Source organism: Struthio camelus, chromosome 3 (genome assembly GCF_040807025.1).
Source record: "Struthio camelus isolate bStrCam1 chromosome 3, bStrCam1.hap1, whole genome shotgun sequence".
Lineage (NCBI taxonomy): Eukaryota > Metazoa > Chordata > Aves > Struthioniformes > Struthionidae > Struthio > Struthio camelus.
In genome coordinates, this window is record NC_090944.1 from 23,036,008 (window position 1) to 23,288,632 (window position 252,625).

Here is a 252,625-nt window from a genome sequence, read left to right on the forward strand (position 1 = left end):
GCACTGACTTCACTACCTAGGAGGCCTTGTGCCTCAATTTAGCAAAGTGCTCAGCAACATGCTCAGCTTATGTACCTGTTTCCTTAAAAATCTGTGCGGGAGTGCTTCGTTAAACTGAGATTTAGTATAGAGAATAAATAAGCTATGTCCTTCTTTAACAGTGCAGCAATGAAGTTGAGGTTGGTATAAGAGCAAGTAGAACAAAAGCTCACTAGGTTATAAGCATGCTGAGACCTCTAGTTGAATGTTTAGTTAACTGTTAAGTGATGGTAAGCCTAAATTGGAGATTAAAATTCTTGCAGATTAGTATTTTTGGTGTTTCCCCAGAGCCATGACACATTCTTGTACTTATTTCCTGAAAGTACTATGCTGCTGTGAGCCAGCTTAGGGAAACTCTCCCGAAATCCAACAGCTGCTATCACCAGCACCCACAGTGATTAGTGCAGACTTAAGCCGTATTTTAGGGTATAAACTCCCTATGTTGCCTATACTCCCTAGTTTCCTCACTGGGGACATACCTAGATTGAGACAGTATAAAAAATAAATTACCCCAGGAATGCTTCTTGAGAAGCTGAAGAGTGAAAAAAACATTTGCTTTGGCAAGACATATAGTCAGTTAAGAAATGAGGTTTTGTAAAGAATAGCTAAACCCTAAAGTGTAATTCTGGATTTTATTTAATAACTGGTTTTTAGATGCTTCAGTATTTCTCAGCTAGTATTTATCTGCTGTGTTGTGGATAAAGAAGCTGGGCTTCGGAGTTTACTGAATGACCCTGCTTGCCGGGGTGAATTCCTCAGTCTTAGGTCTAAAGCTAGCCTGGGGAGCTGGTGGCCAAGCCTTCTCCTGTTGCCGTCAGGCCATTTGCTTTAGCCAGCTATTTCTGAGTTTTCTGTCTCCTTGTAAGGGATTTGGCTTATTTCTGCCTTTCAGTCTCTCATTCACCTGCCTTTATCTTAAATCTGGTTTCCTGCTTCTCATCCAGTACCAAGTGAAGTTTGGATGAGTCTCATTTCCACCCACCTTTGGGACACAAACGCAAATGTGGTTTGTGGGATCCTCCATTTTTAAAAGTTGAACTCCTCATGTTTTCTTCTCTCCTAAACTAAACAATTTTCATAATTTTTATCACGTAACACACACGAACTTTCACAACATTCATAGGACTGAGTGTTGCAACGCAAGCAATTGGAATCACTCTACACGTACATACCCTTGCAGTTTTTAGTGCGTTTCTGGCATTTGTCAGCAACTGCATGTGGTGTCTTTAGATTCATTGTTACTCTAGGTGATAGATCAGGGGAAAAAACATACTCTGCTTGGATGGCCTCTGAAGCTGCATGTTTTCTCTTCTCTAAACAGCTGTTGCCTTCTGGGAGTTCTTTATCATGAGGACGTTATGAATGTTAAGTTAGTTTCTTCCCACCTCTTCCCTGCCCCCAGCTAAAAAAATTCAGTTGAGAGAAAAGGCAAATTACCCAGTGCTCAATCTGCTGCAATGCCATAATAAAAATAATGGTGTTTGGTCTGGATGCCCATGGGGACATAAGAAATTCCTTATCTCATGCAGTTACTGGAGTTTTAATTTCATTGTTTTCCCTTTATTTTCTTTTGCATGAAAAGGAAAACCATAAAAGCCAAGCATGTTTTGGGCATTCTTACAGTTTAACAATAAATGCATGTGTTTGTGGTGAAGTTCTATTTAGATTTCTGTAGAAGGAAAAATATTTAGAACTTTTGTACCTCAAAGCCAACAATAAACTGTTGCTTTGTTGACTAAATAAATTTTTTTGCAGAATTTTATTAGCAAAATTGAATTAGCAGAAATTACTGGTTAAGGCAATTGCCTTTCTCCTCCCCCTGTCCAAAACAGTGTTCCCAAGGGATCCAAACACTATGGTCTAGACACAGAAATGCTAATCAGAATAACTGAAATAGATTGACTCATTCAGGTCACAGTGGAGAAAACAGTAGTCTAAGACTTCTAAAATTAGTAAGCTTTTTAATGAACTGTTTGATACTGAGGAAAAAAAAGTTAATTCACTTCATGATCAGTGCAGTTTTCAAACTCAAAATAATCAAATATATTGACTGGAATAATTGTTGAAAAATTACCTTTAAATGATCTGAGTTTTCTTTTCAAGAGTGTATCAGTGGTGGCAAACTTACTGAAATGGCAAAACTAAAGCAAATGAAAATTTCTGCCCTCTCAGTTGAATCGTGGCCTGCCTTAACAATGCATAAAGTTTAAAAATAACACATGATTTGTATCTGTAACAGCTCCCTGCTATGATACCACTGTCGTTTCAGCATAGTCTTACTTCTGTACTTTGAGTTCTTTTGCCTTTGTATAGTACGGCTAATTTCTTCCTTAAAACATGCATGACAAAAATCAGAGATGTAAATCTTCTCTTTCCTGCTAAGGCTGAATTACTCAAATGAAAATGGGAGTTCACTGTGTAAATAAAGAGAATAAAATCCTGTAATGAATTGTTAACATAACTGGGTCATCACCTGTTGAGGTGATCCAGATTTTTTTTTTTAATGGACATTAATCTAGGTCTTGTAGAACTTTCCATGCATTTCCTGCTCTTTCTAGTCTCTATTAAGAACGTGATTATGTCTGGAAAGATTGAGAAAAATGCTGCTTTTCTGGAGAATCACAATAGCATAGACAGGGAGTCAATTATCCTCGGACAGACACCATTCAAATTCCCAGTAGCACTAGAAGTGCCAAGAAAATCCCAGAAAGTTCAGCAGCTTTGTTTGACTTGGAAAAACACTCATAAATTTGGGTTTTCATTTATCCCTGATCCCTACAGCATGCTTCATCCTAGCTGGAGCCTGACTGAAGTCACATCATGCTTCCTTGATCAACTATACCATTGGAGCCATATGCAGGCATGGGACTTCTGAATGTGTTTTTGGTCTGGGCTTCAGGCACAAGGAGCTTTCCTACTGACTTCAGGGTTTTAGACCGGGCCCTGTTTGAACCGTGTCTGTCTGCCAAACTGAAGTACAGTTCTCATAAGATTTCCAGGTTATCCTGTTACTAGATGGGTAAAAAAAATGCAAAAGAATAGCATCTTGGCATTTGATTGGTTTTCTGGACTGGAAATAGAAGCAATCAAATTGAAGGAAAAGCTTGGAGAGCAGACAGTATATACATTTCAAGGCTGTGAGCAGAGCCGGTTTCAGCCGATTATTGGCAATATTCCCTGAGTCCTTCTTTTCTATAGACAGGTTTATCTATTCCCATATGTTAGGCCCTGCTTTAGTTCCAGATTCGTTCACTTTCAATCTTTTGACTGCATCTGTCCTGTTAGTGTTCTGTCTTGGGAATTAAGAGGCATTAAAATTGCAGCCAGTTATTTCATGAATTTCCACTCTTACAACATAACAAAGTCACTACAAAGCTTTTTCTGTACCTCACATGTACGTATAAAATGTGCAGAAGCCAAAGTAAAATAGCAGTGCATGTCCAAAAATGACTTCTTGGCTTCAATGGCCACTTATGACTTTTCAGAATGAAAGATTATTGAATGTTTCCCAAGCAGCAGCTGTATAAATGACTTCTGCACTGGGAGGAGAAAGTATATGCACGAATCCTTGAACTGATGTTCTATGCTCAGACATCCTGGGTGCAAATTGAATCCACACGGGAAAATATCTGTGAGCTTTCAGGATCACTGAAGTGCTAAAATTCTCCTCTGAGCTTACAAAGTTTCTCTATTTTCTTATCAGTTTAGTTTGTGAAGTCCACTTGCTGTCCTGAGGCAAGAATGCTCCTAACATTTTTTTGACCTCCAGCAAGCATAAATAGACCCCTTGACTTCATTAATACCCTACCAAACTGATGGATCATCAAACTCTGGTGGTTAAAATACTTTTGTATGTTTAGGGTCTTTGTCTTTCCCTCACCTTGTAACGTTAAACTATTCCTGAAAATTCACAGCCTTGGGTAAGTGTATAATAAAGCTTGGAGAGAAATGGGGAAGGAGAGAATTTAACCACAGCTTCCTGTGTAAGCATTATGTAAACCATGTTTGGAGCTCTTCTCAAATTGATGCCAATATTTCTTTTCATCCCTGGCTCAGGGGAACTTCTAGGAGCACTGCACCCTCTCAGACCTGCGTGAGCATTACTTGGATGCTCTTTCATCCAGCTCTGTGGAGAAGCGTGAGTAGCTGTGTAATCCCCTTCTATTTATCTTGGAGTAACACAGCACCTGATCACCTGTCCTTTAGGTCTACATTCTGTTAGCAAAAATAGGATCTATAAATAGGTCCTAATCTTGTATCCCTCATTCCTGTGGCAGATCCTGTTGAAGTGCAGAACTGCTATTAGCAGTGCATAGTTGATTTAGAGTTAGGTGATATGATGTATTTGTATTCTTGAATTATGAATGAAACCTAATTTCTTAGAACATAAATATATCATTAGAAAATTACTAACAGCAATTTTTTTCCTTTCGCATTTGCATAATGGAATTAACTTCAATGTTGCATTCTCCCTACATATACAGATCTCATAGCAAGGTCAGAAGGTGACCTAACCTCATGTAAGAAGAGTAGGGTGCACATGCAGAATTACAGGAGGGGAACAGGGCAGCTGCACTTTTCCCTCCAGATTAGCACTTCTTGGTGTTGAAAACTCATTGCAGCTTTCAAATACTTGTGTAAAAACGTAGATGACTCTCAAGCATACATTGTGCTGAAAGAGCTGATATGATTCCTATTTAAAGTCCATGGAAATTATCTGCTAAAATCAGCAAAAATTGAACTGCACTATAAACACAGGATCTTGTACTTGTATTTCCTTTTGTTATCTGAGCAAGGAATCTAAAAAAAAACAATAGAACAACAAATTAATTCAGATTAGCATTGGAAATTATTCTGTTCATCAGCTTTTCATTTCCACCCTGTTTTTGCCTTTCTCGTGACTTCAAGAAAGCATCATTACAGCAGGAACAGAGCTGATTCGAGATCCTAAACTGTTTGTAATTAAGCCTCGCTGTTGCAGCCTAAATCTTCTTTCAATAGATATGTGTCTCTCATCTCCCTCTTTCTCCTGCCCACCAGTTTGTGTGTTTCTCATTGACAGATGTACCTCTGCTACTCCTTTCACTTCCATCCTTGGCCTCTTTGTGTGTTTTTCTTCCCTTTACCCCTACCACAACGCTCTGCAACAGAGTACCTGGGGAGGCTGGGCCATCGCCCTCACTGACCTTCTCTAAGAACACAATAAACATTTCTGAGGGATGGCACAGATGCAGATGATCTCCTCAGTGGACTGCGCAAACTGCCGAGGTCCCACCCAGCCCTCCTTCTTTGAGTTTCTGTGAAGCTTAGAGATGTCAATGAATGCTCAAAGCACCAAGCTGATTTATAGAGCCTCTATTAATGAAAGAGGGACAAACATGCTTGTTAAAAGTTGTCAGATATGCCAGCTATAAAATTTGAAATGTCCTTTCTGACTGGTAAGTTTGTTAATACTGCAGAAAAAGGCTATAGAGTACGAATCAGATCTACATTAGTTCTGCTCCTTCATGTTTAAATTAAGCAACCAGAATTCTGTAAGTCGTATCAGTATTAGTAGAGATGTTTTGTAGTTGCTGACCTGGATAATTTGCTCTATAAATTGTTATGCAGCTGTAATAGTCACCAGTGAATATAATGATTTACAGGATTTACAATTAGATTGTTGTTCAGATGTGAACTGAATGCTTTAAATATAAGTACTGCACCTATGTAATTTTAAAAATTGTTTAATGATAAATATCAAAAAACTGTAGTATCAGTATTTGATATTATCTGATAAAATTGTAAACAAACTTTAAATGAGATGGGGAGTGCAAAATGTTTTTGCCATAAATACAGCCAACTATTTCTCATTCTGTCATTCTGACTGCTCTTTATCTGTCCAGAAACAAGCACATATGAAAGTCCCATTTCTCTTTTCCAGTTATTCTCTGTAGATTCATCAATAAAGTATAAGAGCTTAAATATATTTATCTGTTTCCAGGCAACTTACTATTCTATAACTGTTCCTTAGTAGTAATGTTGACATTCCTTTATTTCTGTGGTGAAAATGGACAGCAGAGTATTTGTCTTGTATGTTATATAATACTTTGTACCTTTGCCATTTAGAGCATTTTTCGTGTTCTAGACAGGCATGATAAGTTTATCTTCAAAAAAATGACTTTGTCCTTGAACGCATCACTGGTCCCTAAAATAAAGCCGACAGCATTATTTTATTGCTAGTTTGTTTCTGAGGTGATCACAAAAGATTTGTCAAACAAAGGATTCTAAAACATTCTAGACTTTAATAATTCCCAAACTTTCTGTCTTCTGAAATATGGAGTAAATTATTAGAGTATAATTATTAGGGGTGAGCGCAAGAAAGACCCAGCGGATAAATGAACCTCGAGAACCTAATGGTAATGAATCTGAATCATGTTATTTTTGCTGTATCTGTATTTCTTTGATCCCACTCTCAACTGAAGGGGAAGACTAACGTGTGCTCACGTTCTCTCGCGCTTGCCCTCAAAATAGCATGTGTTGACACTTGTGACAATGATGCTAGAAGATGGAGATCTTCGGAGGAAGCCCAGCACCCTCTGAATTTCCTACTGTCTTATAGTCTCAACAGGGAAAAAAAAACATGATGTTCTTCCCTTCTCCTTCAGTAAAAACTTGCAGAGAAAATTCCTCCTGCTCTGGCAGAAGAAAATATTATTTGCTGTTATGATAGGTAGTTCTAATAACTGTTTCTTGCCAATCTGAAAAACAATATTAAGCTTACGTTTTTCTTCAAAACATTTATTTCTCTTTTGAGAGGTCTCCTCCATTAGGCAGCTCCTAGCCTCAGATGGAAATATTGTGGGGTTTTCATGTTTTTTTAAGCTTTCTTCTTTATCGAACATGATAAACGACAAGCGCTAGAGTAGTAAAAATAGTCTTTAAAAATTATTCCTTAAGTTTGAAATTTAATTAAAATTCACAACTGCCAATATTATTGTAATAATATATTAATGTATACTTCTGGGTATGGAAGATGCTTTAATGAAAATACAGTATTTGATAATGAATACTGTGATCTCTCAATATCACTGAATCTTGTGTGATTACTGCAGTCATGAATGGCAAATGGTTTCCTCTTTGTTATTTAGTTGATTCTAAATAGTGTCCTGAAGACAATAGGCACTCTTCCGATAAGATGGAATATATGGGCAGAGTTTTCCATTTGTTGTTTCATATCTGATTTAAGTTGTATTGAGGAAGCTGATACATATATTTCAGTAAAGTAAGAAGCTGAACAGGTTTTCAGCACTTTCAAGACAGAGCTAAATCTTGTGTAAAGTTCTTCCTTTCTGCCTCTCTGCTTCCTCCCCAGGGTAAGTACCTGAGGCCTTTTGTGTGAATCCGGTCATAGCCAGTTATTGCCTCTTTCCATCCTGATTCTGGCTCCTGGGAAAGAAAAAACGTAGAAGCAGTAAAGCAACAGCAAAATAACCCAAATACAACAACAACACCAAAAAAAGTAAAAAAAAAAAAACAAAAAAACCCACCAAAACCTTAATCTATCTCCAAACTGTTTTTCACCCAACCATCTGCATTTTACATATCTTTGTAGACTTTTTTTTTTTATAGCAATGAGATAAATGCTAGATTACCACTCATTTAAGGATAAGGATACAGAATACTGGAAGAAGGGAAATCCATGGACTCTAATGAGAGATTGCTCAAAGAGGAGAAATGAAGCAATGCCTGGAAGAGTAGGGAGAAGATGAAAACGTGGTGATGGAGAAGGGAAAGTGGAGCTAAAGAATAGAAGTATATGAAACAAACTGGAGATGGGAGAAGAGTAGTTTGAGGATTGCACAGCCTCCCACTTTCCCCATCCTCCCATTTGCTTCCTTGACCCCTACCTCTTTTTCAGTAGTTTTAAAAAAAAATTTTTGCTTGATTTGAAAGGCTGCCCTGGTTGTTAATCACAAGTCTATTATTTCTGCGGCAGTAAATACCTGTAACTTTACTCTTGCTGAGGAGTACCTTATTTCAGAAATACCCCATTGATATTAGTGGCATTTTCAGGAAGTGAGGTGCTATTTAAGGTAAGTAAATGTATTAGTATCTTCTGCCTTTGCCGCATTACTTCATAGGTTCATTTCACAGGATTGCCTGGGTCTGTCTCTTGAAGGCGTGCTTGCACTACACGGCTCTTTCAGAATCTCCTTGTGCCTCCCTATTTATGAGGAGCTAAGTTCGGAAATATTTGATCGCATTTCAGCAGCTGTATAATGTGAGAAGCTGTTTGTATTTTTGTATCAGCAGATTAAGCAACAGCTATTTTCTGCCATACATAGTACAGTAAGCTTCAGTGTTGCAGTACTCTGTCAGGAAGTAAAGCAGATATATTGGGTGCGTAACCAAAACTGTATCCAATGAAGAAATAGAGTGCTGTTTCAGACTGTTGTATAGTGTCCTGTTTGGTGTTAAATAGGTGTTCCTTTACATACCAGCAGCAACTTGTAAATGATTTTACAAGCTCTCTTCCTCTTGAGAAGTACTAAGTGTAAGAAAGAACATATAAAATATTTATTATATTTATTTATTACAATTAGCAACAGGGACTAGGTAAATGTTATACGATTTAAAGCTCATTCCTCTAAATAAAGGTGATATCTGAACATAATTCTCAATTTAGCCTCCAAATTCTTTATGCTCACAGTGTTATGGGAAGAATATAGATTGCAAGATGTAAGAGAAGGAAAGCTTTCAGGCTTGCAGGTATAGATATTGCTCTCATTAGGTTTCAATGTGGAATCGCTGGGCCTTGTTTAGCGCAATACATCTGACATTTTCCCTCTCATTTGAATGGAGATATGGTCAGACTTCAGTGGTTGCATACACTTCAGTAGAGGTAAAATAATTCAGTCCTCGATCTGTAGATTTCCGGAGGCAGCTAGGCAAGTAGAAACATTTTTCTTTCCTATTCTCAATCGGGCTTTTTATCAGCCATGTGGAACCACTTTTGTTTGCTCAGCCACAGTTAGATTGAGGTATACTTTAATAAGATCCATGTGTTAGAAGGATTTTAAAGCCAAATATTAGAGACTCTTCTCATTCTATGTTGGAACACACTGTAAATTCTGCCCATATATGTGTATATGCATTTGTGTGTATGCATGCTCATGTGTATACATATTTTTTTGGTTGTTTAGAGATTGTTCCTCAGAAACTGCAATACTTCGTGATTTCAGAGGCTTTGCAGGTAAATAACATTGCATTTTCTATTTCTTATGTTGAAAGTACCAAAATTAGGTCCTTAATCTGAACTACGCAGTATGGCTAAAACTTTTTCTGTTTAATGAAGAGAAAATCAAGCATATATCATTATTGTATTTAGAGGTGGATCGGATACAGCAGTATTGTGAAAGCATAGGAGAATGGATATTTCAAGACTGGATGTGGCTTCAAAACGTGAAACATGAATCCACTTTGTTGAATTTATCCTAGGGGAAAAAAAGTCAAGACCTATAACTATTTTTCCATGTCTCTGCATTGCAGAGAACAAGATGAAATACGATAAGAACAGACTCCTAAAAAGAATTAAACTTTTTTTTTTTTTTTTTAAAGAGGAGGAATCCACTATTTTTTTTTCCAGGATTTTCCAGGACTGCTTCTATGTATTGCTGTAGCTTTGCAGTAGTAAAATAGTCTTTCAGCAGGGTCAGACCAGCAAAAGACTGTATAATGAAGTGAAGAACGAGGCCCATTGTTCTCAACAGGAAGACAGTTTTCTGAGTTATATGAACAGAATAATTGATTGATTGCCTTGTTCCTTCACTTTCAAGAGAAGACACAGCTGGAAGTAGAAGCCCATATTCACAGCATGTGGCTACCTTAGTACCAAGGTTAAGAATAGCTTTGCTAACAGGACTAAAATACACAATACATCCAAATACTTTTAATTGCTGTAAAAACACTGCAAGTCAATCCATGATGAACAAGTTCATCAGTGCTCACTATATTACCACCAAATGTGAAAAATAGCAGCTCTGGAAGCTAAGCAATCCAGCCAATCCATAAATTTCTGATCAGTGAATTATTCCATAACTGAAAGAGGAGTAAGTACCAAAGAAAACTGAATGGAAATGAGAACAATTTACTGCTGTACGGATACAGCCAGTGGAATTGCTATCTGTCAAGAAGTGACCTTCTCTTCTTCAGTGGATATGCCTCCATATTGGCCTATCTTAAAATCAAAGTCATTGCTACCCCTTGTGTGCTACCTTGGGTTTAGAAATTTATTCTGTCTCACTTTTCTGTATTTCAGCTACTGTTTGCAGGCTGGCAAGTAAAGAAATTCAATTTCAAACTAATTGACTGGGTTGTTTTACAGAAGGAGGAGACTAAAGATAAGACATTTTCCTTAACTTTCCTCTGCTCTTTTGCTTATTGCAGAGTCTTTCTTGATCACTTCTTTGGAAATGAGATCAGCAGTCAGAGTAGAATTGAATGGCATTTTTCAAGTAAGCTTTGAAAAATGGGAGGGGGAATCTTTTGGGCAGGGGAAGAGAGTGGTTTTTTTTTCCCCCCATGGGATTGGAGGAACTTGGTTTCTAGATAAACTTTTTTTTTTTGAAAATTGTACTCTTTCTTCAGCCCTTGGCAAGAATTGTACATTTATATTGTGTGTTCCCTGGACCGATTCCTACAATACAAAAGAGTTTCAAATGACACCTCATGCAGAGTAATGCAAATCCTACTGAATAGGATCCTTAATATGCTTGAAAGCAGCCAATTTACATCAACAATGGAGTGAGCCTGCTTCATCTGATATTTCAGGGTTGAAAATAAGTCCTTCACAAATATTTTGTTTGCAACAAAATATCTCAGAGCACTGAACTGTCATGGTGACTGAAGAGGATTGCATTCTTATGTCTGTCCAGCAGAACTTTTAGCAATCTGAAAATTCAGGATCTGCAGTTTCAAGGCTGTCCCATGTTATGAATTAGAACACTCTAGGCAGCCCTGGCACAAGTAAATTTGAATCTTCTTAGAAGTTCAGATATTTTCCATTTTTAACTTTCCCAGTCCTCCTGCCATGCGGTTGGAAATGCTACAGGGCCCTGCTGCTGTCAAGGGACTCTAGACTTTCCTCTCAATGCATTGGATGCTTCAGACTGTCTTGAATTTTCTGAAATTAGATGAGCTCATGGCCCCCAATTTCCAGGGGCCACCCAGGTTGTTACTCAGAGTCAGTCTCAAACAGCTCATTCTTTCTGAAGCAATTTTCAGCCCCTGGAATCTCCCTCTACAGAAAGTTCAGAAAATGATTAGTTTTCAATCTGAATTCAAGCTTGCCCCTTTTTCTCCCTCCCCAAATGTCAGCATTTCCTGTGAAGATCAAATTCTGAGTTTCAACCAGGTTTTAACAAGGAATCTAGCTTCCACAAGGCTTGGTCGTAGTAAACGGAGAGCCAAACTGTGGAAACTCTTCATGCCAGAGCTCAAAGAAACCCAAACCACAGTTATCCTGCCTAGAAATTAATCAAAACAGCAAAGGCAATACTAAACACGGTTTTCAGCTAGACTTTTCCCCGCCTTCTAGAAATGAAACACACATTGGAACCAAATGTTGTTTAAATCAAATGAGTGATTATAGCAGGCGGTAAGACATGAGAAATGTTCACTCATTAGTGATCTATTGGAATGTATTTGTGGCTTGGACATTTTCTTGACTCCTGAGAATCTTTCTCCTGTTGCACTTCCCACTATCATTTCTTTTTTCCCTGCTTGGCAGAAGAGCCACAGCCATTTTAGGTAGCTATCTTTAAATGAGTTAAATTAATTCTCTCTGGCCCAAATGGATAAAGTGCTAAAACAATGCAATTACTAAGAATTTTGTCTCTTCCTTGTGACTGAGAAGAGGTGCTTTAAATTACATTAATAGGGCCTGTTTTAGAATGTTCTCTCTACTAATTACTTAAAGGGGAAAAGACTATCAGAAGTAAACTCCTCCCAGATACCCTCAAAGCCTTCATCTTTTGCACATATTTTGTCTCTATACGTAAGGTATCCTGCTTAGGAATTCCTGCTGTTATCTCCCAAGTTGTAGCTATTTTTAGTTTGCGTTTAGTTTGTACAGGGAAAGATGTTTTGTGCAATCAGCTGAGATAAAATCTCATTACTATCTTCTGGAATTCTGGTTAAAAAATGATGGGCAACCTCATCTCTTGCAAACAGAATGCTACTGCAAACTAGATAAAATTGAGTAGAACTTTCATGTGGCAACAGTTAGGCAAAATAAGAAATGAATAGAGCCTAAATTGTCATATTGCAAGAAATTCTCTTCTGTCTTACCCCAACACCATAACAAGTAGCACAGCTTCTTTCCTACACCATCAAGAGAAGCATGCACATTTTTGACTGACTAGGAGATCTGTTAGGTGATTCACTCTTGAATATACTTGTTCATGGTCGACACCGTGCTCTTCAACCACTGTTGGAGATCTTTGATGTCTTCTTGGAGATCCAGATCCAAACAAGTTTAAGGGAAGCTCTCTTCATCACCCACTAAACCCAAAAATGTTCTCCTTAGTTCCAGAGAGATGTAAAAAAATTGCAGCAGACATATGTACTTGAAGAATAATTGCCTCCATTTCTCAGTCATTCTTGTCAGTATTACTACTGTAGTGAATGTTCCCTTAGCATGCAGTTACCTCAGAATGGTCTTGATTCATCTACTTCTCTGTTCCCCCAAGAGCTGGACTTGTCTGATGAAAGCTGTTCTGTGCGGTTTATTTGGGTTTTTTTAAAGTATAGTAATCCAACATCAGCTTGCACAGTGGTTCCTATTTCATGTATTTCAGCACACTTTAGAAGACCAGTGCCCTTATTGACTACTTAAGCTGAGCAATATTTCACAGGGCAGGAACCACACTGGTAAAAGCAAATTCTGCCTATATCAAATAATATACAGCTGCTTTTGATGTGAACACCCACACCCTCTCTTTCCCCCTTTGCATGGGCTGACCTTGGGTATGATTGTTCCTGATATGGTCACACAGGAGGAACTTGCAGCAGGTGGAGTGAAAAAGATGAAAAGGTGTTAAAATAAGTAAATAATATGTAATTTAATGGAGAAATAGTTGCAGCAAATAACTTCTATTCATTCTAAACTGTTGTGAACATTTGTATCTTTTTAAATTCAGTATTTGAAGGAGAAATACAGTGCCATAGTTAATAATAGCAATAGATAGAAATCATTATAGTAATTCTGTAAAACTTCACTGAAGTTATTCTTTCTGGCTCTGTTGTTAGATGTGCTTTTCATATTTGTGGGTACAATTCGATGTATGAAAAACTAGTGCTTCAGTATTGACCAAAACTGTACATGGAAAAGGAGAAACAAGGTAAAAACCTGCATAAGCAATGTTCTGATCCTTCTTTGATGGCACAACATCAGGTTTTTATGTTTTAACACTTTGAGGTGACTTGTTAACTGACCCCAATGATTAGCTAAATTTGGGGTCACGCTATTCTAGTTAGGATGAGAAACTGCTGATAATTGCCATCCCTTTTATTTACAAAAAATATGCAAAATTCTATTTCCCTTATAGCAAGAATCCGATTTCAGACAGTTTATTTGCTCACAGCTTCAAGTCCCTTAAACAGAATCAGAGGAAACCATAGCCATGCCCTGGTTTTTCTTATGCTTATGCTCCAGGTCCTTAGTTTGGTGGTGTATTTGGCATTTCACTCCTCTTCGCCATCTTCTCTCATCCTTATTCTCTTTTCATAAACATGAAAACCTCCATTAAAGACTAAAAAGGTCATTCAGACATAAATTGTATCGGTCCTTTTTTCACTTTGCGTGCCAAGGCCTTTTACTGTTTTGAAATATGTAGACACGTATCAGTTGTGGACAATTTGAAGAACTTTTTTCTTTTTTCTCATTACTCTCTCATCAGGCTTTCTGATGTGATATCAAGTGTAGCAGTTGTGCCATGCGGTCCCTCTTAACTAGCTTTAAACAAATGTATGTGCACATGTATGTTCATGAGTAGTATATTACTTACCACTAGTAATAAGTGGAGTTTAGCTGAGGTAGAAATACTTCATCAAAATTTGTGATCAGGATGATAGCAATTCATTCCACCTGATGCACAAATCTACTTATTTCCCTGCATTCATTGGTGCATCTTTATTTCTAACATGCTAAATTTGAAATCATGCTTGACCAATGTGATAGCCTTCTATGATGGAATGAGTGGCTGGGTAGATGAGGGCAGAGCAGTGGATGTTGTCTCCCTGGACTTCTGCAAGGCTTTGGACACTGTCTCCCATCACATCCTCCTAGGTAAGCTCAGGAAGTGTGGGCTCGATGAGTGGAGAGTGAGGTGGCTTGCGAACTGGTTGGATGGCAGAGCTCAGAGGGTTGTGGTCAGTGGTGCAGAGTCAAGTTGGAGGCCTGGAGCTAGCGGTGTGCCCCAGGGGTCAGTCCTGGGTACAGTCTCGTTCAATGTATTCATCCATGACCTGGAGGAAGGGACAGAGTGCACCCTCAGCAAGTTTGCTGATGAGACTAAACTGGGAGGAGAGGCTAACACACCAGAAGGCTGTGCTGCCATTCCGAGGATCCTGGGCAGCTGGAGAGCTGGACGGAGAGGAACCTCCTGAAGTTCCACAAAGGCAAGTGCAAGGTCCTGCACCTCAGGAGGAATAACCCCACGTACCAGGACAAGCTGGGGGCTGGGCTGCTGGAAAGCAGCTCTGCAGAGAAGGCCCTAGGAGTGCTGGTGGACAACAAGTTAAGCATGAGGCAGCAGTGTGCCCTTGTGGCCAAGAAGGCCACTGGTGTCCTGGGCTGCATTAGGTAGAGTGTTGCCAGCAGGTGGAGGGAGGTGATCCTGCCCCTCTCCTCAGCCCTGGGGAGGCCTCACCTGGAGTGCTGTGCCCAGTTCTGGGCTCCCCACTACAAGAGAGACATGGCCCTACTGGAGAGAGTCCAGCGGAGGGCTCCAAAGATGATTTAGGGGACTGGAGCATCTCTCCTCTGAAGAAAGGCTAAAAGAGCTGGGCCTGTTCAGCCTGGAGAAGAGAAGATTGAGAGATGATCTGATCAACGTGTACAAGTATCTGAAGGGGGAGTGTCAAGAGGATGAGGCCAGTCTCTTCTCTGTGGGTGTGAGTGACAGGACAAGAGGCAACGGGCAGAAACTGAACCACAGGAAGTTCCATCTGAACGTGAGGAAAAAGGTCTTTCCTGTGAGGGTGAGTGAGCACTGGCACAGGTTGCCCAGAGAGGTAGTGGAGTCTCCTTTGCTGGAGATATTCAAAAGCCGTCTGGATGTGATCCTGGGCAATATGTTCTAGAGGACGCTGCTTGAGCAGGGAGGTTGGACTAGATGATCTCCAGAGGTCCCTTCCAACCTCAACCATTCTGAGATTCAGTGATTCTGTAAATTTGCTGTCAATTCAATTGACCTGGTTGACCAGTTGGAAAAAAATTCCCTACTCTTTGGATGCCCCTTCTGGTTTTGATTTGCACACTTACTGTGGGTTGGAAAGAAGACTATGAAGCTGAGGAAGGAAGCTTCTTGGGCAAGAACATGTAACTGGGACAAAATCTGGCTATACTGATTAAGAAACCTAGGGATAAGGAAGGATATGAGCCAGCCTTTTTGGGGGCGGGGGGAGCTATCTGGGCTAGTTCAAGACTTGAAATTGCTTTATTCTCAGATATTGATTTTGTCTGATGTTTTTTAAAAAAACCAGAATAACTCATCATGAGCTGTTCATAGAGTTTTATAACCATCATTGGATAAAGTTCTATGCACATGGAAAAAATATATTAACTTTGTGGGCTTATTGGGTGCAGTTCTGATTTAAATGATACAGAGTTCATGTCAACCTGTGATGTTAATTTCTCATTGTCAAATGCCGTTTATTGTAAAACTGTACATGTCTGAATTTTAAGACAAACACAGTGTATCACTTTGCAATTTTAATGCCTTATTTGGCTGCAATGTATTTTTAGCCTTAAATATGTACAGTGCTTGTATCTATCTATATAGACACAGCAACACATATACACTGAGCACAATTATGTGTGGGGGTATATGTGTGTGTATTTCAATACGCATGTATTCATTTCACAGTCAAAGGTATACAGATAACAGAGAGAATGCTTTGTAACCACTTGTAACACCTAAATAAACTTATAAATGAAAGAAAGTAGAGGTAATTCTCTTTCACTGGCAGTCTGTGTTTGCAAATGCATCCTATTCTCTGTGTAAGGTCACTGTCCTTGCCTTCATAATAATTTTCCATTGTTTTGAGTGCCTTTCACACAGGCACAGAGGAGACAGAAACACTAGAATGACAGAATCTGGAACATGGAAGGGGATTCTGGAGGTCATCTCATCCAGCCTCCTGCTCAAAGCAGGTCTAATTACATCATTAATAACATAGTAAAATTGTAAAATCAAAAAAAAAAAAAAAGAAAACCTCCAAGCCTTGAAACTGATGATACTCTTCAGAATACTATTTGAACTATGTGTTCTCTTGATAGAAACTGCTACTGCAGAAACTGTGGTACAGGAACTTCTAACAGGAATCAAAACTTAATCTCTTTAGTGCTCTAAATCACAAAGTAAAAAGGCCAGTGACCGATGTAAATACTTCAGTCAGATTATTTTAATTTAGAAATACTTATTGCTGTTTTATTACAAGCTACATTTAAAAGTTTATGTTAATAGCAGCTCTAGGGCATTTTTCAAAACTTAATTTATTCGACTACATCAAAAGAAAATAAATAGTATTTTCTGCTTTAAATTTCTTTTGTTTAGCATGTAATAATGGAGGGATGCATGAGATTCTTATAACTGATTAAAGGAGTTAAGGGATGAAACATTCAGAATAAATTGTTCTGCTCTACTTTTCTATTTATCTTTTTAAGAATAATTCAGCTTGTGCTTTTACTTGTGCAGGAAGCAGCTTTGGAAATCACCACCGCTGGAAAATGTTCTAGCTCAACCAGAAGTTTATCTGGTTTACACACACGGGCAATGTTTGGCTGCAGTGTTACCTGAGTCTTCCTGCTGCTGCTATCTTGATCACTTCTCTTTTCTTGAAAGAGCACATTTATTTCAAAGGACCAACTAAAGTAAATATAACATTTCAGACAGTGTTCTTTTTTTTTTTTTTGTCTTATGGCTATGATCTTAGCACTTAATCTGGTTATATTTTTGGCATGCTGATCCTCTTCAGCTTCTCTGGTCTGTTTCTCTTTGCAGACATACAGATCTGTGTAGGAGACAGAAAAAGCCCACAGAACTCTTCTACTCAAAATGAGAACATTGCTATATAGCTCCTGATAATGTACACATCGTGGTTTCAGAGGACAGTGGTGGATTTTTTTGGAAGATATCTTATTTGTGTGCCTCAATTTTTCAGTGTTCCTTTCAAGGCTCTTTAAGGAGATTTAATCTTCAGTAAATATGTCCTTTGAGAACAAGGCCTTTTCTGAACTGGACACACATAACTGCTAGCAACCACCAATTATATTTCTCCACAGATACTTGAAGCACAGACCTCACATAGAAACAGATATTTTTTGACAGTTCTCCCCTCCTGGTTGTTGGATCACAAAAACAGAAATGTCAAAGTATCAGCTAACAGACTTCAGGAGTTGTCCTACAGTTTTGGGGCAGAACGTGACACATTTTCTATTCACTTTAATCACTTTAAAAATTGTCCTTTTCCAGGACAGTTAAAATCCTGAAAGAGGTGCTTATGAAAGAAATATGAGAAAGAACTGCCTAGCTGAACACAATGTTGTGCCCTCAATAATTATTTGAAGCGAGAGCCACTGGCCCTGATTGTCCTGCCTAAATCTGCAAATGAAGAAAATGTTCAATGTAAAACCTCTTTCTGAAAGGAAAAAAGGGGTATTGGAGTGCTGAAGTTATCTATATGATTTGTTAATATAGCATCTTGCACTTCTGTCCCCAGGCTTTTCAGAAACCTGCAGGGGATGACCAGGATTAAATGCAAGCTACAGAGGTCAGACGGAGAAGGCTGAAGAGAGAAATGAACAATGGGAGCTCATAGTGAAGGGAAGTTCACATCTTCCTTATATTCCCCCACGATCATGAAACATGGCAGAAAAAGGGCTCATCCTGATCTGGTTTCCATTTCTGTAGAATATATTAAAAGTTGTGAAGAGGCTGTCGTTATCCTTGCCAAAGCCCTGTGAGACTGACTAGTCTGTAATCATATAAGAAGCCTGTGGCAAAAGATAATTTGAACTTGTATCTTCTGGTTTGTAGTTTAATCATTGGCTTTTCCTTTCCTTTTTTTCTGTGGGGCTCCTTGGAGGCAAGTGAGGGGGATCAATCGATGATATGGAGCTGTAAAGGGACAGACAAAGTCAGTTTAGAGGCAATACACCTCAGCTCAGGCATATGCCTGCATCAGTTTTGCCTTTGATAAAGTCTCAGATGTATCATGACTTCAGATCTTTTTTGTTGGGGCAAGTCTACTTCGCTACAATAGACCGAAGATGAAAATGAGTATTACTGGTTCAACAGAGAAGATATTCCAGGTTAATACATTTCAAGTGCACTTTATAAAACTTGATCTGTTTTGTTCTGCTCCAGTATCAGTGCATAGTCTTCAGCTGTTTTGGTTTAAGTTAACAACTGGAAGAAACGCCCTTCCTCTGAGGTCACCGATGGCTTACAAACTTTGCCATAATGTTCGAACTTTACCCCTTAGAGTGGCATGTACTATGCCAGCAGTTAAGCTGAGTAGGGTACTTTAATTATAACTAACTATATCAAAGTGAATCTTCACAATTCAAACCTAAAAAGCTAACAGCTGTCACTCTTTTAAAAAAAGAATGCCAGTTCTAAATAACTATAATGAGATACATAGGAAATATAGGTAGTTATAAAGGAACACATTGATTTTTTGGTATGGTTTTCATACTAGAATGAAGGTCCTTCCTTTGATATTCCCAAGCATAAGGATCAATAAAGGCTTTGTGCAAAATTTCTTAGTTGTAGTGGCTAGAATCCTTTTTCTTACATCAGTAATGCCATACATCATGCTGACATTTATCAGTCATTTAATTTAGGTAAACTTATTACGTCTGATGTGATTCCACTGAGATAAAACTGTTCTACGCTTTTTGTGCTATTTCTAGCAAGGATGTGGTTTAGAATCTCATTAATTGAAAGTAGGTTTTTTAGGGGGTACTAATTAGCCCACTATTATTTTGCAACCATGAACTGCATTCTCATTGCACAGCTTCCTAGGGAGATTCTTTCACTGTTTACAGAAAAAGTTATAGAAAACTACTTATGACTCATAAAACTCTTATATTGCAGTATAATGTACGGCACATGCTCATATGGCATTCTCAGTTTCAGGAAAAAATATCTTCAAATATTTGCACTTTTCTGCTACTAACTAGCAGAATCCCATGAAATTCCAGAATGAAATGGCAAACACAGGGAGTACTCCCAGATTTCCTTAAATATTATGCAATTATTCAAGTCTGATGTAGCAAATATTCCTCCAGATGATGTATTCTCTGTGGACTTCAGTTTATAAATACACTGATGCCAGACTCAAGAAAAGTTAGTGTTCTTTTAGTTTACCCAGTGCCTAGCTCACATAACTAATCTCACTCAGTCACATAGACTCATAGAACAATTTAGGCTAGAAGAGACCTCTGGAAGTCATGTGATCTAATTCCCTAATTAAAACAGTCCAGCTTTGAAGTTCAAATACTGCTTAGGGTCATATCCAGTCAAGTTTGAAGTGTCACTACAGATAGGGAATCTAAAGGTTCTCTGGGCAACCTGTTCCACCATTTGACCATTCTTGTGGTGAAAAAATTTTGCCAGGTATAAATGGCTGAAGATTCAGAACCTGCATGAAAACTTTCAGCCCCATATCAGTTATTAAAGAGAGGCAGAGAGACTAAAACTCTGATTTTGTGCAGTGATTTATGGCTTAGTTACTTTGTAATTATTCTAAAGTTTTCTATCAGTGGATGTTTAGCAATAAAAAGTGGAAAGTTCAGTTTTCATGGGATATCTATTTAAAATTGGAACAATACTGCCTGAAACAACTGCCCAGAACTGCCTCCCTGCAACATTTTCTAGATGCCTGGGATTCCAAAACACTTTTCTCTGAAATCTAAGCATGGAAAGGTGTCTCTGTGGAGAGAAGAAACAGCAGATTGAGCAGAAGTAAGAGCTAAGGCTTGCCCTTGGTTGAAAGACGTCATCCAGAGCAGCAGCCTAGATGAAGGATTTTGGTAAGGCCCTCTTTCTTCCTGCATCTGGGGGTTTGTTTGTTTGTTTGTTTCCTGTTCTAAGGACTGAATTTCTGCTTCATTCACCTGTGGTTATTTCTTTATGAGGGCTATGAACATCAGAGTAAAACTAACTTATCTTTCGCTTGCTATGGTGCTGCTGCTGCTGCTGCAGTCATTGCCTCCTGTTGCCACAGTAGGAGCTAACTGCAGGTCATCCATGCCTCTGCCCATGCTAAGTTAATCAGTCAGCTGGCTGTGTTGGGCAGCTCCTCGTTCTCCAGTGGGAAAGGCAACAGGAGCCAGCAGTGTTTTATATATTTTATGCTACGTAATCATATATGGCGATACAACCCTCATAGCCAATCTGGCTTTTTCTGAGAGACTATTCACAGAAAGAAAATAGTCAATTTCTAGCCATAGACACAAACCAAACCAATTTTTTGGTGGCTACTTAAGATTTTTTTTTTTCTTCTGTTCTATCAAACTCCTTCTACTAGTCAGAGGAGGGAGTAGACATGCAGGGAAGGCATACATCATTCATACTTCTTCTGCCCTAGAGGAGTTTCACAGGACAGGTGCTAGTCTGTCGTGTTTTTGGAGAACTTCCTTGTCATTCTTGGTTGCTTTCTTCCCACCCCAATAGCACTTCCACTGGGAATGACTAATAAGGGCCCATGTTAACATGCTATCATTTTTTATTATTGTTATTTTACAGCCTTCCCTAAATCTGTATAATCTCACACATCATCAGTTAATGAGTAGTACCCTATTTACCTGCCTCTGCTAATAACTGTTTTAGATTACATAGATTACCATATTAAAGAAAATATTGTAATGCAGCTTCTTAAATGCTCGGTTGTACCCACAGCAAATTGATAAAGTAAAGCATCAGACTGTCTTTCAGGATGAAGGGTATCTTCCATCTAAAAAGGAAGCAGAAACTGTAATCAAAAATAGAAAGAAAAACAAGCTGCTGTTTTGTGATTTGAATTGGTAAACTGTAGGGTTAATATTTTGTCTTTCAGGTACTGAATGTGCTCCTTGAATACTTCCTCTGATGACCTAAACATGGCCTACAATAGCCCTCATAGTTTCCTATCTTAAATAACTAGCAGCTTGATTGTGATTTTATCTTCTTTTTTACTGAGACAGTTATATGAGAGGGCTGACCTTCAGTTAACTGCCTGTTTCCTCTGAGCGGGGTACACAGGACGTGAGAGCTTGGTTCAATTAGACACATTGAGCTGCATGTAAGTAAAGGCCTTGATCTCACAAATGATAGAATTGTTTTAGTTTGTATGTTGTAATATCTTTGTGGTCCCAGCTCTGCTTAAAATCTGCTTGTTAGAACAGGGCAGTCCCTGACTCATTTCTACCTTGCCAGTATACATATGATGACTGAAATAGTATAAATAGTGCCCGAGCTTGCCAGTGTGAATAGAACTAACAACATTTTGAATTTGTTAACAGCTCTTCATCATCTTAGGCTGTAGTTTGCTTTGATTGTTCAGTTACGTAAAACAATTTGTACAAAACTGGAATAGTTATAAATGCCACAGCTATTTATTTCCTTTGAGATAAGAAAGGGTTATAGCCTGCAGAGCTCATTGCCTTCTAGCTGAGGATCTTTCGGGAGGTTTTGCACTGGATGAAATGAGCGCAGCTGTTAAGTGGCACTGGGAGATAATATGCAATGAGATACGGTTCTGTTTAACTGCTAGTACACGTGGGCCTGATCCAGTATAAGGCAAGTACAGTTGTAAAGGAGACAAGAGGTGAGCTGGACTGAGAAATGAAGGCTTTAAATCACCCACCCCTATAACAATCAGATTGGTAGACTTGGAGACCTTCATTTTCAAAACAGGGCTTTAGGTTTTGGTGGGCTGCATTTTGGAGTATTTAATTTTCCCCAAAGATAGTGCAAGGGGCACAGGTCCCTAAGCTGGGATAATGGATCCAGTGTACAATCTGCTGCCTAAAAGCTAGCTAATGCAGTGCCTAGAGTTTAGTGTCTACATCTCTCTTGCATCTGGTCTGCATGACCTACTCTACCTGCGAGGCAGGAAGGGCAATAAGTTCACCTCTGCATTGTGGCCTAGAAAAAGTCCTCAGTGCTTTTGGGGAGAAACACAGCACTCAGTGCACTTACCAGGTGGGGAGGTAGAGAACAAATTTGGCACGTAGTTCTGATTAAATCACTTCTCAATGATGGAGGGTGTAAGATTATAAGGGAAATATATTTTTAACTGTCTTCCAGCTCTCCCCTTAATTCTGCTTCATTGATTTCTTAAGGTTGTTTCCCCAATGTTTTGGGTTGCTGACACAATGTTTTATGATAGGTCTGTGGGGAATGAAGCAAGACAACAAAAGCTATACAAACAGCTATTCATTAATTCTGTCATTATGGCATAAAGCAGTCAGCCTGGCTGAGGGAGATGGAATGGTCATTCCTTGCTGAGCGACATATTTTTGCTTTCATTGGTTCCATGATCATTTTTCATTACAGTATAACCTTCCTCATAGACACTTTTAAACCTGGTATTCCCTAGCTTTCTCACCTCTCTTAAAATGGAGCTTGATATGTTTTGTGGGTGGTTTGTGTGATGAGGCACTCAAGGTAAGAAGGGACTCATCCTATCCAGTTATATTCTTCTGCTTTACAACAGTGCAGACAGCATGGTATCGTACCTCCAGAAGCCACTGCCCACTCTATACTAGAGGACTTACACTAAGAAGAATATGTGCCTAACTGGAGAAATGTTGAATGGATGGAAAATGATAGAAATGATGGAAATTTCCTATCTTTCTATCCAGCTTTAACATAGGTATTGGTTGTAAAAACTGCTTTATTTATAAGGGTGTTTTGAAAAATTACCTAATATATATAACGTACTTTGAATTTATTTAAACCAAAACATGCCAGGGCTACCAGATATTGATATTTTTTAGTTGTGGAAAAATGCAGTCATAGGGTTTTATTGTTATATTGGTACTTGTCTCATTCTTTTTCTACTTCCTCAAGCTAACAGTATGCCTCCAATGTTAAAATCTTTTAATAGCAGATATTCAAAGCAAAATGGTTTCATCTATAGGATTTTTCCTGGAGTGACACAGAAAAACTTGATGATCCATGCCTTACAGAGTTGAGGATTAGATTGTGCCTAATTTTACATACCTATTCAGCCCCATAACCACTGGAGAGGAATAATCACTTCCAGAGGGATGATCCCATTCACAACCTAGAAATGGCCAGTGGAGAAAACTGGGGTGATTAGGTTTCTATTAGGTTTCTATTTTATGCTGCTAACCAAATGCTTATCCTTGGAAGGAATGAATGCGTAAAGCCTTACTAGTAAGTGCTAGGCAAACCTAGGCACAAGAGATTAACTGAAAGAGCCTGGAAGAAGTAGCAGTAAGATAATGTAGTGAATGTATCTGCAAGTTTTGTGCTCTGATTTTAATCTTTGATCATATGGTACTTGCCAATTGCAGGAAATTTTCTTTTTCCTTATCTCACTGTTAATTCTGTTGTGCCCATTGAGATCAGCAAACGGCTGGCATGTATTCCTGTTTCTCTCTAACAAGATTCCCAGACAAAGCTATTGTGCTTTATATGAATGTTGTTGCTTTGAGAATTGGGATTTACTCATAATTTCACATGCTAATGCCAAATACATCAGTGAATATTGATGGAAAACCTGTGTTCACTAACACAAAAGAACCAGCAGTAAGCAAGAAGCCTATTTTAGCCTTTTTCAGGACTGTATCAGTTGAACTGTAACTAAAATGTGCCTTTTTAAGCTTTCCTTGGCTGTAATGTGTCATCTTAATTACTGTACAGTATGTATCACACCCTTTTGTAACAGCATTTTGCCTTACACCTCCTTACAGTGGCAGAAAGTGCTAATATAATAGATCATAATGTGTTAGCAGTAAACTAGAGGATTCAAGTGGTATATTCTAATCTTTCTAGGATTGATTTCTCATTATCTAACTAGTTTATCTTTCACTCGTGAGAACTGTGGTTGAATTATTTAGTGATATGATTCTTCCCCATGTTACACTGTGCACATAACTGTGGTTTCCTTTTAACTCTTCTCAGCTACATCCAAAAGAAAGTGTGAAAGGAAGGAGGAAAGTGGAAGAAGGCATGTGAGAAACGCAGACAAGAGAAAGGCTAGGTGGTCGGATGAATTCAGCTTGCCAGCATAGTTATAGGGCTGCAACGTCATTAGCTTGGACTCAAATTAGCTAGTGTAACATGTTTATTCATTTTTATTTCTATATGCAATAGGTTATATCCACTTACTAGTTCAAGTTGCCTTGGGAGGGTGGCAGGAAATCTCATACAACTAAGAGATCTAATTACACTGGGAAAGTGTATGTGTTAGTTTGGGGGCTGAAATGAACTGCAGTCTTGAAAAAGGAATGGACGGCAGTGCTGTTAGGTCCTGTGGTTGCATCCTTACGCATTATGTAACACACTACCTCCAGCTGTGTTAATGAGGGTTGGGGTGAGAGACAGATGAGGAGATGCCCCTCTGCCCCATGTTGCACTGGAAGCTACTTTTGAGCACACAGTGGAGAATTTGCTACAGGGCACAGTAGTGCTCCCAGATGTCTCCTGCTGAGTAAACAGGAGCAGTGTTAGATCAACTGGAAGCAAGCAATAAGTCAGTTCTGAATAGCCACCTCTATAAATCTCACTGTGGTGTTACCCTGTCAAGAACATGAGGCATGGATTTAGGGAGAGAGGGGGGTTTTTTTGTTTTTTGTTTTTTGTTTTTTTTTTTGCCTAGGTCTACGCTTTGGTTTAATTTCAGTTTGGCAAATTGTCTGCTCACATGTTTCCCAGAAATTTATTCCAGCACTGAAGAATGAATTATCACATACCTAATGTGATTAATGTGTATATGAAAATAAGCTTTCCCATAAGTGAAGAAATATAAAAGTAAGCTTCCCATGGCCATTTGTGAATACAAAGGCTACATCCATCTTATTCTGGAAATCCATATAATTTCACATTCAAATAAAAGTTAGTGTGTGCGTGCATCCCATCTAACAAAGGTAATATGAAAATCACTTTGTCATATCTACAGTGAACCAGTGTTACTATATATTATGGTTGTCAAAATCAATACACATGCTAAATATTGCAATATAGCTTTAAGTACCCACATTTTTCATATTCCATTGAAGAAATCATATTTTCAAAATGCATTTGCCTGTCATCATAAAGATATGCATATATAAAAAGAATATAGTTGGATACTATTGCCTTACTGTGTCAGGTGCTGTACACATTTGGGAGGTAAAATAGAAACATTGTTGTGAAGTACTGGTAGTGTAGGGACGCGCGATGCATTTTCTTTCTTTGATCTTTCTGTTGAGGTGTTACGGATACCATCTATATATTTGGATGGTAACTAAGCAGTGTGGGCTAGATCCTGAAAGCTGCACAGTTTACTGTAATTTCTAACTTTAGGTACCCTCTCACCTACTGGAATCATCCTCAAAGCACCAGTGAAAGATAAATATCAGTGAAATGCATCCTCAGAAACTGGCTCAGCTAACCAGGAGGCAGATGTAGGATATATTTGGCTGACAGGGCCAGATTAAGCAGGCTTCTTCTGCTCAGTGTTGTGAATGATTTGTGAATGTCTTCTTAAGTTAGACACCAAAAACTTCATTGCTGAAGGGAGAGGAGAAACTGACCCCATGTTATTCACTGTTGTAAGGCTTACAGCCCGGCCTATAGGAGGCAGAAGATCAAAACAAAGCCTAATTCAGTTCTGGAACCTAAACTTGCATCCTACCTACACGTTATAATCACATTTTGGAACACAGTTATAGAGGAACATTCACACATATGTGGTGAGTCCACCACATCCTCTGGTAAGATGCTCCAATGCTTCTCTCACTGATAGGAAGCTGTGTAATTTCAAGGCTGACTTTGTCTAACCTCAACTTCCAGCTCTAAAGTTCATGTTACTACTCTGTCTACAAAAAAAATTCCCTGTTTTCAGATCATTCTTCCACCTGTGAATACCCTATATACAATGATCAAACCTTCTCTCAACCTGTTCTTTGATTAGCTGAACTGACTAAGCTCCTTAGGCCTCACATCACGAGTCACTGAAAAATTTTTGTGACTCGCCTTAAAAATTTCCTGAAGGTTCCCAAATTCTTCAGACACTGGTGCTCGGTACAATATTCTGGTAATGGTCTTAACCAGCTCTGTGTACAGACAGAAGGCCATTTCCCTAATTCGCTGGATATCGCTATTTATGCCTCCAAAAATAGCATTAGGCTTCCTAGCTTCAACACGGTACTTGAGAGCTCATGCTGAGGTGATTATCTATGATGATGATCTCTGCTTTAGTTGGAGATCGTGCTGTGATGTGCTGTATTAATATATTTTTCTGCCATTATTTTTAGTTTATGTTTGTTCCTTGTTTTTAAAAAATTGTGCTTACATTTGATTTATATCTATTCTTTACATTTTTTGAATATGGAATCAGATCAAATAAATATCTCACATAGGTTTAATATTTTGTATTATCTTAAATACCTAGTCCAACATTTCCGCTATAAGCCTGTTTTATAAGAAAAATTTCCGGAATTTTTCAGAATACTGGTGCGGTCATTATGTTCAAATAGAGGATTTAAAATTACTTACGCACCGAAGTGTAGATCAATGTAGATCAGACCTGATCCAAAGCATTCCCATTAATTTAGATGGGCTTTAGATGTACACTGAAGTAGCCAGATTTTACAGAACTCCAAGCACAAGAAAGACGACTAAAACAATTTGGAGGGGGAAAGGACAAAGTTGTGCATTAGCTATTGAATCATCTCAGTTCAGTTAGCAGACTTCCCCCAAATTTGTGCTTGGTGTGGTGGGCTACTGTCGTTTCCATAGCTAAAGATGTTGTCATGCCTCGACTGATCACACCTAAACCAGGTGGAAGGCATAATGAATTGAGTCATGTAACCATAACGAGTGTACAGGTTCGGGGGCGTCAGCACAGGTGCTATCACTGGTGACAAAGGGATTTACAATAACATACAATAGCGTGATAACAAGGGAACCAACAATAACAAGCGACAGGATCAAGAATACAATGAATTCATTGACTGACTGGCCCATTATAATGACGAACTATTTACATATGATTTACAAGGAGCTCCAAACTAACACAGAGTCAGGCAGTCTCAGAAGGTCAAAACTGGATTACAACAATTTTTATGAAAGAAGTAAATTGCAGGTAAGTAAACATCAGGAAATATAGACGTGGATAGAGAAGTGGTTTAATGGCAGGGGGAGAAGGCAAGTTAGAAATTCTGGATAGCGGATCAGGAAGTATTGGCAAGCCACGCTGGAAATGTGTGCTCTCCCGTGGGTGCGAGACCCTTGGGTTAACAAGAGTTACAGGAATAGACCCTTGGATAACCCTCGAAGGTCGACCAATGCACTCAGGCGTTCTCCGTAAGCAGGGGCCGCTCGCCGGGCAGGCGGTGGTGGGATCCTAGGGATTCCTCGGCGGCATCTCAATCCGAGGGGAGAAGCTCTTCGCTTGCACAGACCAGCTGCTTCTGCTTCCGTTCCCGTCGATTTCAGCTCTCTCCCCAGTTTCAGCGCTCTCTTGCCTTTTCTAGCCAACAATCGAATTGTGGGCGTGGCCATCACTTGTTGCGTAGTGCTTCTGGTAGCTCCGCAACGATTCCAGCCGATTCTGGAACATCCCGCGGATTGACAGCTACCACCTATTGATGTCATAGGATGTCGACTCCCCAGTCATCTCCTATTCATCTGGCAGGAATCTGCCGGAGAACAAGTCTGCCCAAGTAGGGTCAAATACAGGGCAATCTGATAGCTAACAAGTCTACCCATTCTCGCCTATGGAAGGCGAGGGGCATTGAACCACTGCAGATGTCATTTTCTTATGATTGGTTTTAGCTCTAAGCCTTGCACAAACCACAGTTTCAGATGCATTAGCAAGGAGCTTTGTCAGTTTTTATGGATTTAAACCTACTTTAACTTTGGTAGGTTTAGCAAATGAATGATCTCTCACTCATCCTCCACTGGCTTCCTTAGAAGCCAGCCGTTGTTACAGTAACCCCTCCTGCTTCCTCTCCCTCTTTCTTAACCCTATTCAAAAGAGAATTAAATACCAGGACATACATTATGTCTAGCAAATTCTTGTATTGGAGTTAGCCCTGTTTGAAATGCACATTAGGGAAATCACCAACTATTGTTGTTTAGAGTAGCGATAAAATTGCTTTAATTTGCCTCACGTATTGAGGAGAAAAGGTCTGGTTCTAGACTCAAGAGTGAGAAGTAACAATAGCATTTTAAATCCTCTTTATTTGTTATCCATCCTTTTGCTGAGATTTATGTGGCAGCCTTGCGTCTCCAAAGAACAGTAATGTCTTTAGGTTACTGTATGTGTTTTGAGGTTATTCAAGGGCACATGGATTTTTGTGTGCAAGCTTAGTAAATGATTGAATTAGTTCAATCTAATAACAATTATCTAATTACAGGAACAATTGGCACAAATACAGTATGCCCTATCAGAAATAGAATAATCACGTTCCATACACAGATCTTAATAACATAGAACTGGTTGAAGAAAGGAAGTCGAATCATTTGCAGCAGAAGAGAGCTCTGCAGTTTTAGCTGTTTCAGCTTTTTATGTCAAGGTAAGATTTGGAGCTGAACACGTAATTTGGTAATTTTGGGTCAGATTCAAAATGTTTCACATATTCAGAAAATCCCACTGGTGAAAGAACAGTCCAATCCTATAATGTGATACCTGCAATAAAGATATGTGTTAAGAAAGAGCTGGCAATTTTAAATAGACAATCTAAGCAAAACACCATTTAGGTAATTATCCCCTTCTGTTAAATTTCAGACACCAACCCATGGAACTCTGTTTTGGAAAGAGTTGTTCAACTTAACTTAAATAAGTTTCTGTTCCTAATAGTATTGTGTCAACAGACTAACTGCCCAGCGAGTTCAGACTTGCTTAGGCAGAAAAAAATAGCACCCCTCTGAGTATACAGACTTGAATCACAATGCTGAATCCCAGCTCAGCCTCTGACACTTGTCTCTGTTTTGAGCAGCAGCGCAACAGCAAATTCCGTCCCAGAACTGATACTGCTAAGTGACATGCTGCTGACTGACTAATGCTCTAGCACTGTTTCCAATTACACCACAGAGGTGATACTTTCTGAAGTAATGCAGCGGCATTGCACATCAGGACCCAAGAAGATATGCTCATATAAAATTGGCCTATGGAAGTTCTGTTTGCAGCAGTTAGATCAGGTGTTTTGTTATCTGTTTGTCTTTCAAAGAGTGTCAAAAAACAGTAGTAGTCCCCATTTTACACTCAGAATTCTCAGAGAACTTAAACCATATCTAAAAGAAGTAATTCACTTTTATGAATAGGGAAATTGGGGGACTGAGCTTTGTAACAGGGTTGCAGAAGACGTAAAAACAGAGAATAGACCCCAAGTTGCCTGTCATAAGCTGTTCTCCAGCATTCTGCCATAAAAATGTTCTTCCTGATTTCCAGATAGGAAACCACAGCTCGCGTTCTTATTTTAGTTATATCAGTAGACTCAGACTCAGAATTATATTACTTTTGAATTTCATTTTTCTAAAATTCTAAATGCTAGCAAGCTGTGTTTCATGAATTTAATCACACTATTTTTATGGTACTATCAATTTTGTTTGCTGCCTGTTTATGCTTATGCTTAGTCTCCAGCATACATTTCTCTTCCTCGTTTTCAGTGCAACATGAGCTATACTCAGTCTAATGATTCCCACCAGAAGTATTTATTTCTCTACTTTTAATCATTAGAAGTAGTTTTAGAGTCTTTCTGCTTTTTCTTTATCACTATTTGTTTGCTATCTCCATGCAAATGTAATTTAGTTTGTAGATCCTTAAGGACTTCATATCTATTTTAACCATATTTATATTCAATAACAATAATGACTGACACCCGAAATAGTAGATCTAGACATTCTGTCTGTATAAGCATCCCTCCTTTCATTTTTTAAGGCTTTATTTAAATTTGTTAAAAAGTAGAATTCTCCTTTTGTGATTTCATTGCGTAGCCTTCTTGGAGCTCCTGAAATATTAATTCAAACATTAAAAAAAGGGTAAGTAATCCAGCATCAGAACATGCAGTATGATGTGCAGTTCAGAGTATCCTTCAAAATGTCAGCCAATATTCAAGAGCTTTTCAGAGGGTGCTACCAAAACAAAACAAAAAGCCCTGTTGGACCCATCATCAACTTTGTTCCGTGACTGAAAAATTGGAATTTAATCTTAGTGAGTGGTAAGACCTCCCTATGTCACTATGGGACAGGATCCATCTGTTAAAAGTGAACATCCTACCATTCCTGACTTACCACTTTAAAGTCCTGCCAGTTCTCCTCACACGTTTATCTAAAAGCCTTAGATCACATGTGTAAAAACTTCCTCTGGAAATACAAAAGTTCCACAGTACTATGACTAAAACATAACTGTGAGAGAGATAAAAGTAGTTTTGGCACTTAATAGCTGGAAAATGTAGAATCTACCTATTTTGTTCAAATATTCCACATATAACATAAATACACCCTTCAGGTACTAATAACAAAAAGTCTTACCACACAAAAATCTTATGACTCCAAACAGAAAAGAATTGCATAACCATGAAATGGGCAAATCATTGCTATATCCCTTCCTTTTGTTTGCCCTAGTCTGTCTAGAAGTTGCATATCAAGCACTGTTACCAGATTTGCAACTGGCACAATAAAACCTCATCCTTAGATACTGCCTGCAATACATAGTTAGAATATTTTCCATGTATACCCATCCTTAGTCAGGTTCCATGCATGAACAACCAGCATGATTATCCTAGTTTATTCCTGACACACTGCATGAGTAAAAGTGCGAAAGTCGTGAGATTAACGGTGCAGCAAATCCTAAAGGTTTGTCTGAGTTCTTAGCCAGGCTGATGATATGTAATCGAAATAGAAAGGTAGGATGGATACTGGAAATGGGGATATGAATTATCGTGCTCAAGTGGGAACAGAAGGTGAATGTCTACTGATGTCAAGAGAACCAGTGTCCCTGCCATAACTCAGAAAATAAAAAAATAGATGCATGCAAAATCACAGTCAAGATGGCAAGGTTATGGCTTGGCGCTCCAAAAACAGTTCTCACTGAATTTTGGCACACCCGTGGAAAAGAAGAATGTCGTTCTTAGTTATACAAACTGGGATAAATATTTATAAAAGATTTTCACCCTTAAGTTTTATGACATAAAACGTGCACCGCTAATCCCATGTTAGGACGAACTGACACCTTCCTCTGGAACATCTAGCACAGATTGCTGTTATTGCAGAACAGTGAGCAACAATGATCATTGATCATTGCCACCTTCAATGGATCACGTGGATGCAAAGCAAGAGTGAGGTTCAGAGACTTAAAATTTGTGTTATTATAGCATAAAAAACCCTCAGTTCTGAATACAGCAAATCAAGCCAATTCAATGTTCTGATTTTCCTCTTTACTTTTTAAATATATGTAGTTTTAAATCCAAGTACACATCACCGTGTATATCGTCGCCAACATAGCTGATGAGGAAGTGTTGTATGATTTCTGACAACACTCGAGTAGAATAACAATCATTTCAGAGCTGGCCTCCAAATCTCGTTTTGAAATCAAGTGCAGTAGAGCACTTCCTGCAAGAACTCTTCCCCTTCTCTCCTTGTGTGATAGTATTCCTAAAGACAACATGAATATTCATAAGTGCTGACTACAGCCAGTTCAGTTGGGCTCCAACCGAAAGTCTTTTAATAACCAAGTGATACTTAAGGGTTCTCACCCCTACACTTGAGAAGAAGTTGCCAGTAGCAGATAGGATCTGGCACTCAGAAAAAAATAGTTGTGATCCTGCATCTGCCACTTGTTGAGTAATTTTGTGTAACATTCTTATTTGTCTTTTCAACTATGTATTTTAAGCTCTTCTGAACAGAATTTGTCTTTATGCTGTAGTTCAGTAAGGTCCTTATCTAAGCTGTGGTATTATTGTAAAATAATAAAAGGAGATATTTCTGCATTATGTGACGTGGGTGGGTATGTTTTACTGTTCTGCTTCTGTGAAATATTTTTTGCTTTGTTCTTCACCCTGGATCCTTATAATATACCCTGAACTTGTTGCAATACAAAATCAATGCAATATTCATTGTTTCAATTATTTTGGCACAGAAATAGTAAATAGAATACTGAATAGGAACATCTGGAAAAATCTTTGGACCAAGTTTTCAAATTATTGCAGAAATGTGACCTATGTATTCTAAACCTGCCTATTGCCCTTGTCTTTCAGACATTACTTATTCAGAGCGTGAAGGTGAGATAAACCATCTTAACAGGACTGACCCACTGGGAAATAACAGATCATTTGAATCACTTTAAGTTATCAGGGGATTTTACAATACAAGGTGCACTTTCCTGATTATACATCGTTGTCAGAAATACCAGGAAAGTGACTGAGTTTTATGTGGCTTGCATATCTGCTCTAAGGGTGCTGCGACAGCAAATCTTGGCAGAATTAAATATGAAGCTTTGCATGTGGTTTCTATAAAGCCGACATTTTCCACTTTACAATCCAGAAAAGATGATGGAGCAGATGGTAGTGCAAGCCACTGGATTGATGCAATTTTTTGCTAAAACTGGGAGTTTTCACTCTCAAGAGCAACTTATATATATGAAGGACTAAAAAGGGTGAATACTAATTTTTTGGCAAAGCACCGTGCTTACATAACCTAGGTACACAAATACTAGTTCTAAATAAGCTGACTGTAGGAGGTAGAGAAAGCAAATTTATTTTGATATAAATGAATTTTCTCTCAAGTGAACTCTCTCTCTCTCTCTCTCTCTCTCTCTATATATATATATATAATCTTTTGCACAATCTTTTAATCCATTTACAAAACAAAAGAACTAATACCCGTATGCATTTAAATAATATGAAAATATGTTAAAAACAAACAAACAAACAAAAAAACAAAAATGTAAAGACTAGTATGCACAAAGCAGGAGTAGGGGCATAATAAAGAATATATTTTTATTTTATGAATTCTTCTCGGGATTTGCTGTAATCAATGACTCAGTGCATAACTTTTTAATATTGGTTCATGAGATGCTCTTTCAGCAGGTTTTCAACTTTCCTACTGGGTCCCCATACAAACTAAAAACAAAGCCTTGCATTTTATTATTATTCTGTAATTCTTCCAAGTTTTCCCTGAAGGCCATAATCTATCCTCTCTAGCTTGAAACTACATCTAGAGCAAGGACTTTCTACAATGACTTTAAAGATTATGCTTTCTTGTATGTCGTTGAGTGTTCCTATTTGTCATATGATTTTTCCAGGCTATCTATCATGCTTAACCATGATTTACATTCAAAAATGCTTTATCAACTTAACATGAGACCATGATGAGAAAATCCATCTCTTCTACTGTCAGGAGCTGTAGCACCGAGGTTGAGAGGGTGCTCAGACGCCTCTCTGGTCAGCATGAAGAGACAGGCTCTTCCAGGAAGTAATTCAGCCAATTTAAAACCTGAGTGGCCATCCAGGAGTTCCTTTCTCTTGTTCTTTAACACATAGATTGCCCTGGACAGTTGGATGTCCCCCTAAGACCTATGTTTTTGTCATATCTGTCTCCAATGTTCTTGTATTGAAAATCTTGCTGTGGATAGACGCCCATGCTCTACAAGAGTTAGCAAGCCCTCACGTAAACCCAACTGTCTGTGCAGAAAAGTTTACAGGACCAGGATTCAGGGCTAAGAGATCCTCCAGCAGGGACTTTCTTTATTTGGAACTCATACAGAGCTAAGCACATGTTTTGGCTTTTTACACTGAGTAGTACTTCTTAATAACAGCCCTGACTTTAGGCCAAAAATGCTCTGATTCATCTCAGCTTGCAATTCTGGAGCCTATATTAATGCTTCTTCATCAGTTTTTTTCTGAATGGACCCTACATACTTTCATACCAACTGGGGTGTGATTTTTATTCTTTTTTCAACTGTGGCTTCCAGATTCCCCTAACTTTTTATTGCCTTTTAGATTTCCTGTTGCCTGCTTGATGATGCCACAACCCAAAATATTAAAGTGCCCACTAGCCTTGGATTCTGGTAATATTTCAAGGCATAAATCCTTACAGAGCAGTCTCAGGACTCCAGCATTCTCCTGAAATCTCAAGAGTGTCATGGTTCACTTCTTTCATTCTCATGAACTTCCCCAGAGAATCATTAAGGTTGTTGTATAATATTATAACTTCATAATCATATACAGATAATTTAAATGAAGGGTACAGATCTTTTCTCTTTCTATCAAAAATATGTCTGCTGCCTATTGGCTCTGAAGTTCCCCACCCCAAGCTTTTGTTCGGAGTCCACATTTCTGATCAGTAGCAGATGGAAGAAAATGATTAAACTTACATATGAAGGACCAGATCCTGCAGTCTGAGGTCCTTTCTTATTCTGGCACTTCCCTCATTGACTTCAGTCCCAGAGTAATAAATGTGGAAGGACAGCTGGATCTGTAACAAAGACATTATTGTCAACTTCCTCTACGTTTCTCAGAATATTTTTCACAGACTGATTACAGAGATGTAGAGAAGAGTATTTTCCCTACCCTGTTTCTTGTGTGTATTCACTATGTCTAATGAGATTCCCCAATGCCAAAGTAATGCATTTTGAATTTAGCATTTGAAACAGTAGTTCACAATAACTGTGTTGCAAACGGGGCAACAGAATCCAGAAGACTTGACACCCATCTAATACAGGTGAATTCTGTTTCCTTGAGACTATCTGGGTGATAAATCCTGTAACTTCTTTGTCTATCTGTTTCAAGATAGTAACTCATCCTTGTCAAATATTTTTGGAAACTCTAGGTAAAATGAATTTTGCAGTTAGTAAGTAGTATCAAGACTACAATAAAATTCATATAAAGTGCACTGGCCACCTCATGGAAAGTAGTTTACATTAAAAAACAATCCTAGTGAATCATACCACATGGATTTGCCTACTTTAAAAGGAGCTAATTTGTTTCCAGGCTCTAATAAACAATTCAAGTGAGTCATTATTTTAACATTGTATACCTTTCCTGTTTATAAGAAGTAGCAAGAACAATCTGGAAATTATTTAAGAGGGCTTTTTCAGTTTTGGAATGTATACTTCCAGACTTTGTCTTCTACAACACTGACTCTCCTTAGACTTCAGACAGTTTGGGGATTTGGGTTTTCTTTTACATTTTATTCTAAACTCTCAGGGTCAGAAAGGCTGTTAAATTTCTGCAGGCAAATAAAGCATGACAGCATATCCATTAACAAATATACATTTACTAAGTATAAATCATCACAGTTCCAGTAAACTCAGTGGAAGAGGAAGGATGATCCCATGGTTAGGCTAATTGGGTACAGTTTCCTCTTCTGCCCATATGTTTCCTGTATGATTTAGAATATCTAAGCTTCATACTACTTCCCTTTTATATACCTAATTGAAGCATCTAGTTTTCTATGTTCTCTCTATAATCAATGGAGAGAAATAGGCACCTGCATAGTGCCTACCTAGTATCTGTATCCACATTTGAGATGGGATGCCAGTGATGCTCTAAATTCCTAACTTTTTTGCCTGTTAAAAAGTACAGAAAATTAGGTGGGATTTACTAGATCTCAGGTATTTTATTTTGATAGATGCCTAACTCTTTCTGTGGGTCTCAGCCTTATTTTCTTCAAGTCTCTGCATCATTTTTAAAAAAGGAACAATAATAATATTCTCCTAGTATTACCTTGGTGCTGACATCTAAGATAATAATTAGTAATAAGTCATTGGTGAACTGAATCCTATGAAGTGTGGGAAGACCAGACAACAGCTTCTTAATGCAACTTTTTTGACTGATAAACAAGACAAGGAATTTCAACACAGATACAGTAACTGCAATCAAGAACTTGGCACCAACAGTTTGAGAGCATAGCTAGGATTTAGCAGAATACAATGTACTGTGCCTTGCTGGTTGGGGCATAACCAGTGCAGATTGGATGTAAATGTAATAGCTTAAGTAAGCTTGACTGAGGTCCAAGCATTTCTCTAAGAGGCAAAACAAGAGGATTAGGTCACTGCAAGAGCGTCAGTGTTCTTGTGTAGACTACCCTAGACCTATTTCCAAGTATGTTATTTTATTCTGCACAAAAGCCAAAGTTTCCCTTATAGGCTTTTTAATGAATTCATTAATCTCTTCTCACAATCAGAAGTACTTGGAGTTTTTCTGAGTGCTGATGGCGTTATACATTCTTATGATTCACCATTTGTATATAGTGCCATATGTATTCATGGTTTCCATCATACTGTGTGGAGATGCGCTCTTTGGCCTATAGTTTTTCAATTCAAGTTCATTATTGCAAGACAGATAATGTCATCAAAAGACACTACTCACTTAGTAGAAATAAATTTGGTGACATAGGGGAAAAAAAGTAAAAGGAGAGGGTGGTTAGAACTCCTTGAAACTCAGAGGAGTTTCTGTGATCACAGGGTAGAAATGATGAATAATGTAATGAAAGTAATGAATAGAAAGGAATAATGAAAGCAAAGTTGGATTAGCATTGGCCTAAGTAGGAACAATCAGATAGTATGGTAAATAATAGGACGTGGGCTGATGGGTTGCAATAAAGCAATGGAATGAAACTAAGCAAAAGAAAATGTAGGCTTAAAACCTCTGAACTTTTCTCAGTAGTGAGCTTTATTAAACTAGAAATAGTCTTCTGGGGAAGTCAGTGGAAACAGTATCAGTTGAACCACTTAATTACAAAATGGAAAAGCTCTGAGTACAGGGTGAAAGCTTCCACTAGAAATAGATGAGTGATTTTACCTACTATTTCTTTTCTTCATTATGCAGCTGAGGGAAATATAAGAGAATTAGGAAAAAATATAAATTGGGAAGGGGAGAGCCAAGTTTGATTCCCGGACTTGCTATGGATTTTCTGTGAGAACTTGATTAAATCATTAAAGTTCTCATTTAGACACTGGAAATGAATTTCACTACTATGCAAAATGTCATGGTTCAGGAAAAAAAAAAAATGTCCTTAACCAGTATGAACTTTGGCATAATGCACCAAAATGAAATGTTGTGGGAAAAAGAAAGCCAATGACCTCTCATTCCCTTGGTACTATTCAGCTCTCTTGCTGTTCACTTGGCAACCATCTTGAGTCAGAGCACCGAGGCATCCTTCCAGCAGGTGCAATTTGTGCTTACAATGCTTCCTCTATGGCAATCAGGGCACAACACAGATAAAAGCAGGCACCTATGGGGTTTAGCATTCGACCTGGTCTCTCCCTGCTCTGTAACAGCTTTCATGCCCTCCCTATACGTGGGGCTGACACAGAACAAACCCTTCCTCACTATCATCTGGAGGAGGGCTACTTGGGATTTCACAGCAGAGGCCGGTTAGGGCTGTATTGGCTTGTGAAAGAGGGGAGACAGCAGCAGCTGTGTACCTTTGCAGCTTCGCTCCCATCTGACTTTATGCCACTGGGAACTCTGTATCCACAGCAGCTGCCAGGAGGAGGAGAACTGCAGCATTGTGTCCCTCCCTGAGCTTTCTTGCAGAACAATGCGCGCTTGTCACACAGAAAACCTGTGTCGTGTCCTGCTTCTTTGGTAAATGAAGATCTAACACATTTCCTCATTATTTGCGCTGTCACAGTTGCTGAGTTTTTGCTGCCTTATGGGCAATCTGTGAAATGAATATTCCTCACAGCCCGCAGTCACTTGCACAACAAACAGCCACTAAACAATTTGCTGCCTTAGGCAACTGGGGTTTTACTGATATATATGAAGCGGCCCTGGCTGCTTTTTCCTCCATTTGATATTCCAGTCTATTCAGGTTCCTTGCTCAGTGCTCTGTTTGCTTTCTGAGTTGCATGTTAGTAGAGAGTGCAGAATGAAGCAGGTGTGAGTAAGAGGAACAAATTAGGAAAGTGATAGTTCTGAGAATTTCACTAACCCTCAAACCTCCTTCTAAGTCATGGCATTTTTGAACGCAGTTCTAATTTTCCTTCACAAAGATTTTTCTCTACGACCCTGTCTGCACAGACTGCATTTTCCTCCATCAATCATTGCTCTTACAGAATGAACCGCTTTGACTAGTCTGTGCTGCAGTTATAGGCAACTCATTATGGGAGCATCACTATCGGTGACTGTGCCTCTGTAACATGACTTCTTGTCCTCAGAATTGCACAGACCCTTTCAGCTGTCAATAAGGAGCCCTAGGGCTTATTTGGGTTAGTTTAAGTATATTGTTATAGTGCAAAATTTCTCTAGGTTGATAGGTACAACTGGGAATTAGCAAGAGAGGAAGTGACCCATAGTTGGCTATCTATCTAATGTAATCTCTTGCTTATATCCCATAACATTTAAACAGTAGTTGTGCCCAGAATTGTCATGTCCAAAGAGATTATATTGCACTAGGTGCTGTGTTCACGTGATGTAAAAAACAGTCTGTCCTGAACAGCTCTTGGTCTAAGAAGGCAGGAAGAAGAATGGAAGAAGTGTTTACTGGTGCAAAGGTGAGTGAAAACACAGTAACAGTATATCTGACATAGGAAGCAGTTAAAGCTTAGCTCGGTATTTTTACAGCAAGTCCTTCTTCTCTTCCAGTCTCATTCTAGAGTTTTATTCAGCTATGTTCAAGCAGAATATTTACAGGCATAGTACATACAGCTGCCTGCAGCAAAGGCGGCCTGCGAAAAGAATTCTTAATACCTTACTATAGTGAGCTGTATCTGTAAAATAACCCAGAAATTAAATGTGGAAATAAGTACCTAAAACCCCTATTACCTTCCAATTTGGCTGATGTTTGGCAAAGCAACTTGTATTCATGACTGTTAATTTTTTGGACTGCAGATAATGCTGGTGAAAGATCCAGGTGTTATGCTGGATATAAGCGTTAAAAATTTTGATCTGCAGCACCCACATCTTGCAAAGGGGCCCAGTTTTCCTTGATGATACACATCATCGCTGGTCAGATGTTACAAGGTGTTACAAGCCAGACTTCTTTCAATAGTGGAAGCAGGAGCTGACTACCTGTGTACAACAATGTTTTAAACCTAAGCTGCTGTCAAGATCTGAGTATACCAAACGGCTCCTGCATTATGTATCTGCAGAACCAGATTCCAACAGAAAACATCGAGGAACAGTGGTATGCCCCTAGCGTGCGTCCCCTGGGTCTCCAGTGCTGTTAAATAACAGCCTGAGGCAGGAATTGCAGTTAACTAAAGCAGAATTTGGTGCATTGCCATAGTGTAATAAAGGTCACTTCCATATAGTACGAAGGATTGCTTTTGCTCTGACTCAGTATATCTCACCAGGATACAGGGTAAATGGAGTGTGCAGTGTCAAACAAAATCCTCTTTTCAGACTACTGAATAACAACAGCGTCAATGCGCTATGCCAAACATACTCACTACCTCCAAGATTTCTGTAGGGAACATGCTATCCAATGAAATTTGGTTGGCAGAGCTGTATATTTTGAGTTTACAAACTGATCTTCTCAAGCCCCTGCTCAACATTTCCTAGTGTGCTGGGTGTTTCAGCTAACTTTTTTTCTGGAAGCAAATGAAGCAAAATACAACCTCAATTCTCAATCCTTTTCTGAACTGCAAGCACCGATAATTTGTGAGTCCATTGTTAAATGCACGCATAGACCTTTGCAGAACAGAAGTCAAAGTAAAGAGTTCAGTCCAGATATCACATGCATAACTCCTTAAGCATGAATTAGAACATGATCTGTTCCTTCCCTTTTTCCTTTGGATTTATGCAAATTAGCATGAATAATTTCCAAATCTCAATTCTCACCAATAGGTGGCACCAATATTTTCTATTTTCTTCACGATGCATTTCCAGTAGCTGGATTTAATATCTGCCCCAGTCCTAAATTATCTATTAAATCAAGATGAGTTCTGTTCTGTTTGTTCTGTTCCTTTTTTTTTTTTCCCTGCAGATTGTGACTGATCACTGCGCAGTGGTACATGTTATGTTCTCTAAGCATTTCAGAAACTGTGTGTGCTATGTTTTACTAGATACATTACCAATAATTCAGACTGCTGTTCTCTTTCATATAGTGGGAGTCATTTGAATAATGCTTTATTGGAGTCTGGGTTTGGAGTGGTTTTCTTGCTTGACATGTTTCTTCAGACTTTCCCCCCAAAACTTTACTGTATGTATCAAATTTTTAAGAAATTATCTTTCCTTCACCCCCTCTGCAGGTAATAAAAAACTGAAAAGTAGACTTGTAACAAAAGTCAAGTTGCATTTTTTCCTGTCCCATGATTATATGATTGTAGCCTTTACAGTCAGGTTTCTACTGAAAATAATTTAATAACTATTCCCTGAAAAGTTTCAATTCTGTGAATTGTGTAGTTGTTTTGGGGAGCATGGTACTAATACTCTGCCATAGGAAAAGTCATTGAAAGCAAATACAAACATGGCGGCAGCAAATTCAGTTAATTGCTTCCAAGAATTTTCAGTGCAATTTTTTGCAATCTAGATCTTTAATCACAAATGGCAGATCCCCTACAAGTAAACAATACATTTTATTTCTGCACTAGAGTCCAATGCTTTTAATTTTGTTTTATGATCCTAACTTATTTGGTCTAGATTACGCCCAGAGGCCAAAAGACTAGTTCACCAGTTAAGATTTGTAGACAACACTGTTTTCTTACTTTCTCCTTTTGAAGTTACAATCATTGTTACAAGATTGTGTTTTCAAGATTGTAATAGTCATTATGTGAATCATAATAGCAAGCTTTACAGCTTTCATATTTTTAGGAATGTGAAGTTTGATTCACAGGCTGTTTCCTAGTCCCCTGAATTCACAGCACGGCAGGCCAGGAAACAAGAATGCCATTTCATGTAAAATTTCAAATTTAAAGCTTGCCCACTTAGCTGCCTATATACACAAATAATTTCACACTGTCTATTCAGTGTGCTGTTCTGGGGAAACAGCATCTAGAGAACATTGTGCAAACAAAACATATAGCATGGGTGACGGCCAAGATTAATGAAAGTTTAGGTATCCAAATGCCAATTACACAGAAGTTAGTGTCCTCCTAGCCTAATTTATACACCTGCCTTGTCATCTTTATGTCCTACTTTTTCATTAATCAAACCAAACCTCTTTATTGGTTCTGCACCACCTTTTTGTGGTCTGAATATTTGTTTCCCCAAGCCACATGTTCACAGGCTTGTCAGATGTTGAGAGTTATTTCCACAGTCGAACTCTGTGATTACATACATGACACGGAAGAGCAGAAGCAGAAGCAGCTCCTACGAGATACACATGAACAAGGAGTACTCTGTAGATCCTTCACGACTTCACGGTCAAGTTTTGCTGACACCATACTGGTCGACTGGTTGAAGTAAAACCTTTGGCAACATCTGAAAATGCCCTTTGACTTAAAAGAATGGTAGCTCTTGAATTACTCTAACGTCTTCAGTGGCGGTGGTACACACTAACGTGGGAGACATTATGTTATTCAATCTTTTTAGGAAATTCAATGCATTTAAAGCAGCCATTACCCCCAATGTTTAAAAGACTTAACATTTTACTTACCTTTCTACTGCCTTAATTCTTCCCCCTTTTATACGCTAAACATTCTGGAGTTTTCCATTTCTATGCAACTGAATGATTCCAAAACACACATTTATGGCTGACATTGTTTAGTTTGGGATTGTAGGTATCCACCCTGTGTTGCAAAAGTAGCCGGCGTGATGCAATTTTGTTTTCAGCAGTAGACTTTGTAAAACAAGTATTGCGTAATCTAGATGTATCTTTCTCCTTGTGTGTGCTTAGCAACCTTACAGGTCTGGCTGACAAAAAGAATTTGCCCTTGGACAGCAATTTAGCAATATACCAAATAGTCAGAGGGTAAAATGAAAACTACTGATATTTCACAACCAAAAAAAAGATTAATATAGAACCTCACGATCCTATTGTTTTATATTAGGGCAACGTTTGAAACCTTTCACTTTTAGGTTAACTAGTCCTGGACAGGTGCTCTAGAGAGGCCTGGAAGAAGGAGTAAGAAATTTTCTCTTCTTGCACCCTGTGAAGGAGTTGTCAGAAGAACAGCTGTGCAAGCACAAGATCCTCTTCTCAGACCTTACCTCTAAGACTGAACAGATGTTATTCAGTAATGATGAGACTTAAGAAGCAAAATAAAATAAAATAAATAAAACAAATAAAAGTTAGAGTAAAGAAAAATAAGTAAAGGGAAGTAAAGGAACTTAATGTGCTTCAAGAAGTTTCTCAAATGTGTCCTACAAAACAACGTGATGATTATGGTTCAGAAACCTCGGCGGATTAGGTTGATTGAGACTTTTCCTAGTAGTGACGCTTTCCAAAGAAATCTATAAGAAAAGTGCTTGTTAACATCTTCCAAGTGTCAGAAAGTGTATCACAGTCCGATAGGCTGTACTATGTGGTTGGCATATAGCCTGTATAGGATGTACATTAGAGCAGCATGTACCTCTCATCTGTTTGTAGTTATGCTATGGTCGGTGCGGAGGAGACTGCTTTTAAAGGGTTTGCATGGTCAGGAGCGGAAGAGTGAGAGGGCACTCTCTTCCACAGGCTTGGAATGCCCCTTACCAAGTGATGCAATCTCAATCTTCTTCTGCTTTGGGGACCCAAAAAGTTAGTCAAAGAAGCTGTGATTGCACTTGACTGGTTTTATGAAGTGCCTGAAGTCAATGTTTTTGCTTACCTTGTCCTTGTAGACTGCCTCGCACTTAACGTCTGTTCAGACCGCAGGAAAAATCCCACCCTTTCCCAGAAGGCAATACTGGGAATGACTGTATTGTCTGCTCAGTAATATTATAAGGGCAGATGGGACAAATGAAGGTTTCTGGGTCAGCCACGGAGCATACCTTTTAGCTGAGTATGTCCAGCAGCAGACACTACCATGCAGGGAAACCCAGACTGCCAAGTGAGCATCCCCTGCTCAGTCTCCTGCAAACCCCAGTAGGTGAGGAATATACATGGCTGGCAACTCTGACCTCAAGCTTGTGCTCAAAGTCGCTTCTGCCCTACAGACTAGATGCAGTTTTAGGCACAGGCTTCCCAACTCATCCTGACTCACACTCCTCAGTGCTCATACAGGAAACATTTTTTTTTTTTTAAGAGTTAAGCACCTGAAGATGATTTTTGGCACTTTTTTGGCACTTGGTAGGAGGAAAGGATTGCTGAAATCAGGTCCATACCCAAATTTGGAAGACAAAACCCTCTAAAAATGTGTTGCCTATGGCTTAAATGTTCATACATACATCTCCTCTGACTCTCAGCATCTACAGTCTAGGTGGTTAGAATGGAGCTACTGGAGCTACTCAAGGCTGACTGGAGAGAAAAAGATGCTTTTAAAGAGTGAGCAATCTAATCTGTTTAAGATACCTTCTCTAGGACGAGGCCAATGGAAGTCTAGAGATACCAAGGCTTTTTCCCACTGACTGTGACAGGAGTCTAGATAACCAGACCAGAAATTTCCCATCTAGGTAAATCTGATTCTGTGTATCCTGGAGCACCCACTGCTGGATTGCAATTTACATTATCCAACTCAGGCAGTAGCTGACAAGGTAATGTTAACATTTATAGTATAACTAATTATCTATATAGAGGTGGTACAGTTGTTTGCGAAGGAACAAATAAACCATTAAAGAAGTACATTTACTTCCTCTGAACTCAGCCTGCAAGTTTTTACAACTTTGTCCAAGTATTTTTTTGTTAACAGTCCTTACTAACATTAAGGGTCACAGCAGATAGCTGTCTGCATGAGGGAAAGGAGAAAGCATTTACATCTGAGAAAGGTAATTGGGGGGGGGGGGAAGGTAATATTTACTCTCTTTTTGATCAATAATGAGTTCATTAAGGAGAAATCCAATGTTCCTAGTTTGGGTCCAAATGGTAGGTTGCTGAAGAAATTATCCCTCTCAAAAAAGGCTGAGTTTTCAAAAAATTCAGTGGAATCAGATGGGTCTACTGAAGACATGAATAGCTTGCAAACCTTCTCTGTGGCTCACTGGCTGAAGGAACCCTGCTTAAGTCAGAGGTCAATCGCTAGGCAGCTGGAAAGCCACGAGGAATCCCTGGGGCCTCCAGGCACTCCAAATCAAGTCTCCGTCATCACATCTTCCCTTCGAGAGACTGACAGCTTTAGCGAGCTGTTTACCCAACTTGAATTGCGGTGGGGCTCTTGCACAAGAGACATGTCCCCGTCTCCCTCTGCTTCTGAGCAAGTACAGGTGGCTCAAGTTAAGTACTTAAGAATTTTTCAGGCTAAGTGGCCCGTCACTTTAGGAATATAGGATCCTAAAGCAGCAGATTGTGCCTTTGTTGGGATCTTCAGAGTGTTTTATGTGGCGGAAATCTCACTAGATATCATCACAGTATCCATCAAGATATTTCAGTATAGTTCACAAAAACTCCAGCCATTGTTTCCAAAGGCCTATCATATCAAGGCTGTGTGGTAAATTCACAGCTGTACATATATTTTGCTCTCATTTTGGGCTTCCTTAATTGTTTTTAGCTGATCATTTCTAAATTGAGTTATTACCTTAACATCTCATGTAGGCCTGAAATTTCTGTGCTCTGAGAGGCCTGAAAAGCACAAATGCAACTGCTTTAGTTTTTGTTAATATTAAATTAAGAGATGTGAGGATAGCCTTATAATGTTAGACCAATCACAGTTATCCCCTATTTGAAAACTTTATTTTTATCTTTGTTGTCAGCAGTACAGGGTGAAATGAAGTGTATTCATATCTTAAGTTCTTAAAAATGTAAGTAATCTTTGTATGGAATATCAAGTAGATATATCTTGGGTGGCTGCCCAAAATATTTAGTCCTTGCAAAAGTTTTATTATTGATGCAGCATTGTTGCTAAAGATAGAAAGTCAGCTGCAGTCAGTCACATATACTCAGACTGTCTGACACAATCTTTTATATATCCTAGCTTTCTCTAACAAATGTCTCACTGTGTATCAGGTTGCTGTTATACTACTTTATGAAATGTAGTAGGAAGTAATGAAATTGAAACTTGCAGCATCCACCTGCCAATTTCTTCCACTAGAAAGAATACCTGGAGAAATACTGCTGCCTTGTCAGATTTGCCAGAAATTTTTTATTTATCTATTTATTTATTTATGTATTTACTTATTTTCTTGCATTTCTATATTGCTCTTAACTATTTGCTAATAATCCCTTGGATCATTAGTTTTTACCTTCTAGGCTGTGAATTGCTCAAACTATACTGGATATTTGCTACTCATGTTCTGTGTGTAGTCTAAGAATTAGTTCAAATCATTGGAGTTCCTGTGTTAGACAGCCATCAATCTGTTTCCGGCTGCTCCTGCATGGAGCATGGCACATTGCTTGCTGCTTTTCTAGCAAGGCACTAAGCATGGTCCGAGAATGCCAGGAGGCAAAGGCTCCATCCTTCCCTTGGCAGTCTACTTGAATAGCCATTGTAGTCCTCACAGTTAAAAATGTGTGCTTTATTTCTAATTTATACTGTATGTCTTTAACTTCCAGTTGTTGGTTCTTATTATGGCATCTGGAGCTTGTCTGTAAGCTGGCTTATGTGACTTAATGACTTACTCATATGTGACACTGCCATTTATTTCACTCCTGGATTCTGTCAGCTCTTAACCAAGCATTAACCTCAATTGGATGTGGTGTGGAGGGCAAGGGCACAAGGGACAAGCTTTCAGCTCTTTTTAACACTGTCTACGGGAACTCATGTCGAAGCTGCCTTTGCAATTGATAGGCCATATTTAGATCAGGGATGGACCCACTCTCTGTATCTTCCAGATTCTCCAGGGCATTTAGTTTTATTTGTTTTTTTGTTTGTTGAAGCTACAAGCAGCTTTTAAATTGGAGGTGGAAGTTAAAATGAGTAGCTGTTTGCACACAGCCACTTTCAGTCCAGCTTGTGTCTGCGGCAGCATATCAAGAGATCGCTGTGTGCAGGCACACCTGAATAGTTTGCAGAGCTTTAGGTGCAAAACGTCACCTGTTCTGTTTCCATAACTCCAGCTTCAGTGAGCTATGACTCATGCTCATCAGCCTGCGCTAGACTCAGGGATGTAAAACATAGTGCTATTGATCTACCATTGTGTAACTGATAAGTGTGAAAGGTTTTAAAAAATACATGCAGCAAATGTAAAAATAAATACTGATTGGTCTGGCTGCCTTTGAACCTTACGATAAGCTATCTCGCACAGAATGGCGCGGGGCTGAAGTTTCCATTCCACCCACTCTTCCACAAGTCCGCCACTAAGACAAGGGATTTTGCAATTCTAGGAAATATTTTTAATCACTTATGTTCCCTTCAGTGGAGTTAGAGATGAACAGCGAAAGAAGGACAAAATAGGAAAGGCCTTTTGCAAATTTCAATTTATTTGAATTAGATGGGATAATCCAAGGTTAGTTTAAATTGGGAAAAGATTTGCAAGGATTTAGGGGAGAAAGAGACTAAAAATTGTACACAAGCTATCATAAAGAGTAATAGAGCACTAAGTTTTGCTAAATAAAGGGCTAGCAGTGCAAATCTAAAGAATGGATACCATAGCCAGGATAGTGCATTGAATTTATTTGTGGTTTATATACAGAACTTTTTATTTGAGAAACATACTGCTTTTACAAAGAAGGAAAATGTTATTGCCATTATACTTTGGGGAAAACACAGACTCAGAAACTGAGACTGTACTGGTTATACACTGAAGAACAAAGAGGACTGCTAACAGAACTAGGTCTCTTGACTCCCACTCTTTTTTTTTTTTTTCCATCAGACCTTACTGCATATAAAGAATCTTTTTTTTTTTCTTCATCAGATATTCTACCTTCTATACTTGCATAATGGAAAAGAGGAAGCCTATCTTTGCTGGGTATACTTTTTTTACAAATAAGTTTTAGGAAATTAATTAAAAGTGGTAAGAAGGGGACTTGCTGCAGTATAAATATCTGAGGGTAGCTCATACTCCTAGAATATTTTTAAGCTATAATTCTAATCTTAAATGAAAGCAGTGATATAATAAAGAGGGAATCTAGACAGTGAGCTGAATCTTAAGGAGAGATGCAGAGCATCTCTAATGTGCACATAGACTGTATTGCTGCCTTGAGCTTTGCATGGGATTACATTACATTAAGATGGCACCTGTCCTTTGGCTCGCCTTTCTCGAAGCCTTGCCGGTTATATCTTTGCTCTGCAAACTGTCAGCTTTTGGTTCAGCTCTGTGGCCTCTTCGTTCTGTCTGATTATAGCCTGAGCCTCAGCTGTCCCAGAGCCTGCCTCTCCCAGGGTTTATACTGATGACTGAGAGTTGCCGTTCTCTCCTACCAGCTGCTTGCCCCACCTAACAGTTCCTCTTTGTTTTGTGGTTGCTCCCTTTCTCCATATATATTTACATATACATGTAATGTATGTAATTTTAGAATATACTTGTAATGACTTATCTGAGAAGCAGGGCATCCTAATTTTGAACCTCTTGTATCTGTAGCTTGCCTTCTCCATGGCACCAGCAGAAACTAGTCTTATTTTCTTTCATGTTACGGAGAAAGATCAATTTATTTAAATCCCCTGCGGAGCTGTTTCTTTTCTCTATGGAGGTTTTTATGGTGTACCTATCTCAGCATGGTACAAATTTCAGTGAAGTTCATTTTCCCCCGCCCACTGTTGTGCAAGCATTCAGAGCCAGGGAGAGACATATTTTATAAATTAAAAAGAAATCAGTCAGTACATTGAAGCAATTAGTGTAAATGAGTTCAACAGACAAGCAGGCAGACAGAGTTCGTTGTGCTGTTTGTCTTTTCCTGCCCCCACAGCCTTAAGTGTAGTACAAGAGCTAAATGAACGGAGTGAAAAATGACCGCATATAATGGGCCAGATTCCAGCCTCAGTGACAGAGTTGTAAATCCAGAATAAGAACATAAAAACTGCCATCCTGGGTGAGCGTGAAAGTCCTTTTAGTCCTTTTAGCTCAGTCCTGGCTTCAACAGTGGGCAAAGCAGAGGCCCAAGACAAGAGTAAGACAAATACAGGGATACTTCTCCTGCGATAGCCTCTGAGCTGGAGGTTGATTTAAGGGAGCCAGGGATTGTGGCTGATTTTAGAGTCTAATAGACACAAATAGATCCCTCATGCATGATCTAATCCTTTCTTAAATTTGTGTATGTTTTTAGTCCTCCTAACATCCCAATGCAGTGAAAAAGTTCTTGCTTTTAATCAGCTGCCTGATAATTTCACTGTATGCCCCTTCTTGTATTGTGAGAAACAGGCACTGCATCTTCCTGTTTGCTATCTCTGTGGCATTTGTAATTTTATGGTAATTTAGCTGATGCCACTGGAGGCCCCTTCAGCTGATACTGCTGTAAGGCAAGGTCAGAGCCTTGTTTTTAAGGAATCTGATTAATTCAAAAGTCCAGCTGCTACCTTTGTCAGGAGAGTCTCCCCAGACGTCACTGATTTCAAGAATAAAGCCCTCAGGAGTGAGTGATGTTCAGGGAGAAGGGAAGGAGGTTAGGGGTATATAACCTGGGTGGTGCCTGGAGATATTATGCATTTCAAATACACCACGTTTTGAGACATGCAGATGGCACAAAGTAAGTTGTGTTCCTTGCTGCACCTGTTCCACAGGTATGGCCAGGACCAGACTGGCATGCAGGTGTGTAGCAGCCCTCTAGGGGCTAGCAAGTGTGCTCTTCCCAGACATTGGGAGCGAAGCTGTGCCTGGCTCCTGGAATTCATGGCAGCTGCTCCCCAGCTGTAGTCACACTGTCATTTACAGTCCTCAGAAGTCATGAGCATCCACACTGTCCTAGCCTTCCTGAATAAGAATGGCTTTGTAGGATGCTGTCGGTCACTTCCATTTATGGTCAGGTTAACCCCACATTTGGGATTGCTCCAGCCTGAGGAAGCCTATGTCTTCCAATATACATCCAAAAAGTCCATTTCGTGTGTCCAATATCACCGTATTAGTATGGTAGGCCCCTGTGCCTCTGTCTCTTCACATACACAGTTCTTTAAATATCATCATATAAGCTGCACACACAGCTAAATTTGCCCATAGCTAGGACCCCTCGTACAGCCTGTTTCCAGAAGGAGACCCACACACTTCTGGCCATATCAACAGAGTACATATGGCATTCCAACTCTGATGTGGTACCAATGTGATGACAGCAAGCTACCCAGTTGTTCTAGGTGTTTTGTGAATGGATAAGAGCTAGATTAGGATTAGGTAAAAAAAAGAAAAGAAAGAAAGAAAGAAGAGAAGAGAAAGAAACACCATCATCCTAAGGAAAAATGATGAGACTTCAAGGCCAAGGACAACACCTTTCTTCTTATGAAGACTTTCTACTAGCAACATCCAAGTGGAGCCATCCAACAGCCAAACTTTATTCTTCCCCTTCCAAATTTCTTATCAAGAATGTTCAAACAGAAGTCTCGGGGCTGACTTTCCAGCAGTCAGATCATCTCTTCCTCTGTGGTCTCCTTTGGGCTGTCCAATTCTTGCTGTGGGAATCCCCCAAACTACTACCCAAATGTAAATAGCTGACACCTCTGCATATCTTTGTAGAAGCTGAGAAGAAACCAGACACATGGGATGTGCACAGTAGAAGCTGACCCCAGGATCATCAGTTCCCCATCAACAGCAGCTTATGATGAGAAACAAAACATGAGTGAGTCTACTGCATGTTCCTAAAAACAAAGATAAAAGTTGCCACAGTGGAGCACCTCCTGAGAGTGCAGACATGGAGAACATTGAGGAAGTAAATGTATATACAAGTATGGAGATTCATCTTCAACTTCATGCTACTCTCTTTTCTCTTCACAGACCTTTTGTTTATGAATATGGCACACTTGTGTCACATAACCACCTTCAGTTCACAGGACTTGCAGCATGTGCCTAGGAATTAGAATATACAGGCAGACAAATCAAGCCCAACAGCCACATACAGGTGAGTCACCGTACCTCTTCACTCATGTCAGAGAACACAGATCACTGCAGCTAGAAGCAACAAGCTCATCTCATGCTTTCACAGCAGAATCATTGCAGAATGATCTCATGAGTTTTTTTTTTTTTCTGCTACCAATTGAATGCAGTGCTTGACCTCAGAAACCCTCACAGGCATGGACTGAAGTGGACTTGTCACTGTTAAACAGCATAGATTGATAGAGTCTATTGTGATCATCTTTGAGAGGGTAGTGGCTTCTTACATAACAAAATGAAGCCTTAGAGACAGCTGTGCTACTTCTCCAGCACTAACTCCTGACACAAAGCCATGAATCGATCTTTCAGCATCCTGAAATGAGGGCCCACAAGAGCAAGAGAACAATCTGGTCTTTGGAGAAAATGTCCAGAAGCATAATGACACCCTGGGCACTTTTCAGCAATTAAAACATACTTTCCATGTATGGAGGTTTGATTCTGGCACCAGCCAGGACATTGTAACGCTTGAGATGAGCCACATGCTTTGCAATGCACCATTGCTGCTTGTGTTTCTTTTTCCCCATGCATTTGGGAATGGAGACTCTAGAGACTTTTTTCTTCTTTCCTGAGCCCTGCAAGTATCAGTTACAAGACTCAGGCCTAAAGATGTTAGCAAGGCTATTGAAACACGCCAGAAGGCAAGGCACTTTATATACAGGGGTGTAATGATTTTTCAAGACTGTGCACTGTGGAGTTAAAAAGAAACTTTCACAGTAGTTGTCAGGAGGTTTGTAGGGTAGGTGAGGTGTGCAGGGCACCAGTGCTTTGTTCAGTGTGGATATAAGCACTTTGGGGTCTCAGTGATCAGTGAAGAAGCCTTTGAGATCTGCAATACCAATGTGGAACTGGGAGGCAAATATTTGTTGTGGTCTACAGAAGGGAATATGCAGTTCCTGAGGGTCTTGCTTTATAATGCCCCCTTCATACAGGAAAGAACATCATAGTATTTCCACCTTTTAGTGGAAAGAGAGACAATGAGAGAGATCAGTAGTGGGCCATAGTGCCTTGTACTAGCTAATCATGCTACTAAATCGTTATTGGTAACCGTGGACTGAGTTCTTTCTTTTTTTTCATGCTATTTTCATAGCAGTAGTTTTGTCTAACATTATTTCAGGTCCTCTCTTCCCATTTTCTGAAGTCCTTTTTTTGAACGCGTGTTCAGGCTACAGTCTTGAAACAACATGAGAAGTGCTTTTAGTAAATAATACAAGCACAATTAGAAATCAGCAGCAGACAACTTCTTCCTCCAGCCTGTCTGACTGCACATGAACATTATATTAAATTCATCACTCATCTCTCAGCTAGAAGAAAGCAGAGACAGTATTACAAATATACCTGTGGTCCGTCTGGTCCTTGAGCCTTACTGCTGACTGAGAAGCTACTTTGTATGTTCTTAAATCTGGTTGTCTTTGAAGCTATTTAGGGACTATAACTCTGGTATACAGAATCAAATGAAAAATAGTAAATCAAAAACTACTGCAAAGCATTTCAATGCAGGAAAATTAATTTATAAATTTTAATAAAATATCTTATTTAACAGACTTTTAGCCAATATGATTTGGTCCAAAGGGAATGGATCTATGCCCATGGAAAGGGTTAGGACTTTGCAGATTTCCTCTACCCTCATTGTAAAGCAATTCTTGAGACTAGTGTGAGAATAAGGGAGGGAAATGTAAGTGTGTGTACATGTGTGTCTGAGAGAGAGAAAGAGAAAAACAATCTTACAGTTTTGTCTTTGATTTCTCCTTAACTCCACTAATCCAGTGTCTTTCCCTTTGTCTGTCTTTAAATACTGTCTTTGAAGAGTTTAGTGCCTGAGAACAGTCAGGTCGACAACTCTTGGAATTAGTGCTTAATGCAAACAGATTGAATCAACACACCAGGAAATCTTAATTCCCAGGGAAAAATTTTCCAAAAAAAACTGCATTTTCTTGTGCCCGAGATAACATAGAGTGACACATCTTCATCAGAGACAGTGACTCATAGCTGGGGTTTAAATTGTTGGGGGGAGTTATCTTATCTGTTAGTTATATCGAACTAAGAAAGATGGAGGTGCGACCCTGAATGTCTTATTAAGTGCCAAAATAATTACATCATGGACAAAAAATGGAGATGAAAAGCACTTGCATCAATTTCTGCTCTTAGTCAGTTTCTCTCTTCTGGAAAAAGTCTGTATCTTTTATCAAAGGTCTCAGGCAAGTGTCATACTTTACAATCTGACTGTTTTTACCCTTTCAATGTAAAATATTTACATTGATAAAGTGTATCAATGCTGTCATTCATTTTCTCATTCTCTCATTCATCTATTTGTGTTGTTTAGAACCTGTCATAGGATGTTTTGTCTTACATACATTTTGTTTAATTTTAGAGTTTTATAATGAAAGATAGTGTTGTTAATGCTATATTCCACATGCATTCAACATTATCCGAGGAGTCAATCCTTTGTAGCAGTAGACTGTTCATGTGGCTATGATTAGGTATGTGCATATACGGAATCAGAACCCAGCTGACTGGTAAGGTTAAAAAAAGAAACAAAGCAGCAGTGGAGAGTGCAATTGTAGCTATTCTCAACAGAGAATGTGGACAAAATATTTGAGCTTTCACTAAGCCCAAGGTCAGCAACTTTTCTACAGTGGTTAGCCAGACTGGATTCTTTTCTCAAATTAAAGAAAAATGGTATTGTCAGAACCTCAGTGTGAGCCAGGGCATCTGCCACTGTGGGAGGTGGCAAGAGTTGCAGCTCGCAGGAAACCTCATAATCTGCAGGTGACAGGATGCCAGCGGTCATCTTCTTGCAGCACCTTGCTTGTGTGTAGGGTACAGGATTCAGGCTCGGATGTTGGTGAGAAACAGAGGCTTGAAGCTGCTTTCTCCTGCAGATCCTGTCCCTCAAGGTGCAGCCCCTTGCTCCCCGCTGTATGCCAGCTCTGCTGGGTGCCCATTGAAATCTGCCCACAGGCTACCCTTAACTACTTGTGCCCACAGGCTGCCCACCATGATTAGTGGATCCCACACTATGCAGAGAGGAAACCCTAAGGGCGTGACCCAGGCTAGCCAAAATTTTCATATCCCATCAGGTCCCTTCAAGGCCATTTCCCCCTCTGCTTCCCAAAGAGCTAAATGAGAAGCAGTCTATGAGTCACTAAATCCTTCAGTGACAGCCTCCGAAAAGCCATGGAGCCTGCAACAGGGTATGGATGTATTTGCTGCCCAACCCTTTCCCTCTCATGAGAGTAGTGCTTGGGGCATTACTTAGAGAAACTGGAGGGAAAAAGATTTTAAGAAGGAAGTTGGAAGTGGAAGTGACAAGCATGAGAATTGCTGTGATGTTGGAAGAAGTATGAGACCTCTATGCAGGTGAGGAGATGAAAGAGAGAGACTGTGACTCAGTGGACAGGGAAAAATTCAAAGAAAGCTGTCTTACTGTTTTCCTAAGAAGATACAGTGGGAATTACAGAAAGAGAGAAAAGGCAGATTTGATTTTTTGAGGAAAGGGCTGGGGATTCGCTGGCTGCCACCCTGATTCTGTTGCAAACGTCCGAAATGACTGTATCTGCATAAAGAAGCATGAAATGATTTTTCAATAGGAGCATATCTAATTGCCCTTCCCAACGTTTATTTTAAGCGCCAGCTGCTGTTGCATTAAAATATCAGCCATCCTCCTGGCTCCTATGTAAACAGAAGGAGAAAATGCATTGACGATTTAATCTTTAATTCTCCAGGAGTCCTCTGCTCTTTGACCACCACATTTTTTTAATGTTCTCCTACTTTCCTTTTTTCTTTTGTTCTTTTACCTCTTTCCCAACAAAAATATAGCACACATCCAAGTGTATGAAACTGTCCACACATACTACTTTAAAGTCTCCTGCTGTATGAGGCAATGCTTTTTAAAGCAGTGACAGACAGGTGACAGTGCTTTGTCAGGTGTGGAGCTGCACGGTGGGAGGGCAAGTTGTTAACTGTTCATGACAGACCTAGAAGAAAGGTAGAAGACCAAAACTGCCAGATATTGCAAAGAGCAGGTATCCCTAGGCCATTCGTTATGTTGGAGTAGCGAGTTTCACCTCTGAGTGAATGTATGCTACTTTCCCTGAATGCTTCATAGTTATATCTTCACTCTGCAGTACTTCATCTCTTTGCATTTCACCATCCAAACTTGCTTGCATTCAGTTATGTTGTTTTGTATATATGTATAAATGCGTGTGTACTTGTAGACATCTTTTGTGGAGAACCACCCCTTCAGTCTGGTCTTATGTCTTTCTAAAAAGAAAAGTGTTAGGCATTACTGTAACTACTACAAGAAACAGTCTGACATACTTGCACAGAGTGAACATTTTGGGCACTGAAGGGTTAACATCAGAGCATTTTTTTGCCATTGTAAGTTGATGTCTGCCCTCCTCCTGTCACAGCTGGCCAGTACCAGTAGCTGACAGCCAGGAAGAAAACAAGCACCTCTCTCTCTGCATGTGGGTTCAGTCCCCCCAGGGCTCCAGCAGGAGGACCTGATTCTGATAATCATTTTGCACTACCGAGATTTTAAGAATGGAAATACTGAAAGAGGAAAAGGGGAATTATTTTAATCAAATTTGAGAAGAAGAATCAGAATGGCTGATACAAGCCAAATTAATTTTAGGATGGACTTTCAGAAAAAGCTTTCTAAGTAGTAAGGTCCATTAGGATACAAAATAGCTGTGTTTTGTGGAGTGTTGTATGACTGGGACCATTTGAAAAGTAGCTGGACAAAGAGCTCAAGTATATACTCTAGAAAACAATCATTTGGCACTGGGATGGAGTAAATGACTTAATAACATGTCTTTTTCCTTCTCTAGTTTCTGTGGTTCCATAATTGATTAACAGTCTTCTGCTTGCAAGGCTTACATTCACAGTTAAAAAATCCTGTGGCATGAAATTAATCCAAGTCTGAACTGAATGCAATTAGAAGAGGCTGAGTGAAAGCAATGACAGCGATGCAGCAGAAACTGGCAGTGAAATGTAAAAATGAAGTTTTAAGACAGAAAGGTGAGGCAATGTGTTATAAGGAGCTTACCAATGTAAGTTTTTCCTCTCCACAGTGTATTCAAAGCAGCCAGCATGCCGGACCGTAAATCCTATATCCTAAATCCCTGTTCCTACAAACATGCAGACACAGATGAAACTTGGCTCCCTTGAGGAGATTCATTGACCTGACTGGGACTACTCCTGTGTAATAGTATACCCTTTCTGTCGTAAACCTGGAAGGCCTTGTACAGGCATTAACTACACGGCTACAAATCACATAGATGTACCCAGTGAGTCATTGGCACAGCATGGCATAGAACTCAGGTCTAGTAAATCAAATTTTTCCCTGCAGGAAGAAAATGTGTTAGGTGTTCTTACCTAGTGCTTGAAAGGTTCTTTATATTTCCAACAAAATTAAATGAAAACAAAAACTTAAACAATCACCACACAACCTGACTTTGCAAACACTTAAATCATTTTTACTGGTGCAAGCAATTCATAAAAGTATAGCTATATATGTGCTCACGTATATTCAGGACTGAAGTTTAACTACTCAAACAGAAACAATTTTGTAACAATAATCTACAACATGTACTCTAGTAAAGGCACAAGAGTCCAATGATTAAAAATCTCCACTGCTACTCTTTGAGAGATCTTGACAGAAAATAAGAACTTTTATTCCCTCTTCTCCTTTTCTAGGTTTAAGATTATTTAAGACCATCACAACTGATTTCAGCGCGCAGGGTCAACATTCACTACTACTACCCTGTTGGCTTCAGAAATGATTTTATCTATGCAGCATCGAAAACAAGCCTGAACCTCAAGTCTAGTATTCCTTTCTTGTCTCTTTATTTTCGGCCTGGTAAGAAAGACACCTTCCTTCTGCATGGCCTGCTCTTTGTTTGCCCAGTGGCAGCAGGACCCTGGTCATGGCCACAGACTCACCATTAATGCTTCAGGGTCTAACAGAAGGGAAGAGCCTATGCCCTGATCACCTGGAGCTGGGCGTACGCCTAACATTGCAAAAAGCTTGATTTACTGACTGCCTTCATGCTTTCAGTACCTCTTTCTGCCTGCAACTCACACACATGACCTCTCTTTGCTAGGGGACAGGGTAGCTGGGCTTATGGCTGTGAAGTACTTGATAAACACCTCCCATCAACATCATGATGGCTGTATAATGCACTAAAGACAAAAGGAGATTTTTCCTTATGCTTTGCAAGTATAAGCTTTTCCTTTAGGTAAATTTTGGTAAGCAGAACAATAGGAGAAGTTTGTATAGGGCATCCACTGTCCTGAGCAGCAGCAAATCAGAAAAAAAACAGTGATTGTCCTGCTAGATCGCCTTTGAAAATGGATTGCACGATAACACTAATAGCAGTTATAATGATAATAACAACACAGATATTTCTTTGCACAGTAGTAAAAATTAAAAATCTTAAGATTTTCTGCAACATCAGAACTCTTTCAGTCAGCAAGAAAAGCAAAAACAATTTCTCTACGAAGGTCTCTGGAGGGTAAAAATAAAACCAACCTGTAAGTGCCATAGCTTTCAGTGCTGCTCTTTTTCATTCTCTCTTAATGACAGGTTTTAACCCTAGGAAGGATGGAAACAAGAGAAGGGGAAGAAGCTTTTACTTTCCAGTTTCCCTTAGCCTAAATAATTTTTTCTTTATTTGGATGACTCAAAACGCACTTTTACAAAATAGGAGGACCTTCCCTGGAAAGTTCCACTTTTAACCAGTTTCTCATGGTAAGACTGAAATACTTTTTACTGTGCTCTCCCTTCAACTGCCCTAACTGCCCAATAAAATACTGAGATAATTAGATTCATCATTCTCCCCTATTTATAAAATTTCATAGCAAATGATTAATGTCAGAAACAATGAATGCTTCATATTTACAAATTCGTTGTTGATCCTTTCCCTCCCCACCTTTTTCTCACTGGAGAAGATAGTATTTGCCTTACTTATCCATAAAACTAATATTTCTTTCATAAAATCTTGCCAAGTCTATGCTAGATATATTTTCCAGCATAGCACTATCAACTAAGGTTACTTTTATTTTAGTCATTCTTTTATATATATTGCCGTAAGCCTGATGTAGATACAGTTATACCAGGACAGCAAGTGTTTTTGCCAGTATAACTTATTCCACTTGGGAAAGAGTATTTTCCATACCAGCAATTTTTTTTTTTTTTTTTTTTTTTTGCGGCCAGTAGAAGCTGCACCCACAAGAGAATGGTTTGCCAGGACAGTTATGTTGGTAAATTTTTCCCCATGTTGACCTGGTCTCCAAAACAGCATTGCATAAACACAGACAAGCGGGAACAATCGCAAGTGAATGCCAAAAAACTGTATCTGAGTTCATTCTTTATGTCAGAAGCAATGTGGTGGTGTAGTTCTGTCAAGGGTCAGCTATTTTGGGCTGAGTGGAGAAAACTGCAGAAGGTGCTGACACGCTTCAGCATCGTTTCTTAAATTGTACCTTGAGAAATAACTCTATGGTTAAAGCTGCTTTGAAAGAGAGGAGGGCCAGATTATGGCACAAGTCCGATTCCCAGGTTGTAGAGCCAGGTGGCCAGAAGCTAGACAACATGAAACAAAAGGAGAAGCTCCCATGAGGGCAGCTGAAGAAGAGGGAGATGTGGAAGGTCCTTTTTATTGGAGCCAAGGAAGAAAAGGAGATGCGTGTGCAATGCTGGTAGAGGGAGAAGGGAGCAGGACGTGAGCAGGGACCCCAGCGCGTGCCTCGAGGGCTCGTGCTTTTTTGCCTGCCTCTTCACTGGGCCAATGTGAACACATGGCTCTTTGAACACACATCTCTGTGCTGGCTCCCAGGTTACTTTGGATGAAAATCAAGGTATTGGCTATAATTTAAAAGCCACGGCTGGCTGGGTTCCTGGCGGTCTCCAGCACTGCTTCTTCCTCTGCAGTTGTCTTTCACTGCAAAGCTTCACGAGTGGTCCCAAAGGCTGGACTTTAGAAAGGAGAAAAGTATGTGGTCTTCCCGGGAGTGCCCTTTTTCTCTGGAATTTGCTATCTTCTGAAGTAGAGTAGCATCCAACTGATCCATTTTAGGTTTAAATTTTTATGTCCTGGTATGTACTCAATTTTGCTTGTATTTAATTCATATGCATTGGTCACAGGGGCTTACTTTTAAGGGATGTGGCTGACATAGGCAGAGATGACCTATGCACTGAACCAAATTTTTTTGAACAATGCCAGTTGTTATGAAATGTTTCTCTGAACAGGTGTAGTGTATGCAGATATCGTGATGAATGTCATAGACTAACCAAACTAAATAGCACCTATGTAATACTTAACGTTAGCCTGAGGACCTGTTGCCAGAACATTATCACATATGTAAACTTATTCATTGCCTTCAAAGAATAGGAGATATTGTAAATATTTAGATAATATCATTCTCTGTATGAAAGATTAGAAAGCACAGCGTATACTGAAAAAGCCAGAGTAACCTTATCTAAAATAAAATTGGGACCATCCAGTAATATTTTTCACCTTCTTATTAAACAAAAACACCTGATTTAACCAAGCTTGGTTCAGTGGTCTTTCTCATTTCCGATATTTTATGGATTTATAAGTAATTAAATTTTAATGATGGTCAATGAAAAGGTATTTAGGGAATTCAAAGTGCACCTGTGTACCATGCGTAACTTTATATGAACGCTGTGATATCTTTACTATAGCAATGGAAATTCATCCAGAATGAGCTTGATTCCTTTGCCATTAGTGTCTAGAGCTTGGAAAACAAGTACTTCTTGCAATGTTTTTCCACTGCTTTCTATTGCATTCAGTCTACAGTCTGACAATGGTATTGTGGATTGTTCAGCCCTTTCATTTTTTAGAGAACAGCCAAGACTTGCATTCCTATTTGATCAGTGTTTCTTTTGTCAATACAGAGTTAATGAATAAAATTGTTTTCAAGATCAGGTTGGCAAGTCAGGTTTATAAAAAAACCGTCTCATTCTTCAGTAGTGATAAAACAAGAGTTAAAATTCAAGAATTGAACTTATTTTTCTTCAAATCATCAGAATAAAAAATAATAATAATGACAGAGCACTCTGACATGCATCATAGGTTTGAAAAATAATTCATGCTCTTCTACACTGTTGCATTAGTGACTAACCTCATTCTTCGACAGAATAATATAAGGATACAGAAATTCCTGTACAACAAATGATGAACTTCTATATAATATCAAGATTATTTTAGGTATTTTAACAAAGGCTGGTATAATAGAAAAAAGATTTTATCTCAGTATATCATTTCCTTTTTATTTTATTGCAGTTAGTCTCAAGAGATGGAATTGCTGCATCCTTTAAATTCCTTATAATTTATACTGACTTTAGTTCAAAATCAAAATTGGTCAGTTAGACAATACCTAGTAATGTATCAGTTACTGATACATCTGCTTCTGCAGATATTTTTGCTGTTCAACTAGCAAGACTCTTAAGGGCTTTCTAAAATGGAGTATCAGGATTAAATTGCGTGCTTGTAAAAATCTAGATTTTTTTTCTCAATGATATATTTAAAATAATGTATATCTTGCTACTTCAGATTGCGCTTAATAGTAAATATATTTTTGTTAAGTTTCTCAGAGCTTCAGCAATATATTTTTACACATGCAGGGCCATTCTTCACTGCTGTATTGTTGTGCCAAGCTGCCTCAGCACAGAGGCAAGTAAATACTTTTTTTAAAATTACCATTGTTATCAGGGCAATTTATGGCATAACTTCAGCTAATGCAGGATCCCGGTCATAGCCCAGTTAATAATTTAGGGAACACAAATGGGGAGTCTACTTCTGGTTTTACCTTGCTTTATTTTTGGTCTCAAAGTAAGCATGCATTTTTTTTTTTCTGGCTTCTCATTCCAGGCAGGTCTGAGTTTGTTGTTGGGGTTTTTCCCCAGCTCCTGCCATGCAGCAGTTCTGTTTACACCTCACCAAAGAGAGTGTGCACAGAAGACGGTCACATTTTGGCATACGAATGCATAAGGAAGGACAATTTCACTTTCACCAGTAAATCACCATTTATATTTATTCTGCTGAGCTGCCTTTGCTTTTTTTTCAAGCCACATTCGCCATTCTGTAGGCTGATCCACATACTCATGTGGTGATGTAACAATAGTCTAAAATATGTAAATCTAACCAGAATTAACCCTATAGCTGGGCAATAAGCAGAGCTGTCTTGCAGCAAGAAATCCAAGTGTTAGAGAAAAAAAAACGGAAGCAGAAAAGAAATTGAAAGAGTGAAGAAAAAAATTCCACAGGTGTCAAAGGTCTTCGAATTGGGCTGGAAAATAGTAGGGCCAAATTTGTCTTCAATATAATTAGACATAACTTAGAAGAACTAACTTAGAAACATATTTAGTGCTCTCAGGCCTCTTGAAAGAGTGAACTCTTCTTTATGTTATCATCATTTATCAAAAAATTCCTGACTTCAGAATACTCAAACTCAAGCACCTCCATCACTTTTACTTGTCAAACTGGGTATGGAAAAAAAGCGTCTGCTTTTTTGGAAGCAAGAACCCGAATTATACAGAACTTTAAATAACATTCTGCAAGCCATAATTTTCCCTTGTGAATTAATAGGGAATCATAACATTATGACCATGGGACCCTGTTTGAAGATCAACAGCTGATAGGGAGTGATGGGATCCACCTTACCAAGCGGGGCACGCGTGTCTTTGCCAACAGATTGGCCAGCCTGGTAAGGAGGGCTTTAAACTAGGCAAGATGGGGGAAGGGGAGTGGTATAGTGGCAGGGGAGTCAGTAAAACACCGCTCAAGTCAGGAGGCCTCCAGCGGGTGCATACAGCCAGGGGAGACAGCATGCAACGTGGCTATGGAGGATCCTCTTGCACCTCTTCTGGGAAGCCTGCGTGCTTGACTGGCTCTCTCAAATGCCTGTATACCAATGCACGCAGCATGGGGAATAAGCAGGAAGAGTTAGAGATCTGTGTGCGGTCGCAGGGCCATGATCTCATTGCAGTGACAGAGACATGGTGGGATAGTTCACATGACTGGGATGCGGTCATGGATGGCTATGTGCTTTTTAGGAAAGACAGGCCAGGAAGGCGAGGTGGTGGAGTTGCTCTTTATGTGAGGGAGCAACTAGAATGTATGGAGCTCTGCCTCGGGGTGGATGAAGAGCAAGTTGAGAGCCTATGGGTAAGGATTAAAGGGCAGGCTAACATGGGTGACACTGTTGTGGGGGTCTACTACAGGCCACCTGACCAGGAGGAAGTCATCGATGAGGCCTTCTACAGACAGCTGGAAGAAGCCTCACGATCACAGGCCCTGGTTCTCATGGGAGACTTCAACCACCCTGATATCTGTTGGGAAGACAGCACAGCTAGGCACAAACAGTCAAAGAGGTTCCTGCAGAGGATTGATGATAATTTCTTGACCCAGGTGGTGGAGACACCAACGAGGAGAGGTGCAATGCTAGACCTTGTACTAACGAACAAAGAAGGTCCAGTTGGAGATGTGAAGGTTGGAGGCAGCCTTGGCTGCAGTGACCATGAGATGGTGGAGTTCAGGATCCTATGAGGAGGGAGCAGGGCAATGAGTAGTATTGCAACGCTGGACTTGAGGAGAGCTGACTTTGGCCTCTTGAGGGACCTACTTAGGGGAATCTTGTGGGGTAGGGCCCTAGAAGGAAGAGGGGTCCAAGAGAGCTGGTTAATATTCAAGCGTCACTTCCTCCAGGCTCTGGATCAGTGCATCCCTCTGAGGAAGAAGTCCAGCAAAGCGGGCAGGAGACCTGCATGGATGAGCAAGGAACTCCTGGCAAAACTCCAACAGAAGAAGGAAGTGTACAGAATGTGGAAAAGGGGACAGGCCACTTGGGAGGAATACAGGGACATTGTCAGAGCGTGCAGGGATGCGACAAGAAAGGCTAAGGCCCAGGTGGAATTAAATCTGGCAAGGGATGTCAAGGACGACAAGAAGGCCTTCTTCAAATACATCAATAGCAAAAGGAAGACTAGGGAAAACGTGGGCCCGCTGCTGAATGGGGCGGGTGCCCTGGTGACAAAAGATACAGAGAAGGCAGAGTTATTGAATGCTGCCTTTGTTTCGGTCTTCACTGCTAAGGCCAGTCCTGAGGAATTCCAGACCTTGGAGGCAAGAGAGGAAGTCTGGAGAAAGGAAGACTCTCCCTTGGTTGAGGAGGATCAGGTTAGAGATCTTTTGTCCAAACTTGACATCCACAAATCCATGGGCCCCGATGGGATGCACCCACGAGTGCTGAGGGAGCTGGCGGATGTTATCGCTAGGCCACTCTCCATCATCTTTGAAAGGTCATGGCAATCAGGAGAGGTGCGTGAGGACTGGAAGAAAGCCAGTGTCACGCCAGTCTTCCAAAAGGGCAAGAAGGAGGAGCCAGGAAACTACAGGCCTGTCAGCCTCACCTCCATCCCTGGAAAGGTGATGGAACAGCTCATCCTGAAGGTCCTCACTAAGCATGTGGAGGACAAGAAGGTGATCAGGAGTAGTCAGCATGGATTCACCAAAGGGAAATCATGCTTGACCAATCTGCTAGCCTTCTATGATGGGATGACTGACTGGGTAGATGAGGGCAGAGCAGTGGATGTTGTCTCCCTGGACTTCAGCCAGGCTTTGGACACTGTCTCCCATCACATCCTGCTAGGTAAGCTCAGGAAGTGTGGGCTAGATGAGCGGGCGGTGAGGTGGCTTGCGAACTGGCTGGATGGCCGAGCTCCGAGGGTTGTGGTGAATGGCGCAGAGTCAAGTTGGAGGCCTGTGGCTAGTGGTGTGCCCCAGGGGTCAGTCCTGGGTCCAGTCTCATTCAGTGTATTCAACAATGACCTGGAGGAAGGGACAGAGTGCACCCTCAGCAAGTTTGCTGATGAGACTAAACTGGGGGGAGAGGCTAACACACCAGAAGACTGTGCTGCCATTCAGAGGGACCTGGACAGGCTGGAGAGGTGGGCAGAGAGGAACCTCCTGAAGTTCCACAAAGGCAAGTGCAAGGTCCTGCACCTCCGGAGGAATAACCCCAGGCACCAGGACAGGCTGGGGGTTGACCTGTTGGAAAGCAGCTCTGCCGAGAAGGACCTGGGAGTGCTGGTGGACAACAAGTTAAGCATGAGCCAGCAGTGTGCCCTTGTGGCCAAGAAGGCCAATGGGATCCTGGGGTGCATGAGGCAGAGTGTTGCCAGCAGGACGAGGGAGGTGATCCTGCCCCTCTACTCAGCCCTGGTGAGGCCTCACCTGGAGTACTGTGTCCAATTCTGGGCTCCCCACTACAAGAGAGACATGGCACTCCTGGAGAGAGTCCAGCAGAGGGCTACCAAGATGATTAGAAGGCTGGAGCACCTCTCCTATGAAGAAAGATTGCAAGAGCTGGGCCTGTTCAGCCTGGAGAAGAGAAGATTGAGAGGGGATCTCATCAACGTGTACAAGTATCTGAAGGGGGAGTGTCAAGAGGATGAGGCCAGCCTCTTCTCCCTGGTGCCCAGCAACAGGACAAGAGGCAACGGGCACAAACTGAACCACAGGAAGTTCCACCTCAACCTGAGGAAAAAATTCTTCCCTGTGAGGGTGTTGGAGCATTGGAACAGGTTGCCCAGAGAGGTGGTGGAGTCTCCTTTGCTGGAGATATTCGAAACCCGCCTGGATGTGATCCTGGGCAATATGCTCTAGGTGACCCTGCTTGAACAGGGAGGTTGGACTAGATGATCTCCAGAGGTCCCTTCCAACCTAAACGATTCTGTGATTCTGTGATTCTGTGATTCTTCTCTTTTCTTTCTATTGTAAAGGTAATGGTATGGATAAATTGTATACATATTTGGAACACCAAACAATTTTGTCTCATTCTGCTCTATTTATAGTATATTAAGGTGCAACTGAGAAAAATGGCATGTCTTTGAGCTGTTTTGGGTAAATCTGGTCATTTACCATCTTCTAGCTAAGTTTAGGTTACAATAAGTACAAGATACTATGTATAGCAAGTGATAAATACTTGAGAAAGGTAACTAAATCCTGCATTTTGGAGTTATCACTGTGACCAACTGCCCATGAAATGCCTTTCATTTTAATGTATAGTATGTCTGTATATAATTCTAGATCAGTATTTATATCTACAGCCATATGCTGCTAGATTTCCATCTCCTGTTCAGACAAATTACTTGAGCTGCAGTTGCCAAAGCAAACAGAGGGCTGGGTTTTTTTTTCTGTAACACATAACACATGACACACTTCATTCTTTCTTATGTGATAACTTTTAAAATAACAACCTAATAATATGCACGATGTGTAAATGGGCAGCAAAGTTAAAAACAGAGGGGAAAGTAAGAGAGTCATGTATTTATTACTGGCTGTTAATCAGAGCAGCTGTTTGGGGACTGCTTCTCAGAGAAAGAGAGATACGTGCGCGCATCCTGCCGTTAGCCACCATCCTTGCTTATACCCTAGTTTAGGCTGAAAGATGTCATCGCTCACCTCAGACTGGTTTGTGGTACAGTTTACTAGAAAGTTTTCTGTAAATCACTGGAAGTTAATGATGTCTTGCACTCTGAGGATCGCTGGGGGCTGGTTATGCTATTTTTATTCATTTTGCTGTGGTCAGTTCATCTGAGTGAAATTCCAGAGTCTGAGCCTAAGTTTTGAAGGAGAATTTACTTGCTTAATGAGAAATGTAACAAGTTTATAGATTAACTGTAAGGCAGGGGAAGGTATAGGCTCACTGATAATGTTGTCAATGTGTCATTAAACAAAGCCCCAGAAAGGTGTGTGCCATGTCTCATTGAAATCTTGTATTCATCTGCTAATTCGACAGCAAGCCTTTTTCAGTGGAGCAAATCTATATGTATTTTTCAGCCAAGACTTATGAGTGGGAGTTTTGCCTGATTTCAACAACTTAGTAATCTCTCTTTTGGCTGACAATGAAGCAATATGAATTTTTTTTTTGCAAATATTTGTCTGGCAGGGGCTCATTTATATTCTGCTATACAAAAATGTTTGAGGATAAATTAAGCAGCGTTGTCAGATACACTGTCGTCAACGTGCTTATTGCAGACTTACCTAAGTTTTCAAGGAAGAGCATGATCACCTCATGGTTACCTGTATGTCCTTTGACATTTGATAGCTGCTTATATACTCAACTAGAGTTCAGCATGGAAATTGACAGTTTGTACTGAAAAATGGCAAAAGCCACTCATCAGTCTCTCGTTCAGATTGTTCCTAGAGTGATATTTATCTTTTAGTAGTGTAAAAGTTGGGGATTTAGTATAACAAAGTTCTCTAGAGTTGGTAGGATGATGGTATTAAAGTAACAATCTTTAATATAGACTATAGGAACCTATTCATAACACCGCCCCCGTCATAAATTTTTACCACTCTTGTCATTCACTGGCAGCCTAAAATCAAACTCAATGCTTTATATTTTTCAAAGTATCGTTTCCTACTGAGGGGTGAGGCTATACGAGAAGTCTTGAGGATTGTGCTTTTTTGTGAATGTTACGTATCTACTGAACGCTTAAAAAATGATTAATACCTTACAGGGTGGATATGGAACTGAGACTTCTAATTCTGGTATGCTCTCCTCCTCTTTCAGTCTTGATGGAGAATAAGAAAGAATGAAGTCCTCTGTGCAACCCTGCTAAGTGAATGAGGTCCAAGCATATATCCATTAATGAGAAGGTGTTTCTTTCTTTTAACCAGTCGTGTTTGCAGGCCAAAATGATTGAATTGAGGTGGTCAGTGACATTATGAAAAGTGTGTACTCCCTTTTTTTCTTTTTCCAAGTCTGTTTAAAGATCAGAGGAGGAAGAGCACTATTCTGAAGAAGAAAGCTTACTTTGGCTTTGGCATAATCTAAATTTTAGGACCAAGATTATTTTACCTACTCTTAGTTGTGTAAAAGAGAGATATCTAATCTACTATGGTATTGTAGCTCCTTCTGTAGTTGATAAAGAAAGGTAGTTCCTTCCTCCTTCCTATCATTCACATCGCCATAATCATTCCTTGTTTCTTAACCGCTCACGCTACACTGATCTGAATTGCCCTCTGGAGGTGGCTGACATTTTTTCCTCCTTTACCTGTAGACACAAACTAGATACTTATCTTAATTCAGACACCTTTAGATGATTAATGTTAGTTCAGATGCACTCTAGAGTTTAATTTGTTAGTGCAATTCAAATTGTCCAGCAGAAAATAGATCTCCCAATTAAAACAACATTGAGTTATTGCATCCTATAGTATAGGACAAGGTCTCTGCCTTTTGCTAATTGCATAGAATAAACAGCAGCAAAACCTTTGCTGAGGCAAGCCTATATTTTCTCTAGCCTGTTGAAGTAAGTTGCCAGCTGTGTATAAGAAAAGTTGTTAACCATTCAGATAATTCCAATGTTCATATATAGTATTTCACAACAAGGTTTGCTCCCATTTATTTTCCAGCTGATAGGAGGCATAAATGTACCTAAAACATGTTATAGGCATGATCAGAGAAACTGCAATGCTTAGCCGATATGTGTACATGCTTGTAAAAGAAGGGGCTTAACTACAGATAATTAAAAGAGAAAAAAAAATCTATGACAATTATTTTTAGCCACTGAGATGTAATTAAGCCTGATGCTTTGATGGCATTAAATAATGAGCTATGTTGATGTAAGAAGATGCCATCATTCAAATTTAATTGTGTGTCTCTTAATTTCTTGTGCTGAGTCCCCATATTACTTAAGAATTAGAAAAATGATTATAGAAAGTGATCCAGCTGTTAGTTAAAATGCAGTTCTCATAAAAATTGCATGGAAAAAGTGATATTTTCTCAAGTTATCTGCTCCTTTCTTTATGCTGAGACAGAGACTTTCTTGCACTGAATTATCTCTGACTGTGAGCTAGTCAAAATTGTTCAATCAACGTGTATGTAAATTTGTTAATTTTAAAGTTCACATACATATTTGGTTAAATCCTTAATATGTCTTTCAATTGGCTCTTTCTGAATCAAACAGCTGCTAATTTCTCCAAATGAGAATAGAGAAGGTGCTAAGCAAGACGTTTGCTTCTTGTTGCCACTGAGTAAAAAGCACAGTGATAAATTTATGCTATACGTTTGCTGAATACCGGCAAAAGTAGGTTTGTGCTTCATGTGGTGCCACAAAGCTATCGCTTCTATTAGACGACTTGAGTCTATTATTTTTCCTGGTTCAGTATGAAAGAACCAGTTAAATGAGGTAAAGTAGGTGAAGGCAGAGTTCTATTCTAAGGTGTACTCACCTGCTGTATTCAAGGGAAGTTGTATGGCAGAACAACCGCAACTGATGTTTATTATTTGGAATGTTATATAAGGAAGACTTTTAACATCTAAGGAGAGTTTGTAGTGCTGGAAGTTAGGAGGAGAAAGACATCTTATTTGTTCCCCAAATAACTGTTTAAAAAGTAGTAGTGAGACAATGCAGCCCTGATAGCAAGCTACTTTCACAGTCACTTTCCATGTAGTCCTCTATCACAACTTTACAAATTGTAGAATCACCTTCATTTTTGTAAGACTTTGCAGTCGAAAGGCTAATTTAGTATTCCCAGTCTTGGGTTTTAAGCGGGGGGTGAGGGAAGGATTCTAACAGTTTTGTGAAACTCTACTGGTGATATCTCACTGAAAACAAAGCCAGTTCTTATGGCCTCATTTTGCCAGTGATTCCAATGGTGAGAACAAGGGATATTCTTTACCTTTTTTTTTTCTTTTTTTACATGCCCTTTCTCCAGTTCCTTCTCTCTAAAGGGTAGATTTTTTAGGAATTGTAGTTCTAAGGAGTCATGTAACTACCAGCCGCAAGCATTAACTTGTTTTGAAAGGGGACTCTGCTGTAAAGCCATGGAATCACAGAATAATTTAGGCTGGAAAAAATAACTTTTGAAGATCTGTTGGGCCAACCTTTCTCTCAGAGCAAGACTAACTCCAAAGTTAGTAAGTTGTCCTGTCCCGGGTGTTGTCCCGTCAAGTTTTGAAAATCTCCAGGGACAGAGAGTCAAAAGCCCTTCTGGGAGACCTGTTCCAGTGCTTAACCACTCTCTTTGTGAAGAATAATCCTTGCAAGTAGTCAGAATTTCCCTTGCAGCAACTTGCATCAGTTGCCTTTTGCCCTTTCACTGTGCATTTGGCAGGTGTACTCCCCGGAGTGTCATACAGTCCTGATCCTGCCTGTCATTTGGACCAGAGCACTTGCTGTAGTGCATCGCAACACCTTTCCTACTCCTGCCCACTTCCTTCTGACAGAAAGCTGGACACGAGAGGTGAGGTGCACCTGAATCCTCTCTTAATATGGATCTCTACAGTATAAATCTAGCCTGTAAATCTTGCCATACTGCACATTAGTCTGGCTTACATACAACTATTTTTAGTGTTGTGTTGACACCTCTTGTAGAATGCAGGGTGGAAGGAAGGAGCATCTGGCAAGCCCAGACGATTCTGGAAGGAGGCTGTACTGCGAACTTTCAAGAGGCCTGGGGTAAATCAAGAGGCCTGAAAAAGGTTTGGCAAACAATAGCTAGAAGGAGCGTGAGAGGGAAGCTGAAAGAAATGTTTTCAGAAGTGATCATGGGGAAAAACCAGTCATCCGTGGAGCTCGAAGGTGGGATGCCAGCCCAGGGCCAGGCGGGGTAGAGGGAAGGGAATGGAGGATTCTCTAATGACAGCTTCTGGCGGTCAGAACTCACCCAGCAGCCGGAGGGCCCAGAAAAGTCAATCACCTTTGGAAGAGTGAGGAAGAGATATTATTTACAGGAGAAGGCAGGCATATCTGCAGGGAGGGTTTCTGATCCAGTAATGATGTCGACAGCCAAGGGAAAGAACTATACTTTTTGTTCTCAGTTGGGCTTAAATCGACTCTTTCTTGCTGTCTCCAGAAAACCCATCTAATTTTGCAAATTGGAAACATGCTACCAGAAACTACTTTGGAGTGGGAAACATCCCATTCTGTCCCCTCTCCCCCGCTGTGGAGCGGACACAGAAAGTTCCTCTGAGTAGTTTCTAAAGGTTTAGTCTTCCAATTGTTCAGTAGTACCAAAGCAAATAATCTTTTCAGTGACAACTGTAGCAACAGATATTTGCGTAGTGAAAACAGCTCTCTTCTGCCTAATGTCACACTGACCAATTCCTTCATTTCTGGTGCAGCGGTCATAGCTGCAATGAAATACTGATTTGCTTATTTTACGTGAAAGGCAAGAGCTCTTTGCTAGCCAGTCTTTTTTAAAGCAGACCATTTAAAAAGTTACCTCTGTGTCTCCAGATCCTGTCATTATGGGCCCAGACAGGAGACTGCATATCTGAAAAGACTGACAGGAAACCTTTAACCTTTCAGGGCTATCTAAATCAGTACAGTAATGACCAATGGCTGTTAGTCCTTTGCGTAAAATGAGTTTATAGCCTCAGGTTTTGTTTGAGATTACTACCTAGATAAAGTTGCCACAACAGGTCTTTCTTTGTCATTCTCACTACTTGTAGTAATTTTCAGTGGAATAAGAAGCAATTGGCAGAGTGTGTGAAAAGAAAATCCATCAGTCTTACTTAATATGAAAAAAATTCAGCCATTCTGGGTCTTTTGATGACAAGAGAAATATATTCTCTCTTTAGGTGGCATTATGGCTGCAGGTAGAAGAATGAGACACCTCTAAATGTCTCTTTTGTCAGCTGCCATTAGTTAATTATGCTATAGTTTTACTGCTACAGGTAACTTTGCAGTCCCTACAGGAAGTTCTCCATTGGAGGCCTTTTACTGCATTGCTTCACTTTTTTTTTTTTCCCCCTGATGAATGCATAACCCTGAATGAATTGTTGCCAGCTTGTTTACAAGATCCTTTTAAATGCTTTCCCTATTGCTGGGAGCATATCTTTCTTTTTCTTTGTTCAGTTTTACCCTTGACAACCAAAAACAACGATAATAAAAAGTGCCCAAGAGCTGTTTTAATTCTTTATAGTTATTATAATTGCAGTTTTCATGGGATTTCTCTGCTGTTCTTTGGAAGCAGTGAGTATTTTCCATATTGGAGTGAACCTCTGCTACACAGTAAAAGAACGTTAAATGGAGTAGTGACGCTTTAGGTATAACCGAGATATTTATCAAAAGATGTCACTTTATTTTGTTAAAATTGATACCTTGCAGTAATAGGTATGGCCTCCTGTTGAGAAATTAATTTCCACTTAAATTCCAGAACCAGGTACAGGGTAATAATATTCATCTGAAGCGAATACAGCTGTGCCATCCTAGGATGCATTGATTATATTTTCTAGCAGGTTTGCTGGAGCATGGGTCATCCTTGTTCTGTCTCTAGGTTTTTAGTGCAGTGTTCGCATAAGGAGAACAATTTTTTTTTATGGAAGCTATGCAATCAGTAGGTAGGATTGATTAGGTACACTTTACAGGTAAGAAATTTAATTACAGGTAGCAACTTGATAAATTAGAGTTTTAGTGTTTAGCTTAAATGTAGAAGAAATTATTATATTTGCACTTCTAAAGAAAAGAAATAGTGTGTACAAGAGAATAAAGAGATGATAGTTTGCTCTAGAGATCCCCAAGAAAGATCATATTACTATACCAAAGTTTCTTTACAATACCCTTATCTGATGGAAAGTTTACAGGCAGAGTAAGATCTTTTATTAGATGCAGCGTTAGGGTTAGAATAAACACATAAGCTTTCAAATACCACAAGTTCTTCCTTTTTCATTTCTTTCTGTTGGTCTAATAAATGGTTTCACCCTACAGGCTTTGCTTTCCTCATATCTTGAGAGCATCATGGCTTCCATAAGAAAGACCTGTGAGGATATCATTCTTAATAAGGTCTTCAAACTCATCACCATATAGAGGTTTTAAAATAAGATTTATTAATTTCCTAAAAGATGTTGTTTAATTATATTGTTCAGCGAAATTCTTCAGCCTATAATAGAGTAGCAAAGTTGCACTGAAAGGACACAACAATTTTTTCTATCAGTGGAGTCTGTGAAACTAAGTTAGCTCGTTTAATCCTCTCTTGGACAGGTCTCGAAGAACATAGGATTGACTGTGATGCCCTCCATATGCTGATAACTCTTACAGCTCTGCATTAAGGCACTTTTTATAACAAAATTTCATGCTTTTGAGCTTCAGCCAGCTGTCTGCTGGAATCTGATACAAATTTATTTCTCCTGACACATAATTGACTAATTGGGCTGTGGGATTTTGGAATCTTTTCTCTTTCTGTGAAAGATCAGAGATTAACTGAAGATAAGGCCCTGGATGGGGTCACCAGTGCTCTAATGATCCTGCTTTTTAGCTGTGGCAATTCTCTTGCTTACACCGATTTGAAGTCAAAAAGGATTTGGGATTCAGATTACTCTACCTAGGTGACGTCTACAAGCTATTTATTGCCTCTTTGGCCATAAACTCTATGAGACTACAGTTAAACACACACAAAAATGTAGCTCACAATCTACTTAAGTGCTCTGCAGCCTACTGTATGTTTTCTTGTTAGCTTCTGAATAAGTTAGGGTTTGGGCGTAATATTTATATAGATAGATAGATAGATATAGATATATATTTGTAAAATCCTTCAAAAACATTGACAATATTTTTTTCATTCCTTGAATGATGTTTAATTATTTTCTAAAAAAGCCAGATTTAGGGTATTTTTTCTTTTTTTTAAATATAAAAATTGTCTGATTTATAAGAAATGTGTTGCAGCATTTTCTCCAGTTGAGATGAAATCATCTTGTAGAAGGGATATTATTTTTCACTTTCTCTTGATTTAAAAGGGACAAGGAGGATACAAAAATGTTTTATAACTGTTCATTTTGAGCAAGAAGAATTAAGAATCAGATGTTTCAACGGACCTCAAAACATCCTCTAGCGTTGCACTCTAAAATTGTGTTTCGTCATAGACTGGCTCCATCAAGTATCAGTATAGGAGAAATGAAGGAAATAATTCTGTAATTGCATCACTGAAAGCTTAAGAAAAAAGATCCAGAGGTATTAAAACCAGACAGTGAAGACAAAATTTATAACTAGCAACATTAAGGGAGACAGTAACGCTGCTATCATGGAAGGATCACTCTACAAATGCTGTTTTGTACTTCTCACTAAGCACTCTCTACTGTCAGTCATTGGAAACAGGATACTAGACAGCCCTACAATATGGCCATAATGACAGTTCTTACAATTGCTTACATTGTATGTTAAGGAAAACAAAACATCCCTCAAGGGAGGCAGACACCCCCGTGCTGTAAGTTAGAGAAAGGCAAACTTTTGCATTTTCTAAGAATTCATCCCCAGCTAATTCTTCACTGTAACACTGCAGTGCTTGAACACCCAAGTGAGATCAGGCTGCCTTGTGAACGCCACAGCATACAGTTCCTGATGCGAACAGCTTACACTGAAAACAGGCAAGACCTCCAATATAAATACCTCTAAGAGCAGCTCCTGAAGAATATATTAGAAAAACTGGTCCTAAGCTGAAAATATAAATTCTAAATGCCCCTACCTTTTAGGTGGGCTTGAAGTTTTACTGTTTGGGATCAGACTCAGCCCAAAAGTATTAAAAATAGATCTAATATTGATGGATACACGTTTTTCCACATTAATTCTGTCAAGATTGTCACACAATACATTATTATTAAAAAAAAAAAAAACCTTCCACTCTACCTCCTCCCTACTAATTCAATCAATCCTACAAATCCTACTAGTCCAATTCTTGTAAATATATTTAAAGAAGAATTGAAAATGGAAAAGGGACTGATACCTACAGGATGTTCCCCTCTACAAAAAAACACAGGAAACTGTGTATGTGGTATTTACATACCTCCTCCTAAAATATTAGCCATGCTCAAAGCTGAGCAGGAAGGTAAATGCCCATGAAATCCTTGCCAGCATTCCCTGTGGGAAAATTCCTGTTCTGCTTGAAAACCTCCATAAAGCAAAGTATTTGAAAACATATATAAATATATTCCAGATGCACCAATACATTTAGAATTGACAGTATGACGTTAAAAAAAGAATACATTCAACCTGAAAATAACAGTTCCATTGAGAGTGACCTCTTACCATCATTGTCCAGGCTTTTAATTTGGAGAGTCCCCAACTCAACAGCCATCTCAAGGAAGCAACTTGTTCAAGTTTCTATAGACTTTTGCTTAGGTATAATTCTTTTTTGTTTGTTTGCTTTTTGCTTTGCTTTTGAAATAATGGCATATGCACCTATCTGAATAATGGTTCACACTGTGTAACATGCAGTGACAGAAGGTCTTCCATCTAAAACAAGACAGTGACCTCCCAACTATCTGTTACAGTCAAGTATACTAGCATTTAACACAGGGATGAAAATACAAATTTGAGCTGCATGAGGAACAGTGGATTCCACTTTCATTTACATCATTGGTTCATACAAAAGAACTGACTGAATCTTTTGGCCCCAGCAGGAAGGCTGGTCACTGACAGTAGAAATGCCAGAACTGGACAAAAACTGTAAATGGACAGGAATCATTCAAAGTATTTCCTTTGTCTTTACTGTTATGAGAGGAGCTGAGGAAAATGCCACAGTGGGATAAGTTGAGGATGTACCAGCCCTAGACTAGAAGGCTTCACAGGAATTTTGGTAGAAGTCTGAAAATGCAAAGAAATTTGGTGAGCTCATAACTCATTCATAATAAAGCAACAGTGAGTGGCACAGCTCGTTATCCTTGATTTCACGCTCTCTCTTCAGCAATGGCTTAAGTATTTTTAAGTAGTGACTTAATATAAGGGCTGAACACTGCCAGATCACCATAGTTCTAAGTCTCGTCAACAAGAAAAAGATCAAGACTCTGACTATGCGTTACAGAATAATTTTCCATCAGTAGCTGAAAGATTGTTTACCACTGAACTTTCGGTGAATCAGTCAGCAAAGACTAGTTGTTTTGTAGTAAAATTAAAGAGATCAAAGCCTACCAAAGTTTTTAATAGAAATATCTAGCATCCTTATTAAACCTATGTGTTTTGGAAATCTAGGTGCTTTCGAAAACCCTTCTAGACACCTTCCTTGTTTAGGCTGCTGAATGACTTTCAAAAGATGGTCAGTAGCAAATACAAAAATTAAAATTTCACATGAGACCCATTGTGTAATGTCTTGGAGGAAATATTTAAGAAAGGAAGAATAATCAGATCATTGCTATGGAAGACTGAACTTGAGCTACAAATTCAGATTAGTAGCTTTATCAAGTTACTACTTATAGAGCTGTCACTTTTCAATTTCATGGTGATTGAACTATTCAGGTTTGGAGAACCACAGCAAAAACATTTTAGTTCACATTGCTGTAATACAACAAAAATGTATCAATTCTAGCAACATCATGACAATTATTAATAGCAAGCGTTTTAAAGAGGTAGCATTTGCCCAAGAAGCATAGTAGTAATGATGAATAATTCAGTCTATTTGCATTCTGATCTATTTTCAAATAATTTACTTGTCGTCAATATTCTCTTATAATTACCCATTAAACGTCTGCTGGGTTTTTTTTGTAGCGGCTACCATCACAAAAGGCCAAACTGTCATACTGGTTTTTATGAGCAACAGTACTGTGGCAAATAGTAAGAGATAAATTCTTCTGTTGCGTAAACTCACCTATTTTGCTGTAGAACAGGTTATTACCTATATTGCCCAAATCAGAAGAGGCTGTCTGTGCTTACCTTCAGTTATGCCATACTATTACTTGGTAGTATCTTACTTTGTTATCCCATAGCTTTGACCCGAGGAAAATTACTGTTCATTAAGAAAGGCAGCAAAACTTGGCCTCAGGGACTGAAACATTGTTATGAAATGCATTTTCAAAGGAGCTTCTACCAGCCTCTAAATCTGTGCCCTCAGTTCACTGGTGTGAAAATGCATTTATCAAATCCAGGGCTGTCTCAGTTTGATGCGTAGAAATGACTACCTGTTTAATATGGTTCCATGTTTTGCAAGATACATAAGCAAGAGGGTTTCACCCTGCCCCTTTTTATAGGCAGTGGGAAAGTCATCTTAATTTTGGCAGTACAGCAAAAGCACACTGACGTTACTGGAATTGACTGGAATTGGTCATCTTACTGAATAATATTTCTAAGCCTTGGTCCCATATCCTGTAAAAGTATCTGGAAGTACTCCCACAGGCATCATGGGCACAGAATCAATCACTGTTACTATAATTAATAGTAAAAGATGCATTTAATTCCATGGGAACGTGGAATTGTTCAAATGCTGATTAAGTGTTGCAGGCCAAATAGCAAGAAAGGAATGATTCCTTTTAAGCGCGTAGATCTCAAAGAAAAATTTTTACTTTCCAAATATTTTTCTTACTTGTTTTTATTTAGCTATCTATGAATGAGCTTTTATAGCCCTCCTGGAAAGAAACTTTGGGCATGTATCTTTCATGTTTTTTGTATAGATACTTTCATACATTTCCGAAGGGCAGGCACTTTCAAAGTGGGTGGTGGAAGAGATTTAACGGAACATGGCAAGAAAATATGGAAAGCAAAAGATACCAGATAAGCTGCAAATTATGTGGATAAGAAGTGTACATTTGTTCCAGAATTACTCAACGGCTATGCAATTTTAGTTGATATATTGAGCTTGAACTCAGTATCTCCCAAACTAAAAAAATAAGCTCCTATGGCTTGAGCTCAAGACTGTAGGCTCCTTCACTGGGACAGTAATAGAAACATATCCGTTGTGGTTCAGGCACGGGGGAGAAGTTGAGGGAAACTGTGATTTCTGCAGATGTTTTTGTTCTGGGTAGGAGATTATTCCGTACAGTGTTTATTGGAAACACCCCACAGACTGGAGCTGCTGGGGAGGTCATACAGGTTTCTGATTCAATGTTCCTGCTCCAGATTGCCAAAGTGGTTGAGGGATTGAGCTTTAACTTGGATCAGGGAATAATAGTCTCCAAAGGACTTCACATCGTCTGGCGATCTCAGAGTATTTGGCACCTGGACACTTCTCTTCTCCCGTCCCAGTGCACGATATGGACATTAGGCAGGGATGGTTTCACCATTTGTTTGCTGAGGACTCCTTCATGCGAGGAATGGAAGTTATCCTTGGAAGCTGGAACCATCACTGCTAAATATCAAATCATCTAAAGAGTTACAATAGAGAGTTTCTCTGAACAGCCGTATTTTTAGCTGCTCTTTCCAACTGTGGTGAAATTATGCTATGCTATGCAGAGGCATTACTTAATCAGGTTTGATTGTAGCCACAGCACAATTTAGTCTCTTTTATATACTGCCGCTTAGTCTAGACTACTAGCTCACACAATATTAATGCAATACAGATTAAAGGAATATTGTTGGAAAATACTGAAAGCCACCCTTGTTTATTATCTACTCCTACTAAAACTGAAATTAAAATGTCTATTCTTCATCTACTGAATAGTCACATCAAAAGCACTTATTTAAAATTGCGTAAAAAAAATTCTTAGGTTGACATTCTGCAACTGCAGGTTAAAGAGAAAGGGTTTGAGTTATGTTATTTTCCTGAAATGAGAAATTACTGCATAAAATTTCTGTTGGGACAGAAAGAAGAGAAATGAATGGATTCACTTTGTTTTTGTTGTATTTTTTGTTCTCTTCCTGAGGATATTCTATGAAACAAGTAACTGAAACAGTGAATTTAATATAAATCCAGACCATATTCATGGGAAACTGATTTTGAATTCTGAACTGCAAGTATTCATATAGAGAATATGGTTCTGAAAGAACAGAGCCCTCTTTCCAACAGCTCCATAGTGCATTTTATTCTGTGAGAGAGATTATGTATTTGTGCTTCTCTGAAGGCTGAAGGCCTCTTTGGCAGAACAAATTATTTGTTGAAATAGCTGCATTCATTCTTCCAGGGCTTTGGCCTAAGAGAATCAATCTAGTTCCCGTAAAAATCAGTGAATTCTGAATTATACTCACTGTCCGATGTTCCTCAAAGTGATACTGCATGAAAGTACAGAGAAGTTTATTTAGGGAGAAAAAGAAGGCTGTGATATAATTTTTGGAGGGAAACAGAAAAGACAAGATTCATTCTGTGTTTCTCCTTAATATCTTAGGGCAGTGAAAAAATGCATGCAACTTTCTATAGGGAGTAAAATCTCTTTCATCAAGAAGGTTTAAGAACATGTGTTAAGAACGGGAATAAATATCTCTCAGCAAGGATATGCTGCCTCAGGGCAAGGAGATAACGAGATAGCTCTGTTTTCCCTTGTAGGGAAAACAGAGTTTGGGAAGACTCACGTAACGTCAGCTCCCTTCCATATCCAGAACGCAATGCAATTCTCCATCCACAAAGGTCTTGGTAAAATGGCACAGGAAAACTGTTCTGACGTTACCAAAATATGAATAAGATCTTGAGATCATGAGATTTTTTTGAAGACTTTTTTCTTCTTTTTTTTTTACTCTTAGCTGTTTTGCCCATATGTTCAAAGTTTTCTTTTGCTATCCTGAAAGCTAAAAACTAACTTACTTTTGAAAAATAGAACACGAAAAATGTCAGAATTGTTATGCAATCACATAGACCCAAATAAGAGCATTTTAAGAAGGTACAGCAGTTGGTGACACTCCTCTGATAACTGTAAAACATTTCCTGTGGTGCTGTTACAAGTTAAAGAAGAGGCTGAAGTTGACTTGACACTAGTCTCTACCATGTACAGCAGAAGATTTCTCATAACAGACAGCTCTTTAACCACCACAAAAGCATGACTAAATAGCTGGAATCTGGAATTAAGCAATACATTACCTTGTAGTGTGGCAACTTCTCTGTCACCAAAAAACCCTGATAATACCTCAGTTTTAAATATCTGTGATAGGTCAAAGTTAAATTTAAAGGGCTTAATTCTACAATTAGCTGATGATGCTCTTTGAACTATTTTAGGCATTTGAACAAGGAGCTCCTCTCTGATTTTAAAATCTAAGCTGATATGACAGAACTCTGTTTCTGAACTGCTCAGACTACCCAACTTTGCACTGTGGCTGTTCTTTAGGTACAATTCATAAGTCACTGGTTTCTGTTAAAATAGCTCCTTAATAATTTTGGGGATAATAGGGTTAATAATGCAGAAACAGTCTGTGTTATACTATGACACATTTTGAAATACCTAGTTTTCTGTAATCTAGTTTTTATTGCATAGTAAAAGACTTGTAAAGGCTATTGCTTAGAAGGCATTACACATTAGGACTCAATTTTGAAAGTTTTCATCAAATTTTCAATTTTTTAGATGAATTGGATCTAAAGGAAAGTATGAATATTTGCAATTTTTCCTATCATATTTCTTTTCTTTTTCTTGATCTATATCAGACTATTATTACTGTGTTCCTAAAAGCTTTTCTAAATGTCGGTGACGTACATGAACATAAAACATCGAATAATAATAATATACAGACCTCTGTATTTGTAAAAAAAAGGATACATCTAAGAAGGGTGGTTCAGGGGAGGTATGCATCAATCAAGCAGAAAATTTTCTCCTATTCCAATTTCTCGTTTGCTATCCATTTTTACTTCTGTTTTCTATGCTCTATAATATTTAGTGTATGCATAAAGTCAGTGTTTCCACCCCTAATACTCTTAGTCCAGCAAATATTATCTACTTTGTGCAGTATTTTCTTATTACCATATATGGCGTTAAAATAATGCTTCCAGTGTCCCAGTGTTATTGGAGATTCTAGATTTTTTTTTCTTTTATTTTTATTAACTCCTGTTCTCCTTTTGGTTAAGGTAAATTAGATTTTGAGATTATGTTAGATAGTATAATTGATGAGGCTTTGCGGATTTATGCAGCTGAAGTTGTAGTTCATCATTTCAATGTAATATTTTTAACAGTAACCTATAAAATCAGTTGCCTGTGCATCTTAAAATTAATCTGCACAGTACTAGAGGTTGCATGGTCCCCACCTGTGGTAGGAAGAGGACAAACTGTAAGTAAATGCAAGCATAGCTAATCTTGTAGTAAAGATTCGTAATGTTTGACTCTGACATAGTAATTTCAGCCAGGGACTAGTCCACACCAAGTGAAATAAAACCAATGCTGCTGCTTTGGGGTAAGCAAGATACAGGCACTTTTATAACCATGTCTGATCTTACAGACATGATGGTTTGATGGTTTGACTATGTGTGTATATCCAGGCTACAATTTCTTCTTTTGCTGCTATTCAGTAATGGTGAATCCTGTGTATAAATTTGTTACTGAAAGTTGGAACTAAACAATTCACTTTCATAGCAGACATTGTGGATAAATTATCTATTCCCAAAACTTGACACCATATTATTTTTCATTGGTTTCATTTGGCCATACTTTCTTGTTAGAAATCTACAAAACTAGCTGACCCCAGATGAAATTCATTCCCCTGATCCAGTCCCTCTTTCAGACTTTTCAGTTTTTGGTGGTTAGCTAGTATGGCCTTTCCTATGGTTCCATCCAGATTTCTTTACTCCTTCTTGGTTCCTCTACACTTGCTGAGAACTGGAGAAAGGGCAAGGATCTTCTTACCACCTTATTCACCTGGGAAAAAAAGACATATTGAGTGAAGATTTCAGAACTTACAGAAAATGGAGCAAAGATTTGAAGAATAAAGCCTGTCCAGTTGTTTAATTTCATTCAGGGCAGGGTGTCCTTTGTGGCTGCACTTCTTACCTCCATTTTACAGACAGAGAAAGTGATGAAGAGATTACTTGTCACTGAGCTTGCACCCATGCGTGGGAGTCTAAGACCCAGTTTCTTGCTAATTTCAGAAACCAGAACATCTCCAAATCGCTGTGTTTTTCAAAGGCTATTTTTGAATAGCTTATAACACCGGAAATTAACCGGCGAAGGTAAGCGCAGCAGTTCCTATTAGTCAGAAGTACTGATAGTTGCAGACTGTAATTCACCTGGCCTGTGGATGCCCCTACACACTGAGATAAAAAATTTAAAAGGCTATCAGTGAATGAAGAGTTAACGTTGAATGAGATAGCTATTTAACACCATGGCTGAATAAGAAACATACAACCATTTAAGGCAGAAATACAGAAATGAAAATGGCTTTTCGCGTAGCTTGAGCCCCCAAAATGATAGTTGCTATTGTGATATTGGAATGCAGCACGTATAATCACACTTAGTGCCTGCTTTAAAAGAAGAAAAAGAGAAAGAGATGCTACAGTTTTGTGGGCACGATTTATTACAAGTGCAAATGCTAATATTTTGGTGGTAGTCAACAAAACAAGTAGTCGGAGGTCTAGAAGCTAAAACATTTGAACCTGCAATTTAATGCACCGATTTGAATGTAGACTCATAATTATATTCATTTGCAAGGCTATTTGCCCTCAAACATCAATTGTTAGCTTGTTTATTAAAGCTTTTAGTAATTTAGACAGTTTCCCCACACTGACGTATGTCTTCATTGTTCTGTGTCCACAGCAACAGAAAATATTAGATCATATTATTATAAATGATACTCTTTTACTTTAATTGTTTTCCTAAAATTAAATCTGGTCAAAATATTTTACCTTTGATGAAGTTAAAGCCAAATAATAAGCATCATACTGCACCATTTCAGCAGCTGCAGAAATACACTAGTCAAAGCTGTATTGCTGAACTAGTAGCAGATAATTTCAAATGCACATCTGCCCTTCGATATACATACATTCCTCAGTCTATATCTGTGTTTGTATTAACAGCTGTATAATTATTGACTATTGTAGTGAGAAAGGGGAGAATTATATCCCAAGCTTTCTCTTTATTTGGTTAAATACTTCACCTATCAGCAGCCTTCCACATCATCAAAGTCCTGGGGAACAGTGTAACAGTAAGGCAGATGTGACCACAAACCTCACCTGTATCCTTCTAGCCTCATGTACCATCATCTGAGACAAGTCCAGCACGGAGAATTAATACTATTCTGCTGCTTTAATAGGCTTTTACAGGGGACTATTGGAGGTGTTGAAATTGAGGGATCCGCACATTAACAGATACATGTACAGATTTACTGTAACTGAGCATAGTCTCACCTACACCTCAGGAGAAACAGGGAGCCAGCTCTCCAGGTTCACACGGCCTCGTCCTACACATGAATTCATGTGGGAAAGGAAGTGAAGGTGAGGAGATATGTGCTCCATCATGTTTTCCTGAACTGCTTCTCATAGACTTATCAGAGGAGTTAACGGTGTGCCCTGTTGGAGGTATTATAGGGAATGAACAATTGAGAGAATGACTGCCAAAAATACTGGGCTGATAGAAATCAGTTTGTGTATATATATTTATATGTATGTATAGGTATATGTTGAATGTGTTATGAACACATAATATAATGATCTAATCACATTGGTCATTACTTAGCTCTATCTGATTAAAACCTAAGTAGCCAGATGCTAGTGCAGAAAGTGAAGAAAATATGCTGATATACAGAGTTTCGTTTGGAATATACAACACTGGGTAAGTGCCAGAGTATCTGCTTTCATACAGTAGGATTTGGAAAAGGGAGAGGCCTATGCAACAGAGTCTTTCAGATTATTGGCTCAAACCCATATTTCCACAAGCTGTTGCATTATTTATTTTTTAACTGCAGCTAATTTACACTCACAAAGTAAAGATATTATTTCCTGCCTCTGAAACATCAAAGAAAGGCTGCTAACAAGCAAGTGGTGAACAGAGTTTTAACTGCTTGACATTGAAGGTAGCAATAGTGGAAAAGTGTGATGAGCTCATTGGTGGCCCTTCTGAATCGTACTGTGAGCGTCAGTCCCCATGTATCTTGAACAGCCAAATCTGAACAGGCATTCATTGGAGCTCTCTCCTCAGGAAGGTCGCTGACTGGTGAGCCGGATGACTGAAAAATTACTTTTTTCAGATTACTTCATAAATAGTAACATGTCCCCTTCCAGTAGGACATGAAAATTGAACATGTGATGTGGTACAGGGCTCAAGATAGTGATATTCCTCACAGTCAAGATGGGGAATTTGAAGGAAGCTGTGAGATTGAAGGGGTGAGATGGGGAGACAAGCACTTCAGGAGACAAAGGAAGAATGAAATGAGAAAGCAAAAGTAGTTCCAGCAACTCAAAAAAAAAAAAAAAAATCAGCTCAGCACTCCAAGAAACATTAGGAGCTACTGCTTTAGCTCTTGCCTGTTTCCTTCCAGGATAGAACTTATAAACAAGATGCTTCAGTCTGCAAAGGTTTAACCAGTTCCAGTTGACTGTGTTGCTGCTTTAGAGCAGGTGGCAAAAGAAAGAGGAGGTGGGCAAAAGCAATGAGAGCCTCTGAAAATATATCAATATTATTTTTTCAAGTTATTTGTTATTTTGTGAGTATACAGCAGATTTAAAAAAGCCCTGTGGAAAGCATCTTCAAAGAAATGGGCCTTGGGCTCCATTTCCATTTTCTAGTTGATGCAGCTTCTCACCAGCTGCATCACCGATGCAATTCCTGCATTCTTGGTAGGCCGTTCATCTGCACCTGTGTGTTCAGTGAATTAAATGAAAAGCTTAAAAACCTTAGGACTGAGGAAAAGCATAAAAAATAGTATTTCTTTTAAAAAAGTATAGACTAATAATCATTATCACTTAAATGAAACTGAGTTTCATTTTCTCCAAGTACACATAAAAAAAATTCTATGAAGATAGCTAATCAGACTCAGCTCTGATTCATCCGTACATTCACAGGTTTTCCCTCCTTCTCCTGAGTACCACTGATTAAAAGACAAGAAACTGTCAGTATAATATGGAAATGATGGATTCGAGATGTCAGAAAGAGATTCTTGCGGAACTTGTTATTTCCTTTGAACAGTTTATGAGTTTATGAGTGTTCTGAAAGCACTGCTGCTGTTTAGCAATGAAACAGCATATCTGTTGCTGAAGAAATAATCAAACTAAGCTTAATGAGCACTGTAGACCCAGACTTTACTTTTTCAGGATCAGTTCAGTGCGGTTGAAACACATTTAAGGCATCTACTCTCAGAAGGGTTTTTGGTATGATTTGTCCTGGTCTTCAATGGCAATAGACTCATATTCAGTATTGCTTCATTGAAGCTGCCTTTATCAGCAATAAACAGTTGCGAGCACAGAGGTGACCTCTCTTATGCAAACTGTCAGCTTTAATAGCAGGTATTGTCCTTCAGGTTGCAAGTCCAGTCCCCTCTCCCCTGACCTCTGCCCCATTTTTATATATGCTTGGCACTTTTAAGTCCCCGTTATTTGCTTTAGTTGATTCTAAGGGTACTGGCTATCACTGGAAATGCTAAAAACTGTCATTGTAGTGACATAGACTGAGATTTTCAAGTGAAGTAAGCACTCAGCTCGCAGCAGACTTAATAACAGTTGGCCTCACTCCTTCAGATTTCTTAGAGGAGAAGATGTGATAACTGTGAATGTTGGTCCCCTCTGTTCTTAGACTTGTTTCCTCAGAAGTTACTAAATTGCTTCAGAGACTTCTTACTCTGGTACTTTTAAGCACGAGGCTGTGCAATTTTCATCAGAAGTAGATGTAGATAGAACCCTACAAATTACAGGTGGTTTGGGAAAATCTCTTCAGCTCCGATAAACGGAGTAGGAGATCAGCATTTCTTTAAATCACAAGCTATTATTAGCAGATTATTCATTAGAAATAATGAGGCAAAATTGTACCTAACCTTGAGAAAAAGGAGAAACAGCAACATGCTATGCAGCAACCTGCTAGCAACTTTGGAACCGAGTACTGCTTTCTGACGACGGCGGGGCTAAACCCAGAGCCAGTGTGTAACCCCATGGAGGGTTAACCTGTGGCAAATACCTAACAGCTTGTCTTTTTTACTCTTTGGCAACACTTGCATAACTTGTCATGCTGGTGAAGTCATACTGAATTGAACAAAACTAGCTGGAACCAAATATGCAGAGAAACATATTTGTCACTGCACTTAAGCTGACAGCTGCAGCAATTGTCTCTGAGCAGACACACGCAGCTTGATGACAAAGAGGGAAGCTTGTGTGGATTTCTAATTGCAGAGTTCTGTTGCAGAGGCCACTGATAATGGGCCTCTGATTTTAAAAAGGATTAGGAAACAATCAAAACCAGGTGGTTTGTTTGGATTTAATATGCATGAATCATTAGCGATTTCTAACAGAATTAGGGAATAAGCTTTTCAGATTTTTCAAGAGGAATCAGAAACTATTATTATGAGATTCCCTGTAGGATAGAAGTACCATGCTAATAAAAAATGGGTCACTACTTTACAAATATTATAGGGAGAATTCATTAAAAATCAGTAGTAGTAGTAGTAGTAGTAGTAGTAGCGGGAGGAAATCTTCACTTTTACCATCTTTTAACTGATCACTGTCATATTGACATATTAAAGATGACTTACTGAATTTAAAAAGTTATTTTGATTTAATTGTATGATTTAGCACTGTGAGCTCACACCCTTAAACATGTTACCATGGCCTAACTAACCATTTACATGCCTTCAAGTCCTTAGCAAACAGGAGGTAAATCAAATTAACTTAGCCTGTGATGAATTAGCACTGAACCAACTCATATGACTTTACATTTGCTGTTCTAAGAGTGATTCTTGGACAATTACCACAACTCAGATGAGATCCATTGACTGGTTATTCTGTGATAACTTGCATATGTCTAGATAATAACATTACAATGGTTTCCTGAAAATGTTCATATCTAAGCTTTGCTGAAAGTACAGTGAAAATCCATATCTACCCTTTACTTTAATGTCAGCAGAAACCATTTCTAAAGTATAATCTTAATTATGATCAAAATATACATATAGAAATTATTTGACAAGTCAATAAATAACTCATTTATATTCCTGATACACATATACGTATGGTCTTAATTGCCTTTAAATTATAGATATCACGTAGCCCCTTAGTTCCTCAGAATGTACTAGTGAGTCCCTCAACCCACTGCTAGACCTTTCTTCCTTGTTCTCTTCACCTCTAAATTCATTCAGACTTTTAGAGCAATTTCTTCTCTCTTCCTCCTCAATAAGGCTCTCCTATTTTGACTTCCACTGCAGTTAAACTGACATTTTACCATTTTCTAGTGAGCTTTTTCTTCAGCTGACTTGCAGAACCTCGGCAAGGTTGTTTTGACAATGTCACTGGTGGTTAAATCCTCTTCTCTCATAGCTTTTACAGCTCCCTGCTATCTTCTCTCTCTATTCCTAACTCTCCAATTGCTCCTTTAGGGGGTCTACATGATCCTCTCTTTGTTCCTCAGTACACTGCCAGTATAACCTTCCTGGGGAAAATTAAACTTATGGCATATATTCACCTGCCATTTTTCCAGTGAAATATGAAAAGCTCCCTTTCCAGTCTTGTGTCACAACTTGTCATTATAACACTACCTCTTCTTGTCTGCTCTAATGTAAAACGTATCAGGAGAAAAACTGAGCTTCTAGCTCAAATACTGATGAATATTTCCGCCTCATTGTGAAATTTCTTGGATGATATCACATGCCCTCTGTCCTCCAGGTGACAACTCTGATACTGAAAAGTCTTCCTTAATGCTTGCAATTTCAATCTAAGATAATCCCTGAGGAAAATCAAAATCCTGGGTTGGACTGCGCACCCAGTCTTCCTTGATAGATATGTTAAAAATGCAAGTGGTGCGTCAGCCCTTGGACCTGTAGCCTGGCCGGGGAGCCCAGCCCACTAAAGAAAACATGGAATAACAGGAAAACAAAATGCGTCCCCCAGGCATTTGGGAGCAAAAATCCAGTTTTCTCTCAAGCAAACAAAAACGATTTGTTTTAGATATTTTTATCTTCTGCAGTCTCGGTTGCAGTAATCGTTTCATCTTCACTTCTCGTTACAGCACATAGATTACTCCTCCAGTTCCCAATGTCATTTAGTTCCCTTGCTCAGTATCTTCACACACAAGCACCACGCAAATGCCAATTTCACAAATGAATTTCAAGCTATCTGTGAAGCATTTTAGGACCTCTATTTACGAATTCAAGTTTCTGAGTGTTTTCTTAGCTAGGCTAGCAATGCTGTCCTGTGCACATGGCATGCCCTCCCTCACAGATCTATGAACCCATCCTTTCTCCTGTTCCCTTCAGAACACACCATATTCCATATTCCTGGTAAGTTAATGATATTTCAGCAGAAACACCAAGAAAGCATTGCTATCTTCTTCTTTTATTTTTAATAATAGGTGGGCATTAGGTGTAACCCTCTTATAAAATGATATTTTATTAAGAACTGCTCACCAAATACAGTTCTATTTGGGTATGAATTAGGGTGGCAGAATCTGGCTCCAAAGAAGCAGATCTGTTGTTAGACACAAAAGAGGAACTGATATGTTGAGTAAGAAGGTATTTTTATTACATAATCAGTTTTAATACTAGAACCTCGTTTTAATATTTTTAGTAATAGCAATATTTGAAAGTCAGTCATTACCAGAATATATGATCTTTCACAACAAATAATTTTATATCGTAGATTGGCAGTGATATAGAGGAATTAAATCAGTCTGAAAACAATACTTTTTCACAAATGTCAAACTAGGGTAATATAAAGTGAGTTCCAAAAATACTGGATAAAAATAAAGCAGAAAAAAAAAAGCTTCAAATGAACAAATCGCTAATGCAGCACATATATGGTACCACAGTTTTACTCAGCCTGTCAGCTTTTAAAATATGTTGTCAAAAGGCATCAAATTCATATAACATGAAACTTCTGTAAAACCAAAATTAAGACAGCAATATGTGACATAATAGCTGTGGTAAGTTGTCTCTTGTTCACTGTTAGTCAAGTAAGGTGATTTCTGGAATCGTGAAGATTAGTCCTTCACAGCAAACATCAAAGGGACTGGCATAGACAGAAAAGATAAACTCTGCCCCTTATGAGCTTCTTCACGTCACTTCTACCCATTTAAATTCTAGTTAGGTTGATCAGAAATGGAAGAGAAAAGCTTTAAATTGCATTATTAACAATAGGTTAAATCTAGGCTGCTGATTAAATCAATGTCTCTCAGATAAAATCATTATAGTCCTTAGCTGTGTTTGTCTGACAGGAAACATGTCATTGATAATGTTTTGTGTTGCCTTTAATGAGTCTGATTGTCATTTTCCAGCAGGGAGAGCACAAAAGGCACCTGCAGGTCTGGGTGAGTGGGATCACTTATCGATCAAGTTGTCAGGCCTGTCAGGCATAAAATCAATGTGATAGTGCATTTATATGGAAGCTCCCAGGATCAGTCAACTGATTTAAAATTTGACAGAATCAGTTGCACGGTAAATATCATTTTCCAGAAATGTCTAGCTCACAATGTTCCTGTTCAAAAATAATCAAACTACTGAATAGAATAAGTGAATTTTTTGCTCTTGAAGAAAATAGGTTGTTTATCATTTTGGCCAGCTTTCTCTCCAACTAATAACTGCGTCCTTCCCAATTGTTTTTCTCCTTGTATTTTCATTGCTTGTTAACTTTAATTTGTTATTTGAATTTAGCTCCAGTTCCCAATTCACTGAGAGGCAGCTACGGTCCTTGCCAGAGTTCAGCTAGATTATATTAGGCTGTTCTGTAAAGGTAGTAAGCAGACAAATAGAGAAGTTCCTCATCCAGCAGAAGGAAACTGCACACTTGCACATGAGCTCTTTGTGGTCCAAATCACTTTCCTAGGAATGGAGAAAGGGAGCAGAGCAAACACTTGTGCCTCCTGTCCAGGAAATCCCAGGAAGCTTCTCCAGTGTGACAGCCAGTGAGGACATGGAGCAGGAGCAACACGCTGCTACATCCAGGTCAACCTATTCCAGCAACTGAGGCAGGGAGTTAGGTCAGTCAAACCCAGCTGGGCCCTCAGTCTGTGAAAGGCTTTGGGGTTGCTGGGAGTGGAATAAATAACACTGAATAATGGATAATTAACATGGTCACTTCCATTTCTAGTCATTTGTTTACTGTTATCTTTTCTGTTTTCCCTCTGTCACTTCACTCACTCTTTTTATAATCCTTCACTGTCCTTCTATTCACGTCCTACTCTTGCCTCGTTCCATTATTTCCCCAGTGACACACTTTCTCCATAGCCCCTTCTAGTACTGTCTTCTTTCCTCATTTGTTTGCCTTATCTGCAGTCCCTAAACTCACAGAGGAATCAAACTAATTTAATTCAAGCTTGCATTCAAAAAATGATTTATTCAGTTCAAATATGTTCTTTCTGATGTGTTTGATAAATGACATGTTTTCTTTGCAGATGCATAGAATTCAAGCTTGGACATGAAATGTATTACCAAGTCTGAAAGGCAAAATCACATTTTTTTAATCTTCACATTTTTATCAGTGCCTCAGTCATTCCTGCACTTTCACCTTACAACTTTGTTCCACAGTTGCATCTTTGGGGTCAAATTAGTTCACAGTCACTTTCAGTAGGAATCAATTAGTTAAAACTTTACCATAGCTGTAGCAGCATGAACACCACAATGGGCAAGTCCACTCTAATTTAGAGGAATAATATAGAATTTTAGCCTCAGTGCAAGCATCAGTTTGAGATTATAATAAGCAAATGCCTGGGGGAAGCCTCTTTCCATCCATTTTGTTGCTTGCAAATCCCCCCTTTACAAGCCTCCTGGATAATCTTTCTAATTCCCAGCTGTGAAACAGAAGATCACCAGACCGACAGATCTTCAAGCCTTAGCACACTGCAACACTAGAAGCCCTTACATTCTCTTCATTCAGGGAAATGGCTTGTGTTCCGTTCAGGGAGGAATCCTCATGCCATCGGCTGTAAGGCTGAAATTGTCCCAAGTAACAGATATCTGAATGCTAGAAGATAATACTATATTTAACAGAATGATATGTGTCTAAGGACTACAGGTGTCATTGCAACCGGTGGTTGAAATGTAGTCTGAGTTAACAGTAATGTAATATTGGCTGAGTAGAACCCTTTAAAGTAAATATGGAGAATTCACAAGGTGTTCTTGGTGAGGACGAGGTGACTGTAGAGTTCTTTTCTGATGATTAATAAGAACTCTAAGTTAAAACTCTTAATTACAAGTCTTTAGCAGGTAGATGAATGCACTCTAGAAGTCCCTGGTGAAGGAAGAAGAGAGTCTCTAAGGGTATGTACATGAACTCACAGGCAATTATTTTCAGCGAGAATATTCCAGGGCATATTAATCTGCCTTTATTATAATAGCCTTTATTATATTAGCCTTTATTATAAATAGTGGGATACTGCTGAACCTTCCACATACATCAAATTTCACTTAAATTAATGAGAATTTTGCTTATTTGGAAAAAGCAGGAACGGGACCTTGTTTTTTAAGTTGCCATTGCTGAAGTAAAAGGCAGCATCCAAATGCAGATCCATAGCCAGTGTGCTGAAATATGTGCGATCTAATGTTGGCAAAAAGGAAAACACATACCGTCAGTGTCATTGATTCAATGACAGCTTGAGTACTCTTGTTCCTTCCTTGGTCTTTCTTACCCGATGGTGTCACATCTGTAACCTAGGATTTTATGTTTTGTGATTACAATATTAGATTTTTTTGACAAAACGTTTGTGACTTCTGACCTGTGATGAGTCCTCTGTAGTCTAGATTACCATTGTTTGATGCTTAACTGATATATAATTCCAAAATAATGGGTATCTGAAACTACTGGAAAAAGTAGTTTCCGTGAAGAAATATTCATGACTTTTTTGGTTTATTCCACTTGCATTAGCATCTCAGACAGCAAGTACTGTGCACAAGCAAAAAGTTCTAGCCCCCAAGTCTAGTCTGTGCATTTACACTGTGTTACATCTTTACTCTCCCTCAGTTTCCTTTTATACGTAGCATTTCTGCCTATCAGCTTTCCTTTAATATTCTCTTTAAATGGTGAGATCAGCAATGGAACACAACAGCTCTGAAAGGTGGTGCCATCTCTGCCAATAGCACTAACCACTCTAGGTCCACTTTAAATGACTGAATAAAGTTGGTGACATATTTTAATTTTCATGTGCTACAAATAAACTGTAATTACCAGACACATGCAGTAAGAACATCTGCCCTGAAAGGCTGCTAATAAACTCTATGTTTTATGGGTTTAGGCTTTCAGGTTACTGCTAGGAATCTGTTTGTAGGACTTTGTAATTCTGGAGTTACAATGTTTTATCTTCCAAGTAATTTTTAAATTATTTTTTAAGAGTTCTAATTATTTCTCTAAGATTCCAATAGATATGTACACAAATTAGAATTTACAGCTCTACAGAATGTGAGTTATCGTTTGAATTGAAAAATAACTCTTGATTATCAAGGCAATTGCAAAATAAATGAAAAAATAGATTCTATCAGACACTGTCATATAGATTAGGAGTTCCTATACATTTTAAAATGTATGAATTGTGACATGATCCAGGGAACTTTGAAATCACATCAATTATTTTGCATCTGGCATTGCACAGCGCCTGCATAATGAGAAAGCAGGGGCTTGATGATTTTTGAAACTCGTTTCAGTGAATAGTCACATGAGTGCATTGCATTGTTCTCTAGAAAGATGGAAAGCTAGCAATGTCCCAGAATTCAAACATAACTTGTATTGGATCTTGGCTTATATTTTGCTTTGTTTGTTTGTTTTGTTATTTTGGCAAATTCTGATATATCAAAAAGCTGAGTTTTTCTAAAGAGCAACTTAAATTATATACAGCTATACCCTTCTTTCTACACGCAGTTGAGCTGCCCCGGGGGAATCGAAAGCAGAATGTGATATATAGTGTCTGAAAGGGCACATTTTAATATCTGCAGTTTCATTGTTTATTAAGTTTCAAAAAGACACTGCAGCCAAATAAGTTAATGTATGCGAACATTTGACTCTTCCTACATTCTCCGAAGACTTTTGTTTGCATCACAGCAGTGATGCAAATAAAGATCTGTTTAAGAGAAAACAGGGGCCAGAGCTGGCATAGTAAAGTTAATAATCCTGTTGGCAAATGGTGATTCACACATTGCAAACAACACAAGGTACCAGCAGCAGAGTATTAAAATTCTGCAGCAGTACTTAAATACGATTGTACATGATAACTTAAAGAAATGTTTGTACACGACTTCACAGTTTAAAAATTACCAAAAAGAATACAATACTGACTGACAAGGGCAAGCTTTGAGCTAAGTCATTCATTCACTGCAGCCTTGATTTTCTACCTCTAGGTACTTTGTATAGTCATTTACACCTGTGCAAGGAACAATCTGATGTCTTTCAGCCTTTTAATATCTATGGAAAGGTTTAATAATCTTTATGTTTGTGTAAATATCATATGCAGGCAAGAAGACACTTGATCCTTTGCTTTTGAAGTAGAACCTCCATCTTTCTCAAACCTGATGGGTGCCCACAGATAAGTCAACTGGAGACAATGACAGAAAACCAGGACTATGTTACAACCACCTGCTAAGAGTGAAGGATAAGGCCTCTTTGTATAAGGAGTCTTTCGCATCTCCTGGCTGTTGTGGGTTTGGTAGAGCTACAAGCAATTGTATGTATGCCTTGAACTCTTTTATTTTGGGTGTATCCCTGGAATATTTGTACACTGAAACTTTTTAAAAAGTATATGATTAGGTTACTGCTGCCTTCTATCTCTGTGCCCTTCAGCTACTTACAGGAAATACGTTTAACCTCCTCTAGCATTAGCTTCTGAAAAAGTTTTGGTCCTCCAGTAAGGAACTGAAGAACCATTTCAGTGGGAGACTAAGTACAAATAGAAGTTTTGAAAGTAGGTAATAACAGTGGAATCACAGAATCATGTGGACTAGGCCGGGGGGGGGGGGGGGGGGGGGGAGGGACGACCTCCAGAGCTCACCCATTGGAGGATCCTGATCAGAGCAGATCCGGTTGTATCAGGTTGCTCATGGCCTTGTCGTGTTTTGAGTATTTCCAAGGATGGAGTTTCTACAACCTCTTTAGGCAGCCTGCTCAGTGTTTGACCATCCTCATGGTTTAAAAAAAAAAAAAAAAACTTACATGGAGTCAACATTTCCCATGTTCCAACATTTTCTCATTATTTTCCATCGTTCCACTCTGCACCTCCAGGAAGAGTCTGGATCCATCTTTTCTACTCTTTCCCAATTGCAGACAGCAACAATACCCCCTCTCAGTCATTTTTTCTTAAGACTGGACAAATCCAGTTACCTCAGCCTCTCCTTTTATGTACCTCCTCCTCTCCTCCCCCTGACCAGCTTGATGGCCTTTGCTGGATGAATACCGGGATAGCAATGTCTGTCTTGTACTGTGGAGCTCCAAATTGGACACAGTACCTAGATATGGTCCCATAAGTGGTGAACAGAAGGGATCACTTTCCCGAAACTGCTGGCTACGTTCTTGCTAATACAGGAGGTCTTTGTCCACCTCTGCTGCAAGGGCCTACTGCTGATCCATGTGCAACCTGTTGATGACCAGGACCCACAGGTCTTTTTCTACAGAGCCACTTTCCTGCTGGTTGGCCCTCAGTGTGCGTGGGTAAGGGGGGTTATTCGTCCCCAGGTGTGGGACTTTGACTTTACCTATGTTGAACTTCATGAGGTTCCTCCCTGTCCATTTCTCCAAACTGTTAAGGTCCTGATGAATGGCAGCCCTGCCCTCCAGCATATCACCTGCCCCGCACAATTTGTTAATATCCACTAACTTGCTGAAATTCTGCTTTGATTTCACAGAATCACAGAATCGTTTAGGTTGGAAGGGATCTCTGGAGATCATCTAGTCCAACCTCCCTGCTCAAGCAGCGTCCTCTAGAGCACTTTGCCCAGGATCACATCCAGACGGGTTTCGAATATCTCCAGCAAAGGAGACTCTACTACCTCTCTGGGCAACCTGTTCCAATGCTCTGTCACCCTCACAGGAAAGAACTTTTTCCTCAGGTTCAGATGCAACTTCCTGTGGTTTAGTTTGTGACTGTTGCCTCTTGTCCTGTCACTGGGCACCACGGAGAAGAGGCTGGCCTCATCCTCTTGACACTCCCCCTTCAGATACTTGTACATGTTGATCAGATCACCTCTCAGTCCTCTCTTCTCCAGGCTGAACAGGCCCAGCTCTCTCAGCCTTTCTTCAGAGGAGAGATGCTCCCGTCCCATCTTCATCTTTGGAGCCCTCCGCTGGACTCTCTCCAGGAGTGCCATGTCTCTCTTGTAGTGGGGAGCCCAGAATTGGACACAGTACTCCAGGTGAGGCCTCACCAGGGCTGAGCAGAGGGGCAGGACCACCTCCCTCGACCTGCTGGCAACACTCTGCCTAATGCACCCCAGGATCCCATCGGCCTTCTTGGCCACAAGGGCACACTGCTGCCTCATGCTTAACGTGTTGTCCACCAGCACTCCCGGGTCCTTCTCTGCAGAGCTGCTTTCCAGCAGCCCAGCCCCCAGCTTGTCCTGGTGCCTGGGGTTCTTCCTCCCCAGGTACAGGACCCTGCACTTGCCTTTGTGGAACTTCAGGAGGTTCCTCTCCACCCAGCTCTCCAGCTGCCCAGGATCCTCGGAATGGCAGCACAGCCTTCTGGTGTGTCAGCCTCTCCCCCAGTTTAGTCTCATCAGCAAACTTGCTGAGGGTGCACTCTGTCCCTTCCTCCAGGTCATGGATGAATACATTGAACGAGACTGGACCCAGGACTGACCCCTGGGGGACACCGCTAGCTCCAGGCCTCCAACTTGACTCTGCACCACTGACCACAACCCTCTGAGCTCGGCCATCCAGCCAGTTCTCAATCCACCTCACTCTCCACTCATCGAGCCCACACTTCCTGAGCTTACCTAGCAGGATGTGATGGGAGACAGTGTCCAAAGCCTTGCAGAAGTCCAGGGAGACAACATCCACTGCTCTGCCCTCATCTACCCAGCCACTCATTCCGTCATAGAAGGCTATCAGGTTGGTCAAGCATGATTTCCCTTTGGTGAATCCGTGCTGACTACTCCTGATCACCTTCTTGTCCTCCAGATGCTTTGATTTGATATGATTTATCTGACATATCAGATTTGATATGTCCGAAAACATTTTACAGAGGAAATTATCTACTGGGGAAAGTAAGGAACAGATGTGTGGGTTTGTCAAAGGTCGGAGGCCAGTGGTCAAATCAGGAATAAAATCCAGGTCTTCACTGCCCTTGAACTGAGCAAGAAGATTGTCTCACAATATCCCTGTTGGCACTTCTGAGGTATGCACATATGTCCAAGGAGAACCTCACTTAGTTCAGAAGGACTTTTCTGCTCGACCAGCTTTTCATCTTCCTGATAGATAAAGATAGGGACATATATTTGCAAAAAGAACCTTTCTGCACTCTGCAAGGCTGATATATATAGATAATACAGGGATTTCTCCATAGAAATCATTATTCCTCTGACCCAAAAAAATCTGTCAACTGCCTAAATAGAAAAAACATTCTCCTTCCTTAACTAGCTCTGAAGGTTTTTTATTTTTCTTTCTTTTTTTTGTTTTTTGGCAAATCTAATGCAGGTTTAGGACAAAAATGGTGCTTGAATCAAGTCAATGGACCTTTCTAGTTGACATTTTGTATTTCAAAAATAAGATATATTTTGTATTTTCTTTACTTGTAAAAAAAATTCGTTTCTCTTTGCTCTTGCCTGAAAAAAGTTGTCTAGTTTCTCCACTCAAAGTGAATTTTTACAGGCAACCTAAACCTTGACAGTAAGGTGTTAAAGGAAATACTGACTGACCTTTAACTGGAAGCAGTACAAATGGCTTATCTGTAATAATCAGAAAGATTTAAAAGCTCCTCAGATGCACATGCAAGTGATTTATTTTTGATATGTACTAATTAGATGTGAATTGAATAGATTTAAATTGATTAGAATGGCTTTTGCTAGCAGAATTTTTGTTTTAATTATCACCTATAATAACAGTTTGTTTAACATCAGATGTGTTTTGAGTCGGCTATAAGCACTATCTTCCAAAAGACACAGACTTCCTAATAACTTTTTATTGTCACTACACTTGCTGTCTTTCACATTAATGCCTCTTTGTGTCCTGATTCTCCTCTCCCTTTTATCGTTTTCATCAGCCTAAGAAAAGAATCAAAACTTTTATTCAGAAATGAAAAATGAGCTAACTGAGCCCTTTGAGGTCAAGTTTCACAAATCAAATCTAGAATTCACCCTGAATCAGGGATGTTTAGATTTATGGACTGGGAGTAGGATTCATCTCTATTTTGGAGAAAAGGTCTTTCTGGGGGCAGTTTGTGTAAATTAGTGTATCTATGCTGCTTTCAATAGAGTTCTGATGATTTCTGCCAAATAAGGCTCACATGATGCAGACTGGTAGACTAACATCACAGAGCCTAACTTTCATCTGGCTGACTGGGAAGAGAATTCAGATGAACTAAATTGTTAAGGATTATAACCTTGAGGTAGGATTAATTTCAGTTGCATGTGGATATCTAGAGTGTAGACCCCTGCTTTTGGGCCAGGTGCTACACACTCCTTTCATAGTCCATAGGGAGAAATAAGCATTATAAAAGCAGGGATTTTTAGGATGTGATTCATGAGGCCTGTTTTAGATACATATTTTAGGAAGAAATAAATTGTATCCTAAAAATGCCTATTCCTCATGGCTAACTATAAAGGGAATTTAGCTGATTACCTCAAAAACTGCTGTCTGTAATGCACTTTTATTTGCTCAGATAAATTTCAAATTTTGCTTTATGTTCTTATAAGCTTTTTGCAATATGGACTTAGGCCATTTATATTCTACTGAAAATCAACAGGCGGATTTCCGTAGGTACTTTAATCCATCAAAATGTAGTTATATTCTCACTGGGATGCTCAGATACTGAAGTAAAGGTGTATTAGCACCTAACTCTCTGAGATGCTCTTGAAAATACTGTTCAGGACCTGCCTTCATTGCCAGGCACCCAAATACATTTTGATAACTGAGCGCTAACTTTCCAATTTACTTTTGGAATAAGATGGGTTTGATAGGAAATTTTATTCCAACTTTGAGTATTTCTCTTCCTGCTCATTTCAGTACATTACATAGCACCTGTCAGTGAGTCACAGTTACAGGGACATAACAATTCTGGCTTTAGGCAGACATGGTTTTTGTGCAAGTGCCTACAGAACAAAATAGGATAATAAAATATCCTATCTTAGTTTCAATCGCTCTCACAGCCTGTTATGAAGGCTATGAGGTATGCAAGTGACGGGTCTACTATTCTGTAATCGGTGGAATAGCTCAAGACTCAGTGTTAGATCTGGCCTTCATTAAGTGTTCAAAATGAAATCTAACTCATATCCTGTCAATGTCTTACTGCGTCTGGGAATTTCAATAATAACTTCTGATAAACTTTAATTCAGTATTTATTAAAACAAATGTATTAAGTTGACTTCTTGAGCTATTGTACTGAGACAGATGATCTGACTTCTGCAAAATCCATTCAACTAGTTAAATTATTATATGTAATTATTAAATATAATAATGACTACTTTTTAATGAGCGCTTTTATATATTAAATATAATGTTATCCACTTGACTGGAAGACTCCTAAGAATGGCCTACTACAAAATAACTTTAAATTGCATTTCCTGTTCTTGCAAAATGTAGTCATGAAGGATTTTCTACTTCCTGTGCTAAATATCCTTTCCTGAAATCTATAATGAGCATTAGGATAAATTGCTCTTATATAGCTCTATTCATTTATCCCTAATGTGTGTGGGAAACAACTTGTTGCTTTCGACTGGGAATTACTTGTTACCTTGAAATACATTTTAAGAGTTTTAGACTTTTTTTAAACTTATTTTATTTAAATTGTTTTTAACATAGGAAATAGTGTATATAGCTGGGCAAGCATCTGCTATACTCTGCAATCTACAGTGGCAATATCTCTCTGCAGGAAATAAAAGTGTCTATTTCTTGGTTTAGAAATTGAGAGAGAGCACTATTAAAATGGTAAACTTTTGATAAGATTACTGGCAGCAGGTGTAGTTTGCTGTCGTTGCAGATATTACAGTCATTTCAAAGCTAGGCCCAGTTTTACTTTGCTTTATAGTGGATGAACATGAATAGCTCCTTACCTTCTTCCTGCCTAGATGTTTCTATGTTCTGGCTTAGAGAATTTTCTGGACAGCTGATTTTTGAATTGTAAAGAATAAAGGCAAAGAAATTAGGAAAGGTGAAAGAAAAACACAAAATAGCTGTCCTGATGTTGAGACACTTTTCTACTTTTTTACATCTCTTCCCCCGCTCTCTTCCTAGCTCTGCCTGCTTTGCACGGAGGTGTCATTCCTAAACTCTGAACTTGCTTGAACTTTGAGCTGAGCTTGCCATCCTTTGAAACATTTTCCCCGAACAAGTCCCCCAGTAAGAGTGGAGCACTTGAGACTTGCAAGGGGGCTCTTGTGAATATGCTTCTCTTGACATGGCCTAATGAATAGTCGGTGAAGCTTAGAATAGACTTTGCTTCCTGCGTCATCACGGTAATTGGACTGGGGCTGTAGTCATGCTGAAGATCTTTTAGTACAGTTCAAATGTGACTGCTAAAAGCTTTGAATCGTAAATACTTTGGGTTTTGCTTAGAGGTACTTCATCCTATAATTCCTGGGCTCCAGCGGGTTTGGAAGAGAGGCTCATTCTCACTCCACCAAAGGAGGCAAGATATTGTGTGAAATTCTCCTGTGTCGTTGAACAATGTGAAAGAAAATTTTCTCATGGAGTTTTTTTTCTTTCACTGCCCTTTCTGTTGAAAGGGTGAATGTATTTTGCGTCTGTCTTCCTCCACCTCCCCCAAAGAGATGGAGAAGTTAAGCGCAGCTTCAGACTGTCAGATATTAGTATTTATAATGAAGCTATAAAGCCAGCTCAATCAAGGCAACTTTAACTACAGTAAAATGCATCTCTCATACATATATGGATCTCCTTCCCACTAAAATCCTTGGGAGTTTTAGCTTAAGACAAGGTAGATATAAATGCCTTTAGAAAAAAGAATCAGGACAATAAATGTTTTTCTAGCAGAGGTTTAAGAGTAGAAATAAGACCTATTATGGAGGAGGAGATGGGATAAACAATAAATAATAGCTAATAATGTGTTGATTAGGTGTTCACGGGGAATAGGATTATCCAGCAGATTAAGAACTGGATAGCGATTTCCTAGGTACATGCTCTAATCACTACTTTATCTTCTATTCAGGCATGGTTTCTCTCCTACTCTGCTACTCTCCCTCTCTCCCTTCCTTTTTGAGGGGAAAAATTTAATTTTGAATCTAGTATATATTTTTAAAATTTTAATTTTCATTCTTATTCATTCTCCAACTATAAACACTTCATCAAAATTATACTATGTATACTTTAAATATTCAAAGGGCATATTCTCCCTTATTCTTTTTAAAAGGAAGCTTTAAGCAACTGGAAACAACATGTGCTGCCCATTATCAAAAACAGTATGCAGACTCTACTGAAAAGCTGATAAACCTTATTTCCAAAATAATTAAATTAATCTTACTGCAAAGAATGGATTTTCAGCAAAGCTTGCATCTATAGGAATGTACAGATAACCAGCTCTGACTGTAACTACATGAAATAAGGAAAGCTAATTTTGCAACTATTCTCTAAAATGCCTGTTGCTCTTGACAAAGGGTTAGATGATTCTGGCAGGTCCTGGAGCAAGCATTTTCTACAGTTCAGCATCTGGATATTCCAGCTGCCTGAGGAAGAGAAAGAACAGAAAATGCTGCAAGACAGTGCTGAATGGGCCATGGAAACCTACAGCCCTGTGAGCTGTCATGTAAAAGGCTGTCTTGAAGCATAAGCTGAAGGATTGACAAATGTGGGGAAAGTTATTTTCCTGGAAAGGGCAAAATGGGGCAGATCATCCCAAAATCAGTGAAGCCACAGTATGAGGACGTGTGTATTATTGGCTCTGATCTAAAATATAAACGTGAATTCCCCTGAAAGTTTGGAAAATGTCATTCTGAAGAGCAGCAGGCACATTGTGAATAATGAAGGTTGTTAAGGCTGTCTTTAGGTCTAAAGATCTTCAGATTTGCCGTTAAATTGAGATAGGCTCAAGTAACCAAATACATCCAGTTTAACCATGTATATCCTCATTAGTTTATTCACCATAAGTGGTTTGCAGTATGCAGAAGTTTAGTGCAAGATGTACAGATATTTTAAGGTCGTTATAACTATCAAGTAGTGCATGACTGACTTGCACTTTGCACAGGGTTGAATTTGTTATCCTAGGCTCTAAGCAACTTGCCCTGATTTCCTGGCTTAGCCACAAGGTCATCTTTTCTCTTGACCACAAAATTACTCTTCCTGTCTCATATGGGTATTTCAGGTCTTGTTCAATTCTGGCTTAGATGCATGCTCACTTACGTAAGCAGCTGAAGCAGTTTGATATTTTACTTTCCATCTACTAAAGGATAACACCTCATCAACTCTGGCAGTAGAAATTAAGTATAAACCTTCCTCATCCGGTTTAGTACAAAGACCAGACCTCAATGTAAGCCTCCTCCTGCAACCTTTTGGTATTTGCCGCTGATCTTTGCACTGAAGAAGCTGAAGTGTGTTCAAACATGACAATCCACAGTCAGAGCCAAGGAAAAAAGGCAAAAAAAATCCTTAAGCTGTTGAAACCATTTCTGAGGGAAATCTATGCTTAAACCATAGATTGTACCTCCTCCCTGCACATATGTGGCCTATAGTCAGCCCAAAGAAATGCCTACTTTTCCTTTCCTCTGCCCTTCCCTCTTCAAATACAGAGGTGCAGCTGATAATCAGCTCTCGCTGTTTGGTCTACAAAAGAGGGAAAAAATGGATGTGAAGTCTTGCAATTCTCCAGCAAGGCCTGTAGAAGTGGTGGAAACTGTTCATATTGTTGCCTCCTTTCCAAGCTGAAGAGCAAACACTGGCACGCAGTGTAGGTACCGTCAGTCGCAGAGTCCAGCCTGAATAGCTGTAAAGCATTCCATGCATAAATGGTGTCAAACTCAGTAAAATATTAATGATGTGTGCTACTGTGATCAATCCAGAAATGACATTCTGTAACCTAAGAAAGTGGCTTCTCAGTTGTTTCCTGGCCACCTGTAGCACCAAAACAACTGCTAGGCTAAATAATACAGATGAAGTGTTGCTTTATGATCTTTGACTCCAATTTTTTTCTCTCATGACACGAACTTTGGAGGGTGTGTTTTTACCACAAAAAAAATGCTGGGATGAAGTGTACTTTATTCCATAGTCATTAACGATATGTCATAGGAACTTTAAAAAACATCGGTCTTAGGCTGACTACGACTTCTCAAATTGAAAGTGTTTTTTGTGAGTGTGTTCATTATCAATGGTGCTATCACTTTCAGCCTGAGGAAATGCTGTAAAATCAGAGTTTTTTAAAAGGATTACTGAGACATTTTAAAAGCATTTAATTTCAGAAAGTGATGTTCACCAGCCCTTGAAAAAGTAATCTACTTTGGGGTGTCTCAGAATCACAGATCACTCTTAATATAGCTGTCTCAGTCAAATTGTGGATGTACTGCCCAAAACCAGTTAATAAAAAAATCCAAGCAACCCTTCTCTCAGGTGGTAGAGAGGGGTGTGTGAATGAAAACTACCTGCTCTGCCTGCGTAATAATGAAACAGGGACTTCTTGTTATTACGTCCTTCACGTATGTGTAATGCAGAGTCACCTATCCAGCAATACATAGCGCTGGATAAGAAAGATAGTGTGGCACTGCGACAATTTATGACCTTCTTGGTGAAAAATCTGTATTTAAAGTTGGCTATTCCTTTAGATATGATACACTGCCTTCTGACTTGCCAGATGCTATCAAAGCTCCTCTGCCTTTGAACTGTCAGTGTCCCTAGAGAATAACTTGCTGTCCAGTAGGACAAGGACTTCTTAAGGGGAATTTTGATCACACTGGTCACAATGTGATCACACTTCTTTAAATCAGGAAATGGTGGGTGAAAAGGAGGAGAGAGAGAAAGGAGAGAGGATGTTCTACACGAGCTGTGGTTTTAGGCTGAGCCTCATGGTATAGAAAAGTGAGCTGAAAACCATTTGGATAACTGCATGTGGATTGGTGTCCAAACAAAATTCAAAATATGTCCTACCTTCAGGCCTCCGTGCCTACTGAGTCAGAAAGTCACTCCTACCAACAGCATCCCACTCCTTTCTCTCTGGAGATGATGCCTCCCCTCGTGATGGGTCTACGACAAATCTTTACCTGTGATTGCCACTGGCTTTCCATCCCTTCATCTCTCCTGCGGTGGGTGTTTAATCTCCTTCCTAGTTTGATCATGTATTGTCTTCATTCCTCATTCTTTCTCTTTTCTTTGGTTTCTATATCCCATGGGTCAGCAGTCCGTACAGAGGCCATGGGACAGAAGAGGAAGTGTTCCTTGTGCAAGAGAAAAAGGCAACTCTTTCTTCATTGTATTGTTCCCATGATTGGCTCCAGGAGAACCCTCTGCAGAACTGAGGAAGGAAGGTCAGTAGCTGAAGCTAGGGAGGTATTTTCCAAAAGAACTTGGGTCTCTTTTTCCTGTTCATCAACGAAAAGCCAGCGGAAACCCAGGAGGTTTCAAATTCTGTCTCATTCCTGCCAGCTCACCTTCCTTGCTGTTCATCATCCACGTGGCTAGCTGACAGGAACGAGGAGCCTGGTTGTGCTGCCTTTCCAGCACAGGGGCTCTCAGATGAGCACAAGCCTAGGCTGGGAAATAACTCCCATTTTCCACCCATTCCTCAAAAAAAAAAAAAAAAAAGGAAAAAATCTAGGTTGTGCTGCTTTTAAAGGACATAAAATGTCTTTTCTGGTTAACTACAGTCTCATTGACACACTTGTAGATACTTGGAGATATAAAATCATTTCTTATTTTCGTTGTCTCTTTCTCCATTCTGTAAATCCTGCTTTATCCCCCACAGCTTTATCATTAAATCCAAGGCAAGACAGCATTTCTTTCTTCCTTTGTTCCCTGCCAATAACAGTGCCAATAACAGCAACTGCAACACCCCTGCCAGCTTCTCAGCAAGCAGTTGCACCAAGCATTAGGTGAACCCATGTGCTGTGCCCATGATGTGCATTTTAAGTATATTTAGAATTTTGTTAATAGAGGCTCAAATAAACAACTACATTCCTGTGTTGATTTAGTTATGGAAAAATGGGGTCAATTTCTTTTTTCAGAGTGCTTAAGGTATGAAGACTTTGTCTGTAATAATTCTCTGTGTTTTACACCAAAAATCTAACAAGTTATTTTGGGTTATATTAGCTATTTATATCTGTTTATTTCATTAGCACTGTTAGCTTGGCTTTATGAACAGTGTGGGTTCATCACTTGGTTATAAAGCTAAAGCTCAGTTTCTTTTCAAAGTCTATTAATACTCTAGAGATACATCAGACCGAAGAAAATTCTTGCAAACTGTCTGTTTTTGGTAGCTGCTTGCACTTCAAAAACTTCTTGCAAAGAAAGATATACAGCATTAAAATATTCAAACAAAAATTGATGCAAGATCGTACTAATCTACAATTCTTTTGTACCTTAAACTGTCCTCGGACTCTTCACACTACCTTACCTCCAAGATACCCACTCTTGAGAAAATAAAGTGGAACCAGATGCCCTGCCTAGTGCGTATATTTTAATAGTAAATAAACAAGTTTCCAATAGTTCTTCTGCAGTTGGCAAGAGAACTAATTTCCAACTGCTTGTTTTCTTCTAACAGCTGAATAAATACATTCCTGGTGCTATAATACCTTCAGCAAGAAAATGATTATTCATTTACTCAATGCCCAGATATACTCTTCCTGCTGCTGTTTATCTGAAAGCAGGTGCAATATGGCCCAGGTACATCTTAAGAATTTTATAAAATCCTATAGATGAGGGATCTGAGCCAATACAAAAAAACTCTCTCAACGGAAGCTGTAACTCAGATATTTGCCTTTCAATTATAATATATGATAGGCTACTAATTTAATGATAGGCTACTAATTTAATGTGACTGAACTGCAAACAGAAAATGAAATTCAGTATTAAGCTTCTTCAATAATCTAGGTTATAGAAAATACTTAAGGTTTTCAAAGACAGAGTTCTGAGACAGGATTTCTTTTGCGTTCTCTCTCTTATTTCCTCAAAATAAACCTTTTCTTGTCAGAGCTCTATTGCCTGGGACCTGGACCTGTATGTCTGTTAGGTTACGTGACAGAAAGCTCAGTGAGACCCACTGAGATGAGTCAACAGGAGCAGCTCTCCAGGGCACCTTTCAGGCTGACGGAGCTACTGCCTAGGGATATGGGACACACTGTGGGATGTAGAGGAGGAGAATTTAGGGATTGCATGAGACTTATTATAGGATATTTATGAAGGAACTACAAGTGGGGAAAAGACAGGATCAAGATGTTTTGGGGAGGAACATGTGTGAGGAAATAGATAGATAGATAAGGGGGGAAGAAGGGGCTGGTCACATGTAAACAGGTCGCTGGTCAGTGTGTTTGTCTGGCCATGCCCCACACCTGTTCAGTGCAGTCTGTCCTGTCTTCTTATCAAACCTTATGTCTAAGAATTTTCCTGCATGAGGGGCTCTCTTTTGTGTGCGCATGTGTGCGTATGGAGGTCTAAGTGCCAGCAACTGGAGTTAGGCTGCGGGCCAGAGGGCCTGTGTGTCTGGGGTGCCAGCAACTGGAGTGAGTGCGGGTTTGTAAGTCAGTGTGTGATCGCTAGCAAATACCAAGCTGGACTAGCTGCCAAATAGGTTCGGTGACTTGGGAGCCAGGTGTGTGTGTGTGTCTCTGAGAGTGAGGCACTGGAGGAGTTGGCTGCCTGAGGGACCAGAGGGGCCAGTCCAACTCTCAAAGAGACCATGAGGTCTGGGGTCAACTGAGAGACCCATTTATATGTGGTGTGTGTGTGTGTGTGTGTGTGTGTGTGTGTGTGTGTGTGTGTGTGTGTGTGTGTGTATCTGTGAGTCTGTGAGCAAGGAGGTCTGTACCAGCAACTGGAGTGCAGCTTCAGGCCTCAGGGGCTCTTCTGTCTAACAACTGGGGAGATCAAGCATCCAAGTGTAGCTAGTGGGTAGACTGAATGTCTGAGTCCAGCTTCTGGAGGGATCCACTTTGTACAAACACGCATATATATATTTTTCCCACTAACAACCTTCATCCTGATCAGAGTGATAAGGGAGCACAAAGAGGCCATAAGTGCTGTTAGTGTTTGCATGAGTGCTGAGTGTGTCTATCTATCTGTGCTGTTCTGTGTGGTCAGTTGTGTGTGCGTGTGTGTAATGTGCATGTGTGTGTTTGTGAGTCTTCTGGGGATACCTATTGGACCTGGGGTCACTGGGCTGTAGCGGACCCACCTCTCTCGGGCTGCCAGAATCGGCAACCCCCTAACAATAGCGCTGTAATCAATCATAACATGCTCTCTGATTGCTACCACAGTGTTAGGCTTCATTTTCTCAACAAAATAATAGAGACTGTAATCTCCCATCTTTGCAGGAATTCTGTGCTTAGATACTGCTCTCCTTTGTGCATTTACTAATATAGCTGTGCTACTTTGCAAATTTTAAAGTACTGCTTTTATAATGCAGCTACCTAGATTTACACCTCATTCAGTAACTGAATAATTGAGAGCTGGTTTGGGTAGAGAAATATACAGTCAAGATATTCAAAAGCTGTAGCCAGGACTTTATACAAGAGGAAGTCCCTTCTCCCATACTCCAGTTCAGTTCAGTTCAGTTCAGTTCAGTTCCTTTGTATCAGTTCATTTTAGGCAAAATTTAGAATATAATTGTAGAGCCAAGATGAAGAAATATAGGGAAATACCTGGAACTACTGCTGATAATACTGTGTTCAGAAAACTGCTGTACGTGAGCTAGTATGACCTTACCGAAATCACAAAGATCAGGTAATGGCATGTCCCTTGATCTTCACTTGGTCAAGATCCAGGATTTCTTGCAAAGCCATCTCTACACCTGCAGATTCTTTCAGTGGGTGTTGAAGGAACAGCAGTCTTGCTGGATTTAGGAAGGTATAAGAAAGTTTTTTAACTGCTTATCTAGTGATCTGGGTTACAGAGTTTTTTCTTGTTTTATTATGCCTACAGTGTGTGACAGCCACAAGTGAAAAACCACTGCTAAATAAATGTTACTAAGCTCTAGTGAGTCACATTTTCTTCTCACACTTTGAGTGGGAGAGTATGCCGGATGGAAAGTGCTGAGTTCATACCGGTGGCTGTCATGCTCAGCCAGACTCTGGGGGCTCGTTGTGAATGAAGAACCTTTCACCAAACAGTGACAATCTAAAAACTTTCTAAATAATGTTATTACCATTAACCTTCTTTACTCTTCTTTCAGGTAGCTTTATTCCGGCTTTCTGTTCACACCTTTCTTCCTATTTTCCAGACGGAAGTACTGCAACCCTTTCCTTCTTCCTTCAGCCTGTTACTGTCACTCGTTCTGCTTAGAGTACAGGAGCCAGACAAAGGTTCTGTGAAATCAGTCTTCATGAGACCGTAATACCTAAGATGGTTCCATCCCACTTAGTTTTAGACATCTAATGGTTAGATATCTCAGCCTAAGCTATATGTCGAAAAACAGGCAGCACTGAATGGCAATGCAACCCATCCATAAATTTTGGGGAAAAATGGCCTTTACGAGGTGCCTATTTCTTTCCATTGACAAGAGGGAGAACCAAAATGACTAGTTTAGGCTTAAGCAGTGGATTTATAGATGTCTAAAGTTAAGTAAAATTAATCATGCTGGTGGTGATTACATCTAGACTATCTATCCAGTCTTTTAGGCCAATGCCTAAAAAATAAGCACCTGCCCTCAACATAATGAGTCAGTTGGCCTGAGATAGGTATGGGGAAGCTAGTTATCTTATATATAGATACATATATAGGCATACTGTGAAAACACAACACCCCTGAAGAGTAATTCATAAGACTAAGTGCATTTTCCTGCCTCCATTAATCATGGACCTTAAATACCTCTGTAGACTGGCCCGGTGCATAATGAGCAAGAAGCTGCCCTGAGTCAGTCACTATGAAAGTCTAAACGCGTCTACTCGTTGACATCTACGTTACCAAGGTTTCTTTTGAACAAAAGGCTTCCTTTTGCACAGCAGTTTCACAAAAGTTCCAGGATTTTTCAGCTTGAGCAAGTTTAAACACAGATCTAGTCCCTTAACTGTCACTCGCAACTACCAAGAGAGTCCTCATCAGTAAGCGACAGAGCCATGCACCCTTTTGCCCATCTATTTCTCTCCTGGCTGAAAAAAGGTACACTTCAACAGGAAGGTCAGACAGTTGTGCAGTCCCAGTCTTCTCCACACACTTTCCATTCAGGACAATAGATCTTTAGAGATGTTGTGGCCCAGAATGCATGCTCTGGTTGATTCGGAAAGTAATCAGACTCCCTAACTGAGAGATGGTCTGATTTTGGCCCACAGGTCCTATATGTTGATAAAAAATTACATGAAACATGTAGCAAAGTCTCTTCAAACTGTATTTTTTTTTGCTGAAATTTGATATTTACAAGCACTTTTGTTTATGTTCTTGCATCACCTCATAGTGTATAAAACTGGAATGATAAATATAAATGAATGAACAAATTTGTTCTCATAAGTTCTTAAGGACATGACAGTGGCAAGAAACCAGTATTTAAGAGCATTTGGGCCATAATTTAGTCAAACAACTGTTTCTTAATACTGTTTTGTTTGCTTTTCCTGTTGGACAGTAGGGGACAAGGTAAATACCTGTAAAGGCCATTCACAAATTACATACACCAGCAAGATGATCAGGAATACAGCTCTACATACATATGTTACATGTATATGTTTATATATAGGTTTAAAATTATCCAGTATCTTGGGCATAGCATACCACATAATGGACCCATTATCAGACAGACTTGCTGTAATGAGATATTAGAAGTGAAGAAGTGAATGACTGAGAAATAATAGACCTGTAGCACGCATAGATGACAATTAACTTGTTTAGCATTACTAGACTATGCAAATTATGTTAGAGTTACAAAAGAAAAAAATTGAACTCTTTGAAACGTCTGACTATCATATCACCTTCCTATAACTTGTTCTCATATATGCAAATGTGTCTTTCACATGGCAGGCTAATGGAGGGCATCAGTTTCCCCCTAAATAACTTGAAGATCTCGAACATGACAGTTCACCTGCCACAGCGTGAATATAAAGCAAACAAGGTCAGGATGGAAATTATGAATCATCGGTTCCATTATTTGCAAGCCGACTCAAGTTGAAAACCAAATGCATTTAGCATTGACTCAGAGTGGAGCTTCCTGACTCAGTTTGTACATGCAGTGAAAGGAAATCCTATTTAAAAGTAAACCTTCTAAAAAGCAGATTAGTCTCAGCAAGATTTCCTGTGACAGAAAGGTGGAAGTAGCTCTCAATTTTATTTTTATGCTTATTTGTGGAAGGATTGGGGTGCCTATCAGGGAAAGATAAAAGGTGATCTCAAGTTTAACAACTGCATTGTTCACTGGGCTTCACCGGGTTTTTTGTACATTCAGGTGGGTGAATGGAAAGCGTGTCTAAGCACAACAAAAGGGGGGGGGTGTTATTTTTAAGTGCCTCTTCACATTCAAGGAACAAAATGTTGACTACATTTCTTCATTGCCTACTAAAAATAAATGTAGCAGGCCTCTCTTTACCAAACAGTGCTCCCCTTACTGAAAGATATATATAGATAATGGCATCGAACTCTGATGTGTTTTAAATAGACCCTATGACCTCCTTCTCACTCATTTTGGAAATGATAATATGCAAGTATATATCAACCACATTCACAAGACGAGAAACAAAAATAATAAAATGAAAATGAAATAATAGAAACGTCTGTGCTAAAATATTTGGGTATAATCCAGCATATTTTATACTCAATAAGAAGTTTTTTATTTCACTACTGCATAATATATTTGTAACATTGTCATGATCCAAAGATCCAGGTCCTGCAAGCACTTGCATTCGTCAGAAACTCTTCTTGAGAGAACGGTCCTCTTCACATAAATAATGGTATTTATAGTTGTAGGATCTAGGTCAGAATTCGTTGCTGTCTGCTCTATCTGTGGATCTCCAGTGTTGTCAGTGCAACTCAGCAAGCATAGCTACCTTTGACATATTCAGGAGCTTTTCTGAAGAGGTGCCTATTTAAATTACTAGAACTGTTCCCTATATACGTAATCTTATTCCAGTTAACGGATAAATATGTCCAAAGTTTCCCAGTGAATTAGAAACCTAAATTTTATTGTCTTTCATTAAAGTATAGAGACCTAAATCTCTTTTGAAACAAATTTGCAGTGTCCTGAATTACTTAGGGGGAGATTCATCTTGCTTAACTTTAGTCACACACAGGTTAGCAAGACATCCAAGACAGCTGCCTAGGCTTCCTTTATCAACTACAGGGAGAGACAGGCAATCTCCAAAAAGCAATTCCTCCCTCTTGTTTTAGAAATCTATTTTAAGATGAGCTAAATCACGCTCTAGAGATGCTTGTCTCTCTCTATTGATGATTAAAAGAGCCCAGGGAATTAGCTTAGATGCCTAACTATTAGAGTGCAAAAGATAATAAGGACAAGAGAGATTTTCCCAAGACATTCAGGAACATTACCTTTATATTTTACTCTCTTTTTTCTTAAAATAAAACTATGCCATTTTAAAGAAATACCCAAATAATATCAGCCAGATGACTGATAGATAGCTGGTGTATTGAATTGTGGTAGGTAGCTGGCATTTGCCTCTTAACAGATTAAAAAACAAAACAAAACAAAACAAAACAAAAACTAAGGCATTAGCATTCTTGAGATTTGAAAGAGAACTGTCCTGAGCCAGTGTGCGGCGGCTACCAACAAAAAAAAAGTTCCAAGGATGTTTTGAGAAACAGACTGGGAAGTGTTAATGCTGTTGTGCAAGACACTGAGGAGACAATTCAGATCAACTGTGTTCGAGAAAGTTGAACTAGGGCTGGAGTAGATTTAGAGAAGGACTGCCAGGACGTGTAAGGGAGTAGAGCGTCTATCTGGCAGAAGGACACTCAAAGAGCTTGGTTTATTTAGTCTAAAAAAACAGAAGTTGAACAGCGATACGTTTCAAGATTCAAGAGACCCGTTTTAAGCTAAAGAACAATGCTGACATTACAACGACCTCATATAATCTGCTCATGAATAAATTACTCTGGAAATTAGAGCAATTAGAACAATAATGTTTTAAAGCGGCCTTCCAATCAAAATAGAGGCAGAACCCTTCACTGCTCTTTAGATGAAATTCAGCTCTTTGATGCAAGGGATAATGTGACATGGTGCCTACAACAGCAAAGGAGCTGATTGCATTTCCTGACAGAGAGAACTATCCACAGCTCGGTGGTACTAGATCCTGCAGATGGCTCCAAGAATAAAAATATAACCAGAAGATCCTTCCTAGGCATCTGTTTCCAGTGGAGGCCTTCAGACTATACCACAACACAAGCACACGATAAAGAAATACTATGAACCTTCCAACTTAATTTTCCTATTGAATTCAAAGGCTCAGACTGGGCCCTAAAAGCATTAGAATATTAGAATTACCCACTAACCATCAGAGAAGTGGGATTCTGAAAGAATGCTCTAGAAGAAATAGTGGCAACCATAACATAAGCTGAATTCCTAGCTTTAAGTTAAAGCCTACTACCCTTATGATTTTAGTGCATTGCGTGAATGCTTGTAATAGCAGACCTTGGGTGTCATCACCTGGCATGTGTCTTCAGGCATGTGCTTCGAGGCTACTAGAATAGCAAAACTAGATATGGTAATATTGTGCAAGAACTGGGCAATACCAGAATGATAATTGGGGCACTTTATTGTTGCATATGTGAGAAGCTGTGAACTTGGCGTAATCTTCTAATTCTAATCTTTGCTGGACATCATTGCCCATTCAGGAGGCAGATTTTTTGTTTTCCAATTTCTCTTAGTTTCAGGGTGTGCACCTGGCAAGAACAATCTGTTTATTCACCTATGTCTTCGCACATACATATGTATGTCTATTTTGTAGGGATGTATCTAAACCAAAGTCCATATTACCAAATTTTGAGGCAATGTGACCTTGACTCCAAGTTTTTACTTCAGGATCCTCTCTAACTATTTTTAATTAAGTTTTTCCTTCTCTTCCTATTTGTGACCTCTCATTCATTAGTGTAAGCAAACAGCAAGAGTGGAAAAAGCTGTCACTTATCACCACACTCCAGAAACATCCTGAAAGAAAGGATTGGAGCAATGTACTTGCTTTTGTTTTAATTTTTCCCACAGATCTTGGTCCCAACCCTGAGGTAAATAGTACTGTGCCATAGTCAAGGGTATCACATGTGGCAGACATATCCTGAATTCTGAACATGGCTAATAGGTCTGATTTAAAATTTAACTGTGAGGGACATTATATTGGCAGGAGGCTGCTATAACCCATAGCAACTTGTCTAATTTCATGTTTACTGTGCCTATCTTGGGAGGCTGGGCATAAGATGATGATTTATGAGGCCTGTTCCTTGAGAGCAGACTAGGCTGAAGCTAGTTCCTCATTATACTCAGGACGCCTGAAGGCTTTTATTTCTCTTGAATAGTGCCAGGTCTGTATTAATGCAGACACTATGCAAGGGACTGAGGTCACAGCTACTCCCCCGAGAGGAGGTCGTCTCTACATGCATCAGCAAATTGTTCAGATACTTGTCGGCCTTTAAGTAATATTTCAGCTATACTCTGGGGGTCCTGTGTCACTATTCTCCCTCAGGGAAGCAACAGACAGGCTAACTAGCTCCGAAACCAGGTGCTCTTCAAACTAACATGTTAACATCTAAGGACAGAAGCTGAACCGCTTTATATTAGTCTGTTAAAAGTTTACAGCCTGCTTAGTACAGACAAAAGACTGATATAAAAATCTGCATATCAATAAAGTTTATTCCTGTGGATGGAAGAGAAATACACCACCAACATTTTTTTGTAACAGCATCCTACTACACCAGTCTTTACCTATAGTACTTCCCACCGATATAGTTCTAGCAGTACAATACTGATAATAAAGCAAGCTTTAGTAAGATTTAGGTTGGCAAAGGGAAAGATAAAAAAAGCAATTTAATCCTTTACTTGGCGGTTCACAAATTTGCGGTAGTTGTATGATCAATAGGGATCACAGGCTCTGGGTGGCAAAGACTGGAATAAGCCCTGTCTTTGAACTGAGGATTTCAAAGCAATGCAGGGAATTTAACATAGTCCTCCATTAGAACATATATAGATGATGAAGTTTTTGGAAATCTTGGCTTTTGGTGTTATATTGGGTATGACTTAGTAAGAGTCTGGTTTTAGCCTGGGGAAAAAAGGTCAGGGAAAAAAATGTTTATTGAATTACACTTTTTGCCTATCTGTTCATTCCCCTCCTGAAGCTGTAATATTTCTTGCCCTTGAATCCAGAATAACCACAGCACTGCAACCTCTTTCCCATTCAGATTTAAGAGGAGCTGAAATTATTGCAACAGTGCAGGGTTTAGCTGGAGAGAGAGGTATGCTTAGAGAACAAGGGGTGGAAACCAAGAAACCAGGTTTCACTCGCTGCTTTGCTCATCAAACAGCTTGCTCTTCTGAAGAAAATGAACTAACAGGTTTTTCTGAAACCTTGATGACTTTTTTATTTGCTTGGCCTTGGATAGCCTACACTTATGCTTTTCCTTGAACTTTCTGGCAGAGATGGATTAGGTATTTTTATACGTAAACACTAGGGAGAGAAGGGTTGAATGAGTTTACATGCTTAGCGGGAAAACTTCCACTGAAGTAAACAAGTGAGGTTTGCTCTAAGGTGGTTTTGAAGATAAACTGTACAAAGAGGAAAGCCTCAAATGGGATAAGCGCAGTTGCTCCAAGTTTTTATTAGAATACATTAAGCAGTTATTCCTAGGAATAGCCTGACTATTAAAAGTCAAACCAGGTAAAACAGAGAACAACTATATTATGTTGTCTGTTTTTTATGTCACGTGGGTTAGGACTTCAAGTACAGAATCTATCATGAAATGCTTAAAACTGTATTTGAAGGTCCTGTAGGAACTGCAGTGCTAGCTGTGTCCTGTCAGCAAGGTTTTAATAACAGTGAAGTTAATAGCTGCTCCTTATCTAATATTTTTCGTCTGTATGTCTCAAGGCATGTTACAAAGGAAATATCATTATCCAAATTTTACAGAAGAAATATCTGAAGCATTAGAGAAAGCAGTGGTTTATTTAAGGTCATACACAGAACAGGTCTTAAAATGGTCAAAAAAAGCTAATACAAATGTTTTGGTAAGTTTAAAAAATGTCTTTTATTTGAATAATCTAGATTTTTCAGTGAGCCACCTGCATAAGTTATTCTATATATATCACCATCCCTTTGCTGAAGGAAAGGGGATTGCAAGGCTGTGGTCTCTGAGGTTTTCGCTAAGGAAAAATTAGTGACACAGAATTAAGGGAGGTTAGACAATTCACAATGAACTCTGGAACATTTGTTTACACTATACAGCCTGTTACTCTGCTGGCAGAAGTATATCCCAGGAAATCAGTGGCACTTCAGAGAAAAAATGAGTATCTGTAGTCTGTACAGAATGAGTCTGTATTTTTGAATGTACACAGGGCCTTTTTATTTTAAGCAGCCGTTCTTAAAACAGAAGAAGCAGCAATTCCAGATCTAGAAGCCATGGTAAGATACTAACTGATAGGTCCTGTTGACAAGAAGCAGCTTCTTTCTCTCATGATCTCTGCCTCTTGCTTTCAGCTGGCTATTTGTTGAGTCTGGGTCCTCCTCCTTGCAAAACCCTTTAGTGCAAAAGCAATTCCCAGGCCGTGTGGGGCTTTCACATTTCCTGTGAGTGGTGATTTTGTACTCCTGAAAAGACAGGTGTGAAGAATCACCTATGGGATGCCTCCTCACTAAGGAGGCAAATTCAGGACCCTACTAAACTTTAGGACTTTCAAGGGGAGATTTTAAAACTAAACATTTAAAATTTAGGCGTCTAATTTAAGCTAGTTGTATAGGCTTTTTGTGCAGTAAATGGAGGGAGAGAGGCATCCCCAGAAAACTGTTTTTTTGTTGCACCCTAAGATAGGTATTTCTGATAGGTGGGATGTTATCTTTTCATTGCTTATATAAGGACCTGGGCAAGTGACAAGAATAAATGCCTAAGGTTAGGATAGCTAATATTAGGTAATATGAATTTCATCCTTTGTGGTAAATCTTTCATGGCAATCAAGAAGATAGGGTTTAGCTGATATTCTTTCAAATCAAAAGCTAGGTGAACTCCAGCAAATACCTGGGATTAACAGTCTAAAAGGCTTTTGTTCCTTCTATGTAAGTACTGATATACAACATTTCATGAATTTTTCCCTCCAGTACATTGAAGGCAATCCAGCTAATATGTTGGGGAAAAAATACATTGCCTAGGAGCAGCTGTTAAACACCATTTCATATGCATGTAAACAGAGGTTTGGGGAACAAACATCAAACCGGAAAGTGCTAAGAAACCACATAAATGTCCTGTTGACCAAAAGGGAATGAAAGTCAAAAAGCCTTCAACCTCGTTTTAAGTACAGCATCACTATCAGCCACTCAGTGAGTCAGATACCAAACAACAAGCCTCTGAAGGAACAAAAAGCTACAAAGTCTGTATGTGATAATAAACCTGATGGAATGAAGCAAGCAGTATCCAAAAGATGTTTTTCAGCCTCCTTGAAAAATAAATAAATTATCGTTCATCACTGCGCTCTGGGAAGAAGGGAGAACAACAAATGATATAAACAGACCTAGAATATTGCCGAAAATTAGAAGCTTACTGTATGACAAATAATTTTCTGGAATAGTTTCTCGGTAGAAGTTGTGAGAGAATATCATCCTTTTTTGTTTTTAAGTGAAGTTTGATCAGTATTAGTGTTAATAGTGAATATAACTTGGTAACTGATGAAATGCCGGTTACCTCATGTTCTGATGGCAGAATTCAGCAAAAGTCACAATGGACAGCAGGATGCTGCGTTGTTTTACTGGAGCAAAAATAGGTCTTTAATAATAACCTGTAATAAGTTCGGGAAGCTCCTACGGTAGTAAAGTCATTCTTCCATAAGGAGATATAACATGGAGCTGTATAAATTGTCGGCTTCAGGAAGTTAAAAAAGAATAAGATTCAGCTGACCTTCTCAGAGATGCTTACAGTTCATGAGTGAGAGAAAGGTGGACTGTTGAGATATGAATGATATGAAAGTGAAGATTCAGGCTTTATAGAGTTTTCAACATTTCTGTGGAAAAAATACTCTTCTCAAATGGGCAGACTATAGCTGGTAAATCAGAAATGCAGACTAATCTTCTTAGTCAATGGCAAGCTGAAGTAGTCTAAAAGACTTTGTTCATACTACAAGGAGATGATTAATGTGTTACAAACTTAGCATGTTGCAAATTTATTGAACCAGTGGAGAGATAAGGTGAAGAAATGCCTTGTTTTTCTTTTGTTTATGTATTTAGGCTAAAAGTCCAGGTGCCAAGTAAGAATAAAAATTTCTTGGAAAGCATTAATTTGTTGTATTTGGCATAACAGGTTTCAGTAAACATGTTTCATGTGACTGGAATTTAAAATCTTTGATTATGAAATGTTCAGTGAGGGCACAGTGGGAGAAATCATGGAGTTGCAGCAAAACATATGTGGATGTTGAGAACTCAGCACTGCATGACCTTGAATGCACTGGGTGACTTACCTCAGGATATGGAGAGCATGGGAGGTCTGCTGCAGGTAAAAGAGCTAAACCAGAAAACCAAGTCAACTAACCCTCAGTGTAATATGTAGAAAATAAAATATGGTTTGTTTGAGAAGTGTAGGCCACAAGCAGCTAGTATTGAAATATCATCAGAATCTCTAAAAATTATAGGGCGTGATTTCCTAAACAGAAGGTCAAAATTCATTTCATTTATCATTATGATGGACAAAGGTGAACTGGTTCCTGGACTTAGGAGTAGGTGATTGCCTACAGAATGGTCTGATTGTATTCAACAGGTAATTAAACAGAGATACTCCTAATCAGCCACATGCATGATTCTTCTAAACAACTAATTTCCCGAAGCTGAGGATAAATATGAGTAATATTGAGTAGGAGGGAAAAGAAAATAAAAATTGAGATAACTTGAAGACCTTCTTAGATGCCAAAAAGCCACTGCCCACAATCAGAAAAGACAAATGTGTATATTAGAAATGAACCTTTAAAAATCAAGAAGCCAACATAACTTTCACTCCAGTCATAGATGAGAGATCTCAGACAGCGAGCCTCCTGATATTCCAGTATAGTTTTGTTTCCTCAGAAAACAGTGCTTATGTGATCATACTGTCTGCCCATCGAGGTGCCTGTCTGCTGTTTGCTCTCCCTCCTCATTTTTTCGGAAAAAATATTCTGAACTCACTAACCAACTTCAACTACACCTGAGAGAGTCATAAAAATTCCAAATATAAATAAATTCTTAAAATTTTCCAGACTAGAAATACCGTTTGGGAGTTTTAGTTCTGAATTTGTTCAGGAAAAAAAAATATCCACGATGATTTTCAAGACAGCGTAGGTCAGGAAAATTATGCTGGCAAATTTTCCTGTTTGTACATCTTTAGACATTTAGCCATCCCCAGTGCACAGAAAGGCTCAGTATTTAATGGCATATCATACAGCCGCTCGTTAAATTGAACGACATAAATATCACTGCTTTTTAGGCAATAGCTACACTACAATATACATATTCACTCTCTAGCTACATTATCATGCACTATTATAGCTACACTATCATTCCTGCTGTTGTGGGTGTTACTACCTTGCATAGGGGCAGAACAGCATCTTACCTGTAAAGAAGATGAACATCTTGGAACTCTGGATTCCTAACTTAGCAGGAAAAAAGACATCTGCCCAGTACAGTAATCAAAAAGCTGCTGTATCTAATCAGTCCTCATGCTGGAGACAGTGATTTCCAGTTCCCAATGAGATTAGGCTTCAGTAGGAGCTGGGGCAGGAGAGCCACTGCTGCAGACAAAAGGAAGAGCTTTGTGCAAGGCAACACTTCCTTGACCTGCGCAAGTGCAGGATCATCCTCAGAAATAATTCCTTCATCCCTCCTTTCTTTTTAAACACAGTATTTTGAGCCAACAGAAACCAGCATTTCTGCTATTCTGAACTGAGCAGAAAGAAAGCTCCTAACCTCTACTGGGCTAAGCACATGCCGGTTCAGTGATGCATATTTCTGCAGTGTGCTTCATGCAGATCTGCCAAAGTGACTGCCAAAGTTTCAGTGGCAGAGATCAGGGCATACTTATGGATTTTGTTCTTGGTTTTAGAGGAACTTATTGAAGCTGATCCAAATTTATATTGTTTCTCATCCACATGTAGTAGTGTAGAAGTAGAAGTAGTAGATTTGTCAAATGAATGGCAGCAAAATGCAAGTCATGCTGTATGATACCAAACTGCAGCAGTCAGGGTGATGAGTTAGCAAAGCAGGAAAGGAAACACAGAGCCCTGCATGCTGTGAGAATTTGCACGATTTTACTAATAGAACAACTTTATTAAGAAAAAAAACTTTAAGAAAGTGTCACCAACTTGAGAGCAATAAACCAAGACAAATCTCTCTTACAAAGAAAGCCTTCAAAAAGCTTTTTAAAAACAGTCTCTTGTAGCTTCTTTTTTTTTAAACTTTAAATAAGAACTAATAAGAACTAATAAGTACTTGCAGATAAAAACATATAGCTATTATGAAACATTACAAATAGGTCAGTAGCTGTACTTCTGTCCTGAATACACATTATCAGAAATTACTTAACACTATATTCTTTTTCCGTTCATAGCCTCTCTTCTAGAAGACTCCAACAGAGCTCTGTTGTAGGATCACAGAAATGTTTCCTTTCATCGTCCTCCCCTATGAGATCATCTGTGGATTTCATCATCAGAACAGATTTGCGCTAGGAGACTTCCAAAGGGGTGGGCCTGTTGTCACAGAATGTTCAGTTCTGTGGCTTAGGAAACAGGCGTTGCTCCATGTATGCTCCATGCATATGTTCCTGCAGTTGAGGATGCCAGCAGGAAACTTGAGTTGTATGAGGACAAACAAATATGAGTCACACCAGCCAGAACTTAATGCCACCCCATCGCACTCTCCCAAGGTGATGACTCCAGCAGCACCTTCTTCTAAAATGCTGGAGCATTGGTTCAGGAAAAAGATAGCAATATGCTGAATAACCAGAGAGGGAAGAGGGTTGTCTGAGGATTGATTTACTGGCTTTTTTTTTCTTTTTTTTTTTTACTGCAGCCATGTATCTCCTTAGATATACCTCATCACATATACTGACCGAGCTAAACCTGCTTGACTTGTAAGAACAGGGAAAGGGGAAATGCTAGTAGGTTAGGCATTCAGCTTTCTATGAATTTAAAACCTGTTTCTCCACATACTTCATGAAATGGTGCTGTCCAGACTTTCATAAAACATGCTGTTACCATCAAGCAGGAATAGCTGCCTAACTTGAGAGCAGTGCTAAAAAGAAATGTGTTTGCTGGGGTCCGAAAAATTTGCAAAGTCAGCAGAAATTTCTGGCTGTATAAGCTGGAAAGGCTGGGATCAGGATCATGCCCTTGTGGTATTTTCTAGGACATATACAAGTTACTAGCAGCTGGTAGTTCTATGCTATGTCAGGGACTGAAAAAAATGCCTTTTCAAGTGGATATTTGTTACATCTATGTCAAAGGCTCTAGAAACTCAGCTCAGGTTCTTCTCTTGACACCCCTGCCAAGTCTGCTTTACATACAATAATAATTCCAGGTGTGTGCAAGCCTCTTCCTTGCACATCTTTTAGCTAAAATACTGCGTTTGTTTGTGTCCAGTATTTCAAAACTTTTCCCTGGTTTTCTGATGGGAGGCTTCATTTACTTCTGTACCCCACATGACATGCTCCTCTGCAGATCCTGCCCAAATCATCATTTCTCCAGTCAATTTTTCCTTCTCTTATTCTTTTCCCATAGTTGTTTTGCCTTATCATTTTTTATCCTTTCAATTTTTTCCAGTTTTTAGCTCGGTGTAGTCCCTACCTGTAGCACTTAAGATCCCACTGGCAGTGATTTGAACACTGAAGTCTCTTCGCTGATGATATGCTTTCTTTAACACTGTGAGGAAATGTATCAGAAGTTGCTTTCATTGCTAGCATAGAGAACTTTAGGCTACAATGTGTCATCTTATAAGGACATGATTTCTGTTCAGAGTCGTTTTTGGAAGCAAACAAATGAACCATGAATTCCCTTTAGAGAAACAGGAATGCAGGAGGGATTTCCAAGAATGGTAGACTTGGCAAGCATCATATGTAAATCCAGACAATTTCTGCGTCCAACACATTCTTGTTAGATGTTAGAGCTGGCCACATTTTATTTTTACTGCTAAATTACCAAAAGAAATCTTATTTTATGGTACAGTCATTCAATCTGTATGGTTTTCACATTTTTCTCCCTTTCAAAATCTCCTTCACCTCTAGAAATAGCCACATCAATGATTAATTCTGCCTTCAAATTTTCTTAAATCAGCCAAAGTCATGCTGGGCTTTCTCTACCTGTACAGCTGTTGAGTCACGCAGAATTTATACGCTATTATTCTAAAGTATTTCTTAATGCTGTATCTCAATTTTTTTTTACCACATTCTGGTTTATGCTTCTTCAAAACCCCAGTGCAGATTTTCAGATGCCTAATAATGTAATTTATCCATGAAATTGCAAAGGTTGACCACTGAGTTGCAATATGTCACTTTTTTTTATTATTATTATTATTATTTGATGTCCTGCTATATAGAAAGACTGATGGCAGGTATTTCTGAGGCGGTATGTTTTGGGCAGGAATGAACAATGCATTTTAAAGTAAGTTTCAGACTCTACTTTTCAAAATATACCATATTATGGCGAGATTATTATTTTGTGCAAAAGAAGTTTCTTCTTCCTAACTTCCCTGTTGACACATGACATTGTGTCGGGACAGAGACATCCAGTTACCTGCTGCAGTCATAACTAAAGTAGGCAGTCACAACAACAACAAAAAAAAATTAGCTTGGAAATTCAATAAGAATGCAGTTTTCAATGTATAATTTAATAATAAGGACTGAATTCTTTTACCCAAAACACTGTAAATGATTGTGGTGGAGGATAAAAAGTACAAGTTGCTTTCCAATAAATAATGGTACCACTAAATGAGTGATCTAATGTGTCTGCTATTCCAAAAGTGCAGGCCAAACATTTGATACTCAAAACTATTATCTTAAAAATGACATATTAGCTTTGGGCTGAATTCCCTCTTATCAGTTTTCAGCCCAAAGACGTAGGGAGGGAAAGTGAACACGTGATTAGGATGGAATGAAAGGACAATCAAATAGGCCTAATTCGGCAGTCCATGCTGGCCCTTTTGTGCCATTCTGAATAAACAGAAAGGGTCAAAATGCCAGTGTAACCGTCACATTCACTGGGAAGGGACTCTCAGCAAGTGCAGTAGCTGCTTCCTTCTGAATATGCAGAAAGGCAGCAGGAAGTGCGGTATCTGATATTTACTTGCATGCTTTGCACTGCTAATAAGTCTGTGGAGACGGCTGCCACCATGAAGGTCAGGCTCGAAAACTGAGTTCAGGTAACATCTAAATTATTTCAAAAGGAAAAGGGGGATTGACAGAGTGTGAAAAAGGAAGAAGTTGACAAACGCTAGTAAAAAGTAGGTTACGTTGTTTAAAGCTTCTTCCAGTTCTCTAAATGCTTAATATCCTTAATAAACAATTTCATATTAGTTAGGTAATGTTGCTACTTCGTTTCCCTTTTAACACTGACTTTTAATTTTTAGTGCTTTTTTTTTTTTTTGAATTGCTTAAGTATCCAATCTCAAAAGCACAATCTATGAGGCTAATGTGTGCTCGCTTGAAGGAAATAAAATGTTTTACATCTCTACCCCTCAGGTATATTTTTTTTAAGAAACACTTCAAAAGAGACATGTATCAGCACCAACTGAAGCCTGCGCGTCTTCAGAGGTTAGCTTTCTAAAAAAATGATTAGCATTTCCCTACCCCTTCCCAAAGAAATACAACCACCAGACAAACCTGACTCCTCTAGAAGTGGAAATTCTGTTACTTAAGGCCATATACCTTATATGAGGACAGTGGGTTCAGACGGGGGATACAACTTTGCAAATGACTTTCATTTTCAATGTACTGGCAAAACTGAAAAAAGAGAAAATTAGTTAAATTAAAAAATAAATTTTTATTATCGTTTATTTCTCTCCGTAATTAAAAGAGAATAAAGAAGGTTTTTGTTCTACCTAACATTCAGAGTGAAGAAAGCTTCATCTGGATAAATTTAAGAGTTAGCATTTTAATATCACTTTAAATATCACCTTAGAATCATCAAAATAAAACAGTTTAAAAAAATTCGTATTTTTCAGTCATGCTTTTAGTTTAGTTTATGCTTTAGTTTACTTGAACAATCTTTTTTCAATTAAAAAAAAAATCACCCCTTAAAATCCCTAGGTTTTATTCCCAGTCTAGGGAATCTCCTAGCTAGGAGATTTTTCAGTAAATTTGTTCTCTGCCTTTTAACGTTCTAGTTGAAAACAGAAATAATTATTCTTACCACTTTCATAAAGATTTTCGGCATCTACTGATTTAAAGTGCTATATGAAAGCTATCCACACAGCCAGGCAATATACCTGAGAGGCCAAGTGCTCAGAACGAACAAATATTTGAATACATGTATTGGTTGAAAATTGTGTTTCAAAATGTGCCTTCTGTGAAAAATTGGGGGGGGGGGGCTGTTGTAATTGAGAATTTCCCAAGAAATATCCCTATTTTAGGAAATTCTGATTTACTGTTTAGTTTGGTTTGGTTTGATTTCACTGAATATATGTTTTGGCTTGTTTTCTTTGTTGAGAACTAACCTTTTGTTTCCTAAAACAGAATTATTCTATTCCCAGATTCAAACTCTTTTCAACAGTAGCCAACCATTCATCTCACCTCTCCCTTTCTCTCACTAGAATGTTTTCTTTTCAGGAGAAACTATAATTTACTGGATCATTCCTCTGAGTGTTGAAAATCTAGTAGGGGAAAAGATCCTTTTCCAATGTTAAGCATAAGCCTAACTTTTGGTTATGTTCAAACTAATGAAATTTAATCATATGCTTGAATTATGTAATTCCATTAATCAGATCTATCCACATTAGCGTTAGTACACTTACTGCATTAGGCCTTAATCTGCTATTTGTGATGCAGACCAAAAAATTACTTTCGTAATTCTGATCCTGCTTGTAACACTGAAGACATAACTCAGCAGAGACTACTAAATTCCCGGCCAGATACTCAGCAGGTAGCAATGGCCTTCAGTCACTGTTCTAATGGGTTAAGCGTGTTGTTTTTGTTGCATTCACGAAGCTGCTGTGTACTATAATTGTTATTTTCTTTACTGAATATTTGAGTGCCACTAGTTGTTGGTCGGTGCAATTTCTTTCAATACATTATGATCAAAATTACTAATTCGGACAAGACACAACTGCATTATAGAATTACAAAGGTGTTGACTGGTTCAAGCAGTGACTAGAGGATCACTAGAGGGAGCCTGCCCTCATTAAAAAACAAAATGGTCAATTCTATTTATTAGAATACTTGAAAAGTCAGAGGTTCCATCGTTTGATTTTGACTGAATTCACTTACTCTTTTCTAAGCTTGTACCTTTATAAATGCACTTAATATGATAGTTCTAGAGACGAAGAAACAAAGGAAGACCAAATCCCAAAAGGAAACTTTGTACTTCAAGCAGCTAGACAAAATTTAGAGTATAAAGTGAATTACTGCACCTTTAATAGGCTAGGATGGTTTAAAAACACTATCAAACGAGTAACTATACTTTTCAGCAGGCCTAATACTTGAGCTAAATACTCTTTTCTCTTTGAATCGCCCCCTCAGTTGAGTCACAGTGAAATTCTGTACCATTTTCTGCAAATTAGACTGTTTTGGCTGGAACTAACTGGACACATATGTTGCCACCTGCTGCACGTTCTTTAGTCTGAAGTTTCATAACAGCTTGATTTGTATCTTTGAACAATTTGTTCATTAGAGAAGGTAGAAGTGGGGAAAGGACAGTGTATCCTTGATAGAGTTTTCCAGTAGTGCAGTTTGGTTTGATTTTGTTTATTCCTTAGGCTGGTAATTTACAGTAAGTTTATTTCCAGGTTGTGCCACAGTATTGAAGGAATATGGAGGTTTATGAGTTAGACTTCTGTAGCTTTATTTCTGAATATATTTATTGATTCAGTGCTGGAAGGAGGTTCCTCCACGTGGTGACATTTTATTCAGGTTGTAAGCTGCACTCTGAATGTATATATGCAGAATTTTTCATATTCTTTGAATACTCACCTATGTGTACAGATGGGTTTGTAATTGTACACAGCGATGCATGCATTAAATGCAAATTTGGAAAGAGCAATTGAACATTTGGCTTCTTTCATTTGCAGGAGACATCATTTCCAGTATGTTGGGTGGAATAGCAACAGTAGAAGTCCCTTTTTGTCTTTAACATGTTTTGTCACTTGTCATCCTTTCTGCTATCTTTCTCACACACACATGCCCTCCTGCCCACACCTCATCCATTCAAGTTAAGCAGCAATAATCATAGTCAGATTAAGAATATTATATAGTAATGATGGCACCCCTGTGAAATTTCATTCAGCTTAAAACAGTTTCTCATTCGTGGTTTCAGTCAGAATCAGTCAAACAGTCCAGGAAGCCTGACCCACGATGTCTCCGTGAATGGAGACTATCAATTTGGATTGCTGTGGCTGGTTATTTGCATTATTCACTATCTATGAAGACTTCTCTCAAGTGCATAATGTATTTTGAAGGTCAAAAAGATGTAGGGTTTTAGCATCATGTTTATTTTTTAGCATCTGTTATTATTTATGAGGGAAGTTTGTGGTAGTTTTGTGCTTCGTTATTAGCTCTTCTGTTAAAATGATTCAGTCATCCTCTCACAGTGTGAACCGTCACAAAAAAAAAGATGTACAAAGGTTGGCAGAAAGTTCACGTGCAAACCATGCTCTTAAAACGGTTGATCTATAGTTTTCAGTAGATCTTTATGAATAATATATACCCATAAGGCAGAAAATCAGTCTGGTCTTATATGAGGTAGAAGTAGGTGATGGCACTACTTATAAAAATATATATGCTTAATGTAACATTAAGGAAAGTAGATTGTAAGCCTTTGGTTCTAATCTGTGATAACTGAATTATGCATGACTGTCTAGCCAGTTTTAAAACAAATTTTTATTTGTAAATACTAACGTTGTTCACTTATTTCCATTTGAAACTCAAGCTTTCAACGACTGCTGTTTTGAAACAATTTGGCCAGTTTGCATTGCAGCTCCTCCCATCATCATATGAGAGTAGCTGTTGCATTTGCAATTGCCTGTGCCTGATAACATTGGAGCTTGTCAAGCCAGGAAATGTTAATCGCGTTAGAGAGTGTCCGGATTACAAACCATGCTGCGGGCCAATACAAGGCAGGGGCCTAAGAACCCGCGACTGAAAACCCAAACTCCCGCCTAACGCTTGTCCAGGCAGGCTCACTTCTGCTTCGGTTGGGAAATGCCTTGTCCCCACACTGCCTCCCCTTTCCTCACTGGTTAGTCTACGATCATAAAAGCAGAAGGCATTCTCCATGCTTATTGGTTTAGCAGAGCTGGGTAATGTAGAAAATACCTTTTCCATTTAAATGACAAGCAGGAGAAATGCAAGTAAACTATGAGAACTCAGATAGACAGACAAAGATATTGGCTTCATGACTGTTCTTTTTTTTTTTTAACATAGTTGAACAGCATTGAAGATTAGACTAGAATTTGAAATATATATTTTTATATCGTACTTTATTTTAGCAGCTTTCTGCACTGTATAAAACAAGATCCCTGTGTCACCTGTTCTTCAAAAAATAAAACTATTTCTACTAATTCCAGGAGGTTATGTTTGATTCCCCAGCTTTAACTTCTACAGAAATCAGTGGATTTACACCCACTTATGCTAGTCCTGACTATGCCCACAGGGCTTACCACTGAAGTTTTCATCCTATTTCTATTATCTATTAATCTAATTTCATCAATGTAAGACATGATGTACAATAAAACAACTGTGCAACAATTTCAATTTTTTAAATCAATGTGTTTTTATTATGAAATATAACATCACCTTCTCTTATTAAGTGGGAAAGAAAGGTGCATTTAGAATCACTGGTGTTGGGGCTCAGCTGAAACAAAAACAATTAGAAGAAATAAGTTCTTTTAATTAAGCTCCTGCCTAATCTGAGGCTATCTGAGGGCACACTATGTTTCTGAGCTGCTGGGGGTTTAACAGCTCTAAACACTGTAAAGGTTTTACTTTAGGACAAGACAAACATGACCCTCCCCCCTAAAAATTAACAAAGAATATCAATTAAAAACATGGAGACTGTTCTGGGAAACTTAAATTCCAAATCCCTCGAGCTCTGAAATGAAGAATAGGGAAATTGCTTTCTCCCTTTGGGTATGACCTTTTCCTTTGAATGGATTCCACAGAATAAAAAGAGGAATCATATTTTATTTAAACAGGAAGCAACTGGAGGCAGTTTGGGGCTCTTGGGAATATTTAACCACATGCTGAGAAAGAAATTGAAAGCCATGACTATTTCAAGGACAGAACTTTAGCGATTTGTGTCTTCAACGTGATACCCAGCCCTCCTGACACTGAGAGCAAAAATAGCATTTATCCTTTTATCGATACACGGCATTACTAATGCAACTGTCTGTGATAATGGCTGGAAAGAGGGACAAAGTTGTTTTCCTGGCCTTCTGCATGGAGTGGGCACTGCTGGTAGGTTCCATTAGAAGCTACATTAAGGTAATTTAATTCCTCCAGCCCATGCTCCATTCACAACTCCTTCTTTCTTCCAAGTTACAGTTTGTTGAATCAATAGCCATTAGAACAAATCAGCCTCAGTGGGAAAACGCCCTTGTAAAACCGGGCTCTGACTCATCGTAATCATCGTAGATCTCTGTTCAAGCAAGAAGTCACATTTGGATTCTCAGCAGAGAGGCAGTCTATTTTCAAAGGAAAACCAAACCCAAAAGCAACACTGTGGAACTGTGCTATCCAAAGAAGAGACTGCCCTGCAAACTAAGGCCTAAAGCCGTTTAAACTTATTTCAGTGTTACTTTGCATTTGCTTCCATAGGAGCAAATACAATCCCCAAAATGCTGAGCTTTCTGGAAACTTAAGGATGTTCGTTTAATAGAATTTTACAGGCCATTAGAAAGGAAGAGCCATTTCTGTCTGTATGTTCTCTTTCTCCATCCATGCTCCTGCAGACTCCTGTCTTATATCTACAGTTAAACATCTCCCAGTCACATTTTTCATTTATTTTAATGTCAGACTATCAATTTGTGACTTTTTGTGGCCTTCCAGAAAAATTAAGCACATTTACACAGTGCTACTCACTTTCATCCCCATTCTCATATAGCAGGATACTAGGATCTAAATCCACTTTTATTCATTCATCATGTTCAAAAGGATGAAAAAAGATGGCCAGAGACACTGCAGAACCCTGTAGGAGAATAAATGGTGCAGAAGGCTGTCAGAATCAAGGATGGATTTATCTTCCCTTGGACAGCAAGAGAAAGCAAGTCTTCTGGTGTGACCCAGGAACAGTCTTCCGTACAGGACAGGAGTTTGTGCTCACTAGGAGCTCTGAAACTCAATGCATACTCTAATCACAGCTGAAAGTGAGTTTTCCTTGTGTACTTTCCCTTGTCTCATCTTTTTTACCAGCTCTAATATAATATGGTATTTTAATCGGTTTTTTTTTCTTACTAATTAATTCAGAGGAGAGTCAAAGCCATGTGGTTCAATGCACAGTAATCAGTATGACATGATTTTCAAGCTGTAATAACCCTGATAATGTGTTATTCATGCAGGAAAAAATCTTACATACCTATTTAGAAATCTTCTGAAATTATGAATCTTTCAGTGTTGCTACTACTCATAAACAGCTCAGCGCTGTAAAGTACATCAATGATCTAATATCGTCTTACATTTTTCTTTTATTTAATATAGGTACATTCTTCAATTCATAACAGACCATATTGTATTACTTTTTAGGATGTTCCAATTATAAAAAATTTGCTAATTTTTACAGGTAAACTATAATAATCACAAATAATTTTCCCTTATTTATTCTTTGTCACACATTATTCATCCATTTGTAATGCTTACATTTTGATGTTAAAGCAGCACAAATAGATGTGATTTTAACCACACATATCACACAGTGCTGAACTTTTTTTCTTGCTAAAAGCTCTTTAAGCACAAGTAAAAGCTGAGCATAATACAAATTACAATGGATGGAAAGCATGAAAGCTTTGTTTTAATATGATTCAAGGCTGAGAGGAATAGTTGATGACAGGGACATAAAAACTGATGGAGACTCGGCTAATTTCAACAAGGGTATGAATGGCAATAAGAAACAGAGGAGATGAACTGAGAGAAGGTCGGACTAAGAAATGTCAGATTGATAGGTTTTTTAGAAGCATTGTGGTAACACTTCAAATCGAGAGAATTCCTCCTCCTTGCCACATATAGTGATATACCTTATTAACCTTGAGCTGCCTATTGGAAATGATCTGGTTTTGAGGGGAAAGACCCAGAACAGCTTGCTCTGAGATGAGCAATATGTCCTTGAATTCTTTGGGACCAACACAGTAGTCTAGCTAGTTATAAGGTAAATGGAAAATGGTAAATATGGTAAGAAAAGATTATATGGTGCAATTACTCAGGGTGGCTGGAGCGAAGGGGTGCCTTGCAATCCTACCTTTTTCTCTCAGTGCACTGCGATGATCACGTCCCCTAAAATGCCTTATCTTCTGTGAAATTCATACAGAACAACTGACAGGTTGCAAAGAGTCATCTCATATAAGAACCATCCATCCCTTGTCCTTTCTTCACACCAAAGACCCTGATACTGCAAAGTCTAACATGTTGTTTTTAAACTCTAAACACAAGGCTTTTTAGATTCCCTGGTGCCTACAGTTAGTCAAACTAAATCTTACTGGGTTCTTTTAGTTCAAGCTAAATGTACATCAAATGTGCACAACTAGGTTGCAGCCTGAAATTAGGGAAGGTGGTTTTTTGGTGATTTAAAACACATTTGTCTTTCAAAGATTCCAGAACAAGGTACATTTCTCTTGCTATCTTCAAAAGAAAAAAAAAAAGCACACGTTGGTGCAAAAATGATATTTGTAAGGCCTGGACAATTAATTGCAGTAGTAGATAGCCTCTCATTTATTTAAACTAACTTCAGATCAGAAACATGATGTGCTTCCAGGTAATATGTTATTGATTTTTTCTTGCGATGGGCAGAGTTTACACCAGAGCAGACAAAATATTTCCTACATGTACGTATGTAAGTTGTGCATAATATCTTTTCAAATTCAGATAACTGATTGTTTCAGTGGTTCCAGTTTTCTGATACCAGATCACATCAACTGTTTTCTTATTGTAATAGTTTTGTCTTAAAATGTTTTCCTTAATCTCAGCTGAGCTGCATTTTTTATGCCACTCTACTGCAGTTGAAAAAGAGCAATCCTTTATCATATACAAAACTTTCATTTTATAGCAATGAATTTATTCAGGATGAAATATAAGTACTGAATATGAAATACATATTGAATATGTAAGAGTTGATATTAGAAATTCTCATGATACCAGCTTCTCCCACTTCCCACCCCTGCACTTTAATATCAAATCAAAATGTTAATGTTAAATCAAAATGATCCAATTATCCCTTGAAGCGCTGGTAGAGTGGCACAAAACGAGGGAGACATGCACAGGACGAGATCCTCAACCAAGGTAAATCCAGGGATTCAACTCGTCTCTGCAGCTTTGTTCCAGCTGAAGAGCTAGCCTACTATTTTTAGCTTTTATGTTTTACCGGAATTTCTCAGTGTTTGAGCTCCTTTCCAAGAGAGTACCAGTTGTTCCATCTGCAGGCAGAACATGTACAGGGCCCGTGTCTCCACTCCCACACAGGCATAAGCTGCTTCTGCTACTGCTCCAATCATCCATCCTTTCAGCTAACTGACAAACCCTCCCAAACTACAATAAGACGGCTGCCTACACATGTGCTGGCTGATTTACTTTGCACAGACCCAACATACCACCTCCACAATCACAGCAGCCTGTTTCAGTGATTAAAAGCTTGAAAGAACAGCCACGAGCAGGGTTCATGTTCCAAAGCATCGATATTTCAATGACTGAGGAAGAGCAAGCTTTATGCAGAGATTCTTCTTTTTCCTGTGATATATAATTTCTTCAGGGACTTCCCTAGAAGAAGGTTAATAAACCATAGTTATAATAAAAGTTGCACCTCCTCCCACACAGTATATGCTGCATTGCCATCAGGGAGGCTGCTTCATAAGTTTGTTACATAATCAAGTAATTCTTAAGTTAGGCTGAGTGATTTTACTGGAAGTTTCAGCATCCAGAGATGACACAGCTGCATGAAGAGTTTGATTATATTGTTTTCAAACATCCACCCATCCTGCTTCTGACCAGCTTCCTGTGGTTTTTAATCCATGCACCTATAGTGATCGGGTTTCTAGATGTCTGTCAACATGGAGTGCCTCCACCTGAATGTTAGGGCTGTTAATTCTTATTTTGGTAGCAGTGGGATGGGCTGGTCAGAAGTGTTTCAGAAGAACCCTATTGAACTTGAGTCCCCACAAGGCAATGGCTTAACTCATAAATAGCTGTAACTCTTGTGAGAAGCATGAGACACTTTAAAAGAACCTGGGATGGATAACTAAAACTGCAAGCTCCACAAGAGGAGCCAAAGTCCATGATGGAGAGATCCTAACAGCAAAATTGTATGTAGTAACCCACAGATCCAGACTGGGCTGAATAGGAATTTCCAAGCTGCTCGGAGCCTAAGTTAGGTATTCAGGTATTTTGGAAAATACTGATTTACCCTGATTTTGCTGTATTTGCCATATCATGTCATTCCTAATATCTTCGAAAATCGAGAACCAAGTGGCCTGAAGCTGTTATTTAACATGTGGATCTTTTTTTTTTTTTTTTTCCCTTCAGGGCTCCAGTTTCACCGTGAGTGTAGTTCCTCTTCTAAGAATTTAAGAGGGAAGCTATTTCCACACCTCTTATCTGGATTTAATTGTTTTTCACACTCAGGGAAACACTGATTTACAGAACGGTATATTTTTAATTTTCTTTTGACTGTGAACTTCACAAACAATACTGTGGTTCCCTACCTTGGGGCAATGAGTCATCAGAAGCGGCTGGAAGAGTGAAATGATTACTTTTAAAAGCACATTTTTAACTACAGGAGGAAATAACTTTCATTATCATTAGATTGGCAAAGTACTTGAAGGTAATAGCTCCATCAGGCAATTTTTTTCCTAGTCCTTATGTCAGAAAATAAAAAAATGCTCTTTTTCCAAAACACTCTTCACAGCAGTGGAAAGTTAGATGGAAGGGCAAGTTGCAGACAATGTCAAAACAAAATAAACGTTGAAGAAAATAATAAGTGAATAAAAAGAGAGCAGGAAAGGAAAAAAATCCCATAGGATACATTAATTTTAAATGGTATTTTTTAAAGATGCTTATTGGACCACAAACACAAAGAAACCCATTTAAAACATTCTAATCCATGTCAAAGGCAGAAATCGCTTGAAAACATTACTGGTAAAGGCTGTACACCTACCATTTCAGGTAAGAAATTATTTTTAATAATGTGTATAATCAGGAAGGGAAAATTTTTTACTGTAGTGCTTTCTATAAGATCTAAAATTACATAAGTTAGGATTGCCTTAGGTGTTTTCATCTGCAATCTGCCACTTCAAATACCAGTGGCTGTGGCCATCTCTGGCAATGAACTCTCTTCAATCCTGGATTAGTTTCTCTATTCAGGCAGCCTGGTAAGCAGCAAGAGAGCCCAACAGTAATATATCATTAGCTGCACAATAGTGATGGGACGTTTTTAACTAACAACTCAAAATCAAAGTATCCTGTATAAAGAGAGTATGTGTAAGTTGCATATCAAATTTGACAATGGGTAAAGAAGAATATTCACATTTTTGATACGTTCAAATCGGTGTCCAGTGATGTGTTTGACATGAACAACCTTCCAATGTTTGGAGCTAGGCTGAATGCCAAGAGATATTTTGAATCAGGTAGTTTATGCACCCACATAAGCCATCTGTAATCCAACTTGATTCAGATGAAATACAGGCTTTTGTTAACTTGTTAGCATGAATACACCTTGGTATTATGCAGCCATATATGGCGGCCTTGCAGTAGGCTAAGGTTTCTCTACTAGTTTTCATGACTAGTTTTTATAACAGTCAATCCTAAACCTATACTTGTGGCCACCTTCTCACAGAAGCTGAAAAGAGAGTTGCCAGTAACAGAGTAGGCCAAATCATCTGTATTAATTACACTGTCATTGCTTCCTCGAGTAGCGAGCATCTGCCAAGATCTGGCCAGAATTGGGGTGCTCCCTTGGCAGAGTTTGCCAAAGGAATGCCAAAAGTTGAATTAGGATAGAAAAATTCATACTTAATATAAATTTCAAAATATATTAATTCTTCTGACCCTTTTAATGTGAACAATGATCCAGGCAGCATGATATGTAAAATAGTATTGGGTGTTGGTCTCACTGGCTGCCTCCACATTGTATCTGAGCTGTTCATTCCAAGGAGAAACCTGACATTTCCAAAACTATTTCATCCATATTTTCCTTACAAGTGGCCTAAAATGAAAATGTACTTAGGCTACCACCAGTATACCTCCAGTGACCCTTGCAACAACACTCTCAGGCCCTTTCCAGGTTTTCTGGACTGCCCGATGTCCCTGGTGCACCAGTGCAGCAAGGGAAGAAGCAAAGAACCAGGCGTCGTCCCTCGGCAGGCAGGTCCCATGCCAGAGCACTGCAGCACAGCCATCTCGGCGAGTCCCACTCCCTACCGCCTTCCCTCAGATCTCATCACGGGCCGCTCCTTGTGCATTGCAAATAACAAGAGTTATTGTAATCCAAACTCATGTGATGCACATATAATAACATATGGCATAAGTAAATTTGAATATGACTCAGGAAACAGTGTGGAATAGGCCTAAGTTAGCCTTGGCCAGCTCGTGTCACTCTCAGTCATACTCACATCTTTACTTCCGAAATATTTTGATTCACTTTAAGAGGACTAGCTAAGTTTTAAAAGTGTTGCTCATCTGAAGTAGCCATACTTTAACCTGCAGAAAACTTTCCCAGCTTTTGATTGCAATAAGAAGAAGATTTTAACCCAGATATTCAGTACTTGTATATATGCATGCTCTTCAGTATAGACATTTATGTTTCTAGTATGCTGTTCACACCATATAAGAAAATACTTGTATATTTTCCAGGATATTTCATTTCACAACAGTTGAGCTTAATTATATTGAGATTGTAAATCAGGCCCATTGACAGTCACTATACATCCCAGTATATCAAACTTCCCACCCAAGCAGAAGGCTTCAAAGCCTTTGATTTGCTGTGTGGTTAACAGTGGAATGAATCAATATCTACTGATAACATTTACTGCAGGAGAAATAGTATGATTAAGTGTCTTTTAGCTTCAGCAGATCTAATTGTTTTCTCTGTCTCTCACTATTCCTGCTCAGTGTAACAAGGCTGACAAGGTTTAATTGTTCTGTGCATATCAAATTCATCAGTCATAGCTCTGAAAATATTACTTATTGAGTGCAGTGAGTGTTATTGGCATAGCAGAAAGTATAGCCTGCAAAGTTCATGGGGGAGGAGCTGCAGGTGGGAAGAATCTTCTTCTCAGGGTTTTGAACTGCATGAACCACTAGACAGAGAAGATAGACCCTTAACTTGAGGAAGACTGTCACGTTTAGTATCTAAAATTTAAGTAGATGTGAGGTGTACTGGATTCCCTTCTGTATCTCCTCGAAGCTCACTTTCTGAGTAACAGCAAATTTATAAGTATATGCTCAACCATCAAAAATGCAAATTGTAAGGCTGAAAACATTAGTAGGAAATCGTTTGTTGTAAGACTACAATTTTGAGACCACTGTACAGCTAATACAACACACATTTTTGGTTGACTAGCTGCCGATATTTCAGTCACTGCTACTCTTCACTGGGTTAGAAAAAAAATATTTCCTTCTTATATGTGTTATAATTTGATACTGAACACAGGATTGGCACTGAAGATTTCAGATATAGGTTCTTTCTTTGTGTTGTGTCTCCTGCATTGAAATAACAGGGAAGGGAAGGGAAGGGAAGGGATGGGAAGGGATGGGATGTTATGGAGTGCTCAGGAGACCGGTCATACCCTTATGCTTCATTTTACTGATTTATCTTTAAATCAGGCAAACTGCTTTAATTTTGCCAAATAAGTGTCTTGTTAATAACTAAGCTGTCACTCATCTGCTTTTTTTTTCATTCTTCTCACAAAATCAACCAGTTTGCTTTTGTTTTTCTCTTCTCCCCATGGGGGACTTATACCAGTCATCCCCCCCCTCTGACTAAAGGAAGCAACTGGAGAGAAATGCTAGCTCTCATCTTCACTTTCTGGGCAACCTTTGCCTGCTCTAGTATTTTCAATGCTGTTTCAGGCTCACCTGGCTTTTTGTTCGTGAGCTGCCTGTTCCCAGGACCATGCTGGACAAATTCAACCGACTTTTTCTCTTTCTTGGGCATTCCACCTTCCAGTTTGGCTCTTCACAGGGCACCTGCAGTTCTTACCTCCTTGTTACTGTGGTGACCAAGTTTTGATATGTTAGAAAAGAGAAATCAATATCTAGTAGAATCGGGAGAGTCTTGCTGGCTGTTTTTCATCAGGAGGATTCAATTATTTTGTTTCCTGCACTGTTTAAGATATCCTGCAGAATAAAGCTGGTTGATAAGAAGGTATAGTCAAGTTAATTTTACCTATAAAAGCTATTGAAACACTTTTTTATCAATAAATCTGGCTATATATGTTAGAGCCTTTTTCGAAGAAAAGCATTCTTTCTTTTTGCTCTTCCTCTTCCTCTTTTCTTTTTATTTTATTTTATTTTATTTTATTTTATTCTATTTTATTTCATTTTATTTGCTTTAGTTGTGGGATGATTCATTTACCTATACCTCCAAACTGTCTCTTGATTTCTCCTTATCCTATACCCTCTGGGCAAATGCATGACAGAAGAAATAGATATTGTGTTGGACTAAAATTCAGCTCTAGTGAGACAGTTCTCCCCACGAGGCAAAGCACTGTTATGTGTCACCCTTTTCCCATCCACACTTTGCCTACAGAAATAAGCAGTATTGATAAGTGTCATGCCACTTTATACTAAAAATGAATGCAGTGTGAAACCTATTTCTTTCTTCATACTTTCTCCTGAGAGATGGGGATACAGTGCTGACCAGCGGGGAGAGGTGCTTTCATGCATGTTTATTTTGTGTGTCATGTGTTCTGAGATGTGAGATATTTTTACAAATTGAAAAGATTAATTACACTACCTTCTACCTCTGTCTTCCAGAAAAAGGAACAACAGCTCCAATAAGATGTTCCTGACAGCAGTTGTTGTTGCTAATTCCTTTCGGATTCCTATTTTTTTCTCCTCTAATTTATTCCACCACATGGTGACTGTTTCCACCAGGATTCTCTCTGTGGACTTTTATGGCAGTAGGCTGTGGAGGTACAAACTATTTATTTCCTTTCATCACTTCCTTCAGCCATAAAGTGGCAAATTGCAGTCTTGAATGTGCCTGGAAGGGCATTTGATAGTTTCATTTCATCTGCCCCATGGTTTGCCAATATTTTATAGCTTTTGCTGTCCTGTATATTCATTCTAATATTATACAGTCTTTACAGTGCATCATGTCTGTTTTTGTAATTAAATTGTTATACCATTAGTATATATAAACTGCATTTTTGCTTACTTATGTCTTTGAATAATTCATCTCAGAGCATTATGCTTCCTCTGTGCCAAATGCTAGGAAATTACGGTTTTTAAAGCTTAGAAAAATAGCTAATTTTGAAGAAAATAAAAGGAAAAATGCCAGTTTTCTCAATTATAGCTATAGTTCTAAACATTTTTAAAAGGAATAGAATAAGCTTGAAATGTGAACCTAATCTGAACAGAGTAGAGATGAGTTTTTTTCCTGAGCATGTAAAAATTGTTTTTGATGCTGTAAGCTTTTCAAAATTTAACACTCATTGTGAAAAGAAGTATACTCCCTCTGAGCATATCCATTTGACTCAATGGAATTTGTCTACTGATTTCAACACTCTGTATATTGCAAGCATATTTATTCAGGTGAGATTAATTGGGTGCTGGCTGTGGGTTTTCAAAGTGGGTGATTTTAAAATCATGTTATAAAACAATAAAGAACCGAGGGTAGTTCAAGTGAAACCGTAATCTGAAAATTAAAATAGCTGATTTGCTTATTCACTCCACATTGAACAAATTAATTTTGCATAATTTTAAAGACACAGCAAAAAAATTCACTTAAATTGGATCCAAATTTAATGAGCATAATGAACTTCCAAACTTGAATGAGGATATTTTTTCTAATGCTTAAAGCTGCACTGTTATATTATTGGCCCAAAAAGAAATCAAGAACTGTTCAGTGAAGTTTTCTAAAGTCACGGTGGAGATACATAGGTGAAAGAGAGATCAAATGTTAACCTCAAGTTTTCTTATGAAACACCAACCTGGAGTAATCTACACTTTTCATAAGACAGAGGTCTTTACCAATAGAATTCTCTTCATTTACTTGTGTAACTTTGATGAAATGTAGACTCTACTGTAGAGATGTCCACATCTGGGCTGGGTGCAAAGACAGCTTTTATGGCCAATGGGCAGAAGAGGCAGCTGTGCAGTGCCCCTCATCTCACTTATAGACTATAATGACTATTATAGGCAAGCTCTGCTGCATGCCAGAAATTCCTATTTCTGTCTGCTGTCTGTAGAGGAGATCCAGATCACCAGCTCAGATGTCTGTACAGCAGGCATGTAAACTTGGGTGAGCTGAACCATATTCTTTCACTGTTACCTAGACCTACAGAGTAACACTTACATTCTTTAAATCAGTGTGCCTCATATGTTTTAGCGTTTGTCGTGGATCTCTTTATTCTGCTTTCTTCATTTATGATTTAGCCTTTGCTTCTTAACTTCTTTTTTTGGTTTCCTACTATTATTACTGAAATCTAGCTGCTTAGTAAGACAAATTCTTAGAAATGCTTAGGAGGACAGTTACTAGAAAAGATACTATAAAATATATGTTGTTTTATTGGTCTGAACTGACTATTTTTTTAATTCTCACAAAACTTATATGCCAAAGTGCATAAGATGAAAATATGGGAATATCTTAGGAAACATAAGGCCATTGAACTATCTCTGTATAAATGGATGAAACCATGTCAAATTTATAGAAAAAAAAAAGAACCTATTGATTTCATAATCATTTGCTGACTAATTTGTCCCCTTTCTTGCTAAAACTGGGAACAGATACTTATTGTTTTAAAATTGCAGTAGCACAATAGCAATTTTTTCAGGCCCTTCACTTTCCAAAGGTTGATTGGCTTTTCAAGCTGTGCCCACTCATTGATCCCAGCTCTGAAACATGTCAGTAAATATAAATTCCTGGTCAAAACACTTCTCTTGACTTATTCACTTTAAGGGAAATTAAACACTGTATTCAAAAGAAGCTTCACAAGAGGAATGAGTTCTACCTGAAGTGTTCATTAGTGTATGCAGCAAGCCCAAAAAAAAAAAATAAATAAAAGCGAGAAGACCTGAATCTTTCCATTGCAGCAAGCTATAACAGCTCTGTGCAACAAGCTATAGCAGCCCTCTTCGCTAATAAAGATGGCATAGGCGGGAAACTGTAAAAGTAGAAACGATCCCTTGGAACACTAATGACTGTGCAGGTAATAGCTGAAAAATGAGCTTCACCAAAACACTAGGTGGTATCAGAATTAGTCCCAAGAATACCGACTGCATAACAGTTTGTTCCACAGTTCCATCCACCTAACACTGCTGTGAAAAGCAGCTTTTGAACTGCTTCGGGGACGAACTGAGACAGGCTGTCCAGCACTATTATTGCTGACAAATCTAAGCCTTGCTTTTTACTTGGAGAGGACCATGCGCTAAAAGCAGTGGCCATGCTCAAGCCCTTTCATAAACAGGGCAACATTCCCAAACAAGGATTTCAGCCAGTGGAAATCTAATATCCAACAAGTTTCAGGCCCAGCCTGATGCAAACAGAAGCGGGTGCTGTTTCTGGACAGCTGCAAGTACATGAATTCTACACAGACTTACAACAGGTACTTCTGGAAATATGCTCAATATGTTTAACAATAAGCTAAATTCCTGATGTAATTTAGGAATGGCTCATATGCTAGGCCTTTTTTTTTCCTCTTCAGTGAGACAGAGGCCTTTTTCAATGACAAGCTTGTTTAGCACAGGTTTCAAAGTAATTAAATATTTTTGTTGTGGAGACATCTGATCAAAAGATTAGTGGGGATGATTTTGCTCGGTTCTTTTGCTGCTTCTTCCACAGGAGAGATTTTCAAAACATTGAAGTCTTTCTTTTTAGAGATAGTGATACTTCTCTGCTAACACAGGATAAATGAACTGCACTCTATTAGCAGTACATTCATCCCGATGCACTTCTGTGCTATATGAATCATGTAACTTTAATAGACGACTTTCTCATTTCTCTGCTATGGTTTATTGTGAGTACATCTTAGATATGCCAGTTTCACAGTCTGACGTGTATTCTTAAGCCATTGAAAAGTAAAGTTAGGGACGTCATGTATTTACTCAAAATATTCAGCATAAACATCAGAGGAGCAGCGCCGAGAGGCAGTTCCTGAGCCACTGTTGACGCAGGCAGGGAGCTTCCCGGACTCAGAGGAGCAAAGCCACAGCAACACTTGCCTGGGTGATTTAAAGGATATTCTGTCTCCTAAACAAAAATGTCAGCTGCACTGAAAATCATTCCAACAGAAAAGGGAAGCAAAGTAACTTTTGGTCCCATATTTTATTATCTTTAATTTTGATCCTATTTTCACAGTGGCCTTATTTTCTCTTGTTTTGCTCTCTTCTTATCAATATGACCAAATAACTTTATACTTTATATATTGTATAAGGTGTAAGGTATAGATCAGCTTGAGCTGATCAGCTCTTTACACTACTTTCTCAGCTCCATGATGTAGATTTGTTTGCTGACCAGTTCCTGTTTCTATAGCATTAGACTTTTAGCTTGTTCTTAGCATATCTTGCGATGTTCATTCATCCAGATCAACGTCACAGTCAATTAATTTATTATATTTAATAAATCCCATAAATTGAATTCTCTACTGAAGTTACCATTCTGCTAGAACTACATCTAGATCTGTTAGCGAAAGCCTGGTAGAAGTCCCAAAGGAGTCTTGTTTCAAGGTCCTTTCACCCTCTGCCTACTAAAGGAAGTTATATGTAAGTTAACACTTCCTCCACCTTTCCTAGATCTCTGGCCAAGCCTAAAACATTTGTCATATACTCATTCAGTGGTATTTTCCCTCATAGGTTCTCCTGCCACTCCAAAATCACAAGATTGGAAGGGATATTTCCTAAGAATTAGAGGATCAAACACAAGAGTTCTACACTGATTAAAAAATCAAAAGTTCACATCTCTAAGCATTACAAGAAGACCTTCTTTACTGCACATAGGGATATTTCAGAGCGTCTCAGAACAAGAAATTCAGTACACAGCAATTGAGCAGTATAAGTGCAGGGCAAACACATCTGAAACCCTAGCTGCAGGTCTCAGCTTCGCAACCCTTTTGGCTTGGATGATGTTGCCTAAGTATAATGCAAGGCAAAATGTAGTCTTCTGCAATGAATAGTCAAGAGCCAAGAAATGCCTTCTAATCCATGTGCAATGAAAGTTTTTGTTAGCCTCCGAGATCATCAAAGGCACTGTCTGAAGAACTTCATGACTGCCTTATTATTAATGTTTTTAAGGGTGAGATTCACTGTAATTATTTTAGGAAATCCTATTTCTGATGGCAGCATCTAAAGAGATCTCTATTGTAATATTTCTGACTGTGAAATTTTTCTAGGAATTCATGAAGTATCACGATGTTCTTCTTCAACGTATAGAAGAAATCAGATAAACTTACAGTTCGACTCCTTAGAAATCAAAGTTACAGCAGCCTACAATTTGGCCCAGAAAGCTACAATGCCTGGAAAAGACACATAAGTTTCCACTTTTCTGCATTAAGGATGAATCACTTTTCTTTGTTTTAGCAGTAATGCTAAAATAAAGAATAGAGAAGGTATATGCCAAAGGCGAGGAGAAGAAGGAGGACTTGAATCATTTTGAATTGTTGAAGAGCTCAGTTTAATCTGAAAAAAATATTTCAGCAGTCTGCAAATGAATGAGCCATAGAGGAGGGGAAGCCATACTTTTTATATTAAATCAGTCCATTCATTTAACAGTTGGATGTGTTGATAGCTGAATTGCCATCTGCCATATAACCAGATGTTTTCCATCCATGTTTTAATGAACCTTATTTTTCTAATCAACTTTGTACAGAGCAGAAATCTGCTTTTAAGAAGCGCGGCATTCTCCTTACATTGCACTACGTTGGCCTGACAAAATTGCAGATTAGCTTATCAAATTAACGTGTTTATGTGACTGATTTTCCTTTTACGGTGTGAAACGCACCCTTGCTTATCCAAGGATTCTCTCCCATCCTTTTAAAGATGATGTAGTGACACTGAAGCCTTTTCTAAAGCAAGGCTGTGGCAATCCATGTGCAATTTGAGTAAGAGCAGGCAGATATCGAAATAATTACCTCCTGCTATTACCCATGGGCTCTCAAGTAATTACCTGTTTCCATTACCATTTTATTTGATTCACTAATTACCTTCAGAAATGCTGGTTGGATGTCCACCATCTGAAAGGATTACATTCAAATTAGCCAGCAAAGATCTCTCTTAGCTGTCAGCATGAAATTATAATGCTATGTGGTGTATATGAATGGTAAAGCAATAAAAACTTGCATGCAAGTCCTCTAATTTTCATTTGTTAAAAGTCACAGAAAGTGACATAGATTCACTGGCAGGGGAGAGAACAGAGTGATGCCTCCTCTTACATGGGTGCTGATTATGCAAGCAGGCTGCTGTGGAAGGATATCTATGTCATTCAGGTCTGGTTCGTTCCACTAAGGGCTATATGAGCACACTGGAAAACAGTTCATTGAAAGACTGGCTTCTGAGATGTATATATTTGATGGATTCTATTTTATTGCATTCTATGTTTACTATACTATGTAGTATAATACCACTGACTGTTTTAATACCATTAATGTGAACAAACTAATCTATTCTCTCCAAAATGTGTATCTTTCACAAAACACTTCGGTTAATCGGTGTTTAGTGTCTGTATGTGTAGGTGAAAAATGCACTGTCGGAAAGCCTATGCAGATAATACAAATGACAAAAAATATTTTGCAGTACATTAGATGATTGCCTTTTAGACTTATTCACAGATTTAATTATTCTTCTATATTATAGGAATAAAGCATCTCCCTCACTAATAGGTAATAGAAAAGAGATTTTTTTTTGATCCCTTAAGATGAGAACTCACCACAGGTTTTCAACAGGTAAATATTTTAGAAAAGCAGGGTCAATGTGGTCCACCTGGTCTTTTGGTCTTATCATGGTTATGTATCTACCTGTGCTCCTGCTCCTTTTTATTGCCCATGAGTGGATTCTCCTAATGTTTAGCATCAGGCACATATTTATGTGGTAAAATACAAGGATTTTTTCACTTTTCTGCTGGGCCTCAAATTCCTCACCAGATGCCAGCAGCTTTGGGAAGTGCTGACCACTTCCAGTAAAACCTGTACAATTTTTTTCTCAGCTAGTTCTTCATTTGCAAAAGCAGAGGAGTTTTGAAGTTGGCAAAGATACTGACTAACGTAGGCTGAGTTTGGTGAATGCTATCAGCCCTAGGGTCACAAACACATACAGAACTAACAGAAGTACCTAAAAGGTTAAAATAGTTCATTGCACAGTTCCCCAAATTAAAACTTTTGAGTTTTTTTTTCAAACTCTACACAAAAGAAATCTAAAGCTCAGGAAAAGAAGTTGAGACAATTAAATAGTGTAGACCACTTCTGAGTTATGTGAAAGAATCGAATTCACTGAATTAGGATTCCTCCCAAAGTTAGATCACTGATTTGAATTTGGGGCTGCCATCTCCTTGCTAGCTGAATACCTTAACTGCATACTTAGTATATACTAGAACAAGCCTCCACTCCTCTTAAATAAATCACTATTAATTGGAACAGAAAAAAAAGAGTGAATTACATTACAAACTAGTGATTAGGTCATCATTTGGGAAAGAAGAATCTAAGATTACGCTAAGGTTTGGCTATAAATAAATATTTATGCCAAACAGAAAGTTTCAAATACTCACTATTCAAAACCCAGGCTCTCAGTCTTCTAACACAGCAAATTAGAGACCCTACTGGCAAAGTCTGAGAGCCAGGTTGAAGCCCAGTGCATGAATTGGAAAGAGGATAAATGGGATTCCAAGTCTGCTGTCTCCCAGGTGAATGCCATAGCTTTACAGCATAAGGGAACCATCTTTGACTCTTTGATCTTGTGAACACTGCCCTTGTAAATCTAACTATTTAAAGGGAGATTAAAAGTCGTGAAATTAAAACAAAACTTATCATTTGACTCAAAAAACCCTACAGTTTGTTTTAACCTGGTTAACCTTCCAAAGAGATGCAAATATTTCTGATTGACTTCTCAACCTCAACCCTATTTTATTTTTCAGTTCAAGCACTGAAAGGAAACAACATTCACACAGCTCTTTAACCAACATCCTCCTGTAAATGAAATATTTGTGTAGAATAGTTGAAGAAAAGCAGCAAAAAAGGCTTTAGATCAGCAAGCTGCCTGCACATTTGTTCAATTTCATGTAGTCTTATGCTAAGCTATCCCAGGCTTTCTCATCAGTTCACAGGACAGAGACTAGTGTGGTCTAGGACCATTGTGACTGCCAAGATCCAACCTGATTTCGTTTACAGTTTGCCCTAGCAGCCTTCTTTTAGCACCTTTGGCCTTTTCTCACTTCATGTTGGCTGTCTAAAATTTAGGCATCCTTTAGCTTACATTTTGTCATCGGAGAGCGGTGACCACCTCGCTAGAGAGATTCACATTGACGAATCTTACTCCCTGGTGTACTGCACACCTGCCTTAGGGTGATTTAACTAACTCACCTATTGCAAGTCTCTAATTGACTCTAGCGGTAGCTAGGTAAGTGGCTAACACTTGACACAATTTTTAGACAACCAAATTTAAGTGAACTGAATTCTTTCAATCTTGGTAACTTAAAGAGTGCACTCACTCTGTAAGGGAAACATTAATATGTCCCATATTGCTCAACCACTTTTTCTCTGAAAAATGATGCACACAAGATGGGAGGTGGCCATAAACAGTGCTCCAGCTCTTGGGTACCCAAACAAAGGTGGTCGCAGTGGATTATACCTATGCAGCTAGGCTAGATCTGACTAGGTCTTCCTTGCTGACAAACATCATGAAATCACCTCAGCGAAATAAACTCATTCTGTGCAAATTGTTTTAATCCCTGATTTGGAAAGAGAAGTATTTAACTTGCACTTTCAATCTAAATGTAGAGGTACTGATTGCTGGAATTGTCACGTACGCTGTGAAGATTTTTTTTGTGGCAGAAGGCACATTTTTAAGATTGGGTTAGATCATCCTGGAACAGTCCTTCTGAAATCTTCTGAAATCAACGATAGTGTTGTCTTTCGCTTCAGCTGACCTAGGACTTCATTCCTTGTGAACATCATTCTTTTTTTAAAGAATTTTATGAAACAGTGATTTGCTTACAATAGTCTTTACCTGTAAACATGACTTGAAAGTGATATTGAAAAGCACTATAAACTAAAGAATATTATACCTGAAGAGATTTTATTTATATGAAAAGAGTTGCTAACTGTTTTTCAGGGGTTACAGGGAGGGTATAAAATAGTTAAGTCAACATTCTGCTGTATTTTAAAGTAAAATACAGTGTCTATGATAAGGATTATCAAGAATGTGGTTTTAATGAGTTTTCCTCAGTGATATCCACATGTAGAAGTATACTTACCTGTAGAACAAGGACTTACCACCACATCATCAGGGCTATTCTTGATCCAAAAAGTCATTCTAAGGAAAGCAGACAATAAAACCTCTCCACAAAGTGTCAGATGAGGCCATGCTGCTACCCCTTTCTCATGTAGCCATCTTTTTCCCTCCCTGTTTTGCTTGCTTTCTCCCCTTTTCATTTTCTCTCTGGAAGATTCTTTACTCTGGAAGAGTTAGCTAGGGAAAAATTTCAGAAAGTGATCTGAGATACCTGATTCCAGGAAAAGATCTTCCAGGCCCCAGGCAAGGTAGCAGGGTCACATTCATTGCAGAGAAAAGATCAGAACGACTTAGCCAGATGTTTTCCACAGGCAAAAGACTAAAGTCTGGGTCCAATAATGACAATTATGTTGCATGCTATGCTTATGGCCTTCTAGAACAGGAAATACCATTTAGAGATAGAAGCTGCCATTTCCAGTCTTTTGGTATTTTTCTTTCTCTCCTTTGTAGTGCTGTTTCTGCTTTGCTGTTTAGCACTTTGCATAAACTTAGAAGATTTTTTTGAGGGAATCTCTGAAATATAAAATAAAATATCATATGCTGTGCTTTTTGAAGACAGTAGTATACTAAAACTATTTACATTATGTTTGTACTGTTTAGAAACTGAGATAATATAACTTTATTCTGCTTAGGCAGAAACAGCAAAACAGACTGTAAGTAATACTATCTTATGCCAGTAAAATAAAATTTCTGATGTCCTTGCATCTTCTTCAGGCATGATCTCAAACAATGAATTCAAAAAAGTGTAATCTTTCTGTTCCTGTATGGTACTAAAGATGTCAAAATAGGAGACCGACATTGGGTGATTGGGCTTGATTGCATTGAACAGTAGTCTTCTCTTCACAACGGACTTCAAGGCATGATATACATATACAATGTTAAAATTATATTATAAACTAGCAATTCTTCAGGCAGAAATAACTTATTTTATTAAAGGTGCATTTTTACCCCAGCCTAAAATTTCTACTCATCACAGGCTATCTTTGAAGGACTTGACCTTTTCCTAACTTTTTGAATGATAAAAGTCTCATAATTTTATGGCACATTTTCTCCATATCATGTTACTATGTTTAGTTAAATATGTTAAAGTAGGTACTAGTGTACAGAGAGCAAAAAAGCACCAAAATATTTCTAAAGTAATCAATCAAAAGGTAGAGCAATTCCTTTTGCATTAGAAACAAAACTCTCTGCGGGAACATCAGTAAGTAGATAATGATATTGTTTACCATTAGATAAGCAATAAAATCTTTGATAATAAAGATAATGCATTTCAGTCAATTTCTTTAAAAGAGAAGGCCTATTTTTCACAGTCACATTTTTAAAGTCAACCCTGACTCCACCATGACCATTCTGGGCTGAGAAAGAAGCATACATGCATCTGTTTTAGCACACTGTTATAGCATTCTCACTTCTAAGTACTCAATTCATTTTATTCCAATGAAAATAATTTCATTACAAATGTAGTACTTTGCAAGCAAAAAAGAAATTACATTTAAGAAATCTTTTCATCTTTCAAATGTTGGTCTAGCAGCTTCCTCCCATCAGCACTTTCTTCTAGTGTGGGAATTTATTATTTCCTAAATACTTTGTTTCTCCCTGGGGTGTATCTCTACACAATCAAGCTGATAGTCCCATATTTAACAGGATATCTCATTATTTGGAAAATATGACAAACTTTTATTATGAAGATCTGACAAAATGTTCAGAATTGTCCCTTCTGATCACAAAATCTGTGAACGAACATCATATATCTTCCTAAGAACAACACGCCCTCCCCCAACATTACTATTCCACAAGATCTCACGTAGGCTACAAAAACAGCATGCCTCATAAGTCATCCGTGGGAAAAAGCCACTCACTTCATTTCTGCTCCCCAGCACCTGGTCTGTAGTGTTGTCTGTGGAGCACCTGAGAGTCAGGTCTGGAGAAACAAACCAGAGTGTAAATGAGACTGCCTGCTTTCTGTCCTTCTATTTAGAAAGAGCGTTTTCAGTAAAGTCCTTTTTCTAAAATTCCTAGTTCTCAGTTGTATTTTAGAATCCAAAAGGGTAGTTATATTGGCCCATTGTTTCTATGAGGGTAGTTACGAATCATAGGAATCAGAGTATCTGACAGGCACAACACTAGAGTCACTTCTGAAAATGTAAAAGAAACATCTGAGAAATCCTGTTAAATGAGCAAATGAGACTGATTTATCCCTCTGTGGAAGCAAAGGAGTTAAAATATGAGCTGCAAATAGAGTTTGGAGTTTTTCAGATAGTTTGATCCATATTTACTTTGCATTCCTGAACATCTGCTGCTGTTTAAAATCTAAGTAGAACCCTGCACCAAGTCTAAATGAGAAAAATCAAAGATCCCAACAAGTACCTTCATGCAACTGTCCTGGATTTTTATCAGTATTCTCTCTACGCATAAAATTTATTAATATATATCAGTCAAGCAAAAATCTATGACCTCATTTTCTAATTTCTGGTGAGAATCTTGAGTCTCTTAATATAAATTGATGCTGATTGACAGTTCATTTCCTTTGTAGTAAGTTTTCGTTACTACTTTGCAGTAAGTTTCCTTTGCTATATTTGATAGTCCAAAGTGAAGTGAATCATTAGTTGTAAATAATATTCCATCACTGGTAATATAGACTAATAGTACTAGAAATAGCTTTCTGCAGAAGCAAGTGAAGATTAGATGTAGATAGCACTGGCCAGATTGTTTGATATGCTCTACTGATTTTGGTGTAACTCTATAAATATGAAAGGCACCTAAACCCAAGCTGAAAGAAGGATTTAAGAAACTGAAGCCAAGCTTTAGTGGATATTTAGAGGTCTAGGAATTTATTTGCAGCCCTCAAAACACACAACTGTCCTGCTAGGCTTTTGGAAACAGTAAGTGGCTGAATTTTCACTCAGAAAGATTTCTTGAGTATAGTTCTTTCCAGAACACTTATTATCCTAGCAAAGTTGACCATGTCAATCCCAGTTGCACATCTAAGCCTGTTTTTGTCCATGAGTCATATTGAACGCATAACAAAATCCATCAGATATGATGAATTTCACTCAAATACATTTCTGGAGTTTGTGATTAGCAGTAAAGGAGGGAAGAAATACCACCTAAGGTCAACACACTGCTTAGTCTGAGGCTGTTTGGATCTCTGTGAGCATCCCTTAACACCACGCAACAGGATAGTCTAAGAGGGGAAAATTGTTTCTTCTGTTGAAGTAAGTTTCAATGCAGCAGTGTTAAAATGAGTCATATATATATATATGAGTCATATATATATGAGACTCATAATATATATATATTAGTAATGCATTCATTATTAGACATTATTTTTTGTCTGAGAAAAGAAATCAGTTTACTTAAGCAAAAATAGCCACACTTCTTTTTCCTTTCACCTCTTTTACACAATTCCAGGCAAGAAAAGCTCTCTTTCTCCAAAACTAGAAGGCTAATATTGCTACTGAATGCATCACGATCCTTGTTATCCGCCATAGTTCACTACAGTCACGTATTAGGACAGCAATAGATAACTCTTAGATGCTAAGACTGCTGGTAAAATGTAATTATAATAACTTTTATGACTTGTGCTATCATTCAGTGTATAGCAGCTAGTGGGCCAGGATTTCAGATAATATGCTGTGAAAGGCCTCATTTTATTTCCTGTAGAGTTTATTGAATTGTATTTGTATTTACACCTACAACAGTGTGATAATTAAATCTTTTTGAGCCAGGCTGTGAGGTATAAATTTCAGTTTTGGGTCAGATATGTGCAGAAGGTCATGTTCACTGAGCCCAGTTATAAAAGTAACTTGATCTGGGTATTCCAATAGTGTAAATGCTACACAATTCGTTTGTGTAATGCTGACTGCTGGATGTATACTATGACCTTATCCATCACGGATGGAGCGGATTGCTTTATAAATAAACAAAATAACAATAACGACTTTAAGAGGCTCTGGGTCGCCTAGTCCTGAGTGAGGTAGGTTGTTCTGGTAGCTGTTTTCAGTTATGGGAGATATCTGGAAATTTTTCTAAAAGCAGTTTTGGTTACATAACACTCTGTGGTAAATACTTAGTGAAGTCAGTGATTCTAGATTCAGTCAAAAATACTGTGGGTGCCACACAAGAGATACAATATCACTGATGACAATGGCAATGGCATATTATGCTTTAGGATGGATGTGTAAAACACCCGGCCCAGTAGCAGAAAGATGCTTTGAAGTCTCCAAAGTCCCTTAAATTATTTAAGGCAATCTCCAGAGAACACAACTAACGTAATTTCCATTGTTTTCCAGAACCTGAAATAAATGCGAAATGTATGCTTATTACTTTGCTCTACTGGCCTAGCATTGCCTGAAAGGAGAAGCCTGCTAATTTTTGTTAATTTATTATGGTAGTTTTATGACATGAAGAGAGGTTCTTTTCCACTAAACATTACAAATGAAAACAAACAATTTTTGTTCTCTGTGGCCATAAATTATAGACGAGGGATCTTTAAATCAAGTTCTTTAGTTATCTAAAATCAATAAAGAAGGACAAGTGATTGTGACACTTGATAATTTGACTTTAAAATTACTGGACACAAGGAAAACAAATGTTATTCATTGTGTCGTATTTTAAAACATGATATTTTTCAAAATGGTAGAATGTGAGCTCTGTTTGATCCTCAGATAATGCCAAAAGCACTTTTTATTAGCTTTGTCTAACACAGTATCTTATTCTTACCTATATTACAGGAAATATCAATCATGAATGCAGTAGAAACAATATATGAAAGAAAAAGCAGCATTGTTGTTAATTTTTTTGCTAGGGAAAAAACCTTGGATATTTTTGCTAGAAATATGTTCAGGAAGCTAGTAGCACTTTTTGTATGATATCAATTGATTAATACTTAGTTTAGAACAATTAGTCCTTTGCATTCTATTTTGGCAATATTTGAAAAGTCAATGTCTCAAAGAGACGTTTCTAACAACTGAATTATAAATTAATTCTAGTAAAATATAACTTTGATTTCAAGGGACTTTACTGTAATTGCTCATTTCAATTTACAATTACATCATCCTTAACTTTCCCCTCAATTTTTACATCAAAGTGATTGAAAAAAAAGTGCATGCATTCCACTTTCATAAAATTCAGGCAGAAAAGCCTTTGCAGCTACTAATGTTTGAAAAATGTCCTGGGCCTCCAGAGCAGTTAGTCAACATAATTATTTTTTATCTAGCTGGAATAAAACTATCACATGTGAAATGACGTTCTTCTGTCGTTGTGGAAAGGGTTCATCCCACTTTATTTTAGATACTTAATCTAAGTGCCTAAAGTGGAAGCCAAGTTGACCAGAACTTACAGAGACTATGAGCAATGGAAACAAATAGGTAGCTTGGGGATATTCTGTGTCTTAAACGTGTTGCCTTCATAGGGAGACAAGAATGACTGAGCTGCATCTGAAAATTATGATAATAAATTTAATCTAAAAATTATATTTCATGGTCAGTAATATGTGGGAAAAACGGGTAAGAATTTGAAGGCATCAATGCAAATCATGAGTTTTAACCCAGCCATATTTGACAGAGGAGATAAAGCATACTCTCCAAATTCCACCTTTGGCAGCAGACACAGTGGTTCCAACAGGTGTCTATAAGCATGAGAGCTCTGTAAAGAAAATGCGCTCTGCTATACTCAGTCGGTCTTCTGTCTCCAAGACCCTTGTAAACCTATCAGAGATTAACTAATCGAATGACCTGTCTTTCTTTAACTGAAGTTAATATAGCTTCTCTTTTTAGTTATAATCATCACTAGAACTTTCCTTTTGAAAAATATAGTGGAAAATGAAGGGAAAAGATGATGAAAGCCAGCAGCAATTGTACGAGTCTTGAAATCAAGCCTAGATGACTCTGTAAGCTCAAGCTCCTTCATGGATCATTGGGTTTGATGCCTGTATCCCTGTATAAAGCTCTATGATCTGTAGAATAAGGAGGCCAAATACTGCAGAAGCTTTCCTGTATGTCAAAGATGATATACAGATGTGCAGAGTTTGAAAACAAAACAAAAAAGCTTTCTTGTCCCACCAAGTCACAATCAGTGCTTGGTGTGACTCAAGTAGTCCTTCATGCTGACAAAGCCTTGCAGAAGTAATGTTTTCTTTAGGATTGCCTCCAGCTATAGAGGATGGAACTATTTAGAGGGATCCGTTCCTTACATTTTTATTCACTTCTTTTTTTGCCTAACTAGTTTGAAAACTGGAAATGAGAATGAATCATGTGTCTCTCTAAGACAAAAAGGAATATGCTACAATGTATTTACAATAGAAACTTCTCCCTAGTAAGAAGTGCATAGATTCTTATATCACAGAAAACAGCCGTGTCCATTAAACAAAACATTTTAATTACTAAAGCTAAAACAATAACGTTTACGTTGACCTCAGCGGAAACATTACCGTCTAATATTACAAAAAGTGTTCAAATCATTTTCCTATCTTACAGGAGCACCCAATGCATTTTAAAGTCCCACAAATTTCTGCACAAAAATGCAACACAAAAAGGATGTAGCAAAGAAAATGTAAAATGTAGAACATATCCAAAGAAAGTTCAGTATTTTCTCCTAAAATGAGTAAGAATTTATTGATATTTACTCTTCATTTATAGGATCAAGAATTCCATCCCAAAAAATCCACATTACCTCTTCTGGTCTTAGTATGTGCTGCATAAATATTCAGAAATTGAGAAATACGTTCTTCTACAAAGATGCAAGTTGAATAAAGCTGTTGTGCTTTTCCAGCTCTTCACTTTAAATGCCCTCTGAACTGACTGATACCCTGAAACAATATTTTGTTCATAGATCTAGGTATGGTGTTTTCTAGAAGTAACAAAAAAGAAAAGAGATCTTAAGCTTGGACTCATTATTGCAATTATTTTGGAAACTCGGAGTCTTATATATTTCTCACAGAGGTTAGCCTTGGAAAGTAATACTAACAGAAAAGCTTTTTGTCTATCTTGGGCAGAGTTATTAATATGACCCATACTACAGTACTACAGATGCAAAAGCTATCAAATAGTCTGGGAAAGTTTTTCTTTAAATATAGCTTCACAGATGTTCAATCAATTGGCATTTCCAAGCAGAATAAATATGATGGCTATAATATATATTCCCATTGGCCCTCTATGGTCCTCTTTTCCCTTAAAGAATACACAAAATGCTGATGGACTACTCCTTTCCTTTTGCTTTACTATGAAATTTAATAAAATAATGACGAAAACATTTGCTACTGTATAACCAACAGTAATATTTAGAGTAGGTCTCTAGTGGTGTACAGTCACAGCTGAAAACTGGTTACAGAATGTTTTCCTATTTTTTTCTCTTACAAGCTGCAATTTCGAAAGTCTACTAGTAATTCAAAGAGAAGGCACATCTCCATGCTAGGAGAAAACTGTGAAATGAGAGGTATTTTCACAATGATGAATACTCAAAAACTTCTTCAAAGTTTACATAAATTTGATTTATTGTCTATTATGCATTCCAAAAAGTCGATTTTATTTTAAAATAACTATTAGAATGGAAGAAAAATCCGAGGTTAATGACAGCATCATTTTGAGATCATTCTTGTTTATCATCTTCAAATAACAAGTCCTCGCCAAAAGTTCATTAAGTGGTATCTGAGATAGAAAGTTTCTTCTCATGTTTATAGTATGAAAGAAGTATGATTCTTAAGTTTTTGTGTAGTAGCTGCCGGTACGTGACAAGAGGAGGACTTACCTACACATGGTCTCATTTAAGGATAGTTATTCTGTAATAGCTCTTCTTTAATTTCTCTGTAACTCTTTAAGCAGAGGAAGAGTCTCTTACTCTGTTCAGTTTCATCTGTTTTCCATAGAGGGAAGAAGGGTGAGCAACAGTGCTTTCAAGATCACACCGTACCTTGATGTGAATTAACTTCTGAGTGTAGATAAGAACCATCATCACAGTGAAATTAATAAATCCAAGTTTGAAGAATAGGTGTTGATTTTGGATGAAATTATTCACTAGCCTGTCAGAAACTCAGAGACATCAATAAGAATTAATTCTCTTTTTAAGAATTATAAGTGCATTTAATGATTTCCTCTTTGCTGCAAAGCAGACGTAACTCTGTTTTCATATCAGAAGCCTATTCTAGCATATTTCCTTTAAATCTGATGGATTCAAGATCCAAGAATCCTACATTCTAAATCAGTTGCAGATGAATTTGACCTGTGGAGAAATATAAGGTTAATAAAAAAGACTTTTAGATATTGTAAATCTGCATAGTTTGGAAAAGAATGATCTTACTTAATAATAGCTGAAGATCTAGTTCATAACTGAAAAAAGGAATAAAATATCACAGAAAAGGGTTCTGTAACTCTAAATTACTTTGAATAAACTCCAAGGCATCTAAATAGGAAAAAAAAATCACTATGGCTACCTTATTTTGTTTTTGTTTTTGTTTTTTTTTTCAGGAATATACTGTTTTTCATCTACCCTACTGCTCATTACTTCATAAACGTTTCTATTTCCTGAGAATTATAGTTCATTTATGTTGTAAAAGTCTCATAACAACCACATTTGTTTTCCAATTAAAATCATTCACGCAAAATCGAGAAAACAAAATAAAGCGTTTCCCGACTCTGCAGAGTGAATATGAATACGTAGTAAGACACACCTAACATTAATTGCACATGGAAATAAGCATGCACAGAAATTCACCTGTTGCTTCATGGTATTTAAACTATTTGGGCTTTATAAAGCAAGTTCTGCAATACAAACCCCAGAAGTCCAGTAAAGAACATTGATGGCATTACTTTCACTTGAAGGCTATTAACTCAGGCCATCACTTGCGTATGGAACCATATGTTACACGACAGCACTACCCTTACAATTTCGGCTTTGTTGCCTCGATTACAATCTGTATTTGTTTGTGTCTTGTCTTAACTTAGAACGTACTTTCTTTAGGTCATTGTTCATACAGGGCTTGCACAATGAAGTTTCTGTGTAGCTCTAAAATAAAAACAAAAAGTAAAAATTAAGAGAAAATTAGATGGTTAAAATGAGAGAGAAACAACCTTAATTGAACTTTGTTCTACGGATTTCTTAAAACTGCTAGAAGCATCATATATTTCATTTCCTTTTTAAGTTTTGTGACCCTCTGAACTACAAAAAAGGTGACTTAACACTATCAGCTTCCCATTGTCGATTCTAGTGCATTTCCAAAGTAGAACTCAATGACAGTTTCTCAGTGTAATTTCTTTTTTTGTGTTCATTGTCACTGCAACAATTCCACAGAAACACACCTGTGCCATGAAACTTTTACTGGTCAATGTTGGTGATGAAATTTATGTATAAGTCTGGAGCTTAGGCACTCATCAGCAATACGGACCAAGTCCTTCCTATTCAGCTTGGTTTAGAGCAGGAACTTGAAACGTGATAGATCACGTTGTGGGCAATTGCCCTAAATTATAGTTTCTGGGCTATTTTAGAGTCTCAATTTCAGGCTAGGGGAGGTGATGGGAAGGGGAAGGAATTATTTTCTTCTCCACAACCTTGAAAGGTTTTGGATATTTCAGTGTTATAGGTAAAGAAATCATTATCATTTTTCTGAAACCTGGCAATATTTGTGTCAATTATATGTGAAGCCATATGAACTGAATGATAAGGATAAAAAGGAATTTGCAGTAGGTATCTGGTCAGTGCCTCTCCTTTACCCATGGACTGAACAGAGCAGTGGTTCAATGGAAAAAAAAAAAATCACACAGGACAGTGCAGGCATCTGTTCTTTGTATGTTCCTTGGTCTCCATAGAGAAAACAATCCTCCATTTCCTGAACGTACTACAGACACTCGCTAGACAATAAAAGAATGTGAAGTACCATCCTGGGTTGTGGAAGACATTTACTCTAGCAGTGATAGGCTTGTTTGCGCCACTTCCTTTTGCTTTTCATGAATTCCCTTGCTGACATTCCCTTCCTCCAGCGTTCTAATATTCATCAGTTTTTTCCCCCAGTTTCTCTTTTCTCCCAAAATGTGGCTCCTAATCGACACCACTGCACCTATCTTTGATAGCAATGGTATCCTCAAGGAACTAAGCTAAGACGTTTTAACCCTTCACTCCTAAACGCGTATGAACTGCCATTTTTCAAAGTCTGACCAGCTGGTCATAGATAAGCAATTTTCAAGACAGGGCAAAAAGCAAATCTCTGAAACTAGGTTAGCCATGTTCTCCTTCCCTCCAGCCAAGTTGCCCTCTAGTTGCACGTTAAGGTGGTAGAAATTCACGATGAAACAGCTGTGAGGATATCTTTATATAGGCAGTACAAGGTATTGTCAGAAAGAGTAGAGCTGTTTTAGTAGGGAATGCTAAAAACATTCAACTTGAACACAGAGTTTCTGCCACATAATGACTATTTTTCAAGGTTTTAAATATCACAGAACCACTTCTCATAGAGGAAAGTTTTGGGCTGTATTAACTACTAGCACAGTTAATAGGCACCCATACATCTTAAATCAAAGACAAACGGGAGCACAACACATGGCAGTCCATTCTCTTTAGTGGGATGATTGCACATTTTGGGAGAGCCATTTAGATATGCCAGATTCAATCAAGACAGGTGCTGCATCTCCATAAAATAATCAGGAAAAAGTAATTTAAGAACAATGTGACTGATCTGACTTTGACATTAGAACTGGAAGCAATCTTCTGAAATAACTCGAAGAGACTAAATCCAAAATAAGGCAGAACATCACAGGGAAATAATAAATGCTCTACATAACAATGTTCAGACAAAAAGATGATCTATGCTATTGCTCTTGAGCAGAAAATAGCACATAAGATACAGAATGCAGAATAAAGTAGGATAGTGCAAATTGTATGGAGCCAGTATACGTTAGTAGAAAATATTGCTCTCTGAAAAATTTCATTATAATATGACTGCAAGTTAGGAGACCGGTTTTTCTGAATTATTAATTTTGATTAAAGGATTTCAGCTATCTGCATTGTGCACCCATTGCTTACCGGGTCGGGGTTATTGCTATGAGGTTATTCTTTACCCAGTGAGATATGCTACGCTAGACAAAGGTAAAAAAATATGTAATCAGATGATTCATCCTCTGTCCTAGAGTAAAGGAAAGACACGTTTTCTTCTTCACAGTAGAAACTGATAGAGTAACAAAGCAGTCAGGACTGGACTAGAGAAAAACATCTTTAAAAAAGTTTTATAACCCAACCTGGGGGTCATACCTTCAGCTGCTGTAAATTAGTATCTTTTATTCAGATAAGCAGGGCTGTACTCATTTGTACCAGATTAAGGTTTCACCTAGCAAAACATATACTGATGAGAAAAATGGAAAAAATATATCAATGTTCCTAAAAAAGGGAACTGGAGAAGAATTTAAAATATGTATTTCTGTTTTGTTAATCTTCCATTTACTTACATTTTCGAAATAAGTGGAAGAAAAATGAAAGCCAGAAACGGAATAGAGTTATGCAAAATATATGTTGGTTTCACAAGCATGAATGCTAAATTGACAGGCAGGTAAATACTGAAGGCAAAAGTTTATAGAAAATGTATACTTTCCCAGCAGTTCAGGAGTCATAAGGCAATCATAACCACAAGTGACATGAATGAGAATGCTGCCTATTTATGTCTAATCTGCAATGACTGGGGAGAAGGAGCTGGAATTTTAAGAAGTATCAGCAAAAGCCAGCTCAAAAACTGGGTTGAACCCGCATTGAACCTATTTATCAATTTGAAAAATTCCATGACCAAAACATATTAGATGGGAAACTAATGACCCTAGCTGCTTTTAACAGCACTGGGTATGAAATAACTGTATCGTGTAACCAAGCAAGAAGTGCATTAGGAGACTGAAACATGCAGCTGTGTTCAGCATTCCTGTAAAAATAGATGGACAATATTATGCACGCCAAATAAAATTATTCTTCAGTTCATATGTGAAGTCCAATTGAAAAGAGATATTACTGCACTTCTTTGGACATACTCTACAGTAATTGATATTGGTTTTGTGTAACTGTTAGTTACTTCACAAGAAACAAGCCAATGGAGATCAGTACTAGATAAGCAATATTAAGCTCTTTGAAGTCTTTTATTGCCTTTCCCTGCCCTAAGTAAAAGGTTTAAATTTACTATGATTATATTCAAAATTATTGTAATTATATTCAACTTTACATTCAGTCTCCTAAACACCTTTCACTGTGTGCAATCTCTGCTCCAGAAATAATACTAATTTCCTTGGATTCAAGAGCCATCATATGCACGTAGGGTCATTTCTTTCTTCATATTGTCCCTGACACAAAGAATATTTTCCTAATTCTTTTCCACCAAACCATTAACCTCACTTATTCTGCTGTACACTGTAGGGATAAGATTATTTTAAGGTTCAAACACAAGGCTACTACTAGTCCTTCACAATTTACCTCTTGACAGCTGAGTAACGGTATCAGGATTTGTGCATTTTCTTATGAGATGGAAGGTAGCATAGTTCTATCTCAGCCTTTGAGTCTTCCCCCACTTAAGTTGAGTGAACCTGTATCTGCTGAGTGCACACAGACAGTTGTTGCAACTTAGCTGACTTGCAGATACTTGACATAGTAACTTGCTCGTATTAACAAATGGACCCTTAGCCTACTAAGGAGTTAAATCTTACATCACATAAAGGTTCTTTTGCCACTTTGGCAAGTGGAGGCAGTAAGAAAACCTATGTCTAACTGAGAATCAGGCTCTTCTTCTTAATAATAGATGTAATGGAATCGTGCAGCAGTTAGCATTTGCTAACTATGTGACCTTGTTAGAGCAATTGCTGGCCTTTCTTACGCCATTGTTTTTGGGGTGCCTTGTTTCCTTTTGTTCATTGTACATTGTCTGCAATTAGTCTGCAAGTGTGTTTTAAATAAGAGAGTCTCTGGTGTAGTTTTATTTGCTGTGTAACACCTACTGAGATGGATTTTTTCTTCCTTTGGTAAAGTTATCCAAGTCCCTCTATAAATATTTGGAAATAGACATGCTGTTCTCTGGGTTTCATTGTTTGTTCTGGACTATTGCAACAGTTATCCAGAATGTTGTCTTCACTGGTGTCGAAAAAAAAATCAAAAAACTTGTGGGTTTTATGGAATACTTATGGTACCTAAATCATCTTGGCACATCTGCATGGGATGAAGGATGTGTTTTTTGATTGACTCTTCTCAGCTGATCGGCTTTCCCTCCATCTGTTTTTTTTAAGCCTTACCACACTAACAATAAGCCTGTGATATCTAAACCTCAGAGGATATATTTTGTTTATGCATATTCATAGGTGATTAAAGGAAATTGTACTTGTTTATTTTACCCATCTGAATTATAATGCTATCCATGTTGATTCCTGTTTTAGAAAATGCTGCTTAAAACTCATGTGAAAAAAGGGTAGGAATTCCCTGTAGAACTCTTCATGGTTAATTCTATTTTGAAATAAATCTTGCTCACAAAAGGCTAGTTTTATTTGATGCTATAAGAATAAAGATTCATACTTGCTATTATTTTACTGAAATGATTTTGCAATGTAAATTGAGTAGCTTTAGTATTCAATTACTTTTGTGCTAATATAAATGGTGGGATTAACATAGCCATACTATAGCTTCAGCAGTTGGTATTACGAAAATTCAGCCAATTTCAACAGCTGCAGCTAAATGGTATCCTGTGGTCCAAATGCTGAAATCGAGGTACTGGTAATAGAAATGCTTCTTTTGGACACAACTGAGATAATTAGAATACGGCATAGTTTCTGAATAAACAATAAAAGACAAAATAGGATAAACATAGAGCAGATCTAAGCCTTTATAATACTGTGTTCTCACTGCATTAGTGGATCAGGTAAGAGAGTGGACAGACAAAGAGACATTGTCATGTAGAGCGGTAGGTGCTTGAGCTACTCTGGCGTAACAGTGTAAGGAGGAAAGGTAAGGCGGACGAGAAAACTGCAAGAGCTCAATCCCATCCCGAACATGTCCCTCAGGTACTGTCATTAAATACTTCCTTAGCACAAAATAGACTGCCTGGATCATCCACAAGCAGTATTTTATTTTTTATTTTCTAAATGGCAGAGGGAGAAGCAAGGGAGAAGGGCACGTGGATTTGTGTTTGATTACAATGACTCTACATAAACATGAAATGCAGCGCATCTCAGTTAGAAAGGGCCAGAAGTATCCAGAACTAGTGTGGTAGCTACTGAAACGGCTGCTTACATGTTTCTGAGGCTTTCTGGGAAGAGTTCGTGGTTGAAAAGGATCCCTCATTTTTTCATTTGCAGGCGTCTGATTGGACAGAGAGTGGGGGGAGAGCAGAAGAAGTTAACGAAAAAGGCGCTCGTTATAAAAATAATCTTTAAATATAATCCTATTTAGTCAGTAAGCAGTTAAGGTAGTCCCTGCTGTAAGGTCTGGGTCCCAATCCTTTTCCCTCTAAGGATGCAGACGCATGACGTGTTGCTTCATTTAATGGCATAGCAGACAGTCAAACCATATTTTACAGATATATGAGGAGGCCGATGACCTCTGCCAATGGAGATGAGATGTTAGTCAGTATTTCTGTTCTATGCATGAGGAACCACATAGACCCAATCAGTAGGAAACAACAGGTACATGAGTATGCCAGAAGAGGCACTTGATTTGGTGGGCATCTCCTTTCTTTCAAGACTGAGGACACTAAAGCCCCTAAGAAGGATAAGCACAGAAGAGAAGGAAGAATCTGCTGCAGCTGGTATTCTGGGAACCCTGGCTAATACTGTCCTCCTCTTCTATTTTTATTTACCTGTTTCCATAACTAATGAAACAACCGGTCTGGCAGCTCCAGAACTGCCTATATAGGAGGTAGGACGTGGCTGCTCAGCCCTGTGAGTAGGACAGATACACATCTTAGGCATAAGACAGACAATAGTATTGCTCTCAATTTCCTACATTCATCCAAAGTCCCTAGGCTTCCAAAGCCCTCAAACCTATTCCTGCATTTTGCATTTCAAGGAGAATTTGAAGGAAACAACAAAATTTAAGATTTAGGTATTCATGTATCCAAACTAATTTCAGAAATGGGAGCACTAAGCTAAGGTCCACTGTGTTTTGAATAAGCCTATTTAACTGTCTATACGTCATTGGTATGTCTAAAGTTTCACTTTACTTCACATAATGTAGAAGTAAGAAAATCAGATTCAAGCAGCAACCGCCTTCTGAGAGGGCAGCCCACAGTCTGGACTGCAGATCACCTTGGAATTCACAGCGCAGAAGTTACCAATAAGCCCAGAGCGCTCCCCTTGACGTTATCCTCACCAAGCTCTATTAACTGTGTTCATATCTCAAGCCACAAATTTTGGCTTTTCCATTACATGCAAAACAACATAATTAGCCTATTTTCTAAAGTGAAATAACAACTCCTGTTCAGGCTGTGAATTAAATTGCAAATTGAGTTTTTCAGATTGCATACATGTGGCTGACCTTGATCCGGTTTATAAAGAGGCTTAGAAATTTTGGATCTAAATCAAATGTATACTACAGCATTTGAATTTTACCCTGGTACACAGCAGCACCTAAGTATCTCTTTTTTGGAGGTATCAATGCAGCAAAGTGGTATTAGCAAGTAACCTAAATATGAAAATGCCAAACTGTGGAGAGGGTATATGTTGATAAAATGACAAAGGATGTGAGTCTAAATTTCACTCTGCCGGACAGTGCTCTACTCTACAGGGCTAGTCAAAGGTCTAAAGCCACTCTATTTTGTGCACCTTGTGCTTTACAGTGATTAAAGAGATTAGCACTGGCCAGCAACATCAGACACACAACACCCCTCAGCTCTTTCACAGGCCAGAAAAAGCCTCTGAAAATCTGGTCCATTGCACACACATCTGCATCTTGCATCCATAATCATATCACATACACCCAGGCTCTGCGGGTTTCTAGCACAAATCTGTAGCAGGAATAAAATGAAGGAGTTACACATCCAAATAAATGATTCTTGTGGGAAAAAGTTTTATGAATGCAGATCAGCATATTTCACCTGCAAGCAAAGAGCGTATTACCTGCTGTGCAGTTCTAGTATTAATTGAAGGTTTAGTAAGAGATCTGGGAACTCAATGGACAACACCCTTGCGACCAAATACAATTTTCAGCCCATGAAGCTATAACCATATAAGTGTATTTACACTATGGTCTTGGAGTTCATGTTATCCATTTGTTCATTTCAAGGCAAAATAGGAAAAATCAGTTATTGTCTCAGCAAAAAAAAAAAAAAAAAATGCTAGAACTGTAAAAGTTTTCATCAATTAATCCAGAAATTACCCAAGAACTTGAAGCGTTTGTTCACCATAACCTGTAATTTTGCTGATGGGCTACAGCAAGGCTCTCAAAGCCAGAAAGGTTCAGCTGAGGTGACACAGTAAATGCAGAAACATGCTGCACTGAAGTTGCACAGAATTTCAACTCACATCATTAGCTTCAAGGATAATAACTGTGAACTCCAGGGCAAACTTTCCTTATAAAGAACTAATGAGTTTTTGCCATACCTCGGAACATCCTGTACCTGCTGTTGAGCTCTGAGCTAAACAAGCAGGGAGGAAAGTAACAGGCATCTCTCCTGTATTCTTCCAGTGCTATAGTTACATGCTCCTTTATGATTAGCTATTTTACCTCCAGCTAATTCTTCAGAATTCTGGATCAAATTCTCATTCTCCATAAATCCAAAAAGAAAAATTTGATTGAGATATTTTAAATGTGAACGTTTTATATTCCTACCAATTCATCTGGAATTCATTATACTTGTAATGAGAATGGGAAACATATTCAAGAGAATGGTTTATTATCAAACCTCAGTTTTGTCAGCACCAGAAAGCTGAATAGAAGTGTGCTTCTTCTGGTAAAAGTGGATTGAATCTTTTTTATATGTAATTGCAACTATCATTTTCTTCCTTTTCATTGTGAATTGTATATCACAGTAAACTATTGAAGTCAGGTGCATTGTAAGTAAAATAACGCACAGTATATCATATCTAATATGCCAAAATTAGATTTATTGAAATTAAGAGAAAAAAAACATTTTAACATAATGAAAGCAAACTATACTACCAATTTAACAGGAATTAATTCCTCTTCACTATGAAGTATCAAAATTTTGAAATTTTGGCATACAAATAAAATTCTTTGAGAAAGCTGCCTCGGGACTGCAGTCCTCGCACAAGCAAGGACGTCTTGCTTGCATAAGTATGTTTACTGGATGTTTTACCTTCACAGAATGCTAAGCCGTGCCATTCAGTTTGTGGATATGGGCCTATTAACGCTCCCCAGACAGCTCAGGAGAGGGCTTCTTTCTGCAGGACTCAAAGAACTGCCCAAATCCCACAGCTGTAGCTATTAAATGCACTTCAGCAGTGCAGGAGGCATTACTACAGCTCTCCTTTCAGACTGCGTACCCATCTCCCCTTCTCTTGTGACAGACGACCTTAGGGTCTCCCTTTGGAACCGTACTGAGTCTGTTAAAGCGTAGATCGATAAATAGAGGCTGCACAAGTTGCCAAACCTGTCCATAGGGCAAGCATACAGAATACTTAATTAGCTATAAAGCACAGAGCATGTCCAAGATTTCCCCTTAAAAAATCTCATCCAGACAGTACTCTGAAACTATGCCTAAGCACCCTGGACAATTTAGGTTATATCTACATTGCTAAAGCCATCTGCTCTAGCAGTGATGCCTGGCCCCAGTGCCTGAGGCTCGGAGTGGCTCGTATCCGCACGACCTCTTAGGATCAGACCAGCCATTTGACCAGGGTCTTCTGTGCATCCTACGTTGCACCTCTCGGTGCAGCCCAGTAAAGTAAATGGCTCCAAAGCCCTTCCTGGGCCCCAGAATCTGGCCATATCCTGAATTTTCAAATCTTTTCTTCTATAAAAGAGTGTAGCAGCATCCAGTCTTGGCACTGGAAACAGACCCTGGCTGTGTTTCTGAACTTTGCTTAATAGCAGTTTAGGGCACTACTGTTTACTCTAGACCAAAAATGTGCTGGGGACCACTCGAACAGTGTGACACTGGAGATGACCAAGGTGCAATCCCTGGACTCATCCCTGCGCTGTTTAGTTTACTAGCACAGAAGTAAATCTGTGTCCCTGAGAAAGCATTACTGATTTATTTTCTTATATTTAATTTCAAAATATCTGTAATAATGTGAGGGCTGTGCCATAACTAACCGGAGCGGTTTTCTTGCAGTGTGATAACACCACGCACGTCCTGAGACTTGGATAGAAAGTGGCTGCCAGGTAGGCTGCCGTACTGGAGGTATGCTGACAGGCCGGAGGAGTGTAAAAAGGTGAGGGAGCAAACAGTTGTGTGTAGGTGGCGTGGACCATCAGAAACCTGGTCCCTGGACTAAACTATTGCCAGAATCACAAGCAGATTTCATCACAAAATAATATTTTGTCCGACCCCCAAAGAGAACCTGAGTGGACGGTCATACACTCAGCATGGCTGTCATCAGAGCCCAGACCTTCATGCAGGAACAAACAGGAGAGGTGATCTTCCTGCCAGCAGAGACTCACCCCAGCCCAGCTCACTCTCGGTGCAATTCCATGCTGAATTAAAGTGACAAATTTTAAAGAGTCCCTGTCTTTGCAACAGCAGGCAATGGAGATTGCCGTTTCCCCTTACAGCATGGCGGTCATGACATTAAAATGGTGTATTAATCCACATAGTGATTTTGTGTGACCCTGTATGGATACTTTTGCCGTGGTTCATAAAACCATTCCTAGATTACACAAGGTCAGAGAAATGCTGATTAAGCTGTACAGTAAATCTGAGCCTGAAATATGGGTAATTAACCACTGCAAAGGCTGCCAATAACTGCAGGGCAAGGGCTTCTTTTAATTTTTTTTCAAAACCTGAAGGAAGCACTGTTTGATTGGGAAGCTTCAGCCAACTAAAGAAGAAAATAAAGATTATAGTATTTCTTTACCTTCAAATTAATATAATGAAAAATACCAGTACCCTCTTTTTGAGTCAGAAAACTCTAAACCAGGATGGAAAAGATAAAGAATAAATAAGTGTGCTCTGTGTATGTCTTAGAATAGGAAACAATAGTTTGAGGAAAAGAAAAAAAGAGGTCAGGAATTGAGACAACACCGGACTGATCTGGAGGGGAAATTCGAGCTCTGGTTTGGGCAAAGGTCTCCTGCTTGACCTCAGGAAAGCCAAGCCCATCAACTACCTCATGCCTCCACTATAGGGTACTTGGAAAGCTGATGATAGTAATGTTGTATAAAACAATTAAACTATATGCATATATATTATTTTCTAAGTGAATCAGCTATTAAGCATAGAAACGGAGGAAGACAGCAAAATCTCTTCAAGGTATGTTATATTTGTGCCTGTGAGGCTTGTATTCTCCACTGAAGAACGTTCTCCTTTCTGCCTTCTCTCCTGCCACAAGGCCACAGTCAAGAGATAGTTAAAAATGGTCTGTGCTCTAGCAATATCTTGCAGCCAGGTAAGGGGCTAATGTAGCAAAAAGGCACGGAGGTTTCACAGGCAAATGTAGAAATTAGTCTTACTAGCTTTTTCACAGGCACATAATTTTGTTTACCTTCTGGCGTTCATAAAGCGGCAATAGGTATTATATGGGATTTCTGGACATCCTTTCAGGGAAACTTTATCCTCGCACCATTATATGGAAACTATATAATAGAGATTAAAAACAAGGAGAATACACTCTCCTTCCTGTACTGAATGTGGTAACTTCCTATATTAAATAGCCTATAAGCTGAGATTTCATCTATCTTTATTTTTATACTAAATAATAATTTTTAGTAGTTTTTTCAAGCTATTACCTTAAAATCCCTATTTAAAATGTTGTCTAGTATTACATATGTAGTGGGTACAAGATATTATTTCAAGAACGAAATACCTCACTCAGTATCAGATTTGTAATTGAGGCATGCTGTAGAACACTAAATATTTTCTTCTCCTGCAAAAGCCTCTGTTATAATTACATTCAGTTATGTCAAAAATGCACATACAGGGGGCTGAGCGGATCATGGCTTGCTCATGGCGAGCCTCTAAATTGTCACTTCATATTCAGTCCTGGTGGTTAAGAGGCTGAAAAATGTTAATTGTTTGCTATCCCACATGAAATGAGATGCGTGGTCTCAGACCACTAGAGAAGTGTTTAACATTACAAGAACACCAACTCACTTGGTGCTAACTGGAAACTTTATTGTCAGCCTCAGCTTTTATGTAAATGCAGAGACGCAGCAGACTGACTGAGCAGCTATTAGGATGGTGATGGTGTGTACACAGAGAGACCCTGAAAAAGCAATAAGAGGAAAAGAAGTTAATTGCTACTGTTTATTTTGTATGTAGTTCATGAATTAATAAAAGAATTTTATAGGGCTGGAAATCCACTATCTTTGGCTACCATATAATTTACCTCAGAAAGAAAATAACATTTATAAGAAAATAAAATAAGACTTTTCAAAATGAGCTGGGAATGATAGTCGGCTCTGGGATTTGTCACAGAATTCAGCAGCAAAATTCACCTTGCCGTGATAAGGGATTCACTAGGGAACTTGTCCCCTATAGGTAGCATTTACCTTGACTAACTTTATCTATATAAAATGTAATTGTTCTTAACTAATTATTTATGAACTTTCTATAACAAATAGAGAAAAAAAAGAGAGAGAATTGAAGAGCCCTGTCTATCCTTGACACGTCTCTTTCTTTATCAGCTGCAGAAGAAGCCCAAATGATGGTTCCCTCTAGGTAGTGGCTAAGCATTTAGACTAGGCATTTAACTTTTAATGGGTAATGTTAGAAGTAATTCTTCCTATTGTGAATTCATCATTCTTTTTTTTTTTCCTTACATTCTCTTTCATCCGGTAATGGAATTTTCTTGCAACTGTACCCACTGGAGGACTTCCAGCCCCACTATGTCCCTACTTTGAGTGACCATGAACATTTTAATTGCCAGACTATGGAGGGGAGCAGGAGTGCTCCCAAGGCACTGCTAAGGAAAAAATCCTGCAGCAGAGCTGGGCAAAATTCAGCTTTTTTATTCAACTACTGAAAAGAAAAAAAAAAAAATCAGAGTTCTCTTCTACGTAAAAACTGCATTTTCTATACGTTCTGTGACTATGAACATTCAGAGTCCATCTCAAAGTATCTCCAATTACAAGACAGTATCTTTCATTCTTCCTAGTTAACGACACTCCCCCCTTCCAGAATGGGAGGAATCTGAGAAAGACTCTGGCCAGTCGTGAGGATGTGGGAAGAAGTAGAGGAATCAAGGCACATATAAGGGATCCCAACCTTTGGTTTATCCTCTCAGCTCCAGCAGTGATCAGTTGAAATGTTTCCTGAGATAGAAGTCGCATCTGGGAGGCTATATTCCCATGAATTTCTCTAAACCCTGTTTAAATCCATTTATACTTTTGGCCTCCACAGCATCTTGTGGAAATGACCTCACAGTTCAGTTATGCAACAATATGGAAAAGTATTTCCTTTTGTCTGTTTTAAACTCACTACCTGATAACTTTATTGTGTGTCCCGCTATGTTCTTGTACTGCACGAGATCCAATGAGTTTTCCCTGCTCTCTACACTATTCATAAGTTTATGCAACTCTCATCTTCCTGTCTTTTCCGAGTTGAAGAGGTGCATTCAGTTCAGTTTCCCTCTATATGGAAGCCATTCTCCATCTCTGATCATCCTTGTTGCTTTTCAGTCCTTTTGTATTACTGCTACGATACTATATTTTGGGGAGGTTTTTTACAAAAACAGTTAATACGCTCAATGTTTGTCCTATTTTCACACTGGCATTCCTCAAAAGCTTCATGTGAAGTTTTTACTCTTCAATCAAAACATTTTCCGCCTGCAAGGCTGAACCCTCAGTGACTATGTACGACATAAAGCAATAGAAAATCAGTTCCTTCCTATGTCATGTGGATGCAAATGTATTTTACAGAGGGTTTTACCTACAACTCTCTTTTCAGGTTTGATATGCATTGCAATAATTGTCTAAGAGCTTTAAAACTTGAGGTAGCCTGGCATGCTGTTCATCCTAGAGTAAGTATTTCAATACCTGCTAAAAGTATATTGATTTTCCTAAACATATATACCTAGATATCTGTTATATACATATATACATATATATATGCTGAGACATATAGATATACTGGAATAGCAACAGATATTATACTGATATTTATCCTTCAGTGCCTTTCGACACTTTTACTTATTTGAATTGTTCAGAGCATCTCCGATTTATTTTTTTCTTTTAGCCAAATCATCACTTCTGCAGTTATTTTCCCACCTATAGCTAGTTTCACCAGGCACATCCATTATCTCTTTACCTCTACCGCTTCATGTGGTGCCAGTAATATTTAAAAGTGAATCAGTGAATTCAGAAAAGAAAGAAGAACAGATTCGTGTTATTTAAAAATGAGCATTGCTCCAGAAGCTATATTGCAGTTAGCAATTGTGTGCAGCAAATGAACTGCATATGGGATTTCTGTATTTTACTGGAAACATCCTAGCAGCATAAGCAAGAACTTTTTCAAACTCACACTCCACAGACTTAAGGCTGACCTCAGATGCTCTTTATACCAACAGGTGGGTCTCTCTGACTCACTCCTTTTCCACGCACTTGGGAAGTGTTATCCCTTAGCAAGCCTGAGACCCTGGCAAAGTATATAAACCAAGCTGTAAGCTGGAATACACGTTTCTTGTTGTTGCTTGTTGGAGATGAAAGTAGAAAGTTCCTGTGGTTTTGGGGAAGGCTGCTAACAACATTTCAGGCAATGAGAAAGTGATAAGGAATGCAGGAAATCTCTTTCAACATCTGATTTCTCAGGTTTTGAGCTTACGGGATATGTCCGTTGCACCCTTTAATGTCACTAGACTTTTTCTTTTTCTTTCCCCCACCCCTCTTCTTTTACATATTTAGTAAACATAAGTTAGTAAGTTCCCAGGCCAAGGAAAGGAGATGAAATACTTGAAGTCTGATATTTTGGTAATTTTTGGACTATAATGGCTCTTGCATTAGAACTATGTGTTCTGGGAAAACTTATCATAACATCACCAAAATCAAATAAAATAAAGTAGAATAAAATAAAATTAAAAATAAAAATCCCATATCCATGCGATTATGTTCTTATTCATAGGTGAAGTGTATTTGAATACTGGAGACCTTCTATTCTATCAAACTCAGTTATGAGAAGAGTTTTTGACACACGTGATCACCCTAGACTGCATAAATTCTTATTAATTGTCAGTCACGTATGTGCTAGAGTTCAGGAGTCTTGGATATTATTCGTGACTGCAGAATAAAAGTGTGGGTTAGTAGTGAGAGATTCACTCTGAGAAATGTATTCAATCCGAGAGACCATGTGGATGATTTGTTAAGATTAAAAGTTATTACATGAGGTGCTAGGTTCTGTTCCTGAGGCGATCCCTGACCTTTCTCTTAGCTTATTTATAGAATACGATAGCAGTTCATACTTGAATGTCTCCAGCTTAGAAGGCAAGCACGGATTTATTTAGTGTAAGTGGCTAAATGCATGAAAATAAAAGCCAGAGTCAGTAGCTCTGATTAACATAAATCCGTGGTCTCCTTTCTGGAACTCAAGGAGTTTTCCTCTGGAGTAGGAGGGGGTTGGTAGAAATGCCCCTTTTCTTTCCTGCTTATGTGAGGGAGATTTCCCTAACAAAAATACTGGATTGCTGAGGTGAGAGCCCATAATCTTAAAATGCTCACACAGTGCAGCTCAGTGATACACAGAAGGTCTGACCCGAATCGCCCAAGCAAGACAGCCATGTGAAAGCAGTGCCGTGTCTGCCTCTCAGGAGGTATCTGTCACTCACACGTGCGTCCTGGCTTGTTGGCGCTGCTCAGCCCTCTCTAGTCTCACAGCAAGTTCAGATGATGAGAGGTGGGGACTCCCTGCACCCTGCACAGGGCAGGTATGTCCTCTGCTCTGGCCTTGACATAGGGCTGACCTACCAATTTCTCCTCAGTTCCACGAAAAGAAGTAACAAATTGTAATACAGATAAGCCTTACCTAGATAAAAGAGATACTGTCTTGAAGAGAGGGTGAATAGCTATATTAACTTATCCTTTTCCAAACCAGGAGAAAAAAGTAAATAATACCCAAGTGCAATGTTGTAGAGGATTTTTTTTTCTTGTCTTCCCTTCCGTTTTCTTTTTAAACAAGATATAGATTTGAAACATCTGTTAAACTGAAAACTTCTGCCATAACTTTACCTATAGTATCTCAGGTTCCTCCATCACAATAAATGTGACTTTTAGTCTAAGATAAATTTACCCACAAAGAAGAGATTATCTTATACCCTATAGACAGGATGACTTCCAGCAGAGGCAGAGATGACAGATGACCTGCTTTAGGATAGGCTTACTTTGATTTCATTATTTGTATCCAAAAACAAATAGAAAACATTTTCAAATATTCACCTTCTTCTTTTTGCCTTTTTGGATTAGTTAGTTTAAGAATTACAGGAATTTTGAAAGCATATTTTTCTCTTTTCTTCAGAACGTTCTGTGATCTCCCATAGAGTGAGTGCAGATTGGACTTCAAATTATGTAGAATGAAGGCAAACACAGACTAAGATTTTAATGGCTTTCTGAATCACTGAATAGGTTGATAGTTATGAATATCTAATAGGTTACAAAATTTGCTTCTTTCCATGAAATCTGTGCTCATTGTCTCATCGAGTAAGTTCCATTGTTTGTTCAGTGTAATTATATATCCTTTCAAACCCTGATGGAGCTTCAAAGGGCTAAGTGATTAAAGCTTAGTTAATAGTTCTAAACTTCTAGATTATTTGATTCTCTGTCATCAAGTTAAGCCAGATGGGTGGGTTACAGGACTGCTTAGTATTAACAAATTGGCAGGAAACAGGCACATTTGCAGAAGGGTTTTGAGAGCTCTTTTTTTGTAACTGAATTGGTGGATTGACGCACTCTGTGTGTGTGTGTGTGTGTGTGTGTCTGTGTCTGTGTCTGTGTGTGTTTCAGAAAAGCTAGAACTAAAATCTTCTTCCTGCCTCTTTCGTCTCTCACAAAATACCTCCATACCTTCACTTATTTAGGACTATTCATAGAATAATGCCTAATCTGGTGGTTCTCACCGCAGCTGAGAAAGGTAGGTCTGCCTAGCACCAGTGTTACATTTTCTTTCCTTCACCTCACCTACCACCTGTTAGTGACATTAGCTGTTGCTTTTAACATCAGGATAAGCTGAATAAGTGTTTATACAGTAGTGTCATATTTTAAAACTCTAGGTAATTAATTAGAATTCTTTCTTGGAGGGGAAACAAGATCAACCTTCTTGATGCTCTCTGCACATAGGACAGAAAACTGAAGCCAACATTAGACATGCAGAAATTTTCATTTGGAATCTGATTCAGGACCTTTGTAATCTGGAAAAGCCCTCATTCACCACAGTTTTTTTTTTTTTTTTTTTTTTGGATAATGGCTAAAATATACATTTTTGGAATAAAGGTCAATAGTTCCCTGTAAGAGAGAGTTCTGCATCAATTTCAATGAGACATGGTTTGAATCAGTAGCTGTTTAACCTCAAAAGGGTTATATGTGAGCTGGTCAAGGTAGAACTTGTCCCCTGTTGTGCAAATCCAGCTTTTTCTTCAGTTTCCAGTTTTCAATTAGCTGAGTTAAATCTCCTCTGAACAGCTCCATTCAGCTTTGCTCACGCATGGCTGAGTGTAGCTCATACTGAAGTCCATAAAGAGAGTAAACCTGGCATACAAGCAAGCTACTGCTCCTTATTTTCAAGGACACACCGCTTTTTCAAAGTATAGCGTGTATCAAGTGACCATTTAAACCTTTGTTTCCCTTCAAACTAACCTTGATCCAGTCAATGCATTATCCCAGTTCTGATTTAACTAGGAGAGGTTGCTTATGTTTTTTGAAAATACAAAGCTTTATGCTGGGGAAAAATTATTTTAAGGAACGAGTAAGAAAGATCACTTTACAGTATTTATCTTCGTTCAAACCTCAGCAAAGCAGCTACCCCTGAAAGCAGTGTATAAGTCAAAGATGGAGATATTTTAGAATAGCTGCTTTATTTACTAAGCAGTGCTGCTTCTTTATAATTAAAAGCAGCATCTGGAGGGGAAACCTGCAAAGACAAATATTCAGTAGTAACTAGTTCTCAATATATTCTTCACAGACCTAGGATTTTTTTTTTTTTTACTCTGAAAAATAGGAACGTTGCTGCCATAAATGTAATAGCCGTATAAATACATTTAAAATCACTCAAGTTTCATAAACTACTGCAGAGGTGTTTGATGAGCTAAGGAGATCCTGAGAAAAAATAGGGTTCTCAAGTTCCCAGCTATATGGGATTTGCTTTGAGCTAACAAATCATGGCAAGAAGATACCAAACTGAAGATATAAATTACTGCCCCCAAAATCTTATCAACTAAATAAACATCATATTAAGTGTTTTAATCATTTTTTATGCATCACCTACTTGTGCCAATATTGATAATATCACAAAAGCAGTGTCTGAAATAACAAGTCAAGAAATTGTTATTCAGAAATCCAGAAACATTTTGATATGGCTGAAAAAATATAGAATTTCCATCTCACCAATCCCATCCTGAGATTTCAACATTTTTCCACCCTGTAAATGGTGAAAAGTTATTTACACTTCAGCATTTCTGTAAAGAGAAAATTATATGTGTAGTTATATGTGTGTGTGTACACACACACACACACACACGTATATACTAAGAATAATCACATTTGAATGTACAGGAATATTTCATTTTGACATTTCTGATTAAAAGAAATTATTAAACTTTGCCCCAAGTTTTGTTCTGTTGAAGTAATCCAAAAATCTTTCAGAAGTAATTCCAACATTAAACTGCATTTCACTGTAATTCTGGAAGCCAGTGCAGCAGGAGATATGCAAATCCTATGTACCATTTATCTTAGCTGGAGTGAAAGCTGTTGCAGAAACTTCTGGAAAACATAATTCCCTGCTCATCAGAAAAGCTGTGGGTCAGATCATTTACTTCCACTAGGAATGTGCTATAACACAAATATCTAGTTTAGTGTTTTGTTGAACAAATTTGGACTGTTCAAGAATTCTCATTTACCTTGAACAAGTTAGCATAGATAGATAGAATATTTCATTTCAATTTTCCCCAGTACAAAAATTTGATATATACCCAACATTTTCTAGAATATGTTGATTTTATAGAAACATCACTTTCCTGGAGAAAATATTCTGTGGAAAATTCCAAGCGTAGCTGAAACCTGGATACAATAACAAGTATCTTGCTGTGAGCAGGCTATCGAGAGCGCTACCCACTAAAATAACACTTTATTTCAGTCCTGTTCCCATAGCCCCTTTGAAACCACAACCACCTGCAACCCCAGTGGAGTGGGAGCAGCCAAGTATGACAGCGTACCAGAAACCATAGCAGCACCTGTCCATCAGCCGTTGTTATGTTCAATTAACGCAGTTCTGCAGAAATCATGTACTTTGATCCCTTTTTATCCCCCTCAACAGCTAATCTTTTTAAAATTAAAACTATACCTTTTAAAAACAGAATCTTTATTTGTGTATACTGAAGGTATACACATGTCTCTAAAAAGACATGTAGAAGAGTCCTCATTCAGTGGCGATATTATTCTGTTACTTAGATGAACCAGGAGGGGAGAGAGGGAGAAAAGAATTTTTCATCCTAAAAAAGCAAATGGTAACATTATTAAAGGTGGAATACACTGGATGTGAAATGAGGCTGACATTAATGAATGGCAAAATTTGTCTCCAGAGAAGGATTTTTACAGTTTATTTCCCTTATACTGAAAATTTTCTATTCCTTTCACTATAAACAAAAATAGAATGGGATGAAACTTGCAGGTAAATCAATAAATGAATAGCGAAATGAATACAAATGCCATCTCTTCATTCATTAAAATTCTTCTATCAAGCAGATTTACCTTAACCTCTTTCGTGACTCTGGCAGAGTGATATGAACTTTGTCCTAGGACTAGTTCTATCAAAAAGTGAATTGCTCCTATCCCTTTGACTATTCACTATAATCTCTGAAAGGAGTAAAGTCTCATTCAATGTTATTCTAAAATACCTTTTGCCTAGAGACATCTGTTCCAGCTACAGCATAACAAAGCCCAATAAATTTGATTTTTTCCTATCAAGTTGATCAAAATAAAGTTTGCAGGTGACACAACGCATTTCAGTAATGAATGTCCACAGGCCTCAAAAGATATGAAACTAGGATGTGGAAAAGCATGAAAATAGGGAAGTTTTACTGAAGTAATTTATCTCCCACTGCTACTTTCATTTCTTACATAGCAAGTACAGTTGTGATTCTGATGCCTATATGAAACTGATACCATCTATGACTCAAAAGCTCTAATGAATGACTCACCAGTACTGAGAATAGCTACCAAAGGGGTCACTCTGGGACTGGAAGGTTCCTTTCAGGAAACAGACAGAATAGAAATTTATATCAGTTCCTACCTGACGGTAAAATACTTTCAACCGTTGCAGGGAATTTAAAATATTATTTTTTATGTTAAATGACTGCTATTGCTATAAAAAACAGCAATGCATGAAAAATATGGCAGTAATTTTGTAACCAAACTGTAGCAGCAGCATCAAGAAAATGAGGGCTATGACTTTAGATTTTGCTTCTAAAGATCTTTTCATTTGACAAGGGATGATCTTTATTTAACGCGAAAGTAGATTTATTGTGAATTATATCATTTACATCTCATTACTCAACAAAATATTGTCTTTAACAGTCAGCAAATCACCTTTGCCCTTCTGCACAGTTATTTATATAATATATTCATACATTAACATGATTTTGACTGCAGCTGATTTAATAAACATGTAGAGACAAATGGATGCCATTGGTTGTGGATTTGGTACTCAGTGAGCGAGAAGTTAAACTGCTTTGTGGCAAGAGACACAGAACAAAGACAGACTAAATATATTTTCCTTGGAGATGTTCAGGAACAGATAACAGAAGAAACAAAGTTGTGAGCATGTCAGAGCCTGGGGTAAGTAGGAAAGACAGACTGCTGCAAGATATTCAGTAAAGGGCAGGAGGGAGGGAGAGGAAGACATGCGACAAAATTAACACCAGAATTCCTGGAGGTGAAAAAAAGTTAGGACCGAAAAAGAAAAGAGCACAAAGGAGTCACAGGCAAGTAGTGACCGGAGGCCATGGAAGAGACGGATGAGTGGGCGATATCAGATGAAATGTTGCGCAATACATTACACTGTACTTTGACGATCAAACAAAAGCCAGCATTGTTTGTGAGACATCTGTGAAGAGGCCACTCTCAGGAAAGGCTCTTGTACATAAGGGATCTATCAGAGCAGGATGGGAGTCCTTGCGGAGACTGGAGATCAGATGAATCCATGAGAACAACTGAGTGGGAGTCGAAGAGACTAACAAACACCTGAATGAAAGTTGACACTGCAAAAGACTGGGCAGAAAGATATATTATATCACCATAGCACGGATACAGATTCTCTGAAATAGTAGATCTTTTCCATCTCAAATGTAGTGTCTGGTATCGCTGTATCACTCAGAGCTGATGCCACATCTCTGATGGTTTCTTACTGCTATTACAGCTGTGCGCCTTAAGCACCTTGCTGTAATGTATAATAAGGCAGAGCTCTGGCTTTAGCCTTCAACAAATACTAATATGTTCTTTCATTCATTGTGAATCTGTGGTTGCAGCAGGCTGTGATCTCTGATCTCTGAAGGTAAGAAAGCGCCTGTGACTAGAAGGTCTGAAAAGGCAATGACAGTGTAATAGAATTTTATGATTACATTTTGAACATTTCCACTGCAGGCACAAGGCTCCTGACTCAGATATTTTTATCTTTTGCTTAAAAAACAATAAAAATAATAAGAAGGAATCAACAAGTCATGGTAGAAATAGCTCACTGCCTATTCCACGATTCCTTCTGTATTATTTTTGCTTGAAATTAACTTGTTGAAATACAGTAAAAGCATATTGGTAGTTCTGAAAAAGAGGCAAATGTTACCCCAGCCTAAGTGGCTGTTCAGCTTCCATTGCTAAAAATGGTTTTTGTTCTCTGTATGTCAGTGCCAAGAACTCATTCAGCTTGATAATAATGCTGGACACCCTAGCGTTTAAGCTTGAAGGTCCTGTGAGGTTCTGTGCACTGAGGAAGGAATCTGAAAACCAAGGCCACTTCCTATCTGATCGTTAAAAAACAAAATTAGCAATACTCCCGGCTGAATGTGAGCCTTGAAAGCATATGAGGGACAGAGAAAATTCTGCATATGAGACTGGTCTAAGATAAAATAGCTTCCCCATCAAGGCTGAGAAAAACTCGGTTAGGAGATCTGAGCCTTTAAGCGTGTGCCCACACTGAAACAGATCTGCGGGACATGTAGAAATGCCTAAGGGCCTTGGTTTCCTTGGCTTAACAGACTCTTGTTTTGTCCATGTAGTCTGACAGTGCCTTTTTATCAGGAAAGCTTCAATAAACATTAATTTAATTCATCACAGATTTGTTCTTAAAATGCATTCACTAGCATTTGTAAAGCATTTTGATATCCTTCCTTGAGGGGCACAATATGAGCACAAAGTATTATTAAATCATTTGGCATAAAAAGCCCTTTACCTCACTACATTTTACAGTGATAACTTTTTATTTTAATCTGATAGCAGTGAAACATGACACAGTTCATCTGGCATGCTGGGGGCAGGCCTTGACTGAGGTTCTTGATTGAATTTTTTCTGACTGAGGAGTGAATAAAAACCTGAGTTAAGGACTTCAGAATTTGGCTCCTTAATAATCAAGAGGTATTAGGAAAAGAACATATATATGAAAAACAAAAATGGCATTCTTCTAATATATAGATTATTAGTGCTCTAGGTTTGATTGACTCCTTTTAAAGGGAATAAGAGCTTTCAAATAATTCTTTCATTTTGCATATATTTGTTGCCGTTACTAGCTGTGATTCTTTGAGCATTACTTTTATATGCTTCTCTCACGCTGTCTTTTTTATGGCACAGTTGTAATTAGTTTCACTATACAGAGCACCTCTTTTGCAAGAACAATGAGAATGATGAGTATTGTTATAGGCCCACGGGATGGAATGTAATTGATCACGTGATGAAAAGGATTCTGGGAAGATGGATCACTAGGACCAGTTTCACAGGGGATGCGGCCATTTATACCTACTTTTCACTATGGAAGAGCAATGAGAAGATAGTTCCACAGTACAACTGCCATACGTTGGGTAGGAAACCAGTGACCTGATTGTCTCTTCCAGACCTGTGCCCATAGCAAGGTCACCAGCCGGACACTGTAAGATACAGCAGGTTCCCTCCCTGCCCACATTTCCTCCTTCACTTGCTGTACTTTCTTTTTTCCAGCCTCTAGGTAAATACCTTTTGTTTGTTCCTTCATACTGCTGTACCATTTAATTCCCTTCTCCATCTTTTGCTGCCACCACAGGCCCACGGGCTTCCCTGACTTTTGCCACTGTCCTGAGTTTGATTCCCATCCTTCTGACTTCTTCCAAAGCCCTGCTTAAGCTTTTCTAACATCCATCACTGCTTTCTGTGGTACTGGAATTATATGACTTAGATATGTAACGTACCAACTCAATTAAATTAAAAACTTCTTTATGTAGTAAATTGCCTTGTGGGTTCACTTCTCACCGGTAATTATTAGTTTTATAAAACCCATTATTTTAATATCTTATTTTGAAAAAAGGAAGGAATTAGCAGCCAACATGACCAGAGCCAATACTTTCACTGTAATTTCTAACTATATAGGAAAGCCCTAGGTAGCAGGAAAAAGAAAGTAACATAGGCCTCGGGAAGTATAGCCAGCAGAGCAGAACTGGTGACTGCAGGGAGTAAAATTAATGCAAAAAGAGAGAAGCCTGCTGCTGTTATAGAAGAAGACATAACGAAAGCATATAAAGAGGTATGCTGGAGAGAAGGTAGGCAGGAGCTGCCGAGTGGTACCTGGAGAGAGCAGACTCCTGGTACAGGTCTCTGACCTTTTCCATAGGTCACGGCCACATCAGTGTAAACAGTCTGTGTGCTGCCGGCACCATATAAACAGCCCTACCCAAAGCCAGGCAAGCTGTTCTTTTAGCCGAATGCCCCTTGTAGCAGCCTCGCATTCAAATGCTGCGGTATGCAAGGATAAAGCATCCGTGCTGGCTGAGTAGTAGCATTAATTGTGGGACTCCTGAATTGCACTATGAGACAAGCTTGCCTTCTGTTTCAAAATGATATTCGTGACAACAAATCTGTTAAACTCCTCCGCTGACATGTTTTACTCTGCTAGGACGGGAACGCTGTGAAGGTTGCTTGTTGGCTCAGCTTCAGTTTTCATGACAGAGCTCAGGCAGTGACCTAACCTACCTCTTGCTTTACAGGAAACAGTTTGCAGACTCAAACTAGCTTCATCTCGAGGAGCTGAGAGATAAAGTGACCAGAGATATTTAAGAAAAAAAATACTGTTCATCTGTCTTTCGGCTCTATGAGAGACTATTCATCTCTGAGTCAAGGTGGAAGAAAGTGCAATCTTAAGAGAAGAACGGTTGCTTTAACAACTAGAAATCAGTTTCTAAGGAGGGAGACAGAGTTGCTGTGGAAGCTGCAGAGTTTTACTGCAGGTGTTTCTTCCAGGGGCACCTTACAGCCAAAGCCAGCAAAAGAGGGTAGCTCATGTCACTCTCAATAAGTAACAAGGCATTTCACGTTACAGCTATTTTGAATAGTCCTCAGATCAGGAAGGGAAAAATGGGGCTTTTAGCAAGTGGTGGCTTGCTGATGAACAGCACCAGACTTTACTTACTGAGTTAATGTTCCCAGGCTATTCACAAAAAAAAAAAAAAAAAAAAAAAACAAAACAACCAAACCACCATTGGTGCTCATTGGCGGCCTTCTCAACTCATCAGGAGACAGGAAAGTTAATTAGGTGTAGAGGTACAATAGTCTTCCACAATTTAATGTCAAGGTCAAAGGAGGGAATCTACACTGCTTACGCCATGCCTGTTCACTGGATAAAGGGTGAATCTCATTTGTCAGATCAGTCAATATTGTGCTTGTGACCAGCAGAGGATTTAACAATTTCTTCCCTCTCACCCAGAAAGACCTCTCTTCTGCTCGTGTGAAGCTCTCCAGACCCCAAGAATCACTTCTGCTCTGGCCTGGCCAGTACTGAAGAACAACTAGCCCATGAGAACAGAGTGGGGACACCACCTTCCGCAGGTACAAATTGCAGAGCTGCAAGAAGGTAGAGGAATGGAGCTCTACTTAGGCAGACAATTCCCCCGCTCCAAAAGTATCAAGCACCTTTCCATATTTCTGAAATCCTAGTCCCTGAAATCCTAATCTACCTCCTTCCCTCTCACTGCCAAGGCAACATTAATTTTAGTGATGGGAGAGGGAAAAAAATACACCTAAATCCATGTTTCTATTTTTTTTCTCTCTCAAAATTGGGGATAAGCACATGCTCAGATTTAGCTGCACTATAGTTACTTAACAGCCTGCTTATGCATTATTTATCCAGTGGAGTTAGTCAGAGGGCAGTGCCCTTACAGAATTTACCCCTTTATTTCTATGACAAAATTAAATTAGTTGAGTCTCCATGACCTTAGTGTTTTTTCTGTGTTCTTTGGCATTAATCAATAAAGACATCCTGGCAATCTTCCCAAATATCTAGGTTCCAGGACAAAATAATACCTTTCTGCATCAGCACATAGTAGCTCAAATACTATCCCAGTACTGTTTCCCAACATCAAATAATTGACACAGACACATATCACTGCCATATTGTGCTTCAGCATTCTGAAATGCCCTATTCAAAGCTACTTAAATTCATGAATTTCAGGCTCGTATATCTGGCATATGACATAAAATGGTTAAGATGAGAGTAGTTACTGAACAGTTTAACAGTCTAGTGCTGGTTAAGCTTTTCTGTTATATAACATCGGTCCTTTTTGTACATCTGTTTTTCTGTTCTCATGGGAGTAAAGCAGGGCAGACACCAGATTTTCTATTTCATGGGAAACAGAATGAGTCCCCCCCTTTTTTTTCCATCAAAAGGAATGAATGCATTATGAAGACATTTTTACATCTCTTTAACTGTTTTGATTCAATAAAGTTTAGACATCTCATTTAGGTTGAGAAAAAACAGTTGAGAATTATTGTTAACTTTGAACTGAGAAAGATTTATAGTGACTTGTGTAATTAAAAAATAAAATATTATTGGGATTTTAGGATTATATTATTTATCTATGATGTTTATGCCCATAGCCCTCAGAAGTCCCTATTTTGACTAGGTCTTTTCGTGGTAGAATCTATACAGAGCAAAGGAACACTCCCATCCCTCCGATATATATTTTAAAAAAAATTAGTAGCAAAATGAAGGTGATAATAATCTGCCTATGTCATCAACTTCTTTTTAGACCTTTTCAAATACTAAAATAGGATCATAAGAATGACCCTTCCCTACTTCTCTGGAGTCTGTGATCTCGAAGATGAACATACTTTCAAGCACATTACACTGAAATCAAAGTGTTTCACAAGCTCCACTGAGTCAAGTTCTATGGTCGGAAAGAGCATTAGCATCTTGAACGGGTAACTTTAAAGCTCATAGCTGCTACCCCATAGTTATCTTTTACTTTTGATATACAGCCACCATTTTTTCTCAACTAATACTGAAATGGATTTTTTTTTCTCTCTTTGGAATGAGGAAATTGTTACGTACAGAATCAGATACAAACGGTGTAGCCTCATGGGCAACTGACCCACGATAAAATTGAATGCACACCTGAGAAAATCAAGTTAGCCAAAGCCTATCTGAATTATTTAGCTAATTATCCTTCCTTTATAGAAGGGGAATGAGAGGTTCCATTCATAAGTAAGTCAGCCTATGGGAATTTAGCTGGCTTTATCCACAGTATACCTTTCTGCGCAGGGTAATCTGTTTGGAAAACGAGTGCAAAGTCTTTTCCCAGCAATCCTCCCTGTAGAATGAGACCTGGACAAATTATGTACTTTTACAGGGAGTTATGTTGTGGCAAAATCTGTGACGCCTTTCTGCTCAACGAGTTAGCTTTCTGCTAAATTAATCTGGCTATAATTGCAAGTTAGTATGGTGATATGCTACTCCTCTGATTCAAGAATACGGATGCCATGGCTGAAAAGGCGACGTTAGTACTCCAGAAATTTTGTATAGGTCATCAGCTTTCATATTTTATGAAATATGCAGAGAAGTATTGCAGAGAAAAGAAAAGGTGTTATTAGATCTACCCTATGGCAAGATGCACGAGCTCTGCCAGGAGAAGTCATTCACAGCATTCACATGCTACTGGAAGCTGCAGAAAGGATAAGAAAACTAGTGAGAAACAGGAAATGGCCTGAGAAACAAGCAATCGAACCTTATCAGATATGCGCCTGATTTCATGTAACTGTTAGTAACATTGTATTACAGTACAAAAAAAGTCCCCTTTGGCATGTACAGGATACAAATATAGTCAATAAATTGCAGAAGTGTGATGGGAGAGGAGGCAGAACACTTCTCTTTGGGGTGCTAGCTCAGGTTTACATTTCATTCCCTGCTCTCCCACAGGTTTCGTAGGGAACTTGAGTTAAGCCACTCTTTGCTCCTCTGATCCTTCCCCTGCACATACCAGCACACCCACACCTACACACCACTACTAAATGAGGGAAGGCGCTGCCTTTTCTCACAGGGATTTTGAAAGGATAAAAATGTTAGAGATTATAAATATAACAGCTGATAGTGGTGGAGGGGGTGGCAAATACGTGCTGTATATAAGTGTATAAAATGTGGAAAAAGCTTACAAAATAAATCCTCTTTCTTCTCTTTGATGTAAACACCTGACTAAAAATAAATAAAATAAAACTAAAACAAAACTTCAATCAGTGTCAAATTCTAACCTCTGCTTTTCACACAATAGAAATAGTCCTGTAACAAATGCTTAGATTTCAGAACTAGAATTCAGGATACCTAACATGCCTATACTTGATGGACATAATTTATTTATCATAAATGACTTTACAGGCCAACACTGATATTTTTTACAGGTCAGAAATTTGATCACTGTTTCTTATTCCCTTTTGTTCTCCGCTTTTGTTCCATGACCCTGAAGAGCTTATGTTTCCCTTATCCATTAATTTGGAATAATAATATTTATGCTTTCTAAAATTCCTTTTAGCTCCTAGATACAAAGTGCTCTTGTTTACATCTTTAATCATCTAAATCGTTATTAATTTGCATGCGTGAAGTTTAGCCCCCCAAAAAACAGCATAGTCTGAGAGGGGCTTAAAAGCAGCCTCTGAACTATTTCCCTGTCAAATTTGGGTGTTAAGGCGAGTACTGTATTAACAGACATCTAATGCCATCTATAGCTGGCAGAGTGGCAGCTTTTTTTCTGTTCATTGTGAGCACAGTCCCCACTGGGATCAATTTACTTTTTCATTCACACCGCACAAAAGAATGTGTCGATAGTGCTAGAGATGACGTCAGTGCAGTCAGCTGCAGAGAGCCATGCAGAGTGCAAGGGCTGCGAATGAGAATAACCATCGATAACATGTCCCTTGGATGAAAATCTTTCTATTGGAAACCAGTGGTCATATTTATTAATGCTTTGTTTTAAAATATAGCCAACAACAAGTCAAAAAAGCAAACAAACAAACCAATCAGAGCAGGAAACGCATAATGGGGATTTTACCCTGAAATAATTTATGGAATGCTGAGCATCAGAAAACCTCATATTTCTAAGGAATGCTTATTTTTATGCACATACTCTAGTGATATAATATACACCAATTGTGGTGCATAATTCCTCATCAAGGGAACAAACTGTTGCTGCTAGCGGACATACCGAGCTCTCTGTCTCACCCAGAGAAGTCAAGAGAAAGCAGTGCAGCCTCTGGCTGTAATATGAAAGCCAAATTCAGTTTGCTGCTTTAACAAAAAAAAAAAAAAAAAGGAAAAAAAATACATTTTTTCCTCAGAGAATCCAGCATCCTCTGTTAAGTGTTTATAAGACCTTTTGCTGTGCAACATTATTGAAATCTATTTTATATTGAAGAGGAGCCCTCATGATGGCTGTAATAGCAAAACTGCCACAACTCATAAAATTTTATCGGGTATTTAGATATTAGTTTGGAACTGGTACTAGTTCTTTACCTCATACGGCACCACCATCTTAGGGTTATTTTAGTAATCACTATTTTATCTATATTTAGAGATTGTTAGGGTGTTTTGCCACAGCAGACCTTAGAGTGAAAAAATAACTCCTTTAACTTTACTTGTAACAATTAAGTGCTTTATGGGACATAAACCTTTAAGTAGGCTGACGAGCTGCAAGCTAAGCATCGGAAGGTGCCTACAACGGGAATCTCTTGATTGACTTCAATGCCCTGTGAATCAGAGTCCCAAAGCATACAGATTCAGAGCTTACATCTGTGCCTAGCTTGTGATAGGAGTATTGTAGCAGCTCACAAAAGCATATCAGACTAGCTGTAATTTAGCTAGATCAGTATTATTAACAATGAATTTATGGTGTCTACATAGACAAGCTTCTTAAGCAAACATCCAGCATCTCAAATGGCCTTGTTCAGCCTACGTCGAAGCCAGTGACACTGCAGCTTTGCTGGCAATGATACTCACCCTCACCACACTGAAGGGACTGCCTGCACTCATGCTTCCTGAACGCCGTGCAGCGATAGCCTTAGGGGCTGGTGTCTTTTCTGTAGCTATGAAAAAAAGCAAGCTTTCTCCATTGTCTTTCTTCACATGCACTCTGAGAGGACCAGCTCACAGGTTTAGAGAACAGCTGAGTCTCCATGTGTATTTGAGTCTGTGTCTCAGTGCTGGTATCCTCTATGAGTAGGCTAATTTGAACACGCTGGGAAGGGCAGCAGTTTAGAAAAAGGGGCCAAGCCACACTGGTTGGAAGAAGTCTAAGGAAATAAGTAATTATTTGCTTTAATAAGGAACTACTGGAATGACTATAAGCCCATTAAAGTGTATAAAAGGTACTTTATTGACTTCATTAATGTTTGGTTGAGGAACAAACTGAGCAGAGTCTGATCCAGCAGTCTCTAAAGTGAATGGAAAAATCCTCATTGCTTTCAGCTGAGACTAATTCTATCCAGAAATGCAGGCTTAACCACTTGGGTTAATTTAAAGTTTGGGGGAAAATAATGAAGACTGGTCAGCAGAGGCTGGTAGATCATTGGCTTTCTTTAGGTTCACTTACTTCCTGGTATTGAGCCTTTTCTTCAAGATTTTTCAGGACCTTAACATATTCCAGGTTTTTAAGTGAAGTTAGAGTTAACCAGAAGCTCAGGATCCTTCAGGAAAAGCCTAAAGCCAAAGGAGGGGGGAAAGATGAAGATGCTTAATACAAAGCTGCTTCTTATGTAAGATTGCTGACTTAGGTACAGTGATCATAAGTTTAAATATGTCCTTTCCTCTGTGCATACTTACAAGCAACCTGCCTGGACTGTAACAAGAGAAAAAATTATTTTACTTTAGTCTGTGGAACTGGGAAAAGTCAGCACAGGCTTTGCCTGGTGCTGCAATGCAATCTTTCTGTTCTCAGTCTGGGGATGGAAGCAGGTGGTCAATGGTAACCCTGAATCTGCAGTTTCACTGAGATATAGAGGTTGCACTGTGAGGGTGTTCCTGTTACAGAGACAGGTTGCTATTTTCTACTTGAGAAAGAGCCTTTTTTATTTACTCTCTTACAGATTCAAGATACTGTGAGTTATCATCATTCAACAGGTGCCTTTTTAATAATGCAGTTTAATTTAACACCATATAAATCCACTGTTTTATTCATATATGTGACAATACTATCTGTTTATATGTATGTAATATATACATGTAATATGTATGTAATATAAGCATATTATAAGTGTGTAAACACATGCCAGGCAGAGAGAGGTCTATATATATATTTGTAATTTAGAGATTACTCCGGTTAAAGAACAAATATGGAAGTGATCACCCAGGCACTGCTGACTTCACCTGGGTTTGCTTTTGTGAATAAGTATCTGAGAGATGTATGTACAGTGTACGTGTATGCTCTGAAGATATGCAATGTATATGTAACATGGAAGGTGTATAGTTCATATTAGGGAGAGACCATATGAAAGAACCACATTTCACATAGATTTTGGGCAGTCTGTGACACAGGACAATTTTTAGCAGTGTGTGTATCGGAAACAGCAATGAACAGCATGGTAGGCCGGCCAGCCGGAGCCCGGTGGCAGCTGGACAATGCTGGACAGTGCAGTCCCCCTGAGAGGTTTGGATTGGAAAGCGCTTGGCTGTAGCAGTGTTGGGACCACCTTGCTGTGGCAAGCGAGAAGCGCTGCTCCAGGGAAACACAGGCTGAGGCTGCCCGGCAGCTCTGGGGCGTCAGGGGCTGCAACACCGGCAGTTACCTGGAAAACAAATGCGGGGGGACGAGAGAGAACAGAGGTGGCAGTAAAATCAATGGGCTGTGTTAGTAGGGTAAGTGATAATGGAAACAGAGAGCATCAAGATTCAACCACAGTGAATCAAAAAATCCAGCCTCTATGTAAGATAAATGTAGTGTGTTGGAGAGGCTCTCCTTTGAGCTGCTGTCAGCCCCCCAGGCAATGCTGAATCCATTCTTATTAGCTAGTGATTTTGCAGCTCTGCCAGCAGTTCATTTTATTTTAATAACACCTGGATCTCTACATCTGAGAATCCCTGAGCAGCAGCTACTAGTCTGCCATTTCCTCACTGCCCACCGTTCCTAATGCTCTTGGGAAAGACCTGTTTTTTTCCATTGCTGCCCTTTGAAAGAAGGAATGAATCTAGCTGCCTTTTTTTTCCCCCCTTGAGAAAAAGCAATATTTGCAGCCTTAGCACAGATTTTCTCCTCTGTCTTAGATTCCTTGCTTCTACAGTAAGTCCATAGACATGCTTGGAAAACCTCCTCTCCTCCGTGCTTTAAAAATATACAAAGCATTACTTAATATTTGTATATTTTTAAAGTAATGCTATGTCATAAAAATGAGAACTCTCATAGTTACAAGAAAGTGCCATACCAGCCCTTTCCTACTATGAAAAATGCAGTGAATAGGCATCCCCTACTGCTTTTGCTGACACAGGAGTGGACCAAATCACTTTTGGGTCAGAGATCCAAACCTGCAGAGAGTATGCACAATCATGGTAATTTAGATATGTGAGTATATGTTTTCCAGGAACAAGCAGGTGCTTAAACATGTAAGTAGCTGCAGTTTCATCTACAGCTAATTACATGCTTTGAGAGAAACTCTGGTAAGGAAGGGCTGAAGGCAGGATCCTAATTTTTACTTGCAATTAGAAAGGAATTCTTAAATGCAAACAAAAAAGAACTTCAAAGGCACAGTGCATGAAGCACATTACTTATATCTATATAGGACCTTGCTGATCAATATCCCAAAGCATTTTGTATTATCTGGTCATGAAAGTCAGGGTCCAACAGTGTTAACTGATTGAAAAACTGTACTGTGGGGTTTAAACTTTAAACAGGACAAACCACTATGAGTTAATTTTCTATACAATGACAGGAATAAGAGGAAAGGTGGAAAAGATTGATACAGATGGAATTGTACAGTTACACAAGTCAGCTAGGTAAAATGACTCCCAGTTCAAAAGAAAAGATTTCTTAGCCTCTGTCCATAAGTTACTGCTTATTATTTGCAGATAATGATGTGCATAGCCAATAAATACTAATGCTGTTCTTATGAGAAAGCAAACTAAGCCACAGGCCAGCCACCAAGTTACAATAGTTAGGTGTCTTCCTGTTTACCAGTGTATATAATTCAACAGGTATTTTCACTGCAAGTGGCAGCAAATAAGGACAAAGCTCCATGTCATTTGTTATACACTAGGTCTAAATGATGAGCCAGAGCTTGGACTGATGCAGCAGGAAGCTGGAATCCTGCCCTTTCCATGGGCTTGTCAATGACAGTCAGCATGGTGTCCTTATGTCATTGATTTTTATGTTAGTGTGTTGCTTTTTGCCCCAAAATTTTTATGAAATTGCAGATTTTTGAACAAAAGCACACTAAGTTATTGATAGTGTACGTGAAAGACAAAAAAGGGACGGTGTTCTTTTTTTTCTCCCTTTTTTTCTCTCAAAAAGGGGCTAGCTAATTAGGAATTTTAGCACTATGAAAGCAGACGAGACTATTGCTTCTGGAGAGGTTATGCACTCCTTCTCTCTTTCAGGCATCAGTTCAAAACCCATTGAAACCAGTGGGAATCATTTCATTGACTTGATTCGTACTACATCAGGCCCTGTGTACTACACAGAAACAGACATGGTTTTAAAAATAAAAGGAGAAAGGCAGACTGAACTCATTCATCTTCAGTCCCACCATCCTTTGCAGGATGACCAGCATCCCACCATCCTTTGCAGGATGACCTTTGCAGAAGGACCAGCAGTCCTTCCCCCCGTGTCAAAACTTGCCCCTGCATAATTCAGACCATTGATATTTTGCTTAAAATGAGGAACAAAGTGACCGTTATCCATACTACCATTTCAGTTACCATCACTGATCTTAGTAGTTAATACCATATGAAATCATTCCCCCTCCCCCTGTACTCCCCCTTGAGATTGCCTAAGGATGTTGACATGAGCTGGATTACATTCACCTCTCATCTTGAACCTTGTATTTAACCACAAAATCATTAAGCTTAGTATTTGTCAGATGACAGCTAAGATTCTGGCGTATGGTTACACAGAAACATAGGCTGCAATTGAACAAAGGAGAAACAGCAGTTCACATAGCAAATATCGTTGCTTGTAGGGAAGCATCTGCCACACTCTCAGTGGGGAAGGAAAAGGCAGGAGTAAGGTGAGGAGACTTTACTCCCTTCTCCTCCTTCCGTTTGTTACAGTTGGTGCAGCACATTCTTCTGAGATTTCTGGACATATGAAACTTTCAGGCAAAGGTCCACTGAGTTTTGGGACAAAAGTCTATGGATTTGTTCCACATTAGACCAAAACGATGTTGCAGGGCTTGGAATGATGCAGCAGGTTTGCTGAAATGATGCATTTTCTGCTGATCTCTCTAGCACAACCAGCACAGCATCTTTATATCATACCTGGAGAATGCTCTGGGTTGGTTGCGTTCTTGCCGCCATATTTTTGTCTGAAATTTCCATTTGACTTAGGGATCTGTAAGCAAAGCGTGCAACAAATGGCACGGAGCTAGGTTCAAAGCAAGGCCATACACTTAACGCTGAGCAATGCCGAATATATCCAGGGGTAGAGGAGTATTGGAGCTGGCACTGGTGGCACAGGATGACTGCAGTGAAGCAACTGCTCTTTGCACTGTCAGGAAAGACGCCTTAGTCTGGACTTTGCCTAAGGCTTCATTCCCCAGGAATGAGCAGAAGAAGCTTCACTGTTTCTCATGGCAGAAAAGAAGTGAGATTCATTAAAACACATAAAGGAGATATAAATAGTCTCAAAGATCTTACACAGTCAAAGCCTTAACAGGCTGAGACTGGACCAGGCACTAGAATGAGACTAAAATGATTACACCGGAGAGGAAAGAAAACTGCTGGAAGGGCTGAGCACTATAACTATGACACAGTGAAGACCACTATAGCGTGGTTTAGAACCAAAGTTCAAAAAAACTATTATGAACAATAATAATGATGACAATTCAGGTATACATATTATACTTTTATACTGAAATTAAAATTTAGTGAAACTACATCATATTTTATGCAAGCAAATGCCACTAATTAATATAGATAGTACACGAACTTCCTGCATAATTACTTAATGTCAATCTCATATCTAGAGCTTGTACTTTTAGAAACTGGATGTACTAACTATATTGTAATTATATACTGCAATGACTTTAAAATTATATACTTAGTAACAACATTTGCCTATAACAAATTCCCATAATTAGTTTAAGTACAGGATTGCATTTCTCACATAGAAACCCTGGATTTCAGTACTTAATTCAGGTATTTTTAAAAATCCAAGAGCAATAAATACGGCATCCACTAAATTTTTAAACTGGGTTTTCAAGTTTAGCCACTCATTTAGTTCCTGTTTATTCACTTAATGACTGGTGTGATTTTCCAAAATTATCAGAAATCACCTATTCTTTCACACTTCATCCAGCAATGCAGCCTACAAAATATAAGGGATTTTTATTCTATAAAGAAACAAATAATAAATTACATTATAGATTAAGTGTCAGTGCACTGTAAATGTTAAGCAAAGCATAAAATTGAGATCCAGAGGTCAACATTGTTGATATCCTCTATGTTATAAATTTATGAAGCTATATTTGAAAGTTTGTATCCTTATTTCTTCAGGCTTACTTAAAGTATCCAGTTTGGATTTTACTGTTCAAGCAATATTCTGCAAATGCCATGAATATCCTTTGTTTTGCTTCATATGGAAAGAATCATCAGTGAGAAAAAGATCAATGTCCCATACAGGCTAAAGATATAGTAGAGTGATATCCCAAATACCTTTCTGCTCAGCAATTCTTGTCTTCTTCAGCTTTCATAAAATACAAAATCAATGCCTAAAACTGATACAAGGAAGATCGCAAACACATTTCCTTTGAATATACCAGAAATGATCAGGTAACATTTTAAGCCTTTCAGAATCAGGAAGCAGAAGGGTAGGTGACATATTCCACACAAGACTTCTATTAAAACTAAGTTCCTCTTCTTTCATCCCCTCCAACTTTTAAAAACATACAGGAAACACTAGGAGCAAAGCTGATTTATCTTTAAATGCACCGGTAACAGCTACTTAGCCTGATTTTTATATCAGGCCATCTGTGCGCAAATTCTTACAAAGTTGTAGACATCAAGGTATGAGTTCAGAAACATTCATTTGCAGCCACAAACAAAAAGCTCATCTTGCTTGCGTACACCCTGCCAGATGTGCACACTTACATGCTTGATGTGCGGTTGCAGATGTGCCTATTTTAATATATATATCGGAATGCTGCAGAGAATGAGTTCAGCTCAATGGGAAACACAGAGGTATTTCTGTATGGCTATATTCAAAGGATGATCCCTTCTTCAAAAAACTAAAAGGACGAATAATTAAAATCTGGCAACTGAATATAGAAAAACAGATTTTTTTATATACCTCTTGGTAATAACTTGCAAAACAGATATACACTGTCTGGTTCTAGCTCTTTGAAAAGCTGGTGTGAGCATTCAATGAGACAGAAGATTTCATCTGACCTGTCATAGGATGAGCTGAACACTCTTTTGACTGGGCTCATTTTTCTCCCTTGCTTACAAGTGACTCATTCAAACATCACTATCTAACTTTTAGATGTCTCACAAAGGACAGATGAATTCCACAGTTCTTCTCTTTAATGCAAGCAGATGTATTCAGATGGTACTTCTCCTGGCTGACCAAATTAGCCCATTATCAAACAACGTGAAGCCTATACAGTTTATCAGCTGCACGTATTTTAACAGAGAAACCTCTGAGCTTTAACAACTTCATATTATGAGTGAAGAAACAGGTGTCTCAGTTTAACATGCCAAGTACTGAAACCCGTTTGAAAGTTTAACAGCTATCATATAAAACAGTTATTTGAATCCTCTAGTGTTTCAGGGTCTGTGAAGGTGCTGTAACATACTGCAGAAGTCTATCAGCATGTGTCTGCTCCACAGAGTATGCTATTCTGCTTTTTTTTATTAAGAGGATAAACCAGTCTTTGTGGACAAAAGCTAACACCTAATTGCAGGATGCTTTGGGTACAACCTGGAGCGGACTTTGCACCGCAAACAGTTGCATCCATCATTATGCTTAAGTATCAGAATAGCCTCATTAATGATTCTCCTCAAGTGGATTAAGCTTCGTGTGTAAGTGACTGTAGGATTGGGGCCTTTTCCATTTTGCTTCTTGATCTAGGAACTGCCTATCCAATTCACACAGAACTAAGTCAGCAGTCAATGAAACGAGTGTTTAAATTCTCCTGCCACTGAAAACTTGGCAGCCCAAGGGATGCTGATAACAGAGTTCCAGCCCAGACTCCCTCCCAAACCAACTGAACTTTTTTCTGCCTGTACTATCTATTTTTTCCAGTTCCCTACTAAATGCTATTGCATCTGACTAGCTAACAGTCCTTATTGTATTTGTCCTCACAGAATGCCTTAGTGGTTGGGCAAATGCTTTTATTCTCCTTTATAGGGGAGGAAAAAAAGGTAAATAGGAATTTAGGCATCTGACTATGCTTCTTCAAATTCTTACAGAGAAAAATATATAAAACAGGGCCTGAAGGTTACCTAATCCATCCCGCTGTCCCAGGCCAGCAGCAGTCATACCTCAGCCACTCCTTTAGTATATTTCTTTAGCCTATTTCCCAAAGGCCTCCTGTGACAAAAATGCCACAGGCTGCCGTGACAATTCCAGTGCATCATCATCTCCTGATGATGCACATATATGCAGAAAGCTTTCCTAATATCTAACCTAAATCTTTCTTGTTGCAGTATTAATCCACGTCTTATCTCCAGTAGAAATGGAGAATAGTCTTACTTTTTGTAGCAGCCTTTTACATCTTTAAAGACTCCCTTTCAACTTCTCTTCTATGAGTAGACATTAACCCATCTCTTTGGACATCGTATTTTCTAATCCTTTAAGCATTCCCGGTGATACTCTTTCAACTGTGGCAGAACTCAGATATGGATAGTCCAGGTCCCAGGCTAGTTAACTAAATTATTGCCTTTACTTTAAGTGTGAGAATATCCCATGTATTTTAATAAGTTCCTTGTATACCTCAGTTAGGCAGGCATTTACATGCTCCACTATATCAGATCAGAGTGATCACGTTCTTAAATCCTGAGTGAGAAACTTACGGCCGCAGTAACAGCAAGAAAATTAAGATGAATGATATAACTAGGTACAAACAGATGTTAACTACTAATAGGATATTAATAATAGTTCAGTGTATCAACACCTTCAAAATCCATCAGTGAAGCTTCTTCTGAGGTAAACACTAAGGCATAGAATATAAGGACCTATATTGCCATGCTCTATGTGCACTAATTCAGCGGAGAGACTCCCTGGAAAACATAGACTCAGTGACAAAGAGGCTTGAATGCTCAGTGAGAAATGTATTGCCTCTTAATTTTAAATAGACTCTCACTCAACTACATAATGGACATACTAAGTACAAATACTATAGAAGAACCTCTCTTTTGCCAAGAAGCAATTATATTACCATACTGCACATAGTATCTATTTTGGTAAATATGATACAAAAATAAAAATAAATAATAATAAAAAACTTATCTGATTGGTATTTGCAGAAGGCAAATATTCTACCAGCAGTGCTTCCCAAATCTCAGCTCAGATGCCGTATTCTAGACCTGTCCTTTGCACGGATAATGTCCATTCCCAGCATTAGAAAATTGTTGCAAGTATGTGTTGTAAATTTCAGCATAGAGTAATCACAGCTTTAGAGCTGTAGCTACTCCAGAGGCTGTCTTAGTGGTCCTGGGTACTTCTCTGCAAGAAGCAGGTGTACTATTTATACAGGGGATTGACTGCCTTCCTTTGAGTGGTCTGAATATCCATTCAAACAAAAGCTACAAAGAATTGTTAAAGAATAATGGAAAGAAAAGGTCAGTTTTAACAAATCTGTTGAGGGGGAAACCAGGTCAGTACATCTCTGAACTGCTTCTAGGGCTGTGGGCAGAGAAAAGGGCAATTCAGAAGAATCCATTTTAGCCACAGAAAGGCAAAGCCCAGCCAAGTTGTCTTTAAAGGAAGATGTGCTTTCTTAAGCAATAAAAATTGAGGCACAGATGACTAGGTGGCAAAACTTAGACTTTTAATCAGTGACCTTGGCCTTTATCCTTTCTTTTTCCTTAGATTTTCACCTGTCTTGTTCTATCTTAACAACTAGAAGATAGACAGATTTGGATTTTAGATCACTTTCCTCCATTATTTTAAGACATTCTTAGACAAAAGTTTCATCCCCAAAATGCTTTGTGAGTACAGTAATGAAAGCGAAACAAATAGTCATATAGGCAGAAATATCAAGAGCAGTGGGCTTTGTGGATCTTTAGCAACATGCATTTCATTGTAGATGGCCTATGCTAAAGTAAGATGTGCAAAGATGTTTAAAATATGTGGAACATTATGTTCAGATTTTCAGCTGATATAAACTATTACAGCTTCACTAGAGTCCATATAGCTACATCACTGTACATATGCCAGCTGAGACTCTGACATATTGGTCATATCTAACCACAGATTTATTAATGTGGATAGCACACGCCGCAGGGGAATAGTATATCTCTCACCTAACTAGGTTCTTAATGACATCTAACAAATGTACAGATGCCAGAACAGTTTAGAAAAATTGCTCAGAACTGTTATCTATTGTTTCTGTCTAGGACTTATCTCAAATACACGCTTTCTTTTAGGTTCAGAAGGCAACTGAAATCCCGCTATGGTTGAGAAGCAGTTGTGATCTCTGGATTTCAGAGATGAGACTCTGAAAAGAGTAAACTGAGATTTGACACATTCAAGTGAAATCGCCACCTCCGACTCCCGAGCCCACTCTTTTCTATCTGTATCACATCTCCTGTCTCTTTGATTTTCCTTGCTATATCTCAGAGTTGCTAAAGGATAAAGGATGACTTTCTCTCTCTTTTTTCCCCCTTAAAATCCATTGTTTTCCCTTTACCCAACATCAAGGTTTTGTCAGTTCTGAAATTTGGTAAGCATGAACTAGAAAGCACACCACCAAGCCAAGATTTAGCATATCTTATCTCATTACCAAATTACATCATATTTTCTATGTTAGTAGCTAGCTCTAAATAGACATGCCTTCAAGCGATGGATCTGGATTTTTTTCCTGGCATGGGGTTAATTTCCAGGCATTTGAGCTACACCTTACATTTCACTGCATTTCCTTTTCTGTGATCTGTTCCTAAAGATCTTTTAACAGTAGAGGAGACTAAATATATATGGAATGTTTTAAAATAATACATACATTGGGGAAAAATGCTATTTGGAAACCACTTAGTAAAAATCTTTGTGGAATTTTGTATTTCATTGATATGAGATTGTGTTATTTTCAAGCAGTCTAACTTCATGGACTGTGCTGGACTCAAGCTGAGGAAATACGAAGGAGAAGGAAACGTTATTCTCTAACGCCTTAACTCTAAATCTTGTGAGAAATAGAACAACGGTAGCTATATGCTGAGCTGCTTTGTTTCTTTCAGGTCGTGTTAGATATGCTTTAAACAAGCCTTCTCTGCGCCCCAGTGCCTACTACAGGATTTCATTTTTCCAGGTAAGGAGAACATCTGCTATCCACGTTAATAAATCTATGATTAGATAGGACAAGCGTGCCAGAGCCTTAGGTGGAGTATATACATCTGAAGTATGCATTCCCATATGTGTCCTTTACTCTAGCTTTGGTTGCTTTGAATCTAGGACTCCACTTTTACCCCTCTGGAAGTGATACTAGGATTTAAAGTACGATCAGCCAGATGGGAGAGTGAAGATTTGCTTAAAGGGGTTTGATTTCTGAGTTGATTTTCAGACATGGTCATGGCTAATTTTTGCACTCACACAGTACTATGTGGAGAGCCAGGACTTTAGTCTTGAGTGCTGGCTTAATATTGTCATTTAGGTTTTAAGCAAGCTAAAGTAGATGTAGATCATTTTATGGGAAAGAAGGAGGCAAGAAGGAGGAGCCAGGAAACTCCAGGCCTGTCAGCCTCACCTCCATCCCTGGAAAGGTGATAGAACAGCTCATCCTGGAGGTCATCACTAAGCATCTGGAGGACAAGAAGGTGATCAGGAGAAGTCAGTACGGATTCACCAGAGGGAAATCATGCTTGACCAATCTGATAGCCTTCTATGACGGAATGATTGGCTGGGTAGATGAGGGCAGAGCAGTGGATGTTGTCTCCCTGGACTTCAGCCAGGCTTTGGACACTGTCTCCCATCACATCCTCCTAGGTAAGCTCAGGAAGTGTGGGCTCGATGAGTGGACGGTGAGGTGGATTGAGAACTGGTTGGATGGCAGAGCTCAGAGGGTTGTGGTCAGTGGTGCAGAGTCAAGTTGGAGGCCTGGAGCTAGCGGTGTCCCCCAGGGGTCAGTCCTGGGTCCAGTCTTGTTCAGTGTATTCATCAGTGACCTGGAGGAAGGGACAGAGTGCACCCTCAACAAGTTTGCTGATGAGACTAAACTGGGGGAGAGGCTAACACACCAGAAGGCTGTGCTGCCATTCAGAGGATCCTGGGCAGCTGGAGAGCTGGACGGAGAGGAACCTCCTGAAGTTCCACAAAGGCAAGTGCAAGGTCCTGCACCTCAGGAGGAATAACCCCACGTACCAGGACAAGCTGGGGGCTGGGCTGCTGGAAAGCAGCTCTGCAGAGAAGGACCTGGGAGTGCTGGTGGACAACAAGTTAAGCATGAGGCAGCAGTGTGCCCTTGTGGCCAAGAAGGCCACTGGGATCCTGGGGTGCGTGAGGCAGAGTGCTGCTAGCAGGTCGAGGGAGGTGATCCTGCCCCTCTGCTCAGCCCTGGGGAGGCCTCACCTGGAGTACTGTGTCCAATTCTGGGCTCCCCAGTACAAGAGAGACATGGCACTCCTGGAGAGAGTCCAGCGGAGGGCTCCAAAGATGATTTAGGGGACTGGAGCATCTCTCCTCTGAAGAAAGGCTGAGAGAGCTGGGCCTGTTCAGCCTGGAGAAGAGAGGACTGAGAGGGGATCTGATCAACGTGTACAAGTATCTGAAGGGGGAGTGTCAAGAGGATGAGGCCAGCCTCTTCTCCGTGGTGCCCAGTGACAGGACAAGAGGCAACGGGCAGAAACTGAACCACAGGAAGTTCCACCTGAACCTGAGGAAAAAGTCCTTCCCTGTGAGGGTGACAGAGCACTGGAACAGGTTGCCCAGAGGGGTAGTGGAGTCTCCTTCGCTGGAGATATTCAAAAGCCGTCTGGATGTGATCCTGGGCAATATGCTCTAGGTGACCCTGCCTGAGCAGGGAGGTTGGACTAGATAATCTCCAGAGGTCCCTTCCAACCTAAACGATTCTGTGATTCTGTGATTTGGTGATTTTAAAGCATTTCTGGAAGCTCAAGAGCAGTCTAAGCAATCCATATATACAGAGCTTGTATCCAGATCCCATAGTGCCCCAGGGGAATATGCTTAATATGCTGAGGGAAAGCAGTACATAAAGAGCTACATAGGCTGTAGGTAAGGCGCCTCTGCAAAGAGAGTGAAGCGAAAGTGACCCAGCAACCCTAAAGACAAGCTAAGAGAATATGTCTGTATTTCTTTAAATTCTAGAGCTTATCTGTGAAAGATGGAAGACAAAGGAAATAATTTTAAGCAGAAATTTAGAGTATGGTTCCCATTTCATTTACTGGGGGTAAGTGAAGAGGTGGGCATAAAATCAGTATTACTACCCTAGTGTGAAAAGTGAATAAGGAGATTTGACAATTTCGTATCAAATATGCAGCAATGCCAGGAGAGATATTTGGGAAACGCTGAGTGATTTTAGTGGGCAGGAGAGGAAGAACATTTTCCAGGAGAATGAGAAAAAGTTGTGGGTTTTCAAAAATCTAGTTCTTATTCAAAACAAATTTTAATGTAAAATTCTCCCATTGACTAAAGATCCTTGTGATGATCACAACAGAATTTTAGCTTTTTCATCCCAGGCAGTGGGACCGCCAAGGCTGCAATGAAAGATAAATCTGCCTTGACAGCAGAGCTATCAGCCTGCTTGATTTTCTCTTTTGATAGGTTTATGTTTCTTGCCAATCAATCTGGTTCTACTGTATAGCATAGTCATATTACCTTTATAACATACAGCAGCCTACTAGCAGCCTAACAGCTTTGAAGGAAAATAGTGCCCTCTAACTATAGCAAGAGGGAAAAAAAAAAAAGTGAGAGAGGATGGCAAAAGTTTTTTAAGAAAAATATTTTTTCTTTTGAATAAATGATTTTAGCTAATAGTTCAGAGACTTAGATGGCAGCTATTCTCATGACTACACATTTCCCCGGGGGCAAGCATATGCTCAGTGCACTCACCTTGGGATTCCTGTTTTCCATTTAGTCATTGCCAAAAGAAAGTGAGAGGTCCATTGGCAGATGTCTCTGAGGACTGAGGTCTTATGGCCATGATTCACAAGAGAGCATATTTTTCTGCTGAAAAAGAAAATATACAATAGTAAAGTATAATCTTAGATCAAATGTTAAAGTAAATTCGTATTTACTAAGCCAAATTCTCATCTCAGTTAATAGAAATGCAAGTTCACAGTATGTTTATTTGTGTGCTGAAGCTGCTTTGGATTTACTCCATTTTAATTAAGGTTAGAATTTTACTGTCTTTGTTGTTTAAGATGTATATTTGTGTGTGTATGTGTGTGTGTGTGTGTGTGTGTGTGTGTGTGTGTGTGTATAATATATAAGTGTATATACATATAGCTAAATTATGCCTAGGTACAGCAAACTTATAGATCCATTTCCAATACTGTTCCATTAATAAAAGCTTCACCAGCCCATAGTGAATCTTAATCTTGCTATTGACATCAGGACAGTGGTTTCAGAATATACCTCACATATGCTGCAAATCATGTTATTGTTCTCAGACATAATACTGTAACAGCTCTGGCTTCTAATAATCAGTGAACTGTGAAATCTCAGTGCAGGTTATTTCAAATGAAAATTCCAGAGACAAAACCAGTTTGGAGGTTAATGGAATTATCTGAAGTCTCAGGACATGAGACTACAGTATAGCTTTATGCTAGATCTGCAGTGCTGTGCAGAATAGTCAATTTGATTTCTTTTTACCCCCCCCCCCCCACTCTTCCTGCTTCCCTGGATTCTATGAAATAGTGTGAGGCTTTTGACAGATACTTTAAAAATGAATCCTGACAAGTTATATACAATATCATATCATTTCTTCCTCCATTTTTTAAATAATTCTGCTTCTGCACACGCTCATATCTAGTCCCACTATATTGTTCCAGCTGTGCACAGCTATCTGAGTTAATGGAACTCATTGTGTATCATAAATCTGAGTCACTACATGGTCTTATGATCCTGATTTTACTCTAAAAAGAGATAGATAACAGCAGAGAAAAGCAAATGACATTCAGAAGGAAAGGGAGAGCAACTCAAGTGCTGTCCTATCCTGTTCCCAGGTCAGCTGTTAAAATGCTATATGGCTCTGAGAAAGTCATTCAAGCCAAAATTCTCCTCAAGTATGGAAGCAGAGTGTTCAGTTTGGGATACCTGAGCCTATGAGAGCTTGAAGCACCCGTAAGAGATGGGCACAACCTGGAGGTAGGTTGTCAGGCTAAAACCTATGGTTAAAAATAGGCTGGAAAGAAGGTTGGCGCTAATTGCCATAGTTAAAGAAGGCCAAAGTTGAAGTAAGGTTTCTATTTTTTTCCTAGTAAACACCTTTAGTAATCATTTTTGGTGGAGAAAAAAAAACAGTAAAAAATGTGCTATAATTAGAATAGCAGCTGGTTTGGCAGGAAATATTCTGTGAAGGTGGGAATAAGTGTTTAGAGGAGCAGAAATTCTTCTAGTACGGACCTACTGCCAGAAAAGAAAGTTTCTAAAATATCAGCATGTGATATCCTCCTTCTTCCACCCTCTCCTTCCCCCTCTTCCCCCTGCAGACAGTTTCTTACTTGTGTCAAATGCTCAGTCAGTTGTTTTGTGTCTGAATCCTCACTAAGGGAGGGCAGAAATGAGCTGTCAAAGTAAGAATGACATTAATCTATCTCTTAAAATGTAATTAAAAGAATTATGAATGTAATATGGCCTAAAGCCAGATAAGGTACAGATGACACTCACTGAAAGATCCAAGGCAAGGCCAAAAAGCCCAGGACTGAACACTACAAGGAAGGGTATGGCCCAACCAGCAGCCAGGTGTCTCAAGTGCAGCTGCAGTGAAGTGGCACACTAAGCAGTCAAAACCAACTGGCATGATGGTATTATCTGCTGCTGGGGCACGCATGCTGGTCTTTAGTTCCTGGATTGAGGAGCCAATGTTACCAGGGAGCTAAACTTCAGCCGGAGTTCCCAGTATCTTCAATGGTAATTATAATATCAGTACTTTAAGGGTACCTTAGGGGACTGTAGAATGCAAAATTAGAAACCTTCTTTGGAAATACGGGCCTGAGCCTCCCTTTTCCTCGATTCTGTAATCTAGGTAGGAACATAAGAGCTAGCAGCCTTCTTATTACTGCATGGAGTAAGAAACCCTGGCAGGTAAAGCAAATGGGTAGATTTAGCTAGATGAAAAATATATTGCTTTGAAATTAATATCCGTGATTTAGTCAAGCTGTTCTGAGTGGACTGCGTGCAGCAGCCGCTTCTGACTCTCCCATTGCTCTCCGAAATATAAGCACAGTGTATACATATGCAAAACCAGGATGTCTATAACTGTTTTTCGTGCTGTGCACATTTGCATTTTTGAGTAGCTGCCTGTTTGTCCCTACATCTATGCAATGCAATGATATTTTAGATGCTTCCAAATGTCCTAGCTGTGGAACAGGAAGCAGCAAAGCTGCATCAACATGGCAGAACTAATCAGTCTGGGCACCGTGCCCTGCTGACGCAGCTTATACTCTTTCCAGGACCCCAGCTAGCATCTCTGCAAGGCACTAAGTGCACACTGCTGAAGTTCAGACACTGTAGACCTGGGGACAGATAGAGAGAGGCCAAGAGATGACCTGACCCCACAACCTAGTGGGTCAGGTACATAAAGAGGAAGTTACATTGTTTTGATCCTATATCATGCATTTTTTTTTTTTTTAAGGAAACTGTGCATATATTGCAGGGAGCAGGGCCTGGAATCCTCCCAAGTGATTGTCTGAGCTATTAGGTTGGGATTAATGGGCCATGTGATTTTTATGCTCTTGGTCACAGACACTACATCTATAGTAATAAACTTAACAATGCCAAGACTGATTTTTTGGCTCTGAAACCAGTGGCATGACCCAGACATGCCCATGCTACGTTTCCAAAGAGGGTAGCTGTCTCCAGACAGCGTATTGGAAACAGTCGCTAGCCTGTGCTAGGTCCTGGGAATTGTTGGGAACAGCAGTAGTTGGCCTGGGCCAAAATTATGCTGGGAACCATGATAAGAGTATACAGACAGTGCCTGGGCTCTGGAGTTGCTTAAGCTGCTAGTATATATATATGTACACAACTCATGAATATGTCGTCGCAGCTAAGCTCCATTTGCTATCCTCATACAAAAAAAAGCATGTTTACAGTGCTGCTTGGCTTGGATCAAGCTAATTTCTTCAATGAAAATCATCAGAAAGCTTCCAGATTATCTGAAGAGTTACTTTCTAGCTTCTCCAGTAAGTACCTGCAAAAATATGATAACATTAACTACCACAAAAGCCAGTGAAATGCAGTACCAAAATAACCAATGAAAAACCACTGTTGCCAGCTCTCAGATGGACTCAGCGCTTTCTGAAATGCACTGAGTGCATTTGTTCTTTTGAACTTTTAGGAGACATTTAGTACCTTTCAGTCTTGAAAGACTAAAATTGTATGAGCCAAGAATGATTCATGTTATCAAAGCCCTGGAAAAAAGAACACATAAAAGTATAACAACAAGCTGAATATAGAACACTATCACATTTGGTCCCTGCAGGAAAAATAAAGGAGGTTGCTTACACCACAACAATTCTGTGACGCAAAAAAACAATTAACCCAAAATTGGATTTGTCTCCAAAGTGGCTGCCCTTCTTCTTGTTTAATAAAGTATTTTTCTTATTGGTCAAGATAAATGCAATCATTAGTAGACCAGTCATTCCTTTCCTCAAGCTGTATATGAAATTCACAAACAGGATTGTGGACTAGGGTTGATATCTCTACCAACCTTCTTAGCATAGTTTAACTAGTTACATTTCCGTATGCCTTTTTCTTTCAGTAGTCCAGGAAATCCTAAACCGAATATTACAATAAACCAGGCTACTATTTTACTTTATGATCTAGACTACCATGGGCATTATACGACCAGCATATTTAGCACTAGTATTTTAAAAGAGAAGGCTTAGATACTATAGTGTATCTGGTTAATTAACCCATTAGGTTGATTAAGAAGCTTCATTTGGCCAAGCATATGGCTGCACTTTGATATAAGAGCAACAACAATCTCATGGACAGTAACAGGAGACATCGCCTGCCACAGGAGCAGTGAAGGGCCTATTGAAGTGGCAGGACTTTCCTTCCTTGCCATAGGGAGGAACAGCAGGACCACTGCTGGGAAGTACATGTTCCCACACCTCTGGGAGCAACAAGGATTCTGGGCTGCTAAACAGTCAACGAACTCTCCTGAAGAGCTGCTTATCAACATAAATATCTTTCACATCAGCTGCCTTCTTCCTCAGTTCAGACAATGCCATAAAATGACCAAAACTCATCATACCTTTGACTTGTGTGTTCTGGACATTTCTGCCCTCTTTGAGGGGTCTTACACACTCTTTTGACAAAGACTTTCTCAAAATCTGAGCAGAAATTGAGCTGCCTGGCAGAAATGACTCTCTAACCTACTTTCTTGCAATGAAGCCATAATGAGAAAGCCAGGTCACGAGGATAAATGGATTAATAAATGGATTCACCCTCATTCTGGTTATTGGTGTTGCCTTGTTTAGACTTAGTCTGGGTTGATTTCAGCTCATTATTTATTATACTAAATATAACAGACAATAAATACTTGTAAGGAACAAAAGATACCCCCTGCCAAAAGGAGAATGGAATATAAGCTGCTTTTTCAGGGCTTAAATACAATAAACAGTTTCCCAAGGTTATATCCAGGAAAAAAGTTCCAGCCTCCCGTCTCATTTGTGTTTGAAATAACCTCCTTAAAAGAAGTGAAGAGACAGGAAAATGGATCCATCGGATGGATGGAGAAACAAAAGGTCCCGATCCAACTTCTTTCAAAATTCATTTCCTGTGATTTGATATACTTTATTTTGTCTTCTCTTATTATTCTACTTTCCAAATAATTCCAAGGTTTTCAATCTCTGTCCATAGAGACAATTTTCATGCAATTTCTCATCTCCTTTCCATAACTCTGACTAATTCAGTAGTATCATTTCTGATCATGTGGTGATACCGCACACACAGCTCCACATGAGACAACGCCACTGATGCATAAAATGTTATATATTTTTTTTTCCTAATATTCTGCAATGTTTGCAGATGCATATGCACAGACAGGATATATTACAAGCTACTTTTAATTGTTCTTCTAAAAAAATAAAATGATGATTCTGAAACATGAGGGACTGAGATAAAACAAAAAGAAGTGAAAGTTCCTCAGCATGTACAAGATGGTGAAAAATCTCTCTCTATCACTCTCTCTTTCTCACTTACATATATGCATCACATCACAATGACAATCAGCTGTGGCACAAACTGGAAGATCAATAAATCCTTCATCAGCCTGAGGCTGAAATACAGCCAGTTAAAGATTATTTTTAGACTACCTTGGACATCAGCCAGAATGAGACAGGCAAGAGTAAGAGGCTACAACAAATATTTGGTATTGTGAAGTTGTAGATAGGAAATGGGGAGCTTTATTCATGTGCTATGAAGCTGCCCCTTAGTGTATCATTTCTGAGAAGAACTAATAAACGGCTTCACTCTCATTCTGGTTATTGATATTGCCTTGTTTAGACTTAGTCTGGGTTGATTTCAGCTCATTATTTATTACGCTGAATATGACAGACAGCAAATACTTGTAAGGAACAAAAGGTACCCCCTGCCAAAAGGAGAATGGAATATAAGCTGCTTTTTCAGGGCTTAAATATAATAAACAGTTTCCCGAGGTTATATCCAGGAAAAAAGTTCCAGCCCCCCATCTCATTTATATTTGAAATAAGGAGGTCCCTTAAAAGAAGTGAAGAGACAGGAAAATAGATCCATCTGGCCCTGCTCTTCTGGCTCTTCCTTTCCCTATTTTTATGTTACAGCTTGTTTTGGAAGTTGCTGTACATTTCTTTAGGTGTATCTGCTTTTCCTGGCAGCAGGGCAATACAGCTTTGCTGCCAAGGCACCTCCATAGCTCTAGAGAGAAGGAAAATTCTCCCTGTAGGGAAGGAGGAGGCAGAGGGATTGTCATGAAGGAGGTGGTCTGAGACAATGCCATTGTATCCACAAATGGCTGTTATGAAACTAGGCAATGGATTTGATATTCGTTTTCACACGAGAGACCATCTAGTCCAAGATCCCATCTCTGACAATAAGCAGTACCAGATGTTTAAAGGTACTAGATTACCATGGGAAAATAAAAGTGTATTCTAATCCTTTCTATATCTCCTCTTCAGTATCATAGCTAAAAATTGGATTAAACCTTGAAATAAAGCTTTCTTTCCCAACATGTTGTAGCACTAACTTTTACAACTCTAAACTTTCTTGTTAGATACTTAGTTTGTCTTCACTCCTTGTGAAATTCTTGGCCTTAAAAATATCCTGAGACAACGAGTTCCAAGGAGTATGGTAACATTGTGTCCTATATGCATCCCTTTCTATTTCAATTGTTCTTCAAATTTCACTGAATTCATACTTTGCTTCCCCATTATTAGATGGAGAAACAAAAGGTCCCGATCCAACTTCTTTCAAAATTCATTTCCTGTGATTTGATATACTTTATTTTGTCTTCTCTTATTATTCTACTTTCCAAATAATTCCAAGGTTTTCAATCTCTGTCCATAGAGACAATTTTCATGCAATTTCTCATCTCCTTTCCATAACTCTGACTAATTCAGTAGTATCATTTCTGATCATGTGGTGATACCGCACACACAGCTCCACATGAGACAACGCCACTGATGCATAAAATGTTATATATTTTTTTTTCCTAATATTCTGCAATGTTTGCAGATGCATATGCACAGACAGGATATATTACAAGCTACTTTTAATTGTTCTTCTAAAAAAATAAAATGATGATTCTGAAACATGAAAATAATCTAATTTTACTAACAAAGTAAGATTACATGCATAATATGCTGCCTTCTCTACTTAAAGAATGACTTAATAAAACAAAACTTTTCAAGGGCTGATCCAAATCGTTAGCAATAGAATGTAGATACAAGGCAGGAAATGTCGTCTCATTATTGTTAGTCAGGTAATGGTCACTAAAACCTGCTCATTTTGAAATACACCTATTTTAAGCATCAAGACAAGCAAAGATGACAAAGAAGATAATGGGCAGTGCAGGATGATAGCATGGACTGAGCTGAATGATTTTCATCTGGGATGCATTGATCTCAGAAAGCATTAGAGGCCTCAAAGTCCATCCTCTTTACTCATCTGTGTGAGTCATCCTCATTAAATTCAAAGGATCCCAGAACATCTGTGCAACTGTAAATTGAATTTTAACACTCAAATGAGCAGTGACTCAATACAGTCTTCTATGCCTGATACCAAACCGGGCAAGTGAGGAATTGCCTAAAAGCAACAAAGCAGTACAGAAATTTGACTTAGGAGTGTCAGTATTAGTTAAAATTAATTTCCTGTAGACGACTAAAACACAGCCTTAAATGTTTTTCAAAGATTATAATTATCCAAGCATTAATATAGCTAATTGAATACAGAAAGGATTAAACTTTTTTTTGTCAAGGATGAAAGTAAATAGGGACTACATGAGCCATTCTATGGAAAAACACAGGAAATAAGAATCTGAAGAGAAATTTAGAACTGATGAATGATGATCGTATTCTCAGCAAACAGCTAATGACATCAAATAAATCAGAGGTTTCAGTTTAACATCATATTTCAGAGGCTGGTTTCTTGTAGAATAAATTATGTTAGGTAAGGCCTAACAAATGCTATTGGTGCAACGCAAAAGGTATTGGTGTTCTGTGTTTATAGCTGCTGAACAATACGTTCAAAAGTGCTAAGGGATCAGATTTGTAAAAGTACTTGTCTCTAAATATCAAAATGGTGCCTCATGGGATTTTTCTCAACCGTGAAATAAAGGATAGCTCAGTACCAAGGACCCTCTGAAAATCTCACAGGCTCCAATCTGGTTTGTGTCAGCTAAAGACCTTTAAAATCTGACCCAGTAGGGCCAGAGTCGCACAGACTTTCAATGAAAGATAACTTTTTTTTTTTTGATTAAGCTGAGCTCCTGGTTTGGAAAAATGAGAAATCAATACAGGCAATTTTATGTATAATTAATCTATATATTGCACGTAGGTCTCTAGAGAAAGAAATCAGAAATCAGAATAATCCTAGAAATAGTCAGTTTTGTTATTTAACAAAAAGATAAGGTTTTTTGCTGATTACAGGCAGAACTCACTCCTTTGCACTTGGTTGTTTGCTTCGCCCATGGGTAGGTATAGATTCAGGCAGTTAATGAAGGTATATGCATACAAAGTGGTTAAGGAGTGGAAGAGAAGCACTCTGGAGGCTGGAAGTTGGTCATCTATACTGCTCAGTTTTGAGACCAGTCTCAGGCACACTTTGGAACTGCTTTCCCACATAATTTCGGGATGCTGGTTTGATCACAGTCCATGACTATTCCCATTAGGCATTTTACACACAGCCGCCCCACCATAGAAGGTAAATAGCATGGACACGATCCTCTCCGCATCTGTTGTCCTTGGTGCCAAAGAAAGGTCGTGGGCACTTCTAGGTGCTAGGTACCGTTTAAGGGCTTAGGGATTGTAACACTGAGATTAGAAACCTGCTTTTGATTCCTGCTTCCTGAAATTTAGCTTTTGACCAGCATAAACCATACTAGCAGCCAGGGGAAGAGGGACTGGAACCCACCTCTGCCTCCTTTCAGTGGTGTGTTCCAACCACCACAACACTGTGCACCTTCTGCATTGTGCCCTTTGTTACAATTTGCACACCAGAAGGTGACCAACCCCTGGCTCTGCAAGTTAATCATGGGATCACTAGATCAAGGAGGGAAGGAGATATAGATTTAAATCACTTCCGACTGCCGGAAGTCCCAAAGCTCGAGCATCTGACTTCTCATGTCTTCCTGTGAGTACTGTCAGGCTCCTTCTCTTCCTCTAGCTGTTACGTTTTGTGCTGACCTCATCCCTGCCTTGTTCATGCTCACAGTATTTCTGACTCCAAGAGACCTTCCCAGGCCTTGGAGTTTAGGTGTCCTTCTGACGTCTCCCTGAAAAAGGACCAAAGTAGGACTTTGGTACTTCTTTCCTTAGACTAGGGCTCTCCTGTACATACATAAGTATTTAAATTTATACGTGGAGGAGCCCTTGTGGTGCTGAGTGAATGTGCACGTCTCCAGGCTGGGCAGCTGTAGGAACGTGGACTACTGCTGTCAGACCCGTCTACTTACGTACCTAATTTTCAGTGAAATCCCATTTTAGGCCCCAGAGTATAAGGTCTGGCTCTAATGCATCATAACCTTTTGTTTTGTTTTGCATTGTTTTGTTTTTGGCTATGTTTGTTAGAAGTCTCCCAATTTCTGTCTTAAATCTCCATATGGTTGTGTGTCCTTGTGCCACCACTATTCTTTGCCTTCTGTAGTTCCATCAGGTCGGTACCCTGTTCAGAAAGGACAGAGGTTCCAAGGTTCAGCCTGTGATGTCTGTATTTTCAGTTATTCAAGGCTCACTCCTACACAAACCATGAAAGTCTTTACTATAATGGCCACTGTTGTTTACACACAAGATATTTCATAGTGTTTTGGGTGGACTATTGGAGGTAAGACAGCATGCAAACAGAGCAGGCCATCAAAATCATTCCGGTATAACTTCCAGGAACAAAACTTGACTTTTTGTTGCTAAAAAGTGTGAAAACAGGCAAAACCACAAGGTGATTGTGTGATTGTGCTAGAACTAACAAAACAGTCCCATAATACAATCCATATTCCATCATATTCCTTGCTTAATTCTGACAGGAAATTGAATATGTTTTTCAAGACTCACTCATGCCTAAAATGATCCCGGTTTTGTAGAAGAAAAGCTTTTTTTATTGTAAACAAGATATTCCCTTCTTTTTAACTGAGAAAACGTGTAATATATTGAAAAAGGGCACTGTTTTCTCTGTGATCACAGATACCTCAAACTATGGAAATGGGAACATTTTTCTTACAGTTTTTTGTTACTGCAGAGTCATAAGATGACAAAGCCATTGCCTGCACAAGGAGGTTGTATTAGGAATATTTGAATGCATGTCACAATTAAAAAGTTTGAATTTCAACAATGTTTCATAATTTGCAGATGCCAGGCTAACATTGGAGACGTAATTCTGTCCACAGTCTAACTGAAAATTAGAATATTTGCCTCCAGCTAATGCTTCAGGACAAATAACGCTTACTACGGGAAAGTGCTGTATAGATAAATCATCATCAGCTCTTTCAATCTGCAAAACAGATTTTCAGACATTTTATCACTTGTAAAGAAAGTTTTGAAATTGTGAGAGAGATTTGTTTTGTCAGCGTCGGATTTGTGGGAATATTGGAGCCTCTCTACACACAAAGATAACCTCTGTATCCTGCAGTTTAAGAAATCTTGCTGTTTTGTAGTTATTGGAAGGTACGTTAAGATAAAATTGTCCAGCTGTGACTTTTCCTTGAGATTGCTGACAATGTGGGTAAGGGAGAGACATGCAGTAACTGACGGACTACAAAATTATGATACGGATTAAATTTATGATATCATGTATGAAATAAAAGATATACTATGACAAAAAATTTAATAATACATTCCTTAATAAAAAAATACAGTTCATCTAAAAACACCCTGTGGTGACATGGGAAAAATTGAAAAGAAATTGATTGGCTTTCAAATACCTGACTTCATGTTTTGCTTGCTATATATTTTAGCATATAAAATTATTCTGCCCTGATTTAACTACTTCCTCTGCAAAATTGTCATTTCAGGAAATCGTAAGAGTTACTAAAGTGCTGAAACTTTGCAGAAGGCTGGATATAGTTTATTTGTATAAAAAATGTTGTGTATCAAAAGATTAAGTAGGTACACTGGAAAAGATTAAGATCTCTTGCATTAGAAAAAGGCTTAGTTCTATGTTTCCCAGTCCTAGTTTTTTCAGCGCCTTAAACTCACAGAATTTTTATGTCTATTCTTAACTCAAATGCAGAAATGAAAGAATAGATTCCACATTTAAGGAAACTTGGAAAAAATAAAGGATTCTAAATAATTTAGATTCTGCTAAAACTGACCTTCATATTAATTCTGATTATGTGACTAACGAGTTTTATAAATTTTCGTCTTAAATAAAGACCAACTGAAACCTAATAAAACTGACAATAGGTAGCATTTAAACATAATTTAGGGCTTGCAATAACCAATTTATATACTGGAACTGCAGAGATATATACTTGAAAATACAATATCCACTAAGAAAAATAATATTTTCAAGTGATAACCATTAAGATAAAATGTTGTCCTTGATTTTCATATGTTCGTACTTTATTTCTACCCAAGAAAGACGATTAGCCTAGGTAAACTAATAATAAAATCCTTTACACATGGGACACATCCATAGGGGAACTCTTCTGGCTCCTGAACAGCTTTGCAAAAAAGGCAAAGTCAGCTAAAAATAGGTGTCCACGTCAAGGAGAGTCTGACTCTGAATAAGGGCAAGGTCAGGCCCAAGCATCTCTTTCATTAATGTTAGGTAAAACAGGTCCCCACCTTTATTGTAACTCTGCAAACAGTGCCTCCAGGCAAGATGAACACAATGATGCTGCACTTGCAGTTTTTTGATCTACTTTACAAGACTGAATTACAATAATTTAGTCTGGAAGCAATGGGAAGTATAAATTACTATGACTCTATAGTGCTGATTGACATGATTATGTGAGAAGAGAGATAGAAAAGATCTATTAGGTCATCTTGTCCATTCCCCATGATACATTATAATGTCTCCAAAGGAAATGTTATAATGTGTTGTGACAAGGACCTGGCTATTAATAATACCATTAATAATTTTTGTGACATTTTTAATTCTCTTTGCTAGGTTTTTTTTCTCTGTAATACAATAACAGATGCCTTGCTCTTTTGCAGTATTATCAATATATGCAATATAGGTGGTATGAAATTTAGCAAAATGGTTGATTGTCAAAAAATTGTAATCTATTAAATGATTAAAATGACTCTGTATGACCAGAGTGTTAAAATGTTACCCCATTACAAAATAACAACAACAAAAGAGCTCAAAGTTAACGTACGTAGATCTGACCTCACTTCCCATCATTCACAATACAAAGCAACTTCTGCTCCTGCCTCTTGTCCATTCCCTGTTCTATGGAACTAAAATTTGCATGGTTTTCTGGCTGGGCAGGAGTTGGGGGTTGGCACCCCATATGAGGAACAGAAGCATGGACTGTTATTTTATACTTTCATATTCTACTGTTTCCTACTGTTTCCCTTTCTGGTGGTAGGGGTATCTGAAAAGTGCTACAGAAGTCATTCCAGAAAGTGGCAGCCTAGCTGCTTTTCAGTTTGGCAGAAAAGATCTTTTCCTATGTTTCTCCTAGCATTCAGCATTTGCCTATATAGCCTTATGGGATTACGATTTGTCCTACCGTGCATACCAGTATGAACATGGTAGTTCTGCCCAGCTCAGGAGGGGAGCCACAGGTTTGTGGCTTGGGTTCAAGGTAGCGCTCCCAGATGTATTAGTGTCCTTCTCTGTAGCTTCCGCAAAGGTATTTAATCCCTTTCCTGCAGCTGCTTCCTCTCTTAATTTTATCTACACAGTCTATTTACATGACGAAGTCTACATCTAAACCACGGCCTATCCCTGGATAAGATCTGGGTTTGCACCTTCCCTCTCTTGCCACCAGCCCCCACTGGGCCGTGCTTCTTACTGGAAGAAACCTGGCCAAAGGGCAGGGAGGAGGCTGCTGCCTGTTCCTGTAGGTGTGGTGGAGCCTCACAGTGATGGCTGGCATCCCAGGGTGGTGGGACACACTGCAGACCACCTCTGCCCATGGTTTAGATTGCTGAGGGGCTGCTTCCTCAGGCCCTGCTTGTACCGTAGTGTGGTTAACAAATAGGAGCCTGGTTAGCTAGTGGCGTTTCTGACGTGAATTCTACAACCCGTACAAAGAAGGTACAAGAGCAGAGACCAGGCTGGAATACCAAGTAATGAAAGAGTGTTCTTGACGAGTAAAGCAATATTAGCGCCATTTTTTCCTTCCTCTATAGCACAGATTATTTGTTGTTTGTCCTTTTCATTCTATAAAGTAGATTAGAGAGATTTTTTTTCTGTAAATCAAGACTATTTGTCTTGGTTTATGTGAAAAATTGCATTGATTTCTATGCCACTTTCAGTGAATGACAATTTTCTAAAATAGTTTTTGTTTCATATTCTCACTAAACTTGAAAATATAATAACCATAAATTTAGCTGATGATAGCTTGATATGGACCACTAGCTACTCAATATGAGTGGATATGAAGCATGTGTGTGCATGTGTGTGTGCATGTGCTTTATTAATATTTATGAAATAATTACTAGGTGCAGCTAAATTCATTAATAACTTATTTTAGGACATATTTTACAAAATACATTAGTAATGAATTGTTAACAAGCAATGCCACTGAGAGCTGTTTTAAAGAATATGTAGGGATCATTAAAAGTAAGTACATGCCTGACTAATGCATGAATTCAAATGATTTTATAACACACTGTAAATTACAGTAAACTTATTAAATAATAAGAAATTAGTTATATAAATGGATATCATAAAGATATAGCCTGAAAATGGAATATAAAGCTAACCATAATGCAGTAATCAAACATTCTCAGTCTAAGTAACTTTTAGTTCTAGTTCAGGCAACACAATAAAACAAAGGGAATAGAAGAAAGTATGTGAAGGAGAGATCACAATATGGAGGTTTTCTCTGAAATGAATATTAAAAGCACATGCATAGATGAAAGCCTTAAGCAGTAAACGTAGTCGGCTATGCTATGGTTATTTTCTCCAGCTTTTCTCTAGTTAATGGAGACAGAGACTCTTCAGAGGGTGGTTGAACACAGAATACTTAGATATTCCCAGTTGCTCTTGGGAGAACATATCTCCCTCTGTTGACTGTCTAGAAAGCCTGTGAGGATTACGTAGCTAAGTTAACCAGCTGAGTCAGGTTTCAAAACTCAGGTGTTGTGATTATTCCTCCTAAATGTCAGCTGCCTGTAGAAATTTTACATGAGACCACTATTTACATAGCTGCAGACACTACTGGGAACTTGAAGCCATCTTACTTTCAGATTACCTTGCAGACATGTTTTCCAAAGTGAGATTCTAGATGTTGGCCCTGAAGCATGACTTTTAATGCTATGGTTAACTTTATTAGCAGCATGGCTTTGAAGACCAATTTTAATGAAGAATTCTTTCAAAACCTTGGGCCCACGTGGCTCCATGGATTATGGGCCGTTTCATTTGTTATGTGCTGATGCTGACTAATAATATGAAAGAACTCTGTGTTTCAGAAGTTCAGTGGCTCTTAATTACAGCAAGCTTTGAAGCACCCAATCATGTGTGACAGATTTCCTGACACCTCCTTTCCTTTTTCTTCTTGTGGCCTGAGCTCTTCCCTCCACCTCTCACGTTGCCTGGAAGTATTTGCCTTTGTCTTGAAGCTTTCTTTGAATCATCCAACCATTGAGAGATTCAGAATACAGGACTTAATAGAGTCACAGTATGATTTAACAAGATAAATCATATCCTATGCAATACTGGAAAATTAAAAAAAGGGTAACCAATATTTATGTCAGAGCTAAAGGAACTTGTATCTTGTGGTTTTGCCTTACCTCCAGAATAGCAATTAACAACAACCCCTATTCCCCATGCTCCGTTAGGAATGCAAAGACAATTTCTGATCTTGCAGTATTTGACTAAAAAAACTGAATACACATTAATGATGCAGAAAACAGTATTAACCAACCCTCTGGACACAACATACGGGGAAATCCTTTCAGAAATATGAACCTGAGCAGTCTCAAACTATAAATCATAAAGTAGCAAACTCCTTTTATTCGAACAATTAATTAATGAGGATTCTGCAAGGTCAGAATAAATTTCTCTAGGTATTTTAATGCAGCTGAAAATCAAGTAGATCTTAAGTGATACTAAGTGACATTCTCACGAAGAGGAACAGCCTTTAGTTTCCAGCATTAACAATCAATCAAGTTTATTGTGTAGTTAGTAGAGAAAAAGCAAATAAATCAGTCCATCCACTAATTAGGCCTAAAAGGCATGGGGTGAATATCACTCTGGAGGCACTCCTCTCTCTACAATGACCATACAGGTTGCTTAGATGCAGTGCACAACTTCTGGATGGCTAAAATTTGTCAAACGAATATCCTTCCCTCGACTTTCTTCTTTCTTCATTGGTCAAGTATATCACACACAAGCCAGCTATAATAGGATAGTATTTTTGAAAAAAAATAGTTTGGTCACTGAAAGCAAATTTCCAAAATGAGATATGCAATGTCATAACCTCAGCTTGAGCCAAGCACTACTCCAGGAAGGACTATGGGGTTAGGAGTTTGCCTGCTGTTTACGAGGATACTTTCGTTCTGTATTTTTTTAGCATGTGAGAAAGGTTAGCCCTGCACTAAAGGGCTTGGATCCTAAATTTTAGCATTTGCAGCTCCTAACTGTTTTCTGACTCAGAAAGACTGTAATAAATGTGAAGGATTCAAAATATGACAAACAAGAAGGCTGTATCACAGTTTGGCTAGACAGATGTTATGGTAGTAAAGGACTCCCCCCATACATACACATGCACCTGCATGAGTTTTTCATTTCCTCACTTCTTTTCCCTATTATTCTGCCTGCAAGCAGCCAGCAAGTAAGAGACTGAGGAATCAATTTTTTCCTCACATATTAGGCTATTTTAAAAAAATGTTTTCCAAAACAATTACATGATTTATTCCTTACCTCTCTCTCTTTGTTCCTATCAATATTAGCTTCTAGAGTTCTGTTTGTCTGGGATTTGTTATCTGGTCTTTTTGAGGTTTTGCTCATTTTCATTGATGATATGTTATTTATTTTGCAAATTTAAACGCCTGCAACTAAGCCATTAATCCTAGAAAGGTTCTGATAAAATTACATTTTTCAATGTAATAGTGGAAATGCAGAAGCATCTTTCATCTCTCTGAAAAAGGTTGTAATGCTCAACCATTTTCAGTGTGTGCCAAAGAGAGAGCAAGGCCCCTCAGTCTACTAGCCAGCAAGGATCTGTCTTGCTTCCCAAAGTTTGCTCCAAGGATGTGCTGTGCAGTTTATTAAAAATACTCAGTGATACGAAAGATGCATGTACAGCTTTTAAGCCATGGCGTCCAGGATTCTTGCACCTAGATGCAAGACCCTGATCTCCAAGCTACAGAGTCACCATCTCCCTTTCGAACTCTTGGCAGGGGAGGTAAAGAGCAGGGAAAGCTAAAGGATCGTGAACAATATACAGAGGTGTAGAGTCTTTCCACACTCCCAGTTTCAATTCCCAAACCAAACCCTAGTGATTAGGTCGGATTCCTATTTTGAATTGTCCCAAAGAGCAGAGATAGTGGTTCATGGGCCTCCACAATCTCAATGACAGCCTTTCAAACTAATACATGTATGGAAACTGGAGAATATCATGCTGCTTTTCTCAGATTTCAAAGAGAAGAGTAGCCCTGTGATGACTTTTAAAAGGAATATTGTAAGTACATTCCTTGAGCTGAAAGCTCCAAGGCACAACACACTCAGTATTCGATTGCAGTGTGATTATTTTTTTTCTCATACTGGTTACACAGAGCACAGAGTGAATTCAAACATGGCTCTGTGTAATTTCATATTGCCCGTGAATGAGGTACAAAAACACAGATCATCTTCAAAAAATCAGCTTTTTTGGAAAAAAAGAAAACAAAAGCAAAAAGTCTTTCAGAAAGTCTTGGCATGGATGTGTTAGGAACGTTTGATTAGGATACGGAAACTTATGGCAGGGGCTTAGGAGAGCAGAAAGAGTCCATCTACCTTACAGAAGAGACCTGCAAGGGAGCAGTGCACCGGGGCAGCCAGGCCAGACCCAGCCCTGGGCACTGGGCACCGGGGTGAGGGTCGGGGGTCCCATGTTTGGGCAGGGGCAGGGTCGTGGCAGGGCTGGAGTTGGCATGGCTGCAGCATCTCAGGGTGGTGACTGATGGCCCTGGGCTGGGAGGAGATGGGGCCAGGGTTGTGGGGGAGGTCGGGGAGGGGGGACAGGGACGGGGATAGAGAGGGCTGGGGGGGACCCTCGGGGCAGCCTGCCTGCCCTGGCTGCTGCAGACAGCACAGCATAGCAAGGCTGCAGAGGGCACGATACCATCCGCACCAGTTACTGATATTGTCTGTGCTGCATTTGCCTGGAACGTGGGGCCACAGCTCCCAGCAGAGCCTTAAAACATAGTTTTTTAAATTCTGCCGGTACAGTTTTCTGGCCCATACCTTCAAGCGAGCTCCCATTACTGATAAAGCTTCAAACAGCTGTACCTTTTATGTGTAAGAGTGATTGAAAATCTTCAGCAGACACAGACTGTAATTTACATGTGCTACTACAAGTGAAATAGCTAAATTCGAGTAAGACAAGCCCTTTGAAAATCTGGCTCAAGTTTGACAAAGCACTAAAAGTATCATCATTTATGTCCCACTATCTTCTCTCTGCATTTCTTTTTCTTGCTCTCATTCCAGATGAAAGAGACAATGAGAAAAGTCAATATATTATCATCAAAATACCTGGGATTTAGAGGCCTGCAGACTTCCATGGTTGGAACAGGTAAGAACATTTCTCAATATCAAAATGACTTAGAAGCTATCAGGTATAGAGGAAAATAATTATTACCTATCAATGAGATCTCACAGAACAGAGTAATTGGAAACTTGGAAAAGAAAATCACCGCTCATGTAATGATAGGAAAAATACATTATCACTGTGTACAGCAATTCTTGTTTCAGCGCGTGGTTTAGGCATACTTCAGAGAAGTAGCGCTGATGAGGTATTAATGGTATGAAAGAGTTACAGTCCATCAGTCTGCACACAGAAACGGCAGCCAAAGAGTCAGGATTAACATTCAACCTATTAACTTTTAGCAATTAGAATATGATTTTCTGAATACAATAGTGTCTAAATTTCCCTTAGTATTTAAGGTTTTCGAAAGCCAGGCACTTAGAGAATTTACTAGTTTGGTGCACACCTTCAGTCGTCTATTCTGATTTTTTCAGATGTGCTCAGTATCCTGTGGTTGAAGTAGAGGTTGTTCAATGTTAAACACAGGTCTTGGGTCATTACAACCAGTTTGAATGCATAAATGAGTACCCTATGCAGTACTGACATTAGACAGCTAGAAATACCCTATAGCTCAGGTAAGACGAGGTCCAAGGTCAACACTAGGAATCCGGGTTGCCTAAATCGGTTCTAGATATAGGACGACAGATGCGCTGTGTTATCAACCCATCCTCCAGTCTGTGCTTCAGAAGGGCACAGGTTTTCTGCAGATCCTCTGTTTTATCTGAAAGCCCCATCCAGCTGTCTCAGATACTTTAGGGCCTGTCAAGTCAGCTGAGATACCTTTTAAGGGAACAGAATTGAACACTCGCCATCATAAGCAAAATTTTCATCATTCCCTGAAACTTTTATAGCTGTGAGATGAGGGACAAGCCATTTGCAGACAGCTCTCAGTTTTGTTAATTGCTAATCTTCCTTTGCAAAAACTGTAGGAAAGGAACTGGCAGATTAGAGCTTTTTAAGGTGATTCCCAGTCCTGGTATTAATATTGGAGAAAAGGTGGTTCCCTTAATAGAACAGATTTCACTTTCTTGCAAATAGTGGTGAACGAAACTGTCGGCTTATGTCTACAGTTAACAGCTCCCTGCCTGTCTGCTGGCATGCTCCCAGAGGGATCATCCTTGGGCATTCAGTCTAACTTGCTCTAGAAAATCTTGTCCCCTAGCTGATTACCTACCTTGGCAACCTATTTATAATTCTTGCCCAGAAGGGTTCATGTTAAACGCTCAGTACCTACTGGTGTCTGGCCTTGGGGTTGTACAGTTATGGCTCATCTCACTTTGGAGTACTGAAAGTCAGGCCTCTCCTTGCTTCAGTTTCAGCACAGACAGCACTTCCTCAAAATTTGGCCCTTGCACTGTGGGGAGGGTTTGAAAACATGAACCATTGGATTAGCGATGCAGTAAAAATATTCATTGTGCTTTTAAAGTGCCAAATTTTTGTCGGGCTCCTTACAAAAACTAAGAGGAATAACAAGCAGACTGTACTAACCAGTAGGATGAACTATACGAGTGGTAATTTCTGTATCTCAAAAACAGGCAGTGAGCTGCTATTTTACACACACTATTTTGAGGATTTATTATCTCATAGATATAGGCAAATTCACAACCTTTTACTCATTCAGCAATCCACAGCACTTTGTTGTGCAAAGTTTAGGAGTTTGAAACAGAACATGCCTGCAACAGGCAATGGTTAGGAAAAGCAGTGTAGTACATGATTAGCAAGAACAGTAGTGCAAGTGAGACTCAACAGCAGTAACTGACAAGAACAACACAGGATGCCTCAAATCAGAAATGGAGCTTAGTGAAGCACAAACCACAGTAAGCTCAGGTTTGTGGTAACTGTTATCATCCATAGTTCTTTGGCCAAGCTTGTCAGATAATCCTGATAAATGCAGAGCAGATCGCATCTATATCATTCAGAGCCATAGCTGGTACTGGGAGTCATCTTTGGTAGTCTGAAAACAGCCTGGAGAATGAATGACTGTTTATCAAATGTTTTTGCTTCCTATATTGGCTGAGTTATGTTCACAGCACAGCCTACATGTTTAAGATGACCAGATTAATTTTTTCAGGGATAAGAGAGGTTTTTCCCAGGTTTTGGTCTTGTAATGAGAATTATAGTCCTGTGTGAGGCTACACACACCAGGAAAGGATCAGGGATGGAGTCATGTAACGCAATGGGAGAGGTCATGGGTACTACATTAAGTTATGTGGACTAAACCCACAGATGATGGCACCATTTTAGCTTCTGCTGGGAACTAGTTCAAAGGACCTTTAGATTCTCACTTCTGTCTTTTACTGAACCAAAGGATTGGATTGGACAGTGTCTAGTCAAATCCAATAAGAAAATGCTGAAGTTCTTAAATTTGTGGTCTGTGTGAATATACCCTCCTACCTATATGTGTAGCTTTGTTCTGTGGAGTGATGCACACATATACACACATACGTACACATGCATATCTCATTAAGGAGCATTTTTTTAAATTGTGAAAAACACACTTTAGCTAACAGTGTATAAACTAAATGAGACAAAAACAACAGCCACTTAAGTGTCTTTGGATTTACAGTTATTCATCAGCTTACTGATGGGTGGAAGCACTTATACTGTTTCTATTCAGAGTCGTTCATAAGCTGTGTGGTCTAACCCACATAGGTGGTGGTCAGGAAAAGCAGAAAAGAGTACTGACTCACTGAGCAATGATTCTGTTTTCTTTTTAAGAAGTCCAGAGCAATTCTGAATTTCCATGAAAGTGAGAAATTGGCAGGGCCAGGTAAAAGTAGTGATAATACAGACTAGCATTCAGTTTTTCAGCTCAGCTCTCCATGTCACCTGTTATCTCCAACCCTCCTATTTTTTTTCTGATTTTCCACTTCTCCTACACTGAAAAAGTCTTCACATTGGATGGTGCAGGGGTTTAATGAAATGGACTGGTGTTAACCCAGGCCAAATCCACTAGATTCCTTTCACATATCTCATATGCACACTACGCTCTACAAACCCAGCTGCTTGTATATACAGCCCTAGTGTCATGTATCCTTCAAAGGGGAGACTGTGACATCAAACTATTGATCTCTATCCATACAGGCACATATTTACTAAAGGAAATAATAGGCCTAAAAATATTCAACTAGTGTACGCCTGTTACTTTTTGGAGCAAAAGAGAAGCAAGTCTGGTGAATCACTGTGGAAGATACCACAGAGTGAGGTTTTCCTTCAGGCCAACATGGCAAAAGTGCTCTGCAGGATCACAGAGCTTTCCATGGTCTTCCTTTGCTGACACATGAGATACTGCCATGTGGCAGCTTTTACCGGAAGATGAATTCTGGGGCACCGAGCTACGGGAACAGGAAGGCACCGCAGCAGTATGTTACAGCTGGGAACCTACCTCCCACCAGAACTCCTTTGAGCCAGGACTCCAGGTAGTATGGGCACCTTCTCCTATGCTCCTTAGAGCCTATGAATCAAACCAGATATTATCTGATGTAAACGACCAAGAAATATAATCTTCCTGTAATATCTTAGATGAAGGCAAGGGAAAATCATTGATAAAAAAAATGAGGGAAAACATGAAAGAGAAGCAACTGAGCTATTCCACCTACAGATCAGGAAACTTGACAAATCTGGGTGTGTGGAGGGAGTAAAGGCACTATAAATATGCCTAGATTAGGTTCAGGCTTAAAAGCAGATGGATAATTCTAGAATTAGACAGAAACTAGTTTTGAATGTTGATCGCATTACTGTCACTGCACAAAGAGGTCCCTGGGGAAAAATCTGTGATAGCTAAAATTTGGATCAAAATGATTAAATAAAAAAGGACACAATGTATAAATAAATATTTTACTTTACATTCCAGTTCTAGATCTGAATACCTTCAAGACCTCAGCTTTTGAGTAAAGACGTCACAAAAATCCAGGCAAAGTACAAAGAACCTGTTAAGACAAAATAGAGGGCTCTTTCAGTGCTGAGAATGCCACTTCCAGGCTGTGCTCTCAGCAGGCCTTACCTTCTCCTTGGGCCTGGACTGGCTGTTTTTTGGAGCAGTGCATAGTATCCTGCTCTTTCTCCAGGCAGATCCTCTCTACGTGGAAAAGCAGCATCCCTATATATTGAAGGCTGCACTGCTCAAAATGTGAGTCAGGCTCTGCCATCAATTTGATTCCTTAATACATATCTATAAAGTGCTTAAAAAGATGCTTTAAAAATACGAAACTGACACAACTTATTATATCCATCCACTCGTGCCTTCCCACCCCCAGCAGCAGGCTGCTCTGACCTCGCCCTGCAAATTTATCAGCTCCCTATCAATAGAAAGTTTTGCAAAGCACACAGATTTTGCTCTCTTCTTTCACATCACCAGATTCAGGCCCTGACACAACAAAGGCATAGACTTTTTTATAAATCAGCACAAAGCTTCACTACCCAGTACAGTACCTTTAGGGCACAAGTAGTTGAGTAAAAGCGTATATCATTACTGAACTGCAAAATACGGCAGTGTGCCACTGAGCAAAACCAGCGTCACTATTTTTTTGTTAGGAGGTGTTTTTTTCCTGGATTTTAGCCTAAGTTAAATCTGTTGGAAGCGTTCCATTTCTACTCTTTATCCATTTGAAGCGTATCTTCTATCTGACTTGCCCGTCTCTTGTATGGACCTCTCCAGTCTGAGCTGTGTTTGGTTAAACAACTGCTACAGGATAACTGCTTTGTGGTCAGGGCTGTTATATTTCTGTCAGGGTCTTTTTCACTTCTGCATTGAGCTATGATACTAAAAGGAGAAAGATGGATACGCAGTGGCAGTCCCTTTCTGATATTTTGAGGTTGTGTATTCCCCTTGCGTCTTTAAGTCTTTTTGCAATACTGCATGATAAAAACAGTTGCGTGTTCACTGTGCAATCATCTAAAAACGCTTAGGCACAGGTAGAAGGGTGGGTTTGACAACAAATATAAGTATTTGTAAAATTAACCATAAGTCTGTTCCAAACAAAATTAAATCAGAATGACTGTTTTCTGATGTAAATGTCCGTTTCTTTGCTATCGCTTTGCTGTTAATCCCTGTCTCTGAGAAAGGATAACTGTAATACAAGAGCTGGTTGAAAGGTTCTATTCAAAATATTCCTCTCCAGCCATCACTGAGGCAAGTATTCACAAAGGGCCCATGAGATACTCCTAGCATCAATCTTCCTTTTGGGCCCTGCAGGAGCGGAGGAGATATTGATTCAAACTCCGTGCTTTAGCACCACCTCTAATCCCATTTGCTTCAGCTCTGAAGCTCCTCAGGATCAAAATTTCCCTGACCTCATCTGGCTCTGCAGTCCCATAAAATACATAAAATAGTCATTTAGGAAACTGACTACCTCCTCCTTTTCCACACCCCAGAATGTGATTGTTTAAAATGCTTTGAACTTCCAACTGGAAAATTTGAAATTAAATAAATATTTCCTTTTTTCCCCCCCTCTTTTCCAATTGAAAATTGCTTTTGTCTTTCAAAAAGCCAAGCTGACTGGAAATAGTTACGTGATAATCTAAAATTAAATTTTTCCTTTAAAAAAATTAAGCAACATTCCCAAATGAAAAATATTGATTTTGACAATATTTTTTAAAGGGGTAAATTTTTTTGGTCTAAGTATTTCAGTTAGTGATGGAGCTATTCGGTTAGTGATGGAGCTGCGACAGACAACTCTGTGACATTCTGTGACTTAAAGAACATCAGTACTTTACGACACTTCTGTTGTGTAAAACCCAGCCCTTCAATCATGACCGTAATCTACACAGACTCTATCTTCTACAGTCCAACTATTTAGGGTTTAATTCTTCAGAAGCTGGGTACAAACGAGGAGTTTAATTCAACAGGACCTTGTTGAAGACTACTCTTCACAAGTAGTCACTGAAATGCCTGCTTAGTTTGCACAGGATCAGATTCAGGAAGTTGTACCACCAAGCTCTTCAAGAGATCATAAATTTTTTGTGAAAGAAAAGACGACTAAAAAAGAAACCACTTAGAAGCTCTTAATTGCAAATCTAATTGTTAACCCATCTTTTGTGGCAGTTAAACGGAATGGTGACCCACTGGAACATCATAAAGAAAGCAATCACATCAGACTTGCACTGTGGAACAACGACAACAATCTGTGAGAAATTCAATACTTACTGAGAGCTAATATGCTCTGCTTCCTAGAGAAAACATCAAACTCTATTAGCAAAGTAAAAGGATGGTGAGAAGATTTCTTTTGGGGCTGGCAGCCTTTTAAGGAAGCATATTGTAAAGGAATTATTACAGAAGGAACCTATCTAAGAAACTGAAAGGACAGAGCTGACTGTCTATGGAAATCACATATTAATATTTAAAAGCTCTCAGCAGCAGCTCCGTAGCTTTCAGAAGAGCTTCAAGCTTCATCTCTATCATTTACTTCAGTTAGGAACCCAGTCACCTCTGTAATTAATAGAGAGAGAGGCCTCCAGAGGGCAATTCAGCCACCTGAAAATTATGTCAAATGAGTCACCAGAAGCTACTCAGTGAACATTTTTGAATATATGTCCCTGTCTGTAGTGTCAAGCACTTCTGTAGTCTGCAGGAATTCAGCAAAAAAGGACTGGGAGACTTTCTCATTCCATCACCTTCCCCAGCTGCTGTAGATGTGACTGCAATGATTCAGACAAGCAGTCTTGGGAGTATGGGAAAGCACACCTAAACAACACTGTGGACTGTAATCTAATTTACCCTGTAAGTGATGATATCACTACATTAGAGCCATTTTCTCACTTTCTTTTCACACCTTCTGTTAAGCCAATGTGGTTTCTGAAGCCAGAGACTCCAAAGAGGAACAAGGTATAGAAACTGTCGCTAAAGGGACGAGAACGCTTGTTTTGAGGGAGCCCAGGATTTTTCCAGGCGCATTGCAGGGGACAGTTTCAAATGTGTACCCTGAAAGTCCATCTGCATCAAATTCACAACACCAGCCAGAATGCCACAAGGACTTTCTTTCTTTTTCTCTTTCTTTTTTTCTTTCCTTCTTCCTCTAGTCTCTTTTCGAGTCAACAGCTATAGAAATATTGCCTATCTTTTACTACGCGCTTACAGAACAGCTCCTCACTTTTGTGCTTGTTGAATCTCGTAAAGTCTTGTTTACATTTGCAATACTAGTCAGATTCCATCCTTGCACCTCAGTAATTACAATTCTGGAAGGATATTTTCTCTATTTTAATTTTAAACTTAGGTCTGTGGCATTGCGATACTGAGGCTGCTGAACAGCGGACACACAGGCATGCATGCAAATGCATAAGCAGAAAGCCAGGAATCAGACCGTATAGTAATTTGAGTAAATCATGAAACCATATTGGGTTTCTTTAGTAATACTCAAGGGGAGTAAAGTATAGCTCACCCATTAAACGCCTGAAACATGAGAGCTCATGTGAGATGATCTTGAGGTTCGGTTTGCAACAGGAAGTGAAACTGCTCTGACCTCTAAAGATCTGCAGCCCAGGGCTCTTATCTCTCTCTCCTGTGTTGAGAAACCATACTAATACATTACTAAGCTCCTTCAGGCAGGGTTCCCATCTATGTTACACGGTCAAAAAAATGACTGCCCCATTATAAGCGCAATAATACCACTTCTTTTTGGATTTATAAAGTGCTGTGACATGAGCACAGCAGCTCTCTTACTCTTGTCCTGCCTATTTTCTGAAAAGTACAGAACCGAAATGGACCATCATTGCTGCTATGGGTCTTAGCTCAGTTACGTCTGTGGGTAACCTGCAGAATTTCCATCTGCTTTCCTACTGTAACCTCCCTGCTTGATGGGAATAATAGCTTCCAGCTAACTTTTAGAGCCTGCATGTCACATTTCAGCACATCATCTTATGCCAAGGATAAGGAAGGAACATATTGCATGTCAAGACTGTAAACTGTAAGCAAGTTATTAGTATGGAAGGTGTAAATCATTGCCTAAGGGAGATTTTAGTCTTATGCCACAAATCCTCCAGGTCAAACATAGTTCACAGGTTAAAAAAGAAAATGGAAGTGAGCCTACCTAGCTTTTTTTTCATCCTTTTCTACTCTTAGCATGTTTTTTGAAGTCACTGGAAGAGATCTGAAGTTCAGAGGCTTATTATTGATGTAATGTAAAATTCTGCCATTCAAATAATCCAGATGAATGTCATAGGATGCTGTCCCTTTAAGGCAAGATTTTGAACCAATATGCAGGGCTAACTGTGCTTGACCTAGTTCAGGCAGAGCTTTCTGTTCCGCAAGGTAGAAAATCAAGTTAGATCACTGCACACTCTCACTCTCGCGCAAGGACTGGCACTCTACCCCCAGCATGGATCAGTCAGTGACCAGTTTTTACATCAAAGATGCCATTCTTTTATATAACGGAAACCTGAGAAGAAACTGTCAGTGGTATTGTTGCTTCTTATAAGCTTTTACCTCTTTGAGGCAGGATCCACTTTTTTACTTTATGTTATACAGTCTTATAGGTCCTTTTCCATGGCTGTGACTCTTTGGCCAAATTGCAGTGTAGCATCTTTTGAATCAGAGAGCTTGAGATGACGTCTTATCTATTTAAATATGTATCCTGGTATTGTCGCAAAAGCTCAGTTGAGGCTGATCTTCTTTCTCCTGGGTATCATAGGGTCATGTATGAATATGTAATTCTTGCCTGTGAAAGTCAGTAAATTAAATGGCCGAGTTGATACAGAAGAGATAAAAGAACCTATCTTGGTGATTTCAAGAAACATCATACTTCATGCACATGCCTGAGCTGGGCATACACAGACCCACTATCTGTGCAGAAATTGCCCTTGTGTGGAAAAATTCAAAAGTGAAAAATTCTTGATCTGCCTATCCCCTGTGTGCAGATCAGATGCGTACAACAGTGCGGATGTGCTTTTAAAAAGATACATTCAATGTTCATAGAAAATATGGACACAGTAAGGAGACCGTACAATGCCATGTGCTGTCCTCTGTCAATTCACATGAATAAACTTATCCTTGTTATTAAACATTGCTTATTGCAAGATCATACAGCCCCATGGAAGGCATCAGTCACCTTTCCTCACCATATCATCAGAGAAGAATAAGACCGGGCAGGCATTCCTGTGTGTGTCATGTGCCTTAACTTGAACTTTTGCAGAAGCTATAACAAATCACCTAGATAACCTGAAACCTGTTTTGGGCTTAGTGAAAACATCCATTGACATTACTATTTCTATGTGAGTTTTGCAAGCTAGGAATTGACAGCTACAGTCAGGTTCCTGGAAATGATTAGAGTGATCCCTTTTCAGATACTCAAAAAATGAGCTCGACACTATGTCATAAGATCTGTTCCAAGTCATCTTGGTGTAAATGTGCATTTGCCTTCCAGTTTGTTAAATGTCTTGCAGTGATTTTAGTAATGGTCAATGTAGTGGCTAATTCACCGTTGCATTCTTATTTTTGCTTCAGGATATCTTTAGTCTTAAGGCTTGACTTTGCAAAACTTCCTTAGCTTTTTGAATGTTAAGCAGCCAGATGAAATATCTCTGTCAGCCTGCAGGAGATATAGGCTCTCTCTCTTTTCTCGACACAGCTCCAGGGGCCGTATTCTCACAGCAACCTGTGTCTTTCATTCCCACAAATGTTACAAAGTTATATAAGTAGATTTAGAGAAGGCTACGACAATGCATTGTTATCCTACCTTCTGATACCATTGTTCTCTCCGATACCAGCACTTCCATCGCTCAAGTGATATTTGATGTCTCGAATCTTATAGCTCTATTCTCTGGTGGAGCAGAAACCTTTAGTACAGATTCAAGGTACACCCTGAATGTAATTTTTTTTGTGCATACCATTTCTTGCATAGAGAGGGGCAAACATCAAGCAGATTGATCTTTCTTCAGAAGTCGCAACACAGCTCCATTGCCAAGTTACCAGAAACTTTGCAAACAAATTAACAGCCTGCAGGTGACCAAGACTAAGAATTTGCTCACTATGTAAGAAGAAAGGGAAGGTACTATGCCAAAGCAGCCCCTGGGGAGGATATTTTCATTTTATAAGAAAAAGACACAATTTTATGCAAAAAGCATAGCTAGTTCTAATTTTCCTTCTGTGCTGCTCTAACTGAGCCCCACAAGTAACTCATGACCCTTCACTACCTAATAACTTCACTGCCTATCCTAAAGTAACTAGCCTGTTTGGCTGTATTTTTATTAATAAACTAAACCTAGCCTGGACTCAGATTGATCATCGGCACATGATCTATGCTGCTAAATGGTGGACACATTCCTGCACACAGTTTTTACCCAAGGCCAACTAGCATTCTCCCAAACTGAGTTTGGGGTTCAGCACGAGCCACGGACCGTTCCCAGTATGGATGAGTCCTATGTTGATGAGAAAGAGAGTTTAAATGGATGTAAGTAATTCCATGCCACTTGTCACACCCCCCTAGACAGTGTTCTCTAATTCATTTTATTTATTATTATACACACAGCTTAGCAGGCTCATGTTTTGAATTGTCTTGCCCTATGCTGGGCTGAAGCAGTCCCCTGCTAGTCATTAGTCCTGTTTGTCCTCCAATAGTTATATCTATTTTCAGTCCCAATCCTCAAAAGTGTGTTGTTTGTAATAACATATTACATGATCTAAGTAGAAAATATTCAAGGTAATCTGTTTTCTTGTGCTATGGCCCTTGCTGCAAAAATAAGTACATGCTTGGGTTTCCATAGGTATAGCTCAGTTACTTTGAAATAAAATGCATTTATTTTACAAGTAAAAAGGTCCTACTATGAAATCAAGAGTAATGTGCTACTTTCTGTTAGCTAACCCAACCAAGACATGTTTAAATTGTGTTTTTCAGAACAATATAGTGAACATTACTTTCCAAAATTTTACATAGATTCAACTGATCAAAAGTTAGCAAATACATTTGTTGATTAAAAAAAAAACAAACAAACATAGAATCCTGATCCCTCACTTAAACACTTTCCATCCCTGGGATTATCAGCAGTAAAAAAGAAAAGAAAAATATTTTATTTAGAAAGCCAACAGTTCTAACCTCGATCATTCTGTCATTCTGTTCTGAAAGTAAAACCTTATGAAGAGGTGTCATTTTACTAAGTCATTATTCAAGTCATTATTATACAATAAAGTATGTGACATCCTCCACTTTTAACAGTCATGAACAAAGGCACAAGACAGTCCACTAATTATCAGTCCCCAGTTAGGAAGACGTTCTCTTTTAAAATCATGGAGTCATCCCAGCTTATATATGCTTCCATTTTGAAAGGAGAATTTCACATAAGCAAGGAACAGTAACTCCAAAGAAAAGAACAACTTTTTAAATAGGGCTGAGACACTCTTACCTGTAGCAGCAAAGGGTAGACACACAGGCCCCAGGCTGCTTCCCAGACCCATGGTCCTGGGTGACAATTCTTTACCTTTGTTTCACACATAAATTCAGTGTTCTTGAGAGTATAGGATTTGACTTTCTCAAACAAGTAAACCAAATCCATCATCTAGGGGAGATAAAAATGCGCCCTAATGCAGTACTTACGAATGCAATGATTAACAGACTGATATTGGGACTTCATTAAGGATGGGAGTTTTCTCACTTACTCATCCTGTCTAGAAGTTGCACATCTACTGTATATAGATCACTTAGCTGTGTCAATAGTCAGTGGAAAGAGACAGGCGTCTGTTAAGGGCAATTTATTCCAGCCATCCTAGCTCCCTGTTTAGGATTCGATGAGTTATATCCTGGAGATGGTTCTCCAGCTCAGCCTAACCTAACTTTTAAATAGCAAAGATGAGTTGAGATGAACCTCTTCTTCTAGGAACTTGTCCTTAAAAATCCAGCTTTATATGACCATCTTTGTTTATTAAAGAACAACAGTTTAATAAGCACTAAATTGTTTTGTATTAAGCTGCCACTGTTCCTCCTGGCTCTACCAAGCATCCAATCTACACTTCCACTGTGTCTAGATCTCCTTTACCTTTCCTTCCTTTTAACAACCATGACTCACTAAATCATCTTCTTTTAATTACTAATTCACTTCTACTGTAAGGCTTACTATATACTCCACAAAGGCTAGGCAGCTAGGATGTAAAAGCTGCAACTTATTATACTAATCATGCTTGTTTTACCACTCCTTTATCTTCTCCCTCTTTGTTTAACTCACACACAGTATATTATTTTATACTAAAATTGTGATTCTTTGGGGCAATTACTCTTGCTTGTAATTACATCTGATACAGCGGAGAGCGTAACAGTGCTCAGATCTTCAGAGCAACCCCTAGCTGTTAGTATAATTCAGATAAATAGCAATTCTAAACTATAGTTGTACTAATAATGGGCAAAAAAAAACCCATAAATTAATCATGGATGAATCCTTACTTCCATTAACATTCATTGAGCCAATGAATCTGTGCAGCATTAAGTATTTTTAAATGGATATTCTACATACCTCTATCTATCTATCTGAGTTAAAAACAAAAACCCAGGAAAATTTTGTCAATTTTCTAAAGAAAAATGACTATTATATGTTACCTACAGGGGCAGTTTTTGCAAAATAACTCTTCCTGAACTATTCATAGTTAATTTCCTATATGACTGCTCTTATTCAGGAATAGATGCTACTTTTTTTGCAAATGAACCACTATGAATCCACTATGGATATAGTTCATCTAAAGGACGGTACCCGTATTCTGGAGTGAGCATGACCAACCAGCTACTCTGCCCACCATCAACAATTGAACTTGAAATTGAACTTGAAATTCCTCCCTATGACACAGACTCTCCAATTCAATTTTATTGGGATATATTGGTCTTGTTTGCGGGTATGGCACCTGATCTTGGAAGTTCATTTGAATGTTGTAGGATATTGAACTGAGACGTGACTCATTCTCCTCTGACACATGCAGGGCATTCCTATTCTAGGAATACAAAAGATATTCTTGGTTCTAGGTGTTCCACACCCCTGTTTGCACCTAATCATTTGCGGACAGTTAGGAAAAATCATTAACAAAGACATAAAATCTATTCTTACAATAATCAGGATAAAGAAAAAGCTTAATAGTTTGCTTTCCACTAAGAAAAAATTGCTTTCCTGCAGCAGTCAGTCTTCTACATGGAGTCTAATTCCAGCAAATTGGTACTGGTTAGAGAAAACATGAACATCATGACTTGAACATCAAGACTGTTCAGGTTATTGGTTTTTTCATATCTCTTCATAATCCTTAACATGGCATGTCCTTAGTTCAGCCACTGGTAAACTGAAGACTACAATAAAACTTTATTTCATAAGATATTATAATTCTTCAATTTTTTGTTATTTTTATTAAATCCTTTGAATTTCTTAAATAAGAGCACCACATAAAGTCAAAGTGTATGGTATCTTAACTATAAGACCCTAAGAGTTCAGACCATACCTACTATAAATAGGCCAAGTCAGAACACAATGTAAATGTCACCTCTGAGTTTTTAAGGTTGCCAGTGTTGGAGCAGACCAATGGAGACCTGACTTGGTTTCACATGCTGAGGATTCACTCTTTGGACCGCTAGAAACATCACTCAGCTGAAGAAACACAGCTCCTACTTTGAAGCTGCGTGTAGCTAACACGTGAAGGGTCAGTTTTAGAGCAGTAGTAAGTATTTTACTCATGCAGGCCACCACCTGCACACAGAGCATTCTTAGATATAAACATTCCCACAGAACATGGGAACAATTTGTTTATAAGAAGAAACAGTGCACCATTTTTCTCAGTGCAGAAACATGAAAGTTCAGAGGTTGATATAAGCAGCAGGAATAAACTGTGAACTGCCTTTTATAACTTTTTCGTAAGTGGTTAAAGGAATGGATAGCTCAGAGAATCAGTGATAAAATGTGGAGCATTTCTACTATAGGTTTATATAGTGGTTTAAACATGACCCAGTCATATGGTCTAAAAGTCCTTACCACCGGAGGCAGTACGGTGGTCGATGTAAAATGGTCTTGTGGTCTTAGGGCAGTTTCACATCACAAAAACTACCACCACAGTTACTGGAACTAACTGAACCCCTTTGTTTGTGGTGCCAGCAGGGAGGTCAAACACAACAGAGCGAGCACCAAGTCAGCTCCCTTCCTGAAATGGTCCCTCCGCACCCGGAGCCGCCAGCCAGTGCCCTTGCTGTGCTGCCCCCACCAACGCTTGGGCAGCCAACGAGTCCTGCTCTCTAAACACTTCTGTGGTGCATTCTGGCAGCGCAGAGACAGCACGTTATTGCTGCTGCCATGAACGGATGGGTCTCAGGATTAGAAGTTTTAACCTGGAATATGGATTACAGGCAGGCAGAAATCAGGAACGAGGTTAACTGTCGGGCAAGGAAAACTGTCAAAAAAAACTACAGCATTACTAGCACAGTATTTCTTCCAAGGCATGACTGGCTACGTATTCCTTTGAGCAGCACTTGTGTGATATCTTTAACAGCACCATCTGGTGACTCCCAGTACTATGACAGATTTTGCTTGAGTGAACTGGGCGTGTACAAAAATTACCACTGTAGCACCTGAAGGTTGTGTGAAGGTCTGATCTTTCAAATTAAACACCAGCGCGTGTTGCTTTTTAGCATTTACCAGTAATTTCTAAGTAGGAGCGTGTTATACCTATGGACTTGTGCACCCATTTTTTTGCGCACACTATAGCCAGTTCTGTAAAAAATCTGCCGCTGGATGCAGTTGTAGAAAAACAAACTGGGTGCCTGCAGCTGCTACTGTTTTGAAACACTTCTGTTACGTTTTGAGACACAGGTTTTGTAAGTATCTATTTCTACATTTGAAACCTTGTGTAATATGCATAGTTTCTTTATGAGATGTGATATCCTGTTTGGATATTTTCGATTTTATGCCAGAAAGAATGCATTTCAAGCTTATGAAACTAGACAAAAAAAGAAATCTCAGTGCCTTGTGGACAGAGAAGAAATGTTAATTTTCAAAGGCGTTCATCAGGGTATATCTCAAAAATGTCAATATGAGGATGGAATAATTAGAAAATAAATAATGTGGGGTGGAAAAACTCTACAATAGGAAGTTCTGATAAATATTTCAGTAGCTGGAATCAATATTTACTTTACTTGTGTTAACACTGTACAGTCTATCTACTTAGCAGATAAAAATAAGTGTAAGGAAGCAATCACAAATAGTTGACCAGCTATTTTACTGTCAAACCCTTGTTCTTCGTCTCTGAGCTCCATGGATCAGGGCCCACAAATCTCTCTGGGAGTGTGAATCCCCAGCCAGGGAGGAGGGCATGCTGGAGGGGCTGAGGCACAGCACGTGTTGCCTTTTTTTGCTGCTCTCTGGAATGCCCTGGCCTCTCATCTGCGACATTCTGCTCTTTCTTCCCTGATCTTAAACCCAGACTTAAAGAAATATTCTTCTTACTTAAATATCTGGCACTAGACTTCTTTTAGAATATGTGTTATGAGCATCTCAGGTATATTTTATAACAGGCCCTGGCAATCCTTGGTGGAAAGGTGTCCTGCAGATAAAATGTATTCTTGGTTCGCTCACAGACCTAATATAAGCATCCTGAATCTGATGCTATCTGTGGATATCAGATGTATTCAGAATCTCCAGCCCAGGACATTTTTAATCATTAATATCCAACGTAACATGTGGAATACATAAAAGATTCTGATTCCAGGCGTTTCACTTGGAATTTTTTAAAGCTGTGGGTTGAGATCAGCCTCTTCAGATGCATTGCTGCTAAGAATACTGACTGAAAAATAACATTAGACTTGCAAAAAAACAGCTTCATATTTTATACCAATTCCTATTTCCAGTTTAAAATGTGATTCAAGGTCTAAGATGAAAAATACTCTTTAAATGTGGGAAGGCCATACATAGTCTATAATTACAGTAATAAAGTAGAAGGAACTGCTTATTTTGTTGGTTTCTTTTTACAGAACCATTTCCACATCCTCTGTTGTGTGGTGGTTTTTCCAAAAAGAAAAAAAAAATTGTACACATGGTGAGAAGCACAAAATCCCCCCTGGGGTACGTTGCTCTTTCCACGATGTAAATGGGAAGTGAAAATAGGTTCATTTTTCTTTGAAGTGCTGATGTCTGAATGTAAACCACACTGACAATATGAGTCTCAGTGTAAATACTCATCAGTGACACCCAAGTTAAATAGGAAAAGGGGAAAAAATGTCTAGGCCAGCCCAGTAGTAACTGAAGTGGAAAGTATTGTTAGAATCAATATTTATTTGCCTCTCTTCTTGGGAAGTTTTTCCCTAGAAAAATGCGTAGTGCACAGGTCTAGTCCTTAAATGTGTCTGTGCAAAAGGCTTGGTTATTTTACATGCTATCAGTACAAAATAGAGAAGCAATATGGTGGCCCAAAGCATATCTGGCTGGGGAGGATGAGGTGACCTGCAGTTACCTCACGCCACTGGCCCCTTTCCCTGTGCTACTGCATGCACGGCCAAGCAGAGCTCTGCTGCAACTGCTGGCTTGCAAAGCTGGGTGTTATCACTAGTACTTACTAGTTGATACTAGTAGGATAAGGCCCAGAGGCTGAGATCCACACCTCCATCTGCCACCAATTGTATGTTCACAAAGACGGCATCAAGCTTTGCATTAAGCAGCTTGCTAAAGGGGAGATTTTAAGTTACTGGTAGGTGACTCACCTCAGCTGAAGCTGAAGTTATGTGTCTAAAAGTATGATATACCAGAAATCATCCCCACACTGTATAAGACAAAATCAAACAGTAAGCATCAGGAGATATAGTCCATCCTACAAAAGATGAGGACCAATGGCAGGATATGTCTACGTAAAAAGACCAAGCGCTTGCACACGGCAGTGATTAGAGCACAGCTAACACGACTCTGGAGGACCTAGAGCTCGTATTTAACAATATTGAATGTGAACGATGCACATAGAGAGGTCTCCGCCCCTCTCTAGGTAGAGGTAACATCAGGAGATTTGCCCAAGGATCAGAGTCAATAATTTTACTTGCTTTTCTTAGGGACTCAGCTGGTTTTATCACACTGCCTTTACTACCCAAACCATTTGAACTTGTAAGACTGCAATGAAAACAGGAATTAAGTGTTAAAGGGAAAGAATGTGGTTGAATTTCTTTTGTGATAATGTTTTATCATCTCACTTCATCTATTTGTTCTAAGTCAAATTCACTGTGGTAGTTAAATTTCAGTTTTAAAATAAATATACTTCATATGGGAAAAAAACAAAGAAACTAGATAAAGAACAGACCAGCCACATCAAAAATATAATCTATTAAAAAAGAAAGCCCTATTCCAAAAAGCAAAGCTGTTTATGATCAAGTAAAACAAAATGCAACTAAAGATGCTGATTTTGCAAATACCATACAGGTGGACTACTGTTAACTTCAGCAAGATTTTTACAAACAAGCAAAATTGTCTTCCAGTGTAGACAGGGTAAAAGTTTGTAAATGCTAAAAAACCCTTAAGTGTAATTCACAAATAAATAAAATACATATAAAAATTAAAAGAAAAGATAGAAATAACTTGTTTAAAATAGCAGGAAGACATTTCCCTCTAATGCTGTGTCTGCAGAAATTGACATATTTTGTGTTGTTAAACCAATGATCATTTTGCTTAAAAGCGCACCGATGTTAAAATACCAACTGCATCTGGGCACCGCATTTAACTTTGACAAATAGTGCCTTCACTAAAAACACAGTTCAGGTTATCTCAAAATTATTTTAGATCTGGGTTCAATAAAGATTGAAAGGTCCAGCTGCAAATTTTTTCACCAGGCTAGAGTTACTTAACTGCTAACAGTCAAGTCAATGTCCCCACTGCCTGATAACCAGATGGCAGTGGAAGTCGACTAGGGTCGCCATGTGTCCCTGACCCCAGGGTGTGAGCAAGGCCGGGGGGGGGATACATTCAGTATTTTCTGTTGAGGTTGATTTACGTTATATCATTGTTAAGCTTTTATGAGCACAGGAGCAGCTTTCCAGATTATCCACCTGCCTGATAAGTGGCCTCATCATTAAAGTAGACCCAATTTTCTCTTTCTCAGAGCTGAAGGATGCCAAGTAGCTCTGCATACGTTCAAGCAGAGGATGCTGTTGCCTCATCACTATGTCAGTGACTTGAGTCCAGCTCCCTCCCCCAAATCAGGCAGACGTGTATCAGCACACGCGCCTCTAGGATGATTTATACAACCAGCAACCTGGCAGTACTCTGAGGAACAACTCCCTCCGTCCTGCTCCAGCAAGTCTTTTTTCCTACTGAGCAGAAGAGTGGCTATCAGCAAAATTCAGCGCAGCCCTACCCTCCACACTGCTACACCCGAGCATTGCCTGCAGTCTCACGGCTGGCGCTGCGGCCCTGAGCCCGGGCAGGCATCGGGGAGGATGCTCTCTCCCACCCCAGCTCCAAAGCACTAGACATGAAGGCCGGGGGAAAGCAGTGGCAGCTTTCTGCAGCTTTACAAGTGTATCCTTCATTTCCTCTGCATTTCTTACAGCGAACAAAACATTTTGTTTCTACTAAGATAAAGTTTTGTGGTAAAGGAAATGCAATATCTTGAGGGGGTTTAGGTGAGAACGCGGAACAGGTTTACATTTGCATCCTCCAACCTGAATTGCCTGTCTTCACCTCCATTTTGGCAGTCAAAGAAACAAACAAACACAAAATAAAACCTGTTATGCCTAAAGTGTTAATTGTCATGCTTTAAACTGGCAGAGCAGTGGCTGAGGTTGCTTTTGAGCTCAGTCCTGCACACACAGTAGTGTAGCGCTCTTCTTCGAACTTGGCTTGAACAATTATTGTGACTTTCAATATTAATCCTAATTATATTAGTAAAATGCTTTCATAAATAATTTTAAGCACTATTCTAATAACTAATAAATATAATGAAGAGTAAGTATAAAGTAGGATGGATTCAGTTAAATTACTCCTCAGTGTCCGATATCTATGACATGTTTAATGATTAGGCTTCTGTCCATCTATAAATAATTATAATTATTTGCATTCATTACTATCAAATCCAGTAATTTGCCGAATAGCTACAAACTGTAATTAACATATTTTCAGTTTGCAGTAATAAGTCATTTCTTCATTTTTAATTATCACAACGTCCTTTAAGCCTCTTATTCCTGATGCCATTTAGCTTTGATAATGTGTTAGAAGTAAGCCTTCCAAAGTTTCTGAGCAGAATACTCAGCTTTATTTATACAATAGATTTTCATCAGTACCTGGCTATGTCACCATATATTACTTGGAAAGATGTTGCAGCCTGTAGGTTTCAGTGGGAATTTGACCACTCATTGGCACTCACATATCCTTATAGGCCTCTTTGTTTTTTACAAAATGAAATGCAGTCCCACTGAAATTCACTCTGAGGTCTTCATCTACAGCAGCTATGAAATCATAGAGTTTAAGTGTTACCGTAACAGGCTCCCATTAATGTAATCCTATTGACTTCATGGAAATTACTCCTAATTTACAAAAGTGTTATAATTAGATTGTGACTTTAGAACTAGCCTTGAAAACTGAGAGACATATAAATTATATCAGCTCAAAAGCGTTTGAAGAAGGCTATATGATGAGAGCTGGTCAGAAATTCTCCAGTGGAATATTTTTATGCCAGGGAATGTCATTTCATGGAAATTTAAATGTTTTGTGGAGGCACTTCAATACCTCATGGAGCCGGCCTGCCAGGCAGGCTTCAAACCTGAGCAGTTTCTGTCCAGCTCACCTCATTCCCCAGCAGCCCACCTGAGGGGCTGGTAGATAATGGAAATAGTGGCAATCCTGGCTCAGGTCCTCCACAGCCTCACTTCTGATTAACCTTGAAGAGCCCTTGTAGGTTCCACATTTCTAATTAACAAGAGGCCAAGAGCCTGGCTTGCACATTCGCTGCTCTTCAGTAGCCTGAGGTCTCAGGCTACCAGCATTTATGGATCTGGTTCATCTTAGCAAGAAGCCTGCCTCAAAGCCAGCAGCCCCATGCCTCATGACTCTGGGTCAGCCTATCAGAAAGATTATCCTAAAAAAACCTAGGGTCACTTAAGTTGGAAATATCATCATTCCACTCATTAATTCCTTCATAAAATGGAATTGCTGATTTTAACATAACTCTAACTGGGATTGCCATTGTGTATCAGGCTTTTATGAGCACTGAGTTGTAAACTTTGTTTTTTCTAGCTATGCCCAATCATTTTCACACTTTCCCAGTTCACACTCTGGACAGGTCAGAGACCTTTCACATTTTGTGGCAGGTCACTATGCATCCACAGGAAATTTAGACTCAAGACTATGCGGACATACTCTTCAGAGCCTTGAGCCTTTCATCATTATTTGTGCCCTCACAGAATGGGGCCTGCAAAGCAAGCCCCATTCTACCTTGATTCTTTTCTACCTGCAAGTGTATACAGCAGCAAAGCAAGGAGGAATTCAAGGTATTTTCACAAATAGCATCCCCATAAAAATATAGCAGTTTGTTCAATTTCCGATTCTATTCGTGGTACAAATGAAGTTCCAGGATTTGCACTATTCATTCCTCTCCCCTGAAAATGGTCTGAGCTGTGAAAGCTCTTGGTTTTGCTGCTCACCATTTGCCTTTTCAGTGAGATGAAAGAGCTCTTGAAACACAGAGAGGGAATGGAAATTTCCTTGTGCTGGTCAGAATAAAAGTGTTTATTTTAAAAAGAGAGAGGAGCTAGTTCTGGCTGATGTTAGAGAGAGGCAAGCATGTGCATGTTCGATTAGAGAAACCATTCATGAATCATGCATTCTTACCCAAATGGTATCCCTGCAGTGCTACCAAAGTCGGTGTCAGCTCATGTTACCAAGCACACAAGTGCTGGCCTTGAAACATAGACCTGCCCAAGGGCTAGTTTAACTGACACAGCCAGCTTTTCTAAAAATGGTGCGTGTTTGCAGATTTATGAGTCTGATATATTGTAACAATGCATCCCTTTGTAGTCTTTCTCTGCGCCTTGTCATCTTGCAAGCCCTTCACTGCTCTGTCAGTTTACCGGGTTATCCTCTGACAAACCTGGGCTGGGTGCCATGGACTCCCTGTGTGATCTTGGCAAGTCATTTGGGGTCAGATTTTTACTCACATTTAACTTTAAAGTTGTTCCATTGATTTCAGTGGGAAGACCCAAAGGGTGAATTGCCACAGAGAGAGAGAAGAGATGGTAAATTCTAGCCCTTCACATATTTTCACGAGGGCTAGCTCGAGAACCCCGTACTTGCAACTGCGCATATGAGTTACTAGCCCATGTGGTCCTCCACACATATGAGAAAGGCCGCCTCTGCAGAAGGGCTGTTGCAGGAGATCTCAACAAAGTTAATCTTCTTTCATTAGTCAATCCAAGGAGCTCCTTGTACGCTCTGGGACTGGTGTACATTAAGATGCCACTTATTTTATGAAAAGATTTGGGCTTTCAATGCTTTAAGTAACACCTAGTCCTCCTTTGCAACCTCTAGCACAATTCTTCTGGAAGGGCTCCTTTCTGCCTGTAAGCATAGTGAGGTGTAGTGGGTGATGCCTCTCCTTGACACCCAAAATGGAGTGCTGGACAGCATCCCAAGACACTCCAATGAATAGGATCAGTTTTCCTCCCTGTTTAATGGATTACAATTTATTAGATGCTTAAGGCTGGCCGCTTAGCTTTGCTGCCTAACACAAAGAACAATAAGGTTCACCCATTGCAAGGGATTTGGTCTTTGGTCTGCCTTGGGTATGTTGCTGCTTGGCTTAGAGGAGAGCTGGAGAAGACATGGGAAAGAGATTTCTAGTTCCTTCTTCCCATTTCCCCCTTTGCTGTTCACCTTCCTACCAGTCTGGTTCAATTAAAATGTGCATGAATGACTTCTTTTTCTAAAGCCAGGGAACTCTAGACAAATTAGTACCTAAGTAAATGCATCTCTTCCTTTAGGTGGTAGCTTTAAAATACAGGATTTGATAAAGAGGTCAGACACACAAAGTTTGCACAAAAGTTGCAGAAGATGTGGGTAATAATGGAAACCTGAGGGCGTATGTGCTTTCCAGTAGCTCTCTGAGAACATCACTCTTTCTATGTAAACAGCTTCAGTATTTAGTGTTCTGTTCATCATTGCTCAGTTAAGCAGATAACAAACTTTTACATGAAATCCAATTTAGGCAACTAACTTTTCAGCCTCTCAAGATTAGGAATTTCAGCCTAGACCTATGCAAGAAATTGCATAGGCTATGTGAGCATCTCTCATATATTTACGCATTTATTTACTTCCCACTCTCCAGTTGCAGACATCGTTGACCGTTCCCATGTTGGAACATTGCTCAACACAAGATATTTTATGAGATTTGCTGTCACAAGCGTCTAAACGACTCTGGAAATCTTAGATGGGAAATATCGTAGCGATGAAAATTGTGTGCGCTGAGTGCTGGAAGGAACTTCCTCTCTCTCTATCACCAGTGCATAGCAAGGGTTTCTTACCTGGATAGGCGTATGTTTCCAGGAGATGATATCTGCAACCATGTGCCTAGTAAAAGGTAAAATATATTTAATATATAAGGTAAGATCCACTAATAGGATCAAAATCTCTGTATATAGAGATTCTCTTGGTTTTTGTGATGAAATAAGCCAGGTATTTTATGCAACTTGTGCTTTATTTGAGTTCTATGCAGAAAGGAAATGGAAAACCAATGTAAAAATTAGCTGTGCCTCTCATGCTCATTGATAGTGGCTTTATAATTGGCCAAACTCTTTTCCCTACCACTGCAAAGTGGATTTTGGCAGCTAACTGACTGGTTCAGACACATTCTTTGGAGATAGATCCTTTGGTTGCTCTTATTCTTAAACCATAAACATCTGTGTAAAGTGTCTGAAAGGCATAGAGACAGCATAAATTACAGAACACCAAGCTTTAGTTACTCTGTTTCTGCCATCTGCAGAAGAAAAATCTTACCGGTAGTTTCTTGTTTCCCTGTGTTTTCCCTCTGGAAAGCAGCAGCCTAGCCTACTTACTGCCGTTACTCATCTGTTAGACCCGGAACGATGTGTTCCTGTACTCCGGTTTGAGTCCCAGTTAGTTCATTTCCACCTCAGGTGTCACACTAGAGCTCAGCTAGCGATCTAGCCGGTCATTATTGCCAGAAAGTGAGTGACTTTTTCAGGGCCTGTCTCCCAGTCCTGCCCCCTTCCACGCCACCTGCATCTTGTGTGATAACGGGTCAGATATCCCCGACTCCCTCCAGATCTGCCTGAATGTGACATGCCTGGACCACATGAATTTGAAGGGTCCGCACTTGGAACACAGCCTTTTGAATATAACAACTATGGGTTTTTTTCTTGGATCGTAGAAACCGATTAGTAACAAATAGCCACAGAAGAAAGTTTTTTCATTCTCCAACCTACGCAACTAAATGAGAGTATTACTGCAGTCCTGCAGAGAACAGTATATTTTTCTTAGTCATGATTTCAAATAAGAAAAATCAAAAGGTAATTTAAAAAGGCTAGTGATTTTGGTAGAAAGGAATAACTTCTGAAAATCACTATGGAAAAAGCAGGACTGGTTTCTGAAAAGGAGCCTATGAAAAAAGCTAAATGCTTAGCAAAGCCACATTGGGCCGAGCTCCTACAAGTGATAAGCAGCTTGCAATGCCTCTGATTTTTGGTCTTTGTTTTTTCTTTCTGAACGCTCAGCTTCTCACAGCATAAAGGATCCTGGCTTTTTCTTAGAAATACTGTGTTACCCACTCAGGCCCCTGTAAAGAAGCTCAAATTGAACACTTAAATTATAGAATATTTTAATGTTGTAAATGCAAATAGCATTTCTTATTCCACATTTCTTAATATTTCTGTCTCAAATCAACTCTGATTGTTTTGCCTTATCTCTCTATATTCTGAGAAGATTATTGTTCAGGCTAAATAAATGGTGGTGAACGGAGCAGCCTTACAGATTCTAATGATTAATATTGAAAATCTCTACATTCTTTCCACAGGCAAGTCAAGAGCTCCAAACCAAACTAAAGTCGATTTTCAGGAGATAGAGGAATTACTTTTTTTTTCTTTCTGAATACAGAAGTTTTGGATATAAATACACATGGTATCATTCCTAAATCCAAAGCCAAACCTAAACCGTCTGTGGTTCACCCAACCCTGTGTTTCCATAAATAAACAGACTGTAAGCATGGAAATTCAAAAGACAGATGAAAACATAAGAGAAACAAAGCAGATTTACTATATAGAAGTATGTCACTGTAAAATTTTACTACTGCCATTAACAACAGGGAAAGGAAAAGGCACACTGAAGATTGAAATTGTAGTGAAATGCTTTGAGTACTTTTCTGAAGTTTCATATAACTGTGTTTCCTGATGTTTCAGATTTCTGCTTTTTCTTTTCTTATCTCCAGGAGGTTTTCTGAAAAGACCCCTTCTAAATGCAAAGGAAATATTTTCTTTTGAGCTTTTAAACAGAAGAATGTGCATCGTGTGCCACGAAAGTAATTTCCAAACACCCCTGCTAGATTTCATCTAGGTAGATGAACCAAATTTAAAAGGCTTCAGGCAACAAGATTTTCAAATGTACGTAAGGACTGTAGACATATTTCCATTTCCACAGAAAAGGAATAGTATACTGAAGAAACCAGAAGTTCATCTCCCTAAAACAGCATTGAAAACCTTAACCCACATCTCTCCTGCGGCATATGTGAACATATCTCCTGGACTTACACCCACACTGAGCCAAGTCTCTCACTTAAATAATTAAAAGAGATATGATATAAGTACTAATGGGAAAATGGAACCTCCCATTGCCACAATAACAAAAGCATGAACTAAATTCTGATGAATTCTGGCCTGTTTCATGTAATCATTCATTGTCATGGCTTGGACTTGCCACATACTTGCATATTTTTCCCAGAATATTGAACAGAACTCATACCATAAGTGCTGGCTGTAAATGGTAACAAACAAATAGAGGAAACAAATAGAGATATAAACAGATGGGGATTATGCAAAAAAAAAAAAAAAAAAACCTGTATCGGTGGAATAAGTTACCATCTTCAGCCTACCACCAACTGCTTATCATGCCCCTATCTCAAAGGTTATCCTCCAGTCTTACAGCAGAGCTGCTGAAGGGGACACTACTTCGGTAGTAGTAAGAAAAATAAGAGTTATAAGACAAATTAGCAAAAGCCCAGTCAGGCTAATGCCATTTTGACTGAGATAGATCAGGGAGCCTGCACGGGACAGGTGTCACTGGGGTGATGCATGAGCAGTAACCTCCAAAAGACAGGCGAGAACAAGGAGCTGAGAGCAATGTCTTCTGCTAGCAGAAGGGACCCGAGGATCTTGCAGGGATCTGGAACAGGTATTCGTCTACAGCCTAATAGACTGTTGGCTCTCCTCTTAACATATGCAGATGAAATTCGGGGGACAGAAACTAGGAACAACAGAGTAGAAATTGTCTTAGAAAAGCAGTCCTGATAGTCAATGTTAGTATACCACGTACTGTTTTTAAAGCCATATTCATGCTGGTAGATTTTACTGGATAGGTGTATTTGAGAATCCCTGCGATGTTTGAAGCTCTTTTGTTACAGAGACTATAAACAGATATTATTCTCTCTTTCCTCAGTCCTTCGTTCCCACTCACTTGTTTTACAGCTGTCTGTTGCACAATCCAATTTTAAATCCCTGGCACAAATGGCTTTGATGTAATTCCAAGTGCTACTCTGTTTTTTAACTGACTAGTAGCTCTCTGAATTCATATGAATTGGAAGCCAGTTTTAAATCAGTCACATATGGAGTGATGGTTTTGCCCTCTTGCTTTTCTTTCCCCTAAAAATACAGCCTTTCTTATATCATTCTTTCTTCTTAGGCATCATGCTCCACACTCAGCAAAGATGCTTTGCAGATCTTCTGTTAGCCTTGCTCTATGGCACAAAGGATCAAAGGGTCTAATTATCGGATATGGAACATTTAAACCATTTTACTGCCCGCAGAGTGGGAAAAGAGAGCAGGTGCAATTAAAAATGCCTTAGAAAGGAAGGTCAGGCTGAAAATTAGAGATTAAACACAGCACAGTCTAACTAAAGGCTCTGAATATCCAGGGAAAGTGTATCATTTTAATGATACTGCTATAGGTAAAGCAGCTCTGTTCCTTCCCTCCCAAATGTGTGGATGCGTTAATGCCGGCTGTGCCACTTACATTGTTATTCCTGTATAGGAAGTGGAATAATTATGCCAATGCAAATTACTTTCAGAATCCATCTGCTAACTTTACCAGTATATCTAGTTAAGTAAAAATCATACTCCTAACCAAGGTCATTGCATCAGTAAAATACAAAATGTAGAACAAACTTAGGAAAAGCAGTTTCAACGCATGAGCTTTTGTCTTATATATATCTGCTTATATAGGCATCTTTGATCCTCAAGAGCATAAGCCCTTGTTCTTCCCACTCTGGGGCTAAGATTCCCTTCGTTCTTGCTAATCTATGCTTCCACTTTTTGACTGAGATGACTTCTCAATAGATGAACAGATTAAACTACATCTGTATCAGACTAGTGATTGTTTGTCCTTTTAGGATCAGAACTTACATAAGTTAAGGATGGGGAAAATAATATGACTGAAGAAAGCCCACTGAAAGGGCCCCTTGCTCAACCCACAACACCAAATTAGGATGACTGCAGTAGAATATAGCTAGGAAAAAACACCAACTCTTCTCAGATTCAGGGAAGTGTTGCTAAGGCTCAAAGGAGAGGATTGTTTAAGCAGACTCACATCAGGGATTTTCAGCTTTGGAAACAGAACTGAGTTTTGTAAACCCAAGGGCAAAGGCCAAGGCCTGACTGGAACAGGACCGATCTTACCATAAGACGGAATAAAGGAGTAGGAAGGGACAAAACTGGTGCAAAGAGCAAGTGGAGCAACCTTGAAAGCAGGGTACGCTGTTCCCTACTGTTGTGAGGGAGGAGAAACTGGAAAAGCAAGGGGAAAAAAGGCGCTGCTGCTTCTGGTAGAGCCCAACCTCCACATACTCCTGCTGCTGTCTTTCCATATGCCTTCAGCCACCCTCCACAACAGCAGCAGCCATAAATCTGGCTTCCCAGTCTTTGGGTATAAGCAAAGTCAGGAGCAAAGCCAGAGTTTTTTTGTTGCTCTTCACAATCTTATAATCTAGACAACTGCCCACTCTGCCCTCACGTATTGCAGCTTGCACTTGACCAGCCCCTTGGTTCTCAGGAGAATTCAACTCTCAGATAAGCCCTTACCTCTGATGCAGAAGACAGCTACATATTTTGGGGGATACTTCTTATATGTCTGGATCTTCGGTTAACAAGCTTTGGGTGGAACCACAGGAGCTTTAAATTGCTTCCAGAACCTTCGCTCTGAAGAGTCATGAAAAAGCTTCCTTTCCTGGCTTCCTCTCCACTGCCATTTTTTTTCCCTCACTTTCATGCTACTATAACATTAGATAAGATCAGCTGAGAATTTTAATCAGGTCAGGGTCCATGTCTGTCAGGGTGGTGCATTGAGTTTGGTGCTCTACTGGCAGCTAGATTTTCTTGAAGCTGCATCTCTTCAGCCCCAGATCTGCAGGAATTCAATGTGCAACAACTTCAAAATATCGAGATGATTTGAGGACACTTTTATTCAGCATTTAGTTATGGACCAGATTCTAGTAAGAGAGGGATTTTAGCTGGCCCCTGGAGTACAGACATCATCAGTTTTATGTCCCAGAAACACTTCAGGAGCATATTTTTAGCCTGTCTGAGCTTCTGTACCATCCCTGAAAGGCATTCTATTGTGATGTAGACAGCAAGAAAGAAAGCACACACTGCTGACATGCAAGGGCCCAAAGCTGTCATTAAAAGAAATAAATCCCCCTCAACCTCTCTCAGCCATTCCTTCCTCTCTCCTTTGAACAAGGATGCAGACTCAAAACAGATTACTTTGAAAAGGCATATTGTTGGATAGTCAAGGCTGTGGCACAGCACACCATGGCTACATCTACACCAGCAAATTAAATGATATTACGGGTGATCCTCTGGCCTGAGGACAACCAGCACAATCTGGCCAGGTCTGTATTCTTAAGTTCCAAAATAAGGTATTATATGCAAACTGCCTATTAGGAATAGGGCTTGGTCCTTGTTAACCCGCAGATCATGAGTGGGAATAATTCAGAAAATTATTGGTTGGCCACTGCTAAAAGCAAATCAAATACTACGCTAATAACTTAACAGTAGAAAGGACTATGCTAAAAAAGTCATAGTACAGATGATTAAATTTCAGTGCTTGTGCTTGGATCCTGGCATTGTTTAATACACTAGGACAGTAGTAACCTGAGTGGCCATTACAGTGATGATTCAAATAAGTCTGAGGCAGAAATCAGTCAGCCTGACCACAGATGTCATAAGGGCTTCTGCATCATTCTGCTCTCTAAATCAGACTTCCCAGGGGCACTTCATTTCCCATCGTGTCCTATGGTGATGTAGTGAGGGGGGAGGCAGTGAGATCCCATGGGAAGTGCCATCCAGTGTGGCAAGGACAACGCCTAGAGGCACCTAGATGCTTGAGATACTTGAAATACACCGTATGGCTAAAAGCAAGCTCATTAATTGCTGTCATATCCTGTTTTAATCACTAAAAAAATGCCATCTCATGGAGAAATTCAGTTTGCAAAAAACATAATTTGTCATTAAAAGTACTTTGACAGAAGATTTCCCTTTGTTTCAGTGTGTCATAGTAACTGACTGCCACAGGGCTGAATAACACTGCCTAAAGCTATTCTCCCTGCAGCATCCATTCTGCTTGCAGGCAGATGAACTTTTTCTTTTCACTCTTGCAAGTTTTCTGCCACATTTCCTTCAGAGCTTAACTTTCCTGATTATTCTAATAGATTATTTTTTAATCCTCATCAGTCACCATGAAGGAATTTTGTTAGTTAGTTTATCTGCAGAAAGAATGATTACATGCAGGATACATCTTTTTACCGGGTACGTTTCAACTTAAGTACCTATCAAAATACACTTCTTGCCTCATAACATGCACACCAGCTTTACATTGCTCTTCTTTCAGTAAAGCAGTTACACCCATGTCTCCAGCAGAACTTAAGCATTTTCTTAAAATGCCACCAGATCCTGCCGTTTTGCTGAATAGAGATTATCTTCAGTGGTACCAAAAAGACAGTTTTAGTGAGTCACAGAAGAAGCTCTCCCATTTCAAGGAAGATAACAGAACAATGTGAGTTCAGCATGTGCTTTATTGTTATGCTGAATCAAGGCTCTGAGGCACTGTTCAGCAGCTCCTGTTGCCAGTGAAATGTCCCGGTCAACTTTACAATGAATCACTGGAACTATGAACAGGAGTTCATCTATCTTTTCTTAAAGGAAGTGGAATGAGACTAATAAGATACAGAAATAGAAGTATTCACTCTACCCTACTGAAGTCGGGGGAATTTCAGTACTGATTTTAAGGGGCCTAAACTGAAAGTCTCAGAAAATGAAGCTGAAAAGGAAAAGCTGAATGGTCATGAATGGTAAAATGTCTTGAATTAGATGGAAAGAAAAGAGGAATAAAACACATGGAGGAAAAGTCTCGTCAAGAATAAATGAATCTAGTCTGGCAACAGTTTGGACAGACTTCTGTCCGAGATGGAATAGAAGATGGAATATAATTAAGTTATAAGAGAGACTGGTGGTTTATAAGACTATAACAAGACTATAGCAAACAACACTGTAGGACGAATAGCAATTTATTTCTGAAATATTTATCTTTTGCCCAGAGCAAGGTTCCTTAGTGCTATGCCTTATACTGATTACTTTCTGAAATATGTTTGGAGAGAAAACAGATAAGCAATATGATATAGATAGATAGGTTTCTATTTAACTTAATATCAAGGAGTGTTTTAAATGTCATAAACTAAATTCTGGAATTGCTTGTACTGAAATTTATAATACTGGGGTGCCTCTAGGCATTGACTGCCTCCTCCTTTGAAAGTCAAGGGCTGGAAAGTGCCATTGCTTGGCTCTACTCTGCTTGCCTCCAGCTCAAACCACCTGTAAGCTTTAAGAGCTTAAGCTGATTAGTGAAAAGAGCAAAGGAGATATAGTCCCATCCTGCAGGTGGGATGGAGGCAGAAGAGAGAATCATGAGAGGTGGGTGAGCAAGCAGGTACTTTCCCATGGGCAGTGGAGGAGACCATGGTCTCAGAGAGAGGGTCACACACTATAAGAAAGATGCAAGGCATCTCAGAGATGTGATATTGGAGGTCCCATACCACCATCTTACCTGATAAAGCTTTCTTTTTTTCACCTGGAGCTCCTGGTTCCTGCTAGACTTCAGTCTGCACAGGCTGATTTGCAATGGTCAGGTGAATCCCTGAGGAAGAAGGACTCCAAATCAGAGACTTCTGACATCTTCCTTCAAAACCACACTAACTTTCCCAAGACCTTACTTACCTTTTCCCTTCAAATAGCACTCTTTAATTTCTATAAAACTGAATTTTGCCACTGCTCACAGCAAAATAAGATGTGCTATCCATCATGATGGCAAAATTCAGTTTTGTCTACAATCTTAGGAAGTCTGGGATTGATGAAATAAAATATTCGATTTCTGTTGTGGTATCAAGGTATTTGATGATTCAAGTCTTTCTCACAGATGAGGTTTTTTTAATTAATATATTTGAGAAAGAGAAATTGAAAAAAATATTTTTATTGGGATGTTTTTGTGGAGAGGAAGAATTGAGGATTGTACTTCAGTGTGACTGTACTGGGAGCTTGAATGGGGTTATTCAAGATCTAACCACTGTATTATTGTCTGGAATGCATGAAAAGCTAAGGTATTCTGTGCTAAAAAGGACATACTGTGCCAAAACAGCACATTTATGTAGAACAAAGGACAAAGCCAATTTCTCCAGGGAGCAAGTTAAAGAAAACACAACCTGAGGGTTAAAATATCCCCACACTATAACTAAAATAATCTTTATCATACCTCCCAGGTACCAGAATATATTCAGAATTATGCAAGTATCATTGCATATTCAACTTCAGTAAGTGATAAATGCCAAGATTTTAATGGTGTGTGCTGTTAGAAAAAGTAATAAAATAAATTTAATATCGGCTTATTTATAATTAAAGTCTATGGAATGGAAGTGTGAAAATTACAAGATTCTGAGCAAGAAATTGAAGTATATGATTATTTTTCCTGCCAAGTAAAATGTCAATACTAGATTATCTCTCATCTTTAGTGTTACACGGGTGTTTTACATTTAAATCTTAGACAGTATCTGGTCCCAGTAATGTGAAGAAATCAAAAAGTCTTGAAGAACTTGTTCTCCAGATCAGTCAAAAATATAGGGTAAGACGGACAACAATGTTGAAATGACCTGTTCCTCATCAGTGACAGAAACAGGAATAAAATTTGGATCCAAATCAATCCCCTTGTCTCAAGAAGAAATAGTGCTTCCATCTTGCATTGTGTTGATTTGGGGAGCCCTTATCTGATAAACACACTTGTCTTTAGCCCCATTTAGTTTGTTCTTCCTTTTGAAAGTAGAAATAAACCACTAGGTTTGTGCTGACTTGTACTATTGGATTTTGTGGATATTTTTTTCCCAATAAACTTCACTGTGACTACCAGCTTATTTTGCACAGGCTACTAAACATCAATCAGTCTTTACTGATTAGGCCATATCTGAGCCAATGACCTAGAACTGAAGAGCAGTTGACAGCTTAAAATTACTTTTTGCCATACAGCAAACAGCACTACGTCAAAATGAGTTGAAAGATGCAATTTAGTATACTTCAGTTTTATAACAAGCAGCTATATGTTACAGCCTTAATTCCAGACAGAATAAAACCTTTGACAGCTCACTACTTACAAAGCACTAACCAACCAGATATAGCCATGAGGAACTGGGAATGCAGACATTTGTATGCAAAGATCAGTGATTTTGGTTTTCTTTTTTCGGCAGCTGCAGTGTTCTGTCAGCATACCAAATGCTTCATCTTCGAAAAGTTTGTTGATGTTAACATCCAGCGATGGAAGGAAAATCTGTAAAAAAAAATTACAAGAAATGTTGTTGCAGTTGCAGCATTCTTGGTATAATCAAGTCTGCTTTGTGTGTTTTAAGGTATTCCCAAATAAGAATTTTAGGTTTTTCATTTTTCTTTGGCTGATTCTTTCACAGACTGAAATATTTGACTAATGGCAGCAAATGCTATTAATCAAATGATCTGCAGTTATTGCTAATAGTGGCTTTCAATGTGGAATCCATTATAAATTGAAGTCGAAGGTGATGTGGTTGCATTAAACTTCTTAGGGAATCATTATACTACTTTCTGTAGTTCAAGAGGAGAATTCCTGGGCCTCACGTACAATATTCTCCAGGCCAAGAGGCAATAGATCTGGAAAGAGAGAACTACTTTTCTGCCCTTCATATATATATGTATTCAAATCTGATTTGCATTCAGGATAGCATATGAATTTTCCCTTATATTCACTTCCAGGGATATTGAGGGAAAGTAAATTTGGTTCAGTTTTATGCAAACCTGAATATAAAGCACAGCTGTACTTGACACCTCATTGTTCTCCTACTGAAAATATTCTCATGGTGTTTGTTCAAGAGACCTTTTATGCCAGCTGCAGTTTTCACACTATTTTCAATAAAGAATTTAAAAAAAAAAAAAGAAATCACATAGAACAGCAGAAACCAAGTTTTAGCCCTCTGCAGCAGTGTATTCTGTGCATACAAAACAAAACCCTATTGTTGTCTCTTTCACATTTTAACATTAGTATGTCACTTGCTCTAACAAACCAGAGCACATATGTTCCCCATTCAGTCTTCCTCGGCTATAGGCAGGACCCCACTCCCCTACACTCTGCCACTAGGCTCAGGAACCTGGGAGGCGTGAGGGCAAGAGACAATAAGTATTAAATACTTTGGTCTTTTCCTCATCCTTTGTCCCAATCAGCAGTGTGTTCACATACGCCTTAGACTTTCTGCTGCTACCAATGTATTTATAGAAGCCCTTCTTGCTCTTCACATCCCTTGCTAAGTTTCAGCTTCAGCTGAGCCTTGTCTTTCCTAACTCCATAGCTGCAATGCTCAGACAATATCTGCAAATTCCTGCTGTGTAACTCCTCCCTGCTTCTACCTTTTGTGCACTTGCTTTCTTTTTGCATTTGTGTTCAGATAGGAAACCCTTCTTCATCCACACTGGCCTCCTGCCACACCTGCTGGACTTCCTGTCTATTAGAAAGGACCATTCCTGAGATTCGAGGAGATTGTCCTTTGGATTTTAAATTCCACAATCTCGCAGTCACTGCAGCCAAGAATATCTTTGACCTTCACATCCCCAATGAGTTCTTCCTTATTTGTGATAAATAAGTGCACATATAGGTACAGCCAATGTTTTGTGGTCTCTACCTTCTGTCTCCAGACTCGGGTTACGTCCGTATGCCAGGACGAGCATGCTTGAACGGAAGGGAGATGCTGAGTCCTGAACACACAGGATGCAGAGAGTTCAGGCAGCACCAAGTCATCCCAGCTCATGGGTGCAGTGTTTTTGGTCTCAACTACCTGTTAAGGTTTCCTTAATGTTTCCTTGTACTGATTGTTCATCCTGAGAATGAGGCCTACTGCATGCAGCAGAGCTGGCTGCACTGAGGTGCTTTGGAAAGTCTCAGCCGTGCTGCTCAGTTTGTGATAGAAAGTGTTTGCCAAGTCCTTGCACAAGTTGTAGAAGGTTCAACAGGACACAAAGATGTGGCCAGACTGGTTACGTTAACTGTGATCGTGTCCATGAGCGCATGTTGTGGCATAGTCAACCAACCAAAGATAGGCTTGAGCTCCCCCTTCAAAAATTAAGCACCTAAGTGGAGTTTCTGTAAGTTGATCACTGACCAGCTAGACCACATGATTCAGGGAGCAAAGGACAGAAGGCATGAATTCACAGAGCAGAAAGTTACCCTACTGAAAGCAATATTTTGTCCTCTGAGGAATAAGAATACCAACCTCCCCGTAACAGAAGATGGTGCATTCCAGAGAACAAGTTTCACATATTCAGCCAGTCAGCCCCATCACTATGTACGTCCACACATTGTCCCCTGCAGTCACTAAGTGCCTGGAAGACCAGGTATTCATGACTTTTCTTAAGGCTGTAAATACTCTGATGTGGGCATGATATAGGATGGGACATCCTGTGCTCTATTCTCATTTATTTCCTCTTTTAAAAAAAAATACTCAGCTTACATTTCTGCAGCCTGACTAGGAAGGCATCAGTCCTCTTCACCTTAGCTCTCAACATTGAAGCATCCCAGACATCTGGAGGGGTTCAGCACATGTATAGAAGTGCCTGACAGAAGTGTCTTGACAAACTGTTGCATCACAGTGCCTTTATAGTAAGGTACTCCCAAACCCAAACAGGTTCTAGAAACTAGAGTAATCTTCTCTCTACCATCCTTAGTATTTACCAGACATGCTCTGAAAGCAACAAGCCAGAATTGCTCTCATACAAAGCAGATCTCTGTTTTCAAGGTCTCCATTTGGGTTTCTCAGAGCAATTCCTCTTCCGGTGTGCAACATCATTACTCCACCGAAACAAAGCATTGCGCATTCCGAACAAAACTGCGAGGAAGAGGGAATAGCAGTAGACACATTAGCGATATCCGTTACTGCAAAACTGAATGGAATTATCACGTCAAGGGTCTTAAAAAAGTCTGTCCTGGTAGAATAAAGTACCAGTATTGTCAACTCCGTGCATGTAAACGTGACTACAACAGGAACATCTTCAATAACAGCAGTATTAGCCTTCTCTTGTGCTCCCTGTCCTACTTCCACCACCATAAGTGGAAAATCTTACTCTTTGCATTGTATTTCTCTGAATGGTAGCTAATCAGAGAATATCCCTGAAACTGAGCATTCGGTTTGACAGCCTTACTTATGAATGTGTTTCTCAGATGCTGAAACCCCGCTGAGACTTATATTTCAGTATGAGTCATATTTCATCACAGTATGTTAATTTAGTTATTCATTTCCATTGAGGGATTGTCTTATAGAACACGTCAATGGAAGCCTTATTGTTTCCAAAAGAATATTATGTCATCTTAATGCAGTTTAGATCCAGTGCCTGCAGCTGCCTTCTGTTTAAGACTTGTTTCATTTAAGTTTATAACATTCTGAGAGACTTAATTCCCATTCATAGCTGCTTGGATCTAGGTCTTTAGTTTTATTATTGATGTGATGCAGCACAAGTTATCCCACTAAAAGCTGTTCTCAGCTGAATGGTTAAGCAAAACATCAATCCAGCCCCAGGGCTCAAAGCTAATCTTTCAGCTCATTACATTTTAAAGATTGCAAACAGTCAGAAGGCCTGGAATTTATGTAACTTGGGTTTTATACAGTAAAAGCATGTAAAAGTTATATAACTTAATGTTCATATCAGATGTTGAAAAATAATAGGTAAATCAGACACAGGAACATAACAAAAATGTCTCAGAGGAGTACTTAGGGTTATCCTCTGACTAAACACACACACAGAGCAATGTATTTCCACATGTGATTAATTCTCTCACCATTTCAAAATGAAATGCATATTTTTCCACTATTTAACTTTTACAATAGCATTGTCATAAGTATTCCAATAATACTCTCAGATCTTTGCAAGTTTAAATTGAGTTTACGAACAAGGTAACTAATTTTTACTGTCCTCATTATAATGACATCAGAATTCCTATTTACCTGGGCTGTTAATAGCTTGGCTAGAGAATAGCTTGGTTTTACATCAAGGTTTTGTCATACAAATGTCTACGGAAGTGCACAGTCAGGCTGATAAGTAGAAAAGCAAAAGTTATGCCAATGCAAGAACAAGATCAAGAAATACATTTCTGTCCCTTTGATTTTACCTCTTAAGGCAAATGACAACATATGTGCTTCTTAACAGTGAACAGAATTGCCCTGTCAAAATAATTTAGAGGTTCTGCGTATAATTAAGAATGGATATCTCTTTTTAAAGGTATGAAATGGATGAAGAAATTCCTGTGTGGTCCTCCAGGCTGTGTTATTCACATAGCCAAGTGCAAAGTTCCTAGTCATTCTTTCTGGCCTTAAACTCTATAAATCCCAGACTGACATCCTCCATGCTTAAAAAATAGTATAAGATTTGAAAACTCAATTTTTTTTCAGCAATGATGTTTATAAATTATCCTCTGCCAGGCAGCAATGAAACACTGTGACCTCTTTCCTCAAGAACAGCCCACGTAGGGTACAGATACTGCTGGTGAGGGGAACGCACAAGACCTCCTCATTCAAAGGAGCTGCAAGAGCTAGCATATGCCTCAGCTGCAGCTCAGCATGGTGATATGTCTCCAGGGCTGGGCATGCGCTTGGCTTGGGATAGCTCGTGTCCCAGTAAACAGGCCATCACACTCATACCTGGAGTGCTCCACAGCACCTGAGCCTCAAACACAAAGGAACAAGCTCTTTGACGAAGACTCCAGGTGACATCCTGCACGGTGGCGTCTACACTCGCCAGGAATTAAGTGCACCAGGTATAAGTTTTTCAGCAAGTAGCAGGAGGCCTGACAGAGGAGTCTGAGGGTCTGTGCATGAGATCAGTGGAGAAAGCATGTTATAGTTTTACGTCGGTAAATGATAAATCTTCACTTTTTTTCGTTTCTCAAGTGCTGCCAATGTAATCATTTATCCCACCACACATTAAGCTCTTAACAAGCACCTAAAGTAAGCCTACAGTCCCTGCAGGACCCCTGCCTAGTCAATGTAAAGAGGCTTATCCAGAGGGCAATTAAACCCTACCAAAATTGGAATCTATTCCCAAGATCCTGACACTACCTTAAAATCTACTAGCACAGAGCCCCTTTTTCTGGAATAGCCCCAGCTACTTCAGGAGGACCTCAGGACCTCTCCTAACAATACCCATTAAAGGACCAGAATTCAGTAACAGATGTTGTGGCTGTCAAGGCTTCCAGTGTTTTTCTGTCTGTTTACCATTATGTTCACCCACCCATAGGCAGAACTCACCAGATTCCAAAAGTTTTCATTTAAAATATAATTCTCAAAGAATTCTTTACTCCCTAGGTAACCACGGCCAAAACGCATCTCAGTTTTAGAAAGTGTATCAACAGATCTGCCCACTAAAGTCAACTTCATGGAAAAGAGTGTTCTCTCTAACCTCCTACTTTCATTAAAATCAGTTTCAGATGGATTAAAAGCAGACCTTTAATCATTTAATTCTTTTTAGATACCTGGGGAGGAAAAGAGTTTTGGACTTATGACCTGATTCTATTCCCACTGAACTTAATGGGAGTTTTGCCATTGACTTCCAGAGGAAGAGGATGAGGCCCCAAACTTTTAAGAAAATAATGCTTAATGGATCGTGCAGACCTCCTCAGTTGAAAATACCTTTATAGTTCCAAGTTTCCATCTACCTTTCCTGAATAAACACGGACGTTTAGTTCTCTATTTCAAATTGTTTCCAACTAACATTTGCAACACAGTCATATTCCCTTTTTGTCTTCTTTTAAAAAAAGAAATACTTACCATGTTCCATGATGTTAGGAAATGCCAAGAAATCATTCCAGCAAGTAAAATTTCATACATCTAGCTGGCTAGAAAGAATAAATAATGACCTTTTCCACATGCCAGCAAATATAAAACCTTCATATTTCCACAGGCACAGGCTTAATGGCCATCTGAGATGTCTGATTCATTTACGATTTAAGCACTGTTTATAGGAGTTGACCAAAGAATTTACTTGATATCACTAAGGAATGCAAAACACATGAGTAAATTATATAATGCAAATATCCACACGCAATTCACCAAAAGTGAAATAAAGCACATTTACGCTAAGATAGTAAACTGTTGCACACGCATCCACCTCTATGCAATCATGCAATCCCAGCCTCCATGATTCCAAATCATTTCTGCAATTTTTCAATTAGTGTATTATAATATCGTACTGGAAGCTTGAATCTGACTTACGTCTCGTGTTTTCTTGATAGCACCTCCTCCCCTCTGCTCTCTCTCTCTCTCTTTTCGTAGCACATATGTTTCCTGTAGGGCTGTTTGCAAGTGCAGAGGTTGCTGTTCTCTCTGAACTCACTTGCAACCTGCTGAATGGACCGGCATTACGGTATTTAAGTGAAAATATAAAGGTTAAGATTCAGATTAGAGAGTTTTAGGTCTGCCAACAATGACAATGTTAGATCTCTACAACTGTATAACTTCTAATTGCCTACACATAAAAGGTTTGGTTGTCTTACAAATTATAAGAGGAGCGCTCAACTCATACATAATACTTCTTCGCTGTAAAATTTTAGACTTTTAGAAACATATACGGCAGCAGTGAGTGAGGATGCTTCTGTTAAAATAGCAGCGTGATTTTTAATTTTAAACAAACACAAAGAGTAGACCTCATCTTATGCAGTAATTGATGTTTATATGAGGAGCGTTAGTCCTTTGTCCAAATACGGGCATCTAGAGCCAGGAGAGATGCCACAGAATATTGGCTGCTTGGCTTGCAGATGCTGCTGCAGAAGGGTGTGACTGAAATGTTTGTAACTGGTCAGTGGCCAAAGCTTAGGTGAAATGAAGAATTTCTGTTTCAAAACCCTGTCTTACCCTAAAATAATGGTGATAGCACTTCCCAATCTTTCTTAGATTTGACCTCGTTGCACTAATTGCTATACAAACAAGGACTAATTGAAAACATCTCAAATACACTAAACGAAATAAACAACATGAAAAGATAATGGGAAGGATGGGCTATCCGGTGATACAATATATAGTGGTACACAACAGTTAAAATAAAAGCAGCATGGTCATTTCAGTGAAGCAGAGTACTTTTTGAAATGTTTGTCTATTAATTCTTTGGTGGAGCAGTTGTTCAGGACTGATACATAATTTCACCCTAAAACAGCCTAATACATAACAGATGTAGATAAACAGACATGCATGATTAAGATATTTTTGGGGTACTTCACCTGAGTGCTAAGAGTAGGGAGAAAGAATGAAGACTACTGTGATCAAAGGAAGATTTTCATACATGTTCTTATATTACATGCAATGCAATATGATAGACAGCATGTAAAAATCAACATAAGCAATGTCTTTTCCTTTACTGTCTCTCATACCAGCCATAAATATATTATTTCCTCCAAGGTCACTTCTCCAAGGCATTAGGCAATCTGGATGTAATTCATTTGACTTATATTTTGCAGGGCTGTATTCTCCTGTGTTATTGCTTTGTCATAAAGGGACTGTGTAAAGAGCAGCTCAGAACACAGTCTGACTTCAGAAGGAAAATTTTCAAAGCAGTAAGCTGGCTGCTTATTACGGCCTATTATGTGGAACACAGTCAAAAGGTACAAACAATCTGAGCGTCTAGTCTCAGTTAAGTGGAGAGTGGGACTTGTTTCATGGTCAAAGACTCCCTGGAACAATTTGTTTGATTCCTGGAAGAGCTGACTTGGAGACTGAGATTTCCAAGGTTCCACTGGACGCTGTGGAACTCGCCGTGGGAGCGGCTGCACCCTGCTAGCCAAAAAGTTAAAAACCTGAGGTCCTCTTACTTGTGGTAAGCTTTACACACTGCGGCAGGTTTCACATGACTCAAATGAGTCATGACCTAAGGCCAAAACAGTACTTGCAGACAGTGGTACAAAGTATGTCATTGTGGTTATTTGGCTACTTCTCTCATTCTAGCCGTAGCTGTAGGTGAAAGCACTTGATGATTAGCTTATAAAATGTGCTTTAAGATCTCCTGAGATTAAAAAAGTTTTGAACTAATGCAGCATTCACAGGCATCAGTGTAAAGCGTACCATAAACTTCACATGGGCTTTAGATCAGGCCCTGTAGGGACGTAGTTTACTAAGTGGGCAGAGAAAGAAGGCAGTCCGGAGGTGATTATCATCTTTACATAAGCCTCACGTCTGACTGCTGGGAGTAGGAGTTCCAGCTGGGAATGTTCAAGCCACTGTCTGTGCTGAAGTTATGTCATCAATAATGTAGTTCTTGGCTGGAGTAATTTCAAATAATGAAAGTTCCTGTAGTTTGTAAAACTGGGTTTTGGATACATAGGAGGCAGTCTAATGTCTTAGATTTGCTCTCCAAACATCGTCTTTGACTCTAAAACAGTGTTAAGGGCCAAATTCTGTGTGTGGCTTCAACCCAGACTCTAAAGTTGCAGCTGCAAGTTCTGCACAGGGTGAGCAGTTAGTCGTATAAATATACTGATGCTGAAGAGTGTATGGTTCAGTTCACACACAACCCAGCAAAGAATGGCAATGGACCAGCACGGAGAAAGAATGATCACAAATAAGCTGAACTATTTTATTTTTTCCATTTTTGAAAAATGTTTTGGGGTCTGTATTAGAAAGGCAGCTGGAAGGGAAAATGAGGCATGTGAGGTAAGAAAGAGCACAGTGGAGATCCATAATGCTTCATAAGTTATAACAAAGTATAAAGCAGGCAAAGAAGGCAGCATTTGGTAAGTCCCAAAGTCACTTGTGAGAGAAAGAGAGAGCCCAAGGAAGGGTAATAGTGTGCTCTTCCTGCCCTGCAGGAGCAGTAGCATCCTAAAACTGTCACTTCCTTTGGGCTATCGTGCTCGGCCACCAATGCAGCTGCAACATATGCAGCCACTGCACATTGAACAGCATTGCAGAACAACCACTGTTCTGTCTTTCCGGGAGCCAAAACAAGCAAATATAATACATTGTGACTTGTAAGCTAGTGTACATTGGCTTTGGACACCTGAGATGCCGGAAGCAATGCCAGGGCATGGGCATGGTTGCTGGAATCCAGCCATCGACTCTGCTCGTTTGTTAGCGTGGCCCCGGCATGTTTTTAGCCACGGCTGCTCAGCACTCTTCCTAGCCCGCTCAGGAGCTGGCATGTGCCAGGGACTCCCAGTAAGTGAGTGTAGCCACTCTGCTCCTACAGCAGGGAGAGGAGAAGGGGATGAGAGAGCTTAATGACCTGAACAAGGCTCATCTGTGCTATGTGGCCTCAAAGCAAGAGAAAGGGCCCTGGCTCTGCTCAGTCTATCAGCCTGGACCTTGTCTTTGGTGCCTGAATATGGACAGAGGTTTGTGTTCTCTCTGGAGGTGTTTAAAGCAACTGACTCTCACCGTGAGGGGAACTTCAGCATTCACTTTGGAATTCAG

General features: G+C 39.0%; 2 long non-coding RNA genes across 3 annotated transcripts in view; both read left to right on the top strand.

The window, feature by feature from the left end:
- Positions 1–5,529, top strand: part of LOC138066549 (uncharacterized) — a 10,161-nt gene extending 4,632 nt beyond the window's left edge. Inside the window, exons 4-5 of the long non-coding RNA XR_011139861.1 lie at positions 4,096–4,177; positions 5,102–5,529. This is a non-coding gene — a long non-coding RNA (uncharacterized lncRNA). The remainder of the gene's footprint in view (positions 1–4,095; positions 4,178–5,101) is intronic.
- Positions 5,530–119,918: 114,389 nt separating this feature from the next.
- Positions 119,919–243,562, top strand: LOC138066550 (uncharacterized). Of its 2 annotated transcripts, XR_011139863.1 has the most exons (6): positions 119,939–119,981; positions 164,627–164,699; positions 175,811–175,932; positions 190,961–191,031; positions 211,401–211,485; positions 243,410–243,562. It is a non-coding gene; the product is annotated as an uncharacterized lncRNA (long non-coding RNA). The 2 variants fall into 2 exon arrangements; XR_011139862.1 differs by lacking the exon at positions 164,627–164,699 and having other exon boundaries at positions 119,919–119,981.
- Positions 243,563–252,625: the final 9,063 nt, after the last annotated feature.